The sequence below is a fragment of the Schistocerca nitens genome, chromosome 11 (genome assembly GCF_023898315.1).
Source record: "Schistocerca nitens isolate TAMUIC-IGC-003100 chromosome 11, iqSchNite1.1, whole genome shotgun sequence".
Lineage (NCBI taxonomy): Eukaryota > Metazoa > Arthropoda > Insecta > Orthoptera > Acrididae > Schistocerca > Schistocerca nitens.
In genome coordinates this window covers 81,117,746-81,375,906 of record NC_064624.1, presented here as the reverse complement: position 1 = coordinate 81,375,906, position 258,161 = coordinate 81,117,746, and the positions used below count along the sequence as shown (strand labels likewise).

Below are 258,161 nucleotides of genomic sequence, written 5' to 3'. Positions count from 1 at the left end.
ATAATGGGAACACAGACAGTGGGTAAATGAGATGTGAGAAATGTTGTGGCTGAGTAGATAGTGGTCACAAGAGGAAAGGCTGAGGGGTGGGTGGAGAGAGAAACGAACCCTTATGTGGGGTGGGTCCTGTGGGGAATGGTTAAAGTTGGTATGTGGTACTCATATCAGGGCAAATCTTATTCTCTGGCAGAGGGAGTTAGTTAAATTTTTATTGGGATAGGATATGAAGTGTGCTTAGGGATGGAGAGGAGTGTTTTTGTTAAGAAGCAGAAGCATGGTAGGGCTGTTGATCAGAGGGCATACAATGGGGTTGTTGGAATCTAATTTGTGTATAGTAAAGTAGATGTGGAGGTGTTCAGTGTGGTTGAGATGTGGTAATTCGATATAATTGTGGAGGATCCATGTGGGGAAAGATAGATGGATGCAGAAAGGAAAATTGGGTGAATGGCATTTGAGGTTTGGGAGTAACTTTGGTGGGGTTGAGATCCATTCAACATTTGCATAGCAGAAGATGCATCAGACCAGGGTTTTGTATGTGTGGATAATAGCATAGGGATGTATTCCCCAAGTTTGGCCTGTTAGTAGTTTAAGTAGTTTTAGTCTATTGAGGGTTTTCTGTTAATGGGTAGTAGGTGAGTTTCTGCATTATGTGACAGTCAATGGTTAGTCCAAGGTATTTTAGTGTGTTACTTAACGGAATGGGACGGTCATAAATGGGAAGCTACAAGTCATGGAGGTGGAAGGTGAGTTTGGTTCATCCTGTAATTGCTGCCTGGATTTTGGTTGGTTTGGTCTTGAGAAGTCCTTGGTTGCACCAGGTGGTAAACTAACTGTGGTGGTTTTGGATGGACCATTGTGATTTGTCGAGTGTAGGGTACAGGGCTAGGAAACTGCTGTCATTAGCATTCCGAAAGAGGAGGCTGGGGTAGGAAGGGGGTGAAGGGTGGTTTGGGCAAATCAGCCATGTAGGAAACTGGTAATGTTAGTGCTGACAAAGGATGGGCGACTTGAGAGGAAGGATGGAACAAGGTGGAGGTATTTAATTGGAAATGGTTATGTCTAGAGTTTGAAAAGGAGATCAATATACCATATATGGTTGTAGGCTTCCTCTAGCTCGAGAGGCACAAATATTACAGATTTGCGGGCGTTGAGTTGGTGGGATAGGAGACGTGTGAGGTGTAGGACCTACTCATCAGAGAAGATATTGGGAAGGAAGACATGCTGGTTCACTGGAAGGTGGTGGTGTTGATTCTGGTGTTGATAGCTGTGTCAGGGAAGGGTGGATTGGAAGACCTTGCTAAACGCTGAGGTGTGGCAGATGGGGCGGTAGTAGGTGGTATCAGCAGGGGTTTTGTGCAGTTTGAGGGAAAGCACGGTTTTGCAGATTTTCTATAGTTTAGGGCAGTAACCAGTGCAGCGGATAGTGGTGTGAAGGGCTGAAACGGTGACTAGAAAGGGAATACAACATTCTTTGACACGAAGATAGATAATGCAGTCGTTACCAGAGATATTTGAATTAGATCTCATCTCTAGATTTGCATATTCTTTGTTCTTTAAAGACCTTGATATAGGAACACCAGGATTTGATATACTTATTGCGAAAATGTTTAACACTCATTTCAGTAGTTTGTGACCGATGTTATATAATTTACGGCTATGTAGAAACGTGCGAAACTTTTGATTGTCAGATTTTACAGGAAATTTTTGAGTGGTTTGGTTCGCAACCAAGCGTTCTGCGCCATATAAAAGAAGTATAAGAAGCATGGATCGGACTACAACATTATTGCTGTTTAGCACACCGCTTGCCGAAAGTGCGTTTGCAGCAGCGACTTCGTTCCCTACGACTGGATCACTCAATAAATCTTCATCATTCATATTCCGCGCTAATGTTGTAAGCGCGAAAGTAACTGATAACTTTTTGCGACAAAACGACGGAACATATTTTGGTAAAATTTGGTGTGTAGAAATGTTGCAGGCCGATGAAGGACTTAGGTTACTTTAGACATTGTGTAGTACAAGATGTTTATTGATTTGAGGAATATTACGCGAATTAGGAAGAAATACTCATGCTCAGAAAAAAGTTATTTTGTCTTTGACAGTTGATCCCTATCGTTTTTCTGTCGCCCATTTGAAATACCTTTAAATCCATTCTCTTCCAATATTAGTTTACCATATGTCGAAAAATCGCGCTTCGAGCTGTACAGTTTAGAGCATGATACAAGAAGTGCCAGTTGCTGCTATTTCTGTTGTACAAATAAACCCCGAAGTTTGTCTCAAGTTCCAGACTCTGTTATGTCCATGATTGCTGCTGTTTCAATAGACGTTCAATCCCGACAACAATACTGGACCTGAGACCGTAATATTCAGTGCATATTTCATGCCCTACATAAAATACACTTCCAAAACCCGTTATTTCAGCACACTTGGCAAATCGTATTTGGAATACATTTTAAACATTACATCAATATCTATTGTGAGGTAAATGCGATTACATTTTGTTTAGCTTTCTGTATTTTACGTTTTTCATGTTGGTATAACTGTCAAGTTGAACATGGCGCAAACGTATTATTGAACAACAGCGGCTTGCCTGGACTGAAGCACTATCTTGAACCCCAGTGATTATTATCTTGGGCCTATCTACAAACTTGGATCAGAAGTACATGTTGATGACTGGATGACATCTCTTAAACCTGCCATTAAACCTCCATCTCATGATACTTTCGGTTTGAGCCTGTAAATAGGATATAAATTAAAAACAAAGATTAGAGCACTATTGCTGTATGAGGGCAACAAAGCTACAACACATTTGTAGAATGTGGCAAAAGTATCTGCAATAATGGTAAATGCTAGAGGGGAGTAAAACCAGCTGAGATACTTGAAGGTGTTATGGGAAAACCATTAAAAATGAAAGATGTTGCAATCCTTTTAGAGAACCACTGTGGGCCAGGCTGGATGGACATTAATGAACTTTTATTCTACAAGAATATCTTCAAATAACAGTCTGGAGCTGAACTCGATATCGCAGAGTTGCTTGATGAGGCCCGAAGAACAGATCAGTAATTGATGTAAAAAAGTAATGATCTCATAATGGCATACTATTTTAATATAAAGATGATGGCCATTCTGCAAAATATTAATTAGTGGGTATGTACTCTGTTATTCTTTCTATTGGTCACTAATAGTTTTTTCAACCGGAACAAATATTTAGAAATGTCTACACTATTTTTCATTTGTACCCATAGCAAAAAAAACGTTTCAACAAACCACTATGGCCAGATTATAGTTCCAAAAGTAAAATAGTACAAAAGTAAACTTCCAAAACTAAGATTTAGTTATAAACAAAAATGTTGTGGTATCATTTATGGAAAATATAATTATAAATCCAGAATACAAAATGGAATTGCAACAAATCCCATACAACAATAAAAACCAAATCATCGGTGAGAGTTTTTAATCGTTTCTCAATATTTTTGTTACACAGAGATAACGAATGAGGATTTCAATAATGATTACGAAACTATTTAACACTTTGTCTGATGGCTACAGGCTGCTAAGTTTTTGGCAGTTGTTGTAAGATTGAGAATGCAACGCTACCTAACCTCAAGCATATCCCTGTTCAGCCAGAACCCATGTCCAATGACCCTACCAAACACCTTATTGTCAGCGCCTTTTTTCCCTCCCTCACCTTCACATGTGCCACTATGTTCGTCCCACAGCTATTCGTCCAGATAACATAATCTCCCATGTAGACTAGCCCTTCTCCATCTATGAAGTTGCCGCAGACCTCAACATCCACAGCCATGAGCCTGCCTCCCTTCGGTGGTGGCATCAGTTCCTCGCCATTCTCCAGGGTGACCTTGTTCCCCTCCCATAACACACCCATTTCGAAAGTAACTCCAACCCGGATGTCATACTCGCTTCCCCCAAACTTCGTGATCGTATCACGGCAAAAATTCTCGACCCCATTGGTAGTGACCATCTCCCAGGCCTTCTTACCATCTCCTCAGCCCATAGCCCCCTCATGCCCCCACACTGTTGTCCCCCCACAGGTCTGTCCAGAATGCTCTGATGTGTAGCTCCTGCACTTCAACCATCTCCTATCCCATCAATTCAACTTCCATAAGTCTGTCATTTTCATGCATCTCGAGCTAGAGGAAGCCTACAACCTTCAATGGTATAGTGGTCTGGTATACTGGTCTCCATTTCATAGTCCAGACATACGAACTTCCTGTTAACTATGTCCACCTTGTTGCGTCCTTCCTTTCTAATCGCCCACCCTTTGTCAGTATTAACATTACCAAATACCTACATGGATGATATGCCCAAAGTACACTCCTTCCCCCCTCCACAACCCCAACACCTCTTTCAGAATGCTGATGACAGCAGTTTCCTAGCCCTATTACCCTACACTCCACAAATCCCAATGGTCCCTCCAAAACCACCTCAGTTGATTTACCTCCTAGTGCAACCAAGGGCTCCTCAACACCAGACCCACCAAAACCCAGGTAGCAATTAAAGGACGAACCAAACGCACTTTTCATCTCCATGACTTCTAGCTTACCATTTATGACCGTCCCATTCAGTTAATTACCACATTAAACTACCTTGGATAACAATCGAATGACAAGTTACGTGGAAACTCAACTACTAACCATGAAAGAGAAAGCCCACAATAGACTAAAGCTACTTAAACTACTAACAGGTCACACTTGGAGATTACACCCCTATACTATTCTCCTAAGATAAAAAAAACCTGGTCTGACCCATCCTCTGCTATGCAAATGTTGCATGGATCTCAGCCCCATCAAGGCTACTGCCAAACCTCAAACACCCTGCACGCAATCTCGCTTTCTGCATTCATTTATCTTTCCCAACGTTGATCCTCCACCACTCCTCAGCCACACTGAACACCTCCACATCTACTTTACTATCCACAAACTAGATTCAAATAACCACGTTGTATCCCCTCTGATGAACAGATCGACCATGCTGCAGCTTCTTCACAAAATTACTCCCCTCCACTCCGACGGCTACACACACTCCATATCCTATCCTAATAAAAATTCAACTACTCCCTCTGCCATACAATAAGATCTGCACCGATATCAATACCACATACCAACTTCCCAAGCTGTGCCACCCCACATAAGGGCTCCTTTCTCCTTTCCGTCTCCATCAACGCCTTTGTCTCTTGTTACCACTATCTGCACACCCACTGCACTTCTTCCCATATCTCTCTTCCCCACTGTCTGGATTCCCGCCATCCACTTCAGCTCCATCTCCATAGTTTGCTCACCTAATAGACCCATATCTCTTTACCCAGACCCCTCAATTTCTGTGGAACATATTCCCTCTTCCCACAGTATTTCTCATCCTTTCCAGGTTCTTCACATGATAAGTCAAAGTGCAGTGCTCCAGTGCTTTTCCACAGGACTACATCACCATATTGCCACACTGACATTGCTGATGCGGTCACATGATCTCGGTATGGTGTAGTTTTTTCTGTAACGCGTCCTACAAATTGTGACTGTCATTATACTGCTAGTACACACACATTTCCTTCGTGTGTGTTGTGTATTTGACATAGGCGTTTTGTAGACACCATAACAATTTCTGTTTGAACTGGGCTCTTAGCTTTGAAGTGCAGAAGGTGAATGGGCTTACGTCAGTGACTGATCATGGGCCTAAATTCAGGGGAGGCTGGTAAAACTACTCGAAAATCTACTTGCTTTCCATTCAATATACTACCACTACAAATCAGTGGCGTCTCGTCAACAAATCTGATGGGTGTACAATTTTCTTGATCAAGAAACTAAGGAGTGCAAAGCAGAGGGGGGTGGGGGGTGGGAAGAGGGAGCAATTGTGGCAGCAATGACAACAAGTGTTTCATCACATGGAAGTTCAACGATCATTTACTTGATGACTAGAACAGATTGTAAAGAACTGACTTGCTTAACAGTTTCTTGAATAACTAGCCTGTTTTCTGGTACTTTTTAATTTTTAGTACCCATTGCAAAACCACCTTCTGATCTGCTCTATATCGGCCCCTTTGACTTCTGTGAATGGACAATAGGTCATCAATATGGAGTAGTTAGTAATGTCCTCAGTAGTTGCTGAAATGTACAATGGCGATTAAGACAATTATGATAAATGATCAGTTTTTTTTTCTTGTTTTAGCTAATAACACCATTGGGAAATAAAACTCAAAACACACGCTTAGTGAGTTATCATCTACTTTTAAAATACTTGATTTACACAACCACAGTTGCAGTTTGTTAGAAAAACATTTCCAAAAGCATTGTTTAAACAATTGAAAATATTTACTGTAATGATAAGTAGGAACCAGGTACTAACACGATTGTGATTTACATTAAGAAAGAAAAAAAATTCAACAGTAATTATAAGCTTTAGACTGTTGTTATAGTAATTTCTGCAGTTTCTGAGATTTTAACAACATTCGGAATAATAGAAGCTGAAGAAGTGAATTAAAATTTGTGCCATGGTCAGGACTGGCATCCAGGTCTCATGCTTACTAAGCAGCTGTGCTAACCATAACAGCACCATAACAGTACAGCTAAGATAGATTTATAGTTAAAGCCCTGGCTTTGACACAATTTTTTCCAAATTTTTCTTCATTTCTCCAGCTTCTGGAGATGTAATGCATTCACATCACTTTTCTGTATGTTTGGCAGGTGAAGAATACAAATTTTATGGAAATTACAGACAGAGAAAAAAATTGCAGTCTTAGAAATTTCTAATCTCAGGATCCTATGGGCAGTCATGCTTGATGGAGCTACAGGAAATAGCAGCTGGTCAGCTACTCTAGTCTCTACACAGTGGGAATGGTCACAAGCAGCTGCTAAACTACTGGGCTTGTTTTTCAGATTGATATTTGTTGACTACTCTGTGGAAAGTACACATAAGTCAACTTACACATATTATTGGGGCGATCTATGCTTACATTTTTTTTTTTTTGTGAAACCCAAGATCCCTTGATTTTAAGACCTTTATTCCGGTTACTAGTTTTGACAGAATCATGTTGTCATTTTCACACAGGCGGTATCCTTTTTATGTATATGTACACATACATCTGTCATTGACATTTTGTGAACAAAGTGTAAATACGTCAAAAAACTGCACTTGGTTTGTCATTTATGAAATAGAATGCTCCAAGATGGGTTGTCAACTGAATAAAAGGTAAAAGTACAACATCCCTAGCACCAATAGGGTTAAAGCTACACACCATGAAAACAGCCTCACAATGGGTTAACCTGAGGTTCGTTTTAATTGAACTAAGGTAAAATTATATTAAATTGACCATACTAAGTATACTAAAATAATGAAGACAACGCTATTATTGGTGGGGTAGTGAGAAGATCACCTCATAGGTAGACCTAAGGGAGCAGGTCAGATAATAAGGTTTATATTTGAGTGATACAAAGTGAGATAAAAGTTAGTATTTTATACCTTTATAGGAGAATGATATGAAGCTAATAGCAAGGGTGCCAAGAGCGTAAGTAGGGAAGTACAGAGTAAAACTATTGACACACCTCTGTTAAGAGAAGTATGAAATACAGAAATAGTTGTGAAATAAGTATGTGACCGAAACTTGCTCAGAGCTGGTACAAAGTAATTGAAAGTGGTGGGTGAGGAGTATACAAACAACATGCAAAACCTCCTAGGTCACAGCCAACGTTTGTAGTACATCATTCAAATTATAGTAGTAATTCCAATTTACAGTATGCTCTTGCACTGAGATTATTGCTGAATATTTTAGATCTGATCTGATTATCTAAGTCAATGTCTTGAAGAAAAGTTCTGGAAGCACTGGAAGGTAGTATATGAGGTACTATAACATAGGAGGTAAAGTTGGATCATGAGTAGCATAATACATATTGTTAAAGATATATGTAGCAATCTCACATTTCCCAGTGCATAATAACAATAATCAATTTTGTGACATTGATATCATACTGTGGTGTATATAATGAATCTAATTTTCAACTGAACCTATTTTTCTTTTTATTTAAAAAAGTGAACCAACTAAGTTAAAAGAGTGAATCTGATACGTTATGCTGAAACATGCTACAAAGTCTTCACGCATTTCAGAAAAAGAGTGGAGGGGGGGGCGAGAGGGGGGAAAGTGGTCTTAAGTCTGGGAGGGATGGAAAAACAAAAAAAGGGGCTGGAGGTAGTGAATGATGGCAGTGGGGGAAAGAAAGAGGGGGTGATCAGGTAGGGGAAAAGAGGAGAATCTGATAGAGGACTAGATATAGGTGTTGTGAAGGAAAATAACGAACTCAGCTTCACAAGTCATCTTCGAAAATATTAAAGAAGCTGTTGTCTCCTGCTTCCAATTGATCATCCAAAATGCGTTGTGTGTGGTGCTTCCAGGTTTATGTATTCCCGAAATGTTGTGTATGTTAAGTTGCTTACATTTAGGTTCTTTATGCAGTATTTTAATTTCGCACCCCATATGATGGACTCTATTGTTGAAAAGGCATAATTTCTCACCATTGGTTGTTTTATTACAATTACCTGTATGGTCGCAAGATCTTCCAAAAAAGGATGTACTTGTCTGGCCTATGTAGAAACCATCACACTCCCCATAATGTAGTCTGTATACCTCTGATTTTCTGTGTTCATCTCTGTGCGATCGAACATAATGGCATGGGCTAAATTCTAAATTATTATCTGTGCTAAAGATCACTTTAATATTTGTTCTCCAAAGATTTCCTTCAGACTTGTCTGAGACAGTACCTTGGTAGGAAATTGATATGATCTTGGTTTTAACCAGCAAATGTGGTTTATTTTATATCTTAATCCTTATATATAACCTGTTATGTAATTAATCTACTAAGGATTACTCATATCTATTTCTATAGGCAATCAATCTGAAAATAGGAAGTTTTTCGAAATTTGCTTATTGTTCTAAGGAAGGAATCAAAAGTCTGTGTATCACTGAACAGAAAAATGCTTTTTGATACCTAGATCTGTGACCTGAGTTGACATTAATTACCACATCAGTGATACATCGTTTCTGGATGATCTGGAACGAATACATACCCTCAGATCTGCCAATGTCAAACCCAAAAATCTTAATCTATCATTATCTTCTAATTCAACAGTGAACAGCTTCTTTGTGTGTATGCTGTTGATGTATTGTAAATAAATCTCTGCATATTTCTTATCGCCTTGGATTAGAGCTATAATGACAACATATCGCTTACAATAGACTGTGTTTTCCCATATACCTGGTATTTAGTAAAGTTGTTTTTCTCAAGGTCGATGAAGATGATAGCTAACATGGTTCCTACAAAACAGTTCCCCCTAACCAAACCTTTTTCTTGATAGTAACACTTATCATTGAATTGGAAGAAGTTGAAAGACAATGAATATTCTGAAAATTCTATTAACCCTATTGCTTCTGCAGGGTATTAATAATTTCTGTAACATGGAGATTCGTATACAAGTTTCTTATATCAAAAGAGACTAGATTGAACGTATATGGCACCATGATGTTTTTAAAAAATTTGCCAGTACTAGGTATTCTTTGCAGTTGAATGATTTTGAAAAACTAACAATTCTTTTAATTTCTTTATTAACAAATCTCCTCAGCTTGCCAGTGGGGAATGTCATCTGTCAACAATTGGCATCATCTGTTTTGTTATGTTGATAGGTGGTGGCTACACTGAGTCACAGCGTCAGAGATTGGGCCAAAGATTATTATTCCTCCACCTCCATTGGTGCAGTAGTAGTTCAGAGGATGTCGAGGGCAGTTGTTGTTCTGTTGGGCGAGAGAGTAGATGCTGTTCAGTTGGTGTAATGTATAGATGGAAGAAGTTGCAATTGTCAGACTGTATTTGAAAAAGGAGATGTGCTCTTGATTGTAACACTTATAGTGTTACAATAGTAACACATATTGTGTGTAATGGTATATTTTCGTCAGTATATAATGAGGTAAAAAGGTATTACAGTTTTCTTTAATGGCAATGCATCTTGCTCACAGATACAGTCAACAACGCATCTGGTTCGTGTTCATTTATTAGACTTGTAATTCTGGTTTCTATGTGCAATTATAGTATTTCTGGTTTTTCAATTAGTCCATTGTAAACCATGTTTAAAATATTTTGTTGTATTGAGAAAGAACCGAGCCAGATACATGTACGTTGAGTCACACTACCACACACAGAACAGTTACACTTGTACTTTGTTGTTTCGTAGCTTTTATAGGCAAGGGACTTAATTAATCAATTGTGTTAATGGAAATTCCTTGTCATTCTTTATTTTTATTTTATGCAGTCAGATTGCGTGCTAATACTAGTCAGAGCCAACAGGTTACGAGATTTCATAACCCGTCACAAAGCTACTAAAATTATTGCATTTATTCATTAATATTTTAATTAAGCCCCCATGCATGTGGCGACCGCTGCTTCGGATCATCCCTTGGAATTCTTTTGATAGTAAAAATAGTAGACAGTAGTATTGTTATAGTAATTTGTAGTTTAGTAATGGTAGTCTATATTGGATGTGTAGATTATGTAATTGAACATTTGTAGTTGTCTCGTCATTCTTCTCATGGTATTTTTGCAGAATTTAATTTTTGATGTGTCATATACGTCTTTGACAATTTTGTACAATTGTGAAGGTTTCAATTGTTCGTTAATCGTGTTTGTCGGGAAGCATTTCGTGTGAATGGCCCTGTTGGTGATAAAGTGTTATATTGTGTGTAATTTTCGTATAGTCACGAGTTTTGTATGTTTTGTAAATGATTACGCGATCAATGAAAAAGGCAAGAATGATGGATAGCCAGAATAACGAAATTGTTAACATGGTGAACTCGCCAACACAGGAGAACAATATGGTGAATAATGAGGTAAAAAACAATTTAATAAGCCGGGAAAATAGTCCAGAATCAGTTCAAATTATTTCACAACGGAAAATTTTCGGAATACGAGATTAACGATAGAAGATTCTGGAATAGTATCGAACACAGATATCTTTATGGCTATGACGAAGGAAGTTAGTTTTACGGAAAATGTTAGCGGCGAAAAGAATTTCGAACCAGTTAATATGGAGCAGTTGATTGGTTGGTTTCTGGGATTAAAGGGACCAGACTGCTATGGTCATCGGTCCCGAGCAGTTGATGAGTGCACTATTAAATTTGGGATCACAAATAGGAACAATTAAAACTGATATGGGAACAATGGAAACACAGTTAGGATCTGAATTAAAAACAGAGATGGGAACAATAGCAATACGGTTAGACTCACGAATAGGGACATGTTTTGAAAACATGAAAGATGAGTTAAGGAAAGAAATTTGAGAAGAAATACAACCGATTTTGAATCTCACAATAATAGATTAACTTCAATAGAAATTAGATAAAAGGAACAGGATAGAGAACAGGAAGAAAGAGATCGTGTAATAGTACAAAAATTTTCAGAGTTAAATTTACAACGTGCACACAATAAGGAAGAAATCTTTGAAAGAATCGAGGAATCCGTACCAAATGACAGAATAAATAACCTAACATAACAATATGAACAGTTAACTACTAAATGTGTCAAAACTGGAACCCGAGTCGCGACACTTACGGAAGACGTAAATAAACAGAAAGAACAAATAGGTGATAAATTGTTAAGTCTTAGTTTAAATGGGGACAGAAATTCAGATCATACAGCTCCATTGCCATTTGCAGGAACAGAAGAGTAGCAGAATATAGATAAACATGTAGAAAATCAGGGAAAATTTAATGAACGAGTGAAAAGGGAATTTGAGGATTTACGAAAGCAAGTTAAACAAATTGAAAGCGAAATCGTAGGAAAAGACAGTAGAAGAAATTTAGAATCACCGTTAGCGGGGGGTTTTGAAGAAAATAATTTATTTCATTTACGAGATGCAACAAGAGAGCGCCAGGCGCGAACTTGACAATAATCGACATTCGGACTGGGATAGACGCGGTAGGTCTTTGTCGCCATGAGGCGAAAATTTGACTATAGACACTTTTTAGCTGTTCGGAAATTTAAGATCTTTCGCAATTCTAATAATGACATACATTCATGGTTAGATCAATTTACGTACGCACTTCCGCCAAATTGGCCGCTAAGTCACAAACTGGAATTTATGTGTGGATATTTAGAAAACGAACCGGCGACGCGCATTTGCACACTTATTAGAGATTGTAGTAATTTAAATGATTTTTATCATGCATTTCTATCGGCATATTGGTCCCAAAACACGCAAGACAGAGTCAAACATAGTCTTATTATGCTGCGTAATTTTAAACAGTCTGAGTTCCGCACGCCGGTAGAATACTTTGAACACATGATTCGAAAGAATCAGTTCCTTTCCAACCCTTATAGCCCGACTGAATTAATTCGTATTTGTTTAACTAAGCTGTCACAATCGATAAGACACATTGCTTTAGCCGGAAGATGTAAAGACGACATTGAAACTTTTAAGACTTTGCTACAAGAACTTGAATATGACAACGACGACGGAACTTCTTGTAATTTTTTCAGTAACGGTAATCACAATAGATTCTCAGAGAAAAGGGATAATGATCGGAACGGACGTTATAGCGGTAATTTTGAAAATGACAGACGAAACAGACAGAACAATAGATACCTGCCTTATGAAAATAACATACGTTTTAACAGAAATTACACAGCCAAGTATAATAACAGAAATTCTTACCAGAATGATCAATCATACGGAAACAGTAATCGGTATCATCAAGACAGAAATTATTCATACAATAATAGAAATTCTTACTACAGAAATGAGCAGGGTAGTAGATCTAACAGTAATTTCAGAAGTGACAGTCGAAATTACACAAGAAGTAGTCATGCAGATAGCCAGGAAAATAGAAATTTTAATAACAGACACAGCCAATAATTTACATCTAACAGACAGGAGGGACCTAACTGGCATCCTCCACGTGACAGAAATTCAGAGAGACAAGTGCAAATCGTAGAAATTGATCCGCGAAATGACGCGAATAATCAAAGACGTGACGCAAACAATCAACAATGACATGTAGCTTCGGCTTCTGGCAGCGATATAGACGGTTCAGAAAGTAATTACACTACGACTTTACACTACGTACGCTTGGAAGACATGAAAGATATTTTGCTAGACGAAAAGGAAAATAATGTATACGCATTTTTAGATCCTGTTATTGAAGTATGCGTGAGTTAGAATAAATTCACTGCGGTTTTAGATTCTGGGAGTCCATTGAATGTTACTAGTGAATCAGTTTGTCGCATATGTGTAAGAACTATTGCTTGTCCTGTGTTACCTGTTTCTAAAACTACAGTTCGAGGAGCTATTTCTGGAAAAAGTGTGGAAGTCAAACAACAGACCAACTTAAATTTCATTTGTCAAAGACATGAATTTTCTGCTAATTTTATTATTGTTCCATTACTCAGTACACAAATTATATTAGGTATGGAGTTTCTTGACGCATATAAGGCAATTTTAAACTTTAAGGAAGGAAGTGTGAACTTGACTGTTGCCGGAATGACGAGATGTTTGAAATTTTTCGAGTGTGTAACGAAATCTCAATCAGACACAAAATGTTTAAGGTTTCTTACTTCTGATGTTTTCGCTGAGCATTATGACGAAAATGTGTTCATTCATGACAACGACAATAGATACAGAGACGCGATGGATGATATAATTAATAGCGAAGATTTAATTAATGAAAAGGTTAACAAAGCCGAAGAGACAGATGACGTTGTAAAAGAAGAATTGCACCAAATTTTGACTTCACATGCTACAGTATTTCGTCATCACACAGGAACTACACAAGGCTTACAATATTTATTTAAAGTAAAAGAACTCACATCATTTCGGAGAAAAACGTACGCTATTACTCTGGCTTATAGAGACAAGATTAAGAGTGAACTTCAATACATGTTAGATCAAGGCATTATTGAGCCTGCAGTCAGTCCTTATACCAGATCATTACATGTTCTTAAAAAGGATGGGTCAATTCGTTTGGTTCTGGATTACAGACACATAAATAATATCATCATTCCTGAAACTGACCGACCACAAAATTTAGATGAACTTCAACATTTCCATGGAATTAAAGTTTTATCCGCAATTGATATGCACACAAGTTTTTCGCAGATTGAACTCCACCCTGATTGTAGAAAGTACACTGCCTTTTTATCCTTTGGTAACTGTTATCAACTTCGGAAATCACCGTTTGGACTTACTGTATCTTCAGCAGCATTCATTCGTGGTTCATATGAAATTTTACCTGTTTATCTTCGTAACAATATTACTTCATACGTTGACGATATTCTTATTGCTAAACGTTCATGGAGTGAGCATAACAGAATTTTGGATTCATTATTAGGTATTTTTGCAAGAGTTGGCATTACAGTGAACTTGGAAAAATCTGAATTTGGTCGTTCTCAGGTGAAAATTCTTGGTAATATTATTTCTACAGAAGGTATTCTTCCTGACCCAGAGAAACTAGACGCTATTCTTAATTATGCTGTACCTACTACAAAACGTGATGTTCGTAGTTTTTCTTGGTGTCTGTAATTTTCTTAGACGCTTTGTTAGATTGGACAATTTGGCCACACCTTGTTTATGTGAACTTTCTGGAAAGAATTCTAATTGGTGTTGGGATGAGGAAGCTCAATTACAATTTGAACAACTTCGTGATGCTTTAGTTGCTGCTCCACTTCTTTCACATCCGAATTTGTCTAAAGATTTTTGTTTGGCGACGGACTCATCATACAAAGTCCTAGGTGCTCACTTATTTCAAGAGATAGAAGAAAACGGCGTTGTAGTGCAGAAAACTATTGCATTTGGAAGTTGTGTTCTCTCTAAATCAGAAAAGAATTATTCGCTTACGGAACTTGAAGCTTTGGCTGTTGTTTGGGCTTTCAAAAAATTTCGCATCTTTTTGTATGGCAGACATACTAAGGTTTACACCGATCATCGAGCTCTGGAATTTCTTATGTCAACAAAATTAACACATGGAAGATTGTCACGATGGGCGCTGTATCTACAGGAATTTGATTTTAGTATTGTTTACATACAGGGTTCTTCTAATATTATTGCTGATTCTTTATCACGTGCACCTATGGGTTTGAAACAAAGTGCTGAGGCAGACTGCAAAGAAAACAATTATTGTTTGATGTATATTCAAGGTGTTGTGTTTGAAAATTTTATTTCGTCTTCGCTCCCGGACATCGCTAAGGAACAAAACAAGGATCTAATCTGGAAGGACATTAAGGAGAACTGGAGGAGAAAGGAAAGAGTAGCGGTTAGACAGAATTATTTAGTTAGCAATGATATTCTTTTTAAAACGAAAATCGGTTGACAACTCTGTTTGGTTAGTTTGCATTCCTGATAAGTGGGTTAATGAATTGATTTGGTATACACATTTCAGTTATGCACACTTTGGTCCCAGGAAATGGTTTCATAAATTACGAGAAAATTGCTAGTTCAGTAACATGGGAAAACGTATTCGATTTGTTCTTGCTAAATGCAAATTATGTCAAAAGGCTAAGCCGCCAACTACTTCTCACAGAGCGCCGTTGTTTCCTATCATTCCAGCGAGATTAAAGGAGATGACTGCAGTCGATTTGTTCTGTCCAGTGGTTCGTTCTACTAATGGTTTTGCGTACATTTTGGTAGTAGTGGAATTGACATCAAAATATGTGTGCTTTGCATCTTTATGCAGAGCAACAGCTCGTTCAGTATCTAATGCTTTCATCAAACATATTCGTAAAGAAGTGGGTCATGTTGATAAAGTTATATCAGATAATGGATCACAGTTTCGCTCTAAAATTTGGCTTCGTACTCTACGGCGTCGTAAGATTAAATCAATTTTCATTTCACTTTTTCACCCTCAATCTAACGCGTCAGAGAGATGGATGAAGGAAATCAATAAATTGTGTCGTCTTTATTGTCATCATAATCACAGAAAGTGGGATCAGTATCTTCATATTTTTCAAAACATTCTGAATGAGCTCCCTAATGATTCAACTTCTTTACCGCCTATATTGACATTAAAAAATAAAGGACCGACAAATCGCATTTCTGAAATCGTTCCTTTTTCGCCTACAGGGAAACTGCGGCATTCTGAAGTTGTCAACCTGGCTCTACAAAATATTGCATCTGTGGCTGCTAGAAGAGAGAAATCAGCTAAACGTCCTGGTCGTTTAAAAACTTTGTCACTTGGTCAAAAGGTGTTAATTAAGTCTCATCGTTTGTCTCACAAAGGCAATGGCTTGTGCTGCAAAATTTTTCTGCTTTATAACGGTCCATATACAGTTCGAAAAATTATTCATGATAACACTGTCGAAGTAGAAACTCTTAAATCTCGGCGCTCTAAGGGAATACATCATATATCGAACGTTAAAATTTTTGTGGAATGACATACTTTTGAGAAATTAACAGTTATACGTAAGAACGCAGAGAACACAGGGATACCGCGCCCTGTTCTGGCGGCGGCACATACTCAAAGCGACAGTCAGTCCGCGCGCCGCACAATCTAGCCGTTGACCGCGAACAATTACTTCCTACGTCACGCTTACCTACAGCTGATCGAGCGCTCAGTGCGAATGCACTGACAGCCGTAGACAAATACACAGTCTAATTTCTCCGATTAAATTCAGTATAAAGCTATAGTGAATTGATAACTAATGTTATTAACGTTCAGTTTTTCCGGGATACAGTTGTATAAAATATTTAAGAACTTCAGGTAAATTCTCTGCGTGTCCGACATTAAGAAGAGTTGCTATCGAGAAAATTTCAGGAAGAATGTAATCTCGAGGAAGAAAGTAATAAACTAATAAGGTAACTATTAATTGAGTTTATTTTTCAGGCAACATTTTTCTACTTAGGTATGTACTTTATATGTAATTTGCTGATCGCGATTATGCGATTTATACTTTGTCTTAAATTTTATGCTCTATGTATTTACTTGTGAAGACACATGCTTGCGTACATTTGCTGATTTTGACAAAGTTTTATTAAGGAACAGGGTTGTTACTTGTGTATATTATGCATCGCTTGGCTGCTATGCTTTTTCACTGATGTCATATTTTGTATTATGTGCCTGTTGAGCCTATTTATTTAAATTATATTTGTCACCTGATTAGTTGTGCTGATATGGCTCTGTATGTAAGTTATACTTTGTGATTTATCTGCTTGCGCCTTTATGTTTACTTATTGAGATTACATATGAACATTTATTTGCTTATGCTGATATGATGCTAATGACCTATTTATTATGTAAGATATATAGTTGCTGCTTTGCGTATGGATTGCATATTTACACATTTCTGTTTTGTTGTCATAACTACTATTTAATTTAGTATAGAGAAATACTTATATACTGTGTACGAACATAGAGTTTAGGTTACACTCTTGTATTAATTATAGATTGTTCGCTTGGCAGAGCCTCGTTGTAGGGATTGTGCTGCATCTACTTGTTGCCATTCGGTTCTCTACTGGTATATTTACTCGCTATTGCGTGTTTTGCTTACGCTCAATGCTTTACATTTTAAGATAAGAAAATGAACTGCTATAATTCTACGAACTACATGGGTGCAAGAAACTTCATTGAAGTCACATGAACTGGAGGTTTTATGGAAGCTGTATAAATTCGTTATAATAGAAAGGAAGCAGACGACATGAAATACCAACACTAGCTTTAGATCATTGACAGTTATTACACTGCATTCTTCGTGAGCAATTGAGATAGCAAGTGACACTTGACACAAAGAAATACTCCATATGTTTGCTTCTGTTTTGCCATGATTCTTGAAGTGGTGTACACACTGTGAAATATTACGATTTATTCATTCAAATTCTTATGTGATCATTAATACCGTGTACTCGCACCTACTTACTGAAAGTTATTCAAACTGAAGGCTGTTAGAGGTCATGTATGCATTTCTTTTATTTTATGATGGACAAGGTAACCAAAATGTATTTTATAATTCATAATGAGTAGAAGATTTGGTTCAGGTGGATTACACAGAGGTTGTGTGTGGACATTGTGTCTTCAGATTGTATGGGATGATGAATTGAAGTTTCCACTAGGATTTTATCTGTACTTGTTCGATTAGACTGAGTAGAGGAAAGAGTTGTTATGGAAGTGAAATGATATTGGTGATAAGGTTTATATGCATCGACGTATTGAAGAGGTCTTATTGAAGTATTGAGATTATGTGATGGTGATGATTATTGGAGTTTTGGTGGATAAGAGGTAAGGTAAGTTAGGAGGATATTTTTTTTGTTGGTTTATACAGAACAAGAAGTATGAAGATGGCAGACTAGAACACTCCAGTGGAAGGAAGTTTGTCTACAAACACACACACATTGTTAAATCAATAAGCAGTATATACTTTTTTTTTGGGGGGGGGGGGGAGTATTTGCGTATCTTGGCAAACTGACAGTTGTTCAGCAACCGTACATTTTGATGTGACTTGGCAAACATTGGTCTTGAGATGATGACTATGACGTTGACTAACTACTATTGACTATTATACACTGCTGCCACTACTATTTGATACACATGTTGAACATCAAATTTTGACAGAATTGCATTTACACAGTTAACACTATTCAATTACACGACACTACTTAATATGTGGATGAAAGATGAGTGAGTGTGTTTTGTGTTTTTTCCTCTCCTAATCCCAAATAATTGGTACCAACCTACCTCCTAAATATTATTTACTTATTTGTTGTGGCTTGCACTGGCACTCATAAATATTATAGGTTTACTGATATTTGTGTATTTATAATAGTTAATATGACAATTATCTGATATCATTTGTGTGTTTATTATAATTTGGATGTTTAGTGTAAGAGCATTGATAATAATTTTCTAAAAGCAATTGTGTTTGCATTCAAACTGTTGTTCGTGCTTACACCTATTATCATTGATGGGTGCCACTTGGAAATGTTTAATTTCTGCTGATGAACTCTGATGAACTGTTTAATTATTGCTGGTCAATATTATGGACTGTTACCTGCACTTGTTCAACATTGCTGGGTGCCACTGTTGGAACTGCTCAACCACTGATGAGATGTCAATTGTTGCTGTCTGCAGCTGCTCGCCATTGCTGGGTGCCACTGTTGGAGCTGTTCAAATACTGTTTATGAAATGTTATGGGACTGCTATTTGCACCTATTGACCATTTCTGGGTGGCACTGTTGGAACTATCAACAACTCTGAGGAGTGCTACTTGTTTATTGAACTATTGAAAAGGTTTATGTGAATATTTGTGTAAACTGATTTATTGTGTATTTATTGTTTATGAAATGTTATGGGACTGCTATTTGCACCTGTTGACCATTGCTGGGTGCTACTATTGGAACTGTCAACTATTCTGAGGAGTGCTACCTGTTTATTGAACTATTGAAAAGATTTTATGTGATTATTCTTGTAAACTGATTTATTGTGTATTTACTGTTTATGAAATGTTATGAGACTCTTCTCTGCACCTTTTCGTCATTGCTGGTGCCATTGATTGAACTGTTTAACTACTCTGAGATATGATACTTGCGTAAACTATTATGTAAAATCACATGTACGCAAGCATTTGTATTTCTTACTGTATTTTTATATATTAGGTTATTGAAGGATCAGTATAAAGCCAAAATTTATTTAGTTATGTGATATTTACTTATTAATATCAGCTTTTATTTTTGTCTGTGTTTTTTGGACGAATTTGATGGTATTTTCACCACCAATGCTGGCAAAAATACCATCAAATTCTAGACCGTGGAGGAGAGGCATATGAAAGGTGGCTACACTGAGTCACAGCGCCAGAGATTGCGCCAAAGATTATTATTACGCCGCCTCCACTGGTGCAGTAGTAGTTCAGAGGATGTCGAGGGCAGTTGTTGTTCTGTTGAGCGAGAGAGTAGATGCTGTTCGGTTGGTGTAATGTATAGATGGAAGAATTTGTAATTGTCAAAGTGTACTTGAGAAAGAAGATGGGCTTTTGATTTATGATGCTGGTGTAATAGTAAATTTTCATCAATTTATAATGAGGTAAAAAGGTATTACAGTTTTCTTTAATGGCAATGCATCTTGCTCACAGGTACAGTGAACAAGGCATCTGGCTCGTGTTCATTTATTAGACCTGTAATTCTGGTTTCTATGTGCAATTATAGTATTTCTGGTTTTTCAATTAGTTCATTGTAAATGGTGTTTAAGATATTTTGTCGTATTGAGATAGAACCGAGCCAGATACATGTACGTTGAGTCACACTAGCACACACAAAACAGTTACACTTGTGCTTTGTTGTTTCGTAGCTTTTATAGTTGCAGGGGACTTAATTAATCAATTGTGTTAATAGAAATTCCTTGTCATTCTTTATTTTTATTTTATGCAGTCAGATTGCGTGCTAATACTAGTCAGGGCCAACACGTTACGAGACTTTGTAACCCGTCACACAGCTACTAAAATTACTGCATTTATCCTTTCTTATTAATTAAGCCCCCATGCAATGTGTATGGGCATTAATTAGTGGGTAATTAATATGACATCATTTTAGCGAACGCTTGGCTTTCCTCCAATAAGAAGTATGACTGATCGATTTTTTTCCTAATTTCACAATTACATTTGTTGATGGCGTTCTTATCTATATGCACATGCCATTATCTTAAAAAATTTTCAATTTTCTTAAAGCAATCGGCTTTGTAAGTAATAACCGCTGCATTCTTCTTGTCTGTCTTAATAATTATCGCATTATTTTTTGCCAGCTTTTCGGCGACAGTTTTGACAATTTTTGTTACATTATTGTTGTCATGCTACCTACCAAACTCACTTCTAAAAACTTGAGCTATACTGACTGCCGCAGTTATATTTTCACACTTCTCGCTGGAGGAAGAGTGCAAACCGATTATCGTTTCTGTAACTATTTCATTAATCATTCCTTTATGGTCGATGGTGTATTATACTGTAACCCGTTTTCTAGCAACTCAGGTTCTTGGTCCGAAACCTTTATATTAGTCATGTTGTCTATCCTATCAGCAAATTGAATGGGTCACTGGGTCTGAACGACATGAGGGCATTATTTTGCTTCTACCAACAGCCAAATTTTATGACTCTGAACAGTTTGTAGGCTATTAGAATTTTTGTTAAGTTTTTCCCTAATGGTAGTTTCACAAAACTGTTCTATCAATAACATCTTCTTGAAGTCATCCTCTATGTTTATCACTTAGGGGGTCATGAGGTGAATGCGTTTATAAAACTTCTGTATTTGTGCTACGATCGATTTTCACTCTGCTCCTTGTTTCCTTCTTTTGGGAAATCTGAGAGAAGTGCTTCATAGTAACACAAACGTATTTAGCGGTACCCCCCTATTTAAGGCAATCTTAATTCCATTTATGTGTAGGTTACATTTTACTGTCTTCTTCTTAAGGTTTAAACGCTGTATACTTCACTTCACACCTGGAGCGGCATATTACTACGTAACTTACAAATGTTGCTGGGGCGATCTCGACTTATACATATTTTTTGTGACAGCCAAGGCCGCTTGATTTTAGGACCCCTATTCCAGTTATTAGTTTGGAAATAATCATGGTATCATCCTCTCACTCACATTACACATTGCGTATATATTCACATACATGTGCCGTCGACGTTCTGAGAACAAAGTGTAACTACATTAAAAAACTACTAGACCGCGTGACACTGTACTGATCTGCGGCACGTTCAGTCACAAATGCAGATCCCAGTAACGCAGGAGCCGAATTTATTTTTCCTTCAGTTTTCCGTTTCCTGCGGCCGACAGAACTTTGTCACTGCCTGAGGGAATGATTGTTGTTGCTGACGCTCCGAAATGTTGGCAGTTTATCTCTCTCGCGAGTAAAGGCTGTTTTATGATATAAGATTGTTCTTCTGGTCACAGCAGAATCTCGCGTATCCCGTCAGTTGCGAGATGCGTGCCGATTCCTACATGTGAATCACAACTGTTAGTTGCTGGCCAACCATTTTAATGCTTCCAGACTGTGCTGTCTTCCACTCCGCACATTGATAACGGTTTGGCAAGGAATCGTGTACTTTTCTGGCAATTTGGTCAGAATATGTGTACAATGTTTAATTGTCATGCAGTACATCCGTACGGTACGATTTTCATACAGAGCAAGAGGCTATGAATCCTGCTTATTCTGGTACAGACACCGCCACAGTATCGAAATATGAAGTGTGACGCATCAGAAAACGTTGCGAACGATTCTCCAGCATGACGTGTACTCGAATGAAGTTAGCCTTCTATTTATCTCACTACAGCAAAACATTTATTACACGAAAAGATTTGTCCTTTGATGACGAAACCAAGGCGCTTTTCGATTTCATTGTGTCTACCATTTGTTATAATACAGGTCTTCTAAACGTTGAAAACAGTTGATGGACGTCTGTCAGACCGCTTCTTACGCTCTGGGTCAGAAGCGCCGAATCTCCCGCTTTATTCTTGACTCGACAAGCTGACCACGTGACCTGTACTGGCTACATGTTGCCATTGTTGTAGCATCTTCCGTCCGAAATTCCGCTCTAGTCTGCTCCATATTCCGGCTGTATATTTAAACAAATCAGTAGTTTTCCGGTTAATTTTGAGAAACGAATAAATAATCGTCATTTTCATTTCCTCTTATAAATTGCGCTTTGCGACGTGTTGAAATCAGCGCGATTTGTATATCTAACTAATGTTTCGAATCGTTGCCCAGTGGGACAAAGGCATCTGCTTTTTACTCAAAATTGTTCTTCTGACGCATACATTTAGTGAGGTAGTGATGAAATGTTATTACGTTTGCTTTCCTGTTATCCAAACTGGCTACTCGGTTTGTCGGTATGATTACGAACTTAGCCCACGGTAATTTTCGTCTGATAATATACAGCAGTATTCCACCGAATGCAGTTTGCCACTGCAGGGAAGCTGCCAGACTGAGGCAGTAGCTTATGAAACACTCGTTCGACCAATACTTGACTGCTGCTCATCGATATGGGATCCATACCAGACAGGACTGATATAGGAAACAGAGAAGATCCAGAGAACAGCAGCACGTTTCGTCACTGATTCTTTTAGTGAGACAACTCCTGTGGCAGACGCTGCAAGAGAGGCATTCTGACTCACGATACGGTCTAGTGTTAATGTTCCGAGAGCGTACATTACTAGAAGAGTCAATTAATACAACCATAGAAACAGGAAACGACAAAATGTCAAATTTCTTTCAGTTCACAATTTATAGACGCAACAACCAACACCAATTCTCCATTTTCAGAAAAGTGAACACACCAGCACAGCCATTCAGAAACATTCAAATAATCCGAATGCTCACAAACTAGCCGGTTTCCAATATATGCTGCACAGCCTGAACAAAACACCACTCAGTGAAAACAACTAAAACATTGAACTACAGACAGACAAATAGCTGTACAGAATGGATACGATACAAACACTATAGATAAACTGGACCACAAAATTAAAACACAATCAAAAAGGACACCAAAGACACAAAAACAAAAGCCTTCTCACCAACTTACAAACACACAGAACACACATGTAAGCATACATGAACAAGAAACACCAAAAACAATAAACAATTGATTCACTCTCACCTACAACAACAAAGGTGCCTACAGAATAGGCAACATACCCAAGAAAGGGGCTAAAAGTAGACTACAGGGCAGACAAACTCAACACAGAGAAAACTGAGGACAACGAACACAAGCCCAGACAAACACAACACAGCTGGTATTTACCAACTAACATGACAGGATTGTAAATCACTGTATATAGGACAGACAAGCAGAAACATTAATACCAGATGCACAGGAAACAGAGGAACATCAAAAAATGACAGTTGTCATTCTACATTTTCTCAATACCATATGGACAAGAAAAATAGCCCCACAGACATGAATACTGAGTTGAAAATTCTCAAATGTAGCAATACCCCCAAAAAATCTGATAATTGAGGAAAACTATCAAATATGATAAGCCATAGTTGAAGGAAAACAAGTAATAAGTGAATACACAGTCATCTACAATGAACCTCTGTTCTCTGCCCTCAAAGAATTATTAGATAGCACACACTCACACACAAAACCTTCCACACAGAATTAATTAATTTCAGGCATAGCCATAACAGTTCCCAGGTAGTAGTTTTTGCTAAATAACATGTCTACATAAAGTTCTATATGCCTGCAGATGTCAAACTTTGAAAGAAAACAGGCACAATAAATACATAATATGTGGTGTCACCGCCAGACACCACACTTGCTAGGTGGTAGCCTTTTAATCGGCCACGGTCCGTTAGTATACGTCGGACCCGCGTGGCGCCACTATCAGTGATTGCAGACCGAGCGCCGCCACACAGCAGGTCTAGTCTAAAGACTCCCTAGCACTCTCCCAGTTGAGCAGCCGACTTTGCTAGCGATGGTTCACTATCTGCATACGCTCTCATTTGCCGAGACGACAGTTTAGCATAGCCTTCAGCTAAGTCATTTGCTACGACCTAACAAGGCGCCATATTCAGTTACTATAAGTAATAACTTCAAGAATGTATTCTGAACATACAAAATTGTGAATCATGTACTGTCAAGACGACGTTCATCATTAATGGATTAAAGTTAAGTATCAAACTAATTATGTCCGCTTTCTGAATTCTAATTCCTTGTCATGTTCCAGACCTCTCGTCAGTATAGTTCTCCCCTCCTCACGCCAGCCTGCGTGAGCTAAAACGCGTGCATTTCGGCCTCCTCTAGTAACACGGTGTTGGCTCTTCTGCCAACACAACATAATACCTCAGGAATATCACACCATGTGGTAAAAATGTAGGAATACAAAACTACACCCCTGGAAATTGAAATAAGAACACCGTGAATTCATTGTCCCAGGAAGGGGAAACTTTATTGACACATTCCTGGGGTCAGATACATCACATGATCACACTGACAGAACCACAGGCACATAGACACAGGCAACAGAGCATGCACAATGTCGGCACTAGTACAGTGTATATCCACCTTTCGCAGCAATGCAGGCTGCTATTTTCCCATGGAGACGATCGTAGAGATGCTGGATGTAGTCCTGTGGAACGGCTTGCCATGCCATTTCCACCTGGCGCCTCAGTTGGACCAGCGTTCGTGCTGGACGTGCAGACCGCGTGAGACGACGCTTCATCCAGTCCCAAACATGCTCAATGGGGGACAGATCCGGAGATCCTGCTGGCCAGGGTAGTTGACTTACACCTTCTAGAGCACGTTGGGTGGCACGGGATACATGCGGACGTGCATTGTCCTGTTGGAACAGCAAGTTCCCTTGCCGGTCTAGGAATGGTAGAACGATGGGTTCGATGACGGTTTGGATGTACCGTGCACTATTCAGTGTCCCCTCGACGATCACCAGTGGTGTACGGCCAGTGTAGGAGATCGCTCCCCACACCATGATGCCGGGTGTTGGCCGTGTGCCTCGGTCGTATGCAGTCCTGATTGTGGCGCTCACCTGCACGGCGCCAAACACGCATACGACCATCATTGGCACCGAGGCAGAAGCGACTCTCATCGCTGAAGACGACACGTCTCCATTCGTCCCTCCATTCACGCCTGTCGCGACACCACTGGAGGCGGGCTGCACGATGTTGGGGCGTGAGCGGAAGACGGCCTAACGGTGTGCGGGACCGTAGCCCAGCTTCATGGAGACGGTTGCGAATGGTCCTCGCCGATACCCCAGGAGCAACAGTGTCCCTAATTTGCTGGGAAGTGGCGGTGCGGTCCCCTACGGCACTGCGTAGGATCCTACGGTCTTGGCGTGCATCCGTGCGTCGCTGCGGTCCGGTCCCAGGTCGACGGGCACGTGCACCTTCCGCCGACCACTGGCGACAACATCGATGTACTGTGGAGACCTCACGCCCCACGTGTTGAGCAATTCGGCGGTACGTCCACCCGGCCTCCCGCATGCCCACTATACGCCCTCGCTCAAAGTCCGTCAACTGCACATACGGTTCACGTCCACGCTGTCGCGGCATGCTACCAGTGTTAAAGACTGCGATGGAGCTCCGTATGCCACGGCAAACTGGCTGACACTGACGGCGGCGGTGCACAAATGCTGCGCAGCTAGCGCCATTCGACGGCCAACACCGCGGTTCCTGGTGTCCGCTGTGCCGTGCGTGTGATCATTGCTTGTACAGCCCTCTCGCAGTGTCCGGAGCAAGTATGGTGGGTCTGACACACCGGTGTCAATGTGTTCTTTTTTCCATTTCCAGGAGTGTATATGCGTCCTTCAAAAATTTGTAATTGCGATTTTAAAATCTAATATTTACATGGGTATAAACAGCATAAAAAATTCTGTATGTTTAACAGCCACGAAATAAAAGCCCACCGATGTTGCTGCAACTGTGGTGACTTGTTTGGGATATGAACAAAACAGCGTTTTGCTACAGATCGACCACATCTAAAACATTTGTATGTTCATTTTCTTAATATTCACATTTTTCTCTATCAATCGGCAAGCGACTACATCACACGCGGTGGCTAGAAAACATCACCGTCGTACCAGATTCTAAAACTCATACGTAGACGTAAAAGGGTGCTTCGGAAAACTGCCGTATATTTCTGTTGATGGTTGCATGTCTCACGCGATTGAACACAATTGTGCTATTAAATCGTCCACTTAGGCGACGTATTTAGAAGGACCAAATTCACCGTCCCATCTACATCCCCGTACTACACTGCAAACCACTGTGAAGTGCCTGGCAGAGAGTACTTGGCACGGTAACAAGTTTCGAAATTTTTTCCCGTTCCGTTCGCGTACGGAGTGCGTTAAGGGCGAGTGCTGAGACGTCTCCGTGCTGTGGCCGGCCTGACTCTGCCTTCAGCCTCCTTACGGCAGCGACGCGTAGTGGCTGGAGAGCGACTCTGGACTCCTCGCTTAACAGCCACCTGCGCAATATTGTAAGCGGCCTCTCGTGGGGTAACTTGCGGCTCTCTTCAAGCGGCTGCCGATTGATTTGTATCAACACCTGCGTGACACTCTCCCGTGGGTCAGCCACACCTGTGACAATTTGTGCTGCCCTTCTCTGTATGCGTTCAGTAGCCGCTATCGCTGCTATCTGCTACTTGAGTATCGTGCTATGACGGGACACACATGTGCTTCACAGGAGGTAACATTCTGGAAACTGCATTCAGTTCTAAAGATGTGGCAACTAGCGCTCAAGTTTTTATCCCTCATGTGAAGAACATAAATGGCGAAGAACTCTTCACTCTAATTAAGAAAATAGTTTCTAGACTACATGCAATTTGTTTTAATTAGCCTGTGTTGTTAGTGACAAGAATTGAATTAGCAGATAGGCTACACCATGCTTTGCTTCCCTTCCTCAACTGTCAAATTTTTACAAACATCCCTGTGATGACACAAAACCCCTCTTTATGTTTTATATTCTGTTCACATATTAAAATATGTCAGAAACAACTGAATCAATAAAAAAATTACTGATGAGACAATTAAGTACCCACAGTTTGAAACAGTTTCAGAAAGTATACAACTGCTAATGGCCAAGTTCTCTGCTGTTAAAAAGTTACATGACATCGAGTCTACACAGATAATAAAATCTGCCAACAAACTCAAAATCTGTTTATAAAAGCAACATTGAGTGACAAAATGTCAAACCTGTGCATAATAGTTTTAGTGGAACGACTGTTCAAGGTTTCTTAGCCTTGGGGGAACATCATCTTACTAAGTTTTTAGTTTTGAGAAAACTGCTAAATTCATCAAAATTAATCTACACATGGTGGAACATTTTAAATGTTACCTTCCCTGTTAGAGATAGCCATTTTAAGGATGCACTGCAGAAACAACTTTCCAGCAGAAGAAAATATCAGATATTTAAAAAGTTTTTTTTATCATGGTTGGATAGATGGAAATGTTGTCCTGATCGCAGAATTTGGATTATCCAATAACACTCATTTGGCCATATCAGATACCACTCACATTCTAGAAATGATCAAGTATTCCACTGAGGACTCGAATTTTAAATATGATTTGCCAGGAAATGGTGGGACAGATGCCTTAGAAACGAGATTTGGAATATATCGAAGAATGGCAGGATCTCAATGATTTGTATCTGGTATCATGAGACTGGTATTTGATGTTCAATCCAAGCATAGAATTCAGACTTTGCTGTCCTTCAAAATTCCATCATCTGCTCTTGGAGAAGTTCTAATAGATTCTGATTCTTTTAAAACTGACTGTGTTGATGATGTGACATTAACTCCAACAAACATTTACGGTATAATGGATTTCAGTGAGGAAGAAGTTCAGTCTGTTCAGGAATACTTGACTGTTTTCACATACTTGTCAGGGTATTATGCCAGAGCTGTTCTTAAGAAGACGTCTAAAACATATTTAGAGCTAGATAAAAGACTTGTAGTAACAGAAAATCATAAACATATACGAAAGGTGGACACAAGTAGGTCGTATTGTCCTAATAATGAGGCTATTAATGCTGTTATTTTTACTTATTTGGTTGATAAAAACTTGGTGTCTAGAGATCATGAACACAGCTTCATGAGATGCTCTCTCCATAGAAATTTACTGTAGACGTAATTGAAAGAGAAGAGTGCTATCAAAGAGAGTTTTCTTGTAGTAAGGTAGATCACACAGATTTCAGAATTCTTTAGTGTATAGCAAAAGTAGGGTGTAAAATGTTTTTCAATTACAATGTTAATACTTAACGATAGCCGTAACGGTATTAACAAACAAAAGAGAAAATTGTCAACTGTAAAGTAGTTTGGAATAAATTTTGTGAGAGCTTGACAAACATTTACATTTGTCATTTTCCCATCAATCTTAATTTTCTCTTCTCGATATGCGTAATTACATTTTGAACACTGAATGTGCACAATATTAAGCCTATATTTTACTTACAATGTATCTGTAAGGACGTTGACATCCTTGCATACAGGTGTAATACTACATAGTTTACCAACACGTATTGCCGTGAGCATAAGAATGACTACCGACTGCCATCTGTTGGCGACGCCAGGCAACAGCTGTGTGGCCCGCCATTCGCCAACCAGTAGCAGCCGACTGCTGGCAGTAACGTTTATTTCGCATTTTTACGTCTTGTCGCAAAGTATTTGAAGTTCAACTCAACAAGTGCATATCTCTTGTCTTTTGAAGATCTTGGTATAAGCGAACGAGGCTTTGCAGTACTTATTCCAAGAATACTTAAAACTCGTTCTCGTAGTTCGTGGCAAATGCGATATGGTTTACAGCCCTTACCTGTGGTAAATTTCTGCATCTAGTTTTTCACTTAAAGTAGATAATTTTTGGCAGGGGCACATCCAAGTGAAGTGTGTGCCTCTTACCGAGAACTCAAACCAGTAGTGCGTGCGTCAGTTTCTAGAACAGGATGAGGTGAACTAGGGGTGCTATGGAGAGGTTGTTCCTGTTTGAGAAAGCTAGTTGTTATTACGACAGATCAATGAGCAATCAGAACATGAGGATTTGTTCTAAGTTTTATTTAAAAACTAGGTAATCGTGCTTAACATCCAAAGTTTCATCTGATCACACTTGATTCGTAGCTCACTTTTAAGGCAGCGAAAGCTTTCTGTGGCAGTATAGCACCGGGACATTCAATAAACTGCTTGACCGCACCTCTGAAGTCAGTACGACGCCCCTCATATTCTGAACGCTTCAAGGAATGTATGTCAACTAAGAAGCGTAATAATGTCAATAGGTCATTCATTTCACAATCCAGAAGCACTATAACTGATGCGTTTCGAACGAACAAGACAAAATTACTCTACAAGAAATAATACAGGCGCTATAAAATAATAACATTCAACATTGGTGATCATTTCCTTTGTAACGCGTAACTTAATAAAGCGTGCTTCAACTTCTTTCTTTTGGAGCAGAGCACTATTTTTTATTATTATTATTAAACGTCAGGTTAGCGATAACGCAATCAAGACTTCCAAAAATTATGCTTTCGATATTGGAACATAATTCCATGAATGGAGAATTTCAGCCCATTAAAAAATGTTCGATTCAGGCTGGAACTACATAACCAGGCAGTGCTACGTCACATTAACTCCCACAGCCAGGCGCGCAAAGGACTGCAGGGGGTTGAGCCCTCCCTCCCCTTCTGATACACTGGCCTTACGGCCAACTGTGACGTCATCGCCGCTAGGCCGTCGCTGCACTACCGCAAGAGCCTGCACTTCTTTCGTGGAAGCCTAACAAAATCACCAGACTTAGTTCTCGAATATCAATCAGTGTGCCACAATTTACAATAAATTGTGCCGCCTTTTATCATTTAAAAAGAAACTATGCCGGTCCTCTCTGCCGTAGTCCGAAATGCATGTTACGCTGGTTACAATGCTCTGTGATATCCTTCTATTGTGTTTGAGATCATTTGCAAAATTTTACTGCTGGTTAAGAAAAACGTTGTGAATGAAAGCGACTTACACCACAGCCTGTAAATTACACTATTAAAGTTACTGTGATAGAGATAGTTGCAGTAAAAGTTAGCAGACAAATTGCAGTAATTATTCTGGTGATCATAATTTTAATTACTTTGACACAAACGTAGTTCAGTGAGACATAAATGACTGACCAAACATCGTATCGATATTGTCACCAGGATTAGTGTAATACTAAACCCTCACGTAACCAAGTTGTAACTAACAAACCCAAAATGGAGATTTCATAATCTGACACCTCTGTCTGTCGGTGTCGCCAGAACTGTCAAATAACAACCAGAATACTACCATTAATGAAATGAAGTCTTTCTAAGTAAAATATAGGCTTAGTATTATGCACTCTCAGTGCAAACAATGCAATTACTTGTATCGAGAAGAGAAAATTAGGAATGAGAGGAAATTGACAAATGTAAAAGTTTCTTAACCTGACACAAAATTTATTTCATACTACTTTACAGTTGACAATTTGCTCTTTTTTCTGTTATTACCGTTATGGCTATCATTAATTTTTTAACATAATTATTGAGAAACATATTACACCATACTTTTACTACTATAATATTGTGCCCTGCCCGTGACGTAATAACATAGCCTACTATTTTTTTTCTATCGAAGTCTTAAGATTTAACGATATAATTTAAGCACTAAGTAAATGAACTGCGCTGTAAGTCAGCGAATATGTACGGCCAGAATAATGTGAGCGGCGTATCATTATTATCTGTGTTTTGTTCTATATAAGAATGCGCGCCCGTCTTTTCTCTCTCTTCTTCTTCTTCTTCTTCTTTAATCACGCGACTTTCCGACAGCATCTTACGCTATTAGACTCCTATTTTCTTCCATTTTGTTCAAATGAACTTAACTTGTATTCCTGTTAGGAATTTATTCAATCATTCCATTATTATCGCCAATTGCGGCTACTGATAGGATCTTATTATGAATTCTTTATTCTTTCGCTCCAGAGTTGAGCTAAGATTATTGTAACTTCCAAGTATTTTGCCGAAATACGGCACAATTCTTTGTTATGTTCAAAACTGTGACAATTATTCACAAAATGTTGGATTTCAGTACAAAAAACTTACATTGTTAAATAATTATTGTTTAATTTAACATTTCTAGTTTCATTTCGAAGTAGCAATCACAAATTCCCAATTTATAAATGTTATAGATTGTTTCTTTACATTTTTTCTTACGATGCCAATGCGATACCCACGAGATGAAACTAAATCATTCTGAATCTCTTGCGAGGCGAGAAGCTACTTAGAAATTTCTTTGAGATTACAAAAACACGGTTTTCGGCATGCTGCAAGTCTACTGACCTTCACTTCAAGCAATAAAAAGTAAGAAAGAGTAGAATAAACTAAGAAGTGGAGTGATCAGCTTTTACATTAGATAGTATTGTGTGCATTTTCTGATAAAAATAATTTTTGTTCTAATTACTAAAAAGTGGCGTGTATGAAATACTTAATCCATTTACTTTTAGTTAATGATAAAAAGTGATACCTCTAATTAATCTATGTACTAAATGTTGTGTGTGACATTTAAGTATCAAAATAACCAATCTCATGCTCATATTGAAAAATAAATAAGAATTATTGGAATACATTAAATTGAAGCAATTACGCTTAATAAGCACAAAATGCTAATTTGTTCGAATTACGATAAGAACTTGAGCTTTCGTCAAACTGCTACTTCAAGAAATAGTTAGTTTGAAATATTTATTCAGTTATTGAATTATTACAAATATATGAATATACTTAAGCTTACAGAATGAGATTTTCACTCTGCAGCAGAGTGTGCGCTGATATGAAACTTCCTGGCAGATTAAAACTGTGTGCCCGACCGAGACTCGAACTCGGGACCAATTTCGCGGGCAAGTGCTCTACCAACTGAGCTACCGAAGCACGACTCACGCCCGGTACTCACAGCTTTACTTCTGCCAGTATCTCGTCTCCTACCTTCCAAACTTTACAGAAGCTCTCCTGCGAACCCAAGTTCGAGTCTCGGTCGGGCACACAGTTTTAATCTGCCAGGAAGTTTCATACTTAAGCTTATTTTACATCCATTACAATCTATGCTAGCTGTAGCATAAATTTCAACAATTCCATGATCATATCCACCCATATGCATAAACTATAGTAGTTACAGCTTTAGTATACTACCCACTGAAGAATTCTGTCGTCTGTGTGATATACATGACTATAAAAAAACTCCCTTAGGAAGAAGTCTTCTTTTTTAGTTACTTCAACAGCCAATTGTAAAAAGTAAATGCCTCTGGGAAGATCATCTAATGAAGGTGTGTTGGTGTACCCCAGAGACCAAGTTTTTACCAACCGAATAAGCAGAAATAACAACATTAATAACCTCATTGGCCTTCATTATTTTCTATTGCTGATAATATTTTATCTCGTAGTAAATGTGTTTTACATGTCTCATATGTCAGCTTCTTAAGAGCAGCGATGGCACAGTACCCTGACAAGTATGTGTAAAACAAGGCAAGTATTCCTCACCAGACTGAATTTGATCCTCACTGAAATCCATTATACTGTCAACATTTGGTCGTGCTGGAACTAAGGTGACATCATCTACACAGTCGGCTTCCAAAGAATCTAAATCTGTTCCAAGAACAGATGATGGAAGTTTCAAGGGTAGCGGGGCCTGAATTCTTAGCTTGGATTCAATTTTAAATGCCTGTCCCAGAGATATCAAATAGTAACATACTGCCATTATTCGATATTTTCCCTTTCTTTCTGTTTAAACCATTCCTGGCAAAAGATATTTAAAATTCGAGTCCTCAGTGCAGTACTTGGTCATTTGTAGAAGAGCATGAGTGGTACAAGATATGCACAAATGAGTGTCATTGGATAATTCAAATGTGCAATCCAGCCATGACAAAAATCTATGGAAATATCTGATACTGTACTGGAAACTAGTTTCTGCAGTGCATCCTGGAAACAGATATCTCTACCAAGTCAGCTAATATTTAAAATGTTCCACCATGTACAAATTAATTTTGATGAATTTAACAGTCCTCTCAAAACTTTCAGTAATATGATGTTCCCCCAAGGTTAACAAACCATGAACAGTCCTCTCATGGAAAATATTAATCACAAGTGTGCCATTTTGCACTCCAGGTTGCTTTAAAAAAATAATAAATAAATAAATAAATAAAATAAAAAAAAACTTTAAGTTTCGTGACAAAAATTTATCATCTGTGTACACTCCACGTCATATGCTTTTGAACTGCAGAGATTTTCGCCATAATACAGTTGCGTACTTTCTGAAACAGTTTCAAACTGTGGGTACTTTATTCTCTGATCTGGATCTTCTTTATTGATCTGGTTGTATGTAACACATTACAGGGGAGACTGTAAGCAATTGACAGCTGAGAAGGCGAAGCAAAGGATGATGTGGCCCGCCTGTTAATTGAATTTTTGTCACTAAGAACACAGAGTAATCAGTGCACAACGTGAACTGATTCACAAAGAAATTTGAAGTGCTGATAGAACAGTTAATTGCCCCTAGCTGCTGAGTGTTTGAAAATGCACACGTACATCATGCAGTGCATTAGGAAGGGGTAGTTCAAGACAATTTGTGCTCCTTATAAACTCGTAAGTGTGTGGTGATATTGAAAATAAAATACTACAAAAAATAATAAAATCTGGCGAGTATCTGTAATACTTCTTTTGGACACCTATTAAATTCACTTGCTCACATAAAAATTTAATGTTGCTACTTTCAGTTATATCAAAACAATTTACAATTTTTTTCAAACAATTGGTTCTGAATAGTAATTAGATTGTTACTGAAGTATTATTGTTCTTTCTGGTGAAGTTTTCCAAGTTCTCTATGATGTCAATTTAGTCATTTAATCCTTCTGTGCATTACCTATATTTTCTGCACATATACATACCCTGGGTCCTCTGGACCTGTTATGTCTAATTCGAAAATTTAAATGGAAAAACTATTTTGTGGATATTAACATACAGAAATATTTTGTTTTAAAGTTTATCAGTATAATATAAGACAGCTGAGATCATTTTTAACACTTTCACTGAAACATAAGCCACCAGTATTATCACAAACTGTTCTCATATCAGTGACTATGATATTCACGAAGAACAAATCAATAAGCAAACAAGAATGACAATAATTTTACGCTACGGTCCTGGCACACGATTTCTGCATTTACAGAATACTGCCTTTCTTTTTCTGTCCTTCGAAGCAGGGCACAATGAACGCCGTCTCTTCTGACGACTCACTGTGCTGTGCTGTTTGTGTTTTAGGAATAGTAATGAACTTTTCCATATCGACGTTTATGGATTTCTATAGAGGGGAATTAGGCGATCTTCTGGTCATAAACTGTTGGATCATCTCGACTGAGAGGTCTTTGATGAAATCTCCTCTTGTGCAAAATCATTTTGTGATACATAGGGTGTTGTGTTTTGTAAATAATAAAGGCATTTAGAGTGTGTACATCCCTTATGTTGCAACAGAGAGCCATTGGCCAACGTTTAGTTTGCCTTTTGCAAGGATAATCACGCATTAGTTGATCCACAACATCCAAACCATGATTCTTCTGGTTATAAAATTTCACAATCTCTGGCTTCAGGTTTGGATACTGTTCTTCTATAGACTTATCAGGATGTATGGAGCGTAAGAGGGCTACACACGTGTTTTTCTTCGATGAAAAACTAACCACCTTCATTTCTTCCGTAATTGCAAATGGCGTCGAATTTACTTCTCTGCAGCCGGCCTTACAGCCCGAGCGGTTCTAGGCGCTTCAGTCTGGATCTGCGTGACCGCTACAGTCGCAGGTTCGAATCCTGCCTTGGGCATGGATGTGTGTGATGTCCTTAGGTTAGTTACGTTTAAGTAGTTCTAAGTTCTAGGGGACTGATGACCACAGATGTTAAGTCCCATAGTGCTCAGAGCCATTTGAACTATTTTACTGCTCTGCACCAATTGTGCTTCATCTATTTTGGAATTTCACTTTTATTCATCCTCACTGTTCCCACAACAACCAGCTTTTTACACGACAGATGTTCTGCCAATGGTACACTTGTGAAATAATCATTTACAGCAACATTTCTGGCTGTACCAGAAATAGCAATGTTGGCTGCAAGGGTCTTCACTGTGGAAAAGCCCAAATTTTTCTGGCATGGCTCACCTGGTTCTCTTCCAGTGTACTCAAGCCTGTCAACTGCGTAATCAGTTTAGCTTCGGACATTCAGAATATTTTCAATCCACACCTTCCAGGCTTGTTTGTCATATACTCCACAAATTCAAAATGGCTCCTAAATGGAACTAGCTGCTCATCCATCGTAACATTACTTTTAGGTGTCATTATTTTCTTGCACTGTGCGGTAAATATTTTCCATACATAGGATATAGCAGCAAGTTTATCGGTTTGTCACCTAGGCTCCTTGTTCATTTGTCATCAAATCTAATGAATCTTCTTATTGCCTCAAACCATCTCACAGACATTATAACTCTATATAATGGATTGCAATACCTTCCCAGAGAAGTTCCCTGATTGGAACATCCCAAACCTTATCTGCTCCATTATGAAGTAAAATTACCCAGAAGGCGAACATTTCGTCTCTAGCTAAATTATTCTATGTTTATTCTTCTTGGTACACAAACTCTTCTTCGTTCTAGGTTTGTGCATCTCTCAATTCCATCATCAATGGCTAGAGGTATAAATAAATTTCAAGCATCTTTGGATGTGTACGTGATTATGCTCCTTGCTGGTCCTGTAATAAATTTCACCAAATTGTGTGAAGGCATTTTATTTGGCACTGGGGGGCACTTACTCCATTGCATACCACTTGGAGCAATATGTTTGTTAGCATTTTCACTGCTTATTTTGAGAGACATTATTACCTACTTCATCATCACCATCATTATCATCATCATCACTAACAGTATCATCACCACCACCACAACTTTGTTCTTCACTCAGAGAGCTGCATGCCACTGCCTAACAAACAATTTCATGTTTTTCATCTGAAGCATTACTTACATCTGAAAGGAAATCATCATCTTCAGCTACCCATTGACTAACAACTGATTCAAAATATCTGCTTGATAAGCATATGCTATCTTCTTTCCTGCTCTTTTTTTTAGATGTAGATTCTGTCACTACATCTGAAAAAAATAATGTGAAGAAATAATGTCTTTTGTTTGGTCGACTGTAGGACTGTAATTGCTGTTCATTTTATTGTTTATTGTTACTTACCTTTCTTCTGAGCTTATATCGAATATCAGACACTCCACTGTTGTGCAGGAAACTCCCACAACATTACTATATTTTTTCACTTACTCGTAACAATCCACTACAATATTTCGCTCTGTTACCAGCACAGCAGTATGCTATCTGTTGAAAGTTATAACAATACACTTTCTGGAGTGACAACAATGTGTATGTGTACCAATAACGTATTCTCTGATTTTCAACAAAATGTATTCAATTACAACCCAGTCTAATTTGATAATGCTACATCATTAACCATAGGTTTCCTAGGACCCAGGTTATGTAAGTGTGTGGTATAAAGACGAAAATGTAAGTAACACACAAAACTAAAGACGCATATTTCTAATGGTACCTTTAATGTGTTACTGAATACTGCAAAAGAGCATACCTGATGAGGTGGGCCACAATTTTAAGTCCTTCATATAGTAATTAAAAGTTTGTCTGCAGGTCCATTGGACCCAGGGTATGCATACCAGGGTAAACTGGTTTATAGTTAATGGGAACTTCCTTGTACCAGGTTTTGAGGTTATAATTTTACCAAGATGTAACTGCATACTTGGACCAGTATTCACCACAGGAGAACATGGAAGAGAATGTGTCGTTTCTATTAGAGCAACACTAATGACACTATCTGACTTTATAGTAGGCGATCTTCGGGCACCTTGATCCTCTCCAAGGACTAAAGAAAGCCATTCAAGTCCACGAAATGTCTTTCCTGTTCATAATGGGCATAAGTTGTTACATTGGCTGCAATAGCTAGGTCTAAGTTTCTGTTTTCCACGCACTTCCATTGGACAAGAAGCAGACGAAAGGTACTCCAGACAGGCAGAATCAATGGTACAGTTGCTGGTTTAAGGCGAGGTTTCAGAAGAGGCACAGAATATTTCTGTCATGTGGATCTGTCGAAATATTTACCACGTCTCAGAATGAGGTCCACAGTGAAATGGAGTTCGGAGACCTTGAAATAATGACGAAAACATTTTTAATAGCAACATATGATAATGCCCAAGGGCTAGGTTGCCACTAATACTAAAGCAAACATGCGATTAGTGTCGGTTACTTTCAGAACAAATCGATCGATGCTGACTCGGAATTTTGTGTCGTGAAGCTGGTTAAGTAAATCACAGTCTACTAGTGATTCAGTACTGTATACAGTGAACTTGCTGTGCCATAGATTGGCATCAGGTCAACTGAAATTACGTTGTCCTGAACAACTGGACATCATGCTAACACGAATACACGGCAAGTTGGTCATGCTCTCTATATAAAAGCACACATACTGTGACATAATCTAAGTGACTTGTAAGATGCTGAGCTTACCTTCTAATTCTGTGAAACCTGGAAATTTTCTCGATATATTGCAGTCAGCTATCCAGTTCTGTTAGAGTTATGCCCATTTAGGAGACGAAAACACCGCTACTCGTGGCCCATTTTCATAATTTCCTCTGCAACGAGGCACACAACACATATCAGCTGTGTAAATAAAACGAAGTAAATAATTAACTTCCTCGCAGATAAAAACTATGTGCCGGACCGGGACTCGAACCAACACAAGCACAGACAGACACAACACATCTGGTATTTACCAGCTAACATTTCAGGACCGCAAATCAGTTCATATAGGTCAGACGAGCAGAAAATTTAATACCAGATACACAGAACACAGAAGTCCAGTAAAAAGTAACAGATGTCATTCCACATTTGCTGAACAACTTGTGGATAAGAAACATAGCCCAAGAGACATCAATACAGACTTGAAAATTCTTAAGTGCAGCAACAGCGCCCCACAAAAATTAATAATTGAAGAAAACTATCAAATACTAAAAGCCAACATTGAAGGAAAACAAGTAATAAATGAAAACACAGCTCTCTGCAATGGAACTCTGTTCTCTGCCCTCAAAGAATTGTTAGACAACACCAACCTATAGAACCCCCCTCCAACACAACTTTCCACTTAGAATTAAATAATTTCACTCCTAACCATAACAGTTTTAAAATCGTAGTTTTTGTTAATTAATTTGTCTACATTAAGTTCTATATGATTTCAGATGACAGACAGAAGCACTATAAAAAACCTAATAGTTGAGAAAAAATACTGTATGGTAAAGGGTATAAATACAATATTTTTAATTACGATTTTAAACACCAATATTTACACATGTACAAACAGCAAAAAACATGCTTTATAATCAAAATATCCACGGGTGTACTGCCGGTCTACAGTGTCCAACGGGCACAATATTTCGGCGATCATACATGTCGCCATCATCAGGTGAACTGACGGACTGAGCTCCTGTGAACGTGCCGGCACGGAGATCCGTACACTATGGCTGCTCAGGTGGAACTGGGTTCGGTCGCGGCGGCGGCGGATTTAAATACCCTCCGCCCGCGGCGCGCTCACTCCGCCGTCCGCGCCCCGCGCCACGGTCGCGCGGTGGAACAGATTGCGACGGCGTCTGAGATGACGTCGGTGTGATGGCTCCGTCCGCCGTGGTCGTCACAACTATACATTTGCTCGATTTACTCTTGATTAACCCAATCGCTGGTTCCCAAGCCTTGCTAAGATTATAGCCACAGTCACGATTTATGAGGTCGTCATTGGTGCGAATTTCGATGGCCTCTCTAACAACGCTGTCCCAGTATCTCGACGTCTGTACCAGAATCCTCGTGCGTTCATACTCCATAGCGTGATTTTCCGACAAACAATGTTCAGCGACCGCCGGCTTGCTCGGATACATCAGTCGAGTGTGCCTCTGGTGTTCACGGCATCGATTCTCGACGGTACGCATCGTGTGACCAATATACGACTTGCCACATTGACACGGAATCTGGTACACGCCGGCCTTCCTCAAACCGAGGTCATCTTTGGCGCTCCCCACCAGTGCACGAGTTTTATTCGGAGGACAAAACACCGTTCCGACCCGGTGTTTCTTCAAAATGCGGGCGATCTTTCCCGAGAGTGCGCCTGTATATGGGATAAACGCAGTGCCTACCTCCTCCCTCGTGATTTCATCCATATCCACAGGTTGTGCTGTAGTGGTTGGGCGGAGAGCACGTTGAATCTGCCACTCTGAGTACCCATTTTTTCGAAATACAGTTCTCAGATGTTCCAATTCCTGGGGTAGACTCTCTGCGTCAGAGATAGTGCGCGCCCTATGTACTAGAGTTTTAAGCACCCCATTCCTCTGTGAAGGGTGGTGGCAGCTGTCTGCGTGCAAATACAGATCAGTGTGCGTTGTCTTCCGATACGCCCCATGACCTAGGGTGCCGTCAGGCCTTCTCTTGACCAAGACGTCAAGAAAAGGTAGTTTACCCTCCGTTTCAGTCTCCATAGTGAATTTGATGTTGGGGTGTATGGAGTTTAGATGTGTAAGGAAGTCAAGGAGTTTATCCATACCATGTGGCCAGATGACGAAAGTGTCGTCCACGTAACGGAAAAAGCAAGTAGGTTTCCATTCGGATGACGACAGGGCTTCCTCCTCGAAGTTCTCCATGTACAAATTCGCTACCACCGGTGAGAGTGGGCTACCCATGGCGACTCCCTCCGTCTGTTCGTAGTATTCTCCATTAAAAAGAAAATACGTGGAAGTCAAGACATGCCTAAAAAGTTCAGTGGTCTTCTCGTCAAACTTCTGACTAATCAATTCTAGTGACTCTCGCAGGGGTACCCTCGTGAACAAGCAAACGACGTCAAAACTCACCATGATATCTGACTCACCAAACGTGAAGCTATCAAGGCGTTTAACAAAATCCACGGAATTACGGATGTGATGAGGGCATTTACCCACGTAAGGACTTAATATTCCCGTCAGGTATTTGGCCGACAAATATGTAGGTGCCCTGATGTTGCTGACAATGGGGCGTAATGGTACCCCCTCTTTGTGAACCTTCGGGAGTCCATATAGTCTAAGCGGTACCGGACCTTGGGGTAACAATTTCTTAGCGTCACCCTCCGGTAAATCTGCGTCCTTGAGAAGCGACCTCGTCTTGTTGTCCACCTTCTTTGTAGGGTCAACGCTGATCTTCCGGTAGGAATCGTCATTTAGCAGGCTCTGCATCTTATCAGTATAGTCCTTATGGGAGACAACAACTGTAGCGTTGCCTTTGTCGGCCGGTAAGACAACAATTTCAGAGCGCTCCCTCAGATCACAAATGGCCGCCCTCTCTTTACTAGTGATATTTGACTTCATCGGCTTGGATTTCGTCAACGCACGACAAGTTTCACGACGTATTTCCTCAGCTGCCTACTGCTCACAGTTTGAGTTGTAATACGACGTCCTGTCGCTGCACGAAAAGCATTATTCAGCATGGTGGCGTTGCTCTCAAGAGTTTCCCCGAGCCATACATAATCCGTAGGTAGCGGTCAACCACTGCAATAGGCCTGAGCGAGGCATGTCATCGACAGTTCCCGTCTCTCTGTATCTCCTCCATGTCCGAACAACGATCGAATCGCGGCATTCACCGTCTAGGCATGGTTGAACACATACAACATGAGCCATGTACCTCCTTCCTGGTGGAATGACTGGAACTGATCGCCTGTTGGACCCCCTCCGCCTAATAGGAGCTGCTCGTGGATGGTTGTTTACATATTTGGGCAGGGTTTAGTGACATCTCTGAACAGTCAAAGAGACTGTGTCTATGACACAATACCCAAAGTCAGCATCTTCCTTTAGAAGTTTTTTTGATGCGTGTATGTTCGCACGTGTTTCTACGAATCGTCAAGCGATTACATCGTATAGGGTGGCGAGAACTTCTCAACGTCGTACCATGTTTTAAAACGCATACAGAGACGTAAAAGTGTACTTCGGAAAGTGCCGTATATTTCTGCTGATGGCTGCATGTGTCACGCTATTGTACGCAATTGTGACATCAACTCGTCCAATTACGCGACGTCTTTACAAGCTCCAAATCCACCGTCACATCAATAGGTACATCCCCATACGTACACTGCAAACCATTATGAAGTGCATGGCAGAGGGTACTTGGCACGGTAACAAGGATTGAAATTCTTTCCCGTTCCATTCGCGTACGGAGTGCGTTAAGGGCGAGTGCTGAGACGTCTCCTTGCTGTGGCCGGCCTGACTCTGCCTTCAGCCTCCTTACGGCAGCGACGTGTAGTGGCTGGAGAACACTCCTCGGTTAACAGTCACCTGTGAAATATCGTAAGTGGCCTCTCGTGGCGTAACTTGCTGCTCTCTGCAAGCGTCTGCCGATTGGGTTGTTTCAACACCTGCGTGACACTCTCCCACAGGTCAGCAACACCTGTGACAATTTGTGCTGACCTTCTCTGCATACGTTCAGTAGCCGCTATCGGTGCTATCTGGTATGGGACCCACACACCTGAGTATCGTGCTATAACAGGACAAACAAGTGTTTCGTAATCAATACCGAGTGCAGACTGGCTCCACTGCAAAGACCTTGTAAAAAATAACTGGACTCACTTATGGCGCTGCAGTCGCGGGATAATTTGAACCTTCGGCTGGACGCCATTATAGTAATTGTAGTCTGATGTGTAGTATTCTTGTTTATGAAGACCCTTATTCAACGTTGTATATTTGTTGGGGCGTACATACCGTATTTGTTACTCGTAATTCTTCTGTCTGTACGTTCCAATCAAAAGAAGTACAATGGTGAAGAGTTGTGCAGCGATTAATTGTACAAATAAATTCGAGAAAGGAACGCATATTACATTTCACAGGTACGTGGATATTTTAAGTTGTTTTGTATGTCAGTGCACTTGCTTAATAAATGGTTTTGTAACACGGTATTAGCATAATGTCTGTGCATCTAGTTGCAGGTTTCCTTTGTCAAAACCACAGCTGTTACAAAAATGGTTACATGCTGTCAGGAGGGAAGATTTCCGACCGACAGAATAACTTTTCATTTGTTCTGATCATTTTGAAGAAAGTTGGCTGATCGGTAGTGTTTTCATGGTCCAGGTTAGGTTGAAACTTGATAATTTGGTTGTGAGTTGCCAAAGCACTATGCCATATATAACGCACTTCTCGTCATAAAATCTAAAGCATGGTAGAGTCAGAAAATATCTATTAATATAGTGGGCAAGTCTTCGAGTATTTTGATGCATTTTGCGTACATCTATTGTAAATGAACTACGAGAAATGCTAGGGGTCCAGTACATAACTTTGAGCAACGGCAGATTCCATGTACTACGTAAGATAAATTCGTAACAGTGACTAGTTGCTGTTTGTTCATAAATTAAAAAGTATATTGTAGTAACGTATTTAAATAAGGCATTATGTTTGTGACCTAACTTAAGGGAAGGCATTTTATAACCAAAAGCGATGTATAAACATTCGAACTCGGCGCGTCAGTTTACCACTCTAATGGCCGCCGCCCAGCTATTCAATTTGTCCGCTCTTCACAGTCGACCACTTGTGCGGTTGTGGGGGCCTGCTCCACTGTCCGAGAATCCTACCAGAGGGCTTTTGCCACAACATCTGACTGCAATCCTACTGTCGATGTCTGTGACTATCTTTCTGCACAGTGAGACATAATATTTCGAATTCCCGTGTAGTCTCTTAACGCTGCGTCAGTACCCGCCTGATAGTTAAAATTATTGCTGTTATTCATATGTTGACGGCCTCTCTGTTGATGGAAATGTAAGGCATAAGTGACGGCCGCTGGGCCAAGTTGAAGTAATGTAAGTAATATGCTTAAAACTCAACAGCGAATATGACTGGCTTACTTAAGTACTCAGAAGGCATCGAGCCAACCAAACATTGCCATATTATAAAGTCAGAAGATGTTATTAGTTTTGTTCCAATAGAAGAGACAGATATTCCTACACTTTTGCTTTATGTTAGTTAGTCGGTCGCATGTTCCACTAATCAGTTCCACGCTACAGTAGCTGTTATAATGTGGAACGTGTCAAGTGCACATATGAAACAAGATTATATATATATATATATATATATATATATATATATATATATATATATATATATATATATATTACAGTAAAGATTAACATTTCTGTTATTTAATCCATTTCTTTAAATAGAACAACACGCATGTACTATATTTATAGATTTATTTATTCATATTCAAGAATTCCTCAATGGTGCAGAAGGAGCTGTCAAGGAGATATGATTTCAATGTAATTTTGAAGCTATTACCGCTGTCTGTCAGACAGTTTATTTCATCTGATAATTTGTCAAAAAATTTTATAGCACCATATTTTACCCCTTTCTGTGGCAAAGACAGGTTGAGTAAAGGATAGTGTAAGTCTTTCTTTTTCTGTTATTATAATCATGAATGCCACTGTTGCTTTTAAAATGATCCTTGTTGTTGAGAACAAATTTCATTAGTGAGTAAATGTTCTGTGAGGCTGTTGTAAGAATTGCCAATCTTTTAAAAAGATGCCTACAAGATGTGTGACTATGAACCTCACACATTATTCTAACCACTTTCTTTTGAGCATTGAATACTTGTTGTCTAAATGTTGAGTTACCCCAAAATATTATTCCATATGACATCAGAGAGTGAAAGTATGCAGAGTTTGTTGGCTTACTAATTTCCATATCCTCAGAATTGGCAATTACTCTGATTGGAAAAGTTACTGAATTTAGTCGCTTTAGAAGATCCAAAATATGAATTTTCCAGTTAAGATTCTCATCAAAAACTTAGTATGCTCTACCGACTTCTGTTGATGTGTTATATTTATTCAAGGATCTGTAATTTTTGCAGCAGAAAATTGGATGTACTGCGTTTTTCAAAGTTTAAAGCAAGCCCATTTGCAGAAAACCAATTAATGACTTTCCCAAAGACCTTATTTGTATCATTTTCAATTGGAGTTTCTTTTACTGGATTAATAATGATGCTTGTAGCATCAGCAAAGAGTGTCAGTTCAGCTTCTTGTTTCAGATAACAAGGAAGGATGTTCACAAATATCAAGAACAGGAGGGGACCATGATTGAACGCTGTGAAACACCAAATGTAATTTGACCCCAGTTAGATGAAGTTGTTGTTGTGGTCTTCAGTCCTGAGATGGATTTGTTGCAGCTCTCCATGCTACTCTATCCTGTGCAAGCTTCTTCATCTCCCAGTTCGTACTGCAGCCTATATCCTTCTGAATCTGCTTAGTGTATTCATCTCTTGGTCTCCCTCTACGATTTTACCCTCCACGCTGCCTTCAGTACTAAATTGGTGATCCTCAGAACACGTCCTACCACCTGATCCCTTCTTCTAGTCAAGTTGTGCCAGAAACTCCTCTTCTCCCCAGTTCTATTCAATACCTCATCATAAGTTATGTGATCTACCCATCTAATCTTCAGCATTCTTCTGTAGCAGCACTTTTCGAAAGCTTCTATTCTCTTCCTGTCTAAACTATTTATCGTCCATGTTTCACTTCTATACATGGCTACACTCCATACAAATACTTTCAGAAACGACTTCCTGACACTTAAATCAATACTCGATGTTAACAAATTTCTCTTCTTCAGAAACGCTTTCCTTGCCATTGCCAGTCTGCATTTTATATCCTCTATACTTCGACCATCATCAGTTGCTTTGCTCCACAAATAGCAAAACTCCCTTACTACTTTAAGTGTCTCATTTCCTAATCCAATTCCCTCAGCATCACCCGAATTAATTCGACTACATTCCATTATCCTCGTTTTGCTTTTGTTGATGTTCATCTTATACCCTCCTTTCAAGACACTGTCCACTCCGTTCAACTGCTCTTCCAAGTCCTTTGCTGTCTCTGACAGAATTACAATGTCATCGGCGAACCTCAAAGATTTCATTTCTTGTCCATGGATTTTAATACCAACTCCGAATTTTTCTTTTGTTTACCTTACTGCTTGCTCAACATACAGACTGAATAGCATCAGGGAGTGGCTACAACCCTGTATCACTCCCTTCCCAACCACTGCTTCCCTTTCATGTCCCTCGGCTCTTATAACTGCCATCTGTTTTCTGTACAAATTGTAAATAGCCCTTCGCTCCCTCTATTTTACCCCTCCCACCTTCAGAATTTGAAAGAGAGTATTCCAGTCAACATTGTCAAAAGCTTTCTCTAAATCTACAAATGCTAGAAACGTAGGTTTGCCTTTCCTTAATCTATTTTCCAAGAGAAGTCGTAGGGTCAGTATTGCCGCACGTGTTCCAACTCTCTACGGAATTCAAACTGATCTTCCCCGAAGTCAGCTTCTACCAGGTTTTCCATTCGTCTGTAAAGAATTCGCGTTAGTATTTTGCAGCTGTGACTTATTAAACTAATAGTTCGGTAATTTTCACATCTGTCAACACCTGCTTTCTTTGGGATTGGAATTATTATATTCATCATGAAGTCTGAGGGTATTTCGCCTGTCTCATACATCTTGCTCACCAGATGGTATAGTTTTGTCAGGACTGGCTCTCCCAAGGCTGTCAGTAGTTCTAATGCAATGTTGTCTATTCTCAGTGCCTTGTTTCGACTCAGGTCTTTCAGTGCTCTGTCAAACTCTTCACGCAGTATCTTATCTCCCATTTCATCTTCATCTACATCCTCTTCCATTCCAATGTCCTCAAGAACATTGCCCCAGTATAGACCCTCTATATACTCCTTCAACCTTTCTACTATCCCTTCTTTGCTTAGAACTGCGTTTGCATCTGAGCTCTTGATATTCATGCAAGTGGTTCCCTTTCCTACAAAGATCTCTTTAATTTTCCTGTAGGCAGTATCTATCTTACCCCTCGTGAGATAAGCCTCTACATCCTTGCATTTGTCTTCTAGCCATCCCTGCTTAGCCATTTTGCACTTCCTGTCGTTTGTATTCCTTTTTGCCTGCTTCTTTTATTGCATTTTTGATTTTCTCCTTTCATCAATTAAATTCAATATCTCTTCTGTTACCCAAGGATTTCTACTAGCCCTCGTCTTTTTACCTACTTGATCCTCTGCTGCCTTCACTATTTCATCCCTGAAAGCTACCCATTCTTCTTCTACTGTATTTCTTTCCCCCATTCCTGTCAATTGTTCCCTTATGCTCTCCCTGAAACTGTACAACCTCTGGTTCTTTCAGTTTATCCAGGTCCCATCTCCTTAAATTCCCACCTTTTTGCAGTTTCTTCAGTTTTAATCTACAGTTCATAACCAGTAGATTGTGGTCAGAATCCACATCTGCCCCTGGAAATGTCTTACAATTTAAAACCTGGTTCCTATACTCTGGCTTACCAATATATAATCTATCTGAAACCTTCTAGTATCTCCAAGGTTCTCCCATGTACACAACCTTCCTTCATGATTCTTGAACCAATGTTAGCTATGATTAAGTTATGCTCTGTGCAAAATTCTACCAGGCGGCTTCCTCTTTCATTTCTTACCCCCAATCCGTATTCACCTTCTATGTTTCTTTCTCCTTTTCTCACTGTCGAGTTCCAGTCACCCATGACTATTAAATTTTCATCTCCTTTCACTACCTGAATAATTTCTTTTATCTCATCATACATTTAATCAATTTCTCCATCATCTGCAGAGCTAGTTGGCATATAAACTTGTACTACTGTAGTAGGCATGGGCTTTGTGTCTAGCTTGGCGACAATGATGTGTTCACTATGCTGTTTGTAGTAGCTGACCCACACTCCTATTTTCCAATTCATTCTTAAAGCCACTCCTGCATTACCCCTATTTGATTTTAAGTGGAAAACTTTTTCAAATCACTAGACCCATATAAAGAAACTTCTTTTTCCTGTTCTGTAGGTATGACTTAAACCACTCATATGCTATTCCATTTATACCATATAATTGTAATTTCTGTAACATAATGTCATGGTTCACACAATCAAATGCTTTGGACAACTGACAGAAAATTCCTATTGGTGATATTTTGCTATTTAAAGACTGTATTATGTGGAGAGTGAAATTGTATATTGCTGTCTTAGCGGAAGAGCATTTTTGAAATCCGAACTGTGATTTAGTACGTATCCGCCTACTGTTGCGATGGCTAACCACTCTTGAGTACATTACTTTCTCAAAGATTTTTGAAAATGCTGTAAGCAAGGATACTGGCCTATAATTATTGACATCTGTGGTGTCTCCTTTTTTGTAGAGAGGTCTGACAATGGCATATTTTAACATGCCTGGGAATATCGCATGAGTTAGTGATGCACTACATATGTGACTCAGAACATCAGCAGTAATTGCTCCACTGTGTTTTAATATCTTATTAGAGATGTCATCTATTCCAACAGAACATTTATTTTCCTAAGGTTTAATAATTTTAGTTATTTCAGAAGAGGTTGTTAGGTGAAAATCTGACTGAAATTTTTCAAAACTGACTCTTCTGTGTACTGCCTGGCTTTTTCTTTTAAACTATTCTCACCAATTTTTTCTCCTACACTTAAGAAATGGTTGTTAAATACATTGCTACTTGTGTACTGTTGGTTAGTATGGTCTCATTCTCTTTAATAGTAATTCTACCTACCCAGTGGTTACTTTGCCAGTCTCCCTTCTAACAACATTCCACAGTGATTTGATTTTAATGTCTGTGTTGTCAGTTTCTTCTCTAACAAACACATTTCTTGATTCCCTTAAAACTTTTCCCTATGTGTTACAATTATTTATATAGTGTAAAACTACTTCTGGATCTTTACTTGCTCTTGCTGTCTCATACAGTTTTATATTTCTTTCTGAAGACATTTTAGTAACTGTAGTAATCCAAGATTTCTTTGAAAAGTGTGTGGTGTTACATTGAGTAATTTTCTATGGAAAACAATGTTCAAAAAGGGATATAAAATTATCAAGAAATATGTTGCACTTATCATTAGCATTTGGCTCATTATATAGATCTCCCCAATTAACATTTCTTAAACTTTCTCTGAAATGCACTCTAGATACTAGGTTGAGCAACCTCACACTTTTACTTAATGGTTTCTCAATTGCACACGCTGTTAGCTTTTGTAAGTTAATCAGTTGTGCATGATGGTCAGTCTGACAATCCATTTACCACAGGTAAAGCATGTGTTTGTTTTACATCCTCTTTCTGCACTAATACATTATCTATTAGAGTGCTATACATGTAGGGAAAGTGACCACTGGTTCTCTGTTATATGTTATTAACAACACTTCTAGTTCACTTTTCCTACCAGGCTCACTTAGAAAGCTTACATTGAAATCACCACAGATTAATAACTTCTTCCTTTTGTCTGACAGACACAAAATAGGGAGTCAAACTTCTTACTGAATAGCTCCCCATCTCCTAATGGGGACCTGTACACTGTTGCTAATATCAATTCTACATTATCTAGCTGAATTTCACATGCAGAAACCTCAAAGTATTGATCAACACAAAATTTACTTACCGGTACTTTTACAGTTTTGTATTTATACACTTGTTTTAAGAAAATGGCAGCTCCTCCATTATCCATCCTAGATCTACAAGTGTAAAATGCTAAATTATATCCATTTATACTGACACCATCCATCCCCACAGTTACATGGTGTTCATACAGACAGAATATATCAATCTCATTCTTATTTTTGAAATCATCTAAACACACTAACAGCTCATCTATTTTATTTTTTGTTCCTCTGATATTTTGATGACGTAAGTTGATACTGCCCTTAGCTTTGCCCGTATTTACTGTACATGAAGTTTCTTTTATTCTATTTATCTTCATTGTTGTCTGTCTGGACTTTGGCTTTAACCTAAAAAGCTTGTCTGCCTGGACACATTAACCATAGGGATCACCCATTGTTTGACTGTGGAACCCCCTTAGAGTTTCTGCCAATAGAGAAGCTAACTTATTTTTCCCCTTCCTATTCAGGTGCAGGCCGTGTGTAGTGTAGCCCCACCTACCAATACATTAACTGGAACAACATTTATGTAAGATTTTGCTGGTGTCTGGAACATCCCATTCAGCTCAGTGTTAACATGCCTTACAGCAGTGTTTACCTAGGGCTGATCATCGAGCTGAGAGACCTCCATAAATCCCTCATTTGTGTGCCCAGTTTCTGTTCCTATTTTACCCAGCTCAATCCTAGTACTGTATCTTGGATTCATAGCCAGGCTGGTTCCTGCTCCCCCAACTATAATTACCTGATCTTCCTTCTCAAGGCCCCTGCATAGCTGACCTAAGTTTTCTGTCACCTGGCTAAGGCTTGCACTTGGTTTCACAAAACTTGTTACCTGGTTCCCTGCACCTAATTTCTCCTGAAGCTGCTGGCCCACACCCCTCCCATGACTGCTACCTATAAGCAGACTTCTTCTTTTCCTGTTCTGGTTTGATCCTGACCTTTCTTCTTTAAGCTAATATTCTGCTTCAATCTACTTTCAACTACATCTGGATGAGGCCCTTCCTTCTCTGCAGATAGCAAGGCAAACTGATTTGGAGTTTTTCCAGTGTTTCCCTTTTTCGCCCCTCGCTTGCCACCTTTTCCCAGTTCCCAGTCTCTTTTTCCTCCCTTAAACTACATAATTCCAAGTTCACGTCTTATAATTCAGCCTTAAGGTCACAAATTTTTGCCTCCTGGTCAGCGATTTTTCCATCCTTTCTACATAACCTACAAAGCCATCGAAGAGCCTAATTTTCTACACTCGTTTTCCCGCCGCTTCATTCGCCCCTATGAAACTTACAGTCGACACAGACACCCCCTCTTTCAAATTTCTAGGGTAACCACCACATTTGTCACTCATGGTTTGATAGACAAACTTAACCCAGAAGCAGGCAATAAGTTGGCACAAAACTACAGTAGATTCGTAACCTGTACTAATCCGTAAATAAACACTAATGTAAACAAACTTTTAAACTACTTTCCGAAAGTTTCAACTACCTAAACTCTGTATGAGAGAGACGAATTAATTAGGCTTTGAAGCGATAACTCAAGTCAAAAAAGAAAATTTACACATGCGCGAAATTTACGCCTATAAAACGTAAACAAAAGTAGCGACTACCGGCCTTTACGAAATACTGCCTTTTCGATGTAAAAACGATCGGGAAAGCGAAGCTTTCGATAGATAGACTAGGGAAGAAGTCTAAAATGTAATGTTAACTAAATTAGCTCTTACTTCAATATTAATCAATTAACGTAGTGAGAGCTTCGTTATGATACATACTGACCAGGGTATGCAGATGGTGAAAGCGAAACCACAAAACATTCCATCAACTATAAACCATTTAAAAGACCTACATGACATTATTGATGACTTGGAAAGTTTCACCAGAAAGAACAATAATAGTTGACAACAAACCACTTGCTATTCATAACCAATTAATTGAAAACATAGTAAATTTTTTTGAAGAAACTGAAAGTAGCAACACTAATTTCTTATGTGAGCAAGTGAATTTAATGGGTGTCCAAAAGAAGCATTACAGATACACGATAGATTATACTTTGTAGTATTTTATTTTCAATATCACAAGTTTATAAGGAGAATACACTGTCTAGTGCTACCTCATTCTAATACACTGCATAAGATTTGTCCACATTTTGAAACACACCCAGCAGGTGAGCTGCTAGGTGGCAATTTTCTGTTGCATACAAAACAGAAGATCCAGATCTTTTGTGAATCAGATCATGTTGTTCCACTAACAGTTGACAAATTCACTTGAAACCTTATTTGTACTATGCAGGAGATAACTTTTTAGAGACTGCATTCAGTTATAAAAGTGTGGCAACTAACGCTGACGTTTTTATCCCTCCAGTAAGGGACATAAATGTTGAAGAACTCTTCACTCTAATTGAGAAAATAGTTTATAGACTACATGCAATTTGTTTTAATTAGCCTGTGTTGTTAGTGACAAGAATTCAGTTAACAGATGGGCCACATCATGCTTCGCTTCCACTCCTCAACTGTCAAATTTTTACAAACACCTCTGTGATGACTCGAAACCCCTCTTCATGTTTTATGTTCTGTTCACATGTTAAAATGTGTCAGAAGCAACTGAATGAATAAGAAAGATATTGATGAAGCAATAAAGTACCCACAGTGTGAAACACTTTCAGGAAGTATACAACTGCTTGTGGCCAAGTTCTCTGCATTTAAAAAGCTGTGTGACGTAGTGTGTAGACAGATGATAAAATCTGCCAACAAACTTAAAGTTTCTTTATAAAAGGAACCTAGAGTGACAAAATGCCAAACCTGTGCTTGATAGTTTCAATGAGATCGCTTATCAAGGTTTGTTAACCTTGGACGAACATTATCTTCCTGAAAGTTTTGAGAGGACTGCTAAATTCATCAAAATTAATTTTTACATGGTGGAATATATTTATGTGTTTGCTGTCCTGGTAAAGCACCCCTTTCAAGCATGCACTGCTGGAACCAGTTTCCAGCACACAAAAAGATCAGATATTTAGAAAGATTTTTATTGTTTTTGGACATGTGCAAATGTCGTCCCGATCGCACATTTGGAGTATCCAGTATCACACATTCAGCCATATCAGATACCACTCACATTCTAGAAATGATCAAGTATTCCACTGAGGACTCGAATTTTAAATATGTTTTGCCAGGAAATCTTTAGAAGCGAAATTTGGATAACAGCGAACAAAGGAAGGATTTCAATAATTGATATCTTTGTTATCTTGAGACAGATATTCGATATTCAATCCAAGATAAGAATTCAGACCTTGCTGTCCCTGCAAATTCCACCATTTGCTCTTGGAGATCTTGGAATAGATTCAGATTCTTTTAAAACTGACTGTGTAGATGATGTGACCTTACCTCCAAAAAAAAATTTACAGTATAATGGATTTCACTGAGGAACAAATTCAGTCTGTTCAGGAATACTTGCCTGTTTTCACATACTTGTCAGGGTATTATACCAGAGCTGTTCTTATGAAGCTGAGATGTGAGACATCTAAAACACATTTAGAGATATATAAAAGTCTTTTAGTAACAGAAAATGATTAACATATAAGAAAGGTGGACAGAAGTAGGTCGTATAGTCCTCATAATGAGGTTATTAATGCTTATTTGGTTGCTAAAACTTGATGTCTACAGAACGTAAACACAGCTTCATGAGATACTCTTCCCAGAGAAATTTACTGTTTACGTAATTAAAAGAGAAGACTTCTACCTAAGGGAGTTTTCTTAGTGTGAGGTAGATCACACAAACAGCAGAATTCATTGGTGTGTAGTAAAAGTTGGGTGTAACATGTTTCTCAATAATTATGTTAAAAAATTAACGATAGCCATAACGGTTCTAGCAGCAAAAAGAAAATTCGTCAACTGTAAAGTAGTTTGAAATAAATTTTGTGACATGTTAAACATTTACATTTGTCATTTTCAACTGATTCCTAATTTTCTCTTCTCAATATGCGTAATTGAATTTTTAACACTGAATGTACATAATACGAAGCCTATATTTTATTTTTACAATGTATCTGAAAAGAGGTTGACAGTCTTACATACAGGTTGTTAATACTACATAGTTAACTGAACATTCTTGTCACATATGTAACTCTTTTAGTGTTAACTGCTTATATTTAACAGTCTGGGTTATATGACCTTTTCAGGTTTAATTTACTTTGTTTTATACCTGTAATCTGTAGGTCTAAGGATTCTCATTCCATTATATTGTGTTATGGATCATTGTAGTGGTTAAGTAACTTTATATTCTTTACCTGTAAACATAGTGTACAAGTACTTGTCATTGACAATGTAAAAATTGACACACACTACATCCATGTGAAATTGTCACAGTTGGATCCATGGTGTAAGAAATAAATAAATAAATAAATAAAAGACACGTACTGTGAGCATACGACTGATTACCGCGCTGCCATCTGTTGGCGACACCAGGCAACAGCTGTGTGGCCCGCCGTTCGCCATCCAGTGGCAGCAGAAAGCTGGCAGTCACGTTTATTTCGCGTTTTGACGACTTGTCGGAAAGTATCTGAACTAGAGCTCAACTCAACAACTGTATATCCTTTGTTTTTAAAAACCTTGATATAAGCGAATAATGCTTTGCAGTACTTACTCCAAGAATATTTAATACTCGTTCTCGTAGTTTATGGCAAATGCAATATAGTTTATTGTTTCTTGTGTGAGCTGGCCTATATCTTCTTCCCCGGCCTTACCGTTACCTGCGCCACCATCTATGTCCGCCCCAACGCTCCTATTCCCTTCGACTTCCTCTCCCACGGAATCCAACTCCACTCCTGATGTTATCTTATCCTCCCCCAACCTCCTTGGCCGCATAACGGTGGATGTCCTGGAGCCTATTGGTAGCGACCATCTCCCTGTCCTCCTCACCATTTCAGACGGTCGTCGCCCTCGCCCCGACCCTCGTACGAATCCTCCCCCTAAGTATGTCCACGACTATTCCCGAGCCGACTGGAATGCCTACCGGGATACCCTTTCCACCCAGGTCGATAGCCACCCTCTCACCTACCACCACCCTGACGATGTCACCCATGCCGCCTCCTTTCTCCAGCAGACCTTGTCTGAGGCCGTGGAGGCCCACGTTCCTACTGTCGCCATCCACCCCCACCGTCCTACCTTACCCCCACAGGCCGTTCTCCTCCTCCGTGAATCCCGTCGTCTCTACCGTGCCTTCCTCCGCACGCGTGACCCGGACACACTACGACGCCACCGGCAACTCCAGCAACACGTTCGTAATTTGCTCGCGGCTAAGAAACGCCGGGACTGGCGACAGACATGCACCCGTTTCAATGCAACCCTGCCAATCAACTCGTCCAAGTTCTGGTCGGCCTTCCGTCGCCTTACCGGAACTAAACCCTCCCCCTACTATCCTCTTCTCCACGATGATCACCCCTTCCCTGACACCCTTAGTAAGGCCAATCACTTTGCCTCCTACCTCTCCAATGTTTTCTCCATCCCCGACGATCCCCAGTTCGATTACTCCCTCTTCCCGGATATCCGCGATCGAACTGACACCTCTGTCCCTCCCCTCGCTCCTGGTTTCCAGTACTTGGACAACATTACACACACGGAACTCAATGCCCCTATCACTACACGGGATCTCATTGATACACTCCGCACAAAACGCAACACCGCTCCTGGTCACGATCGTGCCACCTACCGTCACCTTCGTGAAGCTCCTGTCTCTTTCCTCTCCACCCTGGCGAGGCTCTACAATGTAGTCCTGTCCACCGGTTACTACCCCGACCTGTGGAAAACCTCCCGTATCCTCATGTTCCTTAAACCTGGCAAACCGCCGTCCGCCGTCTCCTCCTACCGTCCCATCAGCCTTACCTCGGTCTTCAGCAAGGTCCTGGAATCTATCCTCACCCGCCGCATCCACCAGCATCTCCGCCAGCACCGCCTCCTTCCTGTCACCCAGTGTGGCTTTCGGCCATCCTCCTCTTCCGACGATCTTCTCCTTCACCTCACTCATCTCCTTTCTGAACAGCTTAATTCCCGTCGCTCCGCAATCTTCCTCTCCCTTGACCTCGAACGCGCTTATGACCGCGTCTAGCATTCCGGTCTCCTCTTCAAGCTCCAAACCTTTGCCCTTCCCATTAACTACGTCTGTCTGATCGGTTCCTTTCTCTCCTGCCATCCTTCCTATGTCACCATCCATAACACAGATTCCTACACCTTTTTCCCCTCTGCCGGTGTGCCCCAAGGCTCCGTCCTCTCCCCCCTTCTGTACCTTTTGTACACGGCGGACATGCCGCCGCCGTCGCCCCCCGTCCACCTCCTCCAGTTTGCCGATGACACCGCCTTCCTCGCCCTTGCCCCCATCCTGCAACGCTCCCAACGCCTTCTCCAATCCCATCTTGACCGGTTCACCGCTTGGTGCAACCAGTGGTTGCTCAAGGTCAATCCCTCCAAAACCCAGGCGATCACTGTAGGCAAAACCACCCCTTCCTTCCGCCTCCTTGACTTCTATCTCACCGTCTATGGCCGTCCTATCGCCCTCACTCCCACCCTTAAGTACCTTGGCGTCACCCTCGACCGTCGCCTCTCCTGGACTCCCCATCTCCAGACGATCCAAGCCAAGGCACGTTCCCGACTCCGTCTCCTCAGGCTCCTTTCCGGCCGCATGTGGGGTCTGGACCCCTCCACAATCCTCACAACCTATAAATCCCTCATCCGCCCTATCCTTTGTTACGCCCATCCAGCCTGGATCTCCGCCCCCCCTACCTTCTATAAATCCCTCCAAATCCTTGAACGCCATGCTCTCCGCCTTGCCTATCGCATCCGTCTCCCCTCCCCCACGCGGATCCTGTATGATCTCATCCCCTTCCCCCACCTCCTCCTTTTCCTTGAAAGGATACGGATCCTGTACACCTCCCATAAACTTGATCCTCCTCACCCGCTCGTGTCCCCGATCCTCTCCCACCCCCGCCCGCTGCCGCGCCTGTATTCCCACGTCCCACCCGGTCTCCATCTCTCCACCCTCCTTACCCTCTCCCAAGGTGGCTTCCGCCAGCTCCCCCTCCCTGATGATGTCCTCCTCCCCTGCATCTACCCCTCCTATCAACTTTGATCCTTCCCCCCCACCTCCTGTGTCCTTTCCTTCAGGCACCCTCCCTCCCCCCCTTTCCCTTCCCTTCTCTTTCCTTTCCCCCCATCCCTCCTACCCTCTCCTCCGGGCTTCCCTCCCCCTTCCTCCCTCCCCCTCTCTCCTTTGCCCATGGCATCTCTGCTCTCCCCTCTCCCGTTTCCCCTTCCTCCTCCTCCACCTCCTCTCTTGGCAGGTCCCCGGACTCGTACACGCTGAGTGGACATTCGCGCGCCGGAGATCGTCGCCATCAGTGTCTCGTGAGTGCCGTCATGTTTAGTGTTCAGTGTTCCCGTCTTACTCCATCGGTCACCTGTGCCATCGCCATCTTCAGTGTTAGTGCGTCGTGACAACAGTTTGTAGTACCTATCTTCGAGTGTGAACGGCTCCGTGTTTGTCTTTATGTGTCTACTGTTTTATTATCCACCGTTATGTCACTTTTGTGTATTCTTTCTGTTCTTTCTTTATCTCCTCTACGGCTGAAGAGCGGCGTACCATGCTGCTGACAGCCTGCCTGTTTGTACGGGTTTGAAAATAACAATAAAGGAAAAAAAAAAAAAGCTGGCCTATTGGTAGCGACCATCTCCCTGTCCTCCTCACCGTTTCAGACGGTCGTCGCCCCCACCCCGACCCTCTTAATGACCCTCCCCCTAAGTACATCCATGACTATTCCTGTGCCAACTGGAATGCCTACCGGGATACCCTCTCACCTACCGCCATCCCGAAGATGTCACCCATGCTGCCTCCTTTCTCCAGCAGACCAAGTCTGAGGCCGTGGAGGCCCACGTCCCTACTGTCGCCATCCACCCCCACCGTCCTACCTTACCCCCACAGGCCGTCCTCCTCCTCCAACTGGAATGCCTACCGGGATACCCTCTCACCTACCGCCATCCCGATGATGTCACCCATGCTGCCTCCTTTCTCCAGCAGACCAAGTCTGAGGCCGTGGAGGGAGGGTGCCTGAAGGAAAGGACACAGGAGGTGGGGGGGAAGGATAAAAGTTGATAGGAGGGGTAGATGCAGGGGAGGAGGACATCATCAGGGAGGGGGAGCTGGCGGAAGCCACCTTGGGAGAGGGTAAGGAGGGTGGAGAGATGGAGACCGGGTGGGACGTGGGAATACAGGCGCGGCAGCGGGCGGGGGTGGGAGAGGATCGGGGACACGAGCGGGTGAGGAGGATCAAGTTTATGGGAGGTGTACAGGATCCGTATCCTTTCAAGGAAAAGGAGGAGGTGGGGGAAGGGGATGAGATCATACAGGATCCGCGTGGGGGAGGGGAGACGGATGCGATAGGCAAGGCGGAGAGCATGGCGTTCAAGGATTTGGAGGGATTTATAGAAGGTAGGGGGGGCGGAGATCCAGGCTGGATGGGCGTAACAAAGGATAGGGCGGATGAGGGATTTATAGGTTGTGAGGATTGTGGAGGGGTCCAGACCCCACATGCGGCCGGAAAGGAGCCTGAGGAGACGGAGTTGGGAACGTGCCTTGGCTTGGATCGTCTGGAGATGGGGAGTCCAGGAGAGGCGACGGTCGAGGGTGACGCCAAGGTACTTAAGGGTGGGAGTGAGGGCAATAGGACGGCCATAGACGGTGAGATAGAAATCAAGGAGGCGGAAGGAAGGGGTGGTTTTGCCTACAATGATCGCCTGGGTTTTGGAGGGATTGACCTTGAGCAACCACTGGTTGCACCAAGCGGTGAACCGGACAAGATGGGATTGGAGAAGGCGTTGGGAGCGTTGCCTTCCTCCGCACGCGTGACCCGGACACCCTACGACGCCACCGGCAACTCCAGAGACACGTTCGTAATTTGCTCGCGGCTAAGAAACGCCGGGACAGGCGACAGACAAGCACCCGTTTAAATGCTACCCTCCCTATCAACTCGTCCAAGTTCCGGTCCGCCTTCCGTCGCCTTACCGGAACTAAGCCCTCCCCCTACTATCCTCTTCTCCATGATGATCACCCCTTCCCTGACGCCCTTAGTAAGGCCAATCACTTTGCCTCCTACCTGTCCGATGTGTTTTCCATCCCCGATGATCCCCAGTTCGATTACTCCCTCTTCCCGGATATCCGCGATCGAACTGACACCTCTGTCCCTCCCCTCGCTCCTGGTTTCCAGTACTTGGACCACATTGCACACACGGAACTCAATGCCCCTATCACTACACAGGATCTCATTGCTACACTCCGCACAAAACGCAACACCGCTCCTGGTCACGATCGTGTCACCTACCGTCACCTTCGTGAAGCTCCTGTCTCTTTCCTGTCCACCCTGGCCAGACTCTACAATGTAGTCCTGTCCACCGGTAACTACCCCGACCTGTGGAAAACCTCCTGTATCCTCATGTTCCTTAAACCTGGCAAACCGCCGTCCGCCGTCTCCTCCTACCGTCCCATCAGCCTTACCTCGGTCTTCAGCAAGGTCCTGGAATCAATCCTCACCCGACGCATCCACCAGCATCTCCGCCAGCACCGCCTCCTTCCCGTTACCCAGTGTGGCTTTTGGCCGTCCTTCTCTTCCGACGATCTTCTCCTTCACCTCACTCATCTCCTTTCCGAACAGCTCAATTCCCATCGCTCCGCAATCTTCCTCTCTCTTGACCTCGAACGCGCTTATGACCGCGTATGGCATTGCGGTCTCCTCTTCAAGCTCCAAACCTTCGCCCTTCCCATTAACTGCGTCCGTCTGATCGGTTCCTTTCTCTCCCGCCGTCCTTCCTATGTCACCATCCATAACACAGATTCCTACACCTTTTTCCCCTCCGCCGGTGTGCCCCAAGGCTCCGACCTCTCCCCCCTTCTGTACCTGTTGTACACGGTGGACATGCCGCCGCCATCACCCCCCGTCCACCTTCTCCAGTTTGCCGATGACACCGCCTTCCTTGCCCTTGCCCCCACCCTGCAACGCTCCCAATTGTAGGCAAAACCACCCCTTCCTTCCGCCTCCTTGATTTCTATCTCACCGTCTATGGCCGTCCCATCGCCCTCGCTCCCACCCTTAAGTACCTTGGCGTCACCCTCGACCGTCGCCTCACCTGGACTCCGAATCTCCAGACAATCCAAGCCAAGGCACTTTCCCGACTCCGTCTCCTCAAGCTCCTTTCCAGCCGTACGTGGGGTCTGGACCCCTCCACAATCCTCCACACCTATACATCCCTCATCCGCCCTATCCTTTGTTACGCCCATCCCGCCTGGATCTCCGGCCCCCCTACCTTTTATAAATCCCTCCAAATCCTTGAACGCCATGCTCTCCGCCTTGCCTATCGCATCCGTCTCCCCTCCCCCACGCGGATCCTGTATGATCTCATCCCCTTTCCCCACATCCTCCTTTTCCTTGAAAGGATACGGATCCTGTACACCTCCCGTAAACTTGATCCTCCTCACCTGATCGTATCCCCGATCCTCTCCCACCCCCGCCCGCTGCCGCGCCTGTATTCCCACGTCCCGCCCGGTCTCCATCTCTCCACCCTCCTTACCCTCTCCCAAGATGGCTTCCGCCAGCTCCCTCTCCCTGAAGATGTCCTTGTCCCCTCCATCTACCCCTCCTATCAACTTTGACCCTGCCCCGCCCCCCACTTCCTGTGTCCTTTCCTTTCGGCACCCTCCCTCCTTTCTCTTCCCTTCCCTTCCCTTCCCTTCTCTTTCCTTTTTCCCCGTCACCTCCCTCCACCGCTCTTCCCCCGGGCTTCCCCTCCCCATTCCTCCCTCCCCCCCTTTCTCCCCTGCCCGTGGCATCTCTGCTCTCCCCTCTCGCTCTCCCACTCCCCTTCCTCCTCCTCCTCTCTTGGCAGGTCCCCGGACTCGCACACGCATAGTGAACATTCGCGCGCCGGAGATCATCGCCTTCTGTGTCTCGTGTGTGTGACGTCGTTTAGTGTTTTTGGTGTCCGCCGTCCCACTACTACGTTCACTTGTGCCATCGGATTCATCAGTGTTCTGTGCGCCGTGCTACCGTGTTTTCAGTGTTATTCTCGTCACGTGTGAACGACTCCGTGTTTTTTTGTGTCTCTGTGACCTCTCTCTTTTGCCCGTCACTTTGTTCATTATCATTCTCCGTTCATATACTGTTGTAAACGCTATGGCTGAAGAGCGGCGTAGTGTGCCGCTGCCAGCCTACCTGATTTGTACAGGTTTTAAAATAACAATAAAGTAAAAAAAAAAAAAGTGTGAGCTGGGAGTTGTTGTGCTTCAGGTTGGATCCCTGGAAGTGTTATTATTTACACGAGTGCGTGTGAACGACTCCGTGTTTTTTTGTGTCTCTGTGACCTCTCTCTTTTGCCCGTCACTTTGTTCATTATCATTCTCCGTTCATATACTGTTGTAAACGCTATGGCTGAAGAGCGGTGTAGTGTGCCGCTGCCAGCCTACCTGATTTGTACAGGTTTTAAAATAACAATAAAGTAAAAAAAAAAAGTGTGAGCTGGGAGTTGTGCTTCAGGTTGGATCCCTGGAAGTGTTATTATTTATACGAGTGCGTTACCGTGTCGTATCGTTTTAGTTTGTACACCGCCTAACAGCGTTGGTATATCTACTATTTCGGCGTTGGTCTCTTAGTAGTTATTACCCCAGGATAGCTGGGAAGTTTTTGGTGTGCGCAGTCCTCTCGTGCCGGGCCCCTGGCCATGTCAGGCGGACCCGTGTCCACTATGGAGAAACTCGCGGAGCAGCCTTTGCGACCCTCCGACTCTTGCACCGCCGCCCTTCGAGGAGAACCGCGTCGGAAACGCCGCTCGTCCTGGCCTCCCGTCGCGCACAATGCTCTGCCCACATCGCAACGGGCGAAGGATCGCTTGAATCGCGCCAACCGCCACAAATCGCCGGTGGACACCACCGGCACTGAAACCGATCATCATGAAGACTGTCCACCGTCGCGTGTCACGGTCCGTTCATCCGCGTCGTCGTCGTCGTCCGACGATTCACCTGACCGCCTAGTAATTGATCTTTCTCGTAGTGAGGCGACGAACACATCGGCTCTGTCTGACCACCACCCGGCTGTACCTGCACCTCTTTCTACGCCGTACCGCCACCGTGACGAGTCTTCTGGACACCCTGACCCAGTCGGAAAGTCCTCTGGCCGTCGCTCCAGACGCCCCTCCGCCCACGCGGGCTGTGGTGGCAGCGGATCGTGTTCCGATACCCCCCTGCCGGGAGACGCCGGACCGGATGGTCCTGTAGATGAGGAAATGACTCATGCTCCCGACCCTCCTTCTCAAGAGATCCCGTCAAGCCCTCTGATGAAAGAGAGGATACCCCCCATTGTGGTATATAATGTCACTAATTACACGAAACTGAACACTGAGCTCCAGCGGCTCATTGTCGGCCAATTGAGAGCTGTTTACCAAAAAGATCATGTGAAATACCTGCTTGACAGTAGGGACGACTATCTTACCATTCTCGATTTCGTGAAATCAAAGGCGATGCCTTACTTTACCCACCAGACGTCGGGTAATCGCCGCACCAAAATCGTCATCAAGGACTTGCCACCAGAGGTTACGGCAGACGAGGTCAAGGAGGAACTGCTTCGACTCGATTTCGAAGATCCTTTGGTCCACCAGTATAGCAAGAGGAATCCTGAGACCAGGGCATTGATCCCCTGCTCTACCCACGTCGTCTCCCTTTCCCGGAGGGAGGACATAGAGCGGATTTACCAAATCCGGTATCTTCTGTACACGAAAGTCCGGATTGAATCGTACGAGGGCCAGAACGGGCCAGCCATCTGTCGCAAATGCCAACGTTTACGACATACTGGGAATTACTGCTCCCTGCCGTTGCGGTGTGTTAAGTGTGCTGGCCCACATTTAGTGGAGAACTGCACACTCCCTGCTTTGGAGAAACCTACCTGTGCCAGATGTTTGGGAACGACGCACGATCCCCACCACATGGCATCCTGGAGGGGGTGCCCGGTTTACCAGAAGGCACTGAAGTCTTCTCGTCCATCCAAAAAGAAACCAAGAACAAATCGACCTCCCCCACCGCTACGGGAAATGACCAACTACCCTGTTTTGCGGGTTCAGCCTGGTGCACTGTCCTCAGCAGCCACTCTGGTACCAGCCACTCAGGCACCAGATGGTTTGGTGGCTCCTGTGCCCCTTCCTGCCCAGACTCCCACGACATCCTTTGCTGCTGCAGCCCGGTCTCCTCCTCATTGACTGTCTTCCGTGACGGCTCCCACTGCTCACCAACTACAGGAGCCAGCTGCAGCTCCCTCCAGTCCATCTGTGGCTCTGTCTCAGCCCTCTGCCCCTACCCCCACTCTGCCTACTACTAAACCTGCTCCTGCGCGCCGTAGGGGCAAGCAGACCACCCAGGACCCTGCCCCAGTGGTGGAGACTGATGCGTCCTTTCGGGCGGACATGCGTGAAATCCTCCAGGTCGTCTCCTTTTTCACGAAACCCCACATCCGGGCTGTTATCCGTGACACTGCACAAAAAATCCGTCAGTCGGAGGACGGGCTCTCAAAGGTCATTGCCCTAGTGGAGGGGCTTAGTCAAATATTGTTGTAATGGCGAATGGACCTCCACACCACCACCAGCCCCCTCGGGATCTTGTCACTTGCATTTTTAATGCCAATGGCATAAAACGTATGAAGACGGAATTGAACACCTTCCTCCATGACTATCGTGTGGATGTTTTACTGGTCACAGAAACACACCTCAAACCGGCAGACGATTTCCGCCTTCGCAATATGGTGTGTTACCGCTCTGACCGCCTCGACCGCCGTGGTGGAGGCACAGCTGTATTCCTCAACAAAGCTCCTGTCCATACCCAAGAGATTCTCCAGCCAATGAAACACATAGAGGCCACAGCAGTTACCATCTCCACACGCCTTGGTGCCATTACCTTTGCAGCAGCGTATTTGAGCCCTAACAAGCCACTGCTGGAAGCAGACCTCCGCACATTGTTATCCTTTGACAGGCTTATCATTGGGGCAGATCTCAATGCCAAGCACCCAGCTTGGCATTCTCGCGTGTCTAACCCCAAAGGTCGGCTCCTCCTTGATCTGGAGGATACTTTAGCACTATCAGTCTATGGCCCCCACGAACCTACCCATATCCCAGTCCGTACTAACTGCCAGCCAGACGTTCTGGATGTGGCCATCTTCAAAAACATCACTGCTCAGTTTTCGCTGGAAGTTATCCACGAACTGGCCTCTGACCATGAGCCAGTACTCTTGCAGCTCACCAATGCTGCCCTTTCATTTGATGCTCGTTCCACTGCGACCCTCACCAATTGGGACAAGTTTACCAGGGTTCTTAATAACACCACTCGACACAACCTCGATTTGACAACACCGGCCAATATAGTCCATGCTGTGGATTACCTTACCGCCAAAATACAGAAAGCAGTGAGTGAAACTCTCCACCTCCACTGTACCTCGAAATTTAACACCCCTGGACGACTTGCCCCCTCTGTTACGAGAGCTGAAGGTGCAAAAGAACCGCTACCGCCGGAGGTGGAAGCAGTTTCGTGACCCCCAGGACAAACGCCAAATGAGACGCCTCCAACGCGAATTCAGCCACCGGCTCGCCGAATGGAGGTCTGAACACTGGGAGGACAGGATGTCCACTTTCCTACTCCATCAAAAATCTGACTGGGCTGTCATTCGCACCCTGCGGCGTTCTAAGCCAGCGACTGCCCATCCTATTCGCACAGTAACGGGCTTGTCATATGATACCCTGCAAATTGTCGAAACGCTGGCAGATGCGTTCGAGGCCCAAAACCGCCCTCTGGTCCAGGACCTTTCTCCGAACGAACTACAGGAAGAACATGAAGTCCTGACAGCTGTTGCTTCTTTCCGCAACCGCCCACCCCAGTCTGCTCCCCTTCTTACGTCCATGGCAGAAATTCAGCGCATCCTTCGACGGAAACGTGGCTGGTCGGCCCCTGGATTGGACGGAATTTTAAATGAACATCTTTGCCACCTTCCCCGCACACCACTCATCTTGTTCACCAAGATTTTAAACTGTTGTCTCACATCTGGCCTTTTCCCCCCTCAGTGGAAACAAGCCAAGCTGATTGCGATCCCCAAGAGGTTCAAAGACCCTACAGTCCCCACCAACAACAGGCCCATCAGCCTCCTAAACACTATGGCGAAGGTCCTTGAATCTGTGATCCTTCACCGACTTTACCAACCTCTTGCAGCAGCTGGGACGATCCGTCCTGAACAGTTTGGATTCACTTCGCACCTCTCTGCTGAACACGTCAGCAAAGGCTTCAACACTGCCAAGTCGACAGCTGCCGTTTTTCTGGACTTGCAAAACGCCTACGGTAAGATCTGGCAAGACAACCTCGTACACAAGATGCTGACACAGACCCCTATACCGGATATTTATGTCAAGATCGTGGATGACTTCCTCCGTGGTAGGACTTTCCTAGTGGCTCAACGGGGAATGCGTTCTGGCATTCGCCAGTTGTCGGCAGGCACTCCGCAAGGATCGGTGCTATCTCGCATCCTATTTAATATCTATGTCAATGATATGCCGGTCATCCCCGAGTGCCACCTTGCACAATACGCTGACGACACAGCACTATACATCACTGGCCGCATTACTGACGCCGTCGTCGCCCGCCTCCAGCGACAGATGGACGCCACTATCGCCTGGTTCCGGACAAACAAAATAGCTCTCAATGCCGCCAAAACTACGGCAGTTTACTTCACGAAACGGCGCCCAGTCCTCCGCCGCAATATCTCGATTGCAGGTGTGCAGGTGCCCTGGTCCCCGACAACCACCTATCTCGGGGTCCAGATGGACCACAAGTTGCTCTTCCACTGTCATGCGGAGTATGTCACCAACAAGGGGCAAAAGCTAACCAGGGCTTTGTACCCGCTCTTTCGCAGTAGGGAACTTGACCTGCATACCAAGCTCCGCATTTACCGAACAGTTATCCTGCCTGCCCTCACGTATGGATCTGCTGCATGGGCCACGATTAGTGTCACCAGGATGCGGACATTGCAGCGCCTGCAGAACAAGGTGCTCAGGTGGAGCCTGCACGCCCCGCCACTCACGAGAATTGTCACTCTCCACGAGGAAGCGGATATCGTCCCCCTAAAGACGACCATACGCAACAACGCGCGGCGGCTCTATGAGAAAGTGGATGCCTTGCGGGACCTGTCCATGGGTTACGCCACTTTGGGACCACACTTCCACGCCGCTGGCATCGACATCCGGTTCCCCTAACCATCCTAGAGGAAACGGATTCCGACCACGGCTAACGATAGGTCTGGCACGCCCACCACGGACGCATCCTTTGGCGGGACTAGCCCCCATTCTACGTCCAATACTTTCCAATCATACCTGCCCGTGTTAGGCTAAAATTTTCGGCCTGACTCACGTAGTACTGTCACCGTCAGAGGGTGGTACGGGACTACAAGCCCCACCGCCACACCTCCAAAGTGAATTGCAGTGACGCAGTCACTGCCCTGTGGAAATTTACTGCCTCACCAGCACAGTTAGACCGCAATAGACCGGTGATGCTGTATTGTAACATATCAAAAGAAAAAAAAAAGAAAAAGAAAAAAGAAGGGAGTTGTATTCCCACGTCCCGCCCGGTCTCCATCTCTCCACCCTCCTTACCCTCTCCCAAGGTGGCTTCCGCCAGCTCCCTCTCCCTGATGATGTCCTCGTCCCCTCCATCTACCCCTCCTATCAACTTTGACCCTGCCCCGCCCCCCACTTCCGGTGGCCTTTCCTTTTGGCACCCTCCCTCCCTTCTCTTCTCTTCCCTTCTTTTTCCTTTTCCCCGTCCCCTCCCTCCCCCCTCTTCCCCCAGGCTTCCTCTCCCCCTTCCTCCCTCCCCCCTATCTCCCCTGCCCGTGGCATCTCTGCTCTCCCCTCTCGCTCTCCCACTCCCCTTCCTCCTCCTCCTCTCTTGGCAGGTCCCCGGACTCGCACACGCATAGTGAACATTCGTGCGCCGGAGATCATCGCCTTCTGTGTCTCATGTGTGTGACATCGTTTAGTGTTTTTGGTGTCCGCCGTCCCACTACTACGTTCACTTGTGCCGTCGGATTCATCAGTGTTCTGTGCGCCGTGCCAACGTGTTCTCAGTGTTGTTATCGCCACGTGTGAACGACTCCGTGTTTTTTGTGTCTCTGTGACCTCTCTCTTTTGCCCGTCACTTTGTTCATTATCATTCTCCGTTCATATACTATTGTAAACGCTATGGCTGAAGAGCGGTGTAGTGTGCCGCTGCCAGCCTACCTGATTTGTACAGGTTTTAAAATAACAATAAAGTAAAAAAAAAAAAAGCTGGGAGTTTGCCTTTACCATAACTATGCCTTTTGGCGTCTTTCTACAATAATTTTTGGCAGAGGCACATCCAAATCAAATCAGTGCCTCTCAATATATTTCTAATACTAACGGGATGTGGACTTTCGTCAATAACTGAAGTGAGAGAAATGAACAAGTGGTGCTACGGAGAGGTTGCTGTTGGTGAAAGCCGGTATGTATTTTCTGATATCAATTATGTCTGTGAATGCTACTTCACAGTATTTGTTATTCTTAAATGTGATTTGTCGCAGTTAAGGAATTCAGGTCGTGTATCCATCCGCACTCCACTACGTCTATTTTTGCTACTTCTGCGATTTCTGTGACTCCTGTGACTTACCACCGTATGAAAAAGTTACATTTGTCCACAGAAAATTGCTTCCCAACTAAACTGTCATTAGTAAGTATGTTTTACGTTTGCTCTTCCGTTAGCTTTAATTTTCTATTAAAGAAACAACTGTGAAAATATAATAGTGTAATTAATATGTAAGTAGCCATACATTACCGTAATAGTTCGTGTTTAGAAAATGAATTGTAACATATTTTTATGTTTACAGGTACCCAAACTAAAGTGATAATTCAAAATATCATTGTCAACACATCTGGAGAAATTGTCACTGTAGACTGTCTTCGTCAGGCGAGATGTTGGTTTCTAAGTGTTTCGATGAACTTAATTACTTAAGTGAGATCGTTCTTGCAAATCTGAAACATATCCCATTGAGTGGCTTTCATTACAACAAATACTGGCAATACTACTCTGTGAATTACATTGCTCGTAATTAGTGACAGCAAAAATGTTGAATAATCCTTGTGATTTTGCAGATGCAGTTCTGACTCTGATTACTGGTTGCGTATACCAAGTTGAGGTTGAAGGCGTCTCTTCTGAAATATCTTCAGTTTTGATGAAACTAGGTTTCAAGACATACCAGCAAAAGAAAGCTCTTGTTTTGCCCGACATGTCGACGTCCTGAGAAAACTGAGGACACGTCAAGACCGTGCTTCACTCTTATGTTGTTGGGGAATGCGGCAGGAGAATTCCTTCCGCCTTATCTTATTGATAAAGGTAAGCCAAAGTGGACTGACTGGATTTACAGTCACCTCCTGGAGCGCAAATGAACACAGTCGAGTGGGTGGCTAGAACAGAGTTGTTTGACAGTTGGTTTCAAACTCACTTCCTCCAGTTTGCCTCAAAGAAAGAAGGAAGGAGAGTAATTATTGGACATAATCTCTCTTGTCACATAGCAACGACAACTTCGGAGATGTATGAGGAAAATAATAAAGTTCATTTGGATTCGACCGAGCGATAGTACTGCAAGCTTCAAATGTTGTTTGTTTTTCTTCTCTGAAGAGATTCTTTGTTAATGGAGGAAGACTGCAAATGAAAAGAAGAAACAGCCTTTTCTGTTGTACATTTAGTGGCGCATTGGCGAATATTCTGCATTCAGGTGAACAGGCAGCCTCTACAAATTTGGTTAAATAATTGTGAAATGTGGATAATAAATGCGATGTGACTCATATAGCATCTCCCTGTTATGACAGCAATAAGTCTTGTGATATGAGACGTGTGGGAACTGAATTCCAGAAACATTTGGAGACGGCGAGAAAGACAGTCAGTCTTCAATGTGAGGATCGTCAAAAGGTATATGTTCCACATAGAGCCAGGGATGTTATGGACGTTATTTCGCGATAGGATATGCATTAAAAGAAAAACAGTTTTTATAGCCATGTTTTTATTTAATTTAAACTATATTTTAATTCCCCTGAACTCTAAAGAGTGGTTTATGTTCCGTCAGCCTTCCCCTTAGTGGGGAATTAGTTTAAGAGTAGAGAAGTCGACATTCCTGCATACAGGTGTTAATACTACGTGGGTAACCAAAACGTACAGCTGTGTGCAAAAGAATGACTACCGTACTGCCATCTGTTAGCGACGGCCGGCAACAGCTGTGCGGCCCGCCCTTCGCCTTCCAGTAGCGGCCGACAGCTCGCAGTCACGTTTATTTCGCTTTTTGACGTCTTGTCGGAAAGTATATGAAGTAGACTTCATCTCATCAAATTAATGTGTCTTGTTCTTTAAAGACTTTGATATAAGACAATGTAGACTTGCAGTAATTTATTCTAATAATATTTAATACTCGTTACGATAGTTTGTGTCATATGTTCTATAGTTTACAGCACTTACAGGAACTTGGATCTCTTCTTCCCCGGCCTTACCGTTACCTGCGCCACCATCTATGTCCGCCCCCAACGCTCCTATTCCCTTCGACTTCCTTTCCCACGTCGACCGTACCTTCTCCTCCTACGTGATCGCCGCCGACCTCAACATCCATAGTCTCGACCGTACCTTCTCCTCCTACGTGATCGCCGCCGACCTCAACATCCATAGTCGTTCCACTGCCCAGTTACGGCGGTGGCATCGGTTCCTCTCCACCCTTCAAGGCGACCTCGTCCCCATCCCCCAGCACACCCGTCCGGAATCCAACTCCACTCCCGATGTTGTTCTCTCCTCCCCCATCCTCCTTGGTCGCATAACGGTGGATGTCCTGGAGCCTATTGGTAGTGACCATCTCCCTGTCCTCCTCACCGTTTCAGACGGACGTCGCCCCCGACCCGACCCTCGTAATGACCCTCCCCCTAAGTACGTCCATGCCTATTCCCGTGCCAACTGGAGTGCCTACCGGGATACCCTCTCCACTCAGATCGACAGCCACCCTTTCACCTACCGCCACCCCGATGAAGTCACCCATGCTGCCTCCTTTCTCCAAGAGACCTTGTCTGAGGCCATAGAGGCCCACGTCCCTACTGTCGCCATCCACCCCCACCGACCTACCTTACCCCCACAGGCCTTCCTCCTCCTCCGTGAATCCCGCCGTCTCTACCGTGCCTTCCTCCACACACGTGACCCGGACACACTACGACGCCACTGGCAACTCCAGAGACACATTCGTAATTTGCTCGCGGCTAAGAAACACCGGGACTGGCGGCAGACATGCACCTGTTTAAATACTACTCTACCTATCAACTCGTCCAAGTTCTGGTCCGCCTTCCGTCGCCTTACCGGAACTAAGCCCTCCCCCTATTATCCTTTTCTCCATGATGATCATCCCTTCCCTGACACCCTTAGTAAGGCGAATCACTTTGCCTCCTACCTGTCCGATGTGTTTTCCATCCCCGATGATCCCCAGTTTGATTACTCCCTCTTCCCGGATATCCGCGATTGAACTGACACCTCTGTCCCTCCCCTCGCTCCTGGTTTCCAGTACTTGGACCACATTGCACACAAGGAACTCAATACCCCTATCACTACACAGGATCTCATTGCTACACTCCGCACAAAACGCAACACCGCTCCTGGTCACGATCGTGTCACCTACCGTCACCTTCGTGAAGCTCCTGTCTCTTTTCTCTCCACCCTGGCCAGGCTCTACAATGTAGTCCTCTCCACCGGTTACTACCCCGACCTGTGGAAAACCTCCCGTATCCTCATGTTCCTTAAACCTGGCAAACCGCCGTCCGCCGTCTCCTCCTACCGTCCCATCAGCCTTACCTCGGTCTTCAGAAAGGTCCTGGAATCTATCCTCACCCGACGGATCTACCAGCATCTCCGCCAGCACCGCATCCTTCTCGTTACCCAGTGTGGCTTTCTTCCGTCCTTCTCTTCCGACGATCTTCTCCTTCACCTCACTCATCTCCTTTCCGACCAGCTTAGTTCCCATCGCTCTGCAATCTTCCTCTCCCTGGACCTCAAACGTGCATATGACCGCGTATGGCATTCCGGTCTCCTCTTCAAGCTCCAAACCTTACCCCTTCCCATTAACTACGTCCGTCTGATCGGCTCCTTTCTCTCCCGCCGTCCTTCCTATGTCACCATCCATAACGCCGATTCCTACACCTTTTTCCCCTCCGCCGGTGTGCCCCAAGGCTCCGTCCTCTCCCCCCTTCTGTACCTTTTGTACACGGCGGACATGCCGCCGCCGTCACCCCCCGTCCACCTTCTCCAGTTTGCCGATGACACCGCCTTCCTTGCCCTTACCCCCACCCTGCAGCGCTCCCAAAACCTTCTCCAATCCCATCTTGACCGGTTCACCGCTTGGTGCAACCAGTGGTTGCTCAAGGTCAATCCCTCCAAAACCCAGGCGATCATTGTAGGCAAAACCACCCCTTCCTTCCGCCTCCTTGATTTCTACATCACCATCTATGGCCGTCCTATCGCCCTCACTCCAACCCTTAAGTACCTTGGCGTCACCCTCGACTGTCGCCTCTCCTGGACTCCCCACCTCCGGACAATCCAAGCCAAGGCACGCTCCCGACTCGGTCTCCTCAAGCTCCCCTCCGGCCGCACGTGGGGTCTGGACCCCTCCACCATCCTCCACACTTATAAATCCCTCATCCACGCTATCTTTTGTTATGCCCATCCGGCTTGGATCTCCGCCCTCCCTTCCTTTTATAAATCCCTCCAAATCCTTGAACGCCATGCTCTCCGCCTCGCATATCGCATCCGTCTCCCCTCCCCTACGCGGATCCTGTACGATCTCCTCCCCTTCCCCCACGTCCTCCTTTTCCTTGAAAGGATACAGATCCTGTACACCTCCCGCAAACTCGATCCTCCTCACCCGCTCGTCTCCCCAATCCTCTCCCACCCCGCCCGCTGCCGCGCCTGTATGCCCACGTCCCACCTGGTCTCCATCTCTCCACCCTCCTTACCCTCTCCCAAGGTGGCTTCCGCCAGCTCCCCCTCCCTGATGATGTCCTCCTCCCCTCCATCTACCCCTCCTATCAACTTTGACCCTGCCCCACCCCCCACTTCTGGTGTCCTTTCCTTTAGGCACCCTCCCTCCCTCCCTTCCATTCCCTTCCATTCCCTTCCATTCTCTTTCCTTTTCCCCCGTCCCCTCCCTCCACCCCTCTTCCCCCGGGCTTCCCCTCCCCCTTCCTCCCTCCCCCCTTTCTCCCCTGCCCGTGGCATCTCTGCTGTCCCCTCTCCCTCTCCCACTCCCCTTCCTCCTCCTCCTCTCTTGGCAGGTCCCCGGACTCGCACACGCATAGTGAACATTCGCGCGCCGGAGATCATCGCCATCAGTGTCTAGTGTGTGTGCTTCGTTTGTGTTTCGTGCAGTTACAACTCAACTGTTCACATGTGCCGTCGCCGTTCTCCGTGTTTTGTGCGCCGTGTCAACGAGTGTTAGTGTTTTTATCGTCCAACGTGAACGGCTTCTTGTTTATTGTTTTTTGTATCTACTTTCTTTGCCCGCCATTTTTTGTATTGTCTGTGTCACGTATATCATGTTATTGTACCCCATAAGGCTGAAGAGCGGCGTATAAAGCTGCTGCCAGCCCGCCTGGTATGAGGTGATTAAAATTACAATAAAGGAAAAAAAAAACAAGAACTTGGGTCTCTTCTTCCCCGGCCTTACCGTTACCTGCGCCACCATCTATGTCCGCCCCCAACGCTCCTATTCCCTTCGACTTCCTTTCCCACGTCGACCGTACCTTCTCCTCCTACGTGATCGCCGCCGACCTCAACATCCACAGTTGTTCCACTGCCCAGTTACGGCGGTGGCATTGGTTCCTCTCCACCCTTCAAGGCAACCTCGTCCCCATCCCCCAGCACACCCGTCCCGAATCCAACTCCACTCCCGATGTTGTTCTCTCCTCCCCCATCCTCCTTGGTCGCATAACGGTGGATGTCCTGGAGCCTATTGGTAGTGACCATCTCCCTGTCCTCCTCACCGTTTCAGACGGACGTCGCCCCCGACCCGACCCTCGTAATGACCCTCCCCCTAAGTACGTCCATGCCTATTCCCGTGCCAACTGGAATGCCTACCGGGATACCCTCTCCACTCAGATCGACAGCCACCCTTTCACCTACCGCCACCCCGATGATGTCACCCATGCTGCCTCCTTTCTCCAGGAGACCTTGTCTGAGGCCGTAGAGGCCCACGTCCCTACTGTCGCCATCCACCCCCACCGTCCTACCTTACCCCCACAGGCTTCCTGTTTATTGTTTTTTTTATCTCCATTTTTTGCCTGCCGTTTTTTGTATTGTCTGTATCACCTCTATGTCATGTTATTGTTCCACTTAAGGCTGAAGAGCAGTGTAATATGCTGCTGACAGCCCGCCTGTGTAGGTGATTAAAATTACAATAAAGGAAAAAACAAAAACAGGAAATTGGCCATCCATAATGCCAATTCCCACACCTTCTACCCCTCTGCAGGTGTGCACCAGGGCTCTGTCCTCTCCTCTCCTCTCCCCTCTCCTCTACATCCGGTACACGGCAGATATGCCGCAACCCCCCCCCCCCACTCCAGTACACCTCTTGCAATATGCTGATGACACCGCATTCCCCGCCCTCGCTCCTACACTCCAACGGTCCCAACGCCTTCTCCAGCATCACCTTGACCTTTTTGCTGCATGGTGTAACCAGTGGCTCCTGAAACTCAACCCTTCCAAGACCCAAGCAATCATCGTAGGTCGTACCACTCGCTCCTTCCAGCTCCTGGCTTTCTCCCTTACTGTCTGTGCCCGTCCTGTCCGCCTCACCCCCCACCCTCACCTACCTCGGCCTCACCATCGACTGTCACCTCACCTGGATCCCTCATCTCCGCTCCATCCAATCCAAAGCCCACAACAGCCTCCGACTACTCAAACTCCTCTCTGGCCGGACATGGGGGTTGCACCCCTCTACCATCGTCCACACCTACAAATCCTTAATCCGTCCCATCCTCTGTTATGCCAGTCCTGCCTGGATATCTGCCCCCCCCCCCAAATTCTATAAGTCCCTCCAGATCCTTGAGCGTCATGCACTCCGCCTCGCCTTCCGTATACGCCTCCCGTCCCCCACGCGGGTCCTCTACGATCTCATTCCTTTCCCCCTATCTGCTCCTATTCCTCGAACATATCCGCATCCTCTACACCTCCCGCCGTCTTGAACCCCCTCACCTCCTGGTTGCTCCTCTCCTCTCCCATCCCCACCCCCTGCCACATCTTCACCGTTGTGTCCCCCCTACCCTCCATCTCTACACCCTACATCTCCTTTCCCAAGGTGGCTTCCATCAACTCCCCCTCCCAGATGATGCCCTCTCTCCCTCCATTTATCCCTCCTATCAACTCTGATCCTCACTCCCCCTCCTTTCCTCTGTCCTTTTCCTGGGCTCCCTCCCCCCCTTCCATCCTCTTTCTTCCCCACCTCCCATCTCTTTGCCCCCTTCTCTCCCCCGAGTCCTTTTAAATTTCCCTCCTCTGTCTCCTCTCATTCCCTCTCGCGTCTGCCCTTCTCCCCCTTTATTAGTCCTCTCCCTCCTTGGTTCCCCCCTTTTTGTTTTTTCCTCTCCTCCCTCCTTGTTTTTCACCCTCCTCCAGGTCCCCCCCATCTGCCATTGGATCGGGAGTGCCATATTTGTGCCGCCATTTTCGTGCAGTGTTTTACAGTGTGTTTTTCCAGTGAGTGTTCCGTGTTGTGTCTTTTTGGAAGTGTAGCAAACAGCCATCATACTGTCGCTGGGTGTGCTTTTTTTATCTCTTGCGAACAAAAACCAGACCGTCGCCCTGTTTTTTAATTGTTTGTCTGCTATGATGCTTGTCTGATTCCTGTGTATTTTATCAACATTGCCAACACCTTTTGCTTTCTGTTTTAACTTTCCGCATTTTTACGCCATTTTACACTGTAAATCACCAATTTATCTCCTGTTTTTCCTTGTTTCTTTCTTCTTCCTTTTTTTAAAAAAAGTCTGTAGGCTGTAGAGCAGCGTAGTAAGCTGCTGCCAGCCCGCCCCCTTCGGGGGGAATTGTAAATCAATAAAGAAAAAAAAAAGGAAATTGGTTTCGTACGTGGTTAGTGTGATTTGCAATTTTTGGTGGGAGCGCATTCGTATGTGAGCTGACTCCCATAACTTTTGTCGAACGTTTTGGCATGTAGGTTGGAGCTATCCATTAGTTATCCACGCTATGTTATGGAGCCAGCGATTTTTTCCAAATTTTTTTTCTACAGCATCTGTCTGAAACTTCCTGGCAAAAGATATTCAAAATTCGAGTCCTCAGTGCAATACTTGGTCATTTTTAGAAGAGCGTGAGTGGCACGAGATATGTGCAGATGAGTGGCATGGGATATTCCAAATGTGCGATCAGGACAACGTTTCCATATATCCAGCCATGATAAACACTTTTCTAAATATCTGACAGTGGTTTATGCAGTGCATCCTTGAAACAGATTTCCTGGTCAGCTAATATATATAAAATGTTCCACCATGTACAAATTAATTTTGATGAATTTAGCAGGGTTGTCAAAAGTTTCAGTAATATGATGTTCCCCAAATGCTAGAAAACCTTGAACAGTCCTCTCATTGAAAATATTTAGCACTGGTTTGACAGGTAGTTTTTATAATGAGACATTTTTTCAAAAATTTATTGTCTGTGGACTCTCCATGACATGCAGCTTTTTCGTCGGAACTGCCGTCTGCTTCACGTCTGCTGTGCAGCGAGCTACGTTAATTTAAGTATTAACTGTATTTTTCTTACTTGTCACTTCTTCCATGAGTTTTTGCTTTTAGGAATCTTTAATTGTCGAGTGCTAGTAATAGTGTTCCATAGATTTAGTGTTTGTTCTGAATACAGTCAGAGAGAGTACCTTTAGTCAAGCATAGTGCCAGTAGTGCTAGTGTGCGTTTTCAATACAGTCCAGAGACAGGTAGTGCTGGCCACTGTTCACGAACAGCTGAACGTGTTGATGGCCGCGGTCAGCCGTCTTCAGGCTGCTGCCTCGGAGTGTAGCGGCAGTGGGGAGTCTGGTGCATCGCATGGTACACCCCAGGTGTTACATGCTTCACCCACTGTCCCTGCTGTCGAGACATCTTCGCGGGTACCGGGCACGGTTGGGCCACCCTCTCCCCAACGGGATTGGCGGGTTCAGCGGCGTTCGCGGCGCACGAGGCGGAGGGTCAATGTTGAAGCTGGCCGTGTGGCATCGCCCGCTCTGCCTGTGAGTGGACATGTGACCGCTCCTTCAGCAAGGTCCGAGCAGGCACACGGGGGGAGGGGTTTATTAGTCATTGGGAGCTCCAACGTTAGGCGGGTGATGGATCCCCTTAGGGAAATAGTGGAAAGGTCGGGGAAGAAGGCCAGTGTTCACTCTGTCTGCTTGCCGGGGGTCTCATCCGAGATGTGGAGGAGGCCCTGCCGGCGGCGATAGAGAGCACTGGGTGCACCCGACTGCAAATTGTTGCTCATGTCGGCACCAATGACTCCTGCCGTCGGGGTTGGTGAAGGCGGAAAGCCTCGCTTGGGGGGTGGAATCTGAACTAACTATATGTAGTATCGTTCCCAGAACCGATCGCGGTCCTCTGGTTTGGATCCGAGTAGAAGGCTTAAACCAGAGGCTCAGACGATTCTGCGGAGATCTGGGGTGCAAATTTCTCGACCTCCGCTATCGGGTGGAGAAATGTAGGGTCCCCATGAATAGGTCAGGCGTGCACTACACGCCGGAAGCGGCTACAAGGGTAGCGGAGTACGTGTGGAGTGCACATGGGGGTTTTTTAGGTCAGAGAATTCCCTCCCTAGGTCCGACAAGACACCTCCTGAGACGCGGCAAGGTAGGAGTAGGCAAAATGCAGCAGGGAATAACAATATTCATGTGCTAATAGTAAACTGCAGGAGCGTCTATAGAAAGGTCCCAGAACTGCTCTAATTAATAAACGGTCACAACGCCCATATAGTAGTAGGGACAGAAAGTTGGCTGAAACCAGACGTAAACAGTAATGAAATCCTAAACTCAGATTGGAATGTATACCGCAGATACAGGCTGGACAGTGAAGGGGGAGGCGTGTTTATAGCAATAAGAAGTGCAATAGTATCGAAGGAAATTGATGGAGATCCGAAATGTGAAATAATTTGGGTGAAGGTCACAGTTAAAGCAGGCTCAGACATGGTAATTGGATGTCTCTATAGGCCCCCTGGCTCAGCAAGTGTTGTGGCTGAGCACCTGAAGGATAATTTGGAAAATATTTCGAGTAGATTTCCCGACCATGTTATAGTTCTGGATGGAGATTTTAATTTGCCGGATATAGACTGGGAGACTCAAACGTTCATAACGGGTGGCAGGGACAAAGAATCCAGTGAAATTTTTTGAAGTGGTTTATCTGAAAACAACCTTGAACAGTTAAACAGAAAACCGACTCGTGGCGATAACATATTAGACCTTCTGGTGACAAACAGACCCGAACTGAGAATTTCACTCTGCAGTGGAGTGTGCGCTGATATGAAACTTCCTGGCTGATTAAAACTGTGTGCCCGACCGAGACTCGAACTCGGGACCTTTGCCTTTCGCGGGCAAGTGCTCTACCAACTGACCTACCGAAGCACGACTCACGCCCGGTACTCACAGCTTTACTCCTGCCAGTACCTCGTCTCCTACCTTCCAAACTTTACAGAAGCTCTCCTGCGAACCTTGCAGAACTAGCACTCCTGAAAGAAAGGATATTGCGGAGACATGGCTTAGCCACAGCCTGGGGGATGTTTCCAGAATGAGAATTTCACTCTGCAGCGGAGCGTGCGCTGAGGTTCGCAGGAGAGCTTCTGTAAAGTTTGGAAGGTAGGAGACAAGGTACTGGCAGAAGTAAAGCTGTGAGTACCGGGCGTGAGTCGTGCTTCGGTAGCTCAGTTGGTAGAGCACTTGCCCGCGAAAGGCAAAGGTTCCCGAGTTCGAGTCTCGGTCAGGCACACAGTTTTAATCTGCCAGGAAGTTTCAGACCCGAACTATTTGAAACAGTTAACGCAAAACAGGGAATTAGCGATCATAAACCGGTTACTGCATCGATGATTTCAGCCGTAAATAGAAATATTAAAAAGGGTAGGAAGATTTTTCTGTTTATCAAAAGTGACAAAAAGCAGATTACAGAGTACCTGATGACTCAACACAAAAGTTTTGTCTCAGGTACAGATAGTGTTGAGGATCAGTGGACAAAGTTCAAAACCATCGTACAATATGCGTTAGATGAGTATGTGCCAAGCAAGATCGTAAGAGGTGGAAAAGAGCCACCGTGGTACAACAACCGAGTTAGAAAACTGCTGCCGAACCAAAGGGAACTTCAAAGCAAACATAAACACAGCCAAAGCCTTGCAGACAAAAATTACGCGAAGCGAAATGTAGTGCGAGGAGGGCTATGCGAGAGGCGTTCAATGAATTCGAAAGTAAAGTTCTATGTACTGACTTGGCAGAAAATCCTAAGAAATTTTGGTCTTACGTCAAAGCGGTAGGTGGATCAAAACAAAATGTCCAGACACTCTGTGACCACAGTGGTACTGAAACAGAGGATGACAAACTAAAGGCCGAAATACTAAATGTCTTTTTCCAAAGCTGTTTCACAGAGGAAGACTGCACTGTAGTTCCTTCCCTAGATTGTCGCACAGATGACAAAATGGTAGATATCGAAATAGACGACAGAGGGATAGAGAAACAATTAAAATCGCTCAAAAGAGGAAAGGCCGCTGGACCTGATGGGATACCAGTTCGATTTTACACAGAGTACGCGAAGGAACTTGTCCCCCTTGTTGCAGCGGTGTACCGTAGGTCTCTAGAAGAGCGTAGCGTTCCAAAGGATTGGAAAAGGGCACAGGTCATACCCGTTTCAAGAAGGGACGTCGAACAGATGTGCAGAACTATAGACCTATATCTCTAACGTCGATCAGTTGTAGAATTTTGGAACACTTATGTTCGAGTATAATGACTTTTCTGGAGACTAGAAATCTACTCTGTAGGAATCAGCATGGGTTCCGAAAAAGACGGTCGTGTGAAACCCAGCTCGCGCTATTCGTCCACGAGACTCAGAGAGCCATAGACACGGGTTCCCAGGTAGATGCCGTGTTTCTTGACTACCGCAAGGCGTTCGATACAGTTCCCCACAGTCGTTTAGTGAACAAAGTGAGAGCGTATGGACCAATTGTGTGATTAGATTGGTTGGTTGGTTGTGTTGGGGAAGGAGACCAGACAGCGAGGTCATCGGTCTCATCGGATTAGGGAAGGACAGGGAAGGAAGTCGGCCGTGCCCTTTGAAAGGAACCATCCCGGCATTTGCCTGGAGTGATTTAGGGAAATCACGGAAAACCTAAATCAGGATGGCCGGACGCGGGATTGAACCGTCGTCCTTCCCGAATGCGAGTCCAGTGTCTAACCACTGCGCCACCTCGCTCGGTGATTAGATTGAAGAGTTCCTAGATAACAGAACGCAGCATGTCATTCTCAATGGAGAGAAGTCTTACGAAGTAAGAGTGATTTCAGGTGTGCCGCAGGGGAGTGTCGTAGGACCGTTGCTATTCACAATATACATAAATGACCTTGTGGGTAACATCAGAAGTTCACTGAGGCTTTTTGCAGATGATGCTCTGGTATATCGAGAGGTTGTAGCAATGGAAAATTGTACTGAAATGCAGGAGGATCTGCAACGAATTGACGAATGGCGCAGGGAATGGCAATTGAATCTCAATGTAGACAAGCGTAATGTGCTTCGAATACATAGAAAGATAGATCCCTTATCATTTAGCTACACTATAGCAGGTCAGCAACTGGAAGCAGTTAATTCCATAAATTATCTGGGAGTACGCATTAGGAGTGATTTAAAATGGAATGATCATATAAAGTTGATCGTTGGTAAAGCAGACGCCAGACAGATTCATTGGAAGAATCCTAAGGAAATCGAATCCGAAAACCAAGGAAGTAGGTTACGGTACACTTGTTCGCCCACTGCTTGAATACTGCTCAGCAGTGTGGGATCCGTACCAGATAGGGTTGATGAAAGAGGTAGAGAAGATCCAACGGAGAGCAGCGCGCTTCATTACAGGATCATTTAGCAATTGCGAAAGCGTTACGGAGATGATAGATAAACTCCAGTGGAAGACTCTGCAGGAGAGATGCTCAGTAGCTCGGTACGGGCTTTTGTTGAAGTTTCGAGAACATACCTTCACCGAAGAGTCAAGCAGTATATTGCTCCCTCCTGCGTATATCTCACAAAGAGACCATGGGGATAAAATCAGAGAGATTAGAGCCCACACAGAAGCATACCGACAATCCTTCTTTCCACGAACAATACGAGACTGGAATAGAAGGGAGAACCGATAGGGGTACTCAAGGTACCCTCCGCCACACACCGTCAGGTGGCTTGCGGAGTATGGATGTAGATGTAGATGTAATTGCAGAGATTTTCGCCATACTTAGTTGTGTACGTTCTGAATTAGTTTCAAAGTGTGGGTACTTTGTCTGATCTGGATCTTCTTTACTGATCCAATTGTATGTGACACATTTTAATGTGTGAACGGAATGTTAAACTAAAAACGTGTTGGGTGTCATAACAAAAGAGATTGTAAACAATTGACAGTTGAGAAAGGGAAGCAAAGAATGGAGTGGCCCATTTGTTAATTGAATTTTTGTCAGTAACAACAGAGACTAATTAGTGAAGCAACAAGATCTGACTAAAAAAAAAAAACATTGGAACTTCTGTTTTGTATACAACAGGTATTTGTCACCTAACTTCTAACCTGCTGAGTGTGTCGAAAATGCAGACAAATCTTATGCAGTGTACTAGGATGGGATAGCACAAGACAATGTGTGCTCTTTATGTACTGCTAAGTGTGTGGTGATATTGAAAATAAAATACTACAAAACGTAATACAATCTGGCGAGTATCTGTAATCTTTCTTTTGGACACCCATTAAATTCACTTGCTTACATGATCGATTCCCGGTGGGGCCAGGGATTTTCTCTGCCTCGTGATGAATGGGTGTTGTGTGCTGTCCTTAGGTTAGTTAGGTTTAAGTAGTTCTAACAAGGGGAGGCCGCCAATTGTGAAATTCAGATTCGATTCATACTGTGCATAATAAAAGCTCATGGCCAGACGTGTAATGTGGCAAAGCACCAAGATGCACGTCTCAGCCGTTGTCGAGAAAATCGACAGTTAAAAGAAACCGTTGCGGTGAAATACTCTCTACGATTAATAATTTTCTACAGCGTGTTGGCGCAGCGGTAAGCGCTCGGGTTTGTAATCCGAAGGTCGCCGGCTCGAATCTCGCGCCATGGAATTTTTTTTATTATTAGTTTTTTGTAATTCAAACATTAATGAATTGCTTATGCACGTTGGTGAAGGCGGATCGCTCTCCAATTGTACCGCCTCCATTTTTCCGTTTGTTTAACAGGGTGTACCAAAGTTCTCACGTCCGCACTGATTTTCGACGATGTTATAAGTTGCGCTGGGGACCGCATCTACCTTCTTTCGAAGTTAGCAGGCAACTACGCTGTTATGCGGCGGCTCGTTTCGGCCCATTCAACATCTGTCCAAGTGTAACGAGCGAGTAACGGAGTTTATATTTCATACCTACCACAGCAAATTTGTGTTCGTGGGGTCTCTATTCTAATTCGAACGTCTGACTTACGCTATACGTATTCGTTTCGGAATATCGTTTCTACGTCTTCCGTTAACTATACGTGGTTAACATTATGAAGATAATTAATAACATTTGTGAAATACAACTTTGTTTGCGGAAAACATAATGATGTTCGAAGTCGCCAGTTTTTCCACGACAAACGACTTTCAACAACTTATTATATGCATAATTGTTGCAACTGATTACCGGGAATTATATATGTTTGTGTGTATACATTTGAATTACAAAAAACAAATACAAAAAAAAAATTGCATGGCGCGGGATTCGATATGGCGACCTTCGGATTACGAACACGAGCGCCTACCGCTGAGCCACGACGCTGAAGATAATTATTAATCGTAGAGAGCATTTCACCGCAACGGTTTCTTTTAACTGTCGATTTTCTCGGCAACGGCTGAGAAGTGCATCTTGGTGCTTTGCCACATTACACCTCTGGCCATGAGCTTTTATTATGCGCAGTATGAATCGAATCTGAATTTCACAATTGGCGGCCTCCCCTTGTAAGTTCTAGGGGACTGATGACCATAGATGTTAAGTCCCATAGTGCTCAGAACCATTTGAACCATTTTTTTTTTTTTGCTTACATGAAACATCAATGTTCCTCATTTCAGTTTTACTATTCGTGGCTCATTTTCATAATTTCCTCTGCAACGAGGCACACAACACTTCTACACCATTTCGAACGATTACACTTCACTGCAACATATATCAGCTGTGTAAATAAAACAAAGTAAGTAATGGATGCTACTGTGAGAACTTCAGTTTGTTAAGGCATGTTCCTGCAAAACGTAAGAAAACGAAATGAAATCAGCAACGGCTTGTCCTGCCATCGAACGTTGCGCCACGCAACTACCCCGAGTTGCAGGCCGGCGCCACAAGATGGCAGCAAGGTAGGTAGTCTTACGCTTGTCGTGAGCGATCATTACTCTACTTGTAGTTTGTATCTCATAGCTCGCCGTCGTCAGGCAACGCCACCTGGAAACAAAGCCTCACAGCGGGCGTCGTGACGCCACAGCAGGGGTCAAGCAACATCGGCACTTTGGCACGCCCTGCAAAACGGACTGTCTAATTAAGTGAATGTATCATTACTTAATGCGTCTTGCATAAATAGAAATTGTGGTTTCAAATAATGTAAAGTAAACATGTTCATAATTTCCTTCACGGATGCCTATTATGACTGCAAATCTCACATTCGCAATATTTCGACGTTTTTTCAGGTGCATCTTTGTAATTTTAACATGGCCCCATAGAGTGACGATACATAAATCGTAAATTGCACCGAAACAAACATTAAGGAGGGTAGGACGTCAAACAGGCCAACTTGGAGCAGGAGAGGCACCACAGGACATTTTAATTTCCACTGTCTATACTTTTACAACTAAATTCATAAAAATTTACCAGCATGGCCAGGAAGGATTCAGGATTCATACTCATAGCAGTGGAAGCTCAAAAATGTAACAAAACACATTTTGTACATGTGAAATTTCATAATTTTTTCACTTACTACTGGCTGCATTTGTTGCTATAGGTACACTTTTCTTCCTAAGTAAGAGAGATTCTTCGATGACTTTTGCACAGCATACAAACCATAGTTACAGGTGTATGAAACTCCAGAAGTTATTTAATTTACGAAAAAATGAATGAACTGTTACATTTCAAACTTCATATTTAGAAAAAATTTAATTTCTATAGTTAATTAGCTCAATTTTTTCCACTGTTTTTTAATAGATTTGGAAAATTCTAGAGTTTCATACACCTGTAACTACGGTTTGTATGCTGTGCAAAAGTCATTCTCATTTACTACTACATTTAATAAGTCTGGATTTCAAAAGTTGTTTCATAAATATCTGACATCTTAACAAGCTCATCTCAAACTACTTTTCACTGTGCTCCCAGCCCTAAGTTTTGCTCAGTTTCAAAAACCTGTCTAGGACAAATGTGGTAATTTCCCCTATTTTAATTGGCGGTATTTACTGAACCTATCTTCCAAACTGTCAGTCTGTACTCTTGAAAGGAGAAAATAGGACCTGTTTCTGTCAGACAGCCAATAGCTACTGAAATCCGTCAAAGCAGCTGTTGCAAGTTGACATACACAGTGGTTACGGTTACTACAAGCCACACCACAAGTAGGGAAACAGGGCCAAATTTCTAGTAGTTTACTGTCGAGTTGAGATTTTCACACACAAATGTTTTATTCATATCTTACATAAACTAGCAGTACGGGCATAAACAGCCTTTTAAACACGCCGCTAACGGCAATCAAATCATTTACAGCAATACAACAATTTAAAAAAAAAAGTCTTTTTAAAAATACGGCAATCAAGTCATTTATAGCAATACAACAGTTTAAATTAACAAAAAAAAAAACACAGAAGCTAACAGTACGGCAATAACAGCCTTTCAAAACACGCCGATAACAGCAATCAAGTAATTTATAGCAATACAACAGCTTAAAAAGTTTAAAGAACATCAGTAAACAGGCTACTAAAGTAAGTACGGTGAGTTAGTGAAGCTACCAACACCACCATTGAAAAAAATCAAAGGTCTCTGCAAACACACTATTAATGGCAATAAAGGAATTTAAAAAAAGTTTTTAAACGAAAGTGTCCTGGAATATCATTAGAACATAACAGATATGACGGACCAGTGTAAGGCGGCCACAAATCACCCACTCAGGGATGCTCAGGCTAGGCAGAATACTGACCAATTTAAATACGCCCGTAAACACAATTGCCACTCACAGGCTGGGTCACTGCACCGACTTTTAGCCAGCGAAAACTTATAATAAGATGGCTTAACTTGCTAACAGAATTAGAGCTAACCTCGTGCAAGGAAACATTACAGCACTCAGTCCTGAATGAGCGACCACACGATCAACCAGCAAGAAGCATGAATTTACTCTTAACCCACGACAGAATAGTGAAACAATTAAACTGCCGAAACTACACCTCCCATCGGACAGTAACGAGAGGAGGAGGCAAGATCACTGTCTTCAATTACAACGGTGCCAGGGACAGGAAACCCGGTCGCCGGAGGCCAGAAGGCAGAAGAGACGCTGGTTACACAAAATTATTACTTAATGATTAAACCTTCCACTAACTTAACTTGCAGTTATGCTCGAACAGGCCGTACACGACCTCCGATGGCCAGGATCCACACATCCGACCGCGCACGCGTCGCCAGCGTACCCGACACGCCACGGTCACGCGACAACACGCTCTGTCACCGGATTTCACGTCTTCTCTGCAACATTGACGGGTCGTGACCGCTCCTTCGTGTTAGGTGTCTCCTTTTAAACTCCAGTGTTGAAACGGAGGACTTAAAGAAGCTTGTTAACGTCCCACCAAGGCGAAATAAACAGCAACTACTCGCGGGGCGATTCTGTATACAACCAACACGCGGGAAGCTCTTCCGTCAACTCGACCCGCTCGTTACACACCACCGACATACATCACGTGCCGACTCAGTACAACCGACCACGCCTGCTTCGCCCTAGAGAGCCAGACTGCCCTCCCGTGTCCACCACACACTCTGAGCGCATAACGCCCCTACTTCCGCGCCACCACACGAGGTTACAACTGGTCAAAGACCTCTCTTCCACCATAGCAGTTTCCCGGAAGCAAACGCAAATATCGATAGCAGAGGGAAAAGACAAACAAGCAGCCACTTAATGACAGACAACATGTCAAACAAACATGTCAGGGGAAGAAAAGGAAAACCAATGGAATCTAAATACAAGGTGTAGCACGACTCGATACATGGCTCACATGTTTTAGAGCAAAGTGTGTTTCTTTAGAAAGTATCCTGCATCATTCAATTCATCCCATAAACCTAATCAAGACACAAAGCTCTTTAAGAAATCAAATATGTCATAGGAATTAGAAGTTACAGGTTCCTGCAAAACATTTATTAGCTTCTGGCCCTTAAGTAATGTTTTCACATACACAGTTCACCGAAAATTTATTATTTTCATAAATGTCTCAGTCCTTTCCCAATTTTCAATTCCTTTCTTCGATCCTAGTTTCTGCAAAGCAACAACTATCATATCATTATAGCAAAGAAGCACCACTTTATCATCTTGCCTTTCAATTGAATTTGGAAACTGAGTTTTTAAAGCTAGAGAGTTTCCATATTGCAATAGATCATCTTTTTCAATCATGTGTAGCTCTTTAGTGCTGTGACTGATGCAAACCCCCCTCCATGCTTTCACTGAAATCGGGAAAACATCATATCTTCCCTTAGTATGATTATTTAATACGATATTTACACAACAGAGCAGTATGGAACACCGGATAGATTCAAGACTATGTCTAGTTTTACATTGGAAACCACTAAACATATCACTGGGAATATTATTACAGGATGCTATCTTCAAAAGCACACGCCTTTGATTTGCCAATTGGAGAAACAAAGTTTCATTTTCTTTTACAATTTTTTGAAAGGAAAGTAAATGTAAGTTACACATGCCACTATATCTTGTTTGGGGTATACCATGCCTCTTCGATCCTATGCCACTATCAAATGATCATCGTGCTTTACTTCACCCGAAATGATAAATACTCACAGTCCAATACTCACAGTGAGTTTTTTCAGGACTTGGTGTGAGCAATATCCTGGTATGTGGGGCAATAATGGCTAAGTGTCCTCTACTGTGCCTTGAACATCATTCTCATCTACTGCTACATTTAATAAATCTTTTAACTCCTGGATTTCAAAAGTTGTCTCAAAAGTATCTGACATCTTAATAAGCACATCTCGAACTACTTTACATTGTGCTCTAAGCCCTAAGTTTTTGCTCAGTTTCAAAAACCTGTCTAAGAGGAATGTGGTAATTTCCCCAACGTAAATGGCAGTATTTACCCAACCTTTCTTCCAAACTGTCAGTCTGTACTCTTCCAAGGAGCAAACAGGACCTGTTTTTGTCAGAGAGCTAATTGCTACTGAAATCAGTTAAAGAAGCTATTGTATGTTTTAGAGCAAAGTGTGTCTCTTTAGAAAGTATCCTGCATCATTCAACCCATGCCATAAACCTAACCAAGACACAAAGCTCTTCAAAAAATCAAATATCTCATGGGAATTAGAAGTTACAGGTTCCTGCAAAACATTTATTAGCCTCTGGCCCGTAAGTAATGTTTCCACATTCAAAATACACCACCGAAGATTTATTATTTTTATAAATGTCGCAGTGATTTCCCAATTTTGAATTCCTTTCTTCGAGTCTAGTCTCTGCAAAGCTACAACTGTCTTATTATTTAAGATACGAAGCACCAATTTAACACCTTGCCTTTCAATTGAATTTGGAAAAAGAGTTTTTAAAGCTAGAAAGTTTCCATATTGCAATAGATCATGTTTTTACAGATACACTTTAAGAGATGAACTGTATCCACAAAAGAGTACAGTGGGCGATCTGCAGAAGTTTGTGCGGGGTGACAGTACTTTACCTGTACTTCTGGTGGAGTAATAAAGTTTGATATTGCTTTTCTATAAGTTGAATTATTGTCTGCCACTAACCTAACTATCTCAAATCAAGCTGCTTCTGATTCAAGAATTAGTTCTTTTATGTGTCAGGAAAGTTCACCTTCGTAATTAAGATGGGATTTCAAATGTATTTCATCAATTAAAGGAAGAACTGTTTTACCCTGTGAGGCTTAAGTTCCAGCTTTCTGTGAGATATGACTACTAACTGATCACTGTATTTTTCAATGACTGGTCTAGTTAAAAGCTTACTTCAAAGCCTGGGTAGTGTATTTGGATTTGGTATAAAAATAATGCCAGTGCTTCTGAGAAACTTATTTCCAGGTGGGCTGGTAATGTTTACTAATGACCGCAGAATCACAGAGTCTGTGTAATATCTAAACTGGGATGAACTTCTACATTTCAGGAATGAAACCTGGCCCTTTAAAAAATACATTTCAGTTTCCCTTTCTGGCAACTTCTCTACTAAATTCTGCAAATTATCCTCACTGAACGACAGAAGACTGTGAACAGGATTCTCATCTTTACTACCCACCAAATAAATTTCCTTAAGAGCATGACTCACCTCTTGTGTGTTGCAGACTTTTTTTGGGAAGTTTCATCTTTCCAACACATTTCAATTCTACACCATCAATAAAATCTCTGAGAAATAAATCACTGTTTATAACAGAGTAGCCAACAACTGTTGGGTAAGTGTTGTGGTTATTTGATAATAAGCACACACTGCCTAATTTGTGACCTATGATCTAGTAACTATGCTTACCACAGTCACTTATTTTACTTTTTAGTTGCTCTAAATACTAGAAAGAAGTCGCTTCTATCAACGTCCCCTGCGTTTCTACACCTCCTCGAATGACAAGAGCACTGTTTTCTAGTAATTTTGAAGGTATAGCATCTGAAAAAAAAAAGCTGAACATCAAACTAGATGCAAATATGCAACCAGCTTCCTCCTTATGACATTGTAATTTACAAATGTAGGCCTCTGCCTATCATTTGGTTCTTTAACCTACATTTTCTTAAGCATCAACGATCTAATGGTGCTGTTAATAGTTTGCCAGTTCTTGGGTCGTACATACTTGTACTGCTTAATATACCTTCTTCGTTGAAGTGAACGTCACAGACCTTAAATGAAGCGTACAGTTGATTGTTAAAGATGTTATGAAAACGTCCATTGAGATGGGTGGGACTGTGGATTGCTTTCATTCGTAATACATGTCGGAGTAAAAGTTATTATGCGTTACGATTTATGTAACGGTGTTATAGTAGTTAAGGAAAACAATGATACTTACAACTGAATGTTTACTGGGCATCCAATCTTGTCTGTGAACAGCCAAGATCCATTTCAGTCTTAGATATTCATAGATGGAAAATAAAATACAGAAACTTTAGGCCCATTGTCGTAGCTGCCTCTGCAGTTTGGCAAGCAACTTATTTAGCACAATCTAAAATGTAAACAGTCACTCGACCCGAAGCACAACACACCATGTGGTACTTGCCAAAGTCTCAAAGACCTCGGTTTGTTATGACCCCTGCGTGTGACGTCACATCTGCCTGAGACGTGCGCTGTGAGGCTTCGTTTGAAGGTGGCGCTGCGACAGGTCCCAGACTCTCAGAGCTCTGACGGCGCCGTAATTCGCACAGCGCGGAACCGCGGCGCACGCTGAACACTGCCGGTACTCCACGCAGCACCGCGACTGGTGACACAGCTCTGCAGGCTGCGTGGCTGAGCGGTCGGCGCCTCCGTCGCCCGGGTTTCCCACTCTCCATCTGCAACCAACCCACCGCCCCGACTGGCAGTGAAACGTTTAGGACTAACTCTCGACACATTACTAATGTGGAACGCACACCTCGTCACCATCCAACAGCACCCACTGTCCCCGCCTCCAATTCCCTCCTCACCGGTCCCACACAGCGGTACGGGGCTGATCCTTGTGGCCCTTGCAGAGCCGCCACAGCTGCGCCGCCCCCACCCTCTTCCGCTGGAAACTACTTTTTTGTAAATGGATAAATTAACGATCTTTGTAAGTTGTAAGGTGAATAATAAAAGAAGTGTTATTGAAAGGTATTACTTAAATGGTCTATATAACTGGAAAATTACGTATCATTCGTCAACATAGAAAACAAAATATATAATAAACTTACTAAAACAATTGAAAGTTAACCAAAAACTAAGTATAGTTTAGTCGATTTTTTAGTGCTATCGCAAACATAAATGCCATTAAATTTTTGATGAAAGAAATAAATACTGCTTGCAAAATTGAACAATAATTAAAATACACTCTCTTGGTGAGATACGACTCCGCTTTTTCACTTTCTGTTACAATATTTGATTATACAGTAGATAATCGACGGTCGAAATTTTCACACGATATCTACAATGTATTTACCATAAATGAGGTCCTCTGATCTTAGTTAAATTAGTATTTTTTGTTTCTTATATCAATATGTACTGTCTCACATTTTTTCTATAAGGTAATTTTTTTGTTTTATCACGATTTTTATTTATATCGCTATGCTACATTAAGCCTAGACATTTACTGAACGATACAGAAATTGTAGCCTCGCAGACGTGTTTAACGTCAGCATATGCCTTTCAGATGGCGATGAGTTTTCGTCGCTGCCTATCGTGCAATTGCTCGCCGACACTCACAAGCACGTGTGAAAGTAGTGGAAACATCTACAATGTATTTACCATAAATGAGGTCCTCTGATCTTAGTTAAATTAGTATTTTTTGTTTCTTATATCAATATGTACTGTCTCACATTTTTTCTATAAGGTAATTTTTTTGTTTTATCACGATTTTTATTTATATCGCTATGCTACATCAAGCCTAGACATTTACTGAACGATACAGCAATTATAGCCTCGCACACGTGTTTAACGTTAGCATATGCCTTTCAGATGGCGATGAGTTTTCGTCGCTGCCTATCGTGCAATTGCTCGCCGACACTCACAAGCACGTGTGAAAGTAGTGGAAACATTGCGATGCGTCGATATGTGTAACTCAAGTAATGCGAAAGAATAGTAGACACATTTATTCACATGACTTCAAATCCAAGTGTCGGCGCTCCTATTTTATATTTCCGTCAACGGAGGCCGTCAGGGTATGAAACTGAACAATAACTTCAACTGTCAGGGCGGGTACTGTCTTAGGGTTAAGAGACTACACAGGAATTTGCAGAATTACTTACGTCTTGTTGTGCAGAAACAGTCCTAGAAGGATTCCAGTCAGTTGTTGTGGCAAAAGCCAATGGAGGTTATCATTCTAAACTTGCATTTTTATTCAAAATTGATGCAGCAAAAATACGGTCAGCGTACAAAATTCCGTTTCCGGTTGTAACAAAATTTTCGACCTAGACCTGTTTTGGGGGGGCACTTTTTTTTGTTACATGTCATCTTAGTTGTTCCTTTATCTAATCCGTACGAACTGAAAACTAGTGAGTTGGGGTGAAATATAGTGCCGATCACTTCGGACCTCCGATATCGGTTACGAAACATCTGTGGGTTCCGTCATAGCACGATACTCAACTGTGTGGGACCCACACCACACAGAACCGACAGCGGCTAATGAACGTCTACAGAGAAGGGCAGCAGAAATCATCAAAGGTTTGTTTAACCCACAGGAGAGTGTCACACATTTATTGAAACAACTCAATCGGTAGACGTTTGATGAGAGAGGAGTCGAGCGGCGCTCTCCAGCCACTATGCATCGCTCCCGTAAGGACGCTGAAGGCAGAGTCAGGCTGGCTACAGCGCGGAGACGTCTCAGCACTCGCCTTTAACGCACTCCGTTTGCAAACAAAACGGGAAAAGATTCAAGATTTGTTACCGTGCCAAGTACCCTCTGCCGTGCACTTCACAGTGGATTGCAGTGTATGTACAGGGACGTAGATGTAGACGTGACAGTGAATATTCGGTGCTTGTGAATAAGTCAAATTAATTGTTACATTTTTGTGTGCATTCTCATGTTGGTTGTTGGATCGTTGTGCATGGCTGAGGCGTTAGCAGTGCTCGAAACTATCGGAACTAACGATTTATGACCGGGAATCTTGTTATAGATACTAACGATAGACTACCGTTAAAAATCGTCAGTATTGGCACTAGGTGGGCCTAAGTCCAAAGTACCGTTATCCAAAAAAAAAAAAAAAAAAAAGGTTCAAATGGCTCTGAGCACTATGGGACTTAACATCTGTGGTCATCAGTCCCCTAGAACTTAGAACTACTTAAACCTAACTAACCTAAGGACATCACACACATCCATGCCCGAGGCAGGATTCGAACCTGCGACCGTAGCAGTCGCGCGTTTCCGGACTGAGCGCCTAGAACCGCTAGACCACCGCGGCCGGCACCGTTATCCAAGATCGCGGCGGTGACGTAAGCCAAGGTGGCTGCGATGACGTCATCCATGATGGTGGATGTGACGTCATGCTAAGATGGCGGTCGTGACGTCAGTCAAGATGGCGGATTTTCGCGGGAACCAGGTCAATCAGGCTGCCTCCACTAACCTAACCCTCCAGAAAAATGGCACAAAGTTCAAATTCCAACATGATAATACACCACACCTCAGTTATCTCTACTAAGCAAGGGACTTTTTTTATTATTCAAACAATTTCAAGCGGATGTGTTCGCCACTGGGTCTGGAGTTCAACTGGCTTATTTCATATCGCCACCACCAGAGGATGCCACCGTGACATCAGGTGATGACGCAAGTACCGTTATTCAAGATGGCTGCACCCAGTGTATCCACCATGTGGTGTAGGTCTAGTTCCTATCGCCGCCACCAGAGGGCTCTGTCGTGATGTCAGCTGATAACGTTCTGGGGTGGGGAAATGGCGGGAGCCAATAGGAACCCGTAATTGAGTCATGTGTTCGACTCTGTCCTTTAGTATTGAAGTATCTGATGACGTCATTGTAGGAAAAATACGTTAAGCTCAGCAGCTCTGGGTCCTCAGTCTTGGTCAATCAGTCAGCAGGAGAAGAAGAAGAAGAAGAAGAAGAAGGACAACCATGAAGCGCCACAGCAGCAGCAGTCAAACTCCAGCACAGTCATACGAGTAATATTAAATGGAAAAGTAAGTAATGTACATCACATTATTCTATCTCGCCAGTTAGCCTTATTATTTTTCAAAGTTGTCACGTATTGGCTCATATATAATGCTTCCTCATCTTTGTTCAACAGAGTCGAGCACCGACATGCCTAGCTCATCAGACGCGTCCAGACCTGCATAGCCTCGCCAGCCATCTCGTCGAGACCTACAGCAACGGCACCTGCCTCGTCTGACCCAGTGGCTGCTATGTGGGATCCTGTAGCCCACATAGCACCCTTCTTGGAGCAGTACAAGGTGTTGCTGCTCGCCATGCCACTCAGCACCTTGTTTGATGAGGACACACGACCTACACACGACACACCGAATGCTACCACTGGCTGTGTTAAACAACAGCAAGATGGAGGTCAGTACTGAGTGCCAACATATGACTATCCCAGTCGAACATTCCAGGGACAGTGCACCTACAGAGTTCAGATACTGTAGATAAAAAGAATATGTCAAGTGCAGCCATACTTTTCACCACCACATACTATTTAACCTCCAGTGGATCCAAACGTGTGAACATTGCTATAGAGGTGCATCATGTCTGGGGGATGCAAACTAGAATTCAAAATGTTTCCAGTTGTGTTAAAGTGCCAATTTCCGAGTTCGACTGAGGAGAGATGTGTGGTGCAGAGCACTACATCATACAGCAAATGACCACCGAATATTATTCAGCTCATTTTCATTCGTCTTACTGACTCAACACTTCCTGTTACTACGGTTTATGACAATGCGCCTTATGATTGAAATCAGGTGACAACTACATCTATCTAAGACATCCTTTTTTTTAGTTTTGTGATATGGTACACAACAACATCACCAGCGTTCCACAGTGTAACTGTGTTGGTCAGCCAGTAAATATAAATCATAGGGCAGTGACATTGCGTCTTTACAATACAGTTTGGAGGTATCATGGTGGGACTTTGAGTCCCATACCACCCTGCAACGGTGACAGTACTCTTCGGTCTGGCATAAAAACATAGTCTGACAGGGCAGGTAAGATTGGAAAGTCGTGGATGTGGAATGGAGGGCAAGGCCTGGCAAAGGAGGCAGCTGTGGTGGGCATGCCAGGCCCAACACTAGACCTGTTCAGAAGCCGATTCTTCGATAATGGTCAGCGGAATGGGATGGCGATGCCAGCGACGTGGATGTGTAGTCCTAACATGGTGTAGCCCACGGACAGTGTCCTGTAGGGCAGCCACTTTCTCATAGACCCATCGTACATTGTTGCATATGGTCTCCTTGAGGAGTACGATATCTGCTTCCTTATGGAGAGTCACAATTCGTGTAAGAGGTAGGGCCTGCAGCCTCCACCTGAGAAAGTTGTTCTGCAGGCACTGCAACATCCGCATCCTAGTGACACTAATCGTGGCCCATGCTGTGGAGCCATACATGAGGTCAGGCAGGATAACAGCCAAGTAGATATAGAGCGTGGTAGGCAGGTTAAGTTCCCTACTGCGGCAGAGGGGGCAGAAGGCCCTGGTCATCTTTTGCCCCTTGTTGGCGACATATCTGCATGAGAGTGGAACAGCAACTTGTGGTCCATCCGGACCCAGAGATAGGTGGTCATCGGGGAACAGGACACCTACACGGTCGCAATCGAAATATTGCGACGGAGCACTGGGCGCCGTCTCGTGAAGTAGACCGCCATAGTTTTGGCGGCATTAAGAGCAATTTAGTTCTGGCACCAGGTGATGGTGGCGTCCACCTATCGTTGGAGGTGGGCGAAGATGGCGTCAGTGATATGTCCAGTTGTATAGAGTGCTGTATCATCAGCATATTGTGCTGGGTGGCACCCGGTGATGACTGGCATATCATTCACGTAGATGTTAAAAAGAATGGGAGACAGCATGGATCCTTGTGGAGTGCCAGCTGTCAATGGTCGACTGCCAGATCGCATTCCGTGGTGAGCCACGAGGAAAGTCCTACCACAGAGGAAGTCATCCACAATCTTCACATAGATGTCCGGTATTGGGGTCTGTGTCAGCACCTTGTGCACGAGGTTGTCGGTCCAGAGCGTATCGTAGGCGTTCTGCAAGTCCAGAAAAACCGCAGCTGTCGACTTGGCGGCATTGAAGCCGTTGCTGACGTGTACAGTGATTCGGAGGACCCGAAGTTCTGCAGAGAGGTGTGAAGTAAAGCCAAACTGTTCAGGGTGGATCGTCCTACCCTCCGACAGAGGTTGGAAAAGTCGATGGAGGATCACCAATTGAAGGACTTCTGCCATTGTGTTTAAGAGGCTGATGGACCTGTTGTTGGTGGGGACTGTAGGATCCTTGAGCCACTTGAGGATCGCAATGAGCTTGGCTTGCTTCCACTGACAGAGGAAAAAGGCATACAGGAGACAACCATTTGTGATCTGGTTAACAAGAGTAGAGGTGTGCACGGTAGGTGGCAAAGATGTTCATTTAAAATCCCATCCAATCCAGGGGCTGACTGGCCACATTTCCATCGTAGGAACCGCTGGACTTCTGCCATGGGCGTTAAGTGAGGGACAGACTGAGCTGGACGAGTGCGAAAAGCGGAAACAGCTGTCAAGAAATCGTGTTCATCCCATAGTTTGTCTGGCGAACAGTCCAAGACAAGAAGATGGTTTTGGGCCTCGAACGCATCTGCCAGCGTTTCCACAATTTGGAGGGTATCATATGACAAGCCCACTGCCGCGCGAAGAGGATGGGCAGTCGCTGGCATAGAACGTTGCAGGGCGCGAATGACAGCCCAGTCGGACTTATGGTGTAGGAGGAAAGTGGACAAGTGGTCTCTCCATTGTACGGACCTCCAGTCGGCGAGCCGGGGGCAGAACTCGTGCTGGAGGCGCCTCATTTGGCGTTTGTCCCGAGGATCGCAGAACTGCTTCCAACACCATCAGTAGCGGTTCTTTTGCACTTTCGGTTCCTATAGCAATGGAGGCAAATCGTCCAGGGGGGTTTAAGCCCGAGGGACAGTGGAGGTGGAGGTGGAAGCTTTCTGGATTTTGGCAGTAAGGTAATCCACAGCACGGACGATATTACACGGCGATCCGCCAAGAAAGGTATTGGTTAGAGAGCCTATACTCTCTCTATATAGGCTCTGTAATATTGGTCTAGTGGCAGCACCGGTGGAACTAACAGAATTAGCAAACTAGCAGTGAAGTACTGTCGCTGTATACGATTGTATCCTACACTTTAGAAGTATGTCGTCTTCTCACGTAAATACTAGTGGCAGAAGCAAGTTCTCAGACAAATTAGAAGCAAAATACCTATGCTTTGTATTTCGATGAAACAAAAGTTAAGCTAAATTGGCAATGTGTGAGGACTGACAGCTGCTTTATTATGAAATATAATCCCAGATTTAAAAAGCAAGCGTTTCTGTCAACAAATTCGTACAACAAATCAAAACAGTCTGTTATACAAAAAGCTGCAGTATTAAGAACATCCAGCGATGATGAGGCAAAACAGCCTGAAGAACAGGAACAATCAGCAGACATGGAGGAAGATTTATTTTGGGAAGATATTTACTCCGGTGTTCAACGCTCTTTGAGTCAAACTATTACACCCATGACGTCCACAATAATACAATTCGACAAGTATATCGAAATCCAGCCTTTAGGAAGAAAGGCAGACCCTTTTAGATGGTGGAGTGAACATAAGATATACTACCCGAGACTGTACCAGCTCATGTTACGCTTGTGTGTGGTGGGAATCTCAGTTCCTTGTGAGCGTGTTTTTTCGAGGGCTGGAAATACTCTCACAGACTTATGACGACGTCTGACATCGAGGAAATTAAGAAAGATAATGTTTTTTAACTATAATTTATAAACTGTGTGTGTGTGTAGAACTTTTTCGCTAACTGTATATGTTTGTGACAATACTTGCTTTGAACTGTGTTTAGACAAGAAACTTTGATACAGTTATGCAAATAATCGGTAATCTAATGCCGTAATGTGCATATTACTCTTGTTATTACCATAATGTGTGGCAGACCGAGCTTACCTGTGTTTCTTTTTGTAAAATCGTATTTTTTGGGAGAAGCTACTTATTCAAATAAAATTGAAAGCAAACAGTTAACTAAATATAAATTTTCATTTCCGAGATATCAGCGATCACAGGAAACCATGTCTAACCAAAACATATCTAGGATGATTGTTACTATTGGCTGTACGGTAAGTCCAACGTGTTCATATTCAGATAATGTTATACCGCCATCTCACAAAATTTTGATACACCTCTACTGTAACATCCAATAGTAACAAAGATTTACGAAATTGCGATATAAAACACTTATTGTGTAAAATCGAGTTTTTTCTGGAAACACACCAAAATCGATAAACTTAAAAATCAAAATCCGCATCTAAATATAAAATTTTATCCAAACTGTTGAAGCTGTTCCCAAAAAACACGAAATTCGCGTTTTTATTTAAAAAATTCTTTTGTGTAAAATCGCGTGCTGTAAGGAAAGACACCTACATACAGATAAACATAAAAACCAAAACCTTAACTACATTCAATACGTACTAACAAAGTTTTACGAGATGGCGTTATAAAAACATGTGAAATAGCGTTTTATAATATAAAATTGCGTTTTTATGAATGGAACTATGTAGGATATATATATTGTAAAATTGACTTTTTACGAAAGAATGGAACTACACTCCTGGAAATGGAAAAAAGAACACATTGACACCGGTGTGTCAGACCCACCATACTTGCTCCGGACACTGCGAGAGGGCTGTACAAGCAATGATCACACGCACGGCACAGCGGACACACCAGGAACCGCGGTGTTGGCCGTCGAATGGCGCTAGCTGCGCAGCATTTGTGCACCGCCGCCGTCAGTGTCAGCCAGTTTGCCGTGGCATACGGAGCTCCATCGCAGTCTTTAACACTGGTAGCATGCCGCGACAGCGTGGACGTGAACCGTATGTGCAGTTGACGGACTTTAAGCGAAGGCGTATAGTGGGCATGCGGGAGGCCGGGTGGACGTACCGCCGAATTGCTCAACACGTGGGGCGTGAGGTCTCCACAGTACATCGATGTTGTCGCCAGTGGTCGGCGGAAGGTGCACGTGCCCGTCGACCTGGGACCGGACCGCAGCGACGCACGGATGCACGCCAAGACCGTAGGATCCTACGCAGTGCCGTAGGGGACCGCACCGCCACTTCCCAGCAAATTAGGGACACTGTTGCTCCTGGGGTATCGGCGAGGACCATTCGCAACCGTCTCCATGAAGCTGGGCTACGGTCCCGCACACCGTTAGGCCGTCTTCCGCTCACGCCCCAACATCGTGCAGCCCGCCTCCAGTGGTGTCGCGACAGGCGTGAATGGAGGGACGAATGGAGACGTGTCGTCTTCAGCGATGAGAGTCGCTTCTGCCTTGGTGCCAATGATGGTCGTATGCGTGTTTGGCGCCGTGCAGGTGAGCGCCACAATCAGGACTGCATACGACCGAGGCACACAGGGCCAACACCCGGCATCATGGTGTGGGGAGCGATCTCCTACACTGGCCGTACACCACTGGTGATCGTCGAGGGGACACTGAATAGTGCACGGTACATCCAAACCGTCATCGAACCCATCGTTCTACCATTCCTAGACCGGCAAGGGAACTTGCTGTTCCAACAGGACAGTGCACGTCCGCATGTATCCCGTGCCACCCAACGTGCTCTAGAAGGTGTAAGTCAACTACCCTGGCCAGCAAGATCTCCGGATCTGTCCCCCATTGAGCATGTTTGGGACTGGATGAAGCGTCGTCTCACGCGGTCTGCACGTCCAGCACGAACGCTGGTCCAACTGAGGCGCCAGGTGGAAATGGCATGGCAAGCCGTTCCACAGGACTACATCCAGCATCTCTACGATCGTCTCCATGGGAGAATAGCAGCCTGCATTGCTGCGAAAGGTGGATATACACTGTACTAGTGCCGACATTGTGCATGCTCTGTTGCCTGTGTCTATGTGCCTGTGGTTCTGTCAGTGTGATCATGTGATGTATCTGACCCCAGGAATGTGTCAATAAAGTTTCCCCTTCCTCGGACAATGAATTCACGGTGTTCTTATTTCAATTTCCAGGAGTGTATGTAGGTGAACTCAAAAAGCAAAAGCCAGTCTAAATACAAAATTTCATCCAAATCGTTAGGGCCTTTTTCGAGATACGCAAAATATAATACATAATCCAAGTGCTATTGCTCGTGTGTAAAGAAGATGTGTGTATTTTGCATTGCATCTGCAACAAATAAGAGGTACGTATTTATTCATCATACTTGGATTTCTTGATTTTAATCGTGTGTATTGGGAGCTGTGTACTCGCTGTATATCGTTTCTATCATTACTAGTTCGTGTATTACATGTGCAAACTAAGCTGACGTCGGCGCGGTGGCTGATGGTAGCGATAGTACAATGGAAAATGCCTTTACGCTCGTTTCCGTCAGCCACCGCCAAGTGTCAGCTTGGTTTTCACGAGTAATATTACGGCCCACGAACTTCGTTTGTTCGTTCCGAGCTTCCTTTGTTCACACGCATCCTAGAGAGCCTGTATCAAAGACCTTGTAAAAACTAACTAGACTCACTTATGGCGCTGCAGTCGCGGGATAATTTGAACCTTCGGCTGGACGCCATTATAGTGGTTGTAGTCTGATGTGTTGTGTAGCATTGTTGTTTATGAAGACCCTGATACAACATTGTATATTTGTTGGGGCGTACATACAGTATTTGTTACTAGTAATTCTACTGTCTGTACGTTCCAATCAAAAGAAGTACAATGGTGAAGAGTTGTGCAGCGATTAATTGTACAAATAAATTCGAGAAAGGAACGAAAATTACATTTCACAGGTATGTGGATATTTTTAGTTGTTTTGTATGTCAGTGTACTTGCTTAATAAATGTTTTTGTAACACGGTATTAGGATAATGTCTGTGCATCTATTTGCAGGTTTCCTTTCTCAAAACCATAGCTGTTACAAAAATGGTTACACGCTGTCAGGAGGCAAGATTTCCGACCGACACAATAACTTTTTATATGTTCTGATCATTTTGAAGAAAGTTGGCTGATCGGTAGTGTTTTCATGGTCTAGGTTACTTTGAAACGTGATAATTTGGTCGTGAGTTGCCAAAGCATTATGCCATATATAACGCACTTCTCGTCATAAAATCTAAAGCAAGGTAGAGTCAGAAAATATCTATTAATATAAAATCTATTAATATAGTGGGCAAATCTTCGAGTATTTTGATGCATTTTGCGTACATCTATCGTAAATGAACTACGAAAAATGCTAGGGGTCCAGTACATAACTTTTATCTACGGCAGATTCCATGTAGTACGTAAGATAAATTCATAAACAGTTACTAGTTGCTGTTTGTTCATAAATTGAAAAGTATATTGTAGTAACGTATTTAAATGGGGCATTATGTTTGTGACCTAACTCAAGGGAAGGCATTTTATAACCAAAAGCGATGTATAAACATTCGAACTCCGCGCGTCAGTTTACCACTCTAATGGCCGCCGCCCAGCTATTCAATTTGTCTGCTCTTCAACAGTCGACAACTCGTGCGGTTGTGGGGGCCTGGCCTGTATATACAGGCTCTGTAACGCATCCTCCACTTGACTGCCGTCTGCCGGTCGTAATCATTCGGCATGACTCGGCATGATTTGGAAGTTGCCTTCGAAGCATAGCGTACTAAGAATCGATGAATCGTTGAAACTTGAAATCGTCACGATTCGGAAACACAAAATCGTTCTTACGATTCTTTTGAACGACGATTCGTCCGTATCATGATTCGATTCTTACGATTCTTTATTCAGAGTCGTTCAAATGAACGACTCATTCACGAATCGCCACAACTCTAGTGTGCATGCTCTTAACTTTGTTTAGAACGGGAAGAGGATGTTAATGTTCAGGGAAGACATTTCTAATTGCGACACTTAAGTGAGCAATTAAAACACGAGGATTTGAAAGCAATGTTGTAATTATTATGTATTATAACTGGGTAATCGTGTTTAACATGCAGAGTTTTATCTGGGCACTCTCGATTCATAGCTCACTTTGAAAGCAGCGAAAGCTTTCTGTGACAGTATAGCACCGGGACATTCAATTAACTGCTTGAATGCACCTCAGATCGCTACAATGCCTCATATGCTGAATTCTCCAAGGAATGTATGTCAACTATGAAGCGTAATAATGGCAATAGGTCATTCATTTCATATTGCAGAAGCACTATAACTGATGCATTTCGAACGAGCAAGACAGAATTACTCTGCAAGAAATAGTACAGGCGCTATAAAATAATAATATTCAACATTGGTGATCATTTCCCTTGTAACGCGTAACTTAATAAAACGTGCTTCAATTTATTTCTGTTGGAGCAGAACATGTTCGATATTGGAACATAATTCGAATAATGGAGAACTTCAGTCCATTAAAAAATGTTCGATTGAGGCTGGAACGACATAACATGCAGTCCGACGTCACATTAACTCTCGATAGTTAGGCGCGCAGAAGACTCCAGGGGGTTGAACCCACAGCTTCTGATACACAGGCCTCACGGCCAATTGTGACGTCATCGCCGCTAGGCCGTCGCTGCATTACCACAAGAGCCTGCACTTCTTTCGGGAAAGCGTAAAAAAATCACGAGACCTACTTCTCTACTATCAATCTGCATGCCATTTACAAAGAAATTGTGCCGCCTTTTATCATTTAAAAAGAAACTATGCCGTTCCTGTATGCTGTAGCGCGAAATGCATGTTACGCTGGTTACAATGACCTGTGATTTCCTTCTGTTCTGTTTGAGATCATTTGCAAAATTTTACTGCTGGTTAAAAAAACGTTGCTAGTGAAAGCGACTTACACCACAGCCTGTAAATTACACTATTAAAGTCTCTGTGATAGAGATAGTAAAAGTTAGCAGATGTGATGAAGTAATTATTCTCGTCATCATAATTTTAATTACTTAGACACAAATGTAATTCACTGACACATAAATGATTCACCAAACATTGTGTCGATATTGTCGCCGGGATTAGTGTAATACTAAATCCTCATTTAACCTAGTTGTAACTAACAAAGCCGAACGGGAGATTTCATAAATCTGACACCTCCGTCTGTTGGTGTCATCAGAACTGTCAAATATGGACCAGAATACTGATGCCAACGAAATGAAAACTTTGTAAGTAAAATATAGGCTTAGTATTATGCACTCTCAGTGCTAACAATGCAATTACATGTATCGAGAAGAGGAAAATAGGAATGAGAGGAAAATTACTAATGTATATGTTTCTTAACCTGACACAAAATTCATTTTATACTACTTTACAGTTGACAATTTCCTCTTTTTTCTGTTATTACCATTATGGCTATCCTTAACTTTTAACATAATAATTGAGAAACATATTACACAGTACTTTTACTAGTATAATATTGTGCCCTGCCCACGATGTAATAACATACTTTTTTATCGAAGTATTAAGGTTAACGATATAATTTAAGCACTAAGTCAATGAAATGCGCTGCAAGTCAGCGAATATGTACGCCCAGAATAATGTGAGTGGCATATCATTATTATCTGTGTTTTGTTCTATATATGAATGCGCGCCCGTCTTTTCTCTCTCTTCTTCGTTAATCGCGAGCCTTTCCGACAGCATCTTACGCTATCAGACCCTTATTTCATTCCATTTTGTAGAAATAAACTAAACTTGTATTCCTGTTGGGAATTTATTTAATCATTCCATTATTATCGGCAATTGCAGGATCTTATTATGAATACTTTATTCTTTCACTCCAGAGTTGAGGGAAGGTTATTGTAATTTCCAAGTATTACAATGACATACAGCACAATTCTTTGTTACGTTCGAAACTGTGAGAATTATTCACAAAATGTTAGATTTCAGTACAAACAAACATATTTTATTAAATAATAAGTATTTAATTTAACATTTCTACTTTCATTTCGTAGTGTCAATCACAAATTTCCAATTTATAAACGTTACAGATTTTTTTTTTACATTTCTTCTTACGACGCCAACGTAATAGTCACGAGATTAAATTAAATCATTCTGAATCTCTTGTGAGGCGAGAAGCTAGTTAGAAATTTCCTTGAGATTACAAAAACACAAATTAAACGCTTTTCGGCATGCTACAAGTCTACTGACCTTCACTTCAAGAAATAAAACATAAAAAAAAGTAGACTAAACTAAGAAGTGAAGTGATCATCTTATGCATTTAATAGTATTTTGTGCATTTTCTGATAAAAATAATTTTTGTTCTAAGAACTAAAAATGGACGTGTCTGAAATACTTAATTCATTTACTTTTATATAATGATAAGGAGTGATACCTCTAATTAATCCATGTACTAATAGTTGTGTGTGATATTTAAGTAATAAAAATAACCAGTCTCATACCAATATTGAAAAAAAAAATCAGGAATGGTTCAGATACATTAAGTTGAAGCAATTCCGCTTAATAATCGCAAAGTGTTAATTTATTCGAAGTACGATAAGAACATAAGCTTTCGAGAAACTGCAATTTCGAAACAAAATTAGTTTGAAAAATTTATTCAATTATTGAATTATTACAAATATATGAATATACTTAAGCTTATTTTACATCCATTACAATTTACACTAGCCAAAGCATAAATTTATATATTTCCATAACCATATCCACCCATGTTTATAAACTACTGTAGTTACAGCTTTAGTATGCTACCCACTGAAGAATTCTGTCATCTGTGTGATATACGTGACTATAAGAAAACTCACTTAGGAAGAAGTTTTCTTGTTTCCTTATATCAACAAATAATCTTAAAAAGTAAATGTCTCTGGGTAGAGCATCTAATGAAGCTGTGTTGATGTTCTCCAGAGACCAAATAAGCAGAAATAACAACATTAATAACCTTGTTGTCCTTCATCGTTTTCTATTCCTGATAATATTTTATCTCACTTTAAATATGTATTACATATCTCCCATTTAAGATTCTTAAGGATATCATTGGCACAGTACCCTGACAAGTATGTGTAAAAGATGGCAAGTATTCCTGAACGGACTGAATTTGATCCTCACTGAAATCCGTTATACCATCAATGTCTGGTCGTGGTGGTGGCAAGGTGACATCGTCTACACAGTTGGCTTCCAAGGAATCTAAATCTGTTCCAACTTCTCCAAGAACAGATGATGGAATTTTCAAGGGTAGCAGGGTCTGTATTCTTAGCTTGGATTCAATTTCAAATACCTATCCCAGAGATACCAAATAGTGACATACAGCAAATGTTCGATATGTTCCATATCTTTTTTCTGCAGCATCTGTTTAAACCATTCCTGGCAAAAGACATGTAAAACTCGAGTCCTCAATGCAGTACTTGGTCATTTCTAGAAGAGCATGAGTGGTACGAGATATTTGCAAATTAGTATCACTGGATAATTCAAATGTGCGATCAGGACACCGTTTTCATACACCTAGCCATGACAAAAATCTTTCGAAATATCTGATACTGCGCTGGAAAGTAGTTTTTGCAGTGCATCCTTGAAATGGATATCTCTACCAGGTCAGCTAATATTTAAAATGTTCCACCATGTACAAAATAATTTTGATGAATTTAATAGTGCTCTCAAAACTTTCAGTAAGATGATGTTCCCCCAAGGTTCACAAACCTTGAACAGTCCTCTCATTGAAAATATTAAGCACAAGTATGAAATTTTGACACTCCAGGTTCCTTTTATAAAGAGACTTTAAATTAAGTTTGTTGGCAAAAATTAGTTATCTGTGTACACTCCACATCATATGCTTTTTAACTGTAGAGATTTTCGCCATAAGCAGTTGCATACTTTCTGAAACAATTTCAAACTGTGGGTACTTTATTGTCTGATCTGGATCGTCTTTGTTGACCCAGTTGTATGTGACACATTTTAATATGTTAACGCAATGTTAAACTAAAAAAGGGGTTGTCTGTCATTACGCGGGAGACTGTAAGCAATTGACAGTTCAGAATGGGAAGCAAAGAATGATGTGGCCCATCTCTTAATTGAATTTATGTCACTAACAACACAGACTAATCAGTGAAACAACATGAACTGATTCACAACTTCTGTTTTGTATACAACAGTTAATTGCCCCCTAGCTGCTCACCTGCTGAGGGTGTTTGAAAATGTACACATATCTCATGAAGTGTATTAGGATGGGGTAGTGCAAGACAATTAGTGCTCCTTATAAACTCGTAAATGTGTCGTGGTATTGAAAATAAAATACTACAAAAAATAATAGCATCTGGCGAGTATCTGTAATGCTTCTTTTGGGCACCTATTAAATTCTCTTGCTCACATAAAAATTAATGTTGCTACTTTCAGTTTTATCAAAAAAATTTACAATTTTTTTCAAATAATTTGTTATGAATAGTAATTAGACTGTTACTGGAGTATTATTGTTCTTTCTGGTGAAGTTTTCCAAGTTATCTACAATGTCAATTAAGTCATTTAAGCCTTCTGTGCATTACCTATATTTTCTGCACATATACATACCCTGGGTCCAATGGATCCGTTATATCTAATTCGAGAATTCAAATGCAAAAAGTATTTTGTGGCTATTGAAATGGAGAAATATTTTGTTTTAAAGTTTATCAATATAGTATAAGGCAGCTGTGATCATTAATAACACTTTTACTGAAACATAAGCCACCAGCATTATCACAAACTGTTCTCAGATTGGCGGTTATAATATTCACGAAGAATAAATCAATAAGAAAACAAGAATGACATTAATTTTTACAATTGTTAAGCACCACACTGCTACGGTCGTGACACACGTTTTGTGCATTTACAGAACACTGTCTTTGTTTTCCTGTCCTTCGAAACAGGACACAATGAACGCCGTCTCTTCTGACGACTCAGTGTACTGTTGTTATTACTACTGCTGTTTTGTGTTTTAGGAATAGTAATGAACTTTTCCATATTGTCGTATACGGATTACTGTAGAAAGGGATTAGGCGATCTTATGGTCATAAACTGTTGAATCATCTCAACTGAAAGGTCCTTGATTGTCCTCTTGTGCAAAACCCCTTTGTGATACATGGGATGTTGTGTTTTGTAATGAATAAAGGCATTTTGAGTATGTACATCACTTATGTTGAAACAGAGAGCCATTGGCCACCATTTAGTTTGTCTTTTGTGTGTATAATCACGCACTATTGATCAATAACATCCACACCATCCTTTGTTTGGTTATAAAATTTCACAATCTCAGGCTTCAGGTTTGGACACTGTTCATCTATAGATTTATCATGATGCATGGAGTGTAGGAGGAGCACACACGAGTTTTTCTTTGGTGAAAAACTAACCATCATCATTTCTTTTGTAAATGCAAATAGACTTGAATTTACTGCTCTGCTCCAATTTGGCTTCATCTCTTTTGCAATTTCTCTTTTATTCATCCTCATTGTTCCCATAACAATCAGGTTTTTACACAGCAGATGTTCTGCCAATGGTACACTTGTAAAATAAGTATCTATGGTAACATTTCTAGCTGTACCAGCAATATTGCGTGCAAGGGTCTTCACGGTGGTAAGGCCCAAATTTTTCTGGGGTGGTACGCCTGAATCTCTTCCTGTGTTAACAACATGTTAACAACATAACCAGTTTGGCTTTGATATGGCTTTGACATTTGATCCAGCCTGACGAGCTCTTTTTGGGCCTGGAGCACCTTCTCCGACCCAGAAGATTGAACCTTGGTCTCAACAGCATAACCGTAGATTCATGTCTCATCACCAGCTATGATTCTTTTCAGGAACTTCTCGTTCCTTCACAGACTGTGAGGCGAAGGTCTTTCTGGTCTTGACTCATGAGCCGTGGGACGAACTTGATGGTAACATGATACTTTCTAAGATACTGTGTCAGGAATTCATGGCATGATCCAAATGAAATGTTACATTCTTCTGCAGTCTCTCGGACAGTCGGTCTTCGACTGGCACAATTTCATTGACGTTTCTGACATCAGCATCGTCGGTAGACATCGGAGGGCGTCCTGAGTGAGAGTCACCTTTAACTTCTGTCTGGACATTTGTATACCATGTGAAACATTCGTAACATCGAGAACACCTGAAGCAAAATTGAATGCAGACGTGTTGCTTCTCTAACTCTGCCATCTCGAAATTTGCAAAGTGTGTGACACAATGCTCTACTCAATACAGCACTGAACAATAACTAACAGACATACAACAATTAAACTTACAAGAGTTACACATTAAACACTGGGATGTGCAATGATGCCAGCCGCTTTTCGTTGCCACACACAGTTGGGGCAAAACTACGAATTTTCCGGAATTTTCGAACAGGCCTCGTAGGTATTAATCTGAGGAATTACTGGAGACAGTTTGAGGATGTGTGTTTCAGCTCCTCATTGCGGCCATATCTACTGTGAAGGTATGGAACTCGAAATTAGAGTAAATCATGTAGACTATGAATGAAACAGACTTTTATTTTCGGTTTTTGTTTTTAATGTTTCTAAATTTTTATACATAATACAATTGCAGAACTAATGAATATACTATGTGGTATGAACTGATTTTCTGAACTACCAGTTCACGATAGGGTAAAAAACTATGCTATTGTTTAAATGTCCTGCTGTCATTGTTAAAAGTGACTGCAACGTTGAAAACAAAAACAGTAAAATGTGGTGTATAGAATTTTTGTTTAAAATATATATACAGAGGAACAACATACATACAAGAAACAATTTGTTTGATGGTTCAACACACTGGATCCATGTGGCTGCCACTGGCTACTGGCCATTGCAAAATCTCATGTCTAAATCTGTGTGCTTAGCCTGACCTGGTCTTGTGTGAAACATCCATTACTAAGCATGCAGATATCAATCTTATAAATGCCTTACCGTTATATTTAAAGCTGACTGTGAGAAAGAAAACGAAAAAGTACATTTTCACAGCACAGCAACTTCTTTGTCACTGTCGGTTACAACAAAAAACCTGTATATTGTTGTTAAATAAAATGTATAGTCTATAATGATTGTTAGAAGATCATGTGAAAACTGATGTAAATTCGTCAATAACTTTCAGATTTTTGTTTACAGTATTTATACATGTAATCTTAAGTGTAACAGTAAGATTATAAATGTGAGCTTTGGTGACCATGAAGCTCATATCTGGCAACTGAACTAAACACTGACACAGTTGAGAACAAAAGCTAAGATAATTGAGCAGAGAGAGTTCAATGATGACAACAGTACAGTATTAAATTTTACATTATAAAGTGAAACAGTAAAACTGAAGTAAATAGCACATTCCACAGTTTCCACAATGCGTAATTGCATATTTTCATGCCGGCCGCAGTGGGCGTGCAGTTCTAGGCACTTCAGTCCAGATCCGCGTGACTGCTACGGTCGCAGGTTCGAATCCTGCCTCGGACATGGATGTGTGTGATGTCCTTAGGTTAGTTAGGCTTAAGTAGTTCTAAGTTCTAGGGGACTGACGACCTCAGATGTTGAGTCCCATAGTGCTCAGAGCCATTTGAACCATATTTTCACGTAGCATTTCCAGTCAGAAAGAGGGTTAAGATAGTTAGGTTCAAATGTTTCAAATGACTCTGAGTACTATGGGACTTAACTGCTGAGGTCATCAGTCCCCTAGAACTTACACCTACTTAAACCTAACTAACCTAAGGACATCACACACATCCATGCCTGAGGCAGGATTCGAACCTGCGACTGTAGCGGTCGCGCAGTTCCAGACTGTAGTGCCTAGAACTGTTCGGCCACTCCAGCCAGCGATAGTTAGGAACAAATGTTAAATAACGTAAGGCATTACAGTTTCCAGTAGAAAGAAATATTTCTGATCTCTTCCATCAAAATTTAGAAGTTATAGGAAAAAATACAACTAAATGTTTAGTATGGTAATAAAAGTACTCATAAGACATAATAATGATAACTATCTCTGAAGTGCAAAAAACAAGACAACTGTCCTGAAGGTTGTTAGAAGAGGAACTGGCACAGACTAGTCATGACCAAAAAAGAAAACTCTCCGATGGTTAGTAACCAAAATACTAAAAGTGAACTTCGTATGTCAGCAATATAATCTTGGGGTTGCGATAGTGTTGTGGAATCCGGTTTTTTTGGTGGGTACTGGGCTGTTACTTAGTTATTCGTGTACTCACGTTCGTTTGCGGTTTTTTCCCCACATTCGCATTTATAAGAAGAGGGACAACTCCAAAAATGGAACAGGAGCATTGTATGTAGAAAGTCGTCCATGCAATCTGTAAGTAGAGTTCAAAATATTACTACATAATAGCAAAGACCAATCACCAGAACTATTTATCACCTAGAGATACATTGACCAAAATGCAAACTAAATAGCAAAAATATGTACATATTCCAGGCCACTGAAGATGCCTTGCAGAAAATAAAGGCGAAACACGAATGACACGAAAATTGTGTTTCATTCTGTTGTAGTCAGACGGTCCATAAAGTAAAAATTATCAATATATCGTAATATTACACGCAACCGAAGAAGACAGGACTACAAAACTTTCGCACATTGTGTATGATCAAGAACATTACACCATCTTGCTGTTTGCTAGTGTCGCGAGAGGTGCATCGCATGTTGCGAGAAGGCTGTGAAAAATATAGCGGGAATTATGACGACTTCTGTTCCTTATTTATGTCTCTGTGTGTGATAGAAATGTGGTTCTTTTGCGTGTGTGTGATTTTCTGTTCTGTGTCCTTGGTAAGTTCTCTCATAGTGGTAAGGAGTGTGTTGTTGCAAAGTGTTCTGTTTCGTTTATTACATTTTTCCCTTCGACTCTAGCCTTTTGTATATGGTTATTTTCTTCTATTGTTAGTTGTCCGTATACACTGTTGCTGTTTTTCAGGATGTGTTGATCGTTTCCGATATTATGTGGTTATGGTTTTTGTTCATTAGATGTTCTGCAAAAGCTGAATGTGTGCTGTCACTCTTTAGTGCTCTCATGTGCTTTGTGTACCTCGTTTGGAAGTTCCTGTCTGTTTGTCCTATGTATTGGGACTGGCAGCAGTTGCATGTGAGTTGATATATTCCAGCATTGCTGAATTTGTCTGAGGTTTTTCTGACTGGTCTTAGCTTTTTCTAATCTGTTTGTTTGTTCTGAATGTTATTGGAATCCCTTGCTTTTTCAGTGTGTTTCCTATTCTATGTGATATTTGATTATTGTATGTAAGTGTGTACCATCTGTCTCTTTTTCCTGATGCGGTGTGCTCTGCTGTGTTGTCTGTGTGTACTGCATGTTTCATTTTTACCTTGTTGTTGAGTTTGTTTGTGATGTCTGTATTGTTGTCGTTTTCAGCAGCAATTTATTTCATTATATTTAGTTCCTATGTGTAGTTTTCTGATTTAAGAGGTGTTCTGTTTATCCTGTGGAGCATGTGTTTGAAACTGGCATATTTGTGGTAGTTGGATGAAATGTGGATAACACTGCTTGTGGATGTAGATTTTCTGTAGACGGAGAATTCATGTTGGTGGTTGTTTCTTGTGATTGTAAGATCCAAGAAATTTAGTTTCTTGTCTCTTTCTATTTCCATTATGAAGTGGATTTGTGGGTGTACTGTGTTGATGTTACTGTGCAGCTCTTCTATCCTGTGATGTGTTTCATCTACAAGACAGATTATGTCATCCAAATATCGGTACCAGCAGATTATTTTGTACCCTCCTTGTTTTAAAAAGTAATTGAATATTGTGTTTTCTATATGGTCCAAGAAAATGTTGACTAAGGTTCCACTGATGTGTAACCCCATGGGTAGCCCCACTTGTTGCAAATAGAAGTTGTTGTCGAAAGTGAATTAGTTTTGTTCTGTGATTAGACTAAGAATGGATGATATTTCATTTATTTGTATGTCTGGAAATTTCTTGCATTTTAGCAGTTGTTCTATGATATTTGTAGTTTCTTCTGTGGGTATGTTTGTGTACAGGAATGTAATGTCAAAAGATACCAGTTTTGCTGTTGGGGGATGTTTTCATTCTTAAGTTTCTCTTTTATGTCTCCTGTGTTATTTGTGTACGTGTATGTTTTCTGTAGGAATGTGTGCATGTGTCTCCCTAATAAGTAAGATGGGCCTTTTTTGAAGTCCACCACTGGCATGACTGGGATGAAAGGTTTGTTGACCTTTGGCAGGCTTGTTAAGAGTGGAGCTTTAGGGTTATTTTGTGTCATTCTTTCTGTTTGGTTCTGTGTCAAGGTTTGTGTGATGTTTCTTTGGTATCTTTGTGTTGGGTCACTGGTTAACTTAGTTATTTCATCCTGTGCCAGAAATGTTTTTGTTTTCTCAATGTATTCTCCCTCTGTTATTAAGACTAGAGCATTCGCTTTGTCTGCCTTGATAATGAGAGCATTGTGTTGCTTTAGTTTTCTGTTTATACTTTTTATGTTTTTCTCATCAGATGTTTTTTTTTATTTGTGTTTATGGATGGTTTGTTTTTTCTGATGATTAGTTTCATTTCCTCTGTCACTAGTTCTCTTGTTAGCCCTGGGTTGAAGTCTGGTGTATTAGTTTTTTTCATGTTCTCCTATGATGTATTCAGTCTCAGTAATAAGATTTTCTATAGTCTTATGTGTTGTGTGGGTGTTCAAATTGTATTTGAGACCTTTCTCAAGTACCTGTTGTTCGACTTTTGTGAGTGTTATGTCAGTAAAACTAATGGGATGTGTGTGTTGTGTGTGTGTCTTGGTTTTAGAACAGTTTTTGTCATGAGTTTATTTAATTTCTGTTCTTGTTTCTGCTCTTTCTTTTACTTTATTGACTGTGAGTGGTGATTTATTCTTTCTTTTATGTCATGCATTACTGAGGACCTGGAGATTTGGTTCGTTAATTCTAGGTGTAATTTGTATAAGGTGACATTCAGTTCTAGTGTTTTTGAGTATAGGGAGCAAATTTCATATTTCAGCCAAGCTCTTTCAGCTGTTTGTTTAGCATGCTCTGCTGCAGGTGACATGTTGTTTACTTTAATTTTAATATAATGGGAATGATGTTGTTGGCTGAGCATACTTTATTGTACTTGAGGTTAAAGTTCGTTTGATGTAGTTTCACTGTCGTTTTTAGTATACATAGTAAATGTATCCTTATCAGCTTGAAAATAACTAAAGTCATTAATTCGAAAGGAGAGGACCTGAAAACATAAAAAATATAGTCCAGGAAACCAACTCATTGGTTCCTCCAAAATATTTGAAAATGTTCGCTATAATGGCTTCAAAATTACATTACTAAAAATTCAAGTCTATCGCCAAATCAGCACGAACAGACCAAAGCCAAGTTTATATTAAGAGCTAGGTACGAGTATTTAGGAATCTTTAAACAACTGGATGACATGGAAAATGCTACTGTTATTTTTTTAGACATGTGAAAAACCTTTGACCATGACTTTCTTACTCACAAATTAGCCCTCCCTTGCTCTGAGCACTATGGGACTTTACATCTAGAACTTAAACCTAACTAAACTAAGGACATCACAGACATCCGTGCCCGAGGTGGGAATCGAACCTGCGACCGTAGCAGTCGAGCGGTTCCGAACCGAAGCGCCTTGAACCACTCGGCCACACCAGCTGGCAATCCTCTGTCCATAAATCGCCTGTTAAGGATGGAGTACCATTGACGATGCAAATGACTTTAATAAAGCAAAAACAAAACAAAAAAATGTTTACAGGTGACACCAGCACTTTATTAAGTAACATCTGTGGGCAAAAGGGTTACAAAGTCAGCAGTAGGTGCTACAATATGTTTGGTCACTATATCGTTTCAAAACAATAAGATAATAATAAAGAAAAACACTCACTTTATGAATTTTGACTCATCTCCACTTTTACAAGAATTTGCTCAATACGGGCTACCATTTCTTGACAATATATTACTGAAACTGAAAGGGACTGTAATGTGAAAGCTCTTGAAACAACGTTTTCAAAAGCTTTTTATATTCTCCATGTACCAACCGAAAGTACAAGCAAATCAACAGTGATTCAGACATGGTATGCCTTCTTTACATTCATTAACCTACTTTCATATGGACTACCCTATCGGAACTCAGTCCCAAAAATGTAACTATATATATATGATGCAGAATATAGCAATTAGGGCTACGTGCAATGTAAATGGCCTGAAAACATGTAGACCGCACATTGTTAATCTGAAAATGAAGCTGCTAAGCATTGAGTATATTCTTTCAATTCAGTTCTGAGCCTTCGTAATTTTAAGAATTTTTTACTTTGTCGACATCCACTTGGAATGAAAATATGCCCTGCTCATATATTTCCCCATTTCCTCAGAGCTTACATTTATGGAATAGCAAAGGAACCGTTCTTAAGTTGTGAACCTTGAAATTTTAACGAATAAGAATCAGTATCAGTAAGCAAACAAGGACTGCTTTTGGAGCTCTGACTTCATCAGCTATCGATCCAGATATGGTAAATCTGGATTAGCCTTTTTTATATCACGTTCTTCTCTTCTTGGTTGTGCGAAATGTATAAGAAGAAAAAATTCATTGACAAGGTCAAACGTCGCGTATTACTGGGTCAAATGCACATTTAAGAGCAGGAAAGCGTATGAAATTGCCTTCCTGAGAATGTGTTATTCACAGAAGCACTGAGTCAATTACTATCAGAACCAATTGTTGCGTTCACACTATAGGAAAAGAACAGTAATGAATATTTATTTAGACTGTAGTTTTCTAATGTCTTGGGGCATCTAGATGTCAGGCTCTGTCCACCGGTTTCAAATATATTGCTAGTAACGTCCCAGCAAATTTGCTAAATGCTTCGTAGTTTATATTTTAGCATGCGGACGCTTTTAAATTGAAATTTTCAGTTATTATTACTTGTTAGCAGTTGTCGTTTACAAATTACACCGAATTTTTCTTAAAACGATAAATACAAATAATTTTATTCTGAAAATGCTTCTTTGTCTTCTGTTGTTCTTGTCAGTGTTGATATTGCTGTTTGTGTTGTCAAACATCTTTGGTTGTTGAATTTTGACTTCTGGCGTTCAATTTGAAACTTTGACGGTTATAAGAGATTTAGATTGTTTATTTTGAAGTGTTTTTAGTTTAGTTATTGAATTGTGTTTGTCGGATAGTAGCCTAAAGAAAGGAGACTCGTATTCTCTAATGTGGTGTGAAATCTATATTCTGTTTATGACTACGAGAACGAATGTTTCAAATAGGATGTATCTGGTAAGTTTATAGTGACTTTAGTGCACCTGTGAAGAGTTTTTGCTTGATAGCGAAGGCAGCGGCGCATTTCATTTCCTTGTTATCTGTTGTTTCAGGAGACTCGCATGTTTGAGTAATCGGACACTTTTATGTTGATAGTTACTCTACATTGGTGACAACATTAAGCGGAAATTGCGAAATAAGTTCCCTTACTAGTGGAAGAGGGCTAGAAGGAAGATGGGAAATTGTCCGTCCACCGGTCTCAAGGAATTATTTGAAGAGGTTATTTCGAATGAGAGCAAACACGACGCGGTATTGCCAAGCAGTGGTACACCAGACAGGATGACGCTTATTGATCCGAGATCTCCTTTGGTAGACGCAGAACGGACACCGATCGAGGTATTTCATGTGAACTTTTTTGTAATTTTCTTTCTTCGCGATTGTTGTACAACATTAGGTTCTCACAGTCTGCGAATGCATGTCGAACTGTACTCTGGTCTGATGCTTTCCAGTGAATTGATTATGCCCTTCTGGTACATTTATTTCATCTTTGATGCAATTTTGTATGTTCCTTAATGGACTGATGTGGGGTGGAGTTAGTATCTGAGAAGTGTTATCTAGCCTACAAAGAAACAGAAATTGTTTAACGAGACGTACAGTCGTTTTAAATGTATGAGCATGTGTGTGCTACCATACTGACAGGTACTGGATGACTGCAGAAACCTCTTTTTAATTAGATTTCAGAGCATCTGATAAGACGAGTTTTAAGAGTTTCAATTTTTAAAGGCTGTGTTGTGTATAAAAAACTACAACTTTACAATTTAAAGGATGAGTGTTAGTGAGCGAACTTTCTCCATTATAAAAGTGAGCACGTCTAAGATAGACCTGCTGTTTCACACTTGTTATATATAGATAATCGCATGTTATTGTGGTAAAGGCTGCAGATGTCATTATTAAATAGTTGTAGTAACAGATTCATGTGTAGTGTAACCCAGGATCTGCAAGCTGTTAGTAGTTGCTTCCTATTTGACACACATCATTGACAGCATGAGAGCCCTGCTTTGTCATATGTTGAGACATTTGTAAATTTTGATCGCATTCATCATAGCCAACATTCTCTCTAAATTTAGTTTCTTTTGTTGATACGTAATGTTAACTGCAAGGTTAAATTAGGAATAATACATTACATAAGCAACACAAATCTAGACTCGGTTGAATTTACCAATATCTCATTTTGACTTCGTCCTGTAACGTAATGGTGGTGTGCCCTGTGACGACATATGTGCAGAAAAGAATAAAACTAGCAATATTTAGTATGCGTCTATAATAGTTTTTACAGACTGGTCTGTAGTAGCCAGAGGTCCAGGTTAGGTTGAAATGTGACAGTTTGGGTTTGATTGGTAAAATGGAAATGTCGTGTGGCTAGGGCCTCCCGTCTGGTAGACCGTTCGCCTGGTGCAGGTCTTTCGATTTGACGCCACTTCGGCGACCTGCGTGTCGATGTGGATGAAAGGATGATGATTAGGACAACACAACACCCAGTCCCTGAACGGAGAAAATCTCCGACCCAGCAGGGAATCGAACCCGGGCCCTTAGGATTGACAGTCTGTCACGCTGACCACTCAGCTACCAGGGCGGACGGTTTGATTGGTAAAGCTATAAGAATGCTTCGTCTTTATTTATCTCCAGCAGTATAAACATGTACATGAATGTATAAACACCTGAGGATGGACACAAGCCCGAAAGCAGTCGTGTGATGAATAAATAATCTTTTATTGCGACTGGTAGGGGGAATTCTTCTACACCCTATAATGGAACAGTCACTGAGTTAAACAGCACCAACTAGGGATAAAATTTGCTGAATACCATGTTCTTACAATCCAACTGCATTCAAAGTGAGGGTAGTGTATGGGAAACAGATTCACTGTTTCCCATTTGGACAGTGCTTGGAATCTGCTTTGGCATGCATTATGTTCGAGGGGTTGACAGCTTTAATCCGCCGCGGCCCACGCTTTGTGCTGTACATTTCTGGCTAATATTAGTGTTTTCTCTGTGAAGCACACACATCATCCAGTGGCTTAAGGTCACAGGTGAAATGTGATATCCAGTTGCATATTGTGATACCTGTGTGTGTGTGTGTGTGTGTGTGTGTGTGTGTGTGTGTGTGTGAAGAAAATGGTCTTCATGTACTATAGATTGCATTTTCTAGTGATGTTACTATATGTATATTCTTCTGATCTTGTGTGTGCTTCAGTTTTAAAGATGCTTACTCTATTTAGAGACACTGTTTGCTTTTATTTAGTTTTACGGCATTGGAATGTTAATGTGATAATACTTGCCTAAGAAAGAAATGGCAGCCATTCACAGTGTTTCAGTCATTGACACTTACCTAAGTTTTGTTAAACTATAAAGTAAATAAAACCCTTCTCTTTGGTATGCAAATGGAAAATTTTTCACATTATTTGGCAACAATGTATTTTACTAGATCAGCATCACTAAGTTGCTCTTTGAGGGAAAGTAAGTTGTGAAGCGATTCATGAGGCGAGAGCAATTTTCACTGTTTTTCCGAAGCCAAACGTTAAGGCTCTTCAGGGCATGGTATGTGACATTTACAAGTTAAATATAGTAATAGTGTTGTAATGGACTATTCCACGTCATTTTAGGAAGCAAAGAAAGTTGTTAGAAATTAGATGAGTCGTAGCTATTAATTTTATGGACAGGTGTGTGACTGGTAGTGCTAAATCATTTTCTGTGATGTCAACTTTGACTCCAAGAGTCACTGAATGGTACTATGGTTTAATTTTTGAGTTCATAACGCATCAGTGAGCAAAATTAATTACATTATGAAATCTCCTGTTAGAAGTCTGTGAACCTTGGTCCCAATCTGTGGCTTCGTATCAGTCACTGGAACAGCTTGGTGTTGACTCGGGGTTTGATATGGGGGGGGGGGGGGGAGGAGACAAGGGGGTACAAACTGAATCTCTCTCTCCCCCCCCCCCCTCTGAAACAATAATTATTATTTTTTAAGTGGCTTTATAGTTAAGATAAAATGTGGTTGCTAGTTGAACACTTAAAGTGGCTGTTAGATTGTAATGTTTAGCAGCTGTGGGAAGTAGCGTGACGTCTGTAAGCTCTCAGTGCTATGTTAAACTACAGTTTCCTTCTTTTTCGTTGGTTCATGGTTGATACACTTCATGTCAACTCTCTTTGTAAGACTGCTGCCAATCTCAGTGATCTAATTATTCTAGCAGCCTATTAGTACAATGAACTTGTGTGTTAAATGAAAGATAAGTAGCATAATGAGTGTGTTTGAACTACTCTGATATGCTTTTATGTAACGTTGTTACGTCCATATGTAATTCATATCAGAGCTGCTGATTATCTGCACAGACCTGTCGAAACAGGGTGTACTTGAGTGCAGGATACCACCCATGTGATTTGACCCATGACGTCGTTGCGATGTGTTGTGTGACATCATCGAGCTGTGGTGTGTTAGTTTTGGGGTGAAAACGAAATGTTGTAGAGGATGTGGTGTATGAAGAGTTGCCATGATCTTGGTGGTTTAATAATGTGGTGGCTGTGTGTGGGGGGGGGGGGAGGGGGGGTATGTAGTTGTGTCATTTAGTGTGCTACTGTCACTATGTGGAATGTACGAAATTATGTGGTGGAACATAGGAATATACTGTGCAGAATGTGGACATATAAAACAGAATGTCATAAAATTTAAACTATACTCTTAGGCACCTCTGTAACCACTGAGTATGTTGATCAATGTTTTGAATTTAATCATGGGAGAAATTAATGGATCAGTGTTTAATAATATATTAAATGTGCAGTTCTGTTGTTAATAAACATCTACTTTCGCCCATGATTTAATTAAAACATTGGTTCACCTATCTTCTCCCATCATTTAATTAAAAAAACATTGATACACTCAGGACGTTTATTGAAAACTATTTTCTCATATGTTCTGCCATCTTGTCGTATCAGATTCATCATTCATCATTTATTTTACATCAGTCACCACGCATACAGTCACCACCCAACACGCAACCGAAAAGCTGTTGATACAGTAAGTATCTTGGTCTAGGGTTGAGCTACATATAGCTACATATGTTGACTGGGGATTGGGATACCAACTAATGTGTTTGGAGGGTTTTTTTTGGGGGGGGGGTGCAAGTACATGAGTACATGCTGAGTCGCAGATGGGCACAACAAAAAGACTGTCACAAATAAAACTTTGGCCCAGTAAGGCCCTCGTCAACTACACCGCACACACACACACACACACACACACACACACACACACACACACACACACACACACACACACACACACACACACACACACACATGGGGTCCACAACTCTTTTGTGGATACGTGCATAGCGAGCACGGGACCCAGAGCTAATGTGGCCCTCCATCCTTTCCGGGCTGCATACCTTCCTTTTGCACATCCTTATCCATCACCCATCTTCGCCCCCCCCACCCCCCACCTTCGCCACTTTCCTTCCCTTTCTCCCACTCTGGGAGTATGTTTTGTGCCTACGTCCGGAGACGGGCGCTCGAAAATGTAACACAGTCTTCGCTTTCTCTGCTTGCAAGTCTTCGTCCTTCCTTTGTCCTTATCTTTTCCTTACCTCTTCTCTTTACCCTTTTCTCCGCAGCGGTGTTTGAGACCTCTCTTCTTTCATTTCCCCTTCTTTGTCTTTCCCTTTCTCTTTTTTCCTCCCTGTGCGTGTCTGAAGGTTGACCCACGCATTTCCATGCGTAGCCAGTGACGGGGTAACGCGTAATTCCCCGCCCCGGGTTAGACAGGTAGGACACATACGTACCCCGTGGTAACGGCCAGGCCCAGGGAGGGGTGATTACCCGAGCTGATACCTTCCGAAAGTGCCGATTGGTCCTTCCGCCCATTTCTCAGGAGGTGTGACCTGAGGTGTGAACCATCACCTAAGGTGGGAGTGCCCTCAGAGAGGGCCCCCACAAGGGAGGAGCGCGCCATCAGAGACGCCGGTAATCGTGGGGGATACTTCCGCAATGGTTTCCTCATCTTCTACTATGTCTGCTAAGAAGCGTAAGTTCAATGACTCTCAGCCACAGACAGTTCTTCCATCGTTGCCACAGTTCCTTGTTGTTTCTCGGTCTGGCGAAGGTCACGACTTCTCCACGGTCAACCCTTTCATTATTCAGAAAGGTGTCGACGCAATTGCAGGTCCTGTAAAGTCTTGTTCCAGATTACGAAATGGCACCTTGTTGTTAGAAACAGTCAGTGCCCTCCAGGCACAAAAATTGCTGCATACTTCACTGCTACACACCTTCCCTGTCCGGGTGGAAGCGCACCGCACTTTAAATTCCTCACGTGGGGTCTCCATACATGCTCCCTCGACGGATTGTCCGACGAGGAAATTCAACACTACCTGTCTGACCAGTGCGTAACGGCTGTTCATAGAGTCGTGAAAAGGGTTGATAGGAACATCGTTCCAATCTGTACTGTCTTCTTGACATTTGACAGAGATCAACTCCCATCGAACATAAAAGCGGGCTACGAGATAATTTCCGTTCGCCCTTAAGTCCCAAACCCTACGCGTTGCTATCGGTGTCAGCGGTTCAATCATACCAGCCAGTCCTGTTCCAATCCGGCTAAATGTGTTACGTGTGGCAAGGATGCCCATGAGGGTGCTTGTCCACCTCCATCCCCTCGTTGCATCAACTGTATGGGTGACCATGCTGCTTCCTCTAGAGATTGCCCCATTTTTAAAGACGAAAAGCTCATTCAGGAAATCAGAGTGAAGGAAAAGGTGTCTACCTTTGCTGCTCGAAAATTATTCGCCAGTCGAAAGCCCACTGTGCCTCACACAGGTAAATACAGCACTGTCCTTGCCTCTCCTTGGCCAACAAAGGAGGCGGCCACGCAGACTTGTTATCTCACCTTTAGTGCCACGGTTGTCAGATCGGCCAGTGCAAAGATCGCCCGTTCAACCTCCCCACTTTTGCCTGCTCACCCTATGGCTCACCCTTCATCGGGTTCTGCTAAATCTCGATCCCAAAAGTCAGACACCTGGACTTGCAAAAAAGAGCCTACTCATGAAGATTTTTTACGTACCCCAACTTCACAACCATCGGTTCCTCCTCCATCTAAACATTCTGTTTCCAAGAAGGCTAATAAGAAACCCAGTTCCTCTCCTTCTCCGCCACGGCGTGTCTCGCCTACAGCACCACCTGGCGGTAGCCGCCCTCGGCCGTCTTCTGTGTTGCCGAGGCGCACTGCTGGTGGCCGATCAACTGGCCGATCGCTGGTGGCAGGAGCTGCTCCTGAACAACCTATGGATCAGGATCTTCTGCCTTCAGCTGACTGCTGTTCCACGGTTTTGGTCGCAAGCTCTGAGCAGTCGTTGAGTTGAGGGCAACCTTGGTCATATTCTTCCATTTTCTGTCCACCCTATGTTCACTATCCACTGGAATATCCGCGGTATTCGAGCCAATCGCGATGAATTGTCAATCCTCTCACGATCCTACTCGCCGGTCATCTTCTGTCTTCAGGAAACAAAGCTGCGTTGCCACAACCAGTTTGTTTTCCCCCATTTTCAGTCAGTCTGATTTGATCTCCCTCTGTTGAAGGCACTCTAGCACATGGAGGACTCATGATTCTTCTCCATGATACTCTCCGTTATCACCCAATCCCCTTAAACGCTTCCTTCCAAGCTGTCGCTGTCAGTCTTTCCCTTTCCGGATACACCTTCTCTCTTTGTACTGTATACATTCCATCGTCCACACCAATGGCACGAGCTGATCTCCTTCATCTTCTTGGTCAGCTTCCACCCCCCTATTTGCTGGTTGGGGACTTCTATGCCCACCACCCGCTTTGGGGATCTCCACATCCTTGTCTGCGTGGCTCACTATTGATAGACGTCTTCCACCAAGCGGATCTTGTTTGCCTCAACACTGGGGACCCTACATTTTTGTCTGCTTCCACGACAAATTTCTCTCATTTGGACCTTTCGGTCGGTACTGTTCCGCTAGCTCTTGAATGGTTTGCCCTTGCTGATACACACTCGAGTGACTACTTTCCATGTGTCCTTCGATTGCAGCCAGCACTGCCAAATATGCCCCCGCGACACTGGAAGTATGCCCAAGCCGATTGTACACTTTCGATGACCGTCAGTTTCCTAGTGTCGACGATGAGGTCACTCATATTACAGATGACACTGGAAGTATGCCCAAGCCGATTGGACACTTTCGATGACCGTCAGTTTCCTAGTGTCGACGATGAAGTCACTCATATTACAGATGTTATTCTTACAGCTGCAGAACGTTCAATACCTCGCACCTCCGAATTGCCCCGGCGCCCCCCAGTTCCTTGGTGGAATGAGGCATACCGTGACGCAATACGTGAGCGGCGGCGTGCTCTTCGTGTTTGCAGACACCATCCTACTTGGGCCAACTGTATCCGCTATAAGCAGTTCCGTGCTCGATGCCGTCGCGTCATCTGCGATAGCAAGAAGGCAAGCTGGGACTTCTTTACTAGCTCATTTAACACCTTCACTCCCTCCTCGGAAGTTTGGAGTCGGATTCGACCGTTATCTGGCGCGCCTAGTTTCTCCCCGGTCTCTGGGCTCAGTGTTGTGCATGATACATTAGTGGACCCCATCGCAATTTCTAACTCATTGTGTCAACACTTTGCTGAGATTTCGAGCTCTTCAAATTACCCGCCAGTGTTTCTCCCGAAGAAACGTGCAGCGGAAGTGCAACCTCATGCTTTCTCCTCTCACAATCGCGAAAGCTATAATACTGTTTTCTCCATGCGGGAACTCCAGCATGCACTCTCTTCTTTTCGCTCCTCCGCCCCAGGACCGGATGGTATCCACATCCAAATGTTGCTGCATTTATCATACCCTAGTCTGCGTTACCTCCTTCGCCTTTATAATCGAATTTGGACCGACAGTACTTTTCCCAGATGATGGCGGGAAGCTGTCGTTGTTCCAGTTCCGAAACCTGGAAAGAACAAACATCTCCCCTCTAGCTATCGCCACATTTCTCTCACGAGTAGTGTATGTAAGGTTTTGGAGCGTATGGTGAATTGCTGTTTAGCTTGGTGGCTGGAGTCCCGCAGTCTTTTAACACCTGCCCAATGCGGTTTCCGAAAGCATCGTTCTGCCATTGACCATCTTGTTGCTCTCTCCACTTATATCATGAACAATTTTCTCCGGAAATGCCAAACTGTAGCGATATTTTTTGATCTGGAGAAAGCGTACGATACCTGTTGGAGAACAGGCATCCTCAGTACACTGTTCTCTTGGGGCTTTCGAGGTCGGCTGCCCCTTTTTCTTCGCGAATTTATGGCAGAGCGCACATTTAAAGTGCGGGTGAACACTAGTCTCTCCCGTACCTTCTCCCAAGAAAACGGGGTACCCCAGGGCTCTGTGCTAAGTGTTGTACTGTTTGCCATTGCCACAAATCCAATTATGGATCGTCTCCTTCCTGATGTCTCGGGCTCCCTCTTTGTGGACGATTTTGCGATCTGCTACAGCTCTCAACGGACTAGCCTTCTTGAACGATGTCTCGATCGCCTCCACTCTTGGAGCATTGAAACTGGCTTCCGCTTTTCTCCCAGTAAGAACGTTTGTGTTAATTTTTGGCGTCGTATGGAGTTTCTTCCACCTTCCTTACATCTACAACCTGTCAACTTTCCGTTTTTGGATGTCGCTAAATTCTTGGGTCTTACGTTTGACAGAAAACTGTGCTGGTCCTCCCACGTTTCCTATCTTTCGGCTCGCTGTCTGCGATCCCTCAACTCCCTCCGTGTCCTGAATGGTACCTCCTGGGGAGCGGACCGAGTGGTCCTTCTCCGCCTCTATCACACCTTAGTGCGCTCGAAATTGGACTGTGGAAGCATAGTTTACTCCTCCGCTCGGCCGTCTATTCTTCGGTGTCTCGACTCTATCCACCACCGTGGATTACGTTTAGTGTCTGGAGATTTTTACACCAGCCCTGTGGAAAGCCTTTATGCTGAGACTGCTGAACCTCCGCTGTCCAATCGGCGAGCTGTCCTTCTGAGTCGTTATGCTAGCCATCTGTCTTCCATGCCTGCAAATCCGGCCCATGATTTTTTTTTTTTTTTTTTTTTTTTGACGCCTCCTTGGATTTAGGGTATGCAGGCCGCCCTTTCTCCCTACTACCATCGGGAGTCCGCTTCCGTCAACTGCTCCATTCTCTTTCCTTCCGCTTTCCTAAAACTTTCTTGACAACTTGGGGTACAGCACCACCTTGGCTCTGTCCCCGGACCTGCCTGCTCCGTGACCTTTGTCAGTTTCCCAAGGATGGTACCCCTTCACTTGTTTATTGTCGGGCATTTGCTGCTCTATGTGCACAAATGAAGGAAGCCACATTTATTTACACTGATGGCTCAAAAACATCGTTTGGAGTTGGGAGTGCCAATATTGTTGGCGACACCCCAAATAGATTTCGGCTTCCCGACCAGTGTTCGGTTTATACTGCGGAGCTTTACGCTGTTCTCCAGGCTGTCCAATACATCCGCCGCCATCAGCAGATATAGTATGTTATCTGTTCAGACTCTCTCAGCTCTCTCCTCAGTCTCCAAGCTCTGTACCCTGTCCACTCTCTGGTCCACCGGATTCAGAACTTGCTCCACTTGGGGGGCGTCTCTGTGGCGTTCCTCTGGATCCCGGGACACGTTGGTATCTGTGGAAATGAGGCGGCCGATATAGCGGCCAAGGCTGCAGTCTCTCTTCTTCAACCAGCTATTCGCACGATTCCCTCTGCCGATCTACGGAGTGTTTTAAGTCATTGTGTTGCTCTTTTATGGCACGCACATTGGTTGACACTTCCCAATAATAAATTGCAGGACGTGAAAGCTCTTCCCTGTGCTTGGACCTCTTCCTCCCAAACACGTCGTCGGGAGTAGGTAATTTTAACTATACTCCGGATAGGGCACTGTCTTTTTAGCCATCGACATCTTTTAACCGGCGATCCTCCCCCACTCTGTCCCCACTGCTCTCAGCTCTGGTCGGTAAGACACCTTTTACTTGAGTGCCCCTATTTTACTCCGTTACGCGTCCGTCTACAGCTGTCGCCTGATATGTCTTCCATTTTAGCAGATGACACGCGCTCAGCTGCTCGCGTTCTCGAGTTTATTAATGCCAGTGAGATGACGTCAGTCATTTGAAGCTCTTCTAGGGGACAACTAACCCCCCTTCTATAATGGTTTTTTAAGCTTTCCTTCTGTTTTTAGTTTCTCCAGCTTTTTGAGCTTCGTTCCCATTGCTGCTGGTTTCCAGTTTCATTTTTTACCTTTTCCTAAGCCACAGACCGGGCACTAATGACTGTAGCAGTTTTGCGCCCTAAAACCATAACAAAAACACACACACACACACACACACACACACACACACACACACACACACACGACTGTAGTCTCAGGCAACTGTAGCTGCACTGTGAGCTGCAGCACTAGTTCATGATGGGAGTGGCGACTTGGTGCAGGTAAGGAGGAGGCTGAGGCAGGGAGGGAGATAGATAGCTGGGTAGGGGTGGCGGACAGTGAAGTGCTGTTGGGGAGCACGTGACAAGGTCGTGAGAGGGTAGGGAAACTATGTGCAGTCAGGAGATTAGACGGGGCAGGGAAGAGGCGCCTAGCAGTAAAGGAGAGAAGTAAAATGACTGGGTACGATGGTGGAATGAGGGTTATGTGGTGCTGGGATGGGAACAGGGAAGGGGCTGGATGAGTGAGGACAATGACTAACAAAGGTTGAGGCCAAGAGAGTTACAGAAACATAGGTTATATTGCAGGGAATGTTCCCACCTGCACAATTCAGAAAAGCTGGTGTGGTGAGAAGGATCCATATTGCACAGGTCGTGAAGCAGTCATTTAAATTTCTTGCCCACGGTTTGTCGGTGACTATTAGTGCGGACAGACAGCTTGTTATTGTCATGCCCACATAGAATGCACCACAGTGGTTGCAGCTTAGCTTGTGGATCACAACTTGTTTCACAGATAGCCCTACCTCTGATGGGATAGGTGATGTTTGTGACCAGACTGGTGGTGGCTGTGGGAAGATGTATGGGACAGGTCTTGTATCTAGGTCTATTACAGGCTATGAGCCAAGAGGTAAGGGCTTGGGAGCAGGGGTTGTGTAGGGATGGACGAGTATATTGTGTAGATTCGGTGGACAGTGGAATACTACTGTGGAAGGGGTGGGAAGTAGTGGGTAGAACGTTTCTCATTTCAGGATGCGATAAGGGATAGGCGGAGAATGTAATAAAATTGCTCCAGTCCTGTGTGGTACTGATTTACGAGGGGAATACTCCTCTGTGGCCAGATGGTGGGACTTTGGGAGGTGGTGGGAGACTGAGAAAGATAAGGCACGGGTGATTTGCTTTTGTACAAGTTTGGGAGGATAAGTACAGCGTAAGTCATAGAAACATAACGTGTCACATCCCAGTCATGGTGTTAAAGTTATGCGATGTAGCTGATCGATCAATGAAAAAAATTATCTACAGATTGACATACTAATACCTTCAAAGTTAATAGTTGCCATATCTTGCTGTAATGAATAAAAAATTGTAATGATGTGCTTTTTTGAAGAGGTCTACCCTTTAGAGTACTACAAATGTCAGTCCGTGGAATTTTTAAACAATTTATTCTCCGTGATGTCTCACTTTTCTGATTACCCATTAGAAAATACACATTCTAGAAAGTTAAAATTACTGTACAGAGAAAGTGGGGGTGGGGGAGTCATGAGTAACACTAAAAATTGTGACCAGTGGGGTGTGATTTTTTTTTTTTTTTGTTTTTTTTTTTTTTTTTTTTTTTTGGGGGGGGGGAGGAATGTCATGTAAAGATCACTTTTTCAAGTTTTTCTTCAACATGTTGAAAACCACAGTATCTAGTGAGTGTTCACAAGTGAAAAATTACACTAAATTTAATTTTCTCTACGACTAATTGCAGTTGTTAAAAGTAGTCATTTAATGGTATAACATTAATGTTTATTCTTAAAGAACATATATTAAGAACAAATATTATGTTTGTGTAGCACATCTAAGTGCAGTAGAACCATATTAAGGGATAAATTCTGTTCTGGAGCTACAACAGGGTAGAAAGATACGGGTGGAGGTTAGCAACGCGAGGGAAGGAATGTTGTCGGATTGTGGTGGTGTACTTCCATCCTCGGTAGGTCTGCAAAATTAAGAGCAAGGAAGGCAATTCCCCATTCTTTCCTCCACACTACCTCCCAGGAGGCTCACGGTTCTTTTGTGAGTTCGTGCATGGAGCACACGGGACCCTGAGAAATTGCAGCCCATTCTTCCTCCACTGACCGCATCTCCTTCACCCTGCCCCTACCTCCCTACCAGTGCTCCTTTCTCGCTGTCCCCTCCTTCCCCTCTCTCTGTGTTCAGATTTGTGTCAACCTGGGTATCCACCTAGTTCCCTGTATTGCTTGCAATTTCGTTCCTCCTGCCTGTTCTCCTTAATCTTTTTTGGCGTTTAGATCCACACTTGCGATTTGACCTCCACTTCTAAATTCTGTTTTGAGTCCAAGCCATTTGGGGAAGAACTCCCTTCCTAGCATCTGTGGCACGGATCCTCTCCTCCCCTTCCTTCCCCGCCGTAGCCCCCCTGCACCCCCTAGGTCACTGGCAGCATGTGTAGCCAGTCTGTGTGGTGGGGCTGTTACGTACCCATCTGGCTGAGCCCCCTGACAACACAGGGATCACACTATTGACACCTGAGCTGTCCCCTTCACATGTATGCCAAACTGGAGCATCGGGACTTCCTGCAATGACCTTTGCTGTGGCCGGGTGGTGCCCACGGGGAGAGCCCCCGATCGGAGTGGGTGATCTCGGGGCGGATGCTCGGCGCACGAAGTGTATCGAGCTGCTAAAGTGTTTCCGTTCTCAAACAACTTACTCTTTGAATGGTAAAGGATCATTGAACGCCGCATCGTATGATCCGGCAGCTTTCCCTTCCGTGGCTACACCTCGGGAGGAGGGCCAGGCTCGCCGTCTTGGGATGAAACACTTTCCCCATTACCTGGTCTGTACTAGGACAGACAGAGACACAGAGAACAAGTCTCCCGGTAAGCTGCGGTCGGGCTCCCTGTTAATCGAAGCTTGCCCTGTCGCCCAGTCTGCAGCTCTTCGTGCTTGCGATTGTCTCAGCAGTGTCCCAGTGTCTATTACCTCACACCAGTCATTGAATATGGTCTAGGGAGTGATTTTTTTTTTTTTTTTTTTATTTTTTTTTAGGGACCTCATCTCTGCAAACTGAGGAAGAACTCCGAGCTAATCTGGAGCAGTGTGGTGTTTATTTTGTTGGACACGGGCAGAACGGCTGTAAAGACAACCGCTCTGATACTGCAGCTCGTGGTCTAGTGACTAGCGTTGCGGCCTCTGTATAACGGGGTCCCGGGTTCAATTTCCGTCCTGGTTGGGGATTTTCTCTGCCTGGGAACTGGGTGTTCGTGTTGTCATCATCATCATTTGTGACAGTGACTAGATAGGACTGTGTAACCATTGGGACTTTGTATGGGTGTTGATAACCACACAGTTGGGTGCCCCACAAACCAATCATCATCATCATCTCATACTGTAGCCTTCATTCTGTCTCGAGGGAGATACCGTCCCAGATATGGTAGAGTTTATATGCTACAGATGTGATGTGAAGCTGTACATAACACTACCCGTGCGGCACTTTCGGTGCTTGCGTTTTGGGCATACGTCTTCCCGCTGTACAGCGGACCCCCCCCCCCCCCCCCCCCCACCTACCCCAAAGTTGTGACTGTGGATACCCACTCCCTGAGGGAAGCCCCTGTGTTTTGCCATCTGTGTGTGTCAATTACGTTGACCGCCACTCTCCTTGCTCACCAGATTGCCAAGCTTACAAGCGAGAAACGAAGATCCGAGTCCCTGGAGTGCCTATTTTATGGTGAGGCTTGCCAAAATATGGCAGATTCCATCCACTGTCACATTCTTCACCTTTTTCCTCTGTTACATTCTTTCCCACTCCTACCTCTTCCTTACCCCAGCCCCGTCTCCCTCTCCTCTGCCGTTTCCACGTCCCACCTTCTGGGAGCCGCTCCCCCTCCCCGTCCAAAGAAGTGCTCGGGCTGGGAGCCTGCTACCACAACTCGGACACGAAATGCACCGTCTGTGTGCTCCGAGGTCGGTTGCTCCCTTTCAGTTCCAGATCTAGCAGAAACCCTGTTCTCCTTCTGCGCCCTGCTCTCCCCCACCTCTGAAAGAGAAGAAGGAGAAGAAGAAGCAACATAAGTCCCAGGACGAGGACCCTCTGCAGTGCCCCTGGAGGCGCCATCTCCCCCCAAGTGATCCGAGTCTGACACCTTATTTACGGATGTCACCCCACCCTTGTCGGTGACGACCACTGACAGAGTGACGTGACCTGCCCTCGGCTTCTTTACGTCTAACCTCTCGCCACACGAGGATCCGGTGGAATTGTAACGGATATTAGTGTCACCTGCCGGAAATACGATAACTTGTTTCCTATTATTCTGTGTTCTGGGTCGCTCTTCGAGAAGCACACTTTCGTGATAACTGCTCTCTAATGTTTTGTGGTTATTGGACATTCGGTCGGAACCGTGCCGGCCCTGGGATAGCATCTGGAGGCGCCTGCACTTTGGTCTGTGCTGATGTCATCAGTGACTGGGTCCCCTGGGTACCAACCTGGAAGCGGTAGTGGTTTGAGTGCAAACGACTGCAGCAGTCACGGTTTGCAAGGTCTACCTTCCGCCAGGTAGGCCAGTTCCTTATGTCGAACTGTTTACCTTACTAAGGCAGCTCCCGCTCCCGTATTTCCTCCTCGGGGACTTCGGTGCACCCACACCCTGTGGGGGAGTGCCACTTTGATGGGTAGGGGTCTTCTAATTGACCAACCTTATCACAGATTTTGATTTGTGTCTCCTCAATGACGGTTGTCTTACCCACTTCAATGCCACTCATGACGCTTTTACTGCTATTGATTTCACAATCTCCTGCCCTGCTCTAGTGGCTTCCATACACGGTCACCCCATGACGATCTTTGTGACAGTCACCATTTTTTGAGTTTCTATAGCTCCCCTGCCACTGCCAGGCAGATGGGCTCCCATATTGGGCATTCTGCAGCGCCAGTTGGCCGTTATATATTTCTGCTGTGCACTTCGACACCTCTCTATCTAATTGCATTGATGCGGTAGTGCAGGGCGTCTCTGCCACTATTCTTCATGCTGCTGGCACTGCCATTCCCCTCCCACACGTCCTCCTGGTTATTGACCGTACCGAGGATGTCGCAGACATTGTCCAGGACTGCCGACGGGTGCTGCAGTGATCGAACGGCGCCCTTCGTAGACCACCCTCCTCGCTTTTGTGTGTCTGTGTTAATGCTTACTACCTTATTAAGCAGAGTAAAAAAGAATGCTAGGAGCGCTATGTCTCCTTTCTGGGGAGATATGCCTCTGTCTGAGCTCTGTAACCGTCGACTACAGTCGACTGTTCGGGGTCTTATCCTCCGAGGTGCTGTGTGTGCTGATCCATTTGTCCGTGCAGAACACCTTGCAATACACATAGCAACGACATCGGTGTCCTTTTCCTATCCTGCTATCTTTCTCCAGCAGAAACACAAAGTTGAACGCACCGCACTTCGTTACAACCCCCACCACGTTGAACCCTATAATGAACTCTTCACTAAACAGAAATTCTTGCAGGCTTTTACCTCATCACGTGACAGGGCCCCAGGGCCGGATTCCATCTACAACCAGATTATCCGACACTTGGACACTATCCAGAGGCAACATCTCCTCAGGGTCACCAACTGCATTTGACTTGAAGGTGCCTTCCCCTTGCAATGGCGAGACAGTATAGTTATCCTCGTCCTTAAGCCTGTGAAGAACTAAATGTCTCTCGGCAGCTACTACCTGATTAGCGTGACGAACGTACTTTGTAAATTGCTTGAAAGGACAGTTAGCTTCTGATTATATCGGGTACTCGAGTCTCGGGGCCTTTTGTCCCCATATCAGTGTGGTTTCCTGGAAGTACGATCTCCGACTGACAATTTACTCAGATTGGAAACAGCAGTCCAGTTGGTTATTATTACTAACTGTCAGCAACTACTCTTCTTTGACATACAGCCCCCTGCGGGTTCGGGGGTTAGAATAGGCCCGCGGTATTCCTGCCTGTCGTAAGAGGCGACTAAAAGGAGTCTCAAATGTTTCGGCCTTATGTGATGGTCCCCTCTCGGGTTTGACCTCCATCTTTCTAAATTATTCCGAAGAGCGAGCCAATTGGGGAAGGGCGCCTTACATGGTGCACTGTATCCGTCGTGCATTGAGACCTTTAGCCAACTTTTTCGTCGTTGCAATGGTGTCCCGCTCGTTTTCCGTCTCTTGGGCGGGGATACGTCCCTGGGTGCGATTACCACACTGCACTCTGCAGTGTTGCTCTTAACTGCGACGACGACCTTGGACATTTTTGCACCTAAGATCCAGCACGGTAGCCAGTGCGTTGTGGTGGAGCCGCCATGTACCCTGTTGGTTGTAGCCCCCTGACAACACAGGGATCGCTCTACTGATGCCTGCGCCGTTAACTCCCCACGTATGCCAAGGAGTAGATGCCCGTCTCCCTGGGGCATCAGGACTCCCGGCAATGGACATCCTGCCAGGTGGCTATTGCTGCGGCTGGGTGGCGCCCGTGGGGAGGGCCCTTGGTCGTAGTAGGTGGCATCAGGGCGGATGACCCGCAATGAAGCGTGGTACATCATCTCTCGCTGGCGGCCAGCCGCCAGCAGTCTCTAAGCGTTCTCGGGCTCAATTGAATGCTCAAAAGTACGATCCGAAAACGTTCCCCTCTCTGGCCATGCCGTGGGAGGAGCGTAAGTCTCAGGATGGAGGTAATAGTTATTCGCCCCGATTCTTAGTCTGCACGAGAGCTGATGGGGAGTCTTTTCTATCCACAAAGCCTCAGTTCTTCGTCGAGCATTTAGAGGACAAGTTTGGGGAGGTGGAGGGCTTGTCCAAAATGCGCTCTGGGTCAGTACTGATACAAACGGCATCCTCCGCCCAGTCACGCAGGTTACTTGCTTGTGACAAGTTGGGGGATGTTCACGTTACCATTACACCACATAAGAGTTTAAATATGGTCCAGGGAGTTATTTTCCATAGGGACCTACTTTTGCAGTCTGACGACGAGCTGCGCGCCAACTTAGAGCGTAGAGGTGTTCATTTCGTCCAGCGCGTTCATCGGGGTCCGAAGGACAATCAGGTTGCTACCGGTGCCTTCATCTTGGCCTTCGAGGGTGATACATTACCGGAGAAGGTCAAGGTGATGGTCTACCGTTGTGACGTCAAGCCCTACATCCCTCCCCGGATGCGGTGCTTTAAGTGCTGGAAGTTCGGGCATATGTCCTCTCGCTGTACTTCTAGCCTCACATGTCGAGATTGTGGACGCCCATCTCATCCCGATACTCCATGTGCCCCGCCTCCCATCTGTGTCAACTGCGGAGAGCATCATTCCCCTTGCTCGCCTGACTGCAAAGTCTTTCAGAAAGAGCGCAAAATCATGGAATATAAGACCCTGGACCGGCTGACCTATACTGAGGCCAAAAGGAAATATGACAGACTCCATCCTGTGAGAATGACATCTTCTTATGCAGCTGCTACAACTACTGTGCTAGCCCCATCAGTTTCGAGACTTCCAGCCAGCTTGATAAGCAGTAAGGCTCCTCCTGCCCCCTTGCCCATGGGGGGCTCTAGAGACCCAACCGGTTGCTCCTGCACCACCTACCTCAGGAGCAACCTCCTCCCACCCGTCAGGGACATCCGTCCCCGCTTCTCAGCCGGAGAAGCGTCTAACTTCTTTGGCTACTCTCGCCCGTAAGAGTTCCCTTGGGACCCTCCCTTCCCAGGGTTCCACCAGCGGGAAGGATGACGGCCGACAGTGGCATAAGTCCTCACCAGCGGCCGGGCGTAGGGCTTACGATCCTCCTCTGTCCCGGAGACTGAATCGGTGAAGCCTTCCCAGCCGGTGAAACCCAAGGTTCAGCGAGAGAAGTCGAAGAGAAAGACCTCTAAGGCCAAAGAACTTGCGGTGGCACCAACCCCACCGCACCTTTCGCGCTCTGCGTCTGAGGATGAAGTCGAGATTCTAGTGTCCGCTGAGGACCTTGATCTCGCTGGTCCCTCAGACGCCATGGATCCCTCTCGTACGGGTACTGAATCGGTGGCAGTGAGTGAACAAGCGTCGTAAATTGCCTTCCCAGTCCTTTCATGTGTTTCTCAGCCATGGACAATATCATCCTCCAGTGGAACTGCAGCGGTTTTTTCCACCATCTAGCTGAGCTCCAACAACTTATCAGCCTTCACCCTTTCTTCTGCATTGCTCTTCAGGAAACTTGGTTTCCAGCCATGCGAACCCCCGCCCTCCGTGGGTATCGGGGTTATTATAAGAACCGGGCAGCATATGAAAGGGTGTCTGGTGGCGTCTGCCTCTATGTCCTTCACACTCTGCACAGCGAGTCTGTCCCTCTCCAAACACCTTTAGAGGCTGTCGCTGTTCGGGTGTGGACGCCACAGGCTGTTACCGTCTGCAGTCTTTACCTTCCACCGGATGGTGATGTCTCGCAGCATGTCCTGGCTGCGCTGATAGCCCAATTGCCGCCACCTTTCTTGCTATTGGGCGACTTCAACGCCCATAACCCTCTGTGGGGTGGGTCAGTGGCAACAGGTCGAGGCGCCATCGTTGAGCATTTATTGTCGCAGCTCGATCTCTCGATTTTAAATGATGGTGCCTTCACACACTTCAGTGTGGCGCATGGCACATACTCCGCCATTGACCTTTCAATCTGTAGCCCTAGCCTCTTACCGTCTGTCCAATGGAGTGTGCATGACGACCTGTGTGGTAGTGACCACTTTCCGATCTTTCTGTCACTACCACAGCGTCACTCTTCTGGGCGCCCTAGCAGATGGGCTATGAATAAGGCTGACTGGGACTTGTTCTCCTCCACTGCCGCTCTTGAGCGCCTCTCTAATGACGACATTGATGCGGTGGTTCAATCGGTCACCACCGGCATCGTTACTGCCGCTGAATCTGCCATTCCCCGCTCCTCTGGGTCCCCTCGGCGGCGGACTGTGCCTTGGTGGTCGCCTGAGATCACTGCAGCGATTACAGATCGCCGGCGGGCGCTACAGCGTCACAAGCGACATCCCTGCATTGAACACCTGATCACCTTCAAACGGCTGCGTGCGCGGGCCCGCCGCCTTATCTGCCAAAGCAAGCAGGAGTGCTGGGAGCGGTACGTGTCCACCATTGGCCTCCGTGTCACTCCATCGCAGGTCTGGGCCAAGGTTCGACGCGTCTACAGCTATCGGCCACCTGTCAGCGTCCCTGCGCTCTCACTGAATGGAGCAGTTCGTACTGACTCCGACGTCATTGCAAACCACTTAGCTGAGCATTTTGCTATGAGTTCCGCTTCTGCGAATTACCCTCAGGCCTTCCGCTCCATTAAAGAGCGGATGGAACGTCGGGGCCTTTCGTTTCGCACCCACCATCCAGAATCGTACAATGTTCCATTCAGTGAGTGGGAATTCCGCAGTGCCCTTGCCGCTTGTCCTGATACCGCTCCTGGACCAGATAGCATCCACTGCCAGATGCTGAAACACCTCTCAGTGGACTGCCAGCGACGGCTCCTCGACCTTTACAACCGTATTTGGGTCGACGGTGAGTTTCCGTCGCAATGGCGGGCAAGTATCGTTATCCCCATTCTGAAACCAGGCAAGAACCCTTTGGAGATGGACAGCTACCGCCCCATTAGCCTCACCAACGTTCTTTGCAAGCTTCTCGAACGGATGGTGAGCCGGCGCTTGACTTGGGTACTGGAATCTCGGGGCCTTCTGGCTCCATCTCAGGGTGGGTTCCGTAAAGGCCACTCCGCCGCCGACAATCTGGTGAGCCTGGAGTTGGCCATCCGTACTGCCTTTGCCCGCCGTCAGCACCTGGTCGCTGTCTTTCGACATGCGGAAGGCGTATGATACGACATGGCGTCATCACATCCTTTCTACGCTTCATGGATGGGGTCTTCGGGGCCCTCTGCCGATCTTGATCAGAAATTTTCTGTCGTATCGTACCTTCCGCGTGCTAGTCGCAGCCTCATATAGTTCCACCCACGTCCAGGAGAACGGTGTGCCACAGGGTTCTGTTTTAAGTGTCTGCCTGTTTTTAATAGCCATTAACGGGCTCGCTGCGGCCGTGGGAAATTCTGTCTCTGCTTCCCTGTATGCTGACGACTTCTGCCTTTATTACAGCTCTACTGGCATTGCAGCTGTTGAACATCAGCTACAGGGCGCTATCCGCAAGGCGCAGTCTTGGGCTGTAGCTCATGGGTTCCAGTTTTCGGCAGCCAAGACCTGCGTAATGCATTTCTGCCAGCGACGCACTGTCCACCCGGAGCCGCGGCTTTATCTTGCCGGCAAACTTCTTTCAGTGGTGGAATCACACAGGTTTTTGGGGGTGGTTTTCGATGCCCGGTTGACTTGGCTGCCTCATATCCGGCAGCTTAAACAGGCGTGTTGGCGGCATCTAAACGCTCTGAGATGCTTGAGCCACACCCGCTGGGGCGCCGACCGATTTACCCTGTTGCGGCTCTACCAGGCGTTAATCCAGTCCCGTCTGGATTATGGGAGCCTGGCTTATGGCTCAGCATCCCCCTCTGCGTTGCGGGTGCTGGACCCAATACTACACTGCGGGATCCGACTTGCCACTGGTGCCTTCCGCACCAGCTCTGTGGACAGCGTCATTGTTGAGGCAGGTGTCCCTCCACTGCGGTTACGACGCCAACAATTACTGGCTGCTTATGCTGCCCATGTTTTTAGCTTGCCCGGGCATCCAAATTACCGTGTCCTGTTCCCGCAGTCCGTCGTCCATCTGCCAGACCGTCGGCCCCGGTTGGGTTGTCCGATCGCCATACGCGTCAAGGAGCTTCTCTGCGGGCTTGGTTTTTTCCCTGTTCCACCTCCTTTCCGGGCGCCTCTGCGTACACCCCCGTGGTGTGTTCCTCGCCCTTGCCTTCGGCTCGACTTGGCACAGGGCTCGAAGGACTCGGTCCCTCCAGAGGCCTTCCGCCGCCGCTTTTATTCCATCCTGGTCACATATCAGGGCTCTGGAATTGTTTACACCGACGGTTCGATGGTTGCTGGTCGTGTCGGGTATGCGCTAACTCTAGGGGACTATTCCGAACAACGGTCCTTGGCGGCTGGCTGCAGCGTATACACTGCTGAGCTAGTCGCCATCTTTCGAGCCCTAGAGTATATCCGCTCCTGCTCAGGTGAGTCCTTCGTTATCTGTAGCGATTCCCTGAGCGGTTTACGAGCTCTCGACCAGTGTTTTCCTCGTTCTCGTCTGGTGATGGCTATCCATGAGTCCCTGCATACTCTTGCGCGTTGCGGCCGCTCTGTGGTCTTTGTGTGGACCCCCGGTCATGTCGGTATCCCGGGCAATGAACAGGTTGACCGCCTGGCGAAAGAGGCCACGAGTCAACCGTCTCTGGATGTTGGCCTCCCAGAGACTGATTTGCGGGCAGTCCTCCGCCGAAAAGTTTTTGCGCTTTGGGACGCTGAATGGCGTGATCGGATCACGCCCAATAACTCCGTGCCAGTAAGGAGACGACGACTGTGTGGCGGTCATCCATGCGAGCCAACCGCAGGGACTCAGTCGTCCTTTGTCGGCTCCGCATTGGCCACTCCCGGCTAACACACAGTTATTTACTGCGCCGGGAGGACCCTCCTGTATGTCGCTGCGGGTTGGCTTTGACAGTGGCCCACATTTTGTTGGCCTGCCCCCTTTTAGCTGTGGTCAGGCAGACATTTGCGCTGCCTGATACGCTCCCTGCCCTTTTATCTGATGACCCTGTTATGGCTGCCTTAGTTTTACGTTTTATTAGGGCAGGGGGTTTTTATTCTTTAATCCGAGTGTTTCTGTTTTATTTTATTGTTTTGTGTTGATTCTGGCCTTTGGCCTACGGTTTTAAACTAAGTTTTTAATGTGTTTTCGGTGGTTAGCTTTTCCCTTTTTTTTTGTTCCTATGGTCGGCCAACCACTGTCACACTCCGTGTGATTTTATTTCGTTTTGTCTGGTCCTTGTCTATGTTTCTTTTTTTCTGTGTCGTCTGTCTCCTATTCTGTTGAACATTTTTTATTCTCTGTGGGTATTTTTAGTATTTTGGAAAAAGGGACCGATGACCTCTGCAGTTTGGTCCCTTTAATCCTTAAACCAACCAACCAACCTTTGACATACATAAAGCCAATTTTACACGAACAACTTTCTGTTCAAAATTGACTACGCGATTTGAGTGCACATCCGGGGCCTGCACGTGAATCGGCAGCCGACCACGACGCGAGTGGATCAGTGTTGTCAACGATCGACAGACTACGCCGAGTGCGGAGCTCTAAAATTCTGAGTACACGGAATATTGTGGATGTGCAGAAGCCGTAGCTGCACCATATTTGTTTACAGTTTTGGATTTCCAGAAGAAGACAAACAGCAAAGTTTTACACTAAACTCTCATAGTGAGTATTCATCACCACTTACTAATAAATGTCGCACTTTTTGGTATTGTCACAACGAATATAATTATTTCTATTTTGTAATCATGTGGTATTTTTTAGAAATGGAGTGGACAAAGAATTCTACCACTGCCCCGGTTTCTGTATACCAGGACAAAAACATACTGGTAGATACGGAACACCGCTGTACCGCAACGAGGTAAATTTGAAACTCGTATAATATTCTTTGTGGTCCTTGTACCTTTATATTACATGTAGACACGAGTAGATACATACATGTGTAGAGAAGTGGCACTGAAACACCTTGTATTTCCTAGAATGCAAGGGAAGATCGTGTAGCGACGAAAGTGGCCCAAGTGTGGCAAGATTTTACTGCCAGTGACTGCAAGACAAAATTTTCAACTTTGAGGTCTCAGTACAGTGCTGAGCTGGAAAATAATAATAATAAATCCCGTGCAGGCCCGGGAAAAGAATAGGCCTCTGGTATGTTCTGCCAGTCGTAAAAGGCGACGAAAAGAACAAACCACTAATAGGGCTAACCCTCCTTTTAGTGTGATTTTTTTTTTCTTTCAAATAACCCATTTGGAGGGTACGATGAATCAACTTTGGCTACTCTTCATTGTATTAGATTTCTTCAGTTTCCAAATTTCCTTCATCCTTTTAGAGTGTTGTTCCCTTTCTTCTTGAGTCCACTTTCGTCTAGTTATTTTCTTTCTCTCCTGAAATTCTGCTTTTTGAACTGCCTTTCTGAAATGTGTTCTGTTTTCTATTGTGTCTATTGTAACTCCAGCATTTTCAATGTCCTTTTCAGTCTCTATGAACCATGCTGGCTTGGATTTGTAGCTATTGAGTAATGTGAATATCCGCTTGGTTAGTCTGTTGTTATCCATTCTGAATATATGTCCAAAAAACTGTAGTCTCCTCTTCCTCATTACATCAGTTAGTTTCTCCGTTTTCAGATATAGCTCTCCGTTTGGTCTTAACCTGTATTCAGCATTATCGTTTCTTTTAGCTCCCAGTATTTTCCTTAAAATTCTTCTTTCGACCTTCTCTAGTTTCTCAAGATCTCCATTTCTTGTTAGTTTAAGTGTTTCTGCCGCATAGAGAGCTTCAGGTCTGGCCACTGTTTGGTAGTGTCTTAATTTCGTGTTCCAGGACAAGGATTTTTTATTATAAACGTTTTTGGTCATATGAAACACTCTTTCCATTTTGTGCACTCTAGTTTCTATAGCTATCTTTTCTTTGGCATTGTATGTAATCCACTCTCCTAGGTATTTAAAGGAATCTGTTTTGTGTATTGTGTTGTTGTCAACTGCAATATTGTGAGGAGCATCACAGATGTTTGTCATAAACTTTGTTTTTTCATAGGATATTTGTAGTCCTACTTTGGCTGCTTGTTTTTGTAGTTCTCTTATTTTAGTGTGATTAGTTGGTTCAGGACAGAACTAAAGAAGCGTCGGACAAGCGCTGTCATGGTCGGGGACGGCACTTGAACCCTATGCCCGCCCACAATGGTAACGACACTGCTAGCCAACTGGAAAATGATTTAAATCCAAATAGAGGTGTTTTGCAGGATATGCTTCCAGCAACCACCCTAGAAGGAAAACAAAGACAGAGGATGAGATGGTCAGATGAAGTTAACCGACACCTCATGTTCTATTATTAACAAGCAACAAACCTAGGAACCAACACACCTGGATACAGATCACAAGTATACACAACATTTATTACCAGATACCCAGAATTAAAATTTTTAACAAAACAACGACTAGCTGATCAGATCCCTGTAATAATCAAAAATAACAGGATACCCCAGTCAGAAACAACAAGTACAACAAATACTGGAACAAAGAAATGTGCAACCAGAAGAAGAAGAAAATACAGTAATGGACTCAAACATCCCAGAGCAAACAAACAAAGAACAACATGCATCAGTTAAACAATCGGAGGAAAACAAAATCTTAAGACAGCCACCAGAACAAGCACAAATAGAACACGAAGTGACACAGATGTTAGATATAGAAGAAAAATTTCAGCTGACATATATAGAATACAAAGACACAAATACAGACATTAGACCATTCTTGCATAGACCGCCAAACAACCCACAAGTCGAAACAACAATAACAACTGTCAACACAATCATACACAACAAAATAAATGAAAACACAACTATGGAAGAGTTACAACCACTGGTTTATATAGTAGCACTCACTACACTAAATATACACACTAGGCAGAGATCAGAACAAACCAACACACAGAAGAAACCCACAAAACCAGCATGGCAACACAGGCTACAGATCAGAATAGAAAAACTGAGAAAAGACATCGGACAGCTAACACAATTTATAAGAAATGAAATATCAGACAAAAAACGAAAAAGGTTAGGCAAAATCTCACAACAAGAAGCGATAGAGCAATTAGATGAAAAGAAGCAGAAATTACAAGCATTGGCCAAACGACTTAGAAGATAAAAAAAAAAAGTGAAAATAGAAGGAAACAAAACCAAACATTCAACACAAACCAAAAGAAATTTTACCAGACAATAGATAACACACACATTAAAATAGACAATCCACCAAACATAACAGACATGGAACACTTCTGGAGCAACATATGGTCAAACCCGGTACAGCATAACAGGCATGCACGGTGGATACAAGCAGAAACAGACACATACAAGATGATACCACAAATGCCTGAAGTGATAATTTTGCAACATTAAGTCACCCGAGCAATTAATTCTACTCACAATTGGAAAGCCCCTGGAAAAGATAAAATAGCAAATTTCCGGCTAAAGAAGTTCACCTCAACACATTCACATCTAACTAAATTATTTAACAGTTACATTGCAGACCCATACACATTCCCTGATACACTTACACATGGAATAACTTATCTGAAACCTAAAGATCAAGCAGACACTGCAAACCCAGCTAAGTATCGCCCCATAACATGCCTACCAACAATATACAAAATATTCACTTCAGTCATTACACAGAAATTAATAACACATACAACACAGAACAAAATTGTAAATGAAGAACAAAAAGGCTGTTGCAAAGGAGCACGAGGATGTAAAGAGCAACTGATAATAGATGCAGAGGTGACATATCAAGCTAAAACTAAACAAAGGTCGCTACACTACGCATACATTGATTACCGAAAAGCTTTTGATAGTGTACCCCACTCATGGTTACTACAAATATTGGAAATATACAAAGTAGATCCTAAGTTGATACAGTTCCTAAACATAGTAATGAAAAATTGGAAAACCACACTTAATATCCAAACAAATTCAAATAATATCACATCACAGCCAATACAGATTAAGCGTGGAATATACCAAGGAGACTCATTAAGTCCTTTCTGGTTCTGCCTTGCTCTGAACCCACTATCCAACATCCTAAATAATACAAATTATGGATACAATATTACTGGAACATACCAACACAAAATCACACATTTGCTATACATGGATGACCTAAAACTACTGGCAGCAACAAATCAACAACTCAACCAATTACTAAAGATAACAGAAGTATTCAGCAATGATATAAATATGGCTTTTGGAACAGACAAATGTAAGAAAAATAGCATAGTCGAGGGAAAACACACTAAACAAGAAGATTACATATTGGATAACCACAGCGACTGCATAGAAGCGATGGAAAAAACAGATGCCTATAAATATCTAGGATACAGACAAAAATAGGAATAGATAATACAAATATTAAAGAAGAACTAAAAGAAAAATATAGACAAAGACTAACAAAAATACTGAAAACAGAATTGACAGCAAGAAACAAGACAAAAGCTATAAATACCTATGCCATACCAATATTGACCTACTCATTTGGAGTAGTGAAATGGAGTAACACAGACCTAGAAGCACTCAATACACTTACACAATCACAATGCCACAAATATAGAATACATCACATACATTCAGCAACAGAAAGATTCACATTAAGCAGAAAGGAAGGAGGAAGGGGATTTATCGACATAAAAAACATACATTATGGACAGGTAGACAATTTAAGAAAATTCTTTATACAACGAGCAGAAACTAGCAAAATACACAAAGCAATCACTCATATAAATACATCGGCTACACCACTGCAATTTCATAACCACTTCTACAACCCTTTAGATCACATAACATCAACAGATACGAAGAAAGTAAATTGGAAAAAGAAAACGCTACATGGCAAGCACCCGTATCATCTAACACAGCCACACATCGATGAAGACGCATCCAACACATGGCTAAGAAAAGGCAATATATACAGCGAGACGGAAGGATTCATGATTGCAATACAGGATCAAACAATAAACACCAGATATTACAGCAAGCATATTATTAAAGATCCCAATACCACAACAGATAACCGAGCGAGGTGGCGCAGTGGTTAGCACACTGGACTTGCATTCGGGAGGACGACGGTTCAATCCCGTCTCCGGCCATCCTGATTTAGGTTTTCCGTGATTTCCCTAAATCGTTTCAGGCAAATGCCGGGATGGTTCCTTTGAAAGGGCACGGCCGATTTCCTTCCCTAACCCGAGCTTGCGCTCCGTCTCTCATGACCTCGTTGTCGACGGGACGTTAAACACTAACCACCACCACCACCACCACCACAACAGATAAATGCAGACTTTGCAAACAACAAATAGAAACAGCAGATCACATCACAAGCGGGTGTACAATACTAGCAAATACAGAATACCCCAGAAGACATGACAATGTAGCAAAAATAATACATCAACAACTTGCCATACAACATAAACTAATAAAAGAACACGTTCCCACATACAAGTATGCACCACAAAATGTACTGGAGAATGATGAATACAAATTATACTGGAACAGAACCATTATAACAGATAAAACACCACCACATAACAAACCTGACATCATACTCACCAATAAAAAGAGGAAATTAACCCAACTAATCGAAATATCCATACCCAATACAACAAATATACAAAAGAAAACAGGAGAAAAAATTGAAAAATACATCCAACTGGCTGAGGAAGTCAAGGACATGTGGCATCAGGATAAAGTTGACATTATACCAATTATACTATCAACTACAGGAGTCATTCCACACAATATCCACCAGTACATCAATGCAATACAGCTACATCCAAACTTATATATACAACTACAGAAATCCGTGATTATTGATACATGTTCAATTACCCGAAAGTTCCTAAATGCAATATAACATATACCGTACAGTTAAAAGGAAGTCATGCTTGATCAAGGTCTGCGTCACTTTCCATTTTTGACCAGACATAACGTCCGAGAAAAGAAAGAAATAATAATAATGTCCCAGAGTGAGAGGAGTGGCTCATCTGGAAGATTTCATAACACCACGTGAAAGCCCGACTAGCATTCCGAACAGTATTGTAAGTGTTCTTAGTCAACTTTTTATTCTCATGCACAGCAGTTTGTAACAGTGCTTTCTATTCTCAAAATTAAGTTTGTTACTGCTGTTGGTGCTGTACTGAGATGAACAAAAAGATCTTACTGAATATGTAATAGAATATTGAGCGCAGTTTTGAGATAAGCTATGAAACGTAGGAAGAAAAGAATGCTCAAACTGCATGTTTTATCACTGAAAGAAGAAGTAGTCAGAACTTTTAGGTAGTAACTGAATATATTACTTGAAGTAGTAACTTCAAAAGTGTTTAGTGAATGTAGCGTAGCTGGCAGTTCTAGAACATTAGTTCTATTTAATATACAGGGTGATTCAAAAAGAATACCACAACTTTAGGAATTTAAAACTCTGCAACGACAAATGGCAGAGCTAAGCACTATCTGTCGGCGAATTAAGGGAGCTATAAAGTTTCATTTAGTTGTACATTTGTTCGCTTGAGGCGCTGTTGACTAGGCGTCAGCGTCAGTTGATGCTAAGATGGCGACCGCTCAACAGAAAGCTTTTTGTGTTATTGAGTACGGCAGAAGTGAATCGACGACAGTTGTTCAGCGTGCATTTCGAACAAAGTATGGTGTTAAACCTCCTGATAGGTGGTGTATTAAACGTTGGTATAAACAGAATGTGTGTTTGTGCAAAGGGAAAGTTCTGGACGCCAGGCAGCCTGTGACAGAGCACTTCATCACTGGCCTCCAAGAAGCCCTGATCTTACCCCCTGCGATTTTTTCTTATGGGGGTATGTTAAGGATATGGTGTTTCAGCCACCTCTCCCAGCCACCATTGATGATTTGAAACGAGAAATAACAGCAGCTATCCAAACTCTTACGCCTGATATGCTACAGAGTGTGTGGAACGAGTTGGAGTATCGGGTTGATATTGCTCGAGTGTCTGGAGGGGGCCATATTGAACATCTCTGAACTAGTTTTTGAGTGAAAAACAACCTTTTTAAATACTCTTTGTAATGATGTATAACAGAAGGTTATATTATGTTTCTTTCATTAAATACACATTTTTAAAGTTGTGGTATTCTTTTTGAATCACCCTGTATTTATTTGTCCATTGTGTCTATAACAGCAGTGACTGCTGCAGATATGTCATGCCAGATTAATTGAAATTGTACACTACTTTTTGCCGAACTTACTTTAAAATGCTTCACGAATGAAACATGTATTTTACATCTGACATTACTATTAACACTCGGCTTGTACATTTAAATGAACCATACATGAATAGGAAATTGAACACTGTGCAATGAAAGTGCATATATTAGTGGACTTAGTAGAAGCAGTGACACTAAATATGACTGCATTGGTTTTTTAAAGTACTTTATATCACAGGTGGATTTTATGTTCTCAGTGAGTTTGTTAAAAGCTTCAAACACCCGTGTAATGTACTCTGGCACTGGACAGAATTGTTTTCTTGATTGGTGGCTTATGCTGAACCTAGTTTTATTTTAATGATCAGCATCTTTACCAGTTAAATATTTGCTAAATAGTTGAAATGTTTGTCGAATAGAAATGCTTGGCAGAGAAGCATGTTAAGTGCTGTGAAAACGGATTTAATTACATTTATTCTGGAGGTTTTCATCTGTATTTAAAAGTACTTCACCTTACTGGACAGTTTCCTCAGAATACTAAATTTTAATTTAGGCGGGACTGTGTGTAACATAATAAGAGCTCATAACTGTTTAGACTGTGGCACAAGATTTTTGAGTTCTTGAGGATACAGGGTACTTTTCTGGCTCAATATTATGTAAAAATCAACACTATTTTTTCAGACACTGTTTACAATGAACCTGTTTTATAGATGTTTTGTTGATATCTGGTAATGCAGCACACTTTCTAAACAAATTAAAAGAATATTTTTGAACCTGATTATGGTTATTAAAAACTATTACAAAGAAATTGATGCAATTTTTTTTTCCAAAGTGCTTCCTCAAATTGAGGTACCATTTAATCCAGTGTTACACATTTGAAGGAGACCAAATTTTTGCCAGATATCCACGACATGATGGCTGAGGTACTAGACCTGTTTAATTTCACATATTATGTATATTACAAGGATAAAAATATCACATCTTACATGTTAATTTTTATTATTTTTTCCCAATAAAAATGTTATTTTTTCTATAATTTAGTTGATTTTGCAATAAAGCTTAGGTCTATCACATAAGTATGAACTATTGCAAGCTATAGAAAAAAAAAATTAGAGGAAATACTTGTGCCCTAATTCCGAAAAATACAATTTGCAGGAAATTGCAAATGAAGATGAGAGTCCAATTAAACTGTGCCTCAGAACATTCCTGAAGCATAGTCTTCATCCTGCAGCATTTCTTCATCTTCAAGCTTCATTTTAGCACTTCTTGCTTCTTTCGTAACTTGAAGAGCGAATCTTTGTTTCTTGCACCCTTGTCTGTCACACGTAAGCAATTGATCTTCCATATTAGAGCCACATGTTATGCCTAAATTTCTCAGGACTTCCAACCTTCCTATTATTCCATTATTGAAACATATCACTGCACCCAGTACACCAACTTTTAATGTATTTAGTCCAACAAAAACATACTAGGGTAATCTTTCCCATATGCAATGGTTGAAACTTTCATTTGTATTCTGAATGCCCCCACGAAGACATTTACTGAGCAAAACAGGGTCACTCACATCTCTAAAAATTGGTTTTATTTCATTCATAACAGGCTCAGAAAGAGAATGATTATGATGGTATATTTGACCACTTTCTTTTGCTTTTCGGTAACCACACCTAGAATCTGTTCCTGTAGGGCAAAGTCCGTGAACAGGGTGGTCATCTGTGGACAACCTGTGAAAGTAGGTGGCACATGTAGCTTTTCTCATTGCTCTAACATTATTCAGAGGTGCAGTTCATCTCATGGTGAGTCCATAATACGAGGTGCATTCAAGTTCTAAGGCCTCCGATTTTTTTCCTAATTAACTACTCACCCGAAATCGATGAAACTGGCATTACTTCTCGATGTAATCGCCCTGCAGACGTACACATTTTTCACAACGCTGACGCCATGATTCCATGGCAGCGGCGATGGCTTCTTTAGGAGTCTGTTTTGACCACTGGAAAATCGCTGAGGCAATAGCAGCACGGCTGGTGAATGTGCGGCCACGGAGAGTGTCTTTCATTGTTGGAAAAAGCCAAAAGTCACTAGGAGCCAGGTCAGGTGAGTAGGGAGCAGGAGGAATCACTTCAAAGTTGTTATCACGAAGAAACTGTTGCGTAACGTTAGCTCGATGTGCGGGTGCGTTGTCTTGGTGAAACAGCACACGCGCAACCCTTCCCGGACGTTTTTGTTGCAGTGCAGGAAGGAATTTGTTCTTCAAAACATTTTCGTAGGATGCACCTGTTACCATAATTCCCCTTTGGAACGCCATGGGTAAGGATTACGCCCTCGCTGTCCCGGAACATGGACACCATCATTTTTTCAGCACTGGCGGTTACCCGAAATTTTTTTGGTGGCGATGAATCTGTGTGCTTCCATTGAGCTGACTGGCGCTTTGTTTCTGGATTGAAAAATGGCATCCACGTCTCATCCATTGTCACAACCGACGAAAAGAAAGTCCCATTCGTGCTGTCGTTGCGCGTCAACATTGCTTGGCAACGTGCCACATGGGCAGCTGTGTGGTTGTCCGTCAGCATTCGTGGCACCCACCTGGATGACACTTTTCGCATTTTCAGGTCGTCATGCAGGATTGTGTGCACAGAACCCACAGAAATGCCAACTCTGGAGGCGATCTGTTCAACAGTCATTCGGCGATCCCCCAAAACAATTCTCTCCACTTTCTCGATCGTGTCGTCAGACCGGCTTGTGCGAGCCCGAGGTTGTTTCGGTTTGTTGTCACACGCTGTTCTGCCTTCATTAAACTGTCCCACCGACGAACGCACTTTCGACACATCCGTAACTCCATCACCACATGTCTCATTCAACTGTTGATGAATTTCAATTGGTTTCACACCACACAAATTCAGAAATCGAATGATTGCACGCTGTTCAAGTAAGGAAAACGTCGCCATTTTAAGTATTTAAAACAGTTCTCATTCTCGCCGCTGGCGGTAAAATTCCATCTGCCGTACGGTGCTGCCATCTCTGGGACGTATTGACAATGAACGCGGCCTCATTTTAAAACAATGCGCATGTTTCTATCTCTTTCCAGTCCGGAGAAAAAAAAAATCGGAGGCCTTAGAACTTGAATGCACCTCGTAACTCTGAAGAAGGTCTGTTTCAGTTTTTGCCTCAGCCAGACAGAGATTTTCCATCAGATAGCAATTTTCCTTCCATTTCTCTTCGTAGCTTCGTCAATCTAGCATCCATCCTCTTTTGCACTTGTCCACGACACTCCAGTTTCGTTAACAAGGTGTTACCATAAACATTAAACTCATTAATTTTATTGAAAGCTTTAGAGTCCCCATTGCCTAGGTACTTTGTATATCTAATGTTTTAAACGCGGGCACCGACCTCTGAAATATTTTTAGAGCTCAGGCACACTCCATACCTTCACTGTAACCATCATAATTCTTAGAACACTGATGTTCAGTATGTCCTTCAGTGTTACCATGGCAGGAGTGGCAGTACTCAGATGAGCACTCAGTGTCAACAACTTTTCCATTCTCTAGAGAAGTAGCACTTACAACACCACGATGTCCTCGGCGTTGCCGTGTCCCATCAAGTGCGACAGCAATGTCCCTAGTTTCTTCTACTGCACGTTTTGTAGATGCAACCGTCAAGGCACCCAAAAGTATTTTTATGTACTTGCTGAACTTACTGCGAGTAGGAGGAAGGTCCATCAAACCACAAAACGTTTGAGCAGACTTTTTTCTTTCTCCTATTGCACACATTGCATACACTAACTTCAAAATTCACATCATATGAATTGTGCACAACGTTCAAAGTCATTTTTGAGGTAGATTTATTGCAGGATCTACACAGAACAACTAATTTTGACACTAAACCCTTCCTGCTACTTTGTTGTTTAGTTATTTCCAGACAGCCTACACCATCACATTGTTTACATTTCACCACTTACTTTATCAAAGAAGGTAAGATGCCCACATCAACAACAAAAAATCCACTGCAAACAGCGACATTGTTAACACAAAAATTTGAATCACCAGGAGGCATGCCTTGTGGGAGTTTCTTCCCTGAAGAACTGATACATAGGTTACTTTCAACAATGTGGCTTGCTTTGCTTGTGGACTGGTTACCATGGAATTCCCTTTTATTGAATTTCTTGATGCATGGCATAATTCGTATTTATTGCACACTAAAGGATATGTACTTCCACAAATACAGGATGTTACAAAAAGGTACGGCCATAACTTTCAGGAAACATTCCTCACACACAAATAAAGAAAAGATGTTATGTGGATATGTGTCTGGAAACGCTTTATTTCCATGTTAGAGCTCATTTTAGTTTCCTCAGTATGTACTGTACTTCCTCGATTCACCGCCAGTTGGCCCAATTGATGGAAAATGCGCACGCAATTGTGCAATCACGTCATCAACACAGATTTTCTGTGAACGTTTGGGCAGGCATTGTTCGTGATGTCTTGATTGGGCCCCATGTTCTTCCACCTACGCTCAATGGAGCACATTATCATGATTTCATACGGGATACTCTACCTGTGCTGCTAGAACATGTGCCTTTACAAATACGACACAACATGTGGTTAATGCACGATGGAGCTCCTGCACATTTCAGTCGAAGTGTTTGTACGCTTCTCTACAACAGATTCGGTGACCGACGGATTGGTAGAGGCGGATCAATTCCGTGGCCTCCACGCTCTCCTGACCTCAGCCCTCTTGACTTTCATTTATGGGGGCATTTGAAAGCTCTCGTCTACGCAACCCCGGTACCAAATGTAGAGACTCTTCGTGCTCGTGCTGTGGACCGCTGTGATACAATACGCCATTCTCCAGGGCTGCATCAGCGCATCAGGGTTTCCTTGCGACGGAGGGTGGATGGATGTATCCTTGCTAACATTTTGAACATTTCCTGTATCGAAGTGTTTGAAGTCACACTGGTACGTTCTGTTGCTGTGGTTTCCATTCCATGATTAATGTGATTTGAAGAGAAGTAATAAAATGAGCTCTAACATGGAAAGTAAGGGTTTCCGGGCATATGTCCACATAACATATTTTCTTTCTTTGTGTGTGAGGAATGTTTCCTGAAAGTTTGGCCGTACCTTTTTGTAACACCCTGTATATGTAGCACTTGGGCATCAAACATTCAGTAACGAGTGAACAAAAGTAAATACTAGCAAAGATAATCATTTACAGACACTAGAAACCTGCACTGTTATCAACATATACAATGTATCAAACATATAATCGCTGGAAACAGAAAACTCAGTTATTTTCGAAATAATACTGGTTTCTGTAACAGAAATAAAGGTGGCGTGGCAGCATACATGACCATAACTTTAAAATTTAGTATATAGAGGTCATTTTTCATTTGAGACCCTATAATGTATATATCAATGTAATTAGGAAAGACTATAGAATTTGATAAAGCCACACAAAAAATTCGATTTTTCCCTCATTTATAAGTACCCTGTATCCTTAAGACATGATGGCCACTATTACTATTAACATGCTCAGTATTCCACATGGCCTTCACTTTAGTTGTTGAGCCACTTATGTAATCATCGTTGTTCATTCCTTCAGCAAGTGTAATTTATTTATTTAGAACCTACATTAATGTGTGATTCAGAGTAAGCATTTAGCAAAGCCTTTGTGCTATTTACATGTTTTGTGGAAAACTCTTATTGTGCTTGAGGTTCTTATCCCTGCTTTTATCTATGTATAATTGCTAGCTTTGCGTTTCCTTTTTACAGTTTTCAAAGGTGATGTGAGAGTGTTTCTATGAAAAAATAAATTTTTTCTTGTTAACCTGTTTTATTGTTCTCTACCATGTGATCTGTTAGGAGTTAATATTTTCTTTATTGAGAAATCAGTCTCAGAGATGTTGCAGCAAGCCAAGCTTCAACATTTTATTTAAGTATAGTGAATGAAAAGTCACTGCGTCATGATATTTTATAATATTTCAGTGCTGATATTAATTAAATTGAAACCTTTCTGTGGAGATACTCCTCCATGGAGTAAAAGAAGTGGCCAAACAAAACTTCTTTAATTTATGAATGCACTTAGAGACAATAAGAGCACATCTGCGATAGGTGGGGTGGAGTTAGTGTGGCTGCTTTGCATGTCTGCTAAACCAGTATACACCTCTACTGTGCGGCAGTTACCTCCCCCAGTCCATAAGAGAGAAATGATCTTCACAAAGGGAAGTCACATTCTGCCCCAACACATACACACAGATTAGAATCAGTTTTACACACAATGATTAGATCTGAATTTTCAAAACTATTTTGCTATTCACCAAAGAATTGATCAGTTGCTATCCTTCCTCCTTTGCAGCCCAGAGCCTAGACATACTCTAGATTTAATTTACTCATTAATTCCACTGCATTACTGTTCAGAAATTTTTGTGCTAGCATTGTACTCGTGCTTAGTGTTATTTTTAAGAACAGAGTAATACTGGTGACAAAAGGTTAGTCTTTTAGTGCTAACACCCCCCACCCCACCCCACCCCATTTCCACAGTTACTTGGTTGTGTTGGCATAGTGATGTGTAGCATAGCCTGAGGTCTGGGTTGGATTGTGTGGTGACAATTTCATTGCACATTAATGGAGCTGACATTTGAGAATGCAAAGCGATTAGTTTCCTGTAGCCCAATGCCTAATTCACTACACATGACTTTCTTTTTAATGTGTAACATGTTAAAGTAATACCAGGACCATAACCAACAAGTAAAAAGACTTGAGGGCCCAAACATTACCATTAAAAAGAGTCATAAATGGATCAATATGTATTCTGTGAACCTGCACAGTGTTAAATATTTTGGGTAGTGTGGTGAGGTTAAAGTGAATAAAAACAAGTTGTATAATGGTGTCTTCTGGGATAGTATCTACACAACATGCCCTGTGATTTCTTCCAGCAACTCGGCAGTTTTCTGCTGGGTTGGTGGCGATGGGAGGAGAGTGTTCTGGAGTGTTATGGTTAAATAGTGTGTGTGTGGGGGGGGGGGGGGAGGGGGGGGGGTCTCTCAGCTGCAAAGTCCACTTAGAATCCGACAGGGAATCCACAGGGTCTTCTGAATTGTTAGCAGTTTTAGATGACTGAATGCCACCAACATCAATGTCAGTATCACTTGGCTTTGCAGTGGTGTGGAAATCAAAAATGTGGAAGTACTCTTGGATCTTCTTCTTTGGAAGGAAGGTACTTAATACCATATACTGGTTGGTTCTGAGATGTTACACTCATTCAGGGATGATGAAGAAGGGTAAATCACATAGTGCTTAGAGCCAAAAAGGGTAAATGTATCCATGATGAAGAAGGGTAAATCACATAGTGCTTAGAGCCAAGAAGGGTAAATGTATCCATTTGTAGTAACTGACTATATTCCAGAAATGATAGCCAAAAGTTATGAGTGGAAATCACTCTGATGCCATCAACAGTGGCGCTCTTGTACTGCAAGATCTTTGCTTACCATATTTTGGGAGGAGATAGAATGGATCGAAACAAGAAAAAAAATTTCTGGTAAACATGGGTTCTAAAATGCACACCATAAGAGCTATGATCACTTTTCAGTAGAAGAGATGTTTCACAGTAGCAAATATGAACAAGTATTCATGGCTCTTAAGGTGTGCGCTTTCAAGCCCATGTTGACTGGACCTCCCCCACTCCTTGATTTGGTCCATCTACCGCCTCCCAAAATACGGAAAGCAAAGAGATTGCAATGGAAGAGAGATACTGTCAGAGGTATGAAGACGATTTTCGCTTATAACTTTCAGCTCTGCTGTTGCTGGACCAGGGTCTCTTACCTAGAATTGATACATTTACCTTCCTCCACCATCTGTGAAAGTTGGTAAAATCATCACAGACTCTCCCTGTACTTCCTATTTTCATTGTTTGAGTAGACTGTACAGATTGAGGTGCAGTGTATGTTATGTACCAAGTCCTGCCAAAATTATGAGTGCTCTCTCTGTGCTAGATGAAAATAATTAAAAAAGTATGCAATTGTATATACCTTTTCTGCTGCCTGGAAATATTAACACACACTGGTGGTCAGTGGTATTCAGTTTTTGTTGAGGTTCTTTTACTGGATATGCAGTTTGACACATCACTGGCCAGTTACATATTAGTTAGCCATTTAATTGGCCTCCATTGTAAATGAAATGTACTTCAATATAATTAGACAATTAGTTTTGTTACTTCTGGGGTGTATTTAACACATTACTTACTTTTCAAAAAAAATTGCTTCAGTTATAGTAATTATACCCCTACAATTACTGGTTACTTACCATTGAACACTAAACATTGATGTTCATTCCACTTTTCATTGTACTGAAATAACTTTATATATCAGTCTTAGCTGTAAATGGCATAGAGAAAGCTCACAGTTTGATGAATTGGGCAGTACATCATGTATGTTGCCTGCTTACAAAAACATCTTATTCTTAATGAGTTTTGCGTAGTGACACACCTCCATTAAGGTGTAACTAGACCAGATAGCAGCTTAATACCACTCATTGTGGGCCATAGAAAACTAGTGCAGAACTTTGTTGAATAATTGTTTGTGGCATGAAAAACTGATTTCAATAAATTTTTGGGTAACATTTGTGATAAAAGTGGTTGTTGAGATGGATAATGAAATAAAATATTGTCAGTACATAGTTAGTGACCAAATGTGTTACCAATAAAGCTCATCAATTTGGAAATTCTCTTTTGAATTACGCGACCTTGTGATTAATTTAATATAGAAATTATTTCCAGTTGCTGTAAGTAAATGTTTTAATTAAACATTGCAGAAAAACTCTTCAGAATTTATGCAGCAAGTTCAGGTTATTAGCATCCTAGTAAGTCATCAGTCATGTATAATTGATTGTCGGATTATTAGATATCCATGGAACAATTTCAGTTATATGTTGATAAAATATTATGTACAACACAGTGTCATACAGTTACTGGTTTGTCCTCTCTGCAGCTGTGCTCACAGCAACTTGATGTGTAATGTGAGGGAATTTATCAGGTACCTCACAATTCTGGTACAGGAATCCACAGGACTGAAAAGGTAGCTGACAGCTGAGTACCAGAAATCAACAGGACTGATGTCATAAACTTTTATGATGAGAATAGTAATGTAAGCCAGTCCATGACATTTATACTTATTATTGTCTAGTAAGTAGTAATTGATCTACTAAACACCCCCCCCCCCCCCTCTTAGATGGATAGTTTGCCATGTACATCATCAAATGTTGAAGGCCCAGATATCACGATTGATGTAAGTAAAAGGCTCACTTAAGGGTAATGTTCATAACCCTCTACACAAATAACTTTATTCCACCTTGCAAATACAGAGATTAAATCTTAATTTCCCTGCATTGTCTTTATCAATTACATTAGCCATTAATGAAATTAAACTGTAATTCACAGTGCTCTTGGAAACTAATACCATTTTTCATTACAGAGTATGGATGTGGTAATAATAAATGACAGCCCCTAGTATTCCAGTGGCTTCTAGTGCCTATTCCGCTTCACCTAAAAATGTGAAGAAGGTGAAGAGTGACAGTGATCCATTACTAAATACAGTATTGGAGAACTTAAATTCAAAATTAACAGAAAAGGCATCAGACTGATCACCATGTGTTTCTTTGGGGCAGTTCATTGTGCAAGAATTGAGCTAGCTAAGAAATCCTACAATTGTAAGGGGTACAAAACATAAAATACTGAAAATTATAATGGAGGCACAAGTAATGGATGATAATTACTGAATTGTATAAATTTTGTATTTATTAATTTGAAAATACATTGACATTCAAAAATTGAAGTTCTTAATTGACTCCCATTTCCAAGGGACAAAACTACTCGTATTAAAATATTCACAGTATCTGTCCCGGACTTCCTTTGCATCCCTCGGAGTTCTGTTTCCCTTCTGTTGGTGTATACTACTCCACAGAGCACCAGCACACGATGACGCTTTCTCTATCGTGCAGGACTCCATATTTTTGATGTCCCCAGTTGACATATATGTGCTGTCTGCTTCGTCTGTCGAAAAATTATGTAAAATGCAAGGTGTTTTTGTAATTCCATTTTGCCTATAGCAAGTTAAATATTTGTAAAATTTGGAAATGGTTGCACAGAATATCAAAGGCATTGTCAACAACTCTCCTTGCCCTTGATAATCTGTTATTGAATACCTTTTTCCGAGTTTCATTTTTACAGTCTTTGTATGGCTTCATAACATAACTGGAGTCTGAAAGCGTAATCTGCCACAACAGCATATGGAACAGATGTGTTGCTGTTTTTAGCACCTTTTCTTGTGGAACTTGCAACCAGTTTTCCCAAAGGGCAGAAATTATTTTATTTTGTTGAAAGACTCCTCCATCATTTACTCACCCATTGCACTCATGTCAATCAGAGAAAACCGATATTTAGCACCAACGACTGCTAATAATAAAATGCTATTAAATTTCTTGTAACTAATAAAATGAGCCATCTGTTCTTGGTGCAGCAAATGCAACTTGTTTCCCATCCATTGCACCTGTAAATAAAACATATATCTTAGCAACATAGATGATTTGTCAATTTCATTTAACTAGACCTCCTTTGGAGTCAGTTATAATAAACTAATTCCTTGATTAAGTAAGATACCTAAGCAATTTAGGAACTGCCAAAGTTTGTCAAACATGTTGGCAATCACTTGCCATTCTCTTTCTGTTGTTGGAGCCTATGGAACAACAGCAGTAGTGAGACATTTTACATTGTTTTCACAATAATGATTGAGGATAATGGTTTTGCTGGGATGATACTTCAACTACAGCTTTAAAGAACACACTTACCTTCAAATATTTATCCTTCAGTACATTCCGAATTGCTGTGCGTACTTGAATGATGAATGATAATGTGTGAAATACTCGTCACAGACTGGTAGTCAAATGACAAAAATTTTGATCATAGACATGAAGTAAAAGAAATTTATTACAGATATTCTGTGTGAGAATTCCACACCCCTGCAACTTTCCCCCATTGCCAAGCACCTGAGAGTAACAGCTAGGCCATATATATGTATTTTATTCAGTCACACATGTTCTGTACATCCCATCCTGAAGGAGCCAACATATAGATGACAAGCAGAAACAATATGTGCTGGCTGCTTCTATAAACTATACTGCCAACAAAATTATGACTCGCAGTAATCTATTCAGTTATGGTAGTTACTTCTAGATTACATATGTATGCTACAATAAAACACCTACTTTGAAAAAGTCAACTACTTCACCACTCAGCTGCTGTTATCTAATACGTCAAACAAACCAGTATAAGTTGCCTATGTACAGGCAAAATCAGGTTGCACCTAATACAAACATTATAGTCATGCACAATTTTTCATTCCTGAGTCCCAGTATTGAAGTATCTTAGAGTGGATAATCAAACATTCATTTACTTTGTATTTAAATATGTGGAATATTCAATTTTTTGCTGGATGTCCACTTGTAACTTGTTATATTCTACTAGATCAGAACGTTAAATTCCATTCTGAACACTAGAGAGGTGTACAGTTTATATGGAAATTGTTACTTTTAGTATTGTGGTTGTGAATTACTGAGTTCAAATTAAATACTATTAGGGACTGTGTGTATTGGCATATAAGAATCTGTCGGTCCTTGAAGCTTCAGCAAGATGTTCTGTTATCACTTTTATAATATACTGTTACTGCACACTTCTGTAAAATGGTTAATGTATCTACCATGCTGGTACCACCTCAGTTAATTACCCCTCTGGGTGCTAAGGAACATAACACTTGGAGTCTCATCCGTTGAATGCCATATTAATCACTACTTCTGATATCCGTTAAGTCATTTTCATATGTTTGTATCTGCATATTAAGATTTAGGGTGCTGGCTGTGAACCAGCTGTAGGCCTTTTTCAGTATTCTGCTGCCTGTCTCCAGTATGGATTTCTTTGGACATTTTATCGGTACAGCAATGCCGTCAGTAAGCATTACATTTTTTGAGGAATCCTCATGTTCCTCGTAAATCATTTATGTATACCAAGAACAGGTGTCAGCCAAGCACTAAACGTAGCAGCACTGCATATTAATATTCTCCCACTGTGAATTTATTCTTATTCCCATTTTTTACTAAAGCGAGCCTCCATTTTCTGTTGTTACGAAAGTCAGCCAGTACTTGGGGGAGACCACTAATACCGTACCATTTTACTTTTCGTAGCAGAACTTTATCATCCACACAATCAAAGGCCTTTGCAAGATCATAAAAAATGTCAGTTTGATATTTATCATTCAGTTTTACAATAATTTAGTTTTTGAGATCATATAGTGCATTCTCGGTAGACCTGACAACTTATTTACATAAATGGTTGCAGAGTGAATAGTGTTAGATATCCAAATAATGTAACAGTACTACAATTAGGAGTACTTGGACATTAAAAGCAGAAATGTAACCTAAATTACCACTCAAAAGCCCACTCTATACATCAGTGTGCAAAGTTGCCCGAATGGGGTGATACCTGGAATACATAACTGCTGTAGTACATGCAGGATGTAATGCATTTGAATTTCAAACAAGTGGGCTCAAATACAAATACTAACGGTGCTAAATTACCATAATTTTTCTACATAAACAATAAATAGTTTAACATAAAAGCACTCTTCAACAGCTTAATCATGTATTAGGATGGGAACACAAAGGTTCTGTTTGGTCTTCATAAATGTTCTACAAAAGTTAATGGGGATATATATATATATATATATATATATATATAATTTAAAAAATAGAGGGAAACATTCCACGTGGGAAAAATATATCTAAAAACAAAGATGTGACTTACCAAACGAAAGCGCTGGCAGGTTGATAGAAACACAAACATACACACAAAATTCAAGCTTTCGCAACCAGTGGTTGCCTCATCAGGAAAGAGGGAAGGAGAGGGAGAGACGAAAGGATGTGGGTTTTAAGGGAGAGGGTAAGGAGTCATTCCAATCCCGGGAGCGGAAAGACTTACCTTAGGGGGAAAAAAGGACAGGTATACACTCTAGCTCGCGCGCGCCCACACACACACACACACACACACACACACACACACACACACAAACACAATCCATCTGCACATACACAGTCACAAGCAGACATCTGTGCCCAAACTCTTTGCGTTTACAAATGTCTGCTTGTGACTGTATGTGCGGATGGATATATATATATGTGTGTGTGTGTGTGTGTGTGTGTGTGTGTGTGTGTGTGTGTGTGTGTGCGTGTGTGTGTGCGCGCGAGTGTATAACTGTCCTTTTTTCCCCCTAAGGTAAGTTTTTCCGCTCGCGGGATTGGAATGACTCCTTACCCTCTTCCTTAAAACCCACATCCTTTCGTCTTTCCCTCTGCTTCCCCCTTTCCTGATTAAGCAACCTTGGGTTGCGAAAGCTTGAATTGTGTGTGTGTGTGTGTGTCTATCAACATGCCAATGCTTTTGTTTGGTAAGTTACATCATCTTTGTTTTTAGATATATTGCGCGCGCGCACACACACACACACACACACACACACACACACACACACACACAACCATTCGAAAAAATTGTATCGGAGTACTGCCAGGGATGCTGCAATAGACACGTGCCACAAATGTCGTTCTTGTAAAAGGGCATAAGACGTATGACACGGCTTGGTGCCATCACATTTGTCACCCTCCATGACCGGCTTTCGCAGCCTGCTTCAGATTTTTATCTGAGAGTTTTTATCCCACCTGCTGTTCCGGATTTGAGTTGGCGTTTCACTCAGCGTTGCATGTTATCATCTCATTTTCTGACAGATGCATTATGCGTCAGTGGGAGACTGAATGGTTGCCGGTGACATACAACAAACTGCGGTCGCTCAGATCGAACACAAAGGCTTGACGGACTTCGTGTCAGCCTCGCCGCTGGAAGGAGGTTTTGCTTACTGCACTGCGCATCGGGCATAGCCCTCTCACACACGGCTTCCTCCTCCGGCGGGAGGATCCTCTATTCTGTGAAGTTTGTGGCGTGCCACTTTCAGTTCAGCATATTGTGGCTACTTGTGTCCTCTGTACTGATATTAGAGCAGCCCTCGGTCTCACTGGTGATCTGCCCACCGTCCTTGCAGATACCAAAACCGGTGATGAAATTTTGTGAACAGTCAGGCCTCATCCCTAAACTGGTAAGGAAGGGTGGCAGAGTTTAATACGTTATAAACTGCTCCGCACGTGGGGACATCCTCTGTCCCCACCCACGAGTTTTGCATGTTGACTTTTCCTCAGGGTGCCAATGACCGTGATGGCGAGCGCCCCCTCAACTCAAATCGTCATTTCACTCAGCACTTCTCAGATTTTGGAGAACAGTGTCCCACAGGGTTCTATGTTATGTGTCACACTCTTCCTGGTAATCATCAATGGGCTTGCAGCTTCTGTTGGGCCTCTGGTTATCCCGACGTTGTATGTCGACGATTTTTGCATCTGGTGCCACACTCACTTGGTACAATCTGCTTAGCGCCAGCTCCCAGGTGTCATCTGACCGTCTGACAGGCCTCCCTGGCTTCCAGTTTTCTCCCTCCAAAATGTGGGTTATGCATTTGTGTCAACCCACAGTACACCCTGATCCAGACCTGTATTCAAGGCAACCAGCTCCTGGATGTTGCAGCATAGTCCCATTTTCTGGGCCTTAGTTTTGATAAAAAGCTGATGTGACTGCCCCTTAGGCCCCATATGAAGACTACATGCATGAGGAAGATAAAAATGTCTCCGCCTCCTGGCCCACACATCTTGGGGTGCAGACTGTGCTACTTTTCTCCATCTTTACACGGGGTGTATACTGTCCGGGAAAAATTGGGAATTTTTTCATGTGGGGGGAAAACAGGGAGAAACCCAGGAATTTTTCGGAATCCCAGGAATTTTTCATTGTTTTAGCTTTCAGTTAAATTTTTGTAATTTTGACTGGTAAGAATTGATTCTATAGCAAAGAATGTTACTGTGCCCTGGTACTGGAGAATGATACTGCAGCAGTAAAATATAAACGAGAGAGAAAAAAAAATAAAACTTTAGTGGCAATGGAAATGTGCCATTTACACCAATAAAACACCGTGCACGCACAAGCAGTCTGTAAACTGCACAAATATGTCAATGGCCTTGGGGCGAATACTATGCAATATTTCGTAACAATAAACTGCTTTCTATGAGTGTGACGTCACAACTGTTTACGTTAGGTTCATTTGACCAATTGCCAGTGGGCTGGTGTGCATGCGCAGTCAGCTCGCGCATGAGCAGTACCTTCTCCCGCTTCCCGCTACTTGAAGTGTGGCTGTTAACTGTATCGGCAGTAGCAGCCAGATGCCAATGAGAAATTTTCTTATGTGCCCTAGCTGCCAGATTCGCGCATGCACAGAGTTGAAACTTCCTGGCAGATTAAAACTGTGTGCCTGACCGAGACTCGAACTCGGGACCTTTGCCTTTCGTGGGCAAGTGCTCTACCAACTGAGCTACCCAAGCACAACTCGTGCCCCTTTCTCACAGTTTGGAAGGTAGGAGACGAGGTACTGGCAGAAGTAAAGCTGTGAGGACAGGGCGTGAGTTGTGCTTGGGTAGCTCAGTTGGTAGAGCACTTGCCCGCGAAAGACAAAGGTCCTGAATTCGAGTCTCGGTCCGGCACACAGTTTTAATCTGCTATGAAGTTTCATATCAGCGTGAAAATCTCATTATACACAGAATTGCCTGAGTTGTAGTGGGGAGGGGGTTAGTCTCCATGCGACCCATGTTTGCGTTATATGATTTCGCTGTTTCCTCTTAGTTTACAGCTCCCACACCAAATGAAAAGAAAATGGATTTCTGTGGCCGGAAGCTATCAAGTGAATTAAAATACATTCACTTAATTAAGGAGGACAAAATGTATTATTAGTTCCAGTTTTCTGATTTCATTTCCAAGCTAATAATCAAGCATTAATTGCCTTGCAGAGCAATGAAGCTATTTTTGTCAGTTTGCTAAAAGAATTTGGCTTTATTAATCTTTCAACTGAGGCAATCAATTTATTTGAAACGAAGTGTTTCATTCCACAGTATTGGCTAGTTGCAACTGTTTGCTGAATTTCAAGTCCACGTTTTCATCTTTTGCCATTATGCCATAATTATGAACCAAATATGAGAGAGTACAGTACTGGTACTCCAAGAAAATTAACCCACACTGGAAAGCTTAATATCAGAGGGGGCTTACTTCATTGTGAATGTAGAAAAAAACCAATGTGCACTTAAAGCCGACTTACGCATTTTAGTATGGTTTACGAAATTCCGATGCTCTTGGAGTATCCTCTGATGTCCTGTTTCTTTTGTGGCATAACGTAAGCTCCCTTAGTGCTTTATACATATGAACCTACAGACTTCCTACACCACTGTAGCTGCGCAAGTGCAATAATGCTTGTTTTCTGGCACTCTCTGGCAACTGCTAAATTGAACCTATTACTAACAGTCTCGGGACAGTATTGCGAACTGTGGTTCGAAAAGTGTTACTTTCAAGTAAATTTCTTTTTACACAAGATGAATTATGTTAACGTGTGAGAAAGTGGGATAAATTTCTACAATCACAGAGCCTTTAAAACTGAATACTTTGAGGACCAGCCACTTATGAGAATTTTGAGCCAGGAAGACCAGACATTTATGGCATCATTTTAAATTTACTGGCACATTTGTGTGATGTATCTTAAAGATGTATATATTTGCGTATATCACACACAAAAATTCCATATTACACGTGGAAGCTTAGCTTCTCTTGTAGCTTATTAATCTTAGATACCAATATTATGTATGAAAGCTTAGCTTTCCTTGTAACTATACCTTGTGCATTAATGTAAACCATTAACTTTTCCTCTTTGTGTGTTCGCACTACGTAACAGTAATCTTGCTATTGGCTGACTATAACACATGTCCTATGCACTGAATATCTGCTGTCATCGGCTGGTGCAATCACGTGGCATGAGATACGACTGGCTTACAAAAGGACATCGCAATCTAGAGTTCAACACTCCAGAAACTAACGTCCTGTGTTTGGTGCAATTCAAATTTATACTTTGTAATAAGAAATTTTTTTTTTTTCCTGGCAAGTTCTACGCTAGTGTATGAAACGTTAGCTACTCAAAGAATTGATAAGTTTTACAGTTCCAAGGGGAAAATCTACGGAAAACCTACTGTCACATAGCACGGAAAAGGTGTATTTTTTAAACGGGATATCAGGTAAAAACCTGGTAATTTTTTCCGTGTATACACTCTGTTACTGTTCTCTCATCTTGTCCAGACGATTATGGTAGTCAGGTTTATGGCTCAGCAGCTCCTTCCACTCTGAAAATACTTCATCCTGTTCGCCATTGTGGGGTGCATCTGGCTATTGATGCCTTTTGCACTAGTTCCATTGACAGTCTCCTCGCAGAAGCGGGCATTGCACCGAGTGGAACCACTTACTGTATGTCAATAGTATATATATGGTAAGGTGGTTGTCAATATGTATGTTGGAATAGGACTAATCGTGTTTACTCTAGAACAGTAAGCTGCTGTAATGCGTTGCTTGACTTAGGGTTGAAATATCTGAATTTTCTTAAGGCCTATGTCACATGCTTCTTTTGCAAAGCGAGCCAGTTTCAGCCTCTGGTCGTCTTCAGATGTTGGGAGAGCTGCAAAAAGCATCGCAGCCATTGATAGTAGAGACAGTGAAATCGACAATGTCGAATAAATATTGCCAGCGTGTGACACTGGGGTTTCGCTCTTCAGCACAGTACACATTGACAGCTCCAGCTATTGAGCTTTTTTACATAATGGCTCGTGTAACACCTGCAAATAAATATTCAACAAACTGAAAATAATGCCGCCATATAAACATGAACACAAACATTTTGTCTAACTCTCACAAGAGAGATGGACAGGAAATTGTGGTGAGGTATAGTCTGTCTGTGAACTGAAAAGTGAGCAGCAGCAGCAAGTTGGGGGAGGGATGGCTGGTGTTACAATTTGTGGAAGAACCCTAACGCTTCTGTACTTTATCATTAAGAATCAATTTCCTTCTAACATTGTAGAACAGTGTGCAGAGATTTACATAGTTTCTGTCCATATCTGTTATTTGTATTAATACTGTTAGTAATTGATATCGGTATTCCGTGTAGAGTCAGTCGCACTTTGTGCAACATAAACATCCTGGGCATGTGTGCCCACTGTGTCAACAGTGATTTGTGAGATGATCGCATCGTCATCATTGACTCGCAAGTCGCCGAAGTGGCGTCAACTAAAAAAAGGACTTGCAATACGGCGGCCGAACTTCCCCACATGGAGCCTCGCGGCCAACAATGCCACACAATCATTTCGTTTCATTTTTGTGAGATGAGCTGCGGAAGTGTCAATATAACACCCTGTAGTTGCTTTTTGTGATGTAGTATGGTGGAGAGAATGGGAAATTGCATGCTCGCTCTTAAATTTTTAGACCTATAAATGAGGGAAGTGCACGACCACAATCTGGCTACCTACCTTCTCTCACACTACCTTCCGAGCCTATCACCCCACCAGAACACAGTTGACCCCCTAATACAGCTCTGCTACTCTTACATGTGGTACAAACATGTAAAATTTGTTCTTAAACCACATTATTTAACAATATACATTAATTTTATGCCATTAAAATACTATTTTTAATAATTTGTGGTACTTTCAGCCCCTGGAATGTGGAAACCATTAATTCAAGACAAAAAATGATTAGTACCCTCCTTGTAAGAAATTTAACCCATTAGTGCTGGAATTAAGTTTTTCATGACTTTTTTTTAAAAAAAATTGAGTTATGTGTGTAAAAGGCATAAATTACATAACAGAGTTGTTTTGACGAAAGTCATTACCAGCATTAGCGAGATATTTGATGTTAACTTATGGCAACGCTAGGTGCTTTCACTACCTAAATTTATATGGATTACAACTTCAACTAAAATAAGTAGGTTGTTGAAATTTCTTATTACATATACAAGTTTTGTGCAAATTTATTATTAAGTCTTCATCATACAATTGATACTTTATAACACAATACAATTAATAATCAAAAATCAAACCTTGAACTCAGCATTATTTTTACGTGAAATGGGATAAAACAGTCAATACACAATCCCACATTACACTTTGAACACATTGTTCTCACAATAGATTTACAGTCCTTCTGTGCACACCTTTTCTTCTTCTTTCCTTCTGTGTACTGAACGAGGTGGTCAGTCTTATCAAACCTAATTGAATCCGATATGCGGCTGTCGGAACATGCCGTTGATGCAGATGGTCTCCTGGCTTCTTTTGGTAAAGCTTGGTGTCCTTGCAAGTACACTGTTGCTACTTCTCTCTTGAAATCAAGCTGAGATACAGATGGCTCTGGTATATTTGGACGTTGTGTAGCTGTTTCAGGTACAATTGGATCTTGTTCAGTATGCATTGATGGTGCCGGCGGATTACAGTGCTCGTAATCGACACCAATCCTTTCGTTATTTGGCATCCTTATTTCAGCATTAGCTCATAGTTGGCGAGAGGACAGGTTGTCTAATAATCTGTAAAAATAAGAAATGAAATAGCAAATCGTAATAAAGTCGGCATCAGTATACAAACAATTACAAACCAAAGATAGGCATACTTACCCGCCAACATGTTCATTTCCCAAATCTTCATCTGTGTCTACATTCGGATATGGTGGGGCTCAATAAACACATCACCTTCAATATCATCATTATAAAGAATCTCCAGCACCTCAGCAAGTGAGAAACCTCTTCTAAAACAAAAAAAGAGAAAATTTGTCCTTTTACTGAGTAAAAGCGCCTAGCGTTGCCATATGGCAACTCCGACGTTCAAATGGCCTAAATGAACGGAATTTATTTCACAGCAAGCAGTAGCCTCCAAAGAATATATGTTTGAGTATTTAAAGCACAACCATACTAAAAAACCAAATTATATATCATAAGTTATTGTGTAAACATACTTACTCGAACTTACACTCCATTTTTCTTCGTCATTCAGCAAACGACTCCCAACACTGCTTACACCGCAGAATTTAAATGTATTGTTAAAACTGTTGCATTGTAGTGATCTTTACAGTCTTGCGGAATGGAATCCAGTGCTGTCAACACTCGCTTCTTTGGTGTCGTGGAATCAACGATTTTAAGAAAGTGTTACAAACGTTGCCATATGGCAACACACGATGCTAATGGGTTAATGTAGGTTAATTTTTTACCAGGGAATATTTTCGATGGATGCTGCATAGTTCAAGACATTCGAGAAAAACCCAGAAAAGTGACCTTTACAGGTGTCCCCACCCCCACGCTCACACCCCATCCCTGTCTGTATTTGTAGTATGTTGTTCATGATATACATCCTAACACTGTTCAAAAATTTGTCATTTAGCAAATTTTTTCCCTCATTTGCCTTCGTTGACTGGACTATTTAACACACAGTGTTTATGATCGTATTAGCCCTACAGTGTTGCAACATTTCAATACTGAATTTTCCACGTACTTATTGCCTCTTTTTAGAAACTATCATTGAGTCAGCGTATCAAAAAGAACTTTGCAGGCATCAATTAAATCATTTTTTCAAAGTAAAGTTGCAAATCTGGTATCAGGCTGATTGTCAGTTTAGAAGATAGGTACAAGTGTGTTAACATTTCTTCATTTCCAACTCCATCTGTGAAAAATTGAATTTCTCTGTTTGCTGTTTGAAGTAATTAATGTGATGCTAAACTGTCTTAAATATTAAAAAATATAGGGGTAAGTATGGTGAGAAAGAAAGCATCTGAAGTGAACTGTTGCATAACGTGCAGTTTATACTGCTATATACTCACAGATATTACGAAGAATTTGCAAAGCACTTGATGTCGACATAAAGTGTCTCAATTTTTCCACTACAATGCTTACATTTCCATTCCTTTGTATTCGAATTTTCAGTAGATGCAACTCGTGTTCAGAATCTAAATGTTTAAATAGTTTGCTGGTATTTTGGGATACTGATCTGAATAAACATCTTGTTGACAATTAGTCTGTCAGCTTCTGTCTCGGGTTCTTCTATCGATGTTTGTGCTTGAACAGAACTGAACACCACTCAGAAAAAAGTATTAACTACATCCCTGTCGGCAACAACTGGATCGTGTTGTTCCAGGTGTGTGGCCCGAGAGACATTACAAGCCTGAGCTAAAGACAAAAGCCATAGCTCTCAGGGCAGGCACCGTAATGGCTGTACTTGAGCCAAAGTGATTAGTGTGCCAGGAATGACGTATTATAAAGTAAGCATCAGTAGCACACAATACTGACTGAGAATAAAGAAAATACAAAATTGGTTCAAATGGCTCTGAGCACTATGGGACTTGACAGCTATGGTCATCAGTCCCCTAGAACTTACAACTACTTAAACCTAACTAACCTAAGGACATCACACAACACCCAGTCATCACGAGGCAGAGAAAATCCCTGACCCCGCCGGGAATCGAACCCGGACGTGGGAAGAAAATACAGTCCAGTAGCTTTTCTTGACTGCAAAAATGCATCTCGTAACAAAAGTAGTAGTGCTGGACAATGTGTAGTAAATCATAAATAAAATTAAAGAACAAAACACATTTATTGATAGAAAACAAGGCAGAAAATGGTATGGGATATGCACTAAAGATCAGAAATGAGCTCTATATACCTGCTTTAAACTCAACAGTTCCTATGACGTCATCTACAAATTAATCATCTTCGTACACTCTGAGCCTCAACTTGCGAGACTCCACTGCTGTCAATTTAACCGAAAACTCATCATTGAGTCTGTTGTAGGGTACAAGTGGATGATCAGCATAGAAAGGGGAGCAAATACACGAGTTTGCAAGTATAGTCGAGGACTCGGGGCATTGCCAAACACGTGCAACCAATGGGCGTGGTGATAATTATAAAACAGGCGTGGTGATAATTATAAAACAGTACAATGACTGATCAGTAGTGCTAACTACTCAGTCATTGTTCTGATTTGTATTTGTTGATGCTCATTGAATATTGACAGGGTGAGTCAAAAATGATTTTGCAACTCTGGAATGATATAGAAATTTATTGAGATAACTCACAGAATTTGTAGGTGTGCCATTTTTTAGCAAATGACCTCAAGTTTCACATACGTGTCAAATGTCGTTTTGGTTCAACGTGACACTGAAAAATGTGAAATGCATACAAAAAACACAAATTATAGCAGAGGTAAATGCCATATAGTTCAGTGACTTTCACAGACTACAAGACATAACGACAGTGTCTAGGTAAAAAGTCACTGGAATTGCCCGAGGATATAATTATATTTTTGATACTGCTTGCTAGACTCACCACTTTCCTTGCTTCTTTAATGACAATTCTCTGCCGCTACTTGTGCTGCTGCTGCTTTTGTTAACGGTTTTTGCATTTCTGTCACAGTGAAGTTTTTGTCATTTGTTGCCATGTAATGTTTGATCTGTGCAAAAATCGTTTCGATGATGTCGAAGTGGCAGTGGTATGGTGGAAGACTAAGAACCCTGTGTTCACATTGTTTAGCTGCTGTGTCAACAACGTACTGTTGAAACTGTGGATTCTCTTTTTTCACTGTGCCAATCGTTATTTGTCGGCTTGATAGGCGTCGGAGTACACATTGCTTTATCAAAAGTGATGTGGTACACAACAGTTGTAGCTGTCTCACAATGGCAAATTTTCCAAAATCCAATAAACTTCTTTTGAAAATAATGATTGTCCTGAAATTAATTTAAAAGCAACAAAAATATCAAGTGGTTATAATTAAAGTGCAGTGAAACTGGATAGATATGCTAATGTATTAATACAGAACTGATTTCCACTGGTGAGAAGTTAGTCCCAGTTGTGGTCACCAAGTGTAAATCTGGCACTGGACACTGTTTGTATGACGGTATGACTTTCACGCTGTTGTTTGACAAGCCATAACGTGAGAGAACAGTACGACTATGAAGAAGAGAGGCCGTATGCTGTTAGTGAAACTGTTTTATGTGAACGGCAGTAATTACAAAGCTGCATTGAGAGACTGAGATGTCCGATGTGAGGCCCAACGTCGCTAGATTATTTAAAGGTGACGTTGACAAAATTTGAAAACAAGGTTGAGCTCGGCATGTGATCTGAAAGAGGAAGATGCTCTATCCTGGTGGAAGTTATTGATGAGATTGCTGTAGCTGTTATTGATCATGCAGCTAATGCTTGTGCAGTGTCGCAAGAATTGCCCACCCTATAGTAAGCAGCACAGAAACTTTTTCTGTCTGTTTTGCACTGGTACTAGTACAAGACCCAGATGGTGTATCAGCTGAAATCACATCTTCCACAGCAGCACAGAATTTGCTTTTCCGTTTCTGGCACGGATTGCAGTTGATGACGTGGCCGGGCAATATTCTCTGGGGAGATGAGGCACAGTTAAAGTTAGAGGGTGCAGTGAATGCACAGAATTGCCAAATTTCGGATACTGTTAAACTGTGTGATATACATGAAGAGCAGTTGTAGTCACTTTATGTGACTGTGTGGTGTGAATTCTGTAAGACATGTCATATCTACATCTACATGATTACTCTGCAATTCACATTTAAGTGTTTGGCAGAGGGTTCATCGAGCCACAATCATACTATCTCTCTACCATTCCACTCCCGAACAGCGCGCGGGAAAAACGAACACCTAAACCTTTCTGTTCGAGCTCTTATTTTATTTTGATGATCATTCCTACCTATGTAGGTTGGGCTCAACAAAATATTTTCGCATTCGGAAGAGAAAGTTGGTGACTGAAATTTCGTAAATAGATCTCGCCGCGACGAAAAACGTCTTTGCTTTAATGACTTCCATTCCAACTTGCGTATCATATCTGCCACACTCTGTCCCCTATTACGTCATACAAAACGAGCTGCCCTTTTTTGCACCCTTTCGATGTCCTCCGTCAATCCCAGCTGGTAAGGATCCCACACCGCGCAGCAATATTCTAACAGAGGACGAACGAGTGTAGTGCAAGCTGTCTATTTAGTGGACTTGTTGCATCTTCTAAGTGTCCTGCCAATGAAACGCAACCTTTGGCTCGCTTACCCCACAATATTATCTATGTGGTCTTTCCAACCGAAGTTGTTCGTAATTTTAACACCCAGATACTTAGTTGAATTGACAGCCTTGAGAATTTTACTATTTATCGAGTAATCGAATTCCAACGGATTTCTTTTGGAACTCATGTGGATCACCTCACACTTTTCGTTATTTAGCATCAACTGCCACACCATACAGCAATCTTTTCTGAATGGCTTTGCAACTGATACTGGTCTTCGGATGACCTTACTAGACGGTAAATTACAGCATCATCTGCGATCAACCTAAGAGAACTGCTCAGATTGTCACCCAGGCCATTTATATAGATCAGGAACAGCAGAGGTCCCAGGACGCTTCCCTGGGGAACACCTGATATCACTTCAGTTTTACTCAATGATTTGCCGTCTACTACTACGAATTGCGACCTTCCTGACAGGAAATCACGAATCCAGTCACACAACTGAGACGATACCCCATAGGCCCGCATATGATTAGAAGTCGCAGTGTCTGAGTTGTGTTGGTCAAGCACCACACTTGAGTCACGCGTGCAGCTAGCACTCGACAGCTTTGTGCCTCTCGTGTGTAAGCTGTGGTTTGAGGACCAGTGTCTCCTACTGCTCAATGTGTCACTTCTGCGGAGCAGAACATCAGCCACGTGTCAATTTGTCACGAGCCTGTGACATCAGTGGCTGTTGGAAAGCCGCAGTTGCTTTGTAATCCCCTGCGCATGTGCAGTGCATACCGTACCGTGTACAGAAACTTAATGAGGTGTCGCATGCGAGAGGGTTTAATTATACCTCTAATGAGACAAAGATATCATCAGAGTGTTTTATATTTCATTATAGTTACACAAATAAAGAACAATTTTTATCTGTGTTTGTTATTTGTCATTTTTCCCATCACTTATGAGCAGTCTGATATAACTGTGTAATATGTGGATTTCAGGTGCTGTTCAAATCGGCCGCACTCAGCCACGTGTCTGCTGAGGCAGATGTAGAGACAGTGGATGATAACCACCAACATAGAAGGCAGTTGGATGATCCCAGATCCGCCACTGCCGGCATACCGAGAACCCCTATTTTGGTGAGGAAATTGGAAATTGAACACTAATAATCCAGCTGTTACTTGATATGTACTCAAACTGACATAATGTAAATGGTAAGATTTTTTGTGTGTAGAAGCAAAAACCGTACTGATAAACAAGTTGTCGCAATTCCCTTCCTTATAAAAGCTTACGATGACACACTGTGTTGATCTTCTTACTGACTCCACATCTCTGGAGTAGTGTCAGCCACATTGTTTCATATTTTTGATACAGACAGAATCATCTGCATTTTCGCTAAAAATAGTATCTTACAGCTCACATATAAGGGATTGTTTCGTGTCATTTTTTTCTGAGAAAAACTGCACAATAACCCTGGGTTTGGTGTGGGGCGGTGGTGGGGTGAGTGGACTGCTGTAGCCTGTTGTGGGGTTGTGTACAACTGCGGGCTTCGGCGGGGACGAAGCCTCGCCGTCGTTTCTAGGTCCCCAGTTCCATACAATAAAATGCACTGGATAGTACTCAGAAGAACAGTCCATAATGGAAGGGACCCTCCATAGTATACACTCGCCATAAAAAAAGAAATTCTGACGAATCAGAGATTACTGCATAATACGTGTAAAACAAAGTGTAGGGCAATAGACAGACAGATACTGAATGAAATACATTTGGTTGTCAAGAGAGCAACATGTGGTGTGTTCAAGGACTACCGTAGCAGAATATTGTCAAGTGATCCTTCACAGAAACCAGAAAAATTCTGGTTGTACAAACAAGCTGTTAGTGCCACCGAAGTTAATGTTGAGTCCCTAGTGAATGAGACTGGAATTGAAACTGAGGGTAGCAGAAGCTGAAATTCTTCAATCCAATTTCAAATGTTCCTTTACAAAGGAAAACGTAGGACAATAGCCCCAATTTAATCGTTATACCAATGAAAAGATGAATGGAGTAAGTATTAGTGTCAGTGGTGTTGGGGAAACAGCTGAAATTGTTAAAATTGAATGTAGCTCCAAGGCCCAACAGTATCCCTGTCAGATTCTATCCTTAATTTGCAGCTGAGTTAGTCCCTTGTCTAACTATGATCTATCATAGATCCCTTGAACAAAAAAACAATTTGTGGAAAGGTCACACCTGTGTACTAGAAGGGTAGTAGAAGTGATCCACAAAACTACCGTCCAGTGTACCTGACATCGTTTTGTTGTAGAATCTTAGAACATATTCTGAGCCCAAACATAATGAGGTATCTTGAACAGAATGACCTTTTCAATAGCAACCAACACGGATTTCAAAAACATCTATCATGTTAAACCCAACTTGCACTTTCTCACATGACATACTGAAAGCTTTGGATGAGGCAACCATATAAATGCCTTGTTTCTCGATTTCCAAAAATCAGTTTTCTCAATACCACACCCATGCTTATTGTCAAAAGTACTATCATATGGGGTCTCGTGTGAAATTTGTGACTGGATTGAGCACTTTTTGATAGGGTGGATGTAGCATGTTATCTTGCATGGAGAGTCATAGTCAGATGTAGAAGTAACGTTGGGTATGCCCCAGGGAAGTGTGTTGGTATCCTTGATGTTAATGTTGTAAATTAATGATCTTGCAGACATTATTAATAAAATCAGGTATTTTGCAATTGATGCAGTTATCTTTAATGAAGTACTATCTGAAAGAAGCTGCATAAATATTCTGTCAGATCTTAATAAGACGTGCAAGTGGTACAGAGATTGGAAACCTGCTTTAAATGTTCAGAAATGTAAAATTGTGCACTTCACAAAAACGAGCAGCATAGTATCCCGTGACTGTAATGTTAGTGAGTCACATTTAGAATCGACCAACTCAAATGCATGGATGGAACACTTTGTAGGGATATGAAATGGAATGATAACAAAAGGTTCACTTCGGTAGACTTCGGTTTATTGGCAGAGTACTGCGTAAGTGCATTAGTCTACAAAGGAAATTGCTTACAAATCACTCGAGCGACTGGTTCTAGAATATTGCACAAGTGTGTAGGACTCGTACCAGATAGGACTAACAAGGGATGTTGAACATATACAGAGAAGGGCAGCACGAATGGTCGCGGATTTGTTTCATCCATGGGAGAGTGTCACAGAGATATTGAAGGAACTGAGCTGGAAGACTCTTGAAGGTAGATGTAAACTGTACTGAAAAAGTCTGTGAACAAAGTTTCAAGAACTGGCTTTTAATGATTACTCTAGGAATTTACTACAACCCCCTATGTATGGCTCACATAGAAATCATGAAGATAATATTAGAATAATTACTGCATGCACAGAGGCACTCTTGTCATTCTTCCTGTGCTCCATATGTGAATGGAACAGAAAAAAACCCTAATAACCAGTACAATGGGACACACCCCCCGCCATGCACCTCATGGTGATTTGCAGAGTATAGATGTAAACGGAGATGTATATCCTTGTAAATGAACATTCGCACACGTCGGTCAACATTGGCCTCCCTCTTGGATTATTTTGTTATTTATTTCTTAATTTTTTTGAAAGTAATTTTCAGATTGGTAAATGTGGTCTTTAACCCTTTGTGACGGTGTGGTTTCATTTGATTTTGTGGCAAGAGCACAGTGGCTACATTCTTAACCACGCTTCTGGACGTAGATGGTGCTGCCATCTAGCGATGAAAATTTGAACTACGCCAATATTTCTCATGTGGCTGCAGTTAGCGATTCAAGTACAAGTGCCATTTTTGTTTGTGTTGTGCTGGTTCTCTTTTTCTTGATTGATGATTGAATTTGTCTTTGAAATGTAAGTTTCACACATGCAATAAATTCATAATACTTATATAAGTACATGCTATATGTATTGCAACAATAATGAAAATCATGTACTTTTTCCGTATTTACTCTGGTGGTTTCGTTTGAAATCACTGCGGCTGCAGGGGTAGTATTAGAAGCTTATTTTTATTATTATTATTATTATTATTAATTTTAGTTTCGCAAAATGTTTTCTCGCAAATTAAAGGATGAAGTAGTTCTGGCGTGTCTTTTAAAAGAAATTCCTTCGGATGTGGACTCTGAGATTGACAGTACCATTGATAATGAAAGTGATATTTTGGCTGAAGACAGTGATCTTGTTTCACTGGTGCCAAGACCAGTGATATCTAGTGTTGTTTCTGAAAGTGATAATAGTTCTGAAAATGACAGTGATCACAGTTTCAGTTCTGAAGATAACATGCCACTAATAAGGTCTGTGAATGGGCAAGGGATGACAGTACAATGCATTCTGTCGATTTTTTTAGGGGAAGTTGGTGTCAAAGGAAAACTGAAAACTGAAGGTGAAGGTATGCTGCCAGTTGATTTTTTTTTTTTTTTTATTTCTATTTGGGGACAATATGCTGGAATTCATAGTATTCCAGACTAATCTTTATGTGACTCAGAAAGGTAAGAATTACTGAGCTCTTGAAAAAGATGAACTCAAGGTGTTTGTGGCTATAAATATTCTAATGGGTATCAAACAACCTTGTGCATATCGTGATTGCTGGTCATCACACAACGAACTCAGAGATCTGTACATTTCTTCACTTATGTCATTGAAAAGATTCAGCTGCATTTTATCTCATATACATGTAAATGACAATGCCCTTATGCCACAAAAAGGGAATAAATGTTACGACAAATTGTATAAAATTCGACCACTAATAAAGCAATTACTGACAAGGTTCAAAGAATGTTATGCTCCAACTAAGGAGCAATCTGTTGAAAAATGCATGGTGAAATTCAAAGGGCGAATATCATTCAAACAGTATATGCCTCAAAAGCCCATCATGAGAGGGTACAAGATATGGGTCAGAGCTGACAAAATGGGATATAATTGCAATTTTGAGGTATATACTGGGAAAATGAGATGGTGCAGTTTAGAAATGTTTGGGAGAGAGGATTGTAAAAAATTTGTGTAAAGGTTTAGAAGGTAAAGGATATCACATATATTTTGACAATTTTTTCCTAGTGTTCCACTTTTGCAGACACTAAAACTTGATGGTTTCCTAGCCTGTGGTACCATTAGAGCCCACAGAAAACGACTTCCTCCTCTGTAACCGGACAAAGAGTTGCGAAGAGGAGAAAGTGACTGGTCAGTTCGTTCTGATGTGATTGCATTCATGAAATAGAAAGATAAACGTGTTGTCACGTTACTATCAACAATTGACTCACCTGTAACTTTGAAAGAAGTCGGTAAGAAAGAAAAGGATGGCACAATTACAAAAATACCTTGCCCACAGATAGTTAAATCTTATAATTCGAGCATGGGATGTGTGGATAAAGTGGACATAATGAATAGTTTCTATGCAATTAACAGAAAATCTAGATGCTGGTGGTTCAGACTATTTTTGTATACGATTGATATTTCTATTGGAAATGCATTTATATTATTTCGACTAACCAAGCAGAATGAAAAGAAAAAGCTAAAGGAATTTCGGCAGTGTGTTGTAGTTGGCCTTGTAGGATCCAGTGTTTTCAAAGACAGTCCTGGTCGCCCAAGCGCATCATCTGAACTATGTGCCAAAAAGTGTAAAACTGTTGTTCCAGTGGAAAAACACACAACAGAATCGAAACATCTGCCAGTACATGGCACATCGAGGCGATGTGTACGCTGCAGCACAAAAAGTAATCCACATAGAAACAGATGGACATGTTCTTGCTGCCAAGTTGTGTTTACCAGCAGGAAGGAACTGTTTTGTGCCCTATCACGGAAAGTAATGAAGTTTATGGTGGTGGTCTCATTTGAAGCCACCGCATTTAGTGTGCAGTGGTTTCATTTGTAACCGAGCGATGCGTTGTTTGCATTTACCGGTGTGACGTGTGGCTTATGAGCAACCGCTCGTCAATGAAAGCCAAGTTTTCTCACCTCCCACCTAACTGTCATAGGACTTGCAGTGGATCCTGATGCAGTCTGGAATTCTTGTGCGACGGTCCGGATAGGTGTCTGCCTATTATACATTACGACCCTCTTCAACTGTCAGCGGTGTCTGTCAGTCAGCGGACGAGGTTGGCCTGTACGCTTTTGTGCTGTATGTTGTGATGTCCCCTCCCCTTCTTTCTCTCTCTTGCTCCGTCGTCATCGTTTTTTTCTTTTCTCCTCTGCTGTCCGAACACTCTTCCTTCGTCGTGCCGCGGCTATATCTCAGGGTTTTCGACAAAAGGGAGGGAGAAAGGGGCACACATGTGGTTGATCACGATGACATAGTGCTATGTCTGTCACCCTCATCTCCATTTTGGGGAGATTAGTGACTGAAGCTGAAACTTTTCTGTGTGTGTGTGTGTGTGTGTGTGTGTGTGTGTGTGTGTGTGTGTGTGTGTGTGTGTGTGGTGGTCACCAATGATTGACATGATCATTCCGGTAATTCCATTACAATATGTTTATTGGTTGCTAACCAACGTATCAATCAATTGACTATTTCGTGATTAATATATGTCGTATTCACACCGTAAATATGCCGTATTCAAACAGTAAATCAAACCCCATTTACTGCAAGCACCAAGAACGATTGAACGATTACTATAACCTCCAATAATTCTTTAATAATTATTACCAAGTTAATGTCAAAAAATTATGGGGAGTATCAATTAATCCTTCACGTGACTATAACGTGCGATAGCCTACCGCGTATCTCACACTTCGCGCCATTATTTCAAAGTCCACACGCGATATGTTTATAACAAAGTTTGGCCGTGGCTCTCTAGAATGTTTTCCAAACCAGGTCCAGATTATGCATTATCAGTTTTAGATCAATTCTTTAAAATCAAAGAGGACCCGCACTCGATTACAATTTATCCGCGCACGTGACCACCTCGGAAGTTATTACCTTTTTCGAAAAAAAAAAAATCATGCATAACGCAGCATTGTAATCTGCTGTGCTCCAAAAAAAAAAAAAAAACCCTCATTACATATTGATTGTTATACAGTGTCAATCGCTCTGCAAAGATTGCACCACAAAAAAAAAAAAAAAAAAAAAAAAAAAAAAAAAAAAAAAAAAAAAAATCTCGACTTGAGATGATGTCACGCGTTACTACCTATTTTGACTCTCCTACTCTTACGTGACAGAAAGTATATCTGACTTTAATGGACATCCCGACAAGATTATTGCTTAAAGATTTCGTGGGCTACTCGGACGACTACCCGTGTAATGCTACAACGTGTTCCTTCACGTTTCCACTTCACTATCGCATCGGAACTGTGGACATAGGGATATTTAGGAGTGTGAAAATCTCACGTACAGATGTACGACACAACTGACACCCAATCACCTGACCACGTTCGAAGTCCGTGAGTCCCACCGACCGCCCCGTTCTGGTCTCTCACCATGTCTAATGACTACCGAGGTCATTGATATGGAGTACCTGGCTGTATGTGGCAGCACAGTGCTCCTAATATGAAAAAGTTTGTTTTTGGGGGTGTCTGGGTACTTTCCATCACATAGTGTATTTAGCAATTGCGAAGCATTGCCGGGTTCGCTAGTGACGTATAAAAGGTGCACAGAGTGGTTGAAGTACTTCGACAATGTTACTTCAGGTCATACTTGTGTGATACCTCGATTATATCTGATTTAAGATCAGTGATAGGTGCTCCCATTACGTGTCCTGTGAGTGATGTATTATTGTGGTATCTCGTAGGTGGAAAGCCCATCGGAGCTCGAGGGCGACAACGCTAAGGCCGCTGTGGAAGTGTGTGCCGATGTGGAGGATGGGCAGAAATTTCCAGAGCCTGCCGTTTCAGGTACTCCTGTCCAGGTAAGAATACAAATTGAGTATTCACTTTTCAAAATCGCAGTTGTTTTATTGTTGCTACAGTATAGCATTACAGAACATGTACAAATAGGTATTTGCTAACTTAATATGTTAAAAATTACTTTAGGATTGAAAGCTAAGGCGGAAGTAATAGAGGGGAAGCCGACATAGGGGACACAGACCATTTTCCCGAGTCCCACAAGACCTATAGCCGCAGCAAACACTTGAAGTTAGCAAACCTTCACACTGCCACCACACAACTCTTCCTACTAGCATTGTGCTACAGTTTAAGACAGACTGCTGTCCTGCGTCATTGTGGCAGCCTGGCACTGTGTGTTCATTTTTGTGAGTTTAGTACAATTCTAAGTTACTTGGGTAACCAGTCACTTATAACTGGGACATTTCCTGACTGGCTGAAATATGCAGATGTTAAGCCTCTATTCAAGAAACGGGATAAAGGGATGCCATCAAACTACAGACCGATTTCACTTTTGCCAGCATTCTCAAAAATTTTAGAAAAAGTAATGTACAGGCAACTTCTCAACCATCTGACCACAAATAACATATTATCAAGAACACAGTTTGGATTTCTGAAGGGTTCTGATATCGAAAAGGCTATTTACACCTACGGTGAAAATGTACTTAATTCAGTAAATAACAAGTTACAGGCAGCAGGTATTTTCTGTGATTTGTCAAAGGCATTCGATTGTGTAAACCACAACATCCTTTTAAATAAATTAGAATTCTATGGTGTCACGGGCAGTGCTGCAAAATGGTTCAAGTCATACCTCGCTAACAGGAAACAAAGGGTGTCAGTGCAACAGACTAGTGAATTAAGTCATCAGTCCTCATCAGAATGGGAAGAAATTACATGTGGTGTCCCACAGGGATCCATCTTAGGGCCATTGATTTTTCTTGTGTACATTAATGATCTCTCATCAGTTACACTGCCAGAAGCAGAGTTCGTTTTTTTTTGCAGATGACACAAGTATTGCAATAAATAATAGTATGTCGAGTGTAGTTCTAGAGAGATCCGCTAGTGATATTTTCATGAATATTAATAAATGGTTTAAAGCCAACTCACTGACATTAAACTTCGAAAAGACTCACTATGTGCAGTTCAGAACCTGTAAGAGGTTTCCACCCAGCATATGCATTAAGTACGAAGAAGAGCAGATAGAAGAGGTTGACAGTCTTAAATTCCTGGGATTACAACTTGATAATAAAATCAGTTGGGAAGAGCACACCACAGAACTGCAGAAACGCCTTAACAAGTCTGTGTTTGCAATTCGAGTGTTAGCAGACATAGGCGACATAATAGTGAAAAAGCTTGCATACTTTGCCTACTTTCCTTCCATAATGTGATATGGTATAATATTTTGGGGTAACTCTTAAAGTCAAACAAAAGTTTTCAGAGTCCAAAAGCGTGTAATACGTATTATTTGTGGAGTAAATTCACGGACATCTTGTAGAAACCTCTTCAAAGAACTGGGTATACTAACTACTGCCTCTCAGTATATTTACTCCTTAATGAAATTTGTCCTAAATAATATATCTCTTTTTCCAACAAACAGCTCAGTTCATACATTCAATACCAGGAACAAAAATTATCTGCACAAGGACTTAAAAGCACGTACTTTAGTTCAAAAAGGTGTCCACTACCCAGGAACACTCACCTTCAATAATTTGCCAGCAAACATAAAAACTTTAGTTACAAATAAAGAACAGTTTAAAAGGAGCCTGAAAGACTTACTAGTGGCCAACTCCTTCTACTCCATTGACGAAATTTTTAATAGAAACAAATGATGTATTGTATATATTCATACTATTAGTATTGTTATTTCAGGATTTTTTTTTTATTTTATTTTATTTTTTTTTTTTTTTATGTGACATGTTCCACATCCACGAGGATCTCCTCAACACGGATCCTTGGAACAAGAAACTAATCTAATCTAATCTTTATGGTTGTAGTGATTATTTCGAAATTGTTGTAGTTATTGTTTTATTTGTTGTTACTGTTATCTGTTGTGTGGTGCAAATCTATTTTTCTTTGGTCTTCCCGGTTCTTAAGAAAAGCCCTGAAAAAGCAAGTAAAAATATTTATGTTCTGCTTCTCCATCTGATTTAAACTTTGGAAATTGGTTTGCCAAGTTCGTACCCATCCCTGATTGAAGTTGTTGTAACAATTCTTTCAGATTTCCTGTACTATTTTGGCAGACCATAGTTTTTTTCCGTAGCTCCTTTTATGCTTTTTCCTAACTTCTCCCAGATTTTCTGCAAATCCTGTTAATTGGAATTAGACTTGCTGGTAGAAGTAAGTGTGAAAGAGGAATCAGTTATTTCCTGTACCTTTTTTTTGTACGAACTCTTACAATTGTTCCTCCGAGGCAGGTAAGGTGGTATGAGGACTCCAAATTTCATAGAATCCCCTATCTCGGTCAAGTATCTCAACCCTTTCTTTTGTATTAGAGATGTCCTCGCGTACTGTTCTCGAATTTGTACGTACAGCTTTAAAATGTTCGTCAATTTCACTGTGAACTAAATCACGCTGATCATTTATTTCCTTTTACAGCTCCTGGGGTAAATTGATGATTTCATTTTCCAAGATAAAAACTCTGTTTCTGTGTGTTTATGTTAGACTTAATATTTCTTCTTGTTACACTAGCCTACCTTGTTGCCGTAGCAGGAGGAGAGGTGATACTCCTACACGATGTGTTCCAGGTGGGAGGTAGGGGGTGCTGATCAGCTTACTGGTAGGCTTGAGTGAAATAAAATAGCTCTCGTGGACTAAACACTACTCTGTAGGTAACAACTGTAGTTGTAAATTGGAGCTAGCTCCAGCTAAGGTTCATTACCTTTGACAGTCAAATATGTAAGGGTCTGTTAGGAAAAAATACCATTCTGCCCAGAAAACCAGTTAAATGCTACAGCCAATTAGAAGATAGCAATGAATTGGAGCGTTTTCAATTGCTCCAATGCACACAGACTCACAAAAGAAGATTCAATGTGAACAAATAAATTATATAGCAGAACACAACATAAACTCACTGCTTGAAAACTCAAGAATTTCACTGATGAGTTAAACAAAGAAACAAAATTTTAACAGCAGGACTCCAAGAAATGAGAAACACAATAGAGGACCCATTCGAATCCTGAGGGTGTAGGATTTATAACGGGAAACCAGGCCAGAGAGTTATGAGCAATTTTTAACAGTATTTATAGCGAATATTACAATAATAGATTCACTTGCTGATTTTCAAATAGTACCACCAAGTATTGCAACTCTGCCATTTAAAACAATGAATAAAACCTGCACAATTATAAGTGCTCATTCTCCTGTAAATGAAGAAAAACCTAACAAAAACATTTTGGGATTCTCTCAAAGTGTGAACAGAATAAACAAAACAAAAACAAAAAATGTACAAATCTTCTTAAGAGACTTCAGTGCCCAGCTGAGAAAAGGGAATATAAGATATAATTGGAAAATGGAGTCTACATAACTTTACAAGCAGGAATGGTAATATACTTGTAGAACTCCACAAATAACACAACTTTATATTCAAATCTACATACTTAAAGAGGTAGCCAAATATACTGAAAACTAGAAAACACTCTGACTGGAGGAATGGGGAGTGGTAGCTAGACCTAGCCTGTATAGACAAAAATTTTCTTAGGAAAATCTACACTGTTAAAATATTAAGAGGAGTAGACATAGGTTAGGGCCACTGCTTACTTAAAATGTAACTGATGATCTAGAACAACTAGAAACATCAAGAAACAACTTGAGAATCTAGCTTCCTTGAACTCGCAAAAAAACATGCTTGGCGGGCTCCATGAAGAAAGACACTAAGTGTGGTTAAAGTTTCAAACCCGCAAAACAGAAGAAAATGTCATAACCTCAAAAATGAAAGCAAAAAATTCACACAAAATATAGGAGAATTGAGAGAGGATTCCATAAAGACATAATAAACTCTACAGAAGATAATTACCACAAACCCAATTTCAGGAACTAGTACAAAATCTTTGGGAAATAACTACAACAGTATGAACCCCCCCTATGCTAACACTGAAAGATGATGATGGAAGAAAGGCAAATAGTAATGAAGAAAATGCTGAAATCATGGCAAAAGCATTTAATAAACTTTTTAATTGTGAAGAATCCAAAAAACTGTTACTAATTGACATACACCCAAATTAAAACCATACTTAGCAAATTTGATCCCTCCACTTCCCAAGAAGCAGAAAGTCTCTTCAAACGAGAAAAAAATTATAAGGCATGTGGAGATCAGGTTTTTGTTGAAATGTGAAAATATTCAAGTGACGCAATCAAGACCTGCATACACGAGGTTCTAACAAAAATTTGGATAACAGAACAATTCCTTGAACATTGGACCACAGCCATCATCCGACCACTACTCAATAAGGAGGTAAGAGCAATCTGGACAACTACATGGGAATTCCTACTAGACTGCACATACAAGATTTTACCCAAGATGCTATATGGAAGAATCATGGAACAACTAGAACAAGAGTTAAGGGAATACCAAGGAGGTTTCAGACAATGGGGAAGCTGAGCAGAGCAGATCATTAGTTTAGAATTGATTATGGCATACCACAGGGAATGGAACAAACTTCTGGCCATAACATGTGTAGATTTAAGAAGCCAATGCCTGTTTCCATAAACTGTAATACTAAAAACTTTTAGGTGTCTGGGACTCCATCCAAAACGAATTAAATTAATAGGACTTACTCTAACGAGTACCAAATTAAAGTAAACTTTAGTGGAGAATTTCTGAGAACCATTACTTGTAAGAACTGGCTTAAGACACGGTGACTATCACCATTACTGTTCAACTGTGCACTGGAATACATAATGAGAGAATGCTATAAGGCTAACCCAAAGAAAGGACATAAGAATTGGAAGTGCTTGGGATTTCCTCATAAACTTGCTCTTCTAGCCAACAATGTTCAAGAAACTGAGCAAGGTAAATCACTACAAGAAGTAGCACAGATAATTGGCCTCAGAATATCATTTGAAAAAACAGATTATCTATCTGACATACCATTTGTATACAAAATTACAATAAGAGAACAAGAAATCAAAATTGTTGATAAACTGTTGATAAATTTAAATATTTAGGTGAAATTGTAGCTTACAATCTAAATAAGAAACCATCACGGCAAAATAAAACATTAAAAAAACTGAACAGAGAAAATTACATTACCATAAACACATACAACAAAGAAAGCCTATCCATAGATACAAAATGAAAACATTATAAAACAGTTACACAACCAGAAATAACTTATGCAGCTAAAACTAACTTCGAAACAACCAATACAGCATAAATTGACAAAATACTTAAGATAGAAAGAAGAAGAATTAGAACATGCAAAAATAAAAAATATTAAGTAAATGGGCATTGGCGAATAGCTTCAAATGAAACAGTGTACAAGAAAATAGAACCAGTAATGAGCACGATCAGGAAGAAACGTTCTCATTTTGTGGACATCTGATGAGAAAATCTGGAAATATGTCCGAAAGAACAGATACCATCTTCATATAGTTAAGGCTAACCGGCCAATGTCCTCCGCCTGTGCGGATGCACACGCATTGCCCGAACTCTTACGGGACTCGGTAAGATTGTCTGCTGTGCGTAATGATTTTAATGGGCAGAGCACTACGAATGTAGTGTGTGGACATTAAGTTGGGAATGTGGGTCTCACAGGGAGCGTGCTAGAGATAAGTCCCTGCAGTTACATTATCCTCTGTGTCCTCGGTGGTTCAGAGGGATAGGGTGTCGGCCATGTAAGCAGGAGATCCCACGTTTGAGTCTCGGTCAGGGCACACATTTTCAACTGTCCCCGTTGATGTATATCAATGCGCAGCTAAGGCTCTTGTTTTAATTGTAATTTTATTCTAATCTTATCCTCAAAATCCCCATGTGAGCGCTACATAAGTGATAGTACTGTAGTGTCTTACTAATTTGTAGCTGAGTGTTCAGTGTGACGGAATGTTAATCCTAATGGCCCGAGTTCAATTCCCGGCTGGGTCGGAGATTCTCCTCTCAGGGACTGGGTGCTGTGTTGTCCTATCATCATCATCATCTCATCCCCATTGACACACATCAACTCAAAAGACTTGCACCAGGTGAACGGTCTACCCGACATGAGGTCCTAGCCTCACGGCATTTCTTTTAGCTGCAGATAAAATTAAAGTCAAAACATAGTGTATCTGTCACAGAACAAATTTATGATAGTTCCATATTTATGCATTGAATAACTGTTGTAGCGAGTTGAATGGAGTGTAAGCTTGTGCATGTGTTCTATGGCAGGACGTGGCAACTCTGCTCTGTTCCTATCCGTGCTCTTTCCGAACTATCAGTCCTAAAGTAATTTTGAACAGACTGTGCTGCCTAAGTAACTCAATCAAATGGAACCACTTCATATTACTAAATGCAGTTTTCTTACATCACTTATAAATCCAAGGAGTGAGTAGTTCTCCTCAATATAAGGGTTATGTTTTAAGTTTTTGCAAATGACCACCCGATAATGATATTTGAGACGTAAAGTCCAGATCGTAATATTGACAATTTTATGAAGGATAGATGGCTACTCACCAGAGAGCTTGACATGTTGAATTGCGGGCAGGCTCAAAAGAAAACTGTTATACACTTAGCTTTCAGCCAAAGCCTTTTTCAGAAAAGAAGACACCTATTGTCATAGGCAAGCACACCTACAGCTACATCTACATTATTACTCCGAAAGCCACCCAACGGTGTGTGGCAGAGGGCACTTTACGTGCCACTGTCACTACCTCCCTTTCCTGTTCCAGTCGCGTACCGTTCACGGGAAGAACGACTGCCGGAAAGCCTCTGTGCGCGCTCGAATCTCTCTAATTTTACATTCGTGATCTCCTCGGGAGGTATAAGTACGGGTAAGCAATATATTCGATACCTCATCCAGAAACGCACCCTCTCGAAATCTGGACAGCAAGCTACACTGCGATGCAGAGCGCCTCTCTTGCAGAGTCTGCCACTCGAGTTTGCTAAACATCTCCGTAACGCTATCACGCTTACCAAATAACCCTGTGACGAAACGCGCCGCTCTTCTTTGGATCTTCTCTATCTCCTCTTGTCAACCCGACCTGGTACGGATGCCACACTGATGAGCAATACTCAAGTATAGGTCGAATGAGTGTTTTGTAAGACTCCTCCTTTGTTGATGGACTACATTTTCTAAGGACACTCCCAATGAATCTCAACCTGGCACCTGCCTTTCCAACAATATAATTTTATACGATCATTCCACTTCAAATAGTTCCGCACGCATACTCCCAGATATTTTACAGAAGTAACTGGTACCAGTGTCTGTTCCGCTATCATATAATCGTACAATAAAGGATCCTTCTTTCTATGTATTCGCAATACATTACATTTGTCTACGTTAAGGGTCAGTTGCCACTCCCTGCACCAAGTGCCTATCCGCTGCAGATCTTCCTGCATTTTACTGCAATTTTCTAATGCTGCAACTTCTCTGTATACTAGAGCATCATCCACCAAAAGCCGCATGGAACTTCCGACACTATCTACTAGGTCATTTATATATATTGTGAAAAGCAATGGTCCCTTAACACTTCCCTGTGGCACGCCAGAGGTTACTTTAACGTCTGTAGACGTCTGTCCATTGAGAACAACATGCTGTGTTCTGTTTGCTAAAAGCTCTTCAATCCAGCCACACAGCTGGTCTGATATTCCGTAGGCTCTTACTTTGTTTATCAGGCGACAGTGCGGAACTGTATCGAACGCCTTCTGGAAGTCGAGGAAAATGGCATCTACCTGGGAGCCTGTATCTAACATTTTCTGGGTCTCACGAACAAATAAAGCGAGTTGGGTCTCACACGATCACTGTTTCCGGAATCCATGTTGATTCCTACAGAGTAGATTCTGGGTTTCGAGAAATGACATGATACGTGAGCAAAAAACATGTTCTAAAATTATAAAACAGATTGACATCAGAGATGTAGGTCTACAGTTTTGTGCATCTGGTCGGCGACCCTTCTTGAAGACGGGGACTACCTGTGCTCTTTTTCAATCATTTGGAACCTTCCGTTCCTCTAGAGACTTGCAGTACACGGCTGTTAGAAGGGGGGCAAGTTCTTTCACGTACTCTGTGTAGAATCGAATTGGCATCCCGTTAGATCCAGTGGACTTTCCTCTGTTGAGTGATTTCAGTTGCTTGAACCTCACACACACACACAATGACCACTGTTTCCGGCCAGGACCTCCAGAGCAACCAGAGACAGCGGTTATGTGTGCGCGAGTTGTACTTGCTTCTGTCGTGTGTGGCTATTGTTTTGTCGCTTCTTTCTACTTTGGCAATTGGTCACCTGCAAAAAATACTGTTTACAATTGGTTCGAGGCGTATCGTACACCGTGAAAAGAACTGATGTTGCTTTCATACAAAAAAATGCACTGACTGCAATTTTCATCATCTCAAGAAGCAGTGAGTCTTTTCAAAATCATCATTTACAGTAGCAACAAGGTATTGAAAAATTTTCCCAAAATTAGTTTAAACTTGTGAAAAACAGTATAAATGTTAAAGGTGAATATTTTGAAACAATAGAATGATTTGTACCAAAAAATTTTGTCTTTCATTCCTTTAGTAAAGAAACTTGAAGGGTTACCATTCAATGTTTTTGTTCCACCACTTCAGTTACATGATCACCTTCATTGCAATACCCATTCAAGTTGTCATGGCATCTTCATGGTCCCCTGCGTACAAGGTGTGTGAGAAAAGTAATGAGACTGATTTTTTGTCTACCGAAGTGTTTACTTTTTTCAAACAACAATATTGTCTCCTTCAAAGTTGTTCCCTTCAGCAGCTATACACTGGCAGAGTTGGTGTTCCTAGTCTTGGTATCAGTGCTGAAAGGCTTCAACTGGTGGGGACTTTAACCTTTTGAGTGTTCTACAGAGTCCTTTTAAGACATTTTTCAATTTCAGGAAAAGAATATAAAAAGTCACAATGACTCAAGATCAGCTGGATTGGGGGAGGGGGAGACTGCCTTTTCAAGGCACAAATTCCATTATGGATGTGACTGTGACAATGTGTTGCCAGATACATTGTCCACTTGTCTGCAGTGTCAAAATGTGATACGCAGTGATGGTGTCGAACAGGCCACCCGTCATCCTTGTTGTTAAACATCAGTCTGATCTCACAAAAGCATGCACTCGTTCAACGTTTTCATCGCTTTTTGAAGTGAAGATCTCCCTGACTCAGGTTCATCTTCAGCGTGTTCTCAGCCTTCCAAAAACGATTTGTGCTGGCAAAAGACTTACACTCTTGATAAGGAATGCTCCCCGCAGGCCTGTTTCAACTGTTCAAAGATCACACTTAGATTCCCCAAGTTTGACAGAAAACTGATGGCATAATGAAACTTCCTGGCAGATTAAAACTGTGTGCCCGACCGAGACTCGAACTCGGGACCTTTGCCTTTCGTGGGCAAGTGCTCTACCATCTGAGCTACCGAAGCACGACTGACGCCCAGTCTCACAGCTTCACTTCTGCCAGTATCTTGTCTCCTACCTTCCAAACTTTACAGAAGCTCGCCGCAATATCCTTTCTTTCGGGAGTGCTAGTTCTGAATGGTTCGCAGGAGAGCTTCTGTAAAGTTTGGAAGGTAGGAGACGAGATACTGGCAGAAGTAAAGCTGTGAGCGCCGGGCGTGAGTCGTGCTTCAGTAGCTCAGATTGTAGAGCACTTGCCCACGAAAGGCAAAGGTCCCAAGTTCGAGTCTCGGTCGGGCACACAGTTTTAATCTGCCAGGAAGTTTCATATCAGCGCACACTCCGCTGCAGAGTGAAAATCTCATTCTGATGGCATAATGTTGGTCTAAACTCCAGTATCCCTTATCCATAACAGACAATAAAAACAAAACTTCACTGATAGTGCTCTCAAGAATCACATGATGATGGCTATTGAAACTCCAGCTGAGCTTCTGGAAGGGATGAACAAACTGTTTTACACAAGCAGCACGACACAGCGTTGCCAGATCACTCACATTGTTGTCAGCCTGCAATCCTCTTCGGAGATAGTTGTGGTGTGGATGTTCACTTCAGAACTCTACTTTTCAGCCCCCTAGGAGGCTCACAGTCCTTCAGTGAGTACCGTATTTACTTGAATCTAAGCCGCACCTGAAAAATGAGACTCGAAGTCGAGGAAAAAATTTTTTCCCAAATCTAAGCTGCACCTGAAATTTGAGACTCGAAATTCAAGGGGAGAGAAAAGTTTTAGGCAGCACCTCCAAATCGAAACAAAGTTGGTCCATTGTAATATGAGACACAATTTATGTCGAATGAATGACGATACAGCTACAGTAGTTTGGTTCGAGTCGTAAGCTTAGCAGTTAAGCTTTACCAGGTAGCCATTGCTATGCGTCAGGCACTCCGTCTGTATTTATAAGGGTACCCTTCCTTTTTCACGTGCTTCGTCTGGTTTGAATTTATTGCTTATTTTTCTTTGATCTGATAAGTGCCGTTCATTTTGTTATAGGTATTTACGTCACTTTAAGCTGAAAATGCATTACTGTACTGTGTCATGTATTGTTTGTCGCATTCTGATAATGAGTGTTTACGGCTTGTCGCCGCTCACGGCATGGCTTGCCTTTGTGCACGCTACCACTGCTTACAATTTAAAAAAAAAAAAAAAAGAGAGGAATCATCTCATTAGCGAAACAATGGCAAGAGACTGCTATTTGTCGTTACTTACACTGCTGCTTACTTTGATAATGATCAACAAGAACCAAATAATAGACTGCGTATGATAGATGTGCTGAACGAGAGTTTAGCAAAAAATTTTTCTCCATTTGAAAATCTTTGCAGACGCCTCTTTAGTACCTTACATTCTGCACAGAAATTAGTCATCTTAGATTTAAAAATCCAATCAATTGCCATGCTTCATTTCTGACTATCACAATTAGGCATAAGAATAATACAAATATAAACATGACATGATATGTACATTCTTCCGCGTTTGCTGTTGCCTCACTCTAGTTTCATAGTTTAATAGGCAGACAGGATTTAAATGAAATAGCAGCAAACACAAAACAGTACATGGCAAAATGTTTATATTCGTATTATTCTTATGGTGAAGAGAATACTGCATTTGATTCACAATTCATAAAAGTTCCTATTAGCAGCCATCTCTTCTCACAGATAGGAAAAAATTCAGAACGTAGAGTTGGCCATATGGACAAACATCCCAAACAGTCTCGCCAGTTGGATTTTCGTGTTGTTGTTGTTGTTGTTGTGGTCTTCAGTCCTGAGACTGGTTTGATGCAGCTCTCCATGCTACTCTATCATGTGCAAGCTTCTTCATCTCCCAGTAACTACTGCAACCTACATCCTTCTGAATTCTGCTTAGTGTATTCATCTCTTGGTCTCCCTCTACGATTTTTACCATCCACGCTGCCCTCCAATACCAAATTGGTGATCCCTCTATGTCTCAGAACATGTCCTACCAACCGATCCCTTCTTCTAGTCAAGTTGTGCCACAAGCTCCTCTTCTCCCCAATTCTATTCAATACCTCCTCATTAGTTATGTGATCTACCCATCTAATCTTCAGCATTCTTCTGTAGCACCACATTTCGAAAGCTTCTATTCTCTTCTTGTCCAAACTGGTTATCGTCCATGTTTCACTTCCATACATGGCTACACTCCATACAAATACTTTCAGAAACGACTTCCAGACACTTAAATCTATACTCTATGTTCACAAATTTCTCTTCTTCAGAAATGCTTTCCTTGCCATTGCCAGTCTACATTTTATTTCCTCTCTACTTAGACCATCATCAGTTATTTTGCTCCCCAAATAGCAAAACTCCTTTACTACTTTAAGTGTCTCCTTTCCTAATTTAATTCCCTCAGCATCACCCAACTTAATTCGACTACATTCCATTATCCTCGTTTTGGTTTTGTTGATGTTCATCTTATATCCTCCTTTCAAGACACTGTCCATTCTGTTCAACTGCTCTTCCAAGTCCTTTGCTGTCTCTGACAGAATTACAATGTCATCGGCAAACCTCAAAGTTTTTATTTCTTCTCCATGGATTTTAATACCTACTCCGAATTTTTCTTTTGTTTCCTTCACTGCTTGCTCAATATACAGATTGAATAACATCGGGGAGAGGCTACAACCCTAGTCTCACTCCTGTCCCAACCACTGCTTCCCTTTCATGTCCCTCGACTCTTGTAACTGCTATCTGGTTTCTGTACAAATTGTAAATAGCCTTTCACTCCCTGTATTTTACACCTGCCACCTTCAGAATTTGAAAGAGAGTATTCCAATCAACATTGTCAAAAGCTTTCTCTAAGTCTACAAATGCTAGAAACCTAGGTTTGCCTTTCCTTAATCTTTCTTCTAAGATAAGTCGTAGGGTCAGTATTACCTCACGTGTTCCAACATTTCTACGGATTCCAAACTGATCTTCCCCGAGGTCGACTTCTATCAGTTTTTCCATTCGTCTGTAAAGAATTCGCATTAGTATTTTGCAGCAGTGACTTATTAAACTGATAGTTCAGTAATTTTCACATCTGTCAACACCTGCTTTCTTTGGGATTGGAATTATTATATTCTTCTTGAAGTCTGAGGGTATTTCGCCTGTCTCATACATCTTGCTCACCAGATGGTAGAGTTTTATCAGGACTGGCTCTCCCAAGGCTGTCAGTAGTTCTAATGGAATGTTGTCTACTCCGGGGGCCTTGTTTCGACTGAGGTCTTTCAGTACTCTGTCAAACTCTTCACGCAATATCGTGACTCCCATTTCATCTTCATCTACATCCTCTTCCATTTCCATAATATTGTCCTCAAGTACATCGCCCTTGTATAGACCCTCTATATACCCCTTCCACCTTTCTGCTTTCCCTTCTTTGCTTAGAACTGGGTTTCCATCAAAGCTCTTGATATTCATGCAAGTGGTTCTCCTTTCTCCAAAGGTCTCTTTAATTTTCCTGTAGGCAGTATCTATCTTGCCCCCTAGTGAGGTAAGCCTCTACATCCTTACATTTGTCCTCTAGCCATGCCTGCTTAGCCATTTTGCACTTCCTGTCTATCTCATTTTTGAGACGTTTGTATTCCTTTTTGCCTGCTTTATTTACTGCCTTTTTATATTTTCTCCTTTCATCAATTAAATTCAATATTTCTTCTGTTACCCAAGGGTTTCTACTAGCCCCCGCCTTTTTACCTACTTGATCCTCTGCTGTCTTCACTACTTCATCCCTCAGAGCTACCCATTCTTCTTCTACTGTATTTCTTTGCCCCATTCCAGTCAATTGTTCCCTTATGCTCTGGCTGAAACTCTGTACAACTTCTGGTTCTTTCAGTTTATCCAGGTCCCATCTCCTTAAATTCCCACCTTTTTGCAGTTTCTTCAGTTTTAATCTACAGTTCATAACCAATAGATTGTGGTCAGAGTCCACATTTGCCCCTGGAAATGTCTTACAATTTAAAACCTGATTCCTAAATCTCTGTCTTACCATTATATAAATCTGTCTGAAACCTTCTAGTATCTCCAGGGTTCTTCCATGTGTACAACCTTCTTTCATGATTCTTGAACCAAGTGTTAGCTACGATTAAGTTATGCTCTGTGCAAAATTCTATCAGGCGGCTTCCTCTTTCATTTCTTAGCCCCAATCCATATTCACCTACTACATTTCCTTCTCTCCTTTTTCCTACTACAGAATTCCAGTCACCCATGGCTATTAAATTTTTGTCTCCCTCCACTATCTTAATAATTTGTTTTACCTCATCATACATTTCATCAATTTCTTCGTCATCTGCACAGCTAGTTGGCATATAAACTTGTACTACTGTGGTAGGCGTGGGCTTCGTGTCTATCTTGGCCACAATAATGCGTTCACTATGCTGTTTGTAGTAGCTTACCCACACTCCTATTTTTTTTTTTTTATTCATTATTAAACCTACTCCTGCATTACCCCTATTTGATTTTGTATTTATAACCCTGTATTTGCCTGACCAAAAGTCTTGTTCCTCCTTCCACCGAACTTCACTAATTCCCACTATATCTAACTTTAACCTATCCATTTCCCTTTTTAAATTTTGTAACCTACCTGCCCGATTAAGGGCTCTAAAATTCCACACTCCGACCCGTAGAACGCCAGTTTTCTTTCTCCTGATAACGACGTCCTCCTGAGTAATCCCTGCCCGGAGATCTGAATGGGGGACTATTTTACCTCCAGAATATTTTACCCAAGAGGACGCCATCATCATTTAACCATACAGTAAAGCTGCATGCCCTCAGGAAAAATTTTCGTAGTACATTGAAATGCTGCTACATTCGAAGATGAACAAAACGGAATTTTTATTTCCTTCATTGGATGTTGTTGTTGTTGTTGTTGTGGTCTTCAGTCCCGAGACTGGTTTGATGCAGCTCTCCATGCTACTCTATTCTGTGCAAGCTTCATCATCTCCCAGTACCTACTGCAATCTACATCCTTCTGAATCAGCTTAGTATATTCATCTCTTGGTCTCCCCCTACGATTTTTACCCTCCACGCTGCCCTCCAATACTAAATTGGTGATCCCTTGATGCCTCAGAACATGTCCTACCAACCGATCCCTTCTTCTGGTCAAGTTGTGCCACAAACTTCTCTTCTCCCCAATCCTATTCAATACCTCCTCATTAGTTATGTGATCTACCCATCTAATCTTCAGCATTCTTCTGTAGCACCACATTTCGAAATCTTCTATTCTCTTCTTGTCCAAACTATTTACCGTCCATGTTTCACTTCCATACATGGCTACACTCCATACAAATACTTTCAGAAGTGACTCCCTGACACTTAAATCTATACTCGATGTTAACAAATTTCTCTTCTTCAGAAACACTTTCCTTGCCATTGCCAGTCTACATTTTATATCCTCTCTACTTCGACCATCATCAGTTATTTTGCTTCCTAAATAGCAAAACTCCTTTACTACTTTGAGTGTCTCATTTCCTAATCTAATTCCCTCAGCATCACCCGACTTAATTCGACTACATTCGATTATCCTCGTTTTGCTTTTGTTGATGTTCATCTTATATCCTCACTTCAAGACACCATCCACTCCGTTCAACTGCTCTTCCAAGTCCTTTGCTGTCTGTGACAGAATTACAAAGTCATCGGCAAACCTCAAAGTTTTTATTTCTTCTCCATGGATTTTAATACCAGCACCGAATTTTTCTTTTGTTTCCTTTACTGCTTGCTCAATATACAGATTGAATAACATCGGGGAGAGGCTACATACAACCCTGTCTTACTCCCTTCCCAACCACTGCTTCCCTTTCATGTCCCATGACTCTTATAACTGCCATCTGGTTTCTGTACAAATTGTAAATGTATGAAAATGCAGTGGTGAAAACTCGGGGCAGAGAAAAAAAAGCTCGTCTTCCACCTTTTTTTTTTAATTTTTTTAAATCTTCTTACTGACGCAGAGATTTTGGTGCCAGTATTTATCTTTGTGCCTGCAAACCCTGCCTGTGTAGCGCTACATATATTCGACGGTAGAAATTAGTTGTGGCGGGGCGGGGGGGGGGGGGGGGGGGGGATGTTGGCGGCGGGGGCGGTCATAGAGGGAGACCAGAAGATGAATACAGTAAGCAGATTCAGAAGGATGTAGGTTGCAGCAGTTACTTGGAGATGAAGAGTAACATGGAGAGCTGCATCAAACCAGTCTTTGGACTGAAGACTGCAATAACAGTTTACAGCTATCTTAAAAAGTCAGCCAGTTCAGTTTTCTTCAGCATCACCGACCATGTTGCCCTTCTCTGTATACATTTAATATGCCGTCTTAGTCCTATTTGGTATGAGTCCCACACACTTGAGCAATATTCTAGAATGGTCATACGAGTGATTTGTAGGTACTCTCTTTTGTAGGCTGATTGCTCTTCTCTAGTATTCTACCAATAAACCGAAGTGCCCAAGTTTGAGCCTGTGTTATCATTCCACATCATATCGCTACGAAGTGTTATACCCAGGTATTTCTATTTGTCTAATTCCAACAGTGATGCATTGATATTACAGTCATAGGATACTATGTTTTTTCATTTTGTGTAGTGCACAATTTTACATTTTTGAACATTTGAAGGAAGTTCCAATCTTTGCACCGCTTTCAAATCGTATCGAGAACTGACGGAACATTCGTACAGCTTCTTTCAGCTAGTACTTCACTATAGATAATTGCATCATCTGCAAAATTCCTGAGGTTCTATTAAGATTGTCGGCAAAGTCATTAATATACAAATGAACAGCAAGGGTCAGAACACACTTAGCTGAGCCACACATGAAGTAATTTCTACATGTGACGATGACTCTCCGTACAAGATAACGTGCTGAATACTGCCTACCAAAAAGTCATCAATCCAGTTACAAATGTCACTCAGTACCCCACACGATCGTACTTTTGACAATAAGCATAAGTGTGGTACCGTGTAAAATGCTTTTCGGAAACTGAGAAATTCTTCATCTACCTGACCACCTTGATCGTGAGCTTTCGGTATATCATCTGAGAAAAGTGAGAATTGAGTTTCACACAATCATTGTTTTTGCAATCTGTGCTGAATGCCATTGAGGAGTCTATTTTGTTTGAGATACCTCATTATGTTTGACCTCAGAATATGTTCTAAGATGCTACAAGAAATTGATGTCAAGATAGCTTCGAAGTTTATGTCCTCCTGGAGAAAGTTAAGTGTACAGGCGTGATGTGAAGCGATAAGTCCCAGTGCCTATGAAGTGCTTCACATGTTTACACTTTGGGCATCTGTCGTTCCACAGCACAGAAGACCCTCAACGTGGCAGTTGTGTACAGTCACTCCACGAAGGTACGAGCGTAATCCCAAAAGTAAGATCTCCTATTTTTTTTATAAGTTCAGAACTCTGTTTGTGAGGCAATTGGTCACACCGTTATGAAGAGTGCTTCACACGCTGTGTGTAAACATGTGCACGCCGCGCTGAGGCGCTCAGCCTTGGCTTGGCAGCCATCGAGAATGGAGCTCCCGTTGGATGTTACCGCCAAGTGCGAATTGCGCGCAATTATTCAGTTTTTGAATGCAAAGGGCACTGCGCCGATTGAAATTTGTCGCCAATTGACGGAAGTGTATGGTGAGTCGTGCACGGATGTCAAAAATTGTGTAAGTGGTGTAGAGTGTTTGCAGCTCGTCAGACCGAAATTCACGACGAACAAAGGAGCGGGACACTGTCAATTTCTGAGGAGGCAGTGTTGAAGGTTGAGCAAAGCATGCGTGAAAATTGGTGGATCACCCTGGATGATCTCTGCACGTTGGTTCCTGAGGTTTCCCGAAGCACCGCTCACAGAATGACAACCGTTTTTTGGGATCGGAAAGGGGTATTGTTGATCGACTTTCTGCCCACTGTGACCACAATTAATGCTGACTGTTGCTGTGAGGCTCTGAAAAAACTCAAACGAGCAATTCAGAACTGGGAAAGAGGAATGCTGAGCAAGGGCGTATACATTCTCCACGACAGTGCTCGCCCACACATCGCTCGGCAAATCGTTGCTCTCCTTCAACAGTTTTAGTGGAACATAATCGCCCACCCACCCTATAGTCCTGAGTTGGCGCTCAGTTCCCTAGGTTAAAAGAACATTTGGCTAGCAAGCCATTCAGCTCTGATGATGAGGTGAAAGAAGAGGTTCGTAACTTTCTGAACAGCATGGCGGCGAGCTGGTATGACATGGGCATGAAAAACTGCCACGACGTCTACAAAAATGCATCGACAGAAATGGTGATTATGTCGAAAAAGAGCTAAATGAGAAAAAAGACCTTGTTTCACAAAGTGCCTAGCATCCAGCGTACGTTGGTCTATCGATTATTCATATGATAAGAAAATTTACATCTGAATGTGGACATATGAATGTGCATTTTAAGCCGAATTATGCATTTTAGTATGGCCCACAAAATTACCATGCTCTTGGAGTATCCTCTAATGTCTTGTTTCTTTTATGACATAATGTAAGATGTTTTAATGTTTTAGACGTACGAACATATGAGCTTCCTGCGCCATTGTAGCTGCGCAAGTGCGGCAACGCCTGTCACCTGGTGCTCTCTGGCAACTGCTGAAACGAATCTATTTCTAAGACGTCGCGGTAAAATATTCCGAATGGTTGTTTGAAAAGCGTTACTTTCAAAGTAAATTTCCTTTTACGCAAGATGAACTATGTGCACGAATGTCCGATGAGCTACTTAAATCAGAGCGCGTTTGACTCTTCATTCAAAAATCAAATCTTTGAGGACGACCATTTAGAATATTTTCGAGCCCAGAAGATCAGACATTTATGTCGTCGTTAAAAATTTTACTGGCACATTTGTGTGCTATATCTTAAAGCGTACACGTGCAAAAAATATCAGCATTATGTGTGAAAGCTTAGCTTCTCTTGCAGCTTATTAATCTTGGAGACCAATATTATACATCTACATGTTTACTCTGCAATTCACACTTTAGTGCCAGGGAGAGGCAACACTATGTATATTAATTTAAACCACTACCTTTATCTATTCGCGTGTCGCGCTACTTAACTTGCTATTGGCTGACTGCATCACGTGTCCTATGCTCTGAATATCCGCTGTCATCGGCTGGCGAGATCGCTTGGCATGAGCTGCGACTGGCTTACAAAAGCACATCGCAATCTCAATTTCAAATTCGAATTTATACTTTCGTAATACGAAAATATGTGGTGTATATGTCACTGCACATCAGACAACTTTCCAAAACGTGTTTTTTCCCTGAGTTTAGTTTTCTAAAGTGCCGGAAATTCTATGCCGGTGAAAGGATTGATAAGTTTTACAGTTCCGAGGAAGAGTATAGTGTTACTTAACACGGAAAAAGTGTGTTTCCATCCGAGAGAAAGTGTATTTTTAACCGGGAAATCCGGGAATATTTTTTCCTCGTCCACGTATACACCCTGTGGGAGAATGTTAGGAAAGTGTGGTTCACCTTTAAAGGGGACTGCATATAAGAAGGTGGTGTGACTTATCCTTGAGTACTGCTCAAGTGTTTGGGATCTGTACCTGGTCGGATTAAAGGAAGACATCAAAGCAATTTGGAGGCAGTCTGCTAGATGTGTTATCTGTAGGTTCAAACAACATGTGTCACAGAGATGCTTTGAGAACTCAAATGGGAGTCCCTGGAGGGAAGGTGACGTTCTTTTCAAGGGACACTATTGGGAAAATTTAAAGAACCAGCATTTGAAGCCGACTCCCAAGAAATTCTGCTTCCACCAACATGCACAACGCGTAAGGACTGTGAAGATAAAATATGAGAAACTAAGGAACTATAACTACAGAATCAAACTGGTTAAAAACTTCACAGTTTAACTGTGAATTAGCAAGACAGTGGAGATCATGGGAGTGAAATTGATGCATAACAGCTGTAGCACACATTGTATAAATAGCTTGCCAGTGTTACACCATCATCACATTGTTTAAACTTCGGTGAAGTTCACAGCGCTCTTCCTGCCATTTTATGGAATAGATTAACATTATGGCAAATTATTAGTATATCTTTTTATTATGCAGTAATAATGATGTATCAGAGTAATTTTTGTTTAAGGCATAGCGTAATTTGTGTTAGCATAGTTTGCTGTAAATGTGGAACGTTAGTGTACTGATTAAAAATTATATAAACATTGCTGTGGTCCATGGTGGCTTAACCACTGCTGGTTCCTTTTAATGTGAGCCACGCAGCATCCCCATCGCCGTAGGGTCTGTGGCCGACAGCTGTGCAGTAGCAGCTACGGGTGGGTTTCCTTTACTACAGGTTTCCTAGCCTGATACGAATTTCTTTACACAGGATGCCAAGCCTTATGATACATTCCTGTAATTGTCAGGTGCCAAAGCTAGATGAGCTCTCTTTTCAGATCCTAAGGTTATGTTTACTTCAAGCTATTTGAATTGTTTACAGGTTTCATTAATTTGCTGTAGAATGTCATGAGGAAAAGTGTACTGCTGGCCAAATGATGCCACTGATGCAATTCTTTGGCCAGTAACTATGGTAACACAGCACCCAAAAAATTAAACTTTTCAAACGAGGTTACCTCAAATTGAGGATTCCTTATTTGATTTCATTTTTATAAGAAGTATTATGTAGAGCTGAATGCTATAAAGGCGTCAAAAAAAAGTGTACTTGTTTGCAGTTTTTTTGACTCAAGCTTCTTTGGAAGTCATCAGGACTTCTAATATTATGTTCCACAGAGAGTACTGAACAATTGTAGAACATAATAAAAGGTGTCAGATTTGAGTTGCCGTAGAATATGTGACTATTTTCAAAGCACCTCCACTCTGTCGCTTTTTTTAGACGCTTATATGCTCATATAGCAAAAGCAAATATAACTTCTTAGGTTGTTTAGAACATGGTCTATCTAATGAAAGTGGGTTAAAAAATAGCCATTTTTGGCATTTTTAGAAAAATAGTCATCTTTCCCCTCGATTTGTAAACTAGCAGAAACACTAGGACAGTGAAATTTTATATTCAGAGGCCTTGTTCTGGTAAGTTATTACATTGAAATTTTTGTGCTTATTCCACAGTTATTCTTGAAAGCTTTGCGCATTCCTTCAAATCATCTATGTGCTAATCTCTCAGGAACTCTTTCTTTTATTCTTTAACTTGTGAAAGGGCAAAAAGTTGTACAAAATGACCCCCCCCCCCCCAAAGAAAATACTGCCTGAGACAATATGTCCCGAAGCTTCTGAAAACTCACGGGTGCACTGTTGGTGGCTGTGCTATGGCGTCAAAAAATGACTATAATTGGACAAGTATTTAACTGGCAAAATTAAACCTTTACCATTATTTGTTGGGAACATATGTGAATGTTCACACAAAATTTCAGCAAAATCCAAGATGGTCATTCAGAACTTTTTTCCGAAATTGGACTATTTGGCATGGAATGGCCCTATAGTTTTTTTTATGATTTTAAACGTGTTTCTCACTAGTACTATAGTTCGTAGTATATACACGAGTAAGAGTGCAAACTACTATTTACAGGTCTGTGACGTGCCTCAGAAAGTTATGGCAGTTGCAAAGAAGCTGACATTTGACGTATCTCCGTCACCGAGGAAAGTGAAAACAGCTGAAGTTACATTGACGGTACGTGAAGCTACTAACTATTTAATTTCCTTGTGGTTTATGACTACATGTGTTTCTCGAAACTGCTCCACAGCTGAAAATTTACAGAACAAAAATTACATTCTACATTGTATCACTTGGGCATTTTAAAACAATAGTTAGGAGAAAGAATGTAGAAAACACACCTTTAAAAAAAGTGATAGTATGCACCAATAAGCATTCATGCAGAAAAACTAGATTTAGACATTTTGATGTGAAACAACTAGAGATTTCTAAAATCTTTATATTATCTAGGTTAAACATAAATGCCAGTGTCTGCCAGATTTTGTTTTGTGTTTTCTTCCTCTTGACTATCACATATCTACACCATAGAAAGTATTTAAAGTCTGTCGGATGATATTAGTATCCTGTGAACTTACAGGTGAATTGCTGGGTGTTTGTAAAGTCTAGTCAGAATATTTCAGGGCATTGACTTGTATATATCTTCAGGTGAATAATGGATGACAGTCGTGTCAAAGTAGCTACGTACTAATAAAAATTTTAGCAGCTCGTGTGCAGTCTTTTCTGAAGACTGTGGAATATGATGTGCAGGTTTTGTGAATTAAATTGAAACAGTGGGGTCCAAAAAAAGTAGACCCTCTTTGATAATTAATATCTTTGGAAAAAAATGAAATATCGTTGTAGGTTTGGTGCTAGCATAGTCCGTTGTTTTCTCAACATGTTTTCCAGCAGATGACAGTGCAGCAGTGAATGAAGTATGATTGCTATTTGAGTAATGCAAGCCTGTATTGAAGTGGTACTGGAAGTATGAAAACATGATGTAGGTACAAAGGCAATTGCGTAATGCATAGAGAACTCAAACACCAACATGTACCACTATTTATCGTATTCAGGATAAATTTGAAGCCAATGGTACTGTTCAGGATGTGCAAAACAGAAGGTCTGGCCGACCACAAACATCACAGAGTCCAGCTTCCAGCACTGCTGTGTTGCAATATTTTGCTAAGTCACTTCAAAAATTTGTGAGGCACAGTGCACGTGATAGCAGGGTAAGCCAGTCAAGCTTATGACGAATTCTGAAGGCTGCAAAGTGGAAAGTGTACATTTCAAGATCGCTGCTGCTTTCGAATGAGGATGACTCGAATCGGAGGATGGAGTACTGCGAGTGGTTTGAAGGCACGCTTCACTAGGATGAATGGTTTGCACGGATGGTTATCTGGTCTGACGAAAGCAATTCAACTGTAACAGCACTGCAAATTGCCACAACTGCATGTATTGGGCTCTTGAAAATCGTCATGTTCACGTGGACAAACATGTTAACCTACCAGGTGTTAATGTGTGGTGTGTTCTGTCACTGCATGATTTGATTGGCCCATTCTTCTTTGAAGGTACTGTAACGGGTGAGATGTATCTTCATATGCTGCAAACGTCGATTTTACGTGCCATCTGAGAGGTCTTTGGAAATGAAACATTTTACCTACAACAAGATGGTGCTCTGCCTTGCCACCACAGAGATGTCAGAGCCTACTTGTATGAAAGCCTACACGGTCAATGGATAAGTCGAAGAGGAACAATTGAGTACCCACCACAGTCTCCAGACCTTACATCTCTTGACTTCTGCCTGTGGAGGACGTTCTGTGCGGCTGTCTACACTGGCAACACTGACAGACATAGTACAGCGGCATTGACATTATTTGCCTGCTAATAGTGGTCACTTTGAACACACAAAATAATCTTTCCCCTGGACAAGAATTTTAGGGGTATGTAATTTTGTTTAATTAATATTGACTATCAGAATGTTTCTACATTTTTCTGGACCCCTCTGTATTTATGCATAATGTTAATGATTTGTATAACTACTATGGACTGAAGTCACAAAAAACAGCTGTCTTTTATTTCCTTTATGTTTGGCCTGTAAGTGCCCTGTGAGAAGCTATGGTTAGACAGACTCGTGCACACATGCACAATGACAATGATCAGTGACTGTAATATCCATGTATCTGATCGATCTGCCACAACGTGCTCTGTCACATGCTCATTTTCCACAAACAGCATGAGTTTCTGTAATTAATTAATTATCTACAGTATGCTAAAACTGGGTACCTAGTGAGACCAGAAGAAACTTGTATAAATGTGGGCTGCACGGTTGAGTGTATAGTCATTTATTAGTTAACACCAGTTATTGCCATCTTATAGTTGCTGACAATATCCACGTGTGTAAGTATTTCCTTGTTGAAGTATTTACAGTTCACGGTAATTGTGTGACTCCCTTTCTATTCATAAGGCTGCACATAAACATCATGTTGTGTAAGAATGTTGTCTCCAAAACAAAATGACTTTAACATTCAGCCATCAAGAAACATTGGCATTTAATGTAGAATTTATCTTAAGGTGCATCCACACAATGACTTTTTTCTGTTTGACTTTCTGCGCGTGCTGAAATTTCTGACAATGCAACTATGCATGCCCATTTATCAGTGCATTGTGTCCTGGGTTCGGCGTGAATATTTTGCACTGTTTAGCAGACATAGGCAGCTGTAGCCTGTGTGTTTAGTTCTGTAGTGTGCTGAGGTTATCCTTTGAGGTGATTTGTGTGCAACAATGTCTGTTGATTGCAAAGAAAGCGTGCTGAAATTTATGGATGATTACAGTAAAAAAAAACTAATATGGAATGTCGCTTCTGAAGGTTATTTGTATAAAAGTTTGATATGTGGTGCCCTGAGTGTCAAGTGTTAGATAAAAAGTCTGTGATCATATCACTGTAAAGAAGAAGATAAATTTCAAAGTAGAAAACCAGAGAAGCAGCCACCTACAAATTTATGTAAAATACCTTTGAAAACTGTGGATGCATATTCATGCTATGCCAACTGGCGCAACTGAGGAGCATGATATCTAATCAAAAGAAATTGAAATAAGGGATATTAATGAAGAACAATGAAATTGGAAAACACAACCTCCATTCAAGTGAATTCTGGGGTCTGTCGCATTACCAAATTTGTCGAGTACAATGATGTTGATCTATGTAAAATTTCTTTTGACTGAAGTGGTGTAGACAGGTTTTTATAATATAAAATACAAATATGTATTGAAAGTCAGTAAACTTCAGAGAGTGACTAAGACCATCCCTTAAGTATTTCTCAGTTTCAGAAATAATCAGCGAAATGCTTATTTTGAAATGTGAAATAAACAGTTCAAACTGGTATGCAATTCTTCAGTTGCTAGCCAACGAAATATTATATGCAAGCCTTATCACTCCAGTTTCCCAAGCAGAATTTGTAAGATCTTGCTGTGGCCTCCTCCTGAATTCACAAATGAAATAACATGCATGCATATGTGCATTGTTTTCACTAATTTTTGCGCATGTGCTTTTCTTCCCATGCACTAGCGATTGTGCACGAGGAAAAAGGCACCACATGGGCATAATCTTTACATTGATCTTCCAAACTAAAGCATAAAGTCCATTCATGTTACTCATATTTGTATCTCAACAGAGCACACATTCATAATAGTTCTATATGATGTCATTTAAGATACCTGCACACATTCAGTATTTGACAACAGTAGTTTCTCAGATATTCATTACACTGAAGCAACTTCTCACACCATAAATAATTTTGTCAATATTGTCAGGCATCAGTTGGCAACACAATTTAAGAAGGTTAAGAATGATATCTAACACTGAAAACAAAGAATGTGTCACAATTTTATTAACAATAGAAAACAGTGCTGAAAAGGAAATCGGTCTGAGAGTGGCTGCAAAAGAGCAACTTGTTGCATGTTAATTTACTGGCTGAAATCAAACCATGGACCCAAAATCTACAGTAAACGATTTTTGGGTGTGTCCTACATTGTACGACAGCTCATAAATGTTGACAAGAGTTAAAAAAGTGAAGCAAAATACATGAATGAGAGAGGCAGTTGCAGTCGACAAGAGTGTAGAAGTAACTTCACATTTCGAAAATTTGTTACAGAAGCCTGTGGAAGTGTTATACCTGCCCTGCAAAGATAAATTCTGACATTTAACGTTAAAATTTTTTCGTTGCATTTCGTGAAAATTTAATGAGACTGAAATATATTTTGCAGAACTCTTACTATTCGTTGGATATTTTTAACATACTTTTTGGATTAGAAATATTTGGTAACACTGCTGTGTAATTCAACAAGAAAATAATGTTTTCAAATTATCAAAGAAACTGATGCCATAGTGAAATCCATCATTGATCACCCTAAAACATTCAAAGACTATCCCTGCAGTGGGATATTAAAATTGTCATGTGTTAAGACTACTTCAGAAACTAAAGTAAGATATACACAAACAGGAAACATAAATGGTGCACCAATACAGTGCGGCTGGTCAATGAAATATTGTTAACATTTCAGTGGAGAATATTCTCAAACCATCAATACTTTGAAACTTCCTGGCAGATTAAAACTGTGTGCCGGACCGAGACTCGAATTCAGGACCTTTGCCTTTTGCAGGCAAGTGCTCTACCATCTGAGCTACCCTAGCACGTCCCCACAGCTTCACTTCTGCCCGTACCTCGTCTCCTACCTTCCAAACTGTGAGGAAGGGGCGTGCGTGAGTCATGCTTGGGTAGCTCACGTGGTAGAACACTTGGCCCGCGAAAGGCAAAGGTCCCGAGTTCGAGTCTCGGTCCGGCACACAGTTTTAATCTGCCAGGAAGTGTCATATCAGCGCACACTCCGCTGCAGAGTTCAAATCTCATTCTGGCATCAATACTTTACATATACCTACCTACCTACCTACGTACCTACCTACCTACCTACTTCGCAAGCATGGCAGAGCGTACTGTTTACCACTCCTAGTCATTCCCTTTCCCACTCCACTCGCAAATAGAATGAGGAAAAATTACTTTTTACGTGCTTCTGTATGAGCCCTAATTTTTCTTATGTTCATGGTCCATATGTGAAATGCACATTGGCTTCAAAACAATTGTTCTGAAATCAGTTTCAAATGCCCTTTCCTAAATTTCCTCAATAGTGTCCCTCAAAAAGAACATCACCTTTCCTCCAGGGATTCTCATTTGAGTTCTCGAATCATCTCTGTAACACTTGCATGTTGTTCATACATAACAGCCAGCTTCTGTATTGCTTCAATGTATTCCTTTAATCCAATCCCAAACACTCGAACGGTTCTTAACCACACTTTCCTAAAATTCTCCCAATAAACTTGTCAAGCATTCGTCTTCCCTAGTACAATTCTTGCACGCTCGTTCTGTTTCATATCGCTTAGCAATGTTGTGGCTAGATATGTAATTGATCTCACTTTGTCAAGCAACACACTATTAGTGCTGTATTCAAATATTCTGGGTTTGTTTTTGCTACTAATCCACGTTAACTTTCATTTTTCTACATTCATCACACCGACTAGAAATTCGTGTAAGACACCTAGTATGCTTTTACAGTTACTCAATAACACCTTCCCGTACACTACAGCATTGTAAGCAAACAGCTGCAAATCGTCTGTGTATGGAGAAAATAGTAGCGGTCCTATCGCACTTCCCTGGGGCATTCCGGACGATACCCTCGCCTCTGATACACACTCACCATCGAGGACAACATACTGAGTTCTATAACTTAGGAAGTCTTCATGCCACTCGCATATCTGAGAATCTATTCTGTATGCTTGTACCTTCGTTAAGTGTGTGTTGTGGCACAATGTCAAATGCTGTTTGAATATGGAATCTGCCTGTTGCCCAAAGGGATGTGTGATGGAGACGTCAAATTGGGGTGCTACTGTTTTCAAGTCATCCAAAGTGCTTAAAAATATTTTTTTCAGTTTAAATGAAGCAAAGCCACATCTGTCTCTGTAGATAGTTTAAAATATTGAAATCTTTTTATGGTGGGAGGTTAGTGATACGTCTTTCCATTCCTGCGTAAATGACCGATATATTTTCACGTTTGGCCACAATGGGTTATGACGCACAACTCTCAACGTAATGACCGTGCATTAAGTGAATTTGTGGCTCATATTTCTCCTTCAAAAGTGGTTTATGAAATCAGTTGCAACCATGTTTAAATTAATATTGCATGAAGAGTCATTGTCATTTTAAAATTAGGGGTAGACAATCACAGATACAATGGAAGAATTAGCTATATAGTATGTATGTTAGCTATAGACTATAAATGTAAATTTTTCTTGTCTACACCAACAGTTTCTTTCATGAAACTTTCCTTAACTATTTTGGCTCACACATTGTCAAACAAATGGCATGTGTTCCAGTGAGAAATGAATTGGAAATGGGATTTTGCTGTTGCTATAACTGAAGTATTCTGTGTTCTGGATATTTCATGCTTATCTATGTGCTTGCCTATTTTAATTGAACGTATTTGTGATTTTTTGATGCAGGCAGTATATACGATATAAAAGGCCATTTTGCATATTCTTGTAACAGTTATTACACAATTACTTATGTTATCCTTGAAAGAAAAAAACGAAAAGAAAAAGCACCCCTCCACCCGAATGAACAGTGTTGAATCTGTGCAGTTACAACATTGTGCTTCTGAAACACTCGGGTGTTTCTGTGTTACTTACAGCAGAAATAGAAACCTTGTTTTGAGAAAGTACAACAACACGGGTCAAAAGACATAATGTTTACCACAATACAAGTCTGCACAAACAATAACAGAATATGTGGAAAAACTTAACACTAAAATTGTGCAATTAAACTAAACATTTACTGTCAGCATTACATTTTCTTCCCTCAGTGGATGGGTTTTGCCAAATGGATGTGCAAATCTTCTACTCATTTGGTACCTGGTCTTGTAAATTCCATTTTTCATTTGGGGTATACTGTCACTTATCAGTTAATGCTTTCTTCTTGGGACTTATTAATGGGTAGAATTTCATCACACGAGACAGGGAAAACTGGAACGTTATTTAGCGGCTGATTTATTTTCCCACTACCTCTTGGCAATGCTTTGACAAAACAATAGTTGCTGGTTGTTATGCCTTATCCTTCTCCTTAGCGTAACAGGGTTATCAGATGAAATAAATAGCTAGACATATGCAGTTATTTGGAATGAGACTCTGCTCAGCCTGTGGTCTAATGTGCTAAGATCCCTGAAATCCTCTGGTTCTACTGTATCTTGCATAGAAGGAATCTGTTGTCCTTGGCATTAGCAGTGACTGGAATCAAGTTTTCTGGGTGAAAGGATATTTTGTTCCTATCTCTAAGCACAAAATCTCTCACGTGGTAGAAAACTATGCCCTATAATGAGAAATTTCTGATCTGCAGCAGTAAAATATTTACAGATGATCAGATTTTGGAGTAGTAATATTTTGAACATCTCTCACAAAATCAGCAGTATTTAGGCTTACTTTCAAATGTTTCTCATATGACAAATAGGAATTAAGATCAAAATATTCCAGTTTTGTTGCTTTTTTTCAAATGCTGTTCTTCAATTTGTCTAACGCAATATAGAAACGCATGCAATATAGAAACGCTTTTGAGACATTCTGTAAGAATGCTAGAAACATTATAGATATATGCTCAGTTCTTACATTACATCGAATGTGCCACATTTCTTCCCACTTTTCTTTTTCTTTTCTTCCCCCGTGAATGTTGAAAATCAAATTTTTGTTGCTCATGGAAGCTGTTTGACATGCCTCCTGCAGATGGATGTGTGTACAATGCCACGGATTTCAGGAGAGTCACCCAGTAATATAGGCAGTGGTTTACTTGTAACTTTTTGCTGCAGTTACTGTCTTTGGATTTCACTGGACATGAGAGTTCAAAAATGTACTATAAAAAGTATCTTTGTTCATAATTTGATGTTTGTGAATCATCTTCTCTTTCAAATCGATTGTGATTTCTTGGAGTCACTTGTACCAGATAGTTTTTCTACAGTTGACATGTTCAAAAATTATGTTCCCTATCCTGTTCTCATTCATCTGAACCATATGGCCGTAAAGTGTGTAAAATTTTTTGTTACATATCTGTGCCACATGGTACTCAAATTGAATTGTTACCATTTCTTTATTGCCAAGTAGTCATAAGATGATGATAGAAGTGGGTAACATTCAATGCACTTCTAGTATCATTAGATGATGACTCTGTAATACGTCAAAACCAATGATAATTCAGTTTGAGTGATATCGCGTAAAACGCACATCATACAAAAAAATGTTTCAGATAAAAATTTAATTTTTTCATCGGGTACATTTGTCTGCTAGCTTCAAATGGGAACACACACACACACACACACACACACACACACACACACACACACACACACACCTCATTTTTGTTGCATATTCGGATTCGTGCTGAGAAATACCTAGGGCATACTGAAAATATTGTTTCCATTCATGATAGATTGTGCTGTAGACGAAATTGAATTTTCCTTTTGTTTTTGCAATTAAGAACAAACTCATTTTATTCTACATTATATTTTTGACAAATATGTAAACTTTTTGTTCTAAACAATTGGGTCATTCCATGTGAAAGGACCCTTCATAATAAAAAATAAAGTTTAATAGATCTTAAAGCGTGGCATATCTTTCTGTAACCAAAAGGTCAAGGACAGAAATTAATCCCAGTTTTCATTATATCCTGACCTGAAAGGTGTAAAACAGTTACGAACTTACTCTTGATGTCAGAGATAAAAATTGTAAAATTTAATGTGAAATGTCGGCAGCACTACAGACTAGTGTCTTTGAAGTTGAATGTCCATGTGTTGTGCATATACTCTCTGGATAATTGTGAAGCTGTAACTGTGGTTTTACATTTATAATACATGTAAATAAGTGAATCAAAAGGAATTTCTGTCACACTCGCAACACAGGAAGAGACATTTATTTGTTTATCAGGTTAGTTACATGGGCTACAACTTTCAATTATAATATTTTTTTTTGTAGGAACACACTATCATGTCAAGAAATTCGTTTCGGGTGTGACATGTTAAAGTGTTAGAGTTGTTACTGTGATACCAGAACTTTGTAACAAGGAAATTTTACTGTTAACAACAGACACAGTTATTGTTATTGTTGATATTATTGTTGTGATTGTAGTTATTATCAACCAGCTGAAAGTATTATTCTTGTAATTTATTATAGGACAAGCATGTCATCCACTGAAAGATGCCCCAAGTTTAGAGAAAAATTGAAGCAATCTCCAATTCAGTATCAGGCAATGTTAGAAAAGGAATGCAAAAGAGATAAGTTACAGAGAGAAAAAAAAAATAAAGCTGCCTTGCAGGATAATCAAAAGAAATTTAAACTTAAACGTATGCAAGACAGGGAAAGACAAAGGAGGCATCGAGAGAATAATAAACTCCCACTTCATCTTGCATTTTGTCACCCTCTAAATCATATAGTTCCAAAAGATCACTTGGGAAAGCGGCAAACAAGGTGAAGAAAAGCTTACCATGCAACCCAAGGAAATGAAAGGATGTAGTGGCAAAGCCGTTTAGCGATGAGCTAGCTGAAGTTGCAAATAAACTTAAAAAAGATATGGGTGTATTTGATAGGTACAATTGAATTTGCATTTTCCTGTGGGTATACTTGATACACCACAGACAAGCCAGTACACAAACTTCTAAAGTACAAAGGATTTCTTTACTAGACACAGTAAAACAGACACAGTACAGTAACAAACCAAGTCCAAGCACAAAGGCTACAAGAGTTCAGAGACTACAAACTACATCACGGATAACACGTATCACACTCGATTGGTCAGTCGATTGTCGCCACACAGTCCGCCTCACCCATTCCCCAAAAAAGTGCAGAACAAGAATATAAGAGTACTGAAATTTAATCGGTCGGAGTGCTGGCTGTGGCGTCGGTGTAGCTGTCGGGTTGTGGGAGGACTTTGTGGTATGCTGTTCAGTGCTGTGATGCTAGGTTTATATGTAGTTCAAAGGCCTAGAAGATCCAAATGCGAAGACTTCGTCTGTTTCTCTCGGTGACACAAGAGCTGCCTATAATGGGTATAGCTTCTGCCCATTGTGTAAATCTGTCTACTGCTGTGAACAGATATTTGCAACCTTCTGAAGGTTTAAGGGAGTCAAAAAGGTCAATCTGCACATGAGTGAACCTTAATTGAAGGTCACACAAAACCATCAGTTAGTATTTGATAGTGGCATTACAGCCTCTTGGTGTGCTAGATTCTGGACAGTGACTACCACAGTCCAGTGAAATTGCAGTGAAATGTAAAGTTGTGGGTTCCGCTGTGAGACATCGCACCATATTTTCCACTCGTCACTGGGCACCTCGATCTGCTGTAGCCTCAGTCCTGTGGAAGGACTGGCTAGTAATTGTAGCAGTTGTGAATCAGCCACTCGAACTATCTACATCTGTAGGCTGTAAACAATTGTGAGGTGCATGGCAGAGGGTGCATCCCATTGTACCAGTTATTACGGTTTCTTCCCGTTCCATTCATGTATTGAGCATGGGAAAAATGATTGTTTTAATGTATCTGTATGCAGTAATTATTCTAATCTTATCATCACAGTCCCTATGTGAGTGATACATAGGGGATTGTAGTACATTCTTAGTCATCATTTAAAGCCCGGTTTTGAAACTTCCAGTACAGTTCCTTCAGTATCTCTGTTACATTCTTCCTAGGATGAAAGAAACGTGTGACCATTTGAGCTGCCCTTCTATATATATTCAGTAAGTATTCTCTGTCATTCCTATTTGGTATGGATACCACACTCTTGAGCTATATTCTAGGATGTTCTCCAGCCTGTGTGATCCACACCTGCGTGATCATTCCGTATCATATCCCTACAAAGTGTTACATTCAGGTTTACGTATGAGTTGGAATCAGCAAACTGTGACTCATTGTTGTTATAGTCATAGGATACCACGTTTTGTCATTATGTTATGTGCAAAATTTTACATTTATCAACATTCAAAGCAACTTGCCAATCTTTGCACCACTTATCAAGGTCTGAATAAATATTTATGCACCTTGTTTCAGATAGTACTTTGTAATAGATAACTGTCATCTGCAAAAGTCTGAGGTTATTATTAATCTTGCCTGCTAGGTCCTTAATAGACAACATGAGCAGCAAGGGTCCCAAAACAGTTCCCTGAGGCAGCCATGAAGTTACTTCTGCATCCGGCAATGGCTCTCCATCCGGGATAACGTGCTGTATCCCCCTACCAAAAAGTCCTCAATCCAGTCACAAATTTCACTCGGTACTGTATATATCGTACTTTTGACAATAAGTGCAGGGTGTATGTGACCCAGGAGATCCGGGAAAAACCCGGGAATTTTTTCAACCGGGAAAAACCCGGGAATCTTTTAGAATTCCGGCAATTTTTCATTGTTTTAGTTTTCAGTTAAATTTTTGTAACTTTGACTGGTAAGAACCAATACTCTAACAAAGAATATTACTGTATCTCGCTACTGCAGAATAATACTGCAGCAATAAGAAACGAATGAGAGAAAAAGAAACGAAAATAAAATTTAAGTTGCAAAGGAAATTCACCATATACAACCACAAAACACAGTGCTCTTACAAGCGTCTGCCAACAGCAAAATGTGTCAAAGCCTTTAGGAAGACTGTGCAATGTTTCACAACAACAAATTGCCTCCGATGGGCGTGACGTCACAACATTACATTAGAATCATTTGAGCGGTTGCGAGTGAGCTTATCTGAATGGGCAGTTGAGTCTCGCGTGAGTAGTACCTTTCCTGCTTCTGGCTACAGAAGTGTGGCAGTTAGCTGTATAAGCAGTAGCAGCAAGCAGCCAGATGCTATCCGGAAAAAATTTTACTGGTACGCTTAAGCTGCTACATTCACGTATGCGCAACAAACCCTGAACTAGGGGGCGGTGGCAAACCGGGTTATCTGCCCCGGGTGATAGTTTCGGGCGGGGGGGCCAAATTCATATTTTTGAGGAAAAAGACCTTGTTCCACAAGGCCCCTAGCACCCAGCGCACGTCAGTCTATCGATTTCTTGTATGATTTTGAACGCATCCCTGTTGGTTTTTGAACAAATTCTAAGTCGATTTCTGAAAGAATCGTAAGATGATTTTTGAATGCGTGCATAGTGTACGTGATGTCTCTGCCAAAGGAATCCCTGTCGCGCCTAGAAATAAACTTTACTGCAGACAAATGGGGACGGGTCTATACGAGCTGAGCTGAATAAAGCCGAACGGATGAATGCCAGTCGCTGTTTATGTGGTTGACTGGGTTTGCAAATGATCAGTGTTGTTATAACTACTAGCGAATTTCATAGATTCAGACTACCAGAGTGGGAAAAAAAAGACTAACGGGAATAACAGGCAACAAAGATTACGTATTGTCTCCTCCATGTGTCGAAGAAAATGAAATTTTGAGAGAAAATTTTTGGCCAGACTGCTACACTGCTAAGGGCCAGTTATACAGTCTCCGGCTAGCAGCCGCTAATGTTCTATTCTGGGAGTAGCGTGGAAAACGTGTTTTACGAACACTTAATAATGCCCAACCGGATAACTAAACCGGTGATGAAATTAGCCAGAGAATAAGTTTTGACACTGGCAGGTATAGTTACAGAATTAGTGGTAAGATTGTTTGTTAGAACGTGGGAGGAGAAGAAACGGGGACTCACACAAATTAGGGAGAATATGACGATTCGAAATTTAGTACTACTACTTTTCGATCTCATGCTTCGGAAGCTAGAGTATAAATGAAATGTGAAACTATTTCCTAACACAAAACTTTTTGCTTTTAGTAGGCCTAATAGGCATTTGATATTGGTACTTCGTGAATTATGTTCCGTCGTGTTATAAAAATGACCATTTGCGCCAAAACAGTCTCGTTTATTGATGTGTGTCACAACTGCTGCAATATTGGGCAGCCCTATTTCATTTTATATAGCAGTGACAAAATACACGTAATCAGATCGAGAAACCACACCGGTCTTGGGTACAATTTGTATTAACAGGTTTTCTAATATTAGACAACGACATTTCGTTTTTTCATGTAGCAAAAGTTGACGAAATTTGATGAGGCAGTAGATTCTTTCCCAGAAAGGAAAGTACACCATATAAAGCTGTGGCAAGATTAGAGAGAAAAGAAGCTAGGACTTCAGGATTGAAGAAATGTATACTGTCTTTCTTGTCTCTTGTCTTTACTCGTTTTATATAACCTATATTTAATTTTATGTCACACAAAACAGCAAATTATTAGCTAGTAGGCAGTAAAGACTGCAAATTTTCTGAAGAGTTCTTGTTATGCCGCTTACAAATAATCCCAACCAGTATTAATTCCGAGATTTTTTTTAAGAGGAGCAGGATGTCAATAAGAGGAGCAGGATGTCAAACCAGCCGACTGGGAGCAAGACAGGCACCACAGGACATTTTAATTTCCACTGGCGTGAATATAGTTTGATGGCACCCATTCCATTACAAAATATTACATGTTTGAATTCCACAGAGCGAAATACAAGGACGTGCCATGGAAGAATGCTGTGTGGAGAGGAGTGGCACTGCGCTTTGCCACACTTAATACCAAATAACATGTCTTATGTTTCCTGGAATATATATGTTTTATGTATCAGACTCTTCAGAAAGATGTGTGCTACAATATGAAGATATTTTTGAAAAGTCGATTTTTTAAATTTTTGGCGTCCTACCTGAATGCTCAATGGAGGGGGGAGCGCAACTATCTAATATCGCCCCAGTTCGGAAATATCCTAGATCCGGACCTGATTTACAGAGCACTCTGAGTTGTAGTGGGAGGTGGTAGTCTCCACGTGACCCGTGTTTACATTAACGTTAAGTGATTTTGCTGTTCCCTCTTCGTTCATTGCTCTCACTTCAAATCAAAACAAAACGGATTTCTGTGGCCGGGAGCTGTCAAGTGAATTAAAATACATTCCCATAATTATGGAAGGCTAAAGTATATTATTAGTTTCAGATTTTATTTAGTTTCCACCTTTCTGACAGTCAAGCATTAATCGCCTTCCAGACAGTGAAGTTATTTTTGACGGTTTGTTAAAGAAATTTGACTTTTACTAATATTTTCTGCTGAGGCAGTCAATTTATTTGAAACTAAGTGTTTAATTCCACACTATTGGTTAGATTCAACTGTTCGCTGCATTTCAAGTTCACGTTTTCACCTTCTAGCATGAGATAATACAGTACAGGTACTCAAAGAAAATTTACATCTGAATCTGGACATACGAATGTACACTTTAAGCCGAATGATGCATTTTAGTATAGTTCACAAAATTCCCATGCTCTTGGAGTGTCCTCTAATGCCTTGTTTCTTTTATGACATAATGTAAGATCTTTTAATGTTTTACACGTATGAACGTATGGGCTTCCTGCGTCGTCATAGCTGCGCAAGCGCTGCGACACCTGTTATTTGGTGCGCTCTGGCAACTGCTGAAACGATTCTATTTCTAACAGGTTGCGGGAAAATATTGCGAATGGTTGTTTGGAAAGCGTTACTTTCAAAGTAAATTTATTAAATCACAAAGCATATGACTCTCATTCAAAAATCAAATCTTTGAAGGCGACCATTTAGAATATTTTCGAACCTAGAAGATCAGACATTCTGAAGTTGTTAAAAAATTTACTCGCACATTTTTGTGATGTATCTTTAAAGTGTAACACGCGCACAAAAGATCATTATGTGTTAAAGCTTAGCTTCTCTTGCAGCTTATTAATCTTAGTGACCAATATTAAATGTAAAAGCTTTTCTTTTCTTGTACCTACACTATGTATATATGTGTATTAATTTAAACCATTACCTTTTCCTATTTGTGTGTTCGCGCTACTTTACAGTGATGTTGCTGACTACATCACATGTCCTTTGATCTGAATATCCGCTGTCATCGGCTGGCGAGTTCACTTGACATGAGCTACAACTGGCTTACAAAAGCGCATCGCAATATCGATTTCAATCCTTCGGAAAATAACATGCAGTGTTTGGTGGAATACGAAAATATGCAGTGTACATGTTGCTGCACATCAGACATCTTTCTAAAACGTGTTTTTTCCTCTGAGTTTCGTTTTTCAAAGTGTCGGGAAATTCTATGCTGGTGTATAAAACCACAATCATTTAAAGGGTTCATAAGTTTTACAGTTTCGAGGAAATTTGTACTGTTACTTAACATGGAAAAAAAAGTATTCTCATCCGGAAGAAAGTGTATTTTTAACTGGGAAATCTGGGAAAAATCCGGGAATTTTTTTTCGTTGTCCACGTATACACCCTGGTGTGGCACTGAGTCAAATGCTTTTCAGAAATAGAGAGTTACTGCATCTACTTGACTGGCTCAATTCAAAGCTTTCGGTATGTCATGCGAGAAAAGTGCGAGTTGGGTTTTACGTGATTGATGTTTTCGGACTCTATGCTGGATGGCATTGAAAGAGATCATTCTGTTCAAGATACCTTATTATGTTTGAGCCGAGAATATTTTCTAAGATTCTGCAACAAAACAATGTCAAGGATATTGGATGGTAGTTATGTGGATCACTTCTGTTGCCCTTCTTGTAGACAGGTGTGACCTGTGTTTTTTCCAAGAACTGGGCATGGCTTTTTGTTACAGGTATCTATGATACATTATAATCACGAGAATGGCAGTCTCAACAGTAAATGCAGTACAGAATCTGGCAGGGATTCCATCGGGCCTGGAGCTTTGTTCAATTTTAACGATTTCAGCTGTTTCTCAACACAACTGTCACTTATACATATTCATCATCTTTTCAGTGGTATGAGGATTAAATTGTGACATTCTCCTCAGTTTTCCTTTGTAAAGTAACATTTGAAAATGGAGTTACACATTTCAGCATGTGCTTTGGTATCCTCAGTTTCAGTTGCCTCATTCACTAGAGACTGAACACTAACTTTGGCGCCACTAACAGCCTTTACGTATGACCAGAGTGTCTTTGAGTTTTGTGGAATATCATTTGACTATATTCTGCTACGGTAGTCATTGAAGCCAGTATGCATTGCTCTCATGAGAACCAAACACACTTCTTTCAACATATCTATCTATAGCAGTACACTTTGTTTTATAACTATTATGCAGTAATCTGTTTCTTTAGAAGTTTTCTTACAGTTACTGTATACCATGGAGATTCACTCCCTTTACGAACTGTTCTACTGGGTGCATATCTTTCCAGTGCATGGTCAACTATTCTTTTAAACTTGAGCTGTAGTTCCTCTACATGCTTCTGGCCTTTGCTGAAAGTTTCGAGTTCCTCATTGAGATACGACACTACCATCGCAAGACTGTGTAATACAAAATGTGTACCAAACTAAAAACATGTGAAAAGTAATTGTCTGCAATGTTTTCTGCACCTTCTATGAGGTGGATGCTCATTGTAAACTCACTAACAAATTCTGTACATCCGAATGGCCGAGGAGAACACTTGACACTGAAACTATTGGCTTGGGGTCCATGTACAGGGTTATTACAAATGATTGAAGCGATTTCACAGCTCTACAATAACTTCATTATTTGAGATATTTTCACAATGCTTTGCACACACATACAAAAACTCAAAAAGTTTTTTTAGGCATTCACAAATGTTCGATATGTGCCCCTTTAGTGATTCGGCAGACATCAAGCCGATAATCAAGTTCCTCCCACACTCGGCGCAGCATGTCCCCATCAATGAGTTCGAATGCATCGTTGATGCGAGCTCGCAGTTCTGGCACGTTTCTTGGTAGAGGAGGCTTAAACACAATCTTTCACATAACCCAACAGAAATAAATTGCATGGGGTTAAGTCGGGAGAGCTTGGAGGCCATGACATGAATTGCTGATCATGATCTCCACCACGACCGATCCATCGTTTTTCCAATCTCCTGTTTTAGAAATGCCGAACATCATGATGGAAGTGCAGTGGAGCACCATCCTGTGGTACGTTAAGCTCCCTGCTTGCTTTATTCGTTGACTTCTGCGGGCTACACGTGAAATTTGCCCGCACGCGTTCAACCGTTTCTTCGCTCACTGCAGGCTGACCCGTTGATTTCCCCTTACAGAGGCATCCAGAAGCTTTAAACTGCGCATACCATCGCCGAATGGAGTTAGCAGTTGGTGGATCTTTGTTGAACTTCGTCCTGAAGTGTCGTTGCACTGTTATGACTGACTGATGTGAGTGCATTTCAAGCATGAGATACGCTTTCTCGGCTCCTGTAGCCATTTTGTCTCACTGCGCTCTCGAGCGCTCTGGCGGCAGAAACCTGAAGTGCGACTTCAGCCGAACAAAACTTTATGAGTTTTTCTACGTATCTGTAGTGTGTCGTGACCATACGTCAATGAATGCAGCTACAGTGAATTTATGAAATCGCTTCAATCATTTGTAATAGCCCTGTATACTGTTACAGGGCAACCTACGATTCACAAGCAGAAATACCTCTAATACTTTCTTAAATTCTCAGGAGTTCGCAGTTGTAAGCACTCCATTGTTTTTGCCCTGGCTGCGCGGTTTGAGATGCTGCACCCAAGGATTGCACGGCCCCTCCCACCGGAGGTTCGAATCCTCCCTCGTGCGTGTGTGTGTGTGTGTGTGTGTGTGTGTGTGTGTGTGTGTGTTCTTAGCATAAGTTAGTTTAAATAGTGTGTAAGTCTAGATACTAATGACCTCAGCAGTTTGGTCCCTTAGTAAATTGCAGAGATTTGAACATTTTGTCCCTGTTGCAACTTCCTTCAAAACAAGAAGCTTAACAGTTGCCTTTGCGGGTCACCCTGTTCATATACAGCAGGTCCAATTGCATTTTCGCTAGCATTTGCGACCATAGCCGATGGCACAGACAGTATAGGGTGAGCGAGAAGCACTGCACTATTGAGACTCACCTGGAGATCACAAAAAGCTTGTTCCATTTCCAAAGTCCACTTGAGTGTTCATTTGTCTCTGGTTTCACAACCTGAGAATGCATCTGTCAGCTCTGTTTGTACAGATGCTGTTGTGTGGATGTGACAGGAATAAAATTCAGTTCTGAGAAAATGTCATTGTTGCTGATAGTTTGCTGGCCTCAGGAGGTCTCGTAAAGCGGCTGTCTTATCTGTAAGGGGTACCACCTGCCGAGGTCTTGTGTCCTACGAAGGTTACTTCTGTTCTGCCAGTGACACACTTACCTTCATTCGGTAAATGATGTTGTATAATCTCTGATGCACTTCGGCAATATGTCTTTCGTGTAATTGGATTTTTTGTAGGAACACAAGAATGTCATCCAGGTATGCAAAGCAAAATGGGAGCCCTTTCAGTACTTTGTCAACACTGCCTTGTCAAGTTTGGGAAGTGTTTGACATCAAATGGTATAAAAACAAATTCAGGCTGAAAGGGGTTAATCACTACTGTCTTTGGTACTTCACGAGGTGCCACAGTAATATTGTTGTAAGCTTGGCAGCTGTTTAAAACACTGGAACCTCCTGTGCCAAATACAGGGCGTTTCAAAAAGAAAGAGCAGATTTCAAACATTTATTTCTCAAAAACTACAAATGATAGAAACACAATTCCAACGGTCCTTCACTCAATATGAGTACCAAATGTTACACAACAAATATCAAAACTGTACCTCAATATGAGCACCATTTGTTACACGACAAATATCAAACCGGTATCTCATTTCTTGCCACACACGACGCAACTGGTCTTTAGTTACCGAATTCACGGCCGCAACAATTCGATGTCGTACCTCTTGAAGAGTAGCGGGCATAGGTGGGACATAAACACAGTCCTTTATGTACCCCCACAAATAAAAATCGCAGGGTGTAAGGTCTGGTGACCTGGGAGGCCACAGACGATGACATTGATCTTGTGCTCCTGCTCTTCCAATCCACCGTCCTGGAATGGTGTTATTTAGGTACCGTCGTACAGGTTCAGAGAAGTGTGGTGGGGCGCCATCTTGCATGAAGATGAAGTGATTTGAATCTTCCTGAAGTTGAGGAAATAGCCAGTTTTCTAACATGTCCAGGTAAATGGTTCCTGTGATAGTTTTCTCCATGAAAAAGAAAGGTCCATAAACTTTGTTTACCGAAATTGCACAAAAGACGTTAACCTTTGGTGAGTCTCTTTCATGTTGAATAACGTCCCTCGGAGTTTCACTCGCCCAAATTCGTACGTTATGCCGATTAACTTTACCAGAAATGTGAAACGTTGATTCATCTGAAAAAATTAATCGTTCGGCAAAATTGTCCTCTTCCATGTCCTGTAGAATTGCAGTTGAAAATTCGAACCTTTTGTTGTGGTCGTCAGGACGCAATGCTTGCAATAACTGCAGTTTGTACGGCTTCATGTGCAGACGGTTACTCAGAACGCGCCATACCGTTGTTTTAGACATGTTTAGTTCGTGACTTGCCCGTGCCGTGGATTTTCTAGGGCTCCTTTCGTAAGCTGCACGGACACGCTCGACATTTTCATCCGATGTGCGTGGACGACCCGTGCTTTTTCGCTTGCAGATGCAACCATCTTCTACGAATCTGTGATGCCACTCATAAATTTGCTTATGACGAGGCGGCTGTTTGTTGAATTGACGGCGGAATGCACGTTGCACACCAACAATGGACTCTAACTTTGCAAATTGCAGCACACAAAATGATCGTTCCTGTGGTGTCGTCGCCATTTTCCTACAAACAAACGCCAGCGCCACTGCGGATTTGCATGGAACTTCTGCGCGGACCATTGAAAAACTTTGAACCTTTCTCTGACAAGAAACGTTTGAATTGTGTTTCTATCATTTGTAGTTTTTGAGAAATAAATGTTTGAAATCTGCTCTTTCTTTTTGAAACGCCCTGTAATGCACGTGTGAATTCCTAAATAGCTGGTATAATGTCTGGAACAGTTCTGCCATTTAGGCACAATGATCACCACAGGAGCTCCACCCTTCTTACAGACCAGATGGGAGAGTGACAGATACGGGTTGTCCGAATGACGGGTAATTCCAGCCTGGAGCATGTCCCAAAAATTGGTTTTGTTTCTGTTGGTTGGAATTTTGCAGACTATTGCAAAACTGGTAGGCCAGGAGTGGCGCATATATAATGTACGGTGTCATGCTTAATGCCGTACTGTTACGTCGACATACGTGACACAAGTGGAGGCTCCACAGTGTGATCATTACGTGAGCTTTGTGAGAAAGCAGCTTTCTTCTTTAAAGTATCTTCTTCTGTCCAAACAATGTGTAACTCTGTTTTTATCGGATACAGCTTTAATCTTAAATTCGAATTCTTGGCATGTAACAGTTTTTTACCACTCAACAGCACTTCACGCTACTTCTTGAGATCGTGCCAGTTCGATAGCAAAACACGGCCAATATTCTCCGTCTGTGAACGATCATTGATATCCCCGTGTGGCGTGACAGGTTTTGTCTATAGTGGATTGGGATTAGCAGTATCTTTGTGTGTCTTTTCGGCTTACACACAACTGTTCTTAATGTTCTTGTTCGTCACTGTTGTCAGCTGCTGGCCTGTCATATGTGTTGATATGTCTCTTCTCTTAATATGTCAATCGCAGTGTGTCCCCTTATTCCAGTTACGGCGCTACTGTCGACTATCCTTACGAATTGTGCATTTTTCAAATCCACTGTAAAGATGTACTGTTCGAGAAAATCTGCACCTAAGATGGACTCGGCTATGTTGCCAACCACAGATGTCCATTTGAAAGGAGTGATGAAGCTGACACAGATCGTTAAAATCTTGTGTCCAGGGGTGGAAATTTCTGAGTCTTTTGCAGATTTCGGTTGCAATTGATTATCTGGCTTGCAATCGTGTCTGCACAAGGTAGACACTGATGTCAGTGTCAACCAAGAAAATTGTGCCAGAACACATGTCTTAAATGTGTAATTGCCATGGTACAACAGTGTATGTTAGTAGCAACAATGTTTGAGTAGCTGTTAGGCTGTTACAGAGGGAATACCAACCATTGTGCTGCTGTCCTCAAATGATTTTGTGACAACATTCCGTCTGAAGTTGACAAACAGGGTGCCAGGAAACAAGATGTTAATCAGAGCCCATCCGCAGCTATTGCATCTGCACCTGCTCAGCCAGCCTCACGACTTCGGTGTGTAAATTCCAGAACTCTACCGCTGCGCTCGGTGAGTGTTGGGGCAAGACAGTGGCACAGAGTGGTGTCGTCTCTTCAGTGTTCACCGGAAGGTCTCGACAGACGAGTTGCTGCCGACATTGTGACCATACCCCCCCTCACCCCCCACCCCCGACCCCCCCAGTCTCCTGACTGGTTTGATGCTGCCTGCCAGTAATTTCCCTCCTGTGCCAGTCTCTTCATCTCAGAGTAGCACTTGCAGCCTACATCCTCAATTATTTGCCATGTGAATTCCAGTCTGTCTTCCTCTACAGCTTTTACCCTCTACAGCTCCCTCCGATGTCTTAATGCGTGTCCTACCATCCTGTCTTTTCTTTTGTCACTGTTACCCATATTTTCCTTCCCTCTCCGATTGTGTGTAGAACCTCCTCATTCCTGACCACCTCAGTCCATCTAATTCTCAACAATCATCTGTAGCACCACTTCTCAAATGCTTCGATTCTCTTCTGTTCTCTTTTTCCAACAGTGCATGATTTTCTACCATACAATGCTGTGCCCTAAATGTACAGTATCAGAAATTTCTTCCTCAAATTAAGACCTATGTTAAATACTAGCAGACTTCTCTTGGCCAGCAATGACCTTTTTGCCAGTGCTAGTCTGCCTGATATGTCCTTTTTGCTCCATCTGTCAAGGGTTATTTTGCTGTCTAGGTAGCAGAATTCTTTAACTTCACCTACTTCACGACTGTCAGTCCCGATGTTGAACTTCTCGCTGTTCTCATTTCTGCTACTTCTCGTTATCTTTATGTTTCATTTACTGACAGTTCATATTCTTTACTCATTAGACTGTTTATTCCATTGAGTAGATCCTGTAATTCTTTTTCATTTTCAGTGAGGATAGCAATGTCATCAGTGAATCTTAACATTGATATCCTTTCATGTTAACTTTCAATTCCTTTCTTGAACTTTTCTTTATTTTCCATCATTGCTTATTTGATGTATAGATTGAACAGCAGGAGGTGAATGACAATATCCCTGTCTTCCTCTCATTTTAATCCGAGCACTTCATTCTTGGTCTTCCATACTTATTATTCTCTCTTGGCTGTTGTACATGTTGTATATTACCTATCTCTCCCTATAGCGTACGCATATTTTCCTCTGAATCTAGAACATCCTGCACCATTTTTGACACTGTCAGACGCTTTTTCCAGCTGGACAGATCCTATGAATGTGTCTAAATTTTTCTTTAGTTTTGCCTCTGGTGCCTCTGTGGTAGGTGACTCTTAACATTGCACTCTATCGGCAACTTGTAGTAACCTACAAGTTGTTTGCCATTTGATCACTACTAATGCTACTTGTACTTGTGATACTAGCTGTTGCCGCCAAGAGTTGTCTTCTGTAACATTAGAAGTATTGTGGTGGTTCACATTAATCATTAATATTAGTTGTGGTGGCTCTTATTAACCATTAATATTAGCATCAATTGGCTGTATAGCTCAAAATGACCAAGATTAGTTCCCCAAATGATTCTACATCAGAACCGTAAACACCAGAGACTTCAGTTCTGGTGTCCTTTGAAGCTGAAGTAATTAATTTATTTAAATTAAATAATTTGTATCTTGCAAAATAGTGACACGTAAGAATGTGCAAATCGTTAGGTAGTCTGTGCAAAACTAATTTGGCGCAAGGAAAGGAACTGTTGTAATAAGAATAGACAGTTACAGAAATATCTGAAAGACCCAGCTTTCTTCAAACGGGAGCTGGAAGGCATCGAAGAGTTCTCTGTTGATTAAATCGTTTAACTGAGTAGAATCTCCGACACAGTTGTCATCAATAGAGGCTGCACGAATTGAGTGAATGCTTACAGTCAATTCCTGATGAGATGTCTGCTGCAACTAGTATAGCAAATGAATGAGTATGGAGAGCAGAAACCAGCAGTTGTCTGCTACTGATCTATGATGATGTATGACACTGAATGATTTTACATCATGTCCACTTATTTGGGTCGATTTGGAGATGATTATCGGTATATCTTCCCTCCAACGTTAAAAAATTTTTTGAACCTTCACATACATTTCATATACTATGAGGGTAAGTCTATTATCCACAAAGTAGTTATAAAATTTTATTGTAATCAAATAGGAAACTTTCAAGAACATTATTTTTCACCATAGTCTCCTTTCATTTCGACGCACTTAGTCCATTGTTGTACGAGCTTCCCGATGCTCTCATAAAAGAAGGTTCTCGGTTGAGCTGCGAGCCAGGAATGCAGTGCTTCTTTCACTGCTTTGTCTGAGGCAAATCGACGGCATCTTAATGCCTGAGAATGGGCCGAACAAGTGATAGTCAGAAGGGGTGAGATCGGAGGATGATCCAGTACTTCAAATTTGATTTTCTGGAGCATTTCAGCAGTGTGGGCAGCAGTATGCGGACAGACATTGTTGTACGATAACACGACACCTTTTGACAATAATCCTCTGCGTTTGCCTCGAATTGCAGCTTTAGCCTGTCAGTAAGCATCTCACTGTAATGTACGCTGTTTATTGTTGTGCCCCTTTCCCCGTAATGTTCCAGTACTGGACCTTGTGCGTCCCAAAAACAGTAAGCATCAGGTTTCCTGCAGACGGTTGGGTCTCGAACTTTTTCTTGCATGGCGCATTTGGATGTTTCCGTTCCATAGTCTGCCGTTTACTCTCCGGCTCCAAAAGATGGATCCATGTTTTGTCACAAGTAATGACCTGTCTAAGAAGTTGTCCCCTTTGTTACCATAGCTATCCAAATGTTTTTTGCAGATGTCCAAGCGCGTTTGTTTATGCAACTGTGTGAGTTGTTTTGGGACCCATCTTGCACAAACTTTATGACACCCGTAGTCTGTTGTGAATGATTTCGTAGGCAGAACCGTGACTAATTTGCAGACGATGTGCCACTTCATCTATTGTTAATCATCTGTCCGAGAGAATCATTTCTTGTGAACTCTCATTCTTCATTTGTGGTGGTAAAGGGTCGTCCGGCTCCTTATTGTGTGTAACACTTGTGTGACCGTTTCAGAATTTTTCAATCCATTTGTAGACACTGTTGTGGCAAAACACTGTTCCTGTACTGTACCAAAAGTCTTCGATGAACTTCGGCCCCTGATACGCCTTCTGACCACACAAAACGGATCACTGAACGTTGTTCTACTTTCGTGCAAATAGACAGCAGAGCAGCCTATGATTAACAGCAGCTTGAAAATTGCAAAGATATAACATCAGATAAATGAAGTATGTGTCATCAAAGTAAAACAATAGTACTACCAAAATAAACAAAAATATAAGTAAATTGCGGATAAAAATTGACTTATCCTCGTATAATGTTTGCCATCTTCTTCTTCTTAAAAATGTTTTTGCTTATGTAGGTCGTTCACAAAGCATCTTCCAGTCTTGTATTTTATCCGTGCTAATTTGTAACATCAGTTTAAAACTGTGTGCTGGACCAGGGATCAAACCTGGAATATTTGCCTTGCACGGGCAAATGTTCTACCGACTGGGTTGTCCTGGGTCACAAGTTTCTCCGTTTAAGATTCAGTATTTGGCAGATATTAAATGATAAAAATGTTGGCTCAAGTGGAAACTTAATTCACGCCATGTGTGGCACGTGTGTTATTAGGCACATCTTCTACTGAGCACATTCAGTTAGGTTCCTGGAGATGTTTGTTGAAAACTGACAAGAAATGTCATGTATCACATCTTTCTCTTTAATATCAATGCTAAAGTAATACACACTTTTATGTTGATAGCATTGTTATTTAGTATTTGGCCATAAAGAACAATTGAATAGGCATTGCATTCTTGTTGTCTATATAATGTCATTCTTTTCCCCTGCTTGGAAGAGGAGCAATGTGCCAGAAATTCTGCGTCATTGAAAGCTATTTTGAAAGATTCAGAGGATGAGTATAACATCAGAAGGTATATTCTGCATGTCTTCTGTGATTGGCTCCTGTGTAAAGATTGTATAAATTTAAATTCTGCCTACATAATGTTTTGAGGAAATGTTTTTTCTCCCTCTTTATTGACTTGCTCTGTCTGTCATAGCTGAAAATTTTGGTTGTATAAGGATGCTCTGTGCAGGAGTAACTTGCTGTAATACATTTGGAAAAGTTGTAAATGAAAGGCTCCCCCCATATTTCCATGCCACCTTGTCAACCAGCAGCTTGTTCTCTTGTTTCTGTAACCATTGCCGCTATTACTTTGCCATATTCTTTACAATCATTGCTTTAATTTTTCGCAGCAAACATTACCGAGCACAAATACTCGAATTGTATATGTCGACGAGACAATTATCGTGAGGACAATTTAGAGTATTAGTAACATTACTTCATCTATTTTATTTGTTATGGCAGGAGGAAGTATAAACACTTTTGGTCGAAAAATTTATTGACTTTAGAATAGGCAGATTGAGGCTTTTCCACAACATATAGGTTACCTCATTTTGGGCACTTGCGTATAGTATAATTTCATTCAAATTATAATACAAGTATGTACAATTGTTGCACAATTTTGGGCTTTCCTGCTGTATGATTGTTTTGAAAAGGTTAAGGTTATTTGCTGGTTTGAATCTTTCTAATGGCAGTATATTTTGGCAGACTTCACTCGCTGTCCTCAGACAGTCCTGATGACAAACCGTTCTCACCCTGGGTGCCATTTAGTATATTTTTTCCCTCCCCAACACCTTCATTCAAGTCTAGAGTGTGCTCAGACCACAGTGGCTGTCTGTGGGAAGACCCACTCACACTATGCAGGACTATGTCTCGCTCTTCCTCCACTGTATCAAAAGCGGAACCACGCTCGGGCATCGCGGGCTCGTGATTGACAATAGAAGGGAGGGAAAGGGGTCTGTAATCAGTCAGCAGGATCACCTGAAGATGGCAATGAGTCTGTTTGCCAAAATATTGCACCATCTGTATGATGACAATCAGCTGAATACCTGAGAACATTTCAAAATGTGTAACCGCATTATGCGGCAAGTATGTTTTTGGCATGTCAAACACAACAAAATTTTTATTTGCAATGGGCAAAAGCAGTGTCAGTTGCATTGTGTAAGTGGGTAATATTCTTTGAATATTGTAATTCTGATGTCAGTTTTCTTACATTAATATTTTGAATAACAAGTTATGATCTGTCTACTTTTGAGCAATATCAGATGTATACATATTCTTCTTACTACAGACCTGCAGTCGCACACCGCTGGCCCACGTCCCAGTGAATAACCGAAGTGATACTCCGACCGGACCGAACGGCAACCGCCACGGCCGACGGACTTCTGCGAAGGCGCAGGGGCCGATGTCGCCACTGCAGTTGCTCCACGTGCGGCAACGCCTGGCCGTGAAGCGGGCGTTGCAGCTCACTCGCAGGAAAATGGAGGCGGAGGAGGAGAACTGTCCGCCTGTAGCTGTCGAGGGTGCCCGCAGCGAGTTGGCAGCCCGGCCGATAAAAATTTCTGCACCTCCTACACTTGCTGCCAAGGATATGGCTCTTCGGTTTTGATACTTACACTGTGGCAGCGGAAAGATTCTTGTGATACTTTGTGTTTATTCTTCTTATCAGTGTCTGTCTAACATGAAAATTCTATTTTTTGTATGTTAAGTGTTGTAAACTAGTGGGGAGTATTGAGTAATAGGATGATTGTAGTGCAATATTATCAAAGTACTCATATAAATATATACAAAATATTAAAGCACTAAGCATGAATGACTATAGTAAATGAAGGAAGGTGTTAATCTTGTCTTACAAGCTACTTATTATATTTCAACCATTTAAGTGCCGTTTATAGAATCTGTCTGCAAAATAGTCAGTGAGAGAGATCTGCAAAAGTCAAGCAGTTGAAGGTGATATCCCTGCCATTTTATGACCATTCTCACTCCATTTTTGATATTTTTCCTGTTATGACCATATGTAATTACTAAGCATGTGCATATGCACACACAATGTTTTCAGAGGTTAAAAGGTGACAACCAGATTGCAGTACTCATAGTTCGTGTGCACGCCTTTCAGGCCTTCTTTAAAACTGTGGAATTGGCTGTTCTTCAGTTTGTTGTATTGTCTGTTCCTCAACACCACAGTTGTATTCTGCACTTTCACAATAACTCCATTATTCCAAAATGTGGCTGAAGTTCCCTTTTTTCTTTTAGATGCATCTAGTCTTGAGCATTGGTGACAGGGAAGTTCAAACCTTGCCACCTTCTTTGTACGGTTCTGTCCATTTCTTTGTGACATAAAAATTGTCTGTGAGCTGAACATCTTCCCAAGGTAGCCTGCGCGTATGTAGGCATATAGCTGGTGAATTCTGAAACTGCTATTATGAACTTGGTACTTGAGGGACTGCCTTTTTAAGAATTTTTACCAATACGTAGTAGCCTCAAGCTGTGATGTAAAGTGCCCAGGCAGTTTGTCATGTTGATGCATAGTGCTGTTACTAAGCCTGGTTCAGATACTAAAACGATATTAAAAAACTAAGCAAATTACCCAGAAAAATGTTAAAAAATTTGGTGTAGTAAGTCAGATAGTTTACCATATTGTCACCTAAACATTTGTGTAATTCATCACATTTTGAGCCTGAAGATCAACATTAATTCCAACTATCTGCACTGACTCCCACTACAAAGTAACAACATTTTGCAACTAACATCCACAAGCATATAATTGCATTACGATACTGGCATTTGTCTCGTAGTATTCTTACTATATATGTCCTGATAATACAAGGTGTCCCACTTAAAATCAGTACACCTCATGTATCAGTTAATCACCTCTAGTCGAATAGCTGTGTGTGCGTCAGTTGTGAGAAACTTGTACTGTTCAATTGTTACAGAAATGGGACAGTTTGCATTAGAACAGCAAATTGGAATCGTGAAGTGTTACATAATGACAGCCTCTGTTAAGAAATGTTTCCATCAAAATATCATGGTAGAAAACTCACCTCAACCAGCACTATTCCAGATCTGTACAAGAAAAAGAGGGCTGTAGGATCCATTCAGAATGTGCAAAAGAATAGGTGACTGACAGTGAGAATGTCTGAAACTGTAGACAGGATTTGCACAGACACTGCAAAAAATCCCCGCAAGTCGGTAAGGACGTTATCACAGCAGGTTGATGTATCTCATACACCATGTTGTAATAGATGTGAAATTACAGGTCTATAGTGCGAATGTGTTACATGAGTTGAAATTTGAGGATCAGGAAAAAATGGTTCATTATTGTAACCGGCTGTTAACATCTACTTCTGGCAGTTACATGGACCTTTTGATTTACTTCGTCAGACGAGGTTTCATGTTATGTAAACTTGCCGAGCTGTAGATACTGGTCACAGGGTGACTCATATTCTGCACAAAGAACCTCTCAACTCAGAGAAGTACGGTGTGCATTGTCTGTCATGTGCGTTATTGACCTCATATTTTTCAATTACACCTTAAACAGTGCCAGATATTTAGAGATCTTTTACTCTTTCTATGCACAGTTAATCAATGCAGAGAAGCTGTATGCAGTATTTCAACAAGATCAAGCAACCACTCACTCATGTAACCAAAGTATGGCCCAATGTATTCTGTGAAGATGTACCTGTCAGTAGAGGCCTTTGACCCCCAAAGTCTCCAGACTTAACATCGTGTGGCTTTTAGTTGTGAGGCACACTAAAATGCAAACTGTATGCTGACAATCCTCACACAACAGATAGTCTTAAATGGAAATTACTGGAGAAATTGACATCCCGCCTGCAAAACTACAGCATGTTGCCAGTAACGTCAGCGATGTCTGGATGGCTGTGGCCACCACTAACAGCATTTCTTATAAACAGCTAACTACCGTGTTTCTGAATGTAACTGTTATCTATTCTTTTTTAGTTAGTTCATTGTTAATTGAATTTTGGGCGTGAGGGATACCGGTTTTACGTGGGACACTCGTTGGTATCTGATTTAACAACAGCAGTCAAGGTGCGTCTCCTAAGTCTTAATAAATGACCTTAAAATTCCAACCTTAAATGTGTGAGAGGAGGAAGGCATTTTGATTACCACTGACACTGAGTGAGAGTAAAATATACAGAAAATGAATTTGGACTAATTTTCATTCATTTCATTTGTAACGTTACGTGCATGAAATTTACAACAATATTGTTTGACCTGTTATTAATTGATATTAATTTTCATTTTCATGCTGAGGAAATTAATTTGTTAAAAAAAAAGATAAAGGATAACATTCCATAAAATAATTTGCATGTACGTGAAAGAAAAATGTTGGATCGAAAACTGTATATCTGGCGCTACATTTGCAACATAAGACTGAAGAACAAAAAAATTGGTGAGTACAGAAATTTACATTTTTTTCCAGTTTCAGGCAGCCATCTGTACTTCCTTTATTCCAATCCATTTATTTCGAAATTATTTTTCCAAATTGTAGTTAAAATTGATTTTCTATTGTTGCAAATGATACGTGAAGAGCATATTCACAGTAATTTATTTGTGAGAAGGAAATTTCAGTACCAGTTTAATAATACAATTTATTAAAAATCATCTAGAAATATCCATTTCCATAAGAGAAATTTCAGATTTCAACAGATCATATTTTAATTTATGTATTTTTATTATTTATTTATTTTGCCATTGGAAAATTTTTTTTGCAATTAATTACGAAAATCACAAGGTGTATGCCAGACGCTAAGAAATTGTTTCCGCAGACAAGCTTAGTGAAAGCGACACACTGCAAAACATGTCCGACAGTCAAATGAATATTGAACTTAATAGTGAGGATGTTCAAGACATAATTTTACCGGATTGACTAAGACAACAACAGGCGAATGGAGAGTGAGTACTACGCGACCAGACATTAATCAGACATGAAAAAATGACGAAACTAAGACATAGGACTCTGACATGCTCAACCAGATTCTGTTGTTACTTGGTGACCAAAACAGAAAATTTGACACTTTAGACAAAAGATTTGACGCTTTAGACAAGGAAAATGACAATTTAAAACATGACATTGGGAAATTTGATACTAAATTTGATGAACTGACACGGGACATAAAACAAAATTTTGAAAAACAATAGAGACAAATTGCCGACGTGACAGAAACCACCAGTAGTCTTGGAAGGAAATTTACTGACTTATCAGACAAGGTTAAGAGACAAAAACTGACTTACGACGATGTAATGAGAAATTGTTAACAGTAGTTTTTGAACAACAGAAAACCAGTATCCAAGTTGACGAATTACGACAGTCACACAATTCCGTAAAAACAAACTGAGAACACTTAGACCAGACGATTACAGACCTTTCAGACAGATTAAATGATGTAACATTGGAGCAGAAATCCTTACAGGAAAAGTTAGAAAAACTTGAAGACAGAGCAGATGTAGCATCTTTAAAGAATGACAAAACACTAGCAGAGAAACTTGTACATGAATGCAAATTATGTGATGATTATTTAGATGAGAAGTTTGAGACAATGACACAGATCATTTTAGATACTGGTAAGACAAAGGAACAAGTAAAGGGGAAACAGATAATATTCAGAAAGAAAATGTAATACCAAGTTTGTCAGTGATACCAAAACCCATAACAGGCAACCAAAACATGAATGAGAATCCCAGCACACAGCCGAAAATAGAATTACCAATGAGTGGTACAAATCCCAATGAATCATTTTCACTGCTACCACAAGATCAAAGTTACTATCAGACATCACCACATACTATGCACAGTTTGACCCAAAATGCAGGACCCATACCACCATCGGGAGTAGCTGCTGAAACATTAGTACGGCATGGATACTTTCAGACATTTTCATGTGATGAGAAAGACAAAGTGCATCGGTATTTTCCCGAGACATTGGTTAGAAGCTGATTAAATTCGATATCTTACGAATTTGTTACGTGGAAGAGCAGCTAAGTGGGGAGCAGCAATGAAAAGACGATGTTTAACATTTGAACAGTTTGAACAAGCATTTCTTGAGGAATTCTGGTCGATCACAGAACAGCAAGTTTTAAACGAGAAGTATACAATCCAGAAATTTACAACCCGAAGAAAGAGACTTTATGCCAATACTTTGAACGCTACCTAGTGAAAACATTATATTGGACAAAAACCAGCAGATTTACCAGACGTAATTAGAACACTTAAAAGCCACTTACAATTTCCATACCGTGATAAATTATAGGAGTGTCCGAGGACAACATAAAGAATTTTTTCAGTTATGTTGATGAGATAGATGTTGTTTACAGAGATGAGATCAGGAATTTCAATCAATTCTATCTGATCCATCCAAGCAATTCGCGTACGCACAACAACAGAAATGACAGAGGCTATTGGAATCTGCCTCCGACACCACAACAAAACACTCAAAGAAACAATTCGCACTATACTGAGACAAATCCACTCAATATTAGGAGAAACAACTCGCAGCATTGGCAAGGAAATGGTAATTATTACTATATTGGTTATCCGAACAGTAATTACAATCAGAACAATAACAGTTATATTCAAAATAACAACAACAGAAGAAGGAACCGAAATTATAGAGATCAAAGAAGAGAGGATAACAGGTACCATCCAGGATATTTTCAGAGAAACAACAGACAACAACATCCAAACATGTATTGCAGGATTAACAGTAATGACAATACCAGTTACATTCAAGGGTGAAATAATGCATGGGGAAATCACAATGGCCCACCGCCCCGACACATGCAATACAGCAACGCTCAATTCATACCTAACGCAACTCCCAATGCGACGCGAGGTAATGTCAACAATCAAACGGCTGATACTTGGGTGACACGCGACAGAAATGTAAATATTATTGTGTTGGGCAATGAACCCAACCCGCAGCAACAGCCGAATTTGCCGGAAACGAACGACGATCGAGCTAAGCGCTCGAGTTAGGGTCGGTAGGAAGCAGAGCGCAACGGACCCGACGATTTGTTTTCTCCGATATGATAACAATAAGAAAATAGAAAATGAATTATATCATGATGTAGATTTTAACAGTACCAGTAAAACAAAGAAGATTATTCAGACTAGAACACGAGTTATGATTGGTAGTTATGAAGTGGAAATAATGTTAGATACAGGAGCAGCAGCAAGTGTCATTTCAATGTTTTTATATAATGAACTCAAACGAATAATGAACATACCAACATTGCCAGTACAGAATTGTCACATTATAAGTGCCCCCCCCCAATGAACCATGGACCTTGCCGTTGGTGGGTGGGTGGGGGGGGGGGGGGGGGGGCTTGCGTGCCTCAGCAATACAGATTGCCATACCGTAGGTGCAACGACAACGGAGGGTATCTGTTGAAAGTCCAGACAAACATGTGGTTCCTGAAGAGGGGCAGCAACCTTTTCAGTAGTTGCAGGGGCAACAGTCTGGATGATTGACTGATCTGGCCTTGTAACACTAACCTAAACGGCCTTGCTGTTGTGGTACGGTGAACGGCTGAAAGCAAGGGGAAACTACAGCTGTAATTTTTCCCGAGGGCATGCAGCTTTACTGTATGGTTAAATGATGATGGCATCCTCTTGGGTAAAATATTCCGGAGGTAAAATAGTCACCCATTCAGATCTCCGGGCGGGGACTACACAAGAGGACGTCGTTATCAGGAGAAAGAAAACTGGCGTTCTACGGATCGGAGCGTGGAATGTCAGATCCCTTAATCGGGCAGTTAGGTTAGAAAATTTAAAAAGGGGAATGGATAGGTTAAAGTTAGATATAGTGGGAATTAGTGAAGTTCGGTGGCAGGAGGAACAAGACTTCTGGTCAGGTGAATACAGGGTTATAAATACAAAATCAAATAGGGATAATGCAGGAGTAGGAGTGCGGGTAAGTTACTACAAACAGCATAGTGAACGCATTATTCTGGCCAAGATAGACACAAAGCCCACACCTACTACAGTAGTACAAGTTTATATGCCAACTAGCTCTGCAGATGATGAAGAAATTAATGAAATGTATGATGAGGTAAAAGAAATTATTCAGGTAGTGAAGGGAGATGAAAATTTAATAGTCATGGGTGAGTGGAATTAGAGAGTAGGAAAAGGGAGAGAAGGAAACACAGTAGGTGAATATGGACTGGGGGAAAGAAATGAAAGAGAAAGTCGTCTGGTAGAATTTTGCACAGAGCATAACTTAATTATAGCTAACACTTGGTTCAAGAATCATAAAAGAAGGTTGTATACCTGGAAGAATCCTGGAGATACTAAAAGGTATCAGATAGATTATATAATGGTAAGACAGAGATTTAGGAACCAGGTTTTAAATTGTATGACATTTCCAGAGGCAGATGTGGATTCTGACCACAATCTGTTGGTTATGAACTGTAGATTAAAACTGAAGAAATTGCAAAAAGGTGGGAATTTAAGAAGATGGGACCTGGACAAACTGATTAAACCAGAGGTTGTACAGAGTTTCAGGGAGAGCATAAGGGAACAATTGACAGAAATGGGGGGGAAAATACAGTAGAAGAAGAATGGGTAGCTCTGAGGGAGAAGTAGTGAAGGCAGCAGAGGATCAAGTAGGTAAAAAGACGAGGGCTAGTAGAAATCCTTGGGTAGCAGAAGAGATTCTGAATTTAATTGATGAAAGGAGAAAATACAAAAATGCAGCAAATGAAGCAGGCAAAAAGGAATATAAACGTCTCAAAAATGAGATAGACAGGCAGTGCAAAATGGCTAAGCAGGGATGGCTAGAGGACAAATGTAAGGATGTAGAGGCTTATCTCATGAGGGGTAAGATGGATACTTCCTACAGGAAAACTAAAGAGACCTTTGGAGAAAAGAGAACCACCTGTATGAATATCAAGAGCTCAGATGGAAACCCAGTTCTAAGCAAAGAAGGGAAAGCAGAAAGGTGGAAGGAGTATATATAGGGTCTATACAAGGGTGATGTACTTGAGGACAATATTATGGAAATGGAAGAGGATGTTGTAGATGAAGATGAAATGGGAGATATGATATTGCGTGAAGAGTTTGACAGAGCACTGAAAGACCTGAGTCGAAACAAGGCCCTGGGAGTAGACAACATTCCATTAGAACTACTGACGGCCTTGGGAGAACCAGTCCTGACAAAACTCAGGAACATCAACAAAAGCAAAACGAGGATAATGGAATGTAGTCAAATGAAGTCGGGTGCTGCTGAGGGAATTAGATTAGGAAATGGGATGCTTGAAGTAGTAAAGGTGGTTTGCTATTTGGGGAGCAAAATAACTGATGATGGTCGAAGTAGAGAGGATATAAAATGTAGACTGGCAATGGGAAGGAAAGCGTTTCTGAAGAAGAGAAATCTGTTAACATCGAGTATAGATTTAAGTGCCAGGAAGTCATTCCTGAAAGTATTTGTATGGAGTGTAGCCATGTATGGAAGTGAAACATAGTTTGGACAAGAAGAGAATAGAAGCTTTTGAAATGTGATGCTACAGAAGAATGCTGAAGATTAGATGGGTAGATCACATAACTAATGAGAAGGTAGTGAATAGAATTGGGGAGAAGAGGAGTTTGTGGCTCAACTTGACAAGAAGAAGGGATCGGTTGGTAGGACATGTCCTGAGGCATCAGGGGATCACAAATTTGCATCGGAGGGTAAAAATCGTAGAGGGAGATCAAGAGATGAATACACTAAGCTGATTCAGAAGGATGTAGGTTGCAGTAAGTACTGGGAGATGAAAAAGCTTGCACAGGATAGAGTACGAGGTGCATTCAAGTTCTAAGGCCTCCGATTTTTTTTCTAATTAACTACTCACCCGAAATCGATGAAACTGGCGTTACTTCTCGACGTAATCGCCCTGCAGATGTACACATTTTTCACAATGCTGACGCCATGATTCCATGGCAGCGGCGAAGGCTTCTTTAGGAGTCTGTTGTGACCACTGGAAAATCGCTGAGGCAATAGCAGCACGGCTGGTGAATGTGCGGCCACGGAGAGTGTCTTTCATTGTTGGAAAAAGCCAAAAGTCACTAGGACCCAGATCAGGTGAGTAGGGAGCATGAGGAATCACTTCAAAGTTGTTATCACGAAGAAACTGTTGCGTAATGTTAGCTCAATGTGCGGGTGCGTTGTCTTGGTGAAACAGCACACGCGCAGGCCTTTCCGGACGTTTTTGTTGCAGTGCAGGAAGGAATTTGTTCTTCAAAACATTTTCATAGGATGCACCTGTTACCGTAGTGCCCTTTGGAACGCAATGGGTAAGGATTACGCCCTCGCTGTCCCAGAACATGGACATCATCATTTTTTCAGCACTGGCGGTTATCCGAAATTTTTTTGGTGGCGGTGAATCTGTGTGCTTCCATTGAGCTGACTGGCGCTTTGTTTCTAGATTGAAAAATGGCATCCACGTCTCATCCATTGTCACAACCGATGAAAAGAAAGTCCCATTCATGCTGTTGTTGCGCGTCAACATTGCTTGGCAACGTGCCACACGTGCAGCCGTGTGGTCGTCCGTCAGCATTCGTGGCACCCACCTGGATGACACTTTTCGCATTTTCAGGTCGTCGTGCAGGATTGTGTTCACAGAACCCACAGAAATGCCAACTCTGGAGGCGATCTGTTCAACAGTCACTCGGCGATCCCCCAAAACAATTCTCTCCACTTTCTCGATCATGTCGTCAGACCGGCTTGTGCGAGCCCGAGGTTGTTTCGGTTTGTTGTCACACGCTGTTCTGCCTTCATTAAACTGTCGCACCCACGAACACACTTTCGACACATCCATAACTCCATCACCACATGTCTCCTTCAACTGTTGATGAATTTCAATTGGTTTCACTCCACGCAAATTCAGAAAACGAATGATGGCACGCTGTTCAAGTAAGGAAAACATCACCATTTTAAGTATTTAAAACAGTTCTCATTCTCGCCGCTGGTGGTAAAATTCCATCTGCCGTACGGTGCTGCCATCTCTGGGACGTATTGACAATGAACGCGGCCTCATTTTAAAACAATGCGCATGTTTCTATCGCTTTCCAGTCCGGAGAAAAAAAAACGGAGGCCTTAGAACTTGAATGCACCTCGTAGGATGGAGAGCTGCATCAAACCAGTCTCAGGACTGAAGATCACAACAACAAGAAGTGCCACCGGCAATAAATCAAAGAATATAAAATTTCAAGGTGTCATTAACTTCACATTTTCAAATATACCACTCAATTACAGTTTTCTGGTAGTAGACAAATTAGTTATGCATTGCATATTAGGAATTGACTTTTTGAATGAATATCAAGCTATCATAGATTTAGGAAAAGGGAAATGTCATTTAAGCGTAAACCAACAACTGACAATAGGGAAAATTTAAACAGTAAACAAGGTAAGTTTGAACAGTTACATTTTGTGTATCCACCAGCAACAAACATATGTGATTTAACTTTTAATGAAGCTATATCTCAGGGAATTAAACCTAATGATTTATATGAGAAATGCGCAGGATCTGAATATCTGATGAAGGAACAACTTGAATTACTTGAAGTTTTGCAGCAATTTGCTGAGATATTTGCCTACATTGAAGTTATACAGTTATTTACAATCTAATGAATGCAGGTAAATCTAGAAAGCAAAGAGAAGTATATATAGGCCTATATATTTTAGACATTTGAACCATCCAATAGCTAATAAGATATTTGGTTATAAGAGGAGTTGCTATTGAGGCATACACACATTAGAGGAGGCATATACACATTAGAGGAGGCAGAGAACTGAACAGAATTATTTTCTTTAGGAGGCATGTGATAATAGTAATGTTGATATGAGTGTCTGAATGAGATAAGTGAATGTAATTTTAGTTTAATAAGAGGATAAATAGTAATATGGAGAGAGGTAAATGGAATATAAGATAAGAAAAGGGTGTTATTATTATTATTATTATTGTTGTTGAAGTAAAAAAGAAGTGATGCTGAATAAGAGGAACAGATTCTGTAACTTGCCAAATGAAAGCATTGGTACGTTGATAGAGACAATAACAAACACAAATTTCAAGCTTTCACAACCCACTGTTGCTTCATCAGGAGAGAGGGAAGGAGAGGGAAAGACGAAAGGATGTGGGTTTTAAGGGAGAGGGTAAGGAGTCATTCCAATCCCGGGAGTGGAAAGACTTACCTTGGGGGGAAAAACGGACAGGTATGCGCGCGCACGCACGCACGCACGCACGCACACACACACGCGCGCACACACACACACACACACACACACACACACACACACACACATATCCGTCCGCAAATATATGGTATATGTGCAGGTGTGTGTGTGTGTGTGTGTGTGTGTGTGTGTGTGCGCGTGCGTGCGTGCGTGCGTGCGTGCACGTAAACCTGTCCCTTTTCTCCCCCTAAGGCCGGTATTACACTATCAAATTTCTTTGTCAGATATTTGATCAAAGATGTGATCAAATATTCCGTCAAATATATTTGACAAAGATCTTGGACGTAGCACTAGAAGGGGTATTACACTGTCATCAAATTTTTCGTCAAAGTTCAAGATGGCTGACAACAACTTGTTACTAACCGCAGCAGTTGCACATACCGCAATTGCATTGTGTGCACATGCGGAAAAGAAGTGGGGGGAAAAAAAGGAAACAAACATACGAGGTTGACAGTCTTAAATTCCTGGGATTACAACTTAATAATAAATTCATTTGGGAGGAGCAAACCACAGAACTGCAGAAACGCCTTAACAAGTCTGTATTTGCAATTCGAGTGTTAGCAGACATAGGCAACATAAAAATGAAAAAGCTTGCATACTTTCATTCCATAATGTCATATGGTATAATATTGTGTGGTAAATCTTCAAGTCAAACAAAAGTTTTCAGAGTCCAAAAGCGTGTAATACTTATTATTTGTGGAGTAAATTCACGGACGCCCTGCAGAAACCTCTTCAAAGAACTGGGTATACTAACTACTGCCTCTCAGTATATTTACTCCTTAATGAAATTTGCTCTAAATAATATATCTCTTTTTTCCAACAAACAACTCAGTTCATACATACAATACCAGGAACAAAAATGATCTGCACAAGGACTTAAAAGCACTTACTTTAGTTCAAAAAGGTGTCCACTACTAAGGAACACTCATCTTCAATAATTTTCCAGCAAACATAAAAAATTTAGTTACAAATAACGATCAGTTTAAAAGGAGCCTGAAAGACTTACTAGTGGCCAACTCCTACTCCACTGACGAAATTTTTAATAGAAACAAATGATGTATTGTATTTTTCATACTATTAGTATCGTTATTTCAGCTTAAAAAAGATTGACATGTTCCACATCTACCAGGATCGCCTCAGCACAGATCTATGGAACGAAAAACTAATCTAATCTGGGTGAAACCGTGGGTTTTACGATGACACGATAAAAGCATTCAACAAAACTTGTTACGTGAGCTTACAGTGGAAGACGTCAAGTCGCACATCAATTACTTAAGAATGGATGAGCATACATTTCTGTATCTGCTCAGATAAGTGTATCCTCATATCACAAAGCACAATATTCACTTAAGAACTGCTACATCTTCAGAAGACAGGCTCACTGTAACACTCCGAATCCTTGCTACAGGAGAGGGTTATGTTAGGTTAGGTTAGGGCAGGTCAGGTCTCGTCTGCAATCTTCTTAATCTATTTTTGTATTCAGGGTGACTCACGTTGTAAAGGGCCACATCAGCTTCATACATGTCTATTAATTTTGTAGTTGTCGGCACTCACCACTTGTATTTACTGGCAATGTTTATAAAAACACTACAGACGACAGAACGCTGCAGCGATGCTAGCGCTCCATGTGGTAACATGTCACATTGCAGTGAACAGAAGACAAGCGATTTCTTTGATAAAATCTACGGCGAGGCCCTAGATTTGATCAAATATTGGACGACATTTGACAAAGTTCCTATTACACCATCATATATCTTTGACGAAGATTTTTGACAATGAAACTTGATAGTGCAATACCGGCCTAAGGTAAGTCTTTCCGCTCCGGGGATTGGAATGACTACTTATCAACCCACATCCTTTTGTCTTTCCCTCTCCTTCCCTCTTTCCTGATGAAGCAACCGTGGGTTGCGAAAGCTTGAATTTTGGGTGTGTTTGTTAGTGTCTCTATCAACATATCAACGCTTTCGTTTGGTAAGTTACGTCATCTCTGTTCACTTTAACATTAATCTAATGGGAATTTGTAATGAAATTTATGGAATTATGTAGGCTTGACACTTCAGATTGGTGGAATTATTTAAGAGAACATATTTAGCACAGTCATCTAATGGTATAATTAAAGCTTATGTACTGTACTGAACTAATGCACCATTAAATAGAAAGGAGAAACAAAAAGTCAGCCCTTCGTTACGGCTCACACTCTCATCCCTACCTTAGAAAAATTTATACATATTGATGAAATATTTGACATTATATAATTAGTGATTATCTGACAGTATGGAGAGACACACACATATATTTATTTATGAATAGAATTTTACAGGTACCGCAAGGTAAGTACAGAATGAATATACAGCATGGAACGCAGCAGCAATTATCTGACAAGAAGTAAGATGAAGAAACGGTGTTAGGTATAGGAAATTTTACATTATATTAAGTTAACATGTACTTTGTCTATCTTATTTTATTTTGTGCAGCCCACTGTAGGAGATGACTTTACTATTATTTATGAAGTAGTCAGCAACCATCCCATGAACCTATCCTCCTACAGAAGGCTGTCGTGAAGCTTGAAATATGCGTAAATTTTATTCCAGGAGGCAAGATGAATTTTAAGTTGAATATTCTAGTGAGTTGCCACAATTATTTTAAAATGTTGCAAGTGTAACAAAAGGGAAAGGAACAAAAAGGAAAGAAAGGAGAAAGAATGAGCTAACAAATAAAATAAATAAAAATGTATATTTCAATCTGAATGGAATGTAATTCACATGTCAGCACAAATATTGAATGTAACGTAAAAATTTACTATATTTTTCATTTAATTCTGTATATGTACTATGACAACAATGTAAATATCTCATGTAATGATTTATTGTAAATATTTGTATATTCATGTACTTATTATATCAAGAAATGTATTTTAAGGAGATGTTAATGAATTGCAAAGGACTTGTGCATGTAGCACATGATTAATATAAATTGAACTGAAAATGCACAGAAGAAACCAACGTGATGGAACACTGGTCAAGAAATATTTACGTAGTGTCAATGTGCCTTGAAGTGTATGGTGTAGTGGAAGCCGGCAGGTCTTTAGGTTGGTGTAAACGACAAGCTCGTCGCCTGTCGTAGGCAGTGAAGTGTTTCCTGTGCCCTCATTGACCATTTATACCCCGGTGGACGCCACCAAAATTAGACTGCTGGAGATTACAATTTCGTGTTAATAGAATGAACAAACTTTGGATTTTCTTCAAGTCATACTCAAGAGATCCAGGCAGTACACATACACTCAGGAGCCGATACTACGTTTAAAGACATTGGAGCAATATAACAGAAACATTTATTGTTCGAATTAATTCCATTGTAAACACGGTTGATGTGAAGTTGTGAACTGAATTCAAACGCTGTGCTAAGCAAGTAAGCAACGATAATATGCCGAAGTGCAAAGACATTAATACTGGGTGGCCCAAAAAGGATGGTCGGATTTGAACTGCGTAGTACCATTGAAAGGTGAGGAGGGGGGACCACTGCCGGCCGTCTGCAAGTCGGCCATTACACCCAGTTTGCCACGAGATGGCGCAGTGGACGGTCGAGCATCGTGTTTTTGCTGTGGAACAGTTTTTCAGAAATGATGAATCGTTTATTGCTGTGCAACGATTGTTTCGACAACGTTTTGGTGTAGCGCGTGATGGACCCATTCCAGATCGCAGATCCATATCACGTTGGGTGACTGCATTCCGGACAACAGGGTCTGTCAAAAGTGGTAAATCTACAGGGCGTACACGTACGGCAGTTACTCCACAGAACATTGATGATGTTAGAGCGTCAGTGCTGCAAAGCCCGCGTCGTTCCACTAGGCGTCGTGCTCAAACTTTAGGCCTCAGCCGTAGTTCGTTGCAGCATATTTTAAGCCGTGAGTTACAGTTTCACCCATACAAAATTATGATCACGCAAAAGCTGTATGATCGTGATTTTGAGCAGCGAAGACGATTTTGTGAATCAATGCTTGACATCTTGTACTCTAATAATGATGTTGTGCTTCTTATGTCAGATGAAGCCCATTTCCATTTAGACGGCTATGTCAATAAACAAAACTGCAGGTACTGGGCAGCAGATAATCCCAGAGAATTGCACCAAAAGCCTCTTCATAGTGCTAAGGTAACAGTCTGGTGTGGAATTTCAAGATTGGGGATTGTTGGTCCTTATTTTTTTGAGGAGAACAACGCTACAGTCACAGTGACCTCGAAACGTTACGTTAACATGCTACGTAGCTTTTTGGTGCCGAAACTGCGAGAGTTACATGTAAATCGAGATCGAATTTGGTTTCAACAGGACGGGGCCACGGCCCACACAGCCAATGACTCCATGTGTGTTTTAAGGCGGATGTTCCCCCACCACATCATCTCGCGTTTTGGAGATGTCCACTGGCCCGCGAGATCACCTGACCCCTCAGCCTGTGATTTTTTTTCTTTGGGGATACCTAAAGTCAAAAGTCTACGTACAGAAGCCCCGAAACTTAATTGATCTGAAGGAGGCAATCAGTGCGGAAATTATGGCAATTCAAGAAGAAACAGTAGTGAAAGTGATGGAAAATTTCGAGGAAAGACTTGTGGAATGCATCACCGAGGAGGGACACCATCTTCCGGAAGTCATTTTCCGTACATGATTTTTTGTGGTTAGTTCTTGTAATTGGGTGCCTGGGAGCATTTAGTTACGTAATTGAATAAAATTAATTTGTAAAACTGATGGAGTTATAGTTATTTAAAATGTGACCATCCTTTTTGGGCCACCCTGTATTACGAGTCGTAAAGAAGATACACACCAAGAAGACTGATATGCAAATAGCATTGTGCTCAGAAATATTTTTGTAATATGTAAAATTATTATTTTCTCATATATATATATATATATATATATATATATATATATATATATATATATATATATATATATATATATATATATAATTAGTGTGAATTTTCTATACTGCCACGCTCGCTTGCGGAGCGTGTCAGTAGAGGAGGCATTGTAACAGTAGTTGACTACCGCCCTTCCGCCAAAGCAAATATGTGATTTACGATCACGCATGCAGAAGAGCGCTGCGCCAGCAACAGATTTTTATAAGTAATTTTTATCTTTTACTTCTGCGTAGGTGCTTGTTTTAACTACTAGTTCATTACTCTATCTTGTCTTCATACGTTTAAGACGTATTTTTTGGCGCTGATGTTAAAGAATGATTTTAAATGGAAATTAAGACTATACTATGAAAGGAACACACGGCGTCTTCAAGTTATTACAGTAGTGATTCGCAATGGTTATCGCCAAATTTATAAATTAATCCAGACAGTGAGAACTTCAAGAAATTTTCATCAGACGGAGAACTAGAGGACCAGCGAACAATGAAAAAAGGACTTCCTACAAGAAGTAGTATTCCAGATGCAGCCACAAAGACTATATTATAATAGATACTACGTTACTGACAGAATTATAAGGTAAATTTCGACTTATTTCTGATGCTATTTCCCTACAGTTGCTTTTTGTAGTGTTGCCGACCCGTTCTGCCATTCACGGTCAAATTACAGCACTATCTCAATCAGTAATATGAAGTCCGCCTTATCCATAACTTAGTCCATCAAAATTCAAACCCCAATCAGATTTTCTATTTTGTATTTTCACGGCAGAACTCCGAGGACAGGAAAATTTTTATCTAAAACTGGGCAGCCATTTGTGGAAATCGGCGAATAGGAAACTTGAGTGCCGACTGCAGTGCAGCGTTGTTCATTAACTGCCTAGTATCGACTAGGGTGCGTCAGCACTCTGTGTACCCTCTGCTGCTGTGGCCGACTGCGCGCCTGTTGCTTTGCGTGTGCTGTCCTTTCGCAAAACTGTCACTGCTGGCAGTCAACACACTGTCTTCTCTATTCATGTTGTCACGTTGCTTGACTATTTCTGTAGCTTTCTCAAACTAAACGGCTGTTTTGCCAGTATGCGAGCCTCTCGAAATTTGATCTCCATCCTGCACTGTTCCTGGTGTTCTGCCACCCCTGATTTGTTGTACTGTTTGAGATTGATATCTCTCTCGTCTTCAAATAACCTTGTGCTTATTGGACGTCCAGTCTCACCTACATACACCAATCCACATTCACACCCGATTTAATAAACTCTGGTGGCATGAAACTTGTCTCTTAGCCCAGAATAGCTTTTATTTTGTTGTTGCTACAAAGAATCGGCAATGCCTGCCCAATGGTGAATTTTACCTAAACGTTCAGTAATCCCTAGTATGTGTGGTAACAGGACTGTGCGCCCTGCTTCGTTCTGTATTTCCCTATTGCTCTTCTCCTTCGGTGCCATAGTTTTATGTATCATCCTCATGTCGTAGCTATTAGCTCCAAAAATGGACCTGAGGTTCTGTAGTTCAACTTTGGGATTGTGTTCATTGCTGATTCTCTAGGCTCTCTTGGTTAAAATTTGCAGGGCCGATTTGTTTTGTGTAGGATGGTGGTGGAAGGGGGGGGGGGTGTGTCTGTGCTGGTGGGCTTCCTATAAACTGTGTCCTAGCTTCCCGTCAGGCCTACGATACACTTACATGTCGAGAAAAGGCAATACCCCATTCTTTTCTGTTGTCATGCTAAAGTGAATTTTGCTGTGCTGCTGACTGATCGAGTACGGATCTGACGGTCAGTTTTGCCCTGAAGTCTTTATTCACGAATGTATCCATGACGAACACCCTGAACATTTTAGAGGAACGCATGGCACATGATACCCGTGAGCTAGTGCGCCACTGTTTGACAACCACCTACTTCATGTGGAAAGGGGATTTACATGAGCAGACGGATGGTGTAGCTACAGGCTCCCCTCTATCGCCGATTGCAGCAGACTTTTTTTATGCAAGTGTTCGAAGAAACAGCACTCCAGTCCATACCATTACTTCGGAATGCTGGCTACGATATGTTGACGACACCTTTGACATCTGGTTTCCACCAACATCTCAATCAGCAGCACAGCAAAATTCACTTTACCATCAAGATAGAAAAGAATCGGGTATTGCCTTTTCTCAACGTGAAAATTTGCCGTAAGCCTGCCGGGAAGCTTGGCCACAAAGTTTATAGGAAGCCCACCAATACGGTCAGGTACCTGCATGCATCCTCCCACCACCATCCTATGCAAAAGAAAATGGCCCTGCAAATTTCAACTAAGAGAGCCTACAGGATCAGTGATGAACACAATCTCACATTTAAACTACAGAACCTCGGGTCCATATTTGGAGCTAATGGCTACGACATGAGGAAGAAGGCAATAGGGAAATACAGAATGAACCACGGAACACCGTCCTGCTACCATACTTACAAGGGATCACCGAACGTCTTCGACATGCAAGTCGCCAAAGTGGTGTCAAATCGAAAGACTTGCACCCGGCGAACGGTCTACCCGCCGGGAGGCCCTAGTCCCATGACTAAACCGAACGTCTGGGCAAAATTCTCCCTCAGGCAGGTATTAAGCCAATTTTTCGTAGCAACAACAAATTAAAAGAATTTCTGGCCTCTACAAAAGATACAATTGACAAGTTTCATGCCACCAGATTGTATGAAATCGGGTGCAAATGCGGACTGGTGTATGGTGTATGTAGGTGAGACTGGACGTCCGATAAGTACAAAGTTATCTGAAGACGAGAGAGATATCCATCTCAAACAATACAACAAATCAGCAGTGGCAGAACACCAGGAACAGTGCAGGATGAAGATCAGAGTTCAAACACGAACTAGTCTTTGGGTATCATTGGAGTAACAAATCCTACACACACATTTCAGCACTTCTAATGCTACTGAAGTCAACTGTCAGTGGTGTGATGGTGAGGCGGAAACACGAAGGAAGACCGTAGCTAAAGTGAGATCACCAGGGCTTCAGATAGCGATGGAAAAAAAAAAAAAAAAAACAACAAACAAACTCATAAAATCAGTGGAAATAACCAATCCTGAGTTCCAAAGAGTTACCAGCAGTCTAGCTAGCACAGGGGATTAAAAAGAATGGGGTACAGTGTTTGAGACTATGTAGAGACTGATCAGTGGGAGACGAGAAAAGAGTAGTTCGGAGTGACGAATTGTGCTATGTGTTGTGGAATTTTGATGGAATGGGTTTTTCACATCTGGAGAATGTTACCTGGCATCATGTGTAGTGCCAGTAATGGAAGTACAGAGGTAGTGTTATTACTTTTAGAAGAGTATTATTGGTAGTTATTGTATCATGTCCTTTCTGCGCTAAGTTGGGAAGGATATTAACACATTTTACGGTACTGTGTGCTGTGTGGAATAGAGGTACTGTTCAAAGATGATGATTAATTGAAGGGGTCGGAGAGATATAGTCATAAGCCACATTGAACTAGTTTTGAGATACAGAGAATTTAAATTTCCACGGAGGCCTGAAAATGTTTAATACAAAATAGAAACTTTATTTCTACTGCAAACACTTGCTTAATACTTGCAAAGCATGTTGTTAAATAGTCAACTCTCTGCATGCTATGAAATATTAATTTTTGAATGATTCTAATTAAGATGTAGTCAATGGTGGCTTATGACTATATCTCCCAAAAAATTGTTTAAAACAGTAAAAAAGTATGAATTTGTATGGATTTATTTTAACTACTCTTACACAGCAAGCAGAATATATAATTTTTACACATTAATATATACATATCGGGTATCTCAGATGTATAAATTACTTTTTCATTGATACAGTTACATCAAGGAAGTTCCTCTACCTCATCATTGTACACATTATTTCCAGTACATGACTGAAAGAAATCTTGATTTGCTGCAGGTATGTATGGCATAAGAGACAGTACATCATCAATTTTTTCCTGGTTATTTGGTAGTGGCTTTCTGTACTTTATTGGCAGCTGATATGGATTTGGTTCGACTAGCCTTCCTTTCTTTTTGACACGAATATCCACTGACATGAAAGCTCCTATGTCTGAATAAGAGTAATTTACACTTAGCTTGAAGGGATCTTCAGACTCAAACTTAAATTGAGTAGCTTCACTGAAATGGTGGGGATATCCAGACGTGGATTCTGTACGTTTTGAGATCAATGTCTTTAAGCTTTCCAAACTTCTGAAGTCTTCTCTTTCCATTTTAGTTGCAAGGAAATGTTTTGGACTCGCAGATTTTATTACTTCTGCCCATTCATCTGGAGTGTACACTATTGGACATCTGTTTCTTGCATACCATTAAATGCGACAAAAATCACAATCGCAAGGTAGCATGGTGTGACCTACCACAGGGAAGTAATGCTGGACAGAATCAAATCTTTTGGTAGCAACAAGGGACCTTTCCAAAGCAATAAGAGTCCAATTCTTTGCTTGACCCTTGCAGTTGTCTGTGATTATGTGGAGATGTTTTGTCTGAGGATTAGTTATCTCCAAGTACTTCAATAATTAGCTCCCAACCTCATCTGAACCCCGTCCTCTGTCTTTCTCGCTCCACAGAAACATATAACCCTTATTTGATCGATAGTCATAGATACCATAGTTGTATGTCCATATTTTCCTCTTGTAAAATGCTGGATCAACTGTTAGTTTAGGTGTGGGGAACGTTTGCTATCACATGATGCTCTTTCGAATTTTCTTTAGCCAGAGCAGTTAAAGACGCAATCATATTTTGCCCTTGGTCAGCCTTTTTGAGATGCAGTTCATATTGTTGTTTCTTTTCTGTGACTTCTTCTGCACATAATTCTGAGTTATTTATTGCAATTAGAAATCCATCACATTTTGAACAGGTGTCACTTTTTGGTAGTTTGAAGCCTATGTTAAATTCAGATACGAAAATTTATCTGAATTTACTTTCAGATACTGCAGGAACCTTGCAGATCATGACTTCTATTCCGTATACCCTCACATAATAAGAAAATGTAACATCCCTGGATGATATTTTCTTGGAAGTCTTTTTTGGATAGCTTTGAAAGAAATTATGACAAATATAACAAAATGAAATAAATATACAAAATATTAAACCATTTTTATTTAAATAGTGAACAAACCTCCATTTTTTCGGTTCCATTTTCATATAGCTCATTAGGTAAGTATTCTGGGCATTAAAGTTTTCTATGTACCAAAATGAATGAAAAATGTTTCTTCCTCTCCAAGCAGTTTTGTGAAGCATTTATTTAAAGAAGTACAGGGACTTCCTATAGTAGCAGCCTGAACAGTCTTGTGGGTTTTTAAAGACTTATACTGCTGACCAGCATTTCATCGACGTTTTGCTTTATTTTTCTTCCACTGATCAATATTTCGCTTTCTTTTACATGAAGGCTTTGGTTTTTCTGGTGATTCTTCATTTATTCTACTAATTTCAAGCTATAATATGAAGAGCAAAATAGTCTAAGAATTTGCGTGAGATATAGTCATAAGCCACACAAAACATTAAATTTCACTAAAATCACATTAATGAGACAATATTTTTTAGACATCCTTTACCTTTGAAACTACATTATTGCACCAGTAAGCAGTAATATAAATGTGCCCGTCAAGTTTCATCATTAACACACAGGATGGCTGTCAAATGCATTGGCAATGTTGAGAGAAACAAAGTCACAAGCCACAGGAAATTAATCACCAGAGATAAAACATTTTATACAGGGTGTTACAAAAAGGTACGGCCAAACTTTCAGGAAACATTCCTCACACACAAATAAAGAAAAGCTGTTATGTGGACATGTGTCTGGAAACGCTTAATTTCCATGTTAGAGCTCATTTTAGTTTCGTCAATATGTACTGTACTTCCTCGATTCACCGCCAGTTGGCCCAATTGAAGGAAGGTAATGTTGACTTCGGTGCTTTTGTTGACATGCGACTCATTGCTCTACAGTACTAGCATCAAGCACATCAGTACGTAGCATCAATAGGTTAGTGTTCATCACGAACGTGGTTTTGCAGTCAGTGCAATGTTAACAAATGCGGAGTTGGCAGATGCCCATTTGATGTATGGATTAGCACGGGGCAATAACCGTGGTGCGGTACGTTTGTATCGAGATAGATTTGCAGAATGAAGGTGTCCCGACAGGAAGACGTTCGAAGCAATTGATCGGTGTCTTAGGGAGAACGGAACATTCCAGCTTATGACTCGCGACTGGGGAAGACCTAGAATGACGAGGACACCTGCAATGGACGAGGCAATTCTTCGTGCAGTTGACGATAACCCTAATGTCAGCGTCAGAGAAGTTGCTGCTGTACAAGGAAATGTTGACCACGTCACTGTATGGAGAGTGCTACGGGAGAACCAGTTGTTTCCGTACCGTGTACAGCGTGTGCAGGCACTATCAGCAGCTGATTGGCCTCCACGGGTACACTTCTGCGAATGGTTCATCCGACAATGTGTCAATCCTCATTTCAGTGCAAATGTTCTCTTTACAGATGAGGCTTCATTCCAACGTGATCAAATTGTAAATTTTCACAATCGACATGTGTGGGCTGACGAGAATCCACACGCAATTGTGCAATCGCGTCATCAACACAGATTTTCTGTGAACGTTTGGGCAGGCATTGTCGGTGATGTCTCGATTGGGCCCCATGTTCTTCCACCTACGCTCAATGGAGCACGTTATCAGGATTTCATACGGGATACTCTACCTGTGCTGCTAGAACGTGTGCCTTTACAAGTACGACACAACATGTGGTTCATGCACGATGGAGCTCCTGCACATTTCAGTCGAAGTGTTCGTACGCTTCTCAACAACAGATTCGGTGACCGATGGATTGGTAGAGGCGGACCAATTCCGTGGCCTCCACGCTCTCCTGACCTCAACCCTCTTGATTTTCATTTACGGGGGCATTTGAAAGCTCTTGTCTACGCAACCCCGGTACCAAATGTAGAGACTCTTCGTGCTCGTATTGTGGACGGCTGTGATACGCCATTCTCCAGGGCCGCATCAGCGCATCAGGGATTCCATGCGACGGAGGGTGATGCACGTATCCTTGCTAACGGAGGACATTTTGAACATTTCCTGTAACAAAGTGTTTGAAGTCATGCTGGTATGTTCTGTTGCTGTGTGTTTCCAGTCCATGATTAATGTGATTTGAAGAGATGCCAAGATTCATCACTGTCAGGATCCAAAGGGTCAAGCTCTTCACTTCCGCTACTGTCTGTGTCAAATATGTGCTGAAGACGCAAAGATGCTTCAGATGTTCCTGACCCACTTGCCATTTTGCCGTTGCTTGTGACTATGTATCTTCTGAAACTACCACCAGATGGGACAGCATAGAACTGCACTCCATCATAGCCTGCCATCTGTTGCAGTAACATGGAACTTTTTCAACACATTGTGAAGAAGACATTGTTAAGAATGCTGCAATATGAAAAACTCAGTTTCGTGAAAGTTGTGGCTTATGATTATATCTCTCCAAGTCCTTCAATTGTATAGCATGTGTTACAGAAGCACCTGTGAGGTATTGGTTTTGGCACAATAACATTCCTGTAATGGACGGTCCTGTGCCCAGGATCCAAACCTTGAGCCCAGTGAAACCTCTACAGAATGAGGTAGAATGTCAACTTCATCCCAGACTGCAGCCTCCAATATCGCTACTTTCTCTGGTTCCAGTTCTTGAGGAAAGAATAGGACTGCCATTCTGTCAGATTTTCAGACACCTCATTGAGTGTCCCCAGAAGAATTCAAGGTCCCATAAAGGTGAAGGGTGGATATACTCCATATATTGTAATATACCCTGTACTGATAGGTTTCCATATACTTACGATCAGATAATGTACAGTGTATACAAAGCATCACCTACGGTAAAAGTAGTATCAACTGGAAGTAAATGATAGTTTTAGGTGACTGAAATTTATGCATAATACTATTTTCTTTACTGTTATGTCGATAAAAGTGCAGGTGAAACACATTTTACATCTCGTGGTCTGATGCAATTGACAGACACTTCTTTTGTACTTCTCTTAAATGATGGTTTTATCTTTTTTTTTCCATCGGGTGCTAAATGGCGAGAAAAATTAAAAGTGATAGCATATCAGATGGGTTACTTTTCTTGACAGAGTGGAAATTGTTAAGAGCAAATGGTTAAGGAGTAGCTTTCTGCTATTCCTAAGCAATTTTTATATCTAATCGAGAATCGAAAGACTCGTTTGTACTTCATTGGTGGGAGAATAGTGATGTTAATTACCAGTATGTAAAATGTAGTTCATATTGTGGGTAAAAAATAAAAGTGTAGTTAATATTAAGCTTCACGTACTTTTATGAAACTGATATATAATGATACTCGTATATTTTAACACAACCAGGTGCTGCACAAAGTTTTCCCACTTGTACTTCTACTGAAAATACTACAGACATGATGCACATGTCAGTTGACCGAGATCTGTTGCAATATAATGATGTTGATTGCATTGGTGCACCGTGTCTTAGTTCAGCACAAGGTTCCAATAGCTCTATATATGAAACTTCCTGGCAGATTAAAACTGTGTGCCCGACCGAGACTCGAACTCGGGACCTTTGCCTTTCGCGGGCAAGTGCTCTACCATCTGAGCTACCGAAGCACGACTCACGCCCGGTACTCACAGCTTTACTTCTGCCAGTATCTCGCCTCCTACCTTCCAAAGGATTTTTTACGTGTTTCTGATTATAAATCTTATTTAATTGACTGCAATAGCGTCTGAAGTTTGGAACTATCAGGTGAGCATAAGAGAGCAGTGCCTCATTAGAAGGCACCTAAATCATGAGAGCAATCAAATCCCTCACTTGAGCTAGGAATATTTCAATCTCTCTTATGGTATTGTTCCAACAAATGGTAATGGGAAATATACTCCTACCGAAATATCTTGTGGGCTTTGTCTTTTTACTTGACACGTTTTGCATGAAAATGACAAGATTTCACAGTACTGTTCCCAGAATTCATTGTTTGTCATCTAGTACATACATCTCTGTTGTCAGAATCGTTCAGCTCTACTACCAAGAAGCGCAGATAATCTTCAGTGCCCAAGATTTAATCCTGTTGAGAGAAATATATTGTCACCTTTGCAGTATGCAAGAACCGCCCAGTTGTACTAAACCTCCAGGAAATGTTTCAGTTTAGCAGGTGTGTCTGTAGATGGCGGTATAAGGGCCGTGCTTTCCCACTTGAGTCTTACAATAATTAAGGCAGTCCATCCTCGATTTGACTTAGTGAGCTATTGTGCAGGAATTCTTCCTACCTGTTGCGTAGAGATGCTCTTGTAGTTTTATGCCCCCTTGCGAAACCATAGCAGTGTCGTCAGATTCTGAATGTGCAGTACTACTGTCTGTTTTTCACATAAGGAAATGAGAGGAAGTTTTTTGTGCAAATAATTTTTACACGGGATGCCATTGTGGTGTGTTTATGTAAGAAACACTGTCAAACGAACTTTTTCACACTGATTGTTATTGACCGTAAGAGAGCAGGGTTTACCGCATAAATAGATCAAAAGGCATCATATCGACAACTGCCAATTGTGGTGCACAGTCTGTAACTTGAGCATAAAATTGGTACAGTTCGTGTAAGATAGTATGTCTTCGGTTATGCCAAAGTTACTCATTCATTTACTAATATCAATGTTTCCTGGCAGTGTACAAATTACTGAAAGATATTATTTATGACTCACAGACTCCTAATGTCAGTGTGTCAAAAGGCAACTTTTGCTAGCAAATGTGTATTAATAACAATTACTTTCCAAAATAAATGTACTTTCCCTATGTATCTCTTTGCTGATGTCACAAGCAATTTCTGTATCGGCACCTCAATCCTCTGGCCCTGAAAGCGCGAGGCAGCCCACCACGGCTAGCTGGTGTGGGAGCCTACCACTCTCTAACTCCGTACGTATTGCAGCACTGATAAACAAGTGTCATCCACAGCTGAGAAGGATGTCCGCAACTTAATGAACTGCTGCATTTCCAGTGTGAATTGTAAGCTGCTCTAGACAAAATCTGACTGCTTCGAGCAACATAAACATATTAAATCGTCTATTTTGTTCAGTGCACTGGTATTTTATATGTAACATTGTTCAAATTCTCCATATTGATACCAGTAGCTGCTGTATCAATAATTTTTTAATACTGGTACTGTGTATATAATTAGTGATATGCCATGGTTCTCACCATTATACATATTTCATGTTAATTTAAAACCTCATTAGTGGTAGGGTTTTTTGCTTACAATGTAGATGTGATGTGTCACTTAGAATATCTTTTATCTCACTGTTGTTTGTACAGAATTCTAGAAACTCAGAGACCATGAACTGCAAACAATGGAACACATGGCTGCCTACGAAATCTAGTAGAAAGGTAGTTTTGGGAAGGCCGATAACACAAACTGCAGGCAGCCACAGCATGTGAGGGAGTGAGGGGAGGAACCATTTCGCTTCACACCCAGAAGGTCTTCTGAACTCCATGTGTGTATCTGTGCAGCTTTGACTGACAACCTAAAAGCTTAGGTGCAGTGCATCACTTCAGATACCAAATACGAGGTGCTATCCAAAATTTTCTGGACTGGTGCTGCCTTCTGTTGAAAACCTTACCTTTGGACTGACTGTCACCATCACCGTCAAAGTAGTTCCCATCCGCACGTACACACTGGTCCCAGTGATTCTGCCACTAGTGAAACGTTTTCTGGAAGTCCTGTTCTTTGAAGGTGCCAGCAATGCTTCTTGAATGAGTGTTGAACACACTGCCTTTCAACTTGAGTTTCACTTTTGGGAATAGCGCAAAGTCGCAAGCTGCCAAATCTGTCGATTACGGTGGGTGGGGTACAACCGCCATGTTGTCTTTGCCAAAAAGGTCCCGGGAAGCAAGGACGTGTGACAGGGCATGTTGTTGTAATGCAGCAGCCAGTTCCCTAGACGTCAAAGTTCGGGCCGTCGTCACCGCACGTTTTTACGGAGCCGTTGCAAAACGTCACAGTAGTACGCAAAATTCACTGTTTGGTAGGGTGGCTCGAATCCTCTGTGCACAATTCCCTCGGTATCAAAGTAAAAGATGATCACGGTCATCACTTTGCTCTTCACCTGTCTCGCTCTTCTTTTTTTTTTTGTCTCGGAGAACCCGGGCTCTTCCACTGGGACGATTGTCGCTTTGTCTCTGGATCATAACCCAAACACATTGCAAGGGTTTCCGTAGCACTTTTCCCAAGATTCACACAGAATTTGACACTCGTGCGCTGTTCTGTTCGCGGATCCATCGTAAAATCGCCACACACCAAACACAAGAGTATTATGGAAATCACTGTGGACACGCAACAGGTCCTCGCAGCTGAATGCCACTCCGCACACTGACTCGTCAGATATGCAGCTCTCGCCACCTAGCTGTGCAAAGATCTACTACTCCTACTTTCCAGACGGCAGCACCAGTACCGAAAACTTTGGATTCCACCATTGTTACGATATTACGAGAAGGAAAGTTCCTACTCACCATATAGCAGAGATGCCGAGTCGCGATAGGCACAACAAAAAGATTCACACAATTATAGCTTTCAGCCATTAAGTGTGGTTTCAGTTGCCTGAGACTGCAGACGTGTGTGCAAGTTGCGTTCACGTGAATGCGTGTGTGCATGTATTGGTGACAAAGGCCTTAATGGCTAAAAGCTATAATTGTGTGAATATTTTTGTTGGGCCTATCGCGACTCGGCATCTCCGCAATATGGTGAGTAGCAACTTTCCTTCTGTAATATTGTTACATTCTATCCTGGATTTTCCACTGCATCATTGCTACATTTACACTGAACTGACAAAAGTCGTGGGATTCCACGTAATATCATGTCGGACCTCTTTTTTCCCAGCGTAATGCAGCAACTGAACTTAGCATGTTCTGGACAAGTCATTGGAAATCCCGTACAGAAATATTGTGCTGTGCTGTCTCTATAATAGCAAAATGTGCAGGATTTGTGCACGAGCTGCCCTCTCGAGTATGTCCCATAAATGTTCGCCAGATTCATGTTGTGTGAGCTGCATGGCCAAATCATTTGCTCAAATTGTCATTCAAAAAAGTGTAACAATTGGTTCACTTGGACCAGAGGTCCCACACCTTCATAGGACCAACACCAGTTTCCACAGTTTAGATGCATGACTTTGTGGGGTCTGCACCACACTAGACCCCTACTATCAGCTCTTACCAACTGCAATCTGGGCTCATCTGACCAGGCCACATTTTTTCATTCGTCTAGGATCCAACTGATATGATCATGAGCCCAGGAGAGGTGCTGCCGTAGCCCGTCAACACCAAATTTCGCCACACTGCCCTACCGCATCTGTTTGTTGTACATCCTACGTTGTTTGCAGTTATTTCACACGTTGTTGCTTGTTTGTTAGCACTGACAACTCTAATGCAAATGCTGCTGCTCTCGGTCATTAACTGAAGGCCGTCGGCCACTGCAGTATCCACGGTGAGAAGCAATGCCTGGAATTTGGTATTCTCAGCACCCTCTTGACACTGTGGATCACAGAATATTGAATTGCATAGCGATTTGTGAAAGGGAATGTCCCATGCGTGTAGCTCCGACTACCATTTATGTTCAGTGTCTGTTAATTTTCGCGATGCGGCCATACTTATCTCGAAAACCCTTTCGAATCGATGTCCGATGACTTTTGTCTGCTGAATGTAATGGATACAGGGGAAGTTCATTCGTAATTTTTATCAGCAGTTAAAGGGCATCTAGCATTGTGCACACCACTGATTTTATAAATTGCACATACTTAGAAATTGGGGTAATACAGTACATAATTTCTCGATTTCTGCTGCATCTCGTGATGGCAGGATGGTGTTTTTTAAAAAAGTGGTATCTTAATGTGTCCTCCCCCCCTCCCCCCATTTTAAGACATGACGCAATCTATATTGTGTTGTGTTACTTACATCCTTAATTTTTGTCCCCTCTGCCCTCCCATGCCCCATGTGTTCCCGGCTAGGTATCAATTACCTTGTTGATTGAATTGTTATTTAAGATGCTGTCTCACTAAAGTGACAGTAAATTCAAACAACACAAACATTTTACACCAAATTCTTCTGTTCTGACTAAGGATAAAAGTGGAGATACTGTGTTTTAGAAAACAGATAAATAAGAAATTGTTAGTTATTTTTGTGTGTCAGTTTTCTTTTTAATTCCTTTAATTAAAACCTTGCTGACATAAATCACACAAATTTCATATTCTGTCATATATATATAATAGACGGAAACATTCCACGTGGGAAAAATATATTTAAAAACAAAGATGATGTGACTTACCAAACGAAAGCGCTGGCACGTCGATAGACACACAAACATACACACAAAATTCTAGCTTTCGCAACCAGCGGTTGCTTCGTCAGGAAAGAGGGAAGGAGAGGGAAAGAGGAAAGGATGTGTGTTTTAAGGGAGAGGGTAAGGAGTCATTCCAATCCCGGGAGCGGAAAGACTTACCTTAGGGGGAAAAAAGGACGGGTATACACCGCACGCGCGACACACACACACACACACACACACACACACACACACACACACACACACACAAGCGCGCGCGCGCGCGCGCGTCACACACACACACACACACACACACACACACACACACACACACACACACACACACACACACACACACACACACACGCACGCGCGCGCGCGCGACACCCCCCCCCCCCCCCCACACACACACACGCGCGCGCGCGCGACACCCCCCCCCCCCCCCCCACACACACACACACACACACACACACACACACGACACACGCCCCCCCCCCCCCCCCCCACACACACACACACACACACACACACACACACACACACACACACACATCCACAGATATACAGACACAAGCAGACATATACAGAGGCAAAGAGTTTGGGCAGAGATGTCAGTCGAGGCCGAAGTGCAGAGGCAAAGATGATGTTGAATGACAGGTGCGATACGAGTGGCGGCAACTTGAAATTAGCGGAGATTTAGGCCTGGTGGATAACGGGAAGAGAGGATATATTGAAGAGCAAGTTCCCATCTCCGGAGTTCGGATAGGTTGGTGTTAGTGGGAAGTATCCAGATAACCCGAACGGTGTAACACTGTGCCCAGATGTGCTGGCCGTGCACCGAGGCATGTTTAGCCACAGGGTGATCCTCATTACCAACAAACACTGTCTGCCTGTGTCCATTCATGCGAATGGACAGTTTGTTGCTGGTCATTCCCACATAGAATGCGTCACAGTGTAGGCAGGTCAGTTGGTAAATCACGTGGGTGCTTTCACACGTGGCTCTGCCTTTGATCGTGTACACCTTCCGGGTTACAGGACTGGAGTAGGTGGTGGTGGGAGGGTGCATGGGACAGGTTTTACACCGGGGGCGGTTACAAGGGTAGGAGCCAGAGGGTAGGGAAGGTGGTTTGGGGATTTCATAGGGATGAACTAAGAGGTTACGAAGGTTAGGTGGATGGCGGAAAGACACACTTGGTGGAGTGGGGAGGATTTCATGAAGGATGGATCTCATTACAGGGCAGGATTTGAGGAAGTCGTATCCCTGCTGGAGAGCCACATTCAGTGTCTGATCCAGTCCCGGAAAGTATCCTGTCAGAAGTGGGACACTTTTGTGGTTCTTCTGTGGGAGGTTCTGGGTTTGAGAGGATGAGGAAGTGGCTCCGGTTATTTGCTTCTGTACCAGGTCGGGAGGGTAGTTGCGGGATGCGAAAGCTGTTGTCAGGTTGTTGGTGTAATGGTTCAGGGATTCTGGACTGGAGCAGATTCGTTTGCCACGAAGACCTGGGCTGTAGGGAAGGGATCGTTTGATGTGGAATGGGTGGCAGCTGTCATAATGGAGGTACTGTTGCTTGTTGGTGGGTTTGATGTGGACGGATGTGTGAAGCTGGCCATTGGACAGGTGGAGGTCAACATCAAGGAAAGTGGCATGGGATTTGGAGTAGGACCAGGTGAATCTAATGGAACCAAAGGAGTTGAGGTTGGAGAGGAAATTCTGGAGCTCTTCTTCACTGTGACTCCAGATCATGAAGATGTCATCAATAAATCTGTACCAAACTTTGGGTTGGCAGGCCTGGGTAACCAAGAAGGCTTCCTCCAAGCGACACATGAATAGGTTGGCGTACGAGGGGGCCATCCTGGTACCCATGGCTGTTCCCTTTAATTGTTGCTATGTCTGGCCTTCGGAAGTGAAGAAGTTGTGGGTCAGGATGAAACTGGCTAAGGTAATGAGGAAAGAGGTTTTAGGTAGGGTGGCCGGTGATCGGCGTGAAAGGAAGTGCTCCATCGCAGCGAGGCCCTGGACGTGCGGGATATTTGTGTATAAGGAAGTGGCATCAATGGTTACAGGGATGGTTTCCGGGGGTAACAGATTGGGCAAGGATTCCAGGCGTTCGAGAAAGTGGTTTGTGTCTTTGATGAAGGATGGGAGACTGCGTGTAATGGGTTGAAGGTGTTAATCTATGTAGGCAGAGATACGTTCTGTGGGGGCTTGGTAACCAGCTACAATGGGGCGGCCGGGATGTTTGGGTTTGTGAATTTTAGGAAGTGGGAAGAAGGTAGGGGTGCAGGGTGTTGGTGGGGTCAGGAGGTTGATGGAGTCAGGTGAAAGGTTTTGTAGAGGGCCTAAGGTTCTGAGGATTCCTCGAAGCTCCGCCTGGACATCAGGAATGGGATTACCTTGGCAAACTTTGTATGTAGTGTTGTCTGAAAGCCGATGCAGTCCCTCAGCCCCATACTCCCGACGATCAAGTACCACGGTCGTGGAACCCTTGTCAGCCGGAACAATGACGATGGATCGGTCAGCCTTCATATCACGGATAGCCTGGGCTTCAGCAGTGGTGACGTTGGGAGTAGGATTAAGGTTTTTTAAGAAGGATTGAGAGGTAAGGCTGGAAGTGAGAAATTCCTGGAACGTTTGGAGAGGGTGATTTTGAGGAAGAGGAGGTGGGTCCTGCTGTGATGGAGGACGGAACTGTTCCAGGCAGGGTTCAATTTGTATAGTGTCTTGGGGAGTTGGATCATTAGGAGTAGGATTAGGATCATTTTTCTTCTTGGCAAAGTGATATTTCCAGCAGAGAGTACGAGTGTAGGACAGTAAATCTTTGACGAGGGCTGTTTGGTTGAATCTGGCAAGTGGGGCTGAAGGTGAGGCCTATGGATATGACAGAGGTTTCGGATTGGGAGAGAGGTTTGGAGGAAAAGTTAACTACTGAATTAGGGTGTTCCGGTTCCAGATTGTGTTGATTGGAATTTTGAGGTTTTGGAGGGAGTGGAGCTGGAAGTGGGAGATTGAGTAGATGGGAGAGACTGGGTTTGTGTGCAATGAGAGGCGGTTGAGGTTTGCTGGAAAGGTTGTGAAGGGTGAGTGAGTTGCCTTTCCGGAGGTGGGAAACCAGGGGATTGGATAGTTTTTTGAGGTGAAGGGTGGCATGCTGTTCTAATTTGCGGTTGGCCTGTAGGAGGATGCTCTGAACAGCCGGTGTGGATGTGGAAGAGGGAAGATTGAAAACTCTGATTAGGGATAGGAGTTGACGGGTGTGTTCATTGGCTGAGTTGATGTGTAGGTGAAGGATTAGGTGTGTGAGGGCAATGGATTGTTCGGTTTGTAACTGGTATAGGGACTGATGGAAAGAAGGGTTGCAGCCAGAGATGGGCATATATAGAGCGCATACTTGTGGCACTGAAAACAGCAATAGCAGATGATTTCACTTAACATGAAACAAAAAAATATATGAAAGATGGAAAATCTCTATCATATGACTGGCATACAGATGCCTTAAAAGAATGTGACTGTAGCAGGATTAAACCTTTCCAACAATTACAAGGAGTGGTCTCCAGCAGTGGGATCGACTTTTTGAAACCATCTATACCATGGGTTCCAAAACTCTTGTGTGTCACACCCCTCTACAGCCAAAATTGGAAACTTTGCGCCACCCTTCATCAATGTGTGTGTGTGTGGGGGGGGATTGTTTAAAGAGAAAGTGGTAAGGACTTGATGAGGAGAGGGGGTTGTGATGGGAAATACCTATGTATTAATTTTTCTCTTGGCACTGCCAACATAAAGGTGGTGTGTGTGCGCGCCATGTACCCATCAGATACTAAGGTGTAACAATGGCATGGAAGTAACATGGAGTCATGTAGACTCATCATTACAGCCTTAATTTCCATGTACTACCATGTCTTAACCACTCTCCTTCCAAATGCGAATCCAGTGCGCCACATCACCGGTAGGAATCAGAATTTTCCAAAGGGCTTCTTTTAGTGACAATAGCAGTTAACCGACGAAATGCCCACATTCTGCTCCCGAGCTTACACAGCTGAAAGAGCTGAATGTAAAATCAAATTTTGAGAAGTAGCTCGGAGCTCATATGTGGGTCGCAGAACGCAATTGTGCGCCTTGTGGGGTGGAAGTGACATTTTAAAGTGTTCGACACTTCTGAAGTACGGAGGAGGAAATTTGTTCTTGTGTTTGACGTCCCGTCTATGGTGTCATTAGAGACAGAGCGCAAGCTCGGATTAGGGAAGGACGGAGGAGGACACTGACAGTGCCCCTTTGAGGGAAACGTACCGACATTTGCTTTAAGCTAGTTAGTGAAATCACAGAAAACCTAAACCGAGATGGCCAGATGTGAGTTTGAATGCGTTCCGAATGTGAGTCCAGTGTATTAACCACAGCTCTATCCCTCTCGTTTGTCAAGGGAATTAGCAATCCTTTGTGTGCCACAGAATTACTTTTCAGATACAGAAAATACTACTGTCTTCACACTTGCCAACAGGTTTGGGGTGCTATCTTCAAATGAAATCAAAACTGAGCCATTGTGATATAGTTAATCTGTAGGGATCCTGCTGTATCCCTCATCTGAGGAAAGTAAAAACAAAAGGAAAAGAGTTTGTTAACAGTCAGCAGTTCGAACATTTCTCATTAGGGATGTGAAGGATCGTGTTGTGTGTTCAGAATCTCTGTATCGGGGCCTCATTTGACGTGTCGAAGAGGCCGTTCTGGCAGTTATTGAGACAGCAGTAGGGTGCAACCGGCAACAGATTGTGGCACACAGTGTTAAGAACAACAACACGTATTGTCGAGGGCTCAAGGTTGTTCTCGGATTGTTCCAGCTACCGGCTGTTAAATTACGGAAGACCGGCCTTGCACATGGAATTTCAATAAAACTGACAATCTGCACCACTGCCCATGGACCTAATTGTGCCCCCCCCCCCCTCCCCTTTTGAGTTAAGTGCAAGTCTTTAACGAGAGACTTTGCCAGGACCGTGATGTTCTAATGGTTACTTTCTTCATTTATGCCACATAGCTGAGAACTGTAAGAGCTCCTTAAATGAGTCGAGGGTGCGCTAGATGTAAGAGTAACTGACTGTATGTGGAGGCAAGCAAGAGTGTTTTAGATTGGTTGACACTCCACCCAGCCCAGATAACTATAGTAACTATAGCTACACAAATTCACAAAGCTTTACTGTAACCCAGAGACAAGGATGAGATGATTAAGATATCAGATGCCTAAGCATTTGCAACACAAATGTCAGAGTTGCTCCTCAAGAGCTGTGGAACTCATTTAATACTGTCTGGCTAAAACCAAATACAGCAGTGACAGCTTCAGTGTAAATCAAGTGTATACCACAATTATAGGCTAATGGCAAGTAGATGTGTTAGTTTTGTCACAATTGTCTAGAAACACCCACAGATATAGAATTTGCAACTCCATACAAAATTATTTGAGTAAGACTCAGTACCAAGAGTGGGCATAAACTTTTAATGGTGCCCTATCGGACCGCCCCCCCCCCCCCCCCTCCCCGATATAACCAGAATCTTTAAAGGAAATCTCAGCTGTCTAGAACGTACATTTCCCAACCCTACTCTAAGCATTGGGTAAGACTCATGCTGCAACTGCAGGATGTTACAAAAAGGTACGGCCAAACTTTCAGGAAACATTCCTCACACACAAAGAAAGAAAATATGTTATGTGGACATGTGTCCGGAAACGCTTACTTTCCATGTTAGAGCTCATTTTATTACTTCTCTTCAAATCACATTAATCATGGAATGGAAACACACAGCAACAGAACGTACCAGCGTGACTTCAAACACTTTGTTACAGAAAATGTTCAAAATGTCCTCTGTTAGCGAGGATACGTGCATCCACCCTCCGTCGCACGGAATCCCTGATGCGCTGATGCAGCCCTGGAGAATGGCATATTGTATCACAGCCGTCCACAATACAAGCACGAAGAGTCTCTACATTTGGTACCGGGGTTGCGTAGACAAGAGCTTTCAAATGCCCCCATAAATGAAAGTCAAGAGGGTTGAGGTCAGGAGAGCGTGGAGGCCACGGAATTGGTCTGTCTCTACCAATCCGTCGGTCACCGAATCTGTTGTTGAGAAGCGTACGAACACTTAGACTGAAATGTGCAGGAGCTCCATCGTGCATGAACCACATGTTGTGTCATACTTGTAAAGGCACACGTTCTAGCAGCACAGGTAGAGTATCCCGTATGAAATCATGATAACGCACTCCATTGATGGTAGGTGGAAGAACGTGGGCCCAATCGAGACATCACCAACAATGTCTCCCCAAATGTTCACAGAAAATCTGTGTCGATGATGTGATTGCACAATTGCATGCGGATTCTCATCAGCCCACACATGTCGATTGTGAAAATTTACAATCTGATAACGTTGGAATGAAGCCTCATCCGTAAAGAGAACATTTGCACTGAAATGAGGATTGATGCATTGTCGGATGAACCATTCGCAGAAGTGTACCCGTGGAGGCCAATCAGCTGCTGATAGTGCCTGCACACGCTGTGCACGGTACGGAAACAACTGGTTCTCCTGTAACACTCTACATACAGTGACGTGGTCAACGTTACCTTGTACAGCAGCAACTTCTCTGATGCTGACATTAGGGTTATCGTCAACTGCACAAAGAACTGCCTCGTCCATTTCAGGTGTCCTCGTCGTTCTAGGTCTTCCCCAGTCACGAGTCATAGGCTGGAATGTTCCGTGCTCCCTAAGACGCCAATCAATTGCTTCGAACGTCTTCCTGTCGGGACACCTTCGTTCTGGAAATCTGTCTCGATACAAACGTACCGCGCCACGGCTATTGCCCCGTGCTAATCCATACATCAAATGGGCATCTGCCAACTCCGCATTTGTAAATATTGCACTGACTGCAAAACCACGTTCGTGAACACTAACCTGTTGATGCTACGTACTGATGTGCTTGATGCTGGTAGTGTAGAGCAATGAGTCGCATGTCAACACAAGCACCGAAGTCAACATTACCTTCCTTCAATTGGGCCAACTGGCGGTGAATCGAGGAAGTACAGTACATACTGACGAAACTAAAATGAGCTCTAACATGGAAATTAAGTGTTTCCGGACACACGTCCACATAACATCTTTTCTTTATTTGTGTGTGAGGAATGTTTCCTGAAAGTTTGGCCGTACCTTTTTGTAACACCCTGTATATTAGATGTGATGGCAACAAATAGGCCTGATCTCTTAGACGGTGCTCACATTCAACCTGTCACTATAAGACAAGTGTAGCACGAATGCTTACTGCAAGACAAACTACAACTACAGCATGTAGAAAGAATTACACATTCAGTAAATTAGATGAAGAAGCAGTAGTGCACATCTCAAGGGAGAATTTTAAGCCTTTAGCTTTCGGCATGAGATATTAGAAAAAACTGTGTAAGCATTTAGAGTAATAATTAATAAAGCACTTGACTGATATGTATCTAACAAAACAGGCCATGATGAGAAGGACCCTTCACAGTATACTGTCCAAGTAGAGAAACTTTATTTAAACATTAACTACTGCACAACAGGTATAAAACAAAGCACGTGGAGTAATAGACACTAAATGAAGAGTGCTATGTCTTCAGAAGGGCAATCCATCAAGCTGCTTTCACCAACTAACAGAGCAGTTACTTTATGTAAAACCTGTCAGAAAACCCTGGCCATTTGCAAAGATTGTCTTTGGCACCATTGTTTGGGTAGATATATTTCTGAATGGCAAAAGGAACAAACTGGAGGGTAAGTACACAAAGTCAAAGATTTTAAATGTTCCTTTAAGAAGGAGTACTCCTGAATAACAACACTGACACCACTGTAAAGGCATGACAGAGAGATGAGTGTCAGCAGTCTTGGGAAACAGCTCAAATTTGTGAAACTGAACAAGCCCCCAGGGTCAAATTAATTCCCTATCACACACTACACAAAATTTTCATCTGAGTTAGCCCATCTTTTAATTATAATATACTACACTCCATACAAATACTTTCAGAAATGACTTCCTGACACTTAAATCTATATTCGATGTTAACAAATTTCTCTTCTTCAGAAATGCTTTCCTTGCCAATGTAGACTGGCAATGCCAAGGAAAGTGTTTCTGAAGAAGAGAAATTTGTTAACATCGAGTATAGATTTAAGTGTCACGAAGTCGTTTCTGAAAGTATTAGTATGGAAGTGAAACATGGACGA

At 41.9% G+C, this 258,161-nt stretch overlaps 1 protein-coding gene across 1 annotated transcript; it reads left to right on the top strand.

Annotated features, from left to right (window-relative positions):
- The first annotated feature begins 81,714 nt into the window (after nt 1–81,714).
- Nucleotides 81,715–221,329, top strand: LOC126212663 (uncharacterized). Its single transcript, XM_049940085.1, has 6 exons — nt 81,715–81,725; nt 135,200–135,296; nt 166,653–166,790; nt 173,396–173,512; nt 194,566–194,667; nt 220,800–221,329. The coding sequence occupies exons 1-6, from the start codon at nt 81,715–81,717 to the stop codon at nt 221,115–221,117; spliced, it is 783 nt and encodes a 260-aa protein (XP_049796042.1). The 3' UTR covers nt 221,118–221,329.
- Nucleotides 221,330–258,161: the final 36,832 nt, after the last annotated feature.

Coding starts and splice junctions, on each gene's coding strand:
- LOC126212663 (XM_049940085.1), top strand. Junction 166,791..173,395: donor TACCGAGAACCCCTATTTTG/GTGAGGAAATTG, acceptor GGTATCTCGTAG/GTGGAAAGCCCATCGGAGCT. Junction 173,513..194,565: donor TTTCAGGTACTCCTGTCCAG/GTAAGAATACAA, acceptor TACTATTTACAG/GTCTGTGACGTGCCTCAGAA.